General features: G+C 35.9%; 2 protein-coding genes across 2 annotated transcripts; both read right to left on the bottom strand.

Moving 5' to 3' along the window:
* Positions 1-64251: 64251 nt before the first annotated feature.
* On the bottom strand, positions 64252-82873 carry Alx1 (ALX homeobox 1). Its single transcript, XM_041663156.1, has 4 exons — positions 82648-82873; positions 79419-79723; positions 76579-76707; positions 64252-64572 (listed from the first exon to the last, which is right to left on the bottom strand). Exons 1-4 carry the CDS (start codon positions 82871-82873, stop codon positions 64252-64254), a joined length of 981 nt encoding a protein of 326 aa, XP_041519090.1.
* Positions 82874-115170: 32297 nt separating this feature from the next.
* Lrriq1 (leucine rich repeats and IQ motif containing 1) lies at positions 115171-244773 on the bottom strand. Its single transcript, XM_041673590.1, has 27 exons — positions 244766-244773; positions 242682-242826; positions 239620-239731; positions 237606-237697; positions 236507-236624; positions 234519-234742; positions 229772-229846; positions 226666-227345; positions 225609-226545; positions 220985-221137; positions 219689-219839; positions 208818-209011; positions 206691-206818; positions 201390-201463; positions 199999-200092; positions 194300-194479; positions 193681-194118; positions 191920-192121; positions 189223-189342; positions 182244-182336; positions 181471-181592; positions 180864-180959; positions 180530-180612; positions 171450-171551; positions 123513-123645; positions 121671-121731; positions 115171-115323 (listed from the first exon to the last, which is right to left on the bottom strand). Exons 2-27 carry the CDS (start codon positions 242820-242822, stop codon positions 115171-115173), a joined length of 4956 nt encoding a protein of 1651 aa, XP_041529524.1. The 5' UTR covers positions 242823-242826; positions 244766-244773.
* Between the last annotated feature and the right edge of the window lie 43585 nt (positions 244774-288358).

Below are 288358 nucleotides of genomic sequence, written 5' to 3'. Positions count from 1 at the left end.
TCAAGGAACTTACTTGAAGTTATTTTTCTGTTTTCATATTTCTTATTAGTTACCTCATGTTTTCTTGTTGGTAACTCATACATAATAATAATTCCTTTTCCTTTCTGATAAGTTGGCTTAACAATTTATTATTCATACACCTAACAGAAGCTGTTACGTTATTTAAAGCCTGCTTATTTTATTAATTTCATAACTCCTGTTTTGTCTTATTAAATTTAATGCTATCTTAAACATGATCTATACTCCTACATTGGAGAAATGATCTTAGTGAAATGCTTGCAACAAATTCTAGCTAATAAGAACCAAGGCTAGCCTAGTATATATGGAAAAGGGGATTAACTGACTTAAAATTTATGGTCCTGGTCTAGTGCTTGTGGCAGTAACTGATCTTAGGAGATAAATAACCTTCTTAAATACTTTCATGATGCATTCTCAAGTTGGGAGGGAGGACAGAGGTGGAAGGAGTGTGCCCTGTGTTTGGTAAGATTTAAGACTGCTGTGACAATAACACACAACACAAAGAGAATGGGTAGATAGATGAAAGACAGAATTCGGTGGCTTACAGCTCCTCCTGCCACTCAAGGGAAGGAGAATTGCTCCCTTGGAAGGAAAAACACTGGGCTGGAATTGAAGAAACAGCTGATGTGTGGCCAGAGAGATAAAATTTTCTATGTGCTGAGCTTTTTTGTGGCTGGCTAACCTAATAATTTCTGATGCTCCAGGACATAGGGGATGTCCCTGGTTCTATGACACTTGGACTTAGGATAACTGGCATTGATACAGAGAGCACAGGCTCGGAAAGCATAATAGAAATGAAATTTAAGCGTGAACATAAAGCTGTTTCACTGCCCTGGAAGCTGAGAAAGAAGTAATTCAATCTGATAAAAAATAGCACAAGTAAGATGACCATGAGTTGCCAGACGGAGGTGGTGCACTCCTTTAATCCCAGCACTCAGAAGGCAGAGGCAGAGGATCTTTGTGAGTTTGAGACCAGCCTGGTCTACAGAGAAAGATCCATATCAGGCTCCAAAGCTATGGAGAAACCCTGTCTTGAAAAACAAACAAATAAACAAACAAACAAACAAGATGACTGAGTGTACAAAAGCCCTTACTCTGAAAGATTAATAACCTGAATTCAATCCTTAGAACCAACAGTGGAGGGAAAATTGACTCATTGCACACCTTCGGAATCACACACACACACACACACACACACACACACACACACAGGATACATATACATGATTATGAGGAGGAAAGGGGATGATGAAAACAATGAAAAGAATATTGAAACAACCAACCAACAGGAGACACTACATTTTGGAATCCAAATTTTTGCCTTCAAGTCTGATTACAAATACTTGTTAACAATGTACTTCTGAGCCAGTTATGCAAATGCTTACAGTTTCAGTTTCGAGACCTTTAGACAACAAAAGAACAGCTGCATTTCAGAGTTTGTTGCATTGTAAAATGCATGATTCACACAATGAGTCCAGTGCAGCATCTGGTTCCTAGCAAGGTCTCAGTGAGGGATATGAGTTGTCATTATACATAGTTTCTCCAAGCCAACACTGAAGATACATTATTAGGGCATCCGGAGGTAAAATGTGCTATTCTAGAAAGTGCGCTATCATGCAGGTCTGTCATTGCTGTTATGCATGCTTCTCTAATTATAAAAAAGCTAACGTATATAAACACCCTGTAATGCGTAAATGTATTTTCTTTAACAGCTTGTTAGGATAAAGCTTTTCTGATGATCACATTATAGTCATCATGGAATTGGTTGAACAGGGAATCTGAAGAAGTCATTTATAATTTTGAAAATCACAGCTCAAGTAAAATTGCTTTTATTGATTTTCTTTATAAAAAGAAATAAATAGCTTATAATTTTACTTCTCTTCTGTAATAGCTGTAGAAATATGGAGTGTAACAATGGTTTGTGGCATTTTTTAAAGCTTAAACATAAATTGATTTATTCACTTGCTATTTTATGGTATGAAGGAAGCAAAGGCTAACTGTAAATAAAATGTCATCTAGAGATTCTGAAACGAGACACAGGCATGTATTAGTTATTCCTCTATTTTCTAAGGGTCTACTGTTATAATCCATGTCTTGATCATTTAACATATTTTTTAAAATATCTTAATATGATAATAAACATTCCAGGGAAATGAAACCAAGAGTTTTAAGTATGTATGCATTTATAAAAAGGTGATGGGATATATATAATTTTTGTGTTAATTGGTGTTACAGTTTCAATGTAAAATGTCTCTCAGAAGCTCATGCATTAGGGTTTGTGGTTCCCAATGGGAAGCATTGCCTTGGTCTTAGCTAGCCAGATAATTTAAGGGCTATTTATTTGGTCTATGAAACATATTCTCCTGAGAAATGAAGCAGTGAGGAGTCCCAGGAAAATGAAGCCATGTGCCATCTATCACCATGTCTCCGAAATGTTGGATTGTATTCTCTCAAATCATAAGCTAAAATAAATCTTTCCTCACTTACATCACTTCTTATCAATGATTTGCTGACAATGACAACAATAGGCAGAGATATAACACAAGTAGGACCCTGAAAGTCCAACTGCACAATCTTCCATTTTTCCCACAGACAATCCTATCTCCTACAGAAAGGTTCTGTGAAATGTAGAGGGAGCTGTGGGCAGGTCTGCTTTTCATCCAGCCTGGCTCCCGCATGCCTAGCTTTACACCCAAAATAACAACACACAAACTATATTCATTTAAACACTGCCTGGCCCATTAGTTCCAGTCTCTTATTGGCTAATTCTCATAACTTGCTTAACCCATTTCTAATAATCTGTGTAGTACCACAAGGTGGTTACTTACCAGGAAAGATTCAGCATGTCTGATGTGGCGGCTGGCTCCATTGCATCTGACCAGAGAGGAGAGGCCTGGCATCTGACCTAACTTCCCTTCTTCCCAGCATTCTGTTCTGTCTCCTCCACCCACCTATGTTCTGACCTATCAGGCCAAGCAGTTTCTTTATTAATTAACCAATGAAATAACAGGTAGATAGAAGACCCACTACATCAGTGGAAGAAACTAGAGAGATGGCTAAACAGGCAAAAGAACTTGTAACTTTGGCAGAGATAGTTCAGAGACAGTCATAACTCCAGAACCAGGGATCTAACACTCTCTTCTGAACTCTTGTACATACCAGCCATGCACATGGTTCACATACATACACACAGATAAAACTCTCACATAAACAAATAGGCCAAATTTTTAAAAAGCCTATAAGAGCAATGATATCTCCACATGGTATTATGTAACTTGAGGCAACAGACATAGCTTAGCAAGAACTTCGCTGGCTGAATTTGGATGAATCTCAGCTGTGTAATTGAAGAGGTTTAAATTAAAATCACCTGTTCTCACCTATTACCAACAATTTTAACATTCAGTCAAGTATTTGATTCCATTAATGGTTTGCTATATGATGTAGACTTTTCTTTTAGACCAGTCGTGTTTGGTTTTACTCTAGTTCTCAGAACTACTAGGTACTCTAGTATGTGGTTCTTGGTCAACCTTAACTTCTTCCTTTCTAATTTATATACCCCAATCTCTCTCAGTTGTCTTATTGCTTTAGATAAGAGTTCAAATACTATATTGAACAGATACGAAAAGAGTGTACAATCATGTCTTATTCTTAATTTTATGAAATTGCTTTGATTTTCTATCCATTTGTTTTTATGTTGGCTATAGCCTTGCTGGAAACTGCCTTTATTATGTTTAGGTACACTCTTTGTATCCCTAATTTCTCTAGGAAATTTATCATGAAGGGTTTTGGAAATTCACCAAAGGTCTTTTCAATTTGATGGTATATAGGTTTTTAAAGTATATCCTTATGATTATCTAGATTTTCTCAGTGTCTGTTGTTATGTCCCCTTTTTCTTTCTAATTTTGTTATTTTACATATTCTCTCCATGTGTTTTAGCTAGTTTGCATAAGTTTTGTCCATTTTGTTGATTGTCAAAGAACCAACACTTTGTTTTGTTGATTCTTTACATTGTTCTCTTTGTTTATATTTTATTGATTTCAGCCTTTATCTTCAATATTTCTCTATTTCTACTTTTCTTGGGTGTGATTACTTCTATTTTTTCCAGACTTCCCAGGTGTCCTGTTAGTTGATCTTATGAGATTCTTCCGCCCCCCCCCATTTTTTGAAGCACTAATGGCTTGGATCTTAAACAACTCCTTTCATTGTGTCCCATAAGTTGGGGTACGTTGTATATTTATTTTCATAGGATCAGGGTACTGGTGATATCGAAGATCAAACTGAGCAATAGTTCTCTTGCTTCTGTTTTGTGGAATAATTTGAGGAGTATTGGTATTAACACTTCTTTGGAAGTCTAGTATAATTCTGAATTAAAGCAATGTGCCCTTGACTTACTTCTTTCTTTCTTTCTTTCTTTCTTTCTTTCTTTCTTTCTTTTTCCTTTCTTTATTTTTTCCTTTCTTTCTTTCTTTTTGGCTAGGAGGCTCTCTGTAGGGATAAGTCCCGCCCCTTAGGGGGCATGTTCGCCTCGGGCTAATGTCTGCCTATAAATTTGGCGAGCAAGCTCCAAGCGCTTGCTTCTGCTTTCCTGGTCTCCGCGGGAACGGTGGTTCTGTAAGTCTATTTCTACATTAAAGCTATATATATATATTTACACTCTGTCTGCATTCATTTACGCCGTTACATTTTGGAGTCCAACGTCGGGCTATTTTGCCCCCGACTCAAGCGGGTAGCCCGCTAGCTAACACAGCACCCTCCCCGGTGCTGTTTTTCAGTTCGTTTTTCAGTCCGGTAGGATTTGCTGAAGGAGGCAGAGGCAGGAGGATCACAAGTTTGAGGCCGGCCAGGCAGTGGTAGAGCACGCCTTTAATCCCAGCACTTGGGAAGCAGAGGCAGGCAGATCTCTGTGAGTTTGAGGCCTGCCAGGCCTTGGTAGTGCACGCCTTCAATCCCAGCACTTGGGAGGCAGAGACAGGCGGATCTCTGTGAGTTCAAGGCCAGCCTGGTCTACAAGAGCTAGTTCTAGGACAGGCTCCAAAAACACAGAGACCACCACTGGCAGGAACCGATCTTTGCAGGTAAAAAAAATTTTCTTTTATAAATAAAATGTCTGAACACATTACTATTCAAGAATTTAATGATTTTTTTAATTGTACCATGTGGGAGATTTTACAAGAGGTGTCTATCACCCCACATATATGGATCCTTCTGGGATTCGTAGTTTTCATTGGCACCAAATGGTTTGATAATAGAAATATGATAAAGTCTTTACGAGACGAATCCAGGATTCTTAAGGTAGAGATTGAACGCTTAAAAACAATTGAGAATGATAACAATCTTCTCAAGAATCAGTTTGAAGTTCTCCAGGCTGATAACAATCTTCTCAAGAATCAGGTTGAAGTTCTCCAGACTGATAACAATCTTTTCGAGAATCGGTTTGAAGTTCTCCAGGCTGATAACAATCTTCTCAAGAATCAGGTTGAAGTTCTTCAGGCTGATGTTAAGGAGAAATTCATTACTATGGAAGAGGGAACAGCTGATCTGGACCATAAGATTCAGTCCCTTTCTGTAGGAAATGAAACATTAACTGAGAGAATGAAAACTGCTGAATGTGACAATCGGATTTTGTCTAAAGCTTATGACAGATTGACGGAAAGATTGTCAATACAAGAAGGCACGGTTTATGCCATAAAAATTATGTCCAAAGATGAGATGTTATCTCTAACGGACAAACTTCATATTTTAGAATCCTCAATGAAGGCTTTGGAACATAATTCTGGACAGGAGATTCAGACATTGCAGAAAGCAATGGTGAATAGAATTGAAAAGATTGAGGAATTTCTAAATTCTGATGAGGAAGAGCAAAGGGTAGAAAGGAAAATTTTAACTACATCTGTGGGTAAGTCTCTCCGGGACAATTTCCACAAAGCTCTACCTACAGCTCTACCTGCCTTTCCAGTAATAACAACAGAGAAGGTGATTGGTTCCAAAAACCCTAGGGTCATCAAGGAGGATACATGGGAGCCTGTGCGTATGAATGATCTCAAGGAAATAAAACAGGCTGTCATGACTTTTGGGATGCAAGCCTCTTTTGTTAAGGAGATGCTAAGATCTTGGGCCACGACAAGCAGAGCAACCCCCTCAGACTGGCTCCAGCTGAGCTCTGCGGTACTGGAGAGTGGACCGCAATTGAAATGGAAATGCTTATTCAGGCAAGAGGCTAGACTCTTAGAACAGCAGGAAAAAGCGAAGGGAATTGACATTTCCCTAGATCAAATTTTAGGTGAAGGGCTCTTTTCTGATCCTCAGGAACAAGCTAATTTGGATGAAAACACACTCTCCATGTGTACTACAGCAGCCTTAAGGGCTTGGGACAGGGTACAAGACCCAGGACAGAGAATGGAATCATTTGTCAGAGTTAAACAGGGTCAGAGATAACCCTTTAGTGACTTTTTACAAAGATTAACTAAGGCTGTACAAATAGGAATATCTGACCCAGAAGCAAGACGTATAATGATTGAGTCTTTGGCTTATGAAAATGCAAATGTGGAATGCAAAAGGATTTTGGGTCCTTTAAAGCTCAGATCAGCACCGTTGGAAGAATGGGTCTTGCATACACTCAATGTTGATACATTTGATTATGGCACTGAAGCATGGGTAGAAGAAGCAATTTCCAATGGTAAAAGGAGACACCAGAATACCAAATGTTTTAATTGTGGAAAAATGGGTCATATTAAAAGGAATTGTAAACAACGGATTTTCAGAAATAATAATAATAATAATAATAATAATAATAATAATAATGCATCTTTCAGAAATAATAATAATAATGCATCTTCTAGAAATAACAGAAATAGGAGGACTCAGCCTTCAGGTTTATGTAGAAGATGTGGAAAGGGCAGACATTGGACGAATGAATGCAGGTCTACAAGAGATAGACAAGGCAACCTGATACAGCCGGGAAACGTGAGAGGGGGGGCCTCACAGGCCCCCATGGCAAACATGGTTCAGTCATATCCAGTTTCTGCAGAGAACGTGCCTCATCAGGACAATTAGGAAGCCCCATGCCTACTGTTACAAGCAATAATGATCAGAAAGATAAGTTACGTGTGTTTTGGCAAACTTCTATAAATGATCAAAGACCTAAACTGAGAGTGTGTGTAAATGGCATTTTTATTACTGGCCTGCTGGACACAGGTGCTGATGTAAGTATCATTACCCCAGAATCTTGGCATCCGTATTGGCCTCTTCAGAATGTAAATGTTCAGCTCCTGGGAATTGGAACCCTATCTCGAGTAAGGCAGAGCACGAGATGGGTTGAATGTATAGGGCCAGAGGGACAAATAGGAAAATTAAAGCCATATGTAGCCAATATTGCAATGAATTTATGGGGTCGTGACCTATTACAACAATGGAATACTGAAATTAACATTCCTGCTAAATCTAGAGCCTATATTTCTGAGAATAATATTAAAAGATATTACAAACTGAGAAAACCGGCCATTCGGGCTGTAAAAGAACAAGCAATTGATGTCCCTTCAGAGATACCAACAGCCTTGCCTCTAAAATGGTTGACTGAGAAACCAATATGGACAAAGCAACGGCCTTTAGCTGAGGAAAAGTTACAGGCTTTAGAACAGCTGGTACAAGAACAATTAGATGCTGGACATATAGAAGAATCTACCAGCCCTTGGAATTCTCCTGTATTTGTGGTTAAGAAAAAATCAGGTAAATGGAGAATGGTGACAGATCTCAGGGCCATCAACAAGGTTATTCAACCTATGGGCCCTCTGCAATCTGGAATTCCTTTGCCCTCTTTATTACCAAAAGGATGGCCTCTCATAGTTATTGATTTAAAGGATTGTTTTTTCACTATACCTTTGCAAAAAGAAGATAGAGAAAAATTTGCCTTCACAGTGCCTACTTATAACAATTCTCAACCTTCGAGGAGGTACCACTGGACCGTTCTCCCCCAGGGTATGTTAAATAGCCCCTCCCTGTGACAATATTTTGTGAACCAACCATTACAAATAATACGCAAGAAATTTCCCAAATCTATAGTATACCATTACATGGACGACATCTTGTTATCCGATTCAAACATGGATACCTTGAACAGACTGTTTGAAGAAATAAAGATACTTTTACCTAAATGGGGATTGCAAATCGCTCCTGAAAAGATTCAGAAGGGAGATTCTGTTAATTATTTAGGTTATAAAATAGGTTTGCAAAAAATTAAGACACAAAAAGCACAAATTAGGAGAGATCGCCTACGGACTCTTAATGACTTTCAAAGACTGTTAGGAGATATTTCCAGTCTACGACCAGCTATTGGAATAACACCTGATCTAATAATTCATTTGAACAAAACCTTGGATGGTGATAAAGATTTAAACAGTCCCAGAGAATTAACAGCTGAAGCAGAAAAGGAACTGACAATGATTGAGGAAAAATTACAACAGGCACATGTGGACAGGGTGAATCCAGAGCTCGATTGTATTCTCGTCATACTACCATCAAAAATTTCTCCTACAGGAATTTTAATGCAGAGAGATGATATTATTTTGGAATGGATCTTTTTACCACATAAACCAAGTAAGAAACTGAAAACTTATGTGGAAAAAGTCTCTGAGTTAATTATAAAAGGCAAGCTGAGACTTCGTCAACTAGCAGGCATAGACCCAGCAGAAATTATAGTGCCTTTCACTGCTGATGAACTAAAGAAATTATGGGAAGATAATGAACCATGGCAAAGAGCTTGTGCTAATTTTTTGGGAGACATTAATAACAACTATCCAAAAAGCAAGCGGCTTAACTTCATAAAGAGAACTTCTTGGATTCTTCCTCGAATCGTCCGTGATGCTCCAATAACTGGAGCCCGTACATTCTATACTGATGCCAATAAATCAGGGAAGGCAGGTTACAAATCAGAAGACTTGGATAAGGTGGAACAAAGTCCGTATACTTCTGTCCAGAAGGCGGAATTATATGCCATTCTTATGGTGCTAAGGGATTTTAAAGAACCTATTAATATAGTTACAGATTCACAATACGCAGAAAGAGTTATTTTACATATTGAAACTGCTGAATTTATACCTGATGATACTGAACTAACCTCATTGTTCCTCCAGGTTCAAGATTTGATCAGGAACAGGCTTTGCCCTATGTACATAACACACATCCGATCCCATACGGGTCTGCCAGGTCCTCTAGCACAAGGTAATGCAGAAATTGATCAATTATTGATTGGTAGTGTGCTACAAGCCTCTGAATTTCATAAAAAACATCATGTTAATAGCAAAGGTTTGAAGAAAGAGTTTTCAATTACATGGCAACAAGCTAAGGAGATTGTAAAGAAATGCCCTACTTGCTCTTTCTATGACCAAACGCCACTGCCTGCAGGGGCTAATACAAAGGGCACCCAAAGGAATGAAATCTGGCCGATGGATGTGTTCCACTTTGCAGAATTTGGCAAATTAAAATATGTACACCACACCATAGACACGTATTCAGGTTTTCAATGGGCTACTGCCCTGAGCTCAGAAAAGGCTGATTCAGTAATCACACATTTATTGGAAGTTATGGCCATCATGGGTATACCTGCGCAAATAAAGACAGATAATGGTCCAGCATATGTATCTAAGAAAATGAAACGCTTTTTTGATTATTATAATATAAAACACATTACAGGTATACCAAATAATCCTACAGGTCAGGCAGTTATAGAAAGATCAAATCGTACTATAAAGGATATGCTGAACAAACAGAAAGGGACTGAAAATACCCCCAGAAATAGATTACATAATGCTTTATTAACCTTGAATTTTCTTAACGCTAATGAGAAAGGAACGACAGCAGCAGAAAGACATTGGATAATGGAAAAGTCTGCTGAACTAAATCAACCGATTTATTTCAAAGATGTGCTGACCTCTCAGTGGAAGCCAGGAGATGTGCTATGTTGGGGAAGGGGTTTTGCTCTTGTTTCCACAGGAGAAGAAAAATTGTGGATACCATCAAAATTAATAAAGCTTCGATTTGAAGAGGAGAAACCTCTTGGAAAGGAGAAATGACAACTCATCCACAAAAAACACTCATCTTTGAGAAATTCAAGGGACCCTGGATGTTTGGATACTGACAGATGGAAAAATACCTGCCCAATAGGAAATATCAAGACAACTGAATGGGTTGTGTAAGTAATATTAAACCATATTTCTAAATTTATAAAGCTGGTTTTGAAGTTGGACTCTGGCTCAGTCCCTCTCCAATTCCAAGCCTGTTAGTAAGAGAAAAACCCAGAGTTTCTGGAGTTTCTGTCTCATGTCAAGAGCCATGATATGGGACAGAAAGAAATATGAGTTTAGAAAACATCTTCGCTTTTCTTCATATCTATCATACTTTTCATTGAATATATCTATCATGTCTTTCATTGAATATATATATATATGTCTATATATTTCTATATGATTAATGTTTAAGTTTTTCATAATGAACAATGAGTTTTTCCTGAAGTGACATTTGAAGTTTCCAGGAAGAAGATGGGGCCCCATAACAACAACTCCACCTGGTTGATATGACGTCATGATACTGATAGCGCTACTACAAGACCTGCTTTGGGTACCAGCTGCACAAGACAGTTCCAACTTGGTTAGCTGAAATGGTGCACATCTTATACAACATTTTGGCCAGACCTGCACAAAATACTCAGAGACTATTGGCAATTTTAAAAGACATTATCTTGAAATTTAACCATCATTTTACTTTCACAGGATCCCCCAGAAAGAACGTCGCCCCTATGACAGCTGGAAGTAATTCTAGAGAACGACGTCCCCTCTCCCAGTAAAGTTTGCCCTTGGGTTTAGGGACATCATTTAGGGGTTGATTATAATTAGTATATGATTGAGGGTTGGGAGAGGAATTTTATAAGCTCAAGGATCATTTTGAAAAAAAAAAAGAGGGAATGATGGGATAATAGATTTATAATTGTGAGTTACTGCTTTTAGACAAATATATTGGTATCAATTCTTGTATAATGAAACAAAGTTAAATTATATGGACTATTGTACGCATGCATGTTTCTACCTCTGTTTAAAACATTTTTATGTATTGACATATATTGTATTGATATATATATTGTATATATTTACCATATTGCAGTGTACATTTCTACCTCTGATTAAGATACTTATATAATATTTGTGTATTGATATATATTTACCTACTGCAATGTATATTTGTACATTGTTTATATTTGGAGATCATTGTCCTCATTTGTTTCACAGTCGTTTATTGTCTTATTCTTTAAGTTAGATAGATATTGAGAATTATATAGACTAATTGTCATCTAAGTTTGTCATTTATAATTAGACTAATCAGGTTCTTTAGATATATAGAGATTATACTCAGTATAGATAGATAATCTTCAACCTCTTCAAAGAGCTGTAGAAAATGGCCTTTAATCTAACTCAGAGTTTCGTGATAGTGAGACACAATTGCTCCTGGCAACACCGCTCTATTCCCGAGAGAATGTTGAGCACCAAAAACACTCCACCTGGAGCCTTTCTATTTGGCAGAACTGGCCTTTGGGCAAAGAAATGCCCATACCTCAACCACTGACACAGATACAGAGCATGCATCAATGGATAAAACAGGACTGTCATATCCTGCCAAGACAGGGTAAGATAGTTTTGAAAAGTTCCTTGCCTTTAATAATGGTATGTCAGTTATGTTAGGCCTTAGCCAAAATTGGTTGACTCAACGTTGCAAACGAGACTTTGGGTGATTGCCCAGGTAGTCAGTTGTCTCTGTCAATTGTTGCACATTTTGGATATATCTCGTTTGTTGAGTAGTGTTTATTCCCTTCTCAGATCTTTGACTGAGTTGAAGATTATATAATTGTAGTTACTCTTTACATTATTTGGACTCCTTGAGATAGAATGTTTAGCAAAGCTTTTGTTCTCAATATTGTTTGTTATATTTATTATTTGTTGTTATTGTATGTAGTTGTATTTGGTTTAGTTCTGTCTTATTTAGACAAAAAGGGGAGATGTAGGGATAAGTCCCGCCCCTTAGGGGGCGTGTTCGCCTCGGGCTAATGTCTGCCTATAAATTTGGCGAGCAAGCTCCAAGCGCTTGCTTCTGCTTTCCTGGTCTCCGCGGGAACAGTGGTTCTGTAAGTCTATTTCTACATTAAAGCTATATATATATTTTTACACTCTGTCTGCATTCATTTACGCCGTTACAGCTCTCAATAACAGCTTCTATTTCATTAGGATCTACAGATCTCTTTAAATTTCTTATCTTGATTTTATAAATGGGAGATATTGAGAAAATTATCTAGTTTAGATTTTCAAATTCAGTTGAGTACAAAAATTTTTGTTTTTTGTTTTGTGTGTTTTCTTTTTAATTATCAAAATTGATTCTTCTCTCATACAAGACAACCTGACTACAATTTCTGAGCCTTACAACTCTCCATTCCTCCCTGCTTTCACACACCTCCTCCTCCCCGAGTTCTGCTCCCTTTCCACTTCCCTTCAGAAAGAAGCAGGTCTCCAAGAGAAAACAACCACAAACGGCAAAACAAGATATAATAAGGAAAGGCAAAATCTCTCTTATCAAGGCTCGACAAGGCAACCCAATAGCAAGAGAATAGTCCTAGGAGGAGGCAGAAGAGTCAGAGACATTCCCATCCATACTGTTAAGAGTTCCACAAAGTCACCAAGTTAATAGCCTGCAGAGTAATTTCCCATACCAAAGAGCCTAGAGTGTAGGGTTGAAGGCTCGCTGGAGGCACAAGCTCAGTCACTCTATGTTCAATGAGCTGTGTGGATTTATCATCAGTAATAGGGTCCGGCTGTCAGTTTTCAGCATTAGCCTGGGTTATTTGGACATTTACATGGAAGCCCTTCAGTCAACAAATGGACTGAATGCAACCTCAGTCCATCTCCGGAAGCCTTGCCTGGCTACAGAAGTTGGCCTGTTTGTTTCTATCTTACTGATTTCAGGCCTGGGTTTGATTATGTCTTGCAATCTATTCCTTTTGGATGTAATTTTTTTCTTTCAGTTCTATAGATTTCAGGTGTGCAGTTAAGATACTAGCATGATATTGTATGAGAAGTCTCTCTATTTTTTTTTAATATACTCACTTAATCCTATGCACTTTCTTCTTAGAACACACTTCATTGTGTTTTGTAAGTTTGAATATGTTGTGTATGTATTTTGACTCACTGTAAAAAGTCTTAAATTACATTATTTCTGTCTCTAATATTTTTCATTCAGTGATGAGGTGTTCAGTTTCCTGGAGTTCATAAGAGGGACTGGCTTGTGGGTTTCCCATGGAATGTCCGCTTATGTAGGGGCTAGTTTAGTGAGAAGAGTAAGGTGAAGAAAAGCTGCCAGAGAAAGTCTATGTGATCCATTGGAGATGGAGGTCAGCAAGGAATAAGAGACAGCAGTGGGACTAGAGACAGAGATGAGAGCTGAGCGGAGGGGTGAATTTGGAGGATAGGAGGTATTGGTGCAGTTATCTTGCCTTTTCCCTTAGTTTCCTGGGATTATCTGCTGGAATTAGGTGCTATGATAAAGTAAGGATTTCATGCAAAGATGGTTGCAGGAGAAGGTCTACAGCCATTTGTTGGAGTTGGTGGCAGAGGGGACAGTGAGTCCACATCTTGTGGTGTACTCCAGATCTGGAATAGACTGATTGAATGGACTTGGAGGAATGGAGGGAGAGGGGAAGAGCTTATCTACCTCACTGGATGGACTGCATAAAATAAGTTGCTGGTTTTTTTTTATTAGAGCATTGAACCAAAGTTAATTCTATAAAGACAAGAAAAATGCAAATGTACCCTTAATAGTGATGCATCTAAAAAATACTGCAGCCTAAACAATTATTGTACTTCCATATCCCTTAGGTCAAAACATTGGGTTTTACAAAAAATTCATTAAAGAATTTTAAAAATAATCCCATTGGGGAATAACCATTTATAGATAGGTTGCTTGCAAAAGAAATTTTCACTTTAAGCATCTTGTTCAGCTAAAGGCAGCTCCACCCTGAATGTAGGAGCAAACATTCCTGAAAGGATGGCCAAAATCATGTTCCTGGGTTGCTAAGCTTTTCTCCTCCCCCATTGGTTGGCTTAGTGTCTGCATTGGCTGCTCATCTAGAGAGGTGTTTATTCTCAGAAAAGAATGGACTTTTGGGTTTTTAACATAACTTTTACTTCAGTTGGGGAAATATGGAAAATAGTATGATGTAATTATATTTTTGTAACAGTTATTTTAATTATTCAAGTTGTATTTTATGTAGTAAATAAATGATATTGGACTGACAGCAATAGCCACAACGTATGCAGAGAACATTCTTTTCCTCTAAATAACAAGTAAACACCTGAAGATTGTGTTTTCCATGGAACCCAAACTCCTAGTGAACAGCAGGATAGTCAGATTCTCTCAGGTTTGACGCTGGTACCATTTCTTCTCTGTCCCTCCTCATATCTGGTGTCCTCAAAAAATTTGCATTGCCTCATAAAGACAATGGGGTTAATGCATCAAAATGAAAGGTCTGAATGGGAAAGATTGGACTTAAAATCCATTTTTACAGAACAGTGAAGTGACTTTGGATGCCATCGCTATACCCATTGATCAGTGCATTTTTCCAGAGAAGTTTATTGCAATAAATGCTATTTAACACAGAGACCCACAGTTGTACAATGTGCACAGAATGAGAAACATCAGAGTTCTCAGATCTTAATGGAATGTCTTTATAATGTTTGAGCTGATCTCCAGACACTCACAAGTTAACACATTTGTTTCTTAATTCATTGAATGTCCTAATGGACACACATAATAGTAAATCAGTCTTTCTGCATTCACAATTCTGAAAATTTGAACGAAGCTACTTTTTTTTTATATCGTTCTCAAAGTTTCACAGAATGGAGCCCTTTGATTGCTTTCTTATAGAAAAGAGCTTAGAGTAAGATTCAGTGATAAGCTCTGTGATTTAAACACCTTATTGGGCAAGAGTGATGGCTTGTTCAATTAGGTGCTTGCTGCATAATCAGAGAGACCCGACTTTGGATCACAAATACCCACATAAAAAATGAGTGTTTTGGTTTATGCCTGAATTTCCAACACTAAGGTAGCAGAGACATAAAGTTCTCTGGCATTTGCTGGCCAGCCAATCTAGTTGAATCATTGAGTACCATTTTCAGTGACAGGCATTTTCAAAATTACAACAGAGGCTGGGAGATGGCACAAGAGTTAGGAGCATGGGTTACTCTGCCAGGACCTAACTTAGATTCCTAGCATCCACAGGGCAGCTCACACCCATCTGTAACTCTATGAAGTTCCTGGAGGTTTGACATCTTTTAGACTCCATAAGCACTATGGTATACAGGTATGTATGCAGGCAAAACACCAATAGACACAAAGTGAAAATTTTAAAAATTAAGTAAGGCATTTGAAGAAGACACTGAACATCAACCTCTAAACTCCAAGCATATACATATTTATTTATTCATATACACATGCATGCACACACACACACACACACACAAAGCATTGCATGCACACTGAACCCCAATTATGCGATCTGTATTTATTGACACATAGAGATAGGGATAAATCTGGTTTTCAACATTTAAGCAGATTTTGGATGCATAATGTCTTTGGTGTTATACAGAAGACTGAACTTTTATCACCAAAAACATAGATTATGGGCACACTGCATGACTATTATCTAGTGAACTGAATTCTATTGCAAATTTATCTTCTTCTACAAGTGATTTGTGTGAACACTATTGACTGGAAATTACTGTCTTGCTTAAAAGTATTGTTAATTTCTCCCCAGACCTGAGAGTTCTGGAAATTCTAGATATAACTTTCGCATCTGGCTTTACAGTCATGTTTCCCATGTGTTTTGTTTTCCTGAGACATTGTTTAAAGACAAGAAGACTAGCCTCCTTTGTGTCTGTTCTTTTGAGGTTATTGGTCCTTGCTTCGTGATTCCATTTGTGAAATGCTAGAGTTATGATTGGTTAAGACTAACCAGTATTTTCTCTGGGGCTAAGAAAGAGTCAGATTTCTTGTACACAAAAACACTCTTTCTCAGTAGCTTTGCCACAAGTATTTGGCTGCTTCTGGTTCCTGATTCAACAAAGACGTGTCATGAGACTCAGAATGATACCACAGGAATCCCATTCTGTGGGAAATAACTGTAATTCAAGTGTCAAATATAAGTCTTAAGACAATAATAACACATTGCCTCTTTTTATGAACTTTTGTAAATAGAAAAAGGTGCATAGTGTACGTAGAAAATCTCTTTTCAAATTGTTTATCCTGTTTCAGATAGACTGTAAATATTATCTCATTTTGTCTGAACAAATAACAAAATGAGGATGATATCCAGATACTTGTATTGTTTTCTCATAGATCTTTTGGGTATAATTCACGCATCATGGAATTTTTTGATTTAAAGTCTGCAATCCAATGTTTTTTTTAATATGTCCCTAATTCCCCAAATTCTTTTATCAAATGATAGCAAATTTCTGTCACCCATGAAAGAAGTTTTGCATACCAATGTGTTTGCCTACATGCAAACAAAGTGTCATATCAGATATAGATAACTGCAATATTCACCATCTCAACATTTTAGCATTCATTTGTTTTAGAAGCATTCACAATTTTCAACTAAATTTTTTGAAGTATGTAATTAATTAACTGTTGTCAGCCAGAGTTTCCCGATTGGGACAGGACATTTGTCTTCCTAACCAGTTCTATCCTTATGCGGTTGATAACTGTCTCCTCCAATCCCTCTCTTCACCAGACACTTCAATGTTCTACTTCAAGCTTTTCATTTGATTGGGTAGATTTTTTTGGAGGGTTTTTTTTTTTTTCTGAGACAGGGTCATTGTGAGTGTCCCTGGAGGTCCTAGTACTCACTTTTGTAGACTATAAGGCTGCTCTAAAGCTCAGAAATCATGCGTGCCTTTGCCTCCTCGTTGCTGAGAAAAAAGTCATACATCACCATGCCCAGCAAGCTTGCTTTTTAAAAAGTGTTTTGATTCATACTGAAATGCCATTACAGAATTAGGTAATGTGTGTGTGTGTGTGTGTGTGTGTGTGTGTGTGTGTGTGTGTGTGTCTAAGGTAAGTCTGTGTGTCAATGTCTGTCAGGGCCAGACAAGGGCATCAGATCCTTTGGAGCCAGTTACAGGTGGCTGTAAATCATCCCACATGGGTCTTGGGAACTGAATTTGCATTCCCTGCAAGAGTAATAAAAGCTCATAACCACAAGCAATCACTCCCATCCTGCAAGTAGTTGATTCACTGAACAAATACTATGTATTCCAGGCTTTGTTCAGACTCTGAGTGTGCAACCATTAGTGCTGAAGTGCCAATCATTTGCTGTGTATTGTCAATGGTGTTTTTAACTGAACCCTATCTGGCCACTTGTGTGTCTTATCACACTAACAAAATATCCAACATAAACACCAGGAGAGAAGATTTATTTTGACTTATGATTTCAAAGTTTTATTCCATGAGTGCTTAGGCAGCACCTCATGGTCATGGAAACATGTGGGAAAGATATTCTTAATTACTTGACTGGAGGAAGGGGAGTGGGTGAGGTGGTGTTGGCACACAAGAGCTCAAGGCAAGGTACAGGTTCAAAGTGAGGTCCCAGGTACCTACTTCCTTCAAGGTCCTAACTTTTCCATCTCCCATTAAGGCAATTATGAATCCATCAAGGACCAATCTATTGACCAGGTCATATAGCCATTCAAAGAAATACTATCATAGACAAACCCGAATGTATCTATCACCAGGTTACTTCCTGGTGATATTTCTTAATACAACCAAGATGAAGAGCAAAACTGATTATTTATGGAACTTTATCTAAGTCACAGAATATGCAACAGTGATATGCTTATAGAATGCTATTGAGTTATTACAGAACTGGAACAGTTTATGCTTGAAAGTAAAAACTGTATTCATTATCAAGAAAAGAATGAGTGGGGGAGGGAAGAGAAAGAAAGGGCTATAAAACATCAAGCAGGTCTTCTCCTAAAGCAGGACAGCTTCTCTGCTCTATGCCTGACTGGCCCTCAGTCTTTCCCTTTAACTGTACATTAGTCAGAGGCCTGCTTTGATCAGTAAAACTTATCGAGCAGATTCACTTTTGTGCAGGACCGAAACCACTAAGCTTTACAAGTCATCCGCTGGGTACTTTGAGAAACTGCAGTGTGCGCTCGCTCATCTTCTCATTGCCCATCTGTGAGAATCAGATACCTGCTCACCTGGTACAAAGAATATCAAAACTCCAGCATCCGCAGACTTAATGAAAGCTGTTTGTAAAAAAAAAAAAAAAAAAAAAAAAAAAAAAAAAAATAAGTTAGATTTTGAAAAGGGTCACTCATCACGGTTGATTTATCACCTAAACTGCTAATGTGGAAAAACATCTGGGCTGGTCCCCTTGGGTCCTTTTAAACAGACACTTGACAAAATCGCATAGACTTTGGCCAGTCAGCACTGGCCAAACACTTTGCTTGTGTTTGTTGTTGTAATACAGCGGGCCCATCGTCAAAATGAATGGGCACTTCATTTGAAACATGAAACCCTCAACAAAAAGTAAGGTAAGTTAATTGATTTACACTAATACAAATCGAGGCATTTGTGTGGTTGAGAACTGCTTTAAGCATACTTATCTAAGTATAATTGTAACCAAGAAGGACATTGAACATCAAATGTCAAAGCAAGATTCTTGCTGTGAATATTAAAACAATGATTTTTTTCTGTATTACCTGTGTATCAGAAAACACACACAAAATAACAGGCACCAGATAGAATCAGAAATCTAGACTTCTACTCCAGTATCTATTAGACATTTGATTTGAGAAGGTTATTTAAAATAATTTTAGCTTTAGGTTTTGCAGTATGAGATTAGGATAATAATGTTTAGTCGATTCGAGTAATAAAGTAACAATAATGTAAGGTTCGTTTAGAGTCATCTAGTGGCTAAAGGACATGACTGATGACATACACTGGAAATTACTTAATATGTTATTGTAAATAAGATTAACTAACTTGGGTACCTACGGATTTACAAGAAAAGAATGTTGCAGAACACTGTGTGTTAGAAGGGAAGAAAGATTGCCGCGAACCTTCCGTGCATGTCTGCTGAAGGAAAGAGGAGTCAAAGGGATTATAAATCATCTCCTACCTATGCTGTCACTGTTTCTTCTCACGTTGACTTCTGAGCTGAAAAGATTGCCTGATTTCTGAGGGAAGCTTAGCCCTCAGACAGAAGACAGATGAAGCAGGTTATCAGCGGCTAGTTCGGGGAGGCCAATTTATAACTGTTCAGTTTATATCAGGATCCTTTCCAAATTCCGTTAGAAACCGGGACATATGGGCTTTGTAAAGCTTCAATTTTTGTCATATGATTTTTATTTTCCAAGCACGGATTTGGAGTGGGCAGTGAAATTTAAAAAGACTATTTCGTATTGTATTGTGACTGCGCGTATGCCATGGGAAGCTAAGTACAGAAGAAGGCCGAGATAAAATCTGTATGAACTTCAGGAGTTTGGGCCAGAATAAAACACTCTCTCACAACTTGTATTCACAGATCCTTTCTGATGTGGCCCATGCTACGAAGAAAATGGAAACTCTCACTCTTAAAGGAACTTAAGAAATAAAGTGTTATCTCTCTGGCTGAGGTCAGAGTTGCTTGTGACCTTAGAGCTGGAAGCAATGGAAAAATCATGTTGGGTTTCAATATGCGACTCACGTGGAAGTTTTTACAAAGACATAAATGCACATATGATTTTGATGATCTCATATGAAATATAAAGGTGTTACAATATAGTAGGAGACCAGACAGATCTTGCTTGAAACTTTTCATGCAGAGTGCTAAAGATATTGCATACATCATATCCCATACCATATAAAACACACAGTGTTTCCCAAATGTTTAGCTGCTTGGTTCTCAATCACGTTAAAGTCATTGGAGTTTATTTGGCCTCCAATAGTCACAGAAAACAAAGCACTAGAATTCATTTCCAGAGATTTGGAAGAGGGAACAATCCCACTGAAACTATCAGTAAAGGATTATTAAAATGTAAAAACACACACACAGGCACATTTTATAATGAAACTGATTCTCTGGGGAAAAATAATAGAAACTTAAGTGAAGTTTTTGTTTGTTTGTTTGTCTTGTTCTTTTGTTGTTGTTGTTGTTTTTCTGTTTGGAGCCACATCACCCAGCTCCCAAATAAATGCATAGAGACTTATTCTTACTTATGAATCCCAGTCATAGTTTGACTTGTACCTAGTCAGCCTAACTTAAATTATCCCATCTCTTTAGCTACATTTTGTCTCTTGGCTTTTTACCTTTCTCTTTTCTATATATCTTTTTTTTTTTCCGTGCCTGGCTGTGTGACTAGGTGGCTGCTCCTTGGCGTCCTTCTCTTCTCTCTCTCTCTCTTTTTTTATCACTTCTCCCTCTTCTTGTTTTCCTTTAACCTAGATTTCTCCTTCTATTTATTCTCTCTGCCTGCTTGCTCTGCCTATTTCTCCCTCCTGCCTAGCTATTGGCAGCTTAGCTCTTCATTAGATCAATCAGGTGTTTTAGGCAAACAAAGTCACACAGCTTTACAGAGTTAAACAAATGCAACATAAAAGAACGCAACATACTTTTGCATCATTTAAACAAATATTCCACTCATAAACAAATCTTAAACTAATATTCCATAACACTTCAGTAATGAGAACATAGAATTTATACAAGAGAATAATTAAGAACAAAGAAAATCTATCAAGTAAAATAACCAAATGCAGCATCGATAAGTTTGTGTATCCCAGAAACAATGATAAAATTAATTTATTTCAACTATAAAAATTGACATTTATGGCTCAATATCATGCTGATTATAGATTTCATAAACTAAGATCTGAAAAAAAATTAGTAAAATGTTAAGTCAAATGATATTTACTTGTTAATATAATGCAAAACATTTAACAATGTATATAATAGTAGTCATATGTTAAACATTCTGTGTACATATTGTATCTATACATTTTGTAAAGATATATTAAATTTTTACGTGAAATTTAGTGGATATATTGGTGGAAGCAATATGACAGTAAGGAATAGTGAAGTAATCAAAATTATTAATAACTATTAAGCAATATGACAATAAGGAATAGTGAAGTAATCAAAATTATTAATAACTATTTGTAAAATAAACTGGTAAATTCATGAAAGTTACATCTCAAATTATGATGTTTACAATTTAAATTCTTGATGTTCTCTTTTATGTCTGCCTTACTTTATATTTCTAAATCAGTAGCATCTTTAAATTTTGTTACATTTATTTATTTTGTATATGCATATATGTTTGCATGTATTTGTGCCAGCAACATGCTAAAGCATACAAGTGGAGATCAGAGGACAATATGAGGATGATGTCCTGTCTTCCACCATGTGGGCTCCTAGGAACCAAATCAGATCTTTAGGCTTGGCAGAAAACCTGCTTATCTGTTGGACCATCTTCCTGATACACAATATTATCTTTTAAAACTTTCTATAATTCTTGTACTTTGGGTGAAAACACACTTAAATTCTACCCTCTTGGCAAAACATTGCATAATATGGGCACAACTCATTAAGTTTAAAGTTTCATCTAGGCATATAGAAGAATTTTTTTCTGGCATTTCTTCATCAATCTTTGTTTACATAACTTTCTTCATAACAGTCTTTACTAGAATGGTCTTTCTTCGTCTATACTGAATTCCGTCACCAATTGTTCAGTTGCTAAGTCAACTTATCTGATTAATTGCCATTTTTCTCCACTGGAATTATAAGCTCCTCTTTGTAGTGAAATATTTGTTTAACTATTCAAAGACTGTTGCATTTGTTTAACTGTGCAAAAATCTGTTGCATTTGGCTATGCTGCAGAATATTTGTTTAACCATGTAAGGATATGCTGCATTTGTTTAGTTACATAAAGATATATTTCTGTTTTACCTTGCCTGTCTAAGGCACCTGATTAATCTAATAAAAAACTGAATGGTCAATAGCGAGGAAGAGGTGTAGATGGAACTTCCAGGCAATAAGAGTAAGTAGGAGGAGGAATTTAGGTTCAAGGAAGAAAAATATGGTGACAACAGGGAGCAGCCAGCCAGACCTGGAGGAAGCAGGAAAGTAGAGCATACAGAATAAAAAAAAAAAAAGTAAGACGTTCTGGGATGAAATACAGAAAAATAAAAACAGATTAAATTAACTTAAAATAGCTAGTGGGACAAGTCTAAACTATGCCCCAGCATTCATAATTCATAATAAGTCCTCATTTCTTTATTTAGGAGGTGGTTGATGGCCCAGAGAAAATGTCAATTGGGACAGTTATTAGCACAGACATTGTTACAAAATGCATCATTAATAACTCTGTCTAGAATTATTCCTTTTCCAGCAAACTTCCAGTGAAGAAGTTTATAATATACACGAGTCTTCTCATCTATTCTTTACTCTTCATTATTCTAAAATGTGACTTTCTAGCTTGGTGGTGTTGGTGCATGCCTATATTCCCAGCAGACTGGAGGCCGAGGAAGGCGAACCTCTGAGTCCCAGGCCAGCCTGGTGTATGGAGTGAGTTCCAGGGAAGTCAAAGCTTCAATGAGAAACCCCGTCACAAAAATAATAAATAAATAAATAAATAAATAAATAAATAAATAGCATACACATAAAATATGATATCTGTCCATACAAATCTATATTTTCAGAGAAGGGACAAGTGGCGTAACTGCCTTTTAGTTATCATAAGTCCTTACCCAGTATGACCTTAGAGATATTTGATACCCTTGAAGATGAACATTTGGTAATTTAACATTTATTGTTTCTACAGTCGGAAAGTTTGAAAATACTTCCCTTCAATCCCATCACATATCATTCACTAAGTTTTCCCATGTTTTCTACTTTTCTTCCTATTTTCGCAGAGAGCACTTTGCTCTCTTGTCTTTACCAAGAGTTTACGTCCAACCCTTGACTGTTGTGTGTGTCTCCATATTTATTCTTTCTCAAGTTGGTTTTTTTGAACTAATGGTATTTGTCTCCCTGTTTGGACTCTCTTAAACTATTACAGTATTCTTATCATTTCCTGCTCAAATAATTTTTTTTTTTTTTTGGTTTTTCGAGACAGGGTTTCTCTGTGGCTTTGGAGCCTGTCCTGGAACTAGCTCTTGTAGACCAGGCTGGTCTCGAACTCACAGAGATCCGCCTGCCTCTGCCTCCCGAGTGCTGGGATTAAAGGCGTGCGCCACCATCGCCCGGCTCCTGCTCAAATAAAATTATAGAGAATTTTAATATATTGATGTCTTAGTTATTTAGGGTTTCTATTGGTGTGAAGAGACACCGTGACTACAGAAACTCTTGTAAAGAAAACATTTAATTTTGTTGGCTCACTGAGAGTTTCAGAGGTTCAGCTTATTATCATCCTGGTGGTGAGAATGGCATCCTTCTGGAGAAGTCGCTGAGAATCTTACATCTGCAGGCAACAGGAAGTCAACCGAGACAATGGGCAGTATCTAGCATAGCAAACCTCAAAGCCCACCACCCACAATGACACACTTCTTCCAACAAGACCACATCCACTCCAACAAAGACCACTTCCTAATAATACCATTACCTATAAGATTGTGGGGGACAATTACATTCAAATTTCCACAATTAGTTAGTCCATTAGTTGTGTTAATCAGGTGATATTATTTTTCTCTAGTCTGTGATATATTAAATTGAAACATCAAAAACAAAAATGTTCCCTACAGTAATATTAGAATATGAGAGAAGAATACAGTAATAGAGATAAAACAAAGCTGTCCGTTAAAAGTACTAATGCATGATACTATGAAAATGAGTAGAATCTTAGAATTTACGTGGTAGCCTCTAGTTGCCATTAACACACATGAGTCCTGTTATATTGACTTGTAATAGTGTCTCACAGTCTTGCTGACATTGCCACCTGTTCTATAGCTTCTGAAATCTCAGTTCCCATACATTTGGCTAGTTAGAACATCTCAATATTATGTATTTGAGCAACGAGACAGAAGCTCACCAACTAGTGATGTCCAGCAGATTTTCCCACTTTCCTCCACTTACGCTACTCTCACAGGACAGAGGTGGACAGACAGAATTGTAAACATTTGGCATCAATTGAGATGGACTGTTCATATGTTCAGGATCATAACAATTTCCATGCTAAGCTGCAAAAATATGAACATTGAAGGAAGGTGCTTGAGTTAAATGCTAGGTTATAGCACAAAAGTCTTATTTTATAAATAAGGAAAATGATACTTTTTTGTTTGAAATTGATCATCCTGTCTCTGTTCACAAAATGCAACAAGATCCCAAGATTAATATGTACAACTGGAATGTTAATTACTCAAAATTCAGCATGCATATATTAGCAAATAAAGAGGTTCAGTTGTGAGTTTAGCAGGAATGGACAAACTTTTAGGACAATGTAACTATACAGTTTATTACAATCTGGTATCCACTGACACTTTTTGAAGGATCTAGGAAAATTGTTTTAATTTAAAAATGTCAACCAGTTATGATATGTTTAATAACAATTCTACATGCTTCTAACTTATGCTAATCAAATATTTCATTTTAGTCCATACCTGTCATTGGATGCCTGCTAGAAAGGAGGCAATAAATATACAAATTGTTCATAGGCAAACCTCATAGTTAAGAAATAGAAAAATGGAGAAGAAATATTATGATGTTTGTATTTCTCTATGAAATGAGCTTTAGTCACAATAGCTAGAGAAGAGTAGCAGATAGCAAAACAAGCACTCAAACATATTAGATATTCTGAGACCTGGAAAAAAAGAGTACTATGTTATGTAAATATATTATCAAATTATATATATATATATATTCTATTATTAAAATTGTCAATCAAATAACATGTGGTAAATATAAATTTTTACATTTTACTTCAGTATGATTTTTTTCTATGTATGTAATGGACTTGGGATTTTTTTAAAGAATGATTATAACAGAATTGTTATTTGAAAAGCACACATTTTAAATACAATAACATATCAGAAAAATACAGCCCCATGTATAAAGACCTGTATTATTGATTTCTCGACATCACTTTTATAGAAAATGACCATTTTAGATTTCTGATTACAACTATTATGCTCACTGAGGCCTCGCTGAATTGGTTTTACATGTGAGAAATATTAAAACTCTGTAGAGAAGTTACTGCATTATAGATAATCCATTGGTTAAATGAGCTTTTAAACCAATTGACTAAAGTGGAAGCCACAAGAAATAGGATTGCAGATTGAATCTTTTCAAAGAAACTGCTCCCTATTGACTTGGGCTTAAAGAACCTGATACTTCTGTTTTATTTCCAAGACTGTAGTTAGTATTCCAAAACTGGACTTGACTATTTTATTATTAGGCTTTTTCACAGGAAAGTCAAACTGTGACTTCTTCACCACTGCCAGGGCCTTTTTGAGTATTACGTTAAGTGTTAAATGTGAGTATTTCATCCAGCTGCCTCGTGTTAGACCCCAATTCCATCCTTAGCCTTGTCAGAGGTCACCAGGTTCTCAAATAATGCATTTCATCGGAAGAAAAAACCAAAGCAGAGCATCAGGGGTTCAGGGACAGCAACAGACACACAGCAGAGCTGGGCATTTAAAAATTCATACTGGACTTTAAATCCATGGCATTTGAAATTGCTTTAAATACTTTTTAAATTAGTTGGACCTAAATTTACTTTATCAGATGTTCATAATTGCTTCACATTGCTCTCTTTACTGGATAGATTTTGGAATTAAAATTCCAGATATTACTCATGATGGAAAATACTCAAAATAACCTGGTTTTCAAACTTGCTACCTTAACATTTTTTGTTGTTGCTATTTTAAAACTCTTTTGTTGTATTTTGGCATTAGGTCTCATAATCTGTACCAAACTGGCCTTGAATTCATGACAATCTTAGCCTCATAAATGATGTGATTACACTCATGAACCACTATGTCTGGATTTTAACTCTCTTCTACTTAATGCATTATTATGTGTTTTTTAATCCCTACATTTATTTATATTGGACATTTGTCTATTTCAGTGAAAGTAGACATTTGCAGATACAGAAGCTTTTAAAATATTAAACTTTAAAAATTATATCCGTTGAATATCCCAATGCAGGGGACTAAAACAAAACTAAACAACTCCTTCCAAATTTCTAGTTATTGTCAAATGGCTCTGTTTTCTAGGACTGATAGTGAATGCAAAGCTAATACACATACATTAGCACTCTGTGCTTTAGGACAGTCTTGGGCAGGTCACTACCTATTGGTTTTGTTTAGACAGGTGTTGGGAACACTACTACTGCAGAGATTATTACTATGTCTCCTGCTCCTTGCATTTTTAGTCTAGAAATTATGTTTATTTATAAGAGACTTGCAAAGATATTACTTCCACTGCTAAATTTGAATGACGTCAACAGAAAGTAGGAAGAAATATACATCTCTGAAGCTATTATAACGTAAGTTAAAGGTATTGTTCTACATGAGGATCAATGGCTTTCAAAAGAAACAGGACAATCATAATTGCAAGAAGAGGAAAATTGAATTAGATAGTCAAAACTTATAATGAAATAATAAAGTACAAAATAAAATTGAAAGAAAAACTCTCTTAATAGGGAATTTGAAACCAATATTTGACTACCATATTCTCATTAACAACTGTTATGATTCTCAGAATTTTTTCTTTTTTGATTATTTTTAATGTTTTAACAAATAGTTTAATGTGGATTTATTAATAAATATATAATTGCCTATTTACATGTTTGAAAATATAATAATCCAATTTTTGTGTGAAATGGGAAATTAATCTTGAGAAACATATACAATCTGTTCTACTCATTATCATCTAAGCATACCATGAGCTAATATGCCCTCTGTTGTCCTGCTTCTTTCTGGGACATAAACCAGCCAATCCCCATCTTAGTTAAACTCTGAACAATTTTATTTCATCAAAGAGGGAGCCTAGCCTGATTGGATGCTCACCTTCCTGGAACTGGATGGAGCGGGGGAGGACCTTGAACTTCCCACAGGGCAGGGAATCCGAACTGCTCTTCAGACTCAAGAGGGAGGGGGAATGGAGTGGGGGAGGGGGAGAGGAGTGGGGGGAGGGAGAGAGGAATGGGGAGAGGGGGACAGAAGTGGGGGAGGGGGAGAGGAATGGGAGGAGGGAGAGGGAAATGGGAGGCGGGGATGAGGCGGAAATTTTTTCAACAAAAAATAAAAAAAATAAAAAATAAATAAATAAATAAATAAATAAAGCTGTAACTACACTTCTATTTCTATTCTTTCCATTTCTTCTTTCCAACAGAACAGTATGATGAAAACATACATTGCAACAGAACACTATTCACTCAAAACGTGTTCAGTGCTTTGCTGATCACTCAGAGGAAAATGAAAAATCCTAGAACTGCCAAAGAGGTCTTGAGATCCGACATTTTTCTGCATCCTCTAAAAGCATTCACACCTGTTTCTCCCTTAGTAGAATCTTTGCCCCATCTCTGCAGAACACTCACTTTCTTAAGACTCACCCTTAAATACCATTTTCCCGTTGAGGTCTTTCAGGACATCCCTAGTGAAGAGACAATCCCATTTACTCATATTACTACATTTTATCCATCCTCCTAGTTCATCATCTATTTTTCCTCAGAGAAGTTCACTCTGTAGAATTCTACACATCTTGCTATTGTTGTTCATTGGGGTTTTCCCTTAGGCTGTAAAAAACTACTTACAATGCTTCCCTTTATGATTGACTACTCTCTCCCAAGTACCTAATGCAGAGTTTGGAATGAATTAGGGAATTAATGACCAGGTTTTGGTTGGCAATGTTGTCTCAAACAGTAAGGAGGAATGCCACACCTGAACTTCAGTGACTTAATGCTCTCTCTTTGCATCCATGGTAAGTTTCTCCTGAAATGATCATCTCAACTCCATATATGAGTTCTTTGTATCAGTCTCCATCCATTGACTACTTTCCAGATTTTCTCTACTATTTGAACTCTAGCCCCACATGTTAGTTGAACTGATGCAGACTAGTGTGGTTATAAAGGATAGTTTTAAGAGAGAGTGTATTCCTGGAGACACATAGAACATGAAAAGTAGGAGAATACAATGTCAAATTCTGGATAAATTTTGTGTGGTTCTAGTGTGTGTTTGTGCATGTGTGCTTGTGTTAATGATAGCCAATGAATTCAGCAATTTTACAGAATTTCTTTACATACACATCCCTCACATCACCCTCACAACATACACACTAAAGTGACATTGGTATTTTATAATATTCCATTCCCTAAGAAGAGGCATAGTTATGGAGGTTAGTGTTAAGGCCAAGTTGACGTCATGTTTTATGCACTGGCTTACTTATTGGCCAGAGTTTCTTTTTTCTTTTTTCTTTCATAGAGACCTGAGCTTAGAGGTGACTCTAATGGAATATAATAGAACACATACAGAGAGTACTCAACCATTTTACAACATGTATATTGAACACCTTCTCTGTCCAAAGGCAATGAAGCTAAAAAGAAGGATACAGAGTAGTGGGTTCTAGTAGACGTTTGAACCTTGAATAGGAAGAGAAAACTAATGAACAAATCAAATCATTGTCACCGACTTTGGAAACAAATTGTGATCCTGGATAGAGACAATTAGAATTAAAAGGAGAAACAATGAATCAAAGATGCAAGAAATAAAAAACATCTCCAGCACCTTTTAAGCCCCGCTGTGTACCAGGTGCTGTGCATGTACTTCATCACTTAATCATCATAGAGACCATATGGCGGCTGAGTTATGGCACTGTTTTTATAGGGAAGGAAATTGTTTTGAGGTCCTTCCAACAAGCAATTTTCAATCTTGCAGCAATCAATTTTTTTACAATAAATTTGTATAGCGACGTTGGCAAAATGTCTCTGGCTGTAGGTACAATATCATTGTTGTCTGCCCTGAATAAAGTCAAAATTCTAATTGCAGAGGTTGGTCACAAGATAATCAAGTATAATTTCATTTTAATGTTGACATACTGACAGAACCAAGCGTACTTTGTGAGGAAGCAAGAAAAGTTCACCCATAAATATAGGTCCTAATTGCATTTTTTAGAGATGGTATGTCTGTATTAAATATTTAAGAATGATATGGGGTGAAAGTTCCTTCTAGGAAGAAGAAGCTGGAAGAACAAAGTCAGAGAGTTTTGAATCTGTGGGATATTTTTTTTTTTTTGGTGAAAGTCGTAAAGTTTAGAGCAATGAAACTCCCAAATAAACACAGGCTCACATATTCTAGAAGTAAATTTTGCTCGTACTCTATATCAATTATTTTGATTTCACATAATTTCTTTGTAAATCGGTGATTCTTGAACCCAGATACCTTTATTTTATATATGTAGCATCAACAATGAGGCTTCCATTGTGTCTAAGATTTTATGCATTGGCCTGGCAGAAGGGGAGAAATATGGTTATTTGCCTGTAGTAGGCTTGCTTTCAGACACCAATTCCTGAGCTAGTTGACTTCCCTTCCATTGTTCTATGATACAGCTAAGTGGTCACAAATATACTATGTGCATATTATATCTTTTGCTGGAAAGAAAAGAAATATTTTTTTTCAAGTCAGGGTTTCTCTGTATAACAGCCCTAGTTGGCTTTAAACTCACTGAGTTCTACCTGCCTTTGCCTCTTGAGTCCTGGGATTAAAGGTGTGCACCACCACTGCTTGGCAGATTTTTTTTTTTAATGTTAGATGGTAAGAAGCACGGTGAGCCTGATATCCTAAATAGAAAGTTGAAATTTGAATATAGCTATGCTAGTAGGATGTAAATCACCGATGAAAAGTGGGAAGTTCCATTTCACTGTGTACAATGAACAGAGGGAAAGCCATTGGTAACATAAGCATTTCTAGCTTCAGTAAATAATGAAATTGCCTTACTGCCAGCTAAGGAATGGAACAGAAGAAGGTATCTTTACCCTGAGGAGCATGATAATTCTGTGAATTATTTTTTAACATAAATATGAAAAGCTAAGGGACATTGTTGGTGTAAACCAGAATCTTGAGTGATGTGGTAGGAGGATTCCGCACATGGTCCTAAAAAGTGAAAGGCTTTTCAGGTACGATTAAAGGTTGAGATGGGAAGACTATCTTGTATTTTTAGGTAGTCTTGATGAAATTGCATAGGTGTTTATTGAAGAGTTTAACAGAAGAATTAGAAACAAAGAGAGGGGACAAGGATGGAAATAAAGAACACAAGGGGGAGCAACGATAAAGGGCAAGGAGCAAAAGTTGGGGGAGGAAAGAAATAAACTCTGTGCTATAACCTTGAGAAGGAAAAAAAAAGTTTTTGTAAAATTTTTACTTCCGCTCAATATTGGTTTGTTACCTCCAAAATTGTATGATATTTATTTTCACTTTAAACCACTATGTTTTTGAATTTTACAGCCATAATAATGGAAACTAATGCAGAGATATGTATTTCCTTAATCCAAAAAAAAGTATATGTAGAAAAATAACTGTTGGGAAGTGTTTTATATTTTCTATATTATCAACAATAAGTAAGCAAGATGACTCATACTTTGAAACAGTTTAAATAATTTAGAAATATGCAATTCTGTTGCAAAGTATATTTCTTAAATTCAACAATTACAAGAAATGTGCAAACTCTAATTTAAAAACCGACTTCAATATTTCTAAATATTCCACATCTTTTTCTTAATGAAGTGTTTCCTCTACAAATGTAAACGGTTTCAGTTTTTCATGTTTTTCCCATCTAGCAGATCGTCCTGTAATTTTACAAGTGTTGGTGCAAGCGCAGCTGTTGTTCTAAGGAGGTGTTCATGCAACTCTGTGTGCAAAGTTCATCCATCATGTTCTGCTCACATTTTCCAAGAATCACAACATACAAGAACACTGATAGAATGCATAGAGTGTCAAATATTAGACTACAGATTTGCGGCATACATAAGGAAATGTTGAAGTCAACTTAGCCTCAGCAAAAGCCTGAGGAACGGTTCTGAGTAACCATTTACTCAGACAAGCACAAGGATGTTTAATATCAGAGTTCCAAACTAGAATTAATATTGATTATAAACTCTGAAAAAACAGAAGACTTTTATTTACTTTGCATAAATTATTCTTTTTGATGATATTGATATTCCTGTATCACTTTCTCTGTTTTAGGATGGATTTTGCAGGTGTGCATGAGTGATTATACACACACACACACACACACACACACACACATGTTTGTGTGTTCATGGGTGTGCCAATATATGCGGTGCATGTGAAGGTCAGAGGACAATCTTGAATCAATCTGCTCGAATGTCATTCATCAGATGCTATCTACCCAGTATATTTGAGGATGCTAAACTATTAGATAGCCTGGAACTTACAAAACTGACTTGCTGCCAGGCAGGCAGCTGCCTGCCTCTGCCTACCCAGCACCAATGCTCAGTAAGATTCCAAACCTGCTACCACATGCAGTGTTTTAAATTCTCCTCATGCTTGTGACCCAAAATGCCACTTCACTGACCGAGCTTTCTCCAGCCTTTAGAAAGACTGGTTTGGGTTTTTTAAATATATTCTTTACTTATTATATGACAACATTAAAATGTATTCATTCCTTTTTTTTTTATATTTGTAAACATAAAATGGCTGGTACCACCCTCAAAAACAAGTAACTGCCTTCCTGCCTGAAGAATGTCATTTAAACATCTGAAAACATGTCACAATAGAGCATAAAGTTGTTATGGTCAGATTCAGTTTTTGCTTATTCTCTATGACACAACCAGTAACAAGTTTATTGTGTCCCATACATTTACATACCATCATTTCAGACATGACAGGGGCTTTCATGGTACATAATAACAAACAGCATCTGTGAATGCACACACAAGACCTGCACAAGATCAAGCCAGCAGACACACCAGCAATGATGAGAGAACAGCTCATGAAATCCTATGCTAATTTAGGAGATATTGACAAAATATGGCTGCCAAGGAAAGGGGAGTCTATTTATTTCAAAAATGAGTCCAGTAAGAGGATACAGATGTTCCAGTAGTTGTTCCTGTATCTTTGCATATACAAACAGCACCAAGTAGAATCAGTGAAAATCAGAATACATGGATTTAAGAGAGAGAAAAGTGGCATGGGGGAAGTAAGGAGTGAATGGAAGGGAGAATAGGGTTCTGAATCTGGTCCAAAACATATATTCATGTATTAAAGTCTTAACCAGTAAACAACTGCAACATTTATTTTAGTATTCTGTTTTCAATAAAAAAATTGGTACATAGCATGTATGAACAAAACAGATTTGTGCAGCAAACACTGATTTAAAATGATCAGAAAAGTGCATCATAATTTTTGTACATTTAACCATGTGTCATTTCCCATCATCAATGTTATCTCTACCTCAAACCAATGCGTTTATTCTTGGCATAGCTATCGGCACTACAGCCACACTCATCAAGTCACCAACGGGATATGTGGCGAGTGCACTGGAAATCTTTGGCTAGTATTCCTGTCGTGGACTATGAACTCTAAAATTAGGCAAGATATCTTAATCTTCAGAAGCTAGAGTTCACCATAATACTCATTCTTAACTGACTTGTTGACATCCAAAATTATTTTAGAACATAGAAAAACAACATGATATATCTGATACATAATGCAAAGGGCACAGATGGTTTTCTGAGACTGAATCCTGTAATTACCATAATAGTATTTCTACAGTGACTCATAATGTGGTAATCATTTACCAAATATTTCCAGTTCTGTCTCCCATCAAGCACACAGAAGGATTGTGCTGCATGTGGTTTGGAAGGAAACATGGGAGAAGTTCTCTTAGCTAATGGAACTGATATCAATTCAAATATTATTTTTAATAGTGTGTGTGTGTGTGTGTGTGTGTGTGTGTGTGTGTGTGTGTGTGAATATAGGTATGTCCAGATGCCAGAAATTTTCTGGACAATTGTATCAGGAAATTGTGACCTGCCCAAGATGGGTCCTAGGAAGCAAACTTAGATCCTCTGCATGATTAGGAAATGTGCATAGCCACCATTCCAGCCTCCTAATTATTCATTTTGAATGAAAAATTCTTCAAAAGGCTCTCTACCTCTCAGGCTTGAAAACCATCAACATTTGAAATGGATGATGTAATAAAGACCTACTTTCTTGACTGTATATGCAAACATACTAATCTTATTATTGTGCTACCAGACTTGGGGACTTTTTTTCATTGCATTAGAGCCAAATCCAAGCTGGCATGCAAACATATATAAGCAAGATTACTAAGAATACACAAAACTACACTTACGTTAATATACTACATTGTAAGTCCTTTATTTTGGCAACTTTGAAGTTTTATACAAAGTTAGTTGTGAAGCATTCTTTACATTTTTAGAAGTGAATTTTTAAATTATTATTAAAGTGAAAAAAAGGAGCAAGAATATGAAACCTAAAGGAACTAAGTGTCTCTGGAAACTAGAACATGAAATAAAAGCTGGTTTAAGGTAAAGAGGAATACTCTTGAATACAGAGAAAGAAAACTTGTTTTGTTTCGTATTCTGGGTGTGACCTTAACAATTAAAAGATAATTTAAAAAGAAAGACTTTTAAATCTATAAGAAAACATTAATATGAATATAGTGATATTACGTTCTGGCTTAGTTTATATTCTCATTTACCACTGTAAGAGGCAGAAAACACCATACTCATGTATGATGCAGAAGTTACGTTTCCATAGGGGAAATTTCTTACAGCCCTGTTTTGTGTGCATATAATCAAGAAGAGATACAGGCTTCGCTCTTCTCCTGACATGATGTATTAGCTGGGCTTGTCAACTAGGTCATATGTGTAGGCCCTATTCTCAACATTCTGCCTGTATTAGCATAAACCTGACTCTGCTTTATTTGGTGTTACAGTATAAGGCTTGGTCTATATCACAAGGCAAGGGAATGAAGTAGATGCAACGAAACGTCTATGGGATTCCAAAGTCAGTTCAAATCAACTCTAGAATGTATACGCTTAATTGCTAGAAAGGATGTCCTAAGATGACAAACCTAGACCCGGGGAAACAAAACCTGGTAACGTTACTGCATTGCGTGAAACTCTGGTTTTTCTTTCTTTTCATTTCTATCACTTTCTGTTTCTCCATGAAAATTCTTATCAGTGTCCTTGATAATGAGCTACTAGTTCAAAAAATTTAAGAGCATCCGCACCCTCTTACGGTCATTGCCATACAAATGCTGCATTTCTGGTCCTTATTTTGTCTGTCAACTAATAAACGTATGCATTTCCAGAAATACGTAATAAGTACTCAACTTTAATTTTTTTCTGTTTTAATTCAATCTCAACCATGCATTTATAATAATGAAGAATATAGAGCCGGCTATCATCTATCAAAGACATAATATTGTAAGTTTAGCCATTTTGTAGTCATGTCGCATACTCTGTACAGCCATCATTCAACCATGCATTCATAATTTTATTTCACAGATGAGAAAACTGACATTTACCATAGGTTTAGCAACTTGGTTAAAAGTAAAACTGTTTTTTCCAAATGATGTCATCCTTGCTTTGGTTTCTGTCATCTGTGTTACATGGCACAGCAGGCATTGTGCCCTGTCACTATTAAGTAAACTTGAAGCAGTTTAGTAGCTGGGACCTCTTTCAACTACTATTATGTCTCAAGAAAAATAGTGTCATAAGCGACAGTAAGCTATTGCATTTAAAAATCCACCGGTAAAAATACGGTGAGCAGTTTAACAATGAATGAGCGTGTGAGTGAGTTAATGAATCTTCTGCTCTAGCAGCGGCTCCAACCTGTCAAGTCAGTTTACATAAGACGGCAGTAAATTTTCACATTAACCCGGAAATTGTGGTTTGGTTTCTATAGACATTTATTTTATGCGATTTAAGTTGACAGTGAAGCATCTCAAAGAGGAAGAGTCGTTTCTTCAGTTACTTTCATTTCTGAATATAGCCCACAGTGGTATTCTTTGTAGGAAGAGAAACATGATCTCTTTAGTTCTGGAGGGAGAATATATCTTAATATGTGTTTTCTGCAGTTGATCAGCATCAATGGGCCCCCATGCATATGGCATTTTAAAGAAATTTGAGGATCTTAAGTTTAAAAGATGCACAGTATTTGTTGAATTGTACATAATTCAAATGCAAAAATATGTTAGAAGGAAATATGATAACACTTATACCAAGAAATCTGGTAAATCTAATTTTAATAAATTGTGGTGGTTATTTACTACCATATCCAGCCCAGTTTTCCTTAGAAATAATTCCTCCTTAGCAACCGACTTCAGAGGAACTTATGAGGTAGAATACCAGAAGTAGCATAAATTCCCTAAAAGAGCAATAAAATACCTTTGCAAAGAAACCAAACCCAGATTCCATACCATAATTCAGGCAGCACCGCCCATCATAAACAAAAATTCATTATGCCCGCTGTGTGGAAAAATGTTAAGCAAGAAGAAATAAACAGAGAATGTTTTAACAAATCATATTAGCCAAATGAAAAAAATAGGATAAAGCCACAGTTCTGAATGGGACTGCCAATAAAGCTTAAAACGCAGCCAAAATTTGGAAGAAATCTAAACATAGCCAGACCAAGTCTAAATCTTCCTAAGATATTTTATTCTGGGTTTTTCCTTTCAACTATTTCCTTTAAGTTGGGGGGAGGGGGCGGGAAACCTTGACTAGATCAAGAGATGTGATATTAAATGCATGCCCACTGTATCCAAACCTAAATTGAGGATACAACTGACTAACATTTAAGGACATAAACCAGATCATGATTGCCATGCAAGAATTACAAAGTGCATCAGAAGAGAGAATAAAAATGTTTGCAGGTTTAGAATGCCCTCCCAGACACACACATACACACACACACACACACAAAAAAAAAAAAAAAAAAAAAAAAAACAACTCCAAGAATAATCTTTTATGGTCCATTTCTCCATGGATGTACAGAACTTGGAGTGATTGCAGTATGTATGTTTCTTGAATGCTTAGTAGCATGCACACAGTAAAATAGCCTTCTGTAGGACCACTTTCAATCCATGTGCGCTCTGATTAGATATAACACATACAATGGTACATAGCTGCTAAGAAAATACAAGGAGAAAGAAAATTTCTTACCATGCATTAAAAATCTGTCATTTATACAATGAGGTCTTCTTCGTCCCTTTCTACGATTTTATGTATTTATAGAAAAATAGCTTCTTCCCCATGAAGCTGGCATATATATGTTCAGGGCCATTGTATGTTTTTAACCGTGAGAAGGTCTATGGCCACAATTATGATCTTAAAAGACAGAGGAGGGGTCACCATGAAATTAGAAAGAGAAAAGGAAGAAAGCGATCTTAAAATATGATATTTCTTTCTTGGCCTGTGTCTGTTAACACGTTAAGGAGATATACCTGAGTGATAGAGTTAAGAAAAATGAGATTTAAAAGTTATCTTGAAATCTTGCCACCAATTTCAACGTTGTTCCCTTTTGGGAAAAAGAAAAAAAAAAGAATAATCTACTGGTTCCAAACAAGCAAAATATGAAGATGTTTTTAGTACAAAACACCTTTTGTTTATATACAGTGGGAAATCTTTTTTGTGTGTTTGTTTACTGAAACAGGGTTTCTCTGTAGTTTTGTGGGTGTCCTGGAACTTGCTCTGCAGACCAAACTGACCTTAAACTCAGAGAGATCTGCCTGCCTCTGCCTCCCAAGTTCTGGGGTGAATGATGCGCACCATCACCACACTGCACAGTGGGAATTCTTTAACTAAATACTATGGATGTACAACCAGTAACAACTGTGATAAATCTCATGTGTTCACTATTGAGACGTAACAAAACTAATCACCGGGGGAAATTTTATCAGATGATAATTAGATGATAAGATATGGCAATGCTTTAGCTTTTCTATTTTTCTTTTCTGTTTTTGGTTTATTTTTGTTGTTGCTGTTGTTTGTTTGTTTTTTCGAGAAAGGGTTTCTCTGTAGCTGTGGAGGCTGTCCTGGCACTAGCTCTTGTAGACCAGGCTGGCCTTGAGCTCACAGAGATCCACCTGGCCTCTGCCTCCTGAGTGCTGGGATTAAAGGCTTGCACCACCACCACCTGGCAGCTTTCATACTTTTCAAAAAGCTTCTAAATACTGAATTCTCTACTCAAAATTAATCCTTGCTTTTCCATTACTCTGTTTATTCTCAGACAGTCTTCGAGAAAGGAAGCAATGGCAAAAGAAATGAAACAAAAATATACAATATCTTCAGTCCTACATTATCGTCCATGTAGTTCATTTTTTGAAAAAAAAGAGACCATCTTTTTGCTGTCATCCTTTGCTTTTCAATTTTCTTTCAATGTTTTACAACCTTCATTATTTTATCTCAGTTATTTTTGAAAGAAAAAGGAAGGAAAGAAATGGAAAAGAAAGAGAAGAGGAGGAGGGGAAACGAGGGGAAAGGAGAAGTGAGGAGAACAGTCTAGAAAAGTGAGAAAGGCAGTGGACATCAGAGAAAGAAATGACCTTCATAAGAAAGAGAGATTTTGAGCATTAGAACCACACACTTGTATAATCCATTCAGACAACAACTCTAAGTATCTATACGTGGTCACTGGGATCTTAATTCTAGTCAAGGGATAAAAGGTATTAGCTAGTTGATATTTTAAGATTTTTAAATAGTTTTAAAATTTCCAATCCTTGTTTTAATTAAGGAAATTTTATTTTTCAGTGTTTTTGCTCACCAGAAATATTTAGAAAAAAAAAAGAAGAAAAAAGGAGGAAGGATCAGAAGGAGAGATGACAGGAGGGAGACAAAGAGGGAGGAAGACAGATTTCAGTTCCTTTGGGTCTCCTAACTGCAATTAAATGAGTGCACTTTTATATTTAAATAATGCAAAAGTACCAATGACATTGCTATCAACAAGAAAACTATGAAATTAAAGTCAGAAAAGCTGGTAAACACTTAGCTTATAATTCTATCTAAATATATCTTGACCTAAAATCTTGAAGAAAATTAACAAATTATAAAATAGAAACTCATCAAAAACTCTATTACTTAAAGACTTTAATGGCGCAAACCTTTTGAAAATATCTTTATTTTTGTTCGTTTGGAAAATGCTAAAAGAAAAATATCACCAATGTGAAGCTAAGCCAAACCTTGCTTTCCCAAGTCTTAAAATAAAACTCTCAGAAAACAAACACGGCATTGTTTATTTTTTAGAACATATACTATTTCACATCCATTAAATATTCTCAGAATAAAATCTGTAGCAATGAATCTGCTCTAGTCTGATGGTAAACTAGTCTACTTTGAATAGGCATCCCTTTTCCTATGCTCTTTGCAACAAAGCCTGTCCTTATGCCCTTCTCAAGGCTGACAGCTTCTATTTAATTTACAGAAGCTGAAATATTCATATTTATATTATCAATAAATCACTTATGCTAGAATAGGTACAGGAGCAAATATGTTTCTGTTTTCTCGTGAGCTTGCAAGAATCACAAGTTCTTAAAATAGCCAGAGATGTATGGAGATTTAAGTGATGTTCTCCATGAGCAAATTCAAGCTGGAGCTTCTGACAAGAGGAATTTCAAAAGTTAGAAAGATGAGGCCCACTCCTTGAATGAACGATTTTACTAAGTAATTTATTGTGTTGACCTTTCACCTGTCTTGTTGGTGTGAATGAGTTTCACTGTTATGCACTCCAAATAATATTCAAGGTTATTATTTTCACATAAAGCATAGGGTCAGATCACAGAAAAGTAATTACCATTAATAAAAGCAAGAACACTTTCAAATTTTTTACCTGTTAATTAGGTTCAGGTTACACAGGATACTAAGTTATCTGCTCTAAGAAGGAAATTCATGACAAAATTAAATGAGTAATAATTCCAATGGTACACCTCACCCCTATGTTATAAGTACCAAGAGCATTGTGACTGTTTTATATTCATTAGCAATTGGAAGGGCTCCTAATATTAACATCTCAGTTAATGTACCTGTACTTTTGTCGCTAAAGTTCAAAACTATATGTCATGTAATTTCAGCATGATTATTAACAACCTGGTTTTAATAATTTTTATTTTGGGTGGCATGAATGTGCTTATTTATAACCAAAAGAGCTATGAACAAAAAAGCATTGTTTTATAAATGTCATTTAACCATCATAGAAAGAGATAAAAGAGAGTGAGGTGTAAAGGTGCACAGGTATTTGCTTCCATTTCATCAGATGCAGATTCACTGCATGAGATACACACACAGATATGTGACTTCACCAATACCTCCGGTCTCAAGCACACTTTTTTTGTTTCTTCTTGCTTCCTTATTTTTCTGTCAGTGCCCCCAGATAAACATTTGCATAGATATATTTTTTATAGAAGTTTTTTGTTGTTTTTGAGCAGCATAGTAATTGCATGGACTCTGTAAACTTCAGATGCTCTAAAGTAAAATAATACAAACAGATAAAAAGTAGCTTGATCAATTTCTATACCTTTATTCAGAAGCCTACTTTGTACAAGTCATCTGCATGGACATCCACAGAACATATGCTACCAATTAAAAGTTACATAAGCTTAGGGTCTGAGTAAAATCTTCAAAGCATGTTGGCTTCTGAACAACATACATTAGTTGAAATTCAATGAAAAAATACACTTTCTATAAATAAGTCTCAGAATTCTTCTGTATTTTTTTTCCGGCAAATCTATGAATCTGTGAATAGGAATAAGCAAAGATGACCTATTTCCAACTTTTAGTATAATCTAATCAAAGAACTAACAGCACAAAGGATGTTTTTGTTTGAAATCAGGTATCATATTTCTTGCTGCCATTTCTTAGTCATTGCCTCTTTTGCATAGTGATAATTCAACATTTTATTTTATTTGTACAATTACGAGGCAGGCATTTGCCATGTACAGACTATTTTCATTAAAACTTACTAAATAAAAAGAACTCAATGGTGTACTAACGGTACATAAAATTACTTTATTAAAAATCCATATTTTAAGGGGAAGAACACTTATGTATTCCTTTAACTGCGCTGCATTGATGTAATAGGGGTCTTATCAAGGCACAGTTGAAACATTCTAGAGAGACTGGCAAGTTCCAACTCATGTGGGGGAGCAGGGTGAAACCTCAAGACTTCCCAGATAGCCTCCTAAAAGAGGAGCAGCAGCTTTCAAAGAAAAGGTAACTTGAAATTCATCAAATGCCAGGAAACCCATTATGTGTCTTAGCAAACATGACTAAAGAATTATGCCATTGCGTCACTTACCAGTTTGACACCTTGACCGACTTAGTCATGCCAGAAAAAAAAAAACTGAGGGCATTTTCTGTAATTGTAGAAACTGGAAAACACACACACACACAAATTACATCCATTTATGCACACAAAAATATTGTGCATGTCATACAAGGAGAGGGCGTGAGTATAGTCATGACTTGGTGATCAAGTTCTCTTCTCTATTCCACAAGAATTTCTGAGAAAATAGAGGAAAAATGTATCCAGTTAGAGTAATTATAACCAAGGCCAGCAGGGCATGAAGAGTGGAGAGTTGGATGGTTCAAGACTATAAATAGAGCCAGGTTTGACAAAATGTCATTCATGATGGCAAGCAGGGGTACCACATACTCTGGGTTTTAGTCTAAGAATAAGAAGTATTCCTATATGCTTATCCTCTTTTGATGGAGGAAGGTCATTGGCTAATAAAGGAACTGCCTTGGCCCATTTTATTGGTTAGAAGATAGGTGGAAGGAGTAAACAGAACAGAACGCTGGGAGGAAGAGGAAGTGAGCTCAGACTCCACAGCTCTCCTCTCGGGAGCAGACGCCTCAGAGAGACGCCATGCTCCTGGCTCCTGGGCAGATGCACGCGATGAAGCAAGCCGCCAGGTTAGACATGCTGAACCTTTCCCGGTAAGACCGGTGCTTACAGATTATTAAAGATGGGTTGATCGGGATATCAGAATTAGGCAGAAAGGGCTAGAGCTAAAGGGCCAAGAAGTGTCTAAATGAATACAGTTTGTGTGTTGTTATTTCGGGGCATAAGCTAGCCAGCCAGGTGGCAGGGGTCCCGGGGACGCAGCCCCGCCGCCCCTTATTACTACACTCTTTAGAATGACTCTGGAGTGTTGATTATTAGCCAATTATTGAGAATATTAACAAACAATATAGGTCAGTTAGTACAGCCCACATAATTCGGTATTGTTTAATATTTGGACAACAAGCTCTAGCTAGTGTCCTTCAGTATCAAAGGATGCTAAGCAGTGAGGCAAAGAGATTCCTTGAGACATTTATATCTGAAAAAAGAGAATTTTATAGCAGAAACACGTGACTTGACATTGCCTAATCCCTTATCACCTGAATGGCTGCTCCATAAATGGACTGACTGCTCCCAAAAGGTCTTATGGTTAAGTACTTGCCATTATTAAGTTATTTAGCTTTCATTGACATGGTTTAATTTTTAGCTATTTTGCCAAATAGAAGAAATTCTGACATTACAAGTATTACTTCATTGAGAAGTTTTCAACTATATATGAATATATATATATATATATATATATATATTCATTCATAGGAATTCCATTTAAGAGAAAAGACCTTTGCACAATTTAAAGAGAATTAAAATGAAAGAAAGCAAGTAATGTTCATCACCAGAACCATCCACCTGAAGATTACAGGAGTTGATAGGACACCTATCAGGTCTGAAACTAGAACCGCGCTGTTAATTACTATGTGGGTGTAAGTCACTGGGGGGGGGGGGAGAAAAACTACTAAGTTTTGTGTGAAAGGAGAAGCTAGCAACTTAGGTTCCTGAAACCACAATGTAGCTTGGTAGATAGGAAGACCATTAGAGAGAGTGAGAAAATATTGTCATCAAAGATAATAGATAAAAAATGTTCATAACCAAAAGAGGATTTGAAGGCTATGTACATCAAAGAAAAGAACAATTGACCTCCAAAGCTAGAACATCAGGTGATAGGGTTAAAGACGGTCGCATGTATCAGATCATGTGAGACCTTGTAGTATGCCACAAAAAGACAGCTTATCTAAAACACATGAAAACATGAAAGAATTTTGAGCAAAGATGTGACTTCAGCATATGCTGCAGTCATAAACCTCAAGCAGAGATGAGCTATGGATTGTGCCATATAACATTACAAACAAAATTGCTTGTAGGACTGATTAATTTTGCAGTTAGAAAGATGTTCTAGTGCTATACTGAGTGTATTTTTCGTGAACTGATGACTAGCATATAGATTAGGTCATTATGAGTTAAATATCTATTCCAAGGTGGAGAAATTTCCCCTATCATGGTTTCCATAAAATATTCAGGACCATTGTTTACCTTCAAAATAATGTTGTTCTCTTTCCCTCATGTGAGTTTAGTATACTGTTTCTTATGATATGAAAGATTTCACCTTGGAAGGAAGCTCTTTAAAGCACAGCAAATTCTGTATTGAGTTAAATTATTCCATTCTAAGGTGAGCCTCCTCAAGTTTCAAGAAGCAAATAACTTAAAAGCTTCCGAAAGTCCCTCAAACTAGCCAGATGCACCAGGTTTCACCTTCTCCAATCATATATAAATACGTCAGACTGCTGAGAGACACTCTTACACAAGACAAGTTGCCTGGGAAAGACTCAGACCAATATAGCTACCTAGATATGTAACATGGAGGGGGCCAGGCTGCTTGTTTGTTGTTGGGGGTTCTCGTCCTGCCCATACACCCAGCTGTTTAGCCAAAACGAAAATAACACATAGGTCTCCATAAATTATAAACTGATTGGCCCATTAGCTCTAGCCTCTCACTGGCTAACTCTCACATCTTGATTAACCCATTTTTCTGATTTATGTTAGCCATGTGGCTGAGTACCTTTTTTCAGTGGGGCATATCACATCCTGCAGCTTTAGTGGTCTGGGTAGAAGTGGGAGGAATCAGCTTCTTCCTTCCCAAAATTCTCCTGATCTCATTACATCATTTCTACTTCCTGTCTGGTTTTCCCACCTATATTTCCCGCCTGGCCAATCAGCGTTTATTTATAACATGATTGACAGAATACAGACAATTCTCCGCACCATAGATAGAACACCTATCAAGGACATTGATACACCTTAAAATTATAATGTGTTTCTGTTTCTGGCTGTCATGGGATGTCACTCATGCTTTAATAGACTTCTGGTGATGCAGCTGTCTTTCAGTTATTTCTGCTGCTAAAAGCAACCTTCACCCACATTTCTAAAATTAATATCAATAAAACTCATTGGTTCATCAACTTAGGCTCAGTGGTATTCTTACTTTGGTCCTTCATTGGCTCCCTATCTGTGGTGAGTAGACATTTGTTAATCTCCCCGCTCCCAGCCTGGGAACAGTGGCACATGACACATGAGTGTATGGAATCACATACATACACATATGCACACATGCATGTAACTTTGAGATCTACTTGTAAATAACTGCTATTAGAGCTTAGAAGTTATTCTGCAACAACTCACATGTATTTATTAAACTTTAGTTTCTTCAAAGCTACATCAAGTTTCTAAAAGTTGAGGATTATATATCCCTAATTTAAAAAAAAAAGAACAACATGTATTATTAAAGCATGATCTTTCCCTAGGAACACAGGTTAATTAACATTACATCAGACTGGCTTTCAAACTTATGATGTGATAGCAGTTAAACTACAAATTTCCTTACTATAGGATCTCTGTCTAAAGAAATAAGGAAAATGATGCCCTGCATCATCCACGATTTTTAAAACATTTCCTGACACAAAGTAGATGATCTGATTTTATAAGTGACTACTGTCCATTCATTTCTTTCACCTAAATTAATTCAGTTCAGGTAAAGAAGTTCTAGGGACAACGCGCTTGATGTTCAATCATGATGACTACAATTCCCAGAACCCACATCAAAGCCTGGTATAGTGGCCTCCTACAATATCAGCATATTAGAGGCCATGATGGGAGATCACCAGGGCAAGACACATAAACTACCCATAATTAGCAAGCTCCACGTTCAGCAAAACACTCTGACTTGATAAATAATATGAAGAGTGAGAGAGGAAGACACCCATGGACCACTTCACTTCCCATCTTCATATGTATACATACACATGTTCATGAACAGATGTATGCGCAAGTGTGTTCATATGCATGTAAATGTATAAGCATGTATATGTATCATGAATGTATACGTATGAATTAATTATAGTAATAATTCCTTATTTTATGGAATATATCCTATCTGCCAGTCAGTGGGAAATGTCTATTTCAAGTGCATAGAAAAATGATTACATGTTTTCTATAGCATTGAAATGGGCATGTCTAGCACCACATTTACTCAACATGATTAGATTGATTTTTTTTTTTCATTAGAATTCATATGCCAGTTCCCAAGAGGTGTTTTGGGGTGGCACTGGAACTGGAAGCAGATAACATTAATATCACAGATGGAAGCCATTCCTTTTCTCTTCCAGGTTCTCCTATGCTTACTCCCACATTCACAGGGTCCTTCTGCATAAGGCTCTCCATGGTCCCTACCTCAAAAGCTCTCTCATGAGGTGTCTGATCAGGTGCTAATCCCCAAAGGTCTTCCGCATTCCTACATCTCTCCATTCCCTTCCTTCTTAATAATGAAAACTGAAAACGTGAAACCGGTGTGGGGGGAAGAGCATTTCTGGAAGGCTGCCAGCCTTTTCCCTGGGTGTTAGCAGGAGTTGAATTTCATTCCATTCATGTAACCTTATTTTGTTAAAATGTAGTGACCTTCTCAGAGGTGAAACATTGTTGGAAAAAACAATAGTGTGAAGAACTGAAGCTATTTACCACGTGCTAACAGAGAAGCTGAGAGAAATCAATGAATAGCAATGTCTTCTTTGCTATGGAGGCCTGTAGCATGGACGCTTGTGATTAATTGCACATTGGTATTTCTAGATTGGTCCTCAGTGAAAGATACTACTGGGAAATAAAATATTTGTCACTTTTTTTTCTTGCTTGCTTACTTGCTTGATTAGTCACTTGCTTGCTTTCTGTCTATGTGCGTGTTTTTTTTATATTTATTTATTTGCTATATGAGTCTTTTATAACATTAATTATACATTTATTTTTCCATATCTCATTCCTTGTGATCTTGACAAATATTTGCATGCAATAGCTTAATCCACACTGAAGTAAAGTGTCACCAAATCCAATGGGCTTTCCTGGTTTGGGCCACACAGGACAAGCTCTGTAGATGTGGTACTTTTCCACACACAATCTCCTCTGTATCACCAAGTGTTCACAAATCTTGTACAGCATTTATTCAGCCAAGTAATAAGACCTCACAGTTGTCCACTACAGTGAGGGACTGCAAAGCCCACCTTGTTGACAACTTCTATGCCCATCCTCATCTTGCTGTCCTCTGTGAACTAGGAGAGAATTCTTAGTGTTTATATTCAAAGTTCTAAACACTGATTAAAGACTTTGAGGCAGCACGGTTCTTGGAAACTTGTACCCAAACAGCCATGGAAATCAACATGGCCAGCACTTCAAAACATATGTGAAAAGGGAAAGGTTAGTTGAGGGTCAAGAGGGGGATGACAACTTACCTCATGTCCTTTCAAAAAGTTCACAGGCAAAAAGAAAAAGAAAAAAGAAAAATGTACCTTGTTCTCGAGGTTACCTAATTTTCTCCCTCTATCAACAGAATCAAAAGTAATAATCCCGAGGAGGTCTCTTCCTCCTTGAGGCAGGAAGCTTCCACACTATACCACTCATGTATCCCTTGCAACTGATTAAGATCGCCTTAGATGTGGGGAGCTGTATCTGATCCCCTTATCTCACTGTAAAGTAAAACATGCTTGACTGGTTAATAAAAATGGAAGATGGAGTTACAGAGAGGAAAAGTTCACTTGAAAACAAAGACTGAAGTCTTTCGGTCACACCCAAAACAGTCAGATTGCAGATATTCTAGAAGTAAGGAGTTAGAGAGGCCTTGGCAAACATTTTCTAATTTACTATTTGTTATGAATAGAGCTAAGAAAGCAAGCATTCCATACTAACTGTCTGAACTGAAATACCTCAAACAAAACAAATAACAAACAACAAACAAGTTTTCCAGGTTTTTACTTCTATGGTCTATTATTTGATTGCCAAAGACTGAATCTGCAAAAGCAATTTTTTCCTTTTTCCAGGGATCACTAAATAAACCCAGTGTGTTGCAGCCGCTATTAATATGTATGATTTTTACCTCCCCTTTCATAAATCATCATTAATTTCTCTAGTTTTTTCCGGTTATAATCCATTTTGGACACTGCACAAGTAGTCGTATCTGTAAAACTTTGCTATAACAATTAAAGGAGTTCATAAAACATTATACTTCTTATGGACTCCGGGGGCTGACTAGAACGGTACTTTCTTTGACAGAGTGGGGACTGAAGACTTTTAGAAAAGAAGGTCTTACTGGAGTCAGAACAGGGTTCCAGCTATGCCTTTTCCAGCAGATGGTTCCTATCACAAGAATTTCAGACATGGGCTGTAGGGCATGGTAACTGAGCTCAGTACCCACCACTGAAGCCAGAGGACTTCACGAAGAGACTGCAGTTTCAAAGCACATTGCCTCACTTATATACTAGGATGTTAGAGGAGGGTATTTTCCAGGGCACTTTTTAAAACTAATTTTCAAAGTGTTTATTAAAGAAAAAAATGCTTATGTTACATTTAGTTATGCATCAATTGTTGTGAAGGATTTTGCTTCCACTTTTGTATGAATGATGAAATTAACATTTCATCCTGGGGAAGTCTGGTTGAAAGGAATGTTTTAAGGCTAACAACCACCATGAAAAATTCCTAGTTACTGTACTCCAAATCATCTTAAGAGCAGTGAGTGATCTCACTGAATGTCAAGTTTTATTGTTGTCAACTGACATTACATAGTCACTCAACAGGCTGATGTGGAAGAACTGTGAGATGTTCAAAGTTATTATCCTTGTATGAAAAAAATAATAGAGGAAACAAATTCAGTATAGAAGACAAAGAAGATAAAATGTGAAATATATAACTTCTAGGCAAGCTCATTTTTGCAAACTCGTTTCTGATGATAAGCTATTTTGTTTTCAGTAGATAAAATATTTTTACGGTGTCTTATTTTTGAGTAAGGAGACTCACAAATCTCTAAAGCATTTGGTATAATACTTTGAGTATACTTCTTTTTGTTTGTTTTGTTTTGTTTTTCAAGACAGAGATTCTCTGTGTATCTCTGGCTGTCCTGGAACTCTGTAGACCAGGCTGGCCTTGAACTTGCAAAGATCCATCCTGCCTCTACCCTCTGAGTTCTGGGATTAAAGGCATGCATCACCCCTGCTTGGCTGAATATACCTCTTTACAGCACAGTCTTCCTGGTTGCAAAGTTCCCAAGAGACCCCTCTTCCTTTGTAAAGCTTCAAGTCAGGACAACGCTAAACACTTAGGAAGAGTCTGTAATGTGCTTCATTTTAATATTTAATATTCTTGATGATACCCTAACCTCAGATAGCCTATTTCTTAATGTATTTAACAGTGGAAAAACTCATTTTCTACTAAAATCTGTCTTATTATATAGATAGCTTATGAATGAGAAAACACCCTTAAAAGTGGCCAGGATTTTTCTTCAAAATCTTAGAATCTCAATTGGGATTATAGGTTAAAGTTACAGAGATAGCCCAGAGCTTCAAGGGCTTGCCATGAATGAAAGGGGACCAGAGTTTAGGTCATAGAAACCACCTGAAATGCCAGGCCAGGTGGGCTCACTTGTTTTTCCAGATGTACTTATAAATTTCAAGAAAACAAATTGACCCATCAGCTAGCTGTGTGTTTAATCACAGGACCCTGTGATTATGAATAAGATAGAAACGGTTTCCCAAAAGATTGCCAGACATCAACCAAGGGCATACATAAGGAAGAACACAAATGTGAACACACATGGCAACATACATACAAAACATACGTGAATGTCATACACACAAAAGTATAAATGAATACAATAATTGTTTTGCTGGAATACTTGTTCATTGGAACTCATTATTGTTTCTGCCATTATATCTTCTTCTCAAAGCTAAATTATTCATAAAGTTAAATATGTTCATGCTGCCCCAAAACTCACACTTGATGTTTCTTCTGATTTTGTTAGTTTCATAGAATTGATGGTTGTATTTCCACCAGTAAAACTTATGTATCTGTTCCTACCAAACAATTAGTAAATTATGTAGACTTTCTGAGTCTTGGTTGTTTGCTTCAACAAAAGTTGTCAAGGATGCTGTGCACAGTGTTATTCTTAATTCCATCTTGTCTAGATTTTCATAATTCGGGCTCACATCAAATAGAGATCATGTCAATGCAATTTAGTTGCTTCCAATATTTCTTGAGGTCTAAACTTTAATTTTCTAGTCTGTAATATAGATGTAAGAAGGAGATGAACTTTAAAATGTTTTTAGTATAATCACATGAAATAATACAAACAAAAAACATCATTTGACAATGCTCAAAGATGTTAAATGATACTCAGTTATGAAAAGCAATTACTACTTTACAATAGAGATACAAATTATCGGGTTGAAGTAGTGGACAGTTACTGTTCCATGGCACGACTTCAAAGAACTATGAAATGGGACTGTCACCGTTTACAGTAAACAGTGTGTATTGCTAGTACTTCGGCAATCCCCTGTCATTCAAAAAATGGAGAAAGTATGCTTTGGAAAACAGATAGGTGGTTCAGGGCCCGCACGCTGCAGCTCACAGGTGGCCGTGTTCTCTGATCGCACATCAGTCTGGCCCTGACTCTTGCCTACAGGGGCTTCGGCCATACCACATGTGCTATTCATTAGTGAGAATTGTATTTTACCTTTGAAGTTCTTGTTTTAAAAGCCCATAATACTAAATGTTCAGCAATCCGAATTGTATTTAACTATGCAAGAAGTTTTACATACCTCCTCATGGACTTAACCATTTTCTGTGTCGAATACAAACTTTATTTTACATATGCTAAATCCCAAGGACATTTATTTTGGAAACGTTAGGGTACTGTAGTTCGAAACAGATGAATATGACTGAAGAAAGCTAGGCCGATTAGATAAATTATGTAATCACATTTCTGATCCAGACATTCCAAATGGCCCGTGTTTAACAACAAAAACCTGGTTGACGCATAGATTTACCCTGAAGAGAGCATCAAAATCTCTATCAATATTCCCAAATTATCTGTTTCCTAATGAAAAGATTTTTTGGTTAATTAGATTAGAAAAATCACCCTTTTTCTATATTGCTGCTGAAGTTTATATACAAATTAATTTATTAAGGATTTTAGAGATATTTACAAAACAGAAACATTTTAAATTGTTTTTCCTAGCTGATAAACAAGCTTACAATTTGCTTTCTTTAATGAATGCCCAATATTTGCCTAAGGAAATAGTTTTCTTTAAAATATATTGCAGAGCAAAATTATTTTTTTTTAGATTTAATTATTTTCTATTTATGTGTGTGTGTATATATGTGTGTGTGTGTGTGTGTGTGTGTGTGTGTTTTCCCTCATGTATATATGTATACCCGAAACGTGACTGACATCAGCAGAGGAGAAAAGAGGGCACCGGATAGATGAGGGTACCAGAACCCAAATCCTCTAAGATAGTAACAAGTGCTCCCAACCACTGAGCCATCTATCCAGATCTCTGTTTGAATATTTTAGAATTAGGCAGATTCTAGTTTGGAAGAAGAAAATAGTTAAGTTGCAGAAGAAATCAGATAACAGTTGAGCATCATTTTGAATTTCTGTGGAGGAAAATACTAATCTAGCTGTCTCATATAGAAAACAATTATTATCTCTGTTATTTGGAGTGAATAATATTTCTTATTTCAGCTGTCACAGCCCCTGGACATGAAAAAGAACTCAATATTTTATTAAGGTCTAGACAATTTACATATGTATGAAGCTGCAATTCAATTGAAAAAACTTTTATGTTTGTTCGTAGGGAAATTAAGGATCAGTTCATATGTTGATGCCTAGTATTCAATGAGATGGCAGTTGGTAGGGAGACCTCTAGGGGATGGCCAGGATGTAATGAGATTGGTGTCCATAAATGGCAATGAAGAAGCTGGAGATTTTCTACTCCAAAATGGTGACAATGGGCCATCCATGAACTGAAAAGACTGCTTCTAGCCCACGCTGAGTGTGCCCTGGCCCAGGCTTTCCTCTTAGACTTTCCAGATTCTTGTGTATTCTAAGAACATTTCTGTTATTTAAAGGTAGCTTCTGTTATATTGCTATAAACATCAAAATGAACTAAGACAGAATGGTGGTTAAGAACTATTTGATGAATTCTATGGTTTTTAAATTCATTAACAATTAACATAAAAGTCCAGGCAAAAAAGGAGTAATGCTAAAACACCAAAGTGAAATGCAAAGCATAGCTAAATAACACAGCGTGGAGTAACTCCTAGTGGACTCGAAAATGCTTTGTTCACCCAGTTACTCAACAAAAGGCAACAAATACTTATTGATACCAATTAGTGGAAGTCGAGATGCCGGAAGCGTCCTGCTAGAAAAGATGTCTCTTTGCCTTTCAAAATAATTGCAGTGGCTGATGTACTAGAGAGTAGAAGTACAAGAGCGGTTTTGAAAATATGAATGCGATGAATAATCAGAGTGGTACTTAACAAAATAGATGGGCACTATGTCCCCTTTGGGGACAAGGCTCCTTCAGGGAAGTCTCCCCTAGGACACATTCACACCAACAATGAATACCTTAAAGCATTTGTAACTCCATTTTCATTTGGTAAATGTAACACAAACCTAGTGGGACATATATTTTAAAGGTAAAGTTTAATGTGAATAAAAATAAAAAGCCAAATAAAGACATTGGAGACTAAGGAAACATACACAATACAGCTTCAGGACAGACACTTTCCACAGAGCAGGGAAAGCAGGCCACCATGGCAGGAGCAAGAATTTAGACAAAAAGCGGTGTCATAAACATATTTTGGAGTTTACTTTCTTCTAAGGAATGGGTCCATGAGTTAATTTTATGATTAGAGTTTCAGACTTATGTATTAAAAAGAAGCCAGCTAAACCTGAATGAATACAAGAAGTACCTTAACTGTAAGTATACTTCCTGTGGGATGAGGATGGCTTGTTGTTAATGAGGACAGGAAGATGTTAACGACTCCATTATCTCCTGCTATGATGCTTGAAGTAACTATAATACTTGAAAGTTCAGATTCAGCATCCAGTTGCTCAGACAGATAAACTCTGTGATGCTAGGCATCATAAAATTTAAGACCAAATCTATTTTTGATCTATTTCTACAACTAGAATTCCTCCACGAGATCTGGAAGAAATAGGATTTTTTTTCTCCATATTAAAGCTGAAAGCATATTATACATATATAACATGTAAAACTGGGGCTCATTGACTGTGAGGGTGACTGAATGGGTACAGAAACTGGCACTATGGATCGACTACAGGGCATAGAATAATTTAATAATAAGAAGCCAGAGTTTTCTAGGAAGATAGAAACATAAAAAATAATCAACACATGGGAAGGGGGCTGGAGAGTTGACTCAGCAGTTAAGAGCAATTACTGATCTTCTAGAACACCTGAGTTTGCTTCCCAGCTGACATGACAGACAGCTCATGACTGTCTGTATCTCAAGCAGCACTGTGTCACCTTTACCTGAACTTGCCTGTGCATACTCACGGGTAGACACATGCAACTACAAAGAACGAAAAATAATAAAAGAATAAAAATAAATAAATAAAATAAAGGTAACAAAATTTTTACAAGGTCTCTTGTAGCCCATGTTAGAGTAACGTACAGTGTTTCTGAGAATGCTTTTGAACACCTAATCTTCCTGCTTGCACCTCCTGGGTACCAGGACTATAGACATGTCCCCTGGCACACTGTTGTGATGGAGAAGAAAAGGTGACACACAGATGAAAAAAAAAAAAAAACAAAACACTTTCTCTCTGAACAACAGGACATCCATACAGGGGGAAAAAAAGAGTCCCGGAATAAACTTTATGCAATCCATGAATATCAACTATAATTGTGTCAAAGACTTAAGTGTAAACCTCAAAACTGTAAAAAAAAAAAATTCTAGAAACCCCACATAAAAGGAAATCTGGCACTGGTGATCAGTAATATGAAATTGTCAATTGATCTTTGGGGAAAAAAAACTGGATTGCAATCACTAAGATTAAAAATCTGGGCTCTGAAAGATGTTGTCAAAAGAATAAAAAAGACAAGTATTAGAACATGGAGAGTGACAAGACATCTACCTGATAAATACCTTGTACTGAATACCCCAAACACTATTGAAGCTTGGAAATAAAGCCCCTCAATTACTATCAAATAGCTGGCTACTAAGTAGTAATTATGCAAGCTCATAAAACACCAGGAGTAAGCATTCTGTGTTTCACTTTTAGGTAACCGGATATGGACGCATGCTGTTGAGAAGGATGACCGAGGGTGGGACGTGGAATCAGGAACTAGAGCAAAGACACCTGCTGTAGTTATTGGAGGTGGGGCAGTGGGAGAACGTACCGAAAGACCTGAGAATCACCAATGTCTGACCAAAGAGGATAGAGCACTGGGAAAGATGGAGGCAAACGAGGATGACAGAAAATCATGTACGTGTTCACTTGAGGGAGGGAGTGTGTATCAGTGAGTCAACTGAGCTTTAGAATTTTTCTGCATTCATTTCTATGTCTGCATTGATGGTCAGTGTGCCAACGACTGATTGAATGAGAACAACAAAAATATACGGTCTCAGCAAAGCTAGAGGTTTGAGGTACTCCTTCATCAAAACAGCGGCCCTAGAGCTTCTGAGGGGAAATCTGCTCCACAACTGTCTGCAGCTTTTTCTGTGCTGGCCAGAAGTTCTTCGTGCACCTTGGCTTGGAGACTCAGTTCCCCAATCTCAGTGCCTTTATCACGTGACAGTCTTCCCTTATCCACATTCCAATTTGTCTGTTCTTGTGAGAAAATCAATAATTGGATTAGGGTCAATCTTAATCTAATATAACTTTATCCTAACTTGATTATCTGCAAAGACCATAATTCTAAATAAGAACACATTCACAGACAGGTATTGGAGATTGACTTGAGCATGTCTTTGGGGAAAGCACAATTCAAACCAGTTAAAAAACTGATTAAATAGAAAAAAAGAACTAGAATATGACAATTTTATTTAAATTGATTTTTTTAAAAAATAAATACTAAATATAGTGATCGTGATTAGCAGTTCGCAAAACCCAATGGTAGAAGTTTACCTAGTGTACATGAAGAAAAATTAGAGATAGGAGCTTATGAAGGGATGAGAGGGGGGTGTAACACAGGACTCAGTGAAAATTAGAAAAAGAATGGAACTTTTTCCCAAACATATATGAAAAGAAAGCCATGGATATACGGATATAAATGAATTGGAAACAGTGTTAATCATTATTATAGTGGCAGGACTTGGAAGCGGTGTTACAGAAGATCTCATTTTTGTGTGTATCTGCAAGAAAACGGATAAGCATTGATGTAAGAGACTTAAGGAGTGACCAAACTGCAATGTTTATGATTGAAAGCAGGAAAGAAAGATCACCGAATGAGTTCAAGCATACAGAGGGTCCCTTTGGGGCTGATGACCCATATTTTGAGAGAAGTCAAAATACATTCTCTATGTGGGACTCAACTGCATACCTTTCTGATTTCTTTGTAGTGCTATTCATTAGCCCAGGTGGGAAGGGGTGTGATAAAAGAAAAGCAGCAGGAATGGGAAGACACTGGCCTGAGGATAAAGAATGGACTGCCATGTCAAAGCTGAAAAGGAGAGGAAGTGAAGTTAGAAAGCAGTGTCAGAGAACACATGCAGAGGTCAAAGAACTGGAAATCTTGGTGGGATTGCATAATAGCCAAGTTGAAGAAACCAAGTCAAAACTCTTGGGTAGTATAGGATTCCAGCCAAGAATGGGAGCAACTTCTGATATGATGATTGTAGATACCTGAAGTATGGGAGAGGCAACAGTTATGTGATACAGTGTCCTAGGTACAGAACATGTCACAATCTGACTATTAATGCTTTTTGCAAGTTTTCCCTAAACTGGAAAGACTATAAACCTACCTGAAAATTTTTAGAGAGAGAGAGAGAGAGAGAGAGAGAGAGAGAGAGAGAGAGAGAGAGAGTGTGTTTGAAGCAAAACAAAGCTTTACACTAAGGAAAATCCTGAACCTGTAGGTGTGTTTGCATGGCGATTTCTCTCTTCCTGATTTTGCTTACTACTGCTGGCTTGCTTTTTCCTCCTCCTCCCCTCATCTCTTCTCCTTGAGGATACTGTTTCACTCATCATCATCACCTCCTAGAACTTCTTTGATTCCCTAATGGCAATGTTTCAGACCCTCTTAAAATGTTGATTAGATTAATAAAATTCACATTAGTCAACTGAGAGGGAATACACTACCACAAATCTTACCTCTTGCTCGTTGTATATGTTAGGGAAAGCAACCTTTCTGTTTCAGTTTTCTCTCCTGGGTAGAGGAATAACAGTGCTATCCATGCACCACCGAGAAGCACTTTGCTGCATAAATCAAATGAGTGTTCATGAATGTATGTTCTGACACATAGAACTGTTGGGACTCGGAGGTGCAATTTAATTAGAAAATCTAGCTTTAATAAAGGGAATGTCATATATGCCAGCACAAGTGATATTTCTCTTGTTCTCTAAGTCACGTGGGTATAAATAAATCCCATACCTATGCAGTGCCATCTACTGGTAAAAAAGTAATAAAACAAATAATACATAGATTTAATATTCTTCTCAATAATATGTTCTTCGACTGCTGTATTTTCAATGCATTAGATTTCCAATTTTTCACTAGTTTCTCCTTTATCAAACAAATTTAAAACACATACAGATATTTTAACAATAGGTGTTCTTTTCCATGAATGCCTTGAACTGACTAGATTGTTTTAGGAGTTTTTTTTTTTTTTTAATCCTTATTCTGACTCTAAATGTTCACACTGTTGAATTATTTACACTCAGTCAGAAAGACGAATGGAATAGTGATACTCAAATAGTACAGGTTATTGGTAGATAAACAGCCTCTTCCTGGCTTATCAGCTGGGTTTATTCAAGACCATATCACACTCTAACAGCATGAGCTAGATGTATATGGTAGGAAACATTTTTAAAAAATCAAAAACAAAACAAGAAATGCTCATTTGGTGTTATTGTGCTCAGCCAGCCAGGGATCTCATGAATCGCACCAAGATTTAGATTTGAATAAACTTCAACTTAATACAGTCTCCAGGAAAGGATAATAGACTTTAAAACAAGAAAACATGTCCTAATCAGGGAGTAAATGACATTATGGAGAGTAAATCCTTAAGTAGAAGATAAATGTATTCAAGAGATTCACACAGTGAATCACAATTTGTCATGATTTAGGAGAAAAACCCTTTACAACAGATTTTAATGCTGATCTCTAGTTTTGTTCATGAAACTAGCTTCATAGATCACTTTTAATAATTTGTGAACTAATTTAGGCTGTCGATATGATAGCTTGACGTCAATCCATATAATTTCCTAATGTTTTCAAATAACCTTCCACATAAAGATTTAAACTGAAGATATGTTTTTAGTGCAATATTTGGATTCCTTTCAGGTCGTTAGATCCAATGTTTTATAACACGGGGACTTGGAAGTAAAAATCAAACAAAACACAGAACAGCTTCTGTGGGAGCATCAGGATAAAGGCAACTGCCTGAGATGGGTTTGTTTGTTAATCACTTTGGTCCACTTTACAAGGTCAAATCCATTCTCCTACTGAAGAATCTCATCTGTTCTGGCGGGGAAAGAAATGTTTTCTTTCACTTCTATGTGTGGCAAGAGATCATTCATCTCCGAAAGTTCTGAAGAGAAACCTTACTACATCAGAGAGAAGAGTATCCAAAGGGCATCTGATGGCCGGGAAGACAGATGGATTTCACTTTCCTGAGACAGACATTCAAATGGTAGCAAGTGATAGAAGACAGCTCTATATTTCAGGGCGGTGTGTGCTTGCTCCTGATGATTAAGCCCCCTGTGAGCCATCTGCATTTCATGGGTTAGAACTACTTTGTAGAGCTGCCGTTCTTTCCTTCCATGGAATTCTTATTTATTTGTGAGGAGACCAAACTCCACTTTTTAAAAGTTAAGCATGTAAGAAACCCTGCCAAGAGCATCAGAAAGAAAAGGCAAATTTATAGCCTCATGTTGTTTTAAGCATTTAGCAGTATAAATATGAAGTGTAGATAAATGTGTACAAGTAGAAGCATAAGTGACCCTGTGTTTATCTCAGTTACAATGTTTGCCTCAATTCCAGACTGAATTAACCCAGTTAGTTTAGGTAATAGCTAATGCTGCTTCTCGGCTGATCTTAGGCTGTGGGGTGCTGTTGTTTTTTTACCTGTAAGTCAGGTCTTGGGGACTACAATTTGTATCTGATGATTTCTGCAGTTAAAACTCAAAATCTAATGTAGAAATCATTGCACCTCAAAGCAATGTACATTGTTAGTGCTATACATAAAATTAAAATGAACTTCTGGTTGTAAATGGCAATGATGCTACCACTAGTTCTCTTTGGGCACACACGGTTTACCACAGTTGTGTCATTTTTCACTAACATCTCATCATTTTTCTCTGACTTAGAAAAGTCAGTAGCTATGAGTACTCAATAAATATTAGCTGTCTTGAGATGAACCCTGTGGACTGAGAGGTGAGATGGGAAGGTCTGGGATCAGAAACTTGACTGTGTTTTCAAATTGTAACTGATCTCGGCCTCAGTTCAAAGACACACAATATGAAGGACTTCAGATCACCACACAACCACACTTGCTAAGCTGAGACAAACAATCCCCAGCTACCAGCTTTTCTAGCCATTTATTTTCATTTTTCCCCTTTTCATGTCTAGCTCCATATTAGACTTTTAAATTCCGCCTTAAGTATATCTCTCTGGTAATCTATTTTTTCTTTCTTCCTACCTTTCTTCTATTCTCTCTCTCTTTCCTTCCTTCATATCTCTCTCTCTCTCTCTCTCTCTCTCTCTCTCTCTTTCTCTCTTTCTGTGTTCTTTGTTTTCCTTCCTTTCCTTGAACCAGAAAATATATCTCTTAGAAGAAGCCTTTGGAATTTCAAAGCCATCAATCAGTTTCTCGGCTGGAAAGAGAAGGGTGGAGATAAGACAGAGATTCATCCATTAAACTTCTATTTACAAATTTCAGGCCGCAGTGCTTGATAAAGTGGGACAGATGCTGACTGAACAGAAGCAAACAATGAGTTAAAGACCCAGAGCTAGGAATTCCTAGCTGCCTCTTTTTTTTCTCTCTCTTGCCTGGAGTTGGGAGTGTTTTCCCCGCATTAACCTCAGAATCTTCTAGCAGTCTTTTTCTTGGTCAGAGATCAAGGGGTACACCAGGGTGAATGCTTCTTATTGAACTTTTCCATCGGCGCTCTTCAGATGTCTGTTTTGCAGTTAAATTTTCATTTTTTATTGTCTTCTTTTATATTTAGAGCAGAGTAAAAATATTTTATCTTTTATAATATAAAAGTTTCCATATTTCAACTATACAAGTAGAACAGCTACATCTCAAAAACAGTCTGTAGGGCTTGGATTCATTATAATTTCTATTGGTACGGCCAAGAGTTTTAATTCATGAACCCAGCACATATTCACTGCATTAATTTGATAATAGGAAATTTGTAAAACCTTGAAGAACACAATTATTTTTTTCTTTTAAATTTGTAAATTCTCACCTAGTTGGTAGCTGAAAAAAATTAAAAATAGTTAAAAGTTGTATTGGCACAATGTAGATAAGGAATCCGAAGTATTTTAGTTAACATAGCATTTGAAAATTTGCTTAGTCTCTCTTTCAAAGAAGAATATGAAATGGCCATTTCTGCATATCTCACAAGACCTTGATCTGTCTTTTCTCTATGGACATCTATGAACTATAAAGTGTTCATTAATTGCACTGTTACCCATTACAAAGTTTCATTATTCCTTTGACTTTTTCTTCTTTGACTTTTTCCAGTAGATTAGTGGCTGTGAACTCTTAGCAAAAGAGTAAGAGTAAGAATCTTTTTAAAAATTTTCAATAAGTAAAATAAAACTGAATGTAAAGATTTGCAAATAGAAGGGGTGATAAGGAGAGCAGCTAACTTTGACTGAACAACAGGCAAACTAAAGCTGCTAATATTTCTTTACACATTTCACAGACTTCAACCAAGTAGTTTTCAAACCCGTATTTAGGTTTTGTTTCCTTTGCAGCTTTAAAGAAAGCCCATAGGATAAAGCAGCAGTTAACACTTTGATTTTGAAACTCTCCATCTTGACTGGACATTCATTTCTTTATTTATTAAATGCTCTGCCACAAAATCATGGAAGAGAGACAACAAAATAAGTTTGAAAAGAGCTGGGTTCAGATGAAACTTTATACTTTACAGTTATTGGTAAGAAAGTTTTCCAGGGAAATGATTGACCCACCCAAGGTTTTATCGTGGGAGCAGAGGGATTCTTTAGGCCTCACTTTTGCTGAGGTATTCCATAAACCATTGTTCTCGTCCAATGTCTACTCTCACATACCGCGCCTTGACCACTCTTTCATTCATACATATATATAAGTTCGCCTATCAAAATGACCTATTATCTTTAATGCATTCGTTCTGCTAGGCTGAGATAGCCTGACAGACCATCATTTAACACCTTTCATAATGTGAGCCTCCTCTGTTGGGAAAATTTTATTTAAACGGAGGCCATTGCAATGATGTGGATCTTAATGCTATGCATCTAGAGGCGTCTGGTAAAGCCTTGAATTTTTCCTTATATGTTTTTAAAAATTAAAAAAAACACGCTTAGTTCTCATTTTAAAATGGAATGGTTTTGTGGGGCAGGAAAGATGAGTCAGTGATTAAGAGATCATGATAGGCAAATGTGATTGTCCATTTCCTAAGCTCTGAATTCTATGTAAAAACATGACCCCACTCTCTTCTCATGTTTAAATTATGACCTGTCCTCATGGGGAGCTTTTGAATGTGCGTGAAAAGTGTTCAAAAGCTTACAATGTCTCAGCAGCCTGTAGAGGGCTTCCTTTGGCCTTCTACTGGAAGGAAACCTGTTAGGTTTTTACCAGTGAGCACAACTGTTCTGGGTTGTTCTAGTGAACCTTTAAAGTAAGTATCAAAGTAAACAAGAAAGAGAGACTATAAGAATATACTATGTAAAGATGCACATATACCGTTTCTGCTTCTCTGGACATCGGAACATACTGTAAACATGTTGTGAAGTGAGATTCGAGTGACATCATTTGTTTTTAATTTGTAGTTAAGAAATTCAGATGGTGCATTTAACTTAGAAAATCAAAGCTATGAATGATGATGGGAATATGATGACTGGTCTTTCTTCTTTACTTATTTTATTCAAGATATTGTTTAGAGACTGGGATGGTTAAGAAAGCTTTATTTCTCCCTCTATTATTTTCTCAGTATAACAGAGGAGTTAATAAGATCCTATTTTCCAGTTGCATAATTTACAACAGATTTCCAGGATAAATGATGGTGATGTGTTTAATTTCAAAGGAGACTTAGTAACTGTTTGCTTTTGCTTTTTTTTTAATTCCATAGAACCAATGAGATTGTAATATGAGCCTGGTGACCTCAATTAAGTTGGAAGAGAAAAATAAAAACAAAATAAAAAATTCAAAAAGTTGTCTCCTGATCTCCACACATGTTCACATATCACATACAATTGTAAAACTTCAAAACTATAAAAAAACCCTTCTATTTTGTACTCACTATACTCTGAAAAATACCACATTTAATCAGGTTTTTTCCATTTTTGTCATATAAAAGGGATCCGCTGCACAGCATGTCCCTGTCTTTATTCCCGTTATCAGCATCAGTGAGGCTACGTCTTGACTTTCATAAAATATGGATAAAGAACTTAGGGGCTAAGCATAAAAAGATTATTTAATATTCCAATTTATCAAACATATTCTGTTGCAAATTGGTTAGATTATTCCATATAAAACTTGAGTAGCTATAATAAAATGCAACATGTGTTTTTAATGTCTAATTTCTCAAACTAGAATTGGATTACAGAAAAGTTACATTTTAAGTAATGAATGTATATTTTCTATTTTAATCAGAAAAGAATGAGAATTTGGCCTAGATAGTAACCCATAAATTAAGATCATTTCTGTCTTTCTACTAAATTATTAAGGAATATAAGGTATAGTTATTTTTAATAAAGCTGTACGCAATGAAATTATTTATATATAAAATGCTACTTAAAGGGTGAAGGAATGTCAGGATCCCTGATAAATTTAAAAAATCGAAACTTCAAGCAGTTTATGTGACCCCTATAATTTAGTTTTTCACTCGTTTTCTCTGCGGCATTATTTAGGTGCTGATACAGTACATCTGCAGCATTCACAGACAAACTCATGAATCAGCACTGCATGAACACAGGGTCCGGCTATTATCTGTGTTATAGGGGTTTAAACAAGGACCTGGTATTTCAAGATTAGACAATGTGAAGATGGAAAAGAAAACCATCTTTATATAAAGGTACTAAAACTGGTTGGGGGTGACGCACACCTTTAATCCCAGCACTCTAGAGGCAGAGGCAGGTGGATCTCTTTGAGCTCGAGGCCAGCCTGGTCTACAGAGCTAGTTCCAGGACAGGCTCCAATGCTACACAGAGAAACCCTGTCTCAAGAAACCAAAGAGGGAAACAAACAAACAAAAAACTAACAGTACTAAGGACAATGCTCTCTCACACTGAGGCAAAAGAAGCACATGAAGCAATAGAAATAATGCATTGAGAGGCTGGAGAGCTGGCTCAGAAGTAAAGAGGAGATCTTGAGTTCAATTCCCAGCAACCACATAGTAGCACACAACTATGGTGTCCTCTTCTGTACTGCAGGATACATGCAGGAAGAACCCTATATACATAATAAATAAAGAATCTTTAAAAAAAAGAAATAATGAATTGAAGTAACTTATATACCCAATTTCAAGTTTCCTTAACATTTACTAGGTTAGGTAACTCTCTTAGTCTCCTGAGATATCGTGTCAAAACTAAGAACAAAGACTGCAGGACTTTTATTTTTCCACTTTCTTAACTCATATAAAAGAATATACTAGTTCACGTTAATGATAAATGAGATATTTTCAAAATCCACAAGCATTTTTTTCTGAATTTCATTTAGTTTCATACTTAAGAACATGACCCTTCGAGAAGTTCTCTAGAGATACATTTCTCATCCTGATGTTCAGTTCCTACTAGTTAAGAAAAAATGTTTATAAGAAACATCTTTTAAATCACTCATGCAGAAAAAAAAATATGTAGAAGAATTAAGTTGCAGGAACCAACATTGAAGAGATGATACTTGAACCGAAATACTCAATCGCCCATACTGTCAGTAATGAATGCGAATCTCCCTCTTTCAGCTGTTAGGTACATAAGCTTAACATTTGCATATACAGTAAGTATCAAGAAAGTATCAAGAAGCTTTAATTTCAGTTTAGAAAAAAAGACACAGGAATGAAGGAAAGAAGGAAGGAAGGAAGACAGGAAGGAAGGAAGGAAGGAAGGAAGGAAGGAAGGAAGGAAGGCAGGAAGGAAGGAAGGAAGGAAGACAGATAGGAAGGAAGGAAGGAAGGAAGGAAGGAAGGAAGGAAGGAAGACAGACAGGAAGGAAGGAAGGAAGGAAGGAAGGAAGGAAGGAAGGAAATCCAGAGAGGTGTTTTGCTTCTTAAATTCGTTGTCTTTAGCTTTTTCCTCACCTGTTAATTCCAAAACTAATTTTTGTATAAGGTGGCAATTAAAATATATAATAGAATTTCTGACAGAAGGAAAGTGTGTTAGCTTATTAGCGCTAGCCAATGCATGTGTGTCTTACTTCTCTCACACAATTGGCATCTTGGTTGATGTCATATGCATTAGGCATTTGTCCAGGAAGACTATGTATTCATGAAGGACAGAAACCATCATTCTACCATATACTTCATTAATCCAAACAGTACTTCAAATCCCTTATATGTGAGCCTCTGATATTATGTTTATACAGTATAGCAGAGATAAAACATCAATTGTAAAGGTTTGAATTGAAAAAAAGAGCTTCCAAAATTTCAAACTAATTGCTCAATATAATATTAAGAAAAAAATTTAAGAAGTAAAACTTATAATTGGTGTGAAACTCATACTCCATGCCTTTTGCTTTTCAAATATATGCATGCATGTATATATTATATATAGAATGTGTGTATTATGATACATAGTCAAATATATGATCTATTTATATATATATATGAAAAGCAAAATACCATATATACATGTATATGTGATGTCAGCCAAGAAGTTGCAAGATCTAAATCATAAAAGAAGAAAATGAAATGAACTTTGTTAATTTGTGAAACGTTTAGCAACAAAAAATTTTAGTTTCTACTTTTAAATTTCCAGTTCCCAAATTCAAATGAACCGCATGAATATTAAAGTCAGTCATTTTCTTCTGCAGCCTGAAAGATGGTTCACAGCTGTTTCTAGCCCTCCTTTCACAGGGCTCCTGCATTGGAGCCTAATTCTCAAGGCCAAAGTTGAACGAGTTATTCTTGGGAGCAAAACTAAAAAGGGAAAGCACAAAAGCCATAAAGAATGGAGCCATGGGGAAGTCAAGGAATGTTTGTTTAGGACATCGCTCATCTCCATCATCTGCCTGATCTAAACTTTTATTACAAAAGCTGCCTAATTACAGAAAATATTTTCCCACTAACAAAAGACACTTCGGGGATAAAAGTAACTTTTCATCAAACTTAATTTAAAAAAAAATATCATGTCTTCCTATTCTCTACCCAAATTAAGGCTTTGCAGAAGATTGTTAAAGTCCATAGGAACCACATTAAGATCCTAACAGAGTACAAAGGGTAGAGGATGCTCTGATCTGAACCATGCAAGCCATCTTCGCTTCAATTAATTGACTTTGCCTTTATGAACTTAAGAATCTTTCAAAGGGGCTGACATTTCACTCATATGAAAAAGCTTGGAATGTGACAGAGGAAAGGGAGGAGAAGTAAATCAAAGAAGTGAGCAATTTTCCAGATGCAATGTATTTTTCTTCTTCTTCCTTCTCTTTAAAAAAAAAGAAGCTAGAAATGTTGGAGAGCCTCCTGACATCTTAATTCTCTACGCAAAACACAGTAGCAGAAGTGCATAACCCACAGAGCGTCAGAACCAGACAGGCGTGCATCTGAGCATGTACATACCAAGCTCATGTTCCTTTGATTGAAAAGTTACCCCGAATTTGCTAGATGTCTGTGTATGCGATTCAATCAACATCATTTTAGAACAAAAAAAACCCATCACATTTGCTACCTATCTTTGTTTTAATCACTAAGTCACCATCTTCATGCTGGCCTCTGTACCTAGAAGTTGGATTTATAAAACCTGTCTAGTTGGCTAGACTTTAAATCACACCAGAATATTTCAGTTGTCACCTTTAGCCATATGCTTGCAAGAAACTGTGCTCAGATATTTCATGCAAATACCGATCCATTCAAAAAGATTTCCCCCACCCTGCCGAGTAGAAATTCACTAGAATATTGAAAGGTTAAAAAAAAAATCTTGAGTCTTGAAGATAAATTCTGAGCAACAGAGTATATGACCATTGTGTCTTGGAGCCATAGAAGGGGAAATGGCGTTAGTTCTCAAAGCCCCCTGGTTCAATATTGCCTTTTTCCCCCAGGGTTTTTCCTCGTTTATCAGGCATCATTTTACAAGGAATTTCTTGTTATCCACAACTAGCATAAATCAATCTATCACAGAAGGATTTGTTTAATACATTTATTCCTTTAAGAAGTTGCATGGCCATATTTCATTGACTTGTACAATAGAAAAAAAATCTTACTACTAAAACAGAGTTTGTGGAGGCTAGTGCATGGTAAACCTATTTAGTCCTTTCAGGGGTCCACTCCTAGATTTTCATGTTAAATAATAACAACTATTCATGTGAGCTGGTCTCACTGTATATCTTGACCTTTAGCCCATCCACACACAGCAGCTTATTGTGGTATCCTTTAAATATGAGAAATAAGAATGTTTTACTCTGCTATTAGAAGAAAAAATAAAAGAGTACTGTATGTTACATGGCCCATGAAATATTGGCGGTGTGCTCCTTCGCCTTCATTCTCAGAACGGCGATACTGGAGGATCTCCTTTCAAACTCTGGCTTTGTTTCAAATGCGTGTCCGTTGGTAGCCCCGGAGAGAAGAGAGTCAGTGAAAAAATTGTTGAGGGGCATGTGACCGAACTGGTTCTGGTGGTTTGAAAACCCCGTGTAACTGGAATCTGTCCGAGGCGAGTGAGAATAAGGTGTCATGCAGGAGGACGCGTCACGTGGTAACATGCATGAAGTAACCACAGAACCACCACTTGCATTTCCTGCCCACAAATTGTTCTGAATCTGGAATACATGAAACAACAAATATTACATTCACACATTCTCACTTTGGCACTCTTGCTTTCCTTAGGTTTACAAACTTGGCTTAGCTATTCACTATTTGACCCTATTATAGGAGCTCTGTAATTTCTTTCAAGTATACAAAACAATGACTGGAAAAAAATTATCGAAAAAGTCTTAAAGTTTATTTACTATAATAAGTCAACAAAGCTTCACACAGAAGCACAGAAAAACTCCAAGAAAACAAAGTTTTCGTGAAAATTTTTGTTATAGTCATGATTTAAAATGCACATGAGATATGTAGTCATGAATCATGGCTTCTTTTCATGCATTTAGGGAAGGAGCATAAAGCATGATCTTAAATTTAAAGATAATATTAATCTTTCTAAACACAGTGATAGAACTGTGTTTTTCCTGGTTCTGAAGCTGGACGCTTAGCACAACATTTTTTTGGAAACTATAGCTGACTTTTACACAGTTTTGTCTGAAATGATATTTTTCATTGTATTCATTCAGAAAGTCCTTTTCTGTTTCCTTGGTCCTTGTGTCCTATATCGACCCTTAAATAAATTGCTCTGAGATTCTGAAATATATGTACTTGAGGTATGTGTCCTACATTTTAAATATTACATGGAGAATTCAAAACTGACATGTGTAATGCAAAACACACTTATAATTCTAAAACATCAATCAAGACCAAATAATAGAAGTACAGGTTAAAAAAATTGCAAATGTTAGGATGTCCTGTGAGAAAAATAAGGTACTGTACACGTAACAGATGTCCAAATAGAGGTACGATTTGTCATCAACAATCTCAACATTCATATGACTAAATCTCTATAGAAAACAATTAAAGAAAACCATCAAGCACAAAGTTGTCAAAGTTAGTGGCATATAAAAGGGACACTGCAAAGACTTTTTAAAATGAAAATTAAATAAAAAGTATCTCATTCATAATAGGCAGCAGCAACAACAACAAAAACAAAAACCAGACCAAAGAAATTACTGGGATACACGTGGAAAGTCATGACGGGTGGAAGAGGGCCAAAGGAGGAGTAGAGACACTTATGTGGTAGAGCCAGGCAGGAGATGTAGTCTCGAGAGATGAATAAACCAAAACGAGGTGCCTTTGAAGGGTGCTGTGCTCTCTTGCTTTGTTTTATGAAACAGAGACTGGCTGTATAGTGTAGATATGCCTAGAACTTGCCAAGTAATCCAGGCAAGGCTCAAATTCCCAGTCCTCCTGAGTCAGCCACCTGAGTACTGGGATTACAGGAATACACATGACTCCAAGAGTGTTACTTCCAACAGCCTGATTATAATACATTTAAACAAAACATGGCACCAACGTGTATTGTCACCATAAATGGCTTTCTTCTATTTTTTTTTTTTTGGCCATGATAAAGAATCATGAATGATTTTGACACATATGAAGTCTTGTAATTTGCATATCCCAGGCTTCTACATATAGCCTCTGATATAGTCTTACAAAACCCGAGTTGAATAGCGTTCTATGACAACCTATATTTTTATCAATAATAGAGAAAGGGATTCATAAGTCTAGCTCAGACTGATAGACCAGTTACTCTGTGACTCAAAACTGGGTGGTGCATTTGTTTCCAAAACATAAAAAAATGTACACAAATGATTTTAACACTTTTGTAGGGTACCTCACAAAAACACTTACTGAACAGCAAAATACTTATTCCTGTGCTGTTCTAAAATGGACTCCTTATGAAATAAATTTAAATTTTTATTTTAAACATGTATGTCACTTTATGTATAAATATAAATTCATAGAGTTGACCGGTGTACCTATGTATGATGTATATAAGTATTTGCATCTTGATTAATCCTTAAATCACCATGTGCTGTGTTATTTTACTGTCTGCTTATTCTTCTATCCAATTTCACATCAGCCACAATGATTGTTGGGCTATGTATTGCAAACCAACAAGAGGACTGTTAATGTCATTACTCTGTCAAACTAGCTATTCGCAACATTCAGTCAGACATTGTAAAACATTGCACAACCCACAGTCACATGACTAAAAAAAAAAGCTTTCAGAAAGGAAGGTAAACTTGTTTGCTTATTTAAAAATGAATAGTAATGGGAAAATTTACTCTCCTCTCCTTATTAAAATGTTCCTTAATTCATAATGTCACTAAAATTTATTATATTCCGCATGCATAGAAATGTTTCCAACCAGTTACACAATGAAAGGAAGGGGGTAAAGGCAACTAAACAATCCACAAAGTTGAATAAAGAAAATATTTATTCTGAAAAGAACTAACATTAATCAACTTGTAAATCTTTTTTTAAAAAGTCTGTAATCTATTCTCTTGAAAAACTAGGGCAAATGATTTTACGTTAGCATAAACTTATCTGAATCTGATCAAGCAAATCAATGCATTATTTGTGATAGAGAAAATTTCTAACATGGAGGTATATTTTCTGAGCAGACCAAAATGACACAGCCAATTACTCACAGCAATAACTTAGTTTGGATATGCAAATATTCTGAAGAATTTGCAACTTCATCTCCTGCGCAGAGAACACTCAGGAACATTTTCTATCAGTCTTTCTTCATGCTGTCTCACTATTCCTTCCTACTCCCATCCCCAAAGAGCCTTTATTTGAAAAATACAATTTCAGGAATTTATTATGTTTCCATAGCAAAACATCAGGTGTAAATTATAAGGTAATATACCACAAGAAAATGTGATTTTTTTCCCTAAAATATTTCCTCTGGGTATTCCCATATCTGACAAGGATGGCTAGGATCTAGTGATTGACAGACAGCTAATAAATGTTAGTTAATTGCCATGTCTGTCATAAACTACAAAAACTTTTATTTTAGCACAAATACATGGGTGTTTTTACAATCTGTCCTTTTTAGAAGGTAAGTCTAAAAGAACAAAAACAAACACACAAATAAAAAACAGAGACCTGAGACTTTTAGCTAGACTATAGACCAATAAGGTCAAATCTGACCCAAAGAAATCTAAAATACTAAAATAATGTGACTATTTTTGAAAGTTATAAGTGCTTATTTATTTGTGCATATCTCCAAGTTTGTAATTCAAAGACTCTGCTCTATAATAGCAAATTGAATGATTACTGCTCATTATTATTTTACTTCTCTTGGCCTTGAAGACAAATCCTTCATAGAATATACTGTATGATTTAAATGTTCCAAGAAAGTGAAATTTAAACAGACCAAATACTGAAAGTATGATAAAAATTTATGAATTACTTGTATTAACATAGCTAATGCATGTTTATGGTTGGAAGTCTAAATCATCCTAAAAGTAGAATCATAATAATGATCATATTCAGATACTTCTATCTTGCTATCTATTTTTCCCAACTGTATTTTTTTGTCATCAAAACTTATTTCCCATCCCAGATGCATTTAGAAGGTACTTAATCATTATGTATGTGGTATCAGATCATGGAATCACTGAGCAATGAAAAGACCAACTCAGAAAAAGTGAGGACACAACTTGAGTCCCTACTTAGTAGCTCTAATTTTAATTTTAAAATACTGAAAATGGTATATCAAATACAAGGGTTTTTGAGTCAATTTCCATTTCTAATTCTTAAAAAATATACGTATTGGGTCTACAAGGCAATGAATTGAAGTTAAATTATATATTCACCAGAAAATGCTCTACTAAAATAGTTTCTTTTTAAAAAATAAAATTTCCCCTTGGAAATGAAAACAGGGATTTGGAAGTAATTGTGTTCTCTCCAACTTGAAATCACTATTATATGCAGCAGGATGATACTGACAACAGGAGGAAAAGGTGCACAGCTCTCATGTCACTGAAAACGTAAAAGCACTGTTTCCTAAGAAACTGAATGCCTAGTAACCTTCAAAGTAGCATCATATAAATGTCTTTAAAATATTACTCTAACAAATTCTCTGACTCAAATATGTAACAGTTGATTCTTTGTCTTTGATTTTTGAGTACATTCTTATCTTTTATAGAATTTGTAATAACTGGAGATGATTATTTATGGGAAATCTTTCCATTTCAAAATTATTTCAGCTGTGAAGGATTAAATAATAGAATTTACTTTCACTATTTTATTTTTATGAGGCAATTATGTGCAGATAGTACATTTTCCAAACATTTCTTATACTGTTTCTTCATCGATTTCGGTGTGTGCATGAGTTACTCTGATCCAACTGTACTTCGTTCATTCTTGATAACAATTATTTTATGAAATTCACAATTATGGTGAAAAGCTAAAATGACCATTTATTTATAAAGTTGACTTTATGCAATGTAAAAATCTATAATATGAAACAAGTATGCGCGTGCCTTCGTTTTTCCATGTTTTCATTCTTATCTACTCTACTTTGGAGTCAAATATTATCATTGAATATATTCATTCCCGCCTCAGCAAGTTTGTTAGTTTTATTTTTTTGCTGGCGTTTTATTTGTTTCATTTTGTTTTCCTTTGTTTTGTTTTTCTAAGACAGGATCCCACGATGGAGCATGGACTGTCCTGTCACTTCCTATGTAGACCCAAGTTGCCCTCCAATTCAGAGACCCATCTTCCTCTGCATCATGAGTGCTGGTATTAAAGGAATGAGCCACTTGGCGATTATACTTATTTTTGAATTGCTTTTTATTTTATTTTAATATTTTAAAATACCCACACACTAAGACAATGGGGATGTTCTATTGGGATCTCACCAAGGCCAGCTGGCCTAGGTCTGAAAAAGCATGGGATAAATCCGGACTAGCTGAACATAGCGGACAATGAGGAATACTGAGAATTCAAGAACAATTGCAGTGGGTTTTTGATCCTACTGCACGTACTGGCTTTGTGGGAGCCTAGGCAGTTTGAATGCTCACCTTAGGAGACCTGGATAGAGGTGGGCAGTCCTTGGGCTTCCCACAGGTCAGGGAACCCTGATTGCTCTTCGAGCAGATGGGGGGGGGGGGGGACTTGATCGGGGGAGGGGGAGGGAAATGGGAAGCGGTTGTGGGGACGAGGCAGAAATCCTTAATAAATAAATAAATTAAATAAAAAAATATTTTTGAGATTAAAAGAAAATACATCACTTTCTTCTTTCCTTTTTCATCTTCCAACACTTTCTATGTCCCATCCCTTGATTCCTCCCAAACTCATTGCTTTTCTTTAATTGCTGGTGTGCTTTCTCCACCCACCACCTCCCCCAAACACACATTCACACACCACTAAAGACAAATTAGAATTTTATGTTTGTAATTTTTTAAATTAACTTGAATTTTTATACAATTATTTTTAATAGCTATGATTTTCATTTTTAAAAATCTATAAAGACATGAGGAATTAAAAATAGCATTTGACCCACCAGGGCAGCATGATGAGACACCATGTCAAAATGATATACACTAATTAAATTAAGTATGACATAGGGAAAGTTATAAATCATAAGTGAAGCAATGTTCTCATAGCAGAGAGAGTAAAGTGCAGGTTTTAACCCACATATCTGTTCTAGTAGGCTGACCAAGCTTTATTTCCTATAGAACTGTTCTCTGTTCATTTTTATATTTCCTCCCGTATTTTCCTCATGTATTCTTGTAAACTACTTAATTAATTGTATTTTTTTCTTAAGATATACAAGTGGTGAAAATTATTTAAATCTAATGTAATAACTTATTCTAAGCAATAAAGAAAAGCCATAAAATCACATTAAAATATTGTTTGACATTTAAAAAATAAATGTAATTTTTCATAATTTAAATAGTGTGAATTACTTCTTTGAGTGCTATTTTTATAAATTCAAGTTTTTAATATTTTAACATAATTAAAATAATAAGTATTTAAATTAAAAATTATCTCTCGACTTCATGAAAAATTTTTAAATACTAACACTTTGAGGCAGACAATATTGATAAAATATCTAATGAAACTCATAAGTTGTTTTTAGCATATATAAATGTATATAAAATATGCTCCATGTATATTTTTGAAAGCTTATATATTTATATATTAAACTTAAACAGTAGCTTCACCCATTATAAAACTATACTTATTTGGATAACATAGAATACCTTGCATTTTTCTGACTCTAAATATTACAGTTAGTGAAAGTTCTGTACTATTAATATGGTTTGCTGTCGTAATGATAATATGGTTTCTCTGTATTTGGTTGCTGTATCCTTCCATAACTGACTATCCCATAGGTATTTCACAGATGAAAAACACTCATTATCCAATAAACCAAACACAACTTTATAATTAATGATAGTGAAATAAACATGATTTTTTTCCTAAGTCCTTAAGGAATGATTTTACTCTGTTTGAATGAAGTTAAATACTACAGTTTTAAGAGAATAGGTAGGTACTTAGAAAATAAATAGTGACAAGTAGTGGCTATAAGATTCACCACCAATTAGAGAGAGTTCATTGTGTGCAAGGGACTGTCCTAAGGACTTTGCATAAACCATTTTGTTCAACGCTCACATATGTCTTGTGAACTTTTATCCTCTTATTCTAAGTGAGGAGAAATGTTCCTAGAAGTTAATCCATTTGCCAAAAATCTGAAAGTGATTAAGCGGCAAAGTCAGGGTTTGAATGCAAACCATTAGGTTAACCCTAAGATCTCCTCACCTCCCAGGATTCAGCGCCAAAGAAAGCAAGTAAGCAAGGGCTTTTATTGTTGTTGTTATTCAGAAATCAATTGAAGCCTCAAGATAAAGGAAATACCATCATCACTCGTGGTGCCAACACCGCCTGCACTAGTCCCTGAAAAACTTCTAAGTTTACAAATAAGGACTCAAAAGGAAACCAAGGAATTACCCAAAAGCACCTAGCTACATAATAGATACTTTATAAAGTAAATGTTTCTCTGATCCAAATGAAGCCCAGCAACATGGAAATAGCAACCTTTGTAAGATTAAAGGTTGGCAGAAATTATTTAAACCAGAACAGAAAATACCTCCTTCTTCAAAATTATTATTATTATGTTAATTATAAATAAATGAGTATCTAATGATGATAGGTTCTTTCTTGCTCTAAGGCTAAAATCATTTAAGTCTCTAGTTAACTGGGTCTAGTTGCTGTGCCGAAATGTGTGTGTCACTTAATTTAAACAATACCTAGCTTGTGATTTACCTATAGATCAGAGAATTTTGACCTAATAATTTACATACCTTCCATGCCTAAACCAGCAACTAACATGGATTTTTTGATAAAATGTAAAGAATATGGGGGAGGGGTCATTATGATGAAAGGGAGTCTGGAAATCTTTCTAGTCTATTAAAGAGAGGAAGCAAGGAGAGGTTAATTGCTTAAACCCAGAGGTGCTGCTTCTCATAGAGACTGCAGAAACAATCTGCTTTGCTTAGCACTATTTTTGGTCTAATAATGGAAAATATTGAAGTAAATCAGTACTTGCATTAACATCTACTGACTAATAATTTGTTTACTGTCACAGTAATAAAGAGGTGATTAAAAAATGAACCATATTTTTAAAAGACGAAATTACAGGAAACAAGAAGACCTTCCATACCACATACTTCACTGTCTCTAAGAAGGTTCTAATAGAGAGAGGACTTAATAGGGTCAAGGAGAAAATATTTCTTGGGTGGGGATGGAATTCTTTTAGAGAAAAAGAATCCACACAAGCAGTGAGACTGTTCTTATACAATCATTCCCTGAGCACCAAATAATTTAACTTGATCATAATATTCCCAAATGGCAACTGATATTGTAGTCAAAACCAAGGTACTATATATTTATATTTCTTTCTTTCTCTCTCTCTCTCTCTCTCTCTCTCTCTCTCTCTCTCTCTCTGTTTGTATATTGTGTGTCTTTGCATATGTATATATCTACATGTGTGTGTATGTGTATATATATATGCATATATGTTTTTTTAACCTATGTTTGTGGGTCCCTGTGTGAAGGCATGTACATGTGAGGACAGGTGCCCACATCACTGGCACCGGTGAGTCCTCAGTCTTGGATGCTTGGGAATCAATCTCAGGCTCTTCCCAAGCCAGTTCTCCAGCTTTGAGCTCACAGAGATCCTATGATCTGTGCCTCCTGAATTAGAGGTGTGTGCACTATGCCTGGTTTTAATGTATGTGTAGTGGTTGGTTGATCGATTGGTTGATTGGTTGGAACAGGGTTTCTTGAAGTCCAGGTTGACCTCAAGCTCACAGCTAAAGATGGCCTTGAACTCGTGTTCATTTGGCTTTCCATATGCTACTCAGTGCTGGGATTATAGGTCTGAGCCGCTATGCTTAGTTTAAACTGTCTTCAACACATAAAACAAAAAAATGTTATCCTAATGTATGTGACTCTAGACATTATCCAGCTCATCTGGTTCATTTGCAAAAAAGATAAGCAGATATTATTTTTTAAAAAAAGAATTTATCACAATCCAAATGGATTCAACATGTTTAAAAATATTGCAATATTGTTCTACTAACTTGAAGATGAAAAAAGATTTTGCTTTGCAAGAAGAAAGTCACATAGATGACAAAAATGACTGCTTTGTTATGAGATGAATTTAGAAGACAAGATTGCAAACATAGTCCTTGGTGCCTAGCCTCAGATGATATGGCCTCACATGAGACTATGACAAGAAAGAATCGAATTGCCTGGGTTAAAGTAAACCTGGTTTGTTCATTATTACTGATATTTCTAGAGTGATATTGCTACTAAAAAGTAATAAAAACCAATTGAAATAAAAGTTTTTAAAGCATAATACAAGTGCTAGTTACTGTTTATGTCCTATGTAGACATCTTTCTGTTAAAGACAGTGATTTTTGCCTACTTTAAAAGACTACATTTTAAACCGTTTTTGTTTTTCCTGTATTTCTGCGTATGGTTTTGCTTCCCTGCCAAATTGTTAATTCTTTATTTCTGCCCTGCCTCCAACATTTTCCAGTTTTCAGCTTTTTTTGCAGTTTGTACATTCCCCTCGCCCTGTAATTAGTAACAGTACCAAATTCAATGCTTTATTACGCTAAGTTGTTGGGTTCTATTTCAGTGCCTATTTCTCCTGTTGTGTGTTTCTATTTTCAAGCTGTATGAGAGAAAACATTTCCTTTAGGCTAAAGCTTGGGAGACCTAATTTTCACAGAATTTTTTTTTTTAAAGAAACTAGAATGTCTATTCCGTTCTTTATGTTGAAGGAGAATTCTACGCTGGCTTTTGCCAGTTTTATTGTGACATATGCTTCATTCCAGAATTTCTAACCATATAGGAAAAAATAAATGGTTTACCAGTAAGATAGGATAGTATGAGAGGTTGTCACAGTGCTCATTATATAAGCATTTATTAACTTCTCTGGCAAAACAAATTTAGCACAATTCTTCTGTATTCCCATACTATAGTATGGCCAATTTATTTAAATGGCATGGAAGTTTCAAGGAGAATAAGAATAAAATTCCCATAATTTGTGGAAATTGAAAAATAAAACTATTCGGTGTACACCTGGGCATGCATTATTCTCTTCCTGCCTTAGCTATGAGGCTAGCGTATTTATTAACTGATGTTCAAAGCTGTGAGATACAATAAGTCAATGACAAAATAACGCTAGAAGAAAAGATGGTTAGTCAGTTTGTTAGACTCGCCCCAAGATTTTAATTGGTGCCAGGCCCAATTCCAAATGTTTTATGAAACAGCAAATACGAAAGATGAACCAAAAACACAGTAACAGACAGCCAGGAACACAAAATAGGAAATATAATTAGGCCTCGAAGGCAAAGCAATGAAGACAACCAGCAGTATTCAAAATGAGGGATTTCAGTCAAGAACTGTGTAGAATACAATTGTTTAAGTTCTACTTGAAAACAGTTCGACAGATGGTACCTTGGCCTTCTAAAATCTCAAAGTTAGTAGCTTCAACATGATATGAGTTATGTACTGTCCCAATTATTTATTATTTTGCTGGCTTGGGGTACATTCCCTGCCTCCCTAAAGAAAATCACAGATTCTACCAATGAAACTCATGGCTCTTTTAGGATTATGTAGCTGGTAGCTCAAAGACTTAAATGTGGTCCCCAGGAAAGACAGTGTGCTGAAAGAGTTAAGATGAGCCTTAAACCACCATACACACAAGCAAAATTAATGGTCTCAGTAAGCTTTGTTCATGCGTGTGTGCGTGTGTGCTTGTGTGTGTGTGTGTCTGTGTGTGAATAAATGCAACAATAAAAACTCAATAAGATTGTGAGAGTGAATGAGGGACTTGGGAGGAATTGGAGGGCAAGGTAGGAATGATGTAATATGAATATAGCATTCTAATAAATTGTTTAAATAATATGTTTTCAGAAAGATCTTGTGCAAATGAGCCGAAGATGACACTGGTTAAATTTGGGTTTATTACAAGTGAAAGTAAATGTATAATCCGATTTCACTGCCTCATATTTCCTATGAGAGAAATGAAGAAAATTAATATCCATTATAGATGGCTGTTATTTTGGCTAAATAAGTCCTTATTTAACCCATTTAGGATATGGCCTGGACAGTACATAAGGGTCAGGAAGTGATAAAAACTATAAGGTATGGCAGAGCTTACAATCCATAGTAGAAATGTCTTCATAATATTTTGTTAAGAAATCAACTGTCACGTGAAAAATATGAGGTTAATGAAATTTCCCAAGCTCTCTGGCCATAAGAAAGCATATGATAGCCATGGTTTAAACCAGGAAGTAGTAAGGTAACTGATTTCAGATAAGTTTGAAAGGACATAAGATATACTAATGGAGGAATGTGGCAATAATTCAAAACATTTCCATAATTCTGGCCTCTTGAATCCTGCTGGGGATAGCCTGAGCCATGGCAGTTGCTCATTGCCTGCCCTGTAGGAAACCATCCATGTATTCATGGGCCAACTCCTTGGCACAGCTAGGCTTGTTTTTCCTAACATGAGGGAACTAAACTTGGCATTCTCTGACACTCTTTTTTAATGTGCAAAGGGACACAATAAATTTAAAGAATTATATGCAAATGTGAAGTTCCTCAAATCCTTTTCAAAGGAATTTTTAAAGACAAATGAATATTATCACTAGAGGACTGAACTCACATGGGGAGGTGAGAATTTACAGTTGAACAGAATGGCTGTTCTCACATTCCAAGCTGAGATAAAGTTGTTCCTGGAGCATCAAAATGTTTATCCAGGATTCATCTCCTATTGTTTCCCTAGCAGCGTCTCACAAAGCATGTATCAATAAGTAACAAGGTATAAAACAACACAGAGTTTTCTCCAGACAATCCCCATTACCCCTCCCAAGCATCAACAAAGCAGCACAGAATACCATTATTCCATATTTAAAATATATAATATGATAGATTTGAAGATGAGAAAATACAGGCATGTATATGCAAAGGGTGAAAAAGAAGAAACGTTATTGATTAAAAAGTGAGAAAAAGAAATACAAATGTTTTTGTGAGCTGTGAATAGAGTGTTCCCATTATAAAAAACATCTTATGGATGATGACTTTTATACGCATGTCTCCAGATTGTAAAGTATTGAATGTGCTCATGAAACAATGAATAACATCAAATCTGAAAAAAATAGGTTGGTAAAAAAATAAGTTTTTTAAAAAACTTGAGAAGTAAAAGGTCACATTTGACAGCAGCATTTTGTATTTTGCACAAAATTATGGCCAGGGAGATGTTATGACAGGCAACACATTTTTTTTTTAAAATCTAATGAATGAAAATAGCCTGGATAATTAAAATGTTCAATGAAATTAAGACGTATCATTAAATAATATTTCTCTTTTTTTCCAATTTATAACAACCCCCCTCAAAAAAAATTCCCAAAGGGCACAGATCACGGAATATTTTTTAGTGAATGACTCTGAAAGAAAGAAATAAAAAAAATCAATAAATCATTTAGTAAATAAAAATGTGTTAAGCATGGAAGGAGTTTTCTGGAGGTCAAAGTTCCACTCTTCATTATTGTCCTAGATCTAGTAAACCCTAAGGTCACCCTCTGAGTGAAGTCACACCCATTCTCCTTGATGAGCCTCTTTGCCATTGACCATACCTGTGGGTAGCTGTCAGTCCTTGGCAAAACTGATATGTCGTAGGTGGCAGCAAAATGGCTTTTAGCTTGCTGGATTTGGCCATAACGTTCTCTTTTCCTCCACTTGGCCCTTCGATTTTGAAACCAAACCTAGTGGTTTTTTTTAAAAGAGTATAATTTTAGCTGAAGAACATTCGGTAAAGCAAATTTTGACATTAAAATTTTCATGCCAGAAAGGAAAGCGAAGTCAGTAGAAAACGACAGCAAAGGAATTTCTTTTCGTCAGAACAGGATTCACATTTTGCGTTGTCTTGTATTGTGATAGAAGGCATGGTATGTCCAGGAGGTAATGTAACTTAGTAGAAAAAGTAGGGTTCTAGACAAGTTATTTTTATGTATCTGTGCCTGTGTTTTTATTTGTGGAAAATAAAAAAGGAATTTGTGCATATGGTCATTCTTGCTGATATATATATATATATATATATATATATATATATATATATATATATATACCATCCTTTTTTTTCCTCCAGCCAATTCATAACCCAATTATGATTTTTGCCTATGGACAAATTTTCTTGAAAATGTGTCATAAACAGAAGACACTCCTGAGATGAAATTATACTTAAATGATCTTACAAAAGTCAAAGACTGCTATTTTGTCTAAAATGATTGGAAACAGTGATACCTTGATTACTTAGAAATAGGAGAATAAGGTGGCATATTCTGTGGAGTATCGTAGGTCTGATCCGTGAAGTGCAATCAGCTGACGCTAAACTGTGGTTTTAAAACACATAACTATACTTCTTAGACCCGATTAAAACACTTATAAATTGTAAAATCATTGAGGCAGACAGAACCATGTGTCACGAATGCCTGTAAGTTCATCTGCTTCTCCCAGGTCATTAAATGCCTTTTACGGTTTCTCAAATTATGTCTTAGAAATCCTCCTTCACACAACGGTATCCCTGAGAGGAATCCTTACTTCTCAGGTCTTGCTCTTGAATTTTTAAAATTCTAATATTGCAGTATTCTAAAAGGAGAAACAGAATATTTTATTTTAAATGAAAAACTTTGATATTTTTGAGTAAACACCATCTAGGCAGTGTTCAGGAACCACTCAGTTGTCTTTATATAAATACATGCAGACTCTAAATGGCTTAGAAATACATTGAAAATCAAGTATAAATAAATATAAATTACAAATTTGTTCACTAAATTTTACTTGAAATTTGCATACACATTTCAAATACCAAATTCTAATTTTATACCATCACAGTCTTTGCTGTCTGTTAATATTCGGTTCAAGGCCTACACATATATTGCAGATAATGGTTTGAATGGTGTTCTGAAATCACAAGTCTTTTAATAGATACCTGTTAAGTATTATTCCCAAGTTGCATTGCTAGTATCAAATAGTGCCCATCATTACTGGGCTATGAGGAAATATGGGGAGAGCACATAGTTTTCTGTGAAGCACAAAGACTGCCCTGAAAAGCAGAAGTGCTTTCTGTCTCCTCCCCTGCTCTGGGACAGTCTTTAAAATAGGCATCGATTTCCACACTCCTGTAAAATGCATAGCCTGCACTAATAAGGGTCAGGTTGGCTCGCTCTGCATGTCCTCAAACAGATATGGATCTCTCCTGAAGGGGAAACATGCAGGCAACAGCTAATCAGTCTGCATGTAAACATATTTTTCTATGGTAACAAGGATAACTAATTTAAATAACAGTCATGGGACAAAATCACATGCAAGACTGCTGTTAATACTAGACAGTTCCAACGTTCTTCATTAGTGCAAACTTTAAGATAGAATCACCCTTTGCTTCAAGAATGTTAAGCATAACCTTCTGTCTGTTGTCCCCGACTCACCCCATGTGGTCAGAAATGACAAATGGACCATACAAGTAAAACTAACTTCATTAACAAAGGAAAAAAAATCAAAATTTATTCATCTCTCTATTTCGATAATTGAAAAGAGAAGGAATTCAATAATGCGGTGAAAGTATATATAAAGAAAAAACGCCTTTTGAATTATTGCTGCCCTTCAAATTTGTACTTATTACTTAACAACTAATAAAATGTAGTTAAAAAATATCAGCTTTAGCCACAATAAAATACTGCTGAGAAGGCAGGTAACATTTTATCCAGTATAAACTTTTCTTTTAATTCTTTTTTACAAGAACTTACATGTATCCCAACTTCAGGTTTAATGATTTGACTAAATAGCTAAGAAATATAATCAAGTACATAAAAATATTTAAAGTACATTGTTAGTAATTACTCTGAAAAAAATGTACACTTACCTAGACCTTAAAAAACAAATATAATGGTATGTATTTAAAATGGTTGAAGTTAAAAAATTATAAATGAGTCATTTTACATTTCTTAAATTTTATTATATTATACATAATTATTAAGAGTTAGTATTATTATTTCATTTTTTCCATCAGAATAATTCCAACCTAAATAAAGATTTAGATTTATGGGCTAGTATTTGAATAGTCTGCCAATAATTCATATATAATTAAAAAACAAAATCATAATAGTTGAAAATAAACCAAAGATATAAATTAGATATATTTACTTATTAACTAAAGGTAACTATGAAATTTGGGTTCTGCCTTTTAAGTTTATCTTTTTTTAATCAGAGATATGGTACCATATTCTGTTCTTTTCAATGACTTCATTTTTAAGTTTCTGGAATAGCTCTAGTCCCTTAGCTTAGTGGGGGTCAAACTTTGTACAAGCAAAATGAAATTTTAATGGGCCGGTTTGCTCACACATCACTTTGGTCCAAATAAGATTTTTTATTCTTATATTAGCCCTCCCTGAAAGGACACCATCCATCCGGGACCTACCTGGACCCTGGCCTCAGTGAGCTCTGTTCTCAGTGCGAGCTGTTCTCTGACATATACATCCGGGTAATGGGTTTTTTGGAAGACCTTCTCTAGTTCCTCCAGCTGCAAACTGGTGAAGGTAGTTCTGTGTCTCCGCTTCTTGCTGCTGGATACGTTGCTGTCACATTTGTCCCCAAGTTCATCCAGTTCGCCCTTCTCGGGCATCCCTTTCACCGGAGACATCCTGAGGTTGTTGCAGCTGTCCATGGCTCGGTTCAGCTCGGTGTGAAGGGGCTGGCCTTCCACTTTGGTGATCCCATAGTTTACTGTACTCGGAAGGGAGAACAGGAATTCTCAGGAGAGTGAAAGATACTTTGATGAAGTAACTAACACGAACTAATTTCAAGCACCAGGAAATAGGTTTGCTAATAACTCACCAGTATTCTATCATCACACGGTGTGCAAGGCATAATTATTAATTCACTGTTAATCAGGCTTAAAAACAGTTATAAATATGTACACGCACTAATGATTTGCCAAAGTCCATAGAACTGTTTTATATGGCAAATGTACTGCTTATGCATATAATTTATAATCAGATTAAAATAGTCAAATGAAAATTTGCTCACCAGACTTAAAAAAATTCTAAACCCCCAGGACTTTTGAAATATGTCTAAAACATATAGCATATACTTTTATTTTGTGCATAAGACAAAATTAGACTAGTGATTTTCAAAAAAAATGACACTTCAAGTTTAAATAATACCTATCTACTAACATTAGATCTATCTCCCACCCCCCACAAAATGATGCTGAGCAGAGATTTCCATTAAATATGATTTCTATTACAATCCACACATTTGAGCTCGTGTCTGAATTTAAATTTCCTGCAGAAAACGATCTACTATTTTTTTAAAAGAAATTCTTAGCTGAAATTCTGAAAGTGTTTTTAATAGAAATGTATAAGATTTAAGTGAACCAACCCATCTTTACATTAAAAACGTCTTGCATCCCTTAAATATTTCATACTTCCCTTCTGTTTAACTCGTGTCTGCTTAGGTCAGAAGGTCTTTTTTTGTTTTGTTTTCTCTAGGAACGCTCAGAAATGAAAATTACAAAAGTAAAGTAAAATTTAAAACGGCATTTTGCATTCTGTCAAGAGTTATTTTAATTTCAATGACGTTCTTGAGATCGGAGAGTTCAGGCTTGCAATAGAACAAGAAACTAATTGTAACGCTAAAATTCACAAATACCATGAACATAGGAAGCAGGAGCGATTTGGGGTTTGTGTTGTTGTTACTGTCTTGTAAGAAAAACAAAGGCAATCCAACCAGAACACTAATTCCCAACCACTGATTGTACTTTTTTCATTTGCTTCTTTAAAAGGGGGTGGGGGTTGGGTGGGAGGGGTGGGAAGCCCCATAACAGTTTGAAGAACCTTTTCATGAGTTCTACAAATGTATTGAATTTTACTGTCTATATAATTTAAATTGCACATTGATCTTAAGCAAAGAAAGAAGCGATGTAAAATTAAATATGAAGAGGGTTATGACTGATGAACAATAAGGTTTTGTCTTAGCAGACAAGAGTTAAACCGGGAACTGCGGCAATTAGAGTTGGGGGAGGGGAAGCCGCAAGACGCTGGGGGCAGCACTGGAGAAAGACTAGCTTTTTTCTCAGATGTAGCCCGTAACTATCCGTGTTCATTTTGTCCATTATATCACTGTTAAAATTCTTCCAAACAGTGAGAGGATCGCTTAAAAGTTAATGAAGCACTCCCAATCAGTCACCGTTGCTCTCTCTCCCCTCGCCCCGACAATTTAAAAACGCTGTGAAATTTATCTAAGAGTCAGCGCAGGCCACTATAAAACCATTTGGAAAAATTCTGTCAGTTCAAATGGCTTCATGCCCGCATCTGAAAACGCCGAAAACACAGACGCGTCCGCCGAAATGCAGCCATGAAGCCAAAACTTTCTTGTATGTAAAAATTAGCTGTTCCAGTCTTTCCAGCTAATCGACTGAATCCACTTCAGTAATAGTGTTCTCTATCGTATGCATTTCTTTTTGTTACAACCGAACAAGTCAAAAGTCGCCCTCCGCACTGAATAAAATTAGTGGGCTATGAGATTCGTTTAAAATTTGCGTACAAAGTATCGAAAGATTGAGCTGCCGAAAGAGTAAATGCCTTGCCAGATATTTGAACTTCCATTAAAATAGAAGACGGAGGCTTGTTGTAAATATTTCACACTTAATTCGTTTGTTATTTTAACGCAGCCCGCTCCTTACAGCTTAGGGGTGGAGTATACACTTTGATAAGGAAAAGTCCTTTTGGAATCGTAAACCCGTTTTAGCGGTTGGGATGTGAAATGAGAGGTCTGTAGTGGGCTACAAGATAGAAAGAGATAGATGGTTTGTTTTGATAACATTTTGACTTGGGAGAGACTCTGGCATTCAAAGTTGAAGATTCTGTCCAGAAGCATTCCAAAAGGCTCTTTAGGTGGCATTTTTATGTGGAGTAAGATAAAAGTAGACAACGCAGAATCCGAATACGAATGATGTTGTCGGGAAGGCTTTGCTCAAAGCCAATGTGACTTGATGTTTAAGAAGAATTTTGTGTGTGCAGGTTGCAAACGCAATAAATAAGTAAATAAAATTCATACATATCGGGAATGCACACAAGCTAATAAAGAGCAACAGAAATATATGCACCATCTTTACAATGAAAATATCATCACGTCTTAGACACTAAAACCAGTTTTGTTTTTATTTTCTCCCCACCTAAAAGAGTTCAAAGATTTTTTTGATTTCCAGACCACTGTGACGTCCAGTGATGGATTTTGCGTCCTTGCGCCCTGGCATCCCGGCGGGGCAGGGATCCCAAGGAGGCGCGCTATCTTGACTCAAATACTATCTTTTTACCTATGCTGAGGTCCTGGCCCCGTCCAGTTTTAGATTCTCTTGGACAGCAGGATGCGGGAGGGGCGGGGGGGGGTCGCTCAAGATTTAGCCCTGGACCCGGGTGTGGTACAGGAGTACCAAAGCGTGAGAAAGTGCGGGGCCCCAGGCTGCCTTCTTTGGTCCTTCCACAGTCTGAATCCAAGCTCCCCCATTTCTTCACTACGACCCTGCAGCGCACAGCACTTTGGGGAAGGACAACTGAGGCTGGTGCTAAGGCTAGAGCCCCGGCCCGGCCACCCGGAACTAAGGATAAAGGACGAGGTTGGGGCTGGAGCTGGCCCCGGTGACTTACCGCTGCTGTCCTGACAGGGCGAGGTCCTGTCCAGGCGCACGTGATGCTCAGCTCTCGGCAGCGGCCCGAAGGCCTGCACGCATTTGCCTGCCGTTGCTTTGCCGTAAAAGGACTCATTGTCCAGGGTCTCCATAACGTGCTCCAACGCGCCTCCTGTGCCCATGTAAAAGTCACTGTTTTTACTTGGCGGACTTTTCAGGGCAAACTTCTCACTCAGAAACTCCATAATCCAGGAAGGCTGTCCGCGGCTTCTCGGGGCGCAGAGGCTGGAGGGCGCTGAGGGAGGAGGGAGCAGTGGGCGGGAGGAGGGAGGGTCAGAGAGGAGGGAAAGGGAAGCGAGCCCCGCGACGCCAGGAGCTGCCCAGCTCCCAGCCTCTTAATGCGTCCCGGCTGTAGAAGGGACACCCGAAGTTGCTTTTATATCTTGAAACTCAGCTGGGCTCCTCCGGCAACCTCCCAGCCCTAATGAATATGAAAATAGGCAGGGGGACTAACTCCACCCCAGGCCCCCCCCTTCTCCCCCACCCCACCCCCATCTTCCCTACTCACCCACCGAGGGCAGGGCGCGCCCCGGCCTAGTTCAGACAGACAGCTCCATTTCAGACAAATGCCAGGAGAGACAAGGCCCCGACACCCAGAAAACGTAATCGCCTCAACTTGAGTGGACTGGCATTGCAGAGGAGCCTGGTGAGAACGCACAGTGGTTAACCCTCCACTCCCAGCGCCCTGCCGGGCCATCCCACCCTCCACCCCCCCAACACCCGCTGTCTTCCCCGCCCCCACGCCAGCCACTCACTCCCAGAAGATTTAGAGGCATCTTAAGAACTTGAAAGGAAGTATTGCTCTAAAGAGCTTTTATTTCATCCGTAAATCGTTTACGTGGAAGATCCACATTAATCTGAGCCCAAGAAGCCGGATACAGCGGCAGCTGTTAACTGGGTTGCTGGTGGTAGAGGGGCAGAGGTTGCCTCTAACCTAAAAGGCTGGCGTCTTGGCGACAGGAGCGCTAGCCAAGGCCCTGGTCTCCAAGTTTGCTGTGGGATGCAGGGGCTTGTGGATGTGGGTGGCATCGGGTGGGAATGGGAGGTTGTAAGAGTCCTTGAAAAGACCTAATTTTGCCAATACCATTCAGTGTCCCCACCTCTTCGCTTAATCTACGCCTTAATTACTGAGAGCAAAATTCTTTCTTCAGAAAATTCATAAAGACATGTGCCTCCGAAAAGCCCGTTCTTATTGGAGGTCAGAGGAAGGCTCATCACACAAAATATTGTGACTGTGTGTGGTGGGGTGTGTGTGTGTGTGTGGGGGGGGTTAGTGGCTCCCAGGATTGCTGTTGGACGCAAGATTGCAGGCCCAGAACCTTTGGTCCAGCTGAAGGAGATGCTCGGGCGTGTGAAGACAAAGTTTTAGAGCTGCAAACCATTCTGCTTGGCCTTGTGCCCGACTTCAGCTTCTGAGGAACCCGGGGCGACTGGGGAAAAAGTGTTCGTTGCCTTGGCACATACAAGCAGCCATTTGCAATAGGTCACCGAAGCTTACAAATTTGGTGAAGCTCCCCTACAAACTGTAGACGAGGGAGGTCTCTGCTCACCAGTCCTGACGCGGCCTTTCCCATCACAGGCCTTCCCAGCGGGTGTCATTTTCTCCAGGTTACTTTCGCAAGAGTCATAGACACTTGGGGCATCCCTGTCGCAGCGGGTGGCCTAGCCCCGTTCAGAAGAATGCCCATTAGCAAAGGTTCGGATTTCCACGATCTTCGGAGTTCTCCTGACCCACGCCTCACAGGTGAGACTCTCTTGGATGCCCAACCTGGCCAAACTTGGGAAGATTCCCGGCACAGTGTGCGCCAGAATGGCTGCTTTGCACTGTGCCAAAGGTGTGGCTGGCGATGAAAATGCAAATTCCTTCGAATGGAACCGGAGCAGAAGAGTCAGGAGCAGCATTCATATTCGCAGTGGCTGTGGTCCACCACAGACAGTTCTTCCAAGGAGGGGCTCCTGTGGAGATTTGCTCAGGACACTGTTCTGCCTTTTAACACCTCCTATTAGTTCTTAATTGTTGTCACTGGGACTTTAGCACCAAAGGCAAAGTGACGAATCTCAAGAGTAGTCAAAGAAAAGCCCCCTGGGTACAGCGCTTTAGCGGAAAAGGGAATCAAGACTCCAAGCTGGGCACTCTCTACCGTGTGAGGCCAGAGTTGCTTCACCTTAGCTGAAGCCAGTGGAAGAGGGGAGGAAAGGTCCAGGAAATGTGTGTGGGAAGTCTTGCTTACAAAAAGAGATACCGTGTTCTTCCGATTGTTCCATGTGGGGGGAGTTTGTTGGCTTGGTAATTTTGCGGGATTTCGTCTCTCCCTTTTTACTCTATCTTACCTCTAGGTATTTTCAAATCATGTTTTACCCTAATAAACACGGGAAAGACGGAAAGAATAGACGTTTGTTGGGTCTTTCAGCTATTCACAGCAGCAAGCGCTCGGCTCCCATAACTGATGAAGAACTATGTCGAGAATTCCTAGTTATAAACTTAGCTCTGTCGTACAGCCATGTCGGTCTGTTTATAAATATGCATTTTAAGGGCTCCAAATCCCCTGAAAGACATTCGGTGTCTTTTAAATCAAAGACATATGATACCAGCTCTCCAGGACTTGTATACCAATAGAAGTCCCAATCCGAGGAAACTGCAGTGTAGCCCAGGTCCACTGGTGCCTAGAAGCCTTTCCCACCCCATTACCCAAGGCCACTTCTGATTGAAGCGGTTGAAAGGGTGGGGTAAAGGTGTCACCCTCCCACTTCAGACTCCCGAAACCTCCTGGAAACTCAAATCTATTACACGGAACCCCTTGTGTTTTGTGACACGCAACCACATATGCCCCTAACAGAGGAAAGAGCTAATGGCAAACTCCCATAACAAATGCATAATCTGCAGTTGTTGGCAAGAAGGTGGGTCTTTGGTTGCCAAGCACTGCATTAAATAGATTTTGAGAAGTTGAGATAGAGTTTACAGAAATGACACAGCTCTAGCCATTAGGTCATTATCATCTATTCAAAATACTTATTAAGGCAAAAATAATTGAGTGGTTTCTGGAAGTCACAAGAAGGTGAGATAAAAATAGGACATCATTTTACCTGTGTTTTTTTTTTTTCTGCCTGATGGTTTGAGAGATAATGTTGGAAACAGACTGAAAGTCTTTGATAAATGCTTGCAACTACTCCAGACAGATCTAGCATGGGTACTAACTCTCTTCTAAAATTGACTACTTCTAGTTTTTGCCTCATCCCAACTCTCCCTGATTTGAACCACCTAATGTCAATGATGGCTGGGAAGGAGAAACCAGTTAATTAGGTCAGCATTTAGGTGGTTATATTTTTCCTCTTCATCCTCCCTGTCATTTCCAGGTTCACATTTCAGGTTCTGCACTTTTCTTTGCACTTTCAAAACTGGTGACCAGAACTCAGGACACACCTTGCTTCTTTTCACTTCACCCAACAAGTCAGTCTGAAGTAGGTTGCTGTGCATCTTTCTCTCACCTTCTTTTTCTCACATTTGAATTTTGAGGGTAGGCTACCAATGGCGATGGAGGGCCATTGGTTTTTCTTTTTGAGCCTGTAACCATTCTGGAAGTCTCAGGATTCTAGCACTTTTAGATCCCTGGAAGTTTCATAGTTTTTGATGGAGCCTCAGCACCTGTGGAGGACATCAGGGTGGAATGTATAAAGTAAAGAAAGCAAAGTGATGAAGGGAGTTAGGAAGACTATTTGGGGTGAAAGTCTTGGCTGTTCTCTTCTCCAGTAACTAAGATGTGTTGCAGCAAATGGAGATCATTCCTCTGGCATCAGGTGTGGGCAAACACATCTGTAGAGATGACTGCTACTCCCTTCTGAAGTCATACCTAGCATTCATTACTCCTATAGAGCTAACTGTTGAAGCTGGCAGCTTCCCCCTATAGAAATATAATTTGGGTATTTATGAAATTGTCTTTATTTGGCTTTCCTTCGAGGAATAAAAGTCAGAATAAATAGATGAGCTAAAGTATTTGAGAATTCCATTGGTAGGATTATTTTACACTTCCCTTCAGGAGCATCTAATTAGAACATCGAGGCAAGTGATTGACCTTATAGGGCAGCCTCATTCATTTTATACTTAAGAAAAGAGAGAGAAGGAAGTCTCACTGATAGAAGCTGCTCTGAGTCATGCTCTTCCATATGCAAATGCATTTTGGGAAAGTTAAGATATTTCTATATACATAAAAGCTGTAGAAAAGGCAACTTGTGGAACTCTCGTTTCTTTCTCATTAAATGAAATGCCATGTTTGTATACCAATAGTGGGCAGGCCAAGATAAGACTCCAGAAATTTTAGTTTTAGCAACTTATTGCAGAGAGAATTTGGAACTTATGAGTAAAGCTTGGATTCTTGGGACATGCATGTATGCTGAATCAGGCAAAGTACACCACATGCAAAAATGCAATGGTCTGTAGAGTGGGGGAGGAGCTGGCAAGAGAGCAACTCTCATGAAAAAGGACTAAAATAATTGAATGTCATGTTTCATGGCAGGAAGCCAAGTGGCCTCCTGTTTGTGTATGCTCTGCTGCTGAGTTTCTTCCCTGGCTCCGTCTTCAGCCTTCCCACAGTTCTGCAGAAATAATTGATGCAGAAATATATATTGCATCGAAGCAACTTGGTAGTTTTCACACACACACACACACACACACACAGATATTTAAAATATGTGTCTCAAGTTATAGTAGCCCCTGGAACTTGCCTAGAGACCTACAGACAAGTGTGGAGCTTGTGCTTTTTGTGAATTGAATCATGTACAACAATGATCTGAGTAAAAAAGAAATGAATCTTGAAAACTTTCAAATGTGCTGTTACAAAGCCCTCTGACACTAGGGACCATGCTCCTCTTGACTTCAGTGCTAATATTATTTGGTATCCCAAATCAACTCATGAGGTTTCAGAGAGCTGGATTTGTTTCTGAGTTTCAGCTGGTTTCAGTAATAACTTTGCACATAGTTGACTTTTCTTCAAAAAGAAGGGATGGGACTAAATTCAGTTCTCTGGTTCTACAGGAGCCAAGTCAAGTGTAAAAATCTCAGGTGATGATTTATCCTTAATACAAATGATTTGACTTTTTAGCTACTGGTTATATTAGAGGCATTGTTGATATTCACTAAAAAGTGTGTTTTATTATAAATGCATAAATGGTAGCTGAATCATGGTACACTATTTTTATTACATAAAATACAATATCTTTGATAGGGATTATAGAAATAACTTTATTTCTCTCTAAAATTGTGTTCATTTTCCTAAAGGACTGAATGCTGGAGTTTTTACATCACATCTATATCTTTAAGGGGTAAATAAATTCAACTGAACTCAATTCACAGATCCTAATTGCGCTAGTATATTATTAACTATTTAAAGCATACTTCCAAATATCTTCTTATTTGATAAGTATGGTGTTTAAGCTTTTATTGAGTATATTTTGAGATTACTTTCCTTACTGATTTCTGGGGTGTATCTTAAAGACAGACCTGCTTATTTTCATGAAGCTGTGTGCACATATCCCATAAGCATTTTATCCTTTCGTGTGAAGACTTTTGGTTTTTAAAAGAAATCACAGCATAGATCTTGAGCTCAAGTGACAGATGTTTCTCCTTTGCACTAGAATTAAACTCCGTTAAGTGTAAAGTCCATGGTCATTAAAACAAGTCCAGCAGGGTAAGCCAGATAGGGAAAACCAAGGCAGGTTCAAAGAGTGAGAAACATCATCCTGTGCAAATACCTCACCTACTGTTTGTTCCCCCTCGGTCCTTTGACTCCCCAGCAGAAGAGGACAGCGTTTGGATGTTGAGAGTAGTACTGTTTGCTAGGTGGCATTTACACGAAATCTAACGTCTTCTTAACCATGGTACTCCCTGCTTCGTAAAACCCAGCAAGAACAAGAAGAGCATGATTGTTACACCCGGATTTATTTCCAGAGGAAGACTGGGGAAAAAAAGGTGAGTGCACGAACTCCTTTAGAAAATCAATAAAGAACTTGAGAACAAAGTGAAGCCACCCAGGCACTCCCTCGTCGAAATTGCCCTGCCCCTCGCAGCAGCGATCCTGGTGTGAATTTGAATAAGTGAGCTTTAACTTGCAAAAAGGGTCTGACTTACAGTTTTCTGGCAAAGAAAGGTCTCCATGTCTGTGGGAGCCTGATCAAGAACATTCCAGAAAAAAAAAATGCATCTAAGAGGAAAACCTCAATATCTTAACTAGAATGAAACTAGCACTTCTTGGAGCTACAGGCAAGGTCTCTCCGGGCGGCGACTCGCTTGCTGATCCAAGTCCTAACCTCAGCCCGAGAATTTACGGGGTCTATCTGGTTACAGTTCCTTAGACAGTCCCAGGGCTTGTCACCTCACAAAGGTGAAGAGAAACCTGGGGCTCAACTGAATGAGACACGAGGTACAGAATAGAATGCCCTCCCTAGGAAGCAGGGAGTGAAGGCGTTAATGAGCACCTGGGGTGGAGAGGAGGTTTTTAAAAGGAGCCTGAGGTGCTGTAGACAAAGTGACCTACAACCAGACTCTTTGTGTTAGCATGCGTGCTGGGGTGTCTCTTCTGAGCAAAAGGAGCGAAGTTTCGTTTCCAAATCGAGACTTGAAAGAGCCTCCTGAACAAGAAAGAAGTTAGTGGTTAACCGATTCGCTGGTAATATTTCATCAGTGGTGCTATTCCACCCTTTAAAGTCTAACTCTTGGAAAAACAACATATTTTAAGCTTCCCATACAAATATTGATCTTGGAAGACAGATAATCTGACCGTCCCTTGGTAAGGACAGTGGCCTTTCTGTTTCGCAGATTGGGAATCAGAATTAATCCGTATCATGAACCATTGTAGATTCGGAGGTGGTAAAGGGGAGGAGGCAGGTTCATTTTACAGTAGCTGCAGATTAGCCTGTGGTGTGTTTGTGCGTTTATGGGCACAATGAAGGGAACCCCGGATTCCTCGCTTTCAAATCCCTTCTTCATCAGAGAGTGATCCACTCTCTGGCCTTGCCTAAAGTCAGGCTTTCTGTGCCACTGACTGCAAGTCCTGAAGCGAAATGCCAGGCCTCCTCCCCATCTCTTCTTAGATTTGGCTATAAAGGAAAAGTTTCTTAACGTCACCGAAAAAAAAAATTCTGTCATTTCTCATTCCACAAATCTGGCACTTTACCTTTACCAGGTGCCTTTGGAGGTGTCCAGACATGAAGGGGGGGGGGGGGGAGAGAACTTAGGGAAACATGTCATCTTTCAAATTCAAACATCAGATGCTCACAAATACAGCCTTTCTATCAAGTCAAAGCAAAAGGAACAGATTCTTGCCTTCTCAGATGCTCTTCAGAATCATAGGACTTGAAGGCACAACTGATTGTTTATAGTAAGCAATTCCAGTATTTACTGTTATTATAGTAACTACTTATATAAGAATTTTTTAAATTGGAAAGAAAGAAAAAATCTTCTAAACACTTTTTTTTTAATAAGTTTGGTTGTAGAGTTTCACACACAACCCAAACTCACTACAATTTTAATTTTAAAAGGTACTGTTTGGAGAAAATCTCTTTAATGCAATTAGTTATAGGGAACCTAACTCCAATAATGTGCATCTCTGATTGAAGTTCTTGGAATTCTTTCTTTCACACTGTATTTGGTTCATATGGGCTACTTTTGGGGGAGAAGGGTATCCTGGCATTTTTTCCCCCTGTGTTAGAATTGGCTCAATAATTGAATTGAATTTAGCAAATCTAAGTAACTCATTACTCTACTTTGAGTAAGAATGCCCTTTAATCTTACATCCTTTCTAATGTTAATAAAACTTTGAATATTGTCTCAGCATTCTTAAAGAAATGTAAATCATGGCAAGATGAATTAAGGAAAAGAACTTTAAAGTAATTTTCATTTTTTAAACATTGAAAGAAAGTGGGTTTTGTCTCCTTCAGGTTTCTTTGAGTAAAGAACCATTTGGATCAAAGTTGAAGTGAACCATGTCAAGAAGCAAGGACATCCTGAGATTTCTTCACTCCAGGAGTGATGCTGAGTCCTGTAAATCATGTAGTGTGCTACAGGTGTTTGGTGATGATGAGCATTAACTTAAAACTTCCACTGAAAATCAAACGATACTCTTTTTTAATGCTATTGAAAATTTTGAGGATTAAAAAAAAAAAAGGTCTTTGGAAAGGGAAGGGTGAGGGAATTACATCAGTCCAGAGAAACACAAAGTTGTACATTGCGGTTAAAACAGAAGAAAACAAAGCTTGTAAGCATTTGAACAAGGAAGATCCTTGGATACTCTGAATCTACTGTTTGGCTTAGTGGCTCAGATAAAACAGTTTTCACTTACCCAACTGACAGAACTGAAATTGGTCAACCAAAAAGCTCAGATCCACTCTGTAAATCCTGATACTTTTGAGACTAATTTTGTAGATGAGAGTAAGGTTTAAAATTTTTCTTTCTCGTAGTGACTGAGCCAAAAAGAATTTAAAAGTCATAGGAATGGTAGAAACAACCCGTGATCTTTTTAACTAAGGGAAGATACATGAATTGATGATTAAATGCAATCAGTTTAGACCCAGAAACAGAAATGCTGACAGCATTGGATCAGAAAAGAGATTTGTGTGTATGTTAAACGTTTTTAAACAATTATTGCTCCTATGGCGATAGTGGGCTGGTTCTCATAGTTACACACTACTGGAAAAGAGATGTTGTGGAGATACATATTGGTGGTGCAAATGTATCTAAGATCAAAACTTTCAAATGACATTAACTCTTGAAGGAGCTTCCATCTCTGAAATGACTTTGGCAAGAAAATCAGAGTGCAATTGTTTTCTAAATTAGAAAAATAAAGAGAAAAAGGTTGTTATTCTGCCATTATGTTCATTTTGTTTTGTTTTATTTGGCTTTTTGAAATAAGTTTTGTTGTGTGTGTGTGTGTGTGTGTGTGTGTGTGTGTGTGTGTGTAGCCTTGGCTATCCTGGAACTCAATCTGTGTAGGCCAAACTTGCATCAACTCAGAGATCCACCAGCCTCTGCCTCTCAAATGTTGGTATTAAATATGGGTGTTACCACTTCCTGGTTAAGTTATTCTTCCATTAATGATTTCAAAGTATATAATATTTGGATTTCCTACTGACAGATGTGCAAATCTGTATTCATACAAATTTTGATCATAATGTATATTCATATCTATTTATCCATAGTGCTAAAATAATAACGCCTGATGAAGGTTAATATTCAGGAGGATGCCTATATGTTTTTCTTTGGGTTCTCCTTCTTATTTAGTTTCTCTAGGATCACTAATTATAGGCTCAATGTCCTTTATTTATGGCTAGAAACCAAATATAAGTGAGTACATCCCATGTTCTTCTTTTTGGGTCTGGCTTACCTCACTCAGGATAGTGTTTTCTATTTCCATCCATTTGCATGCAAAATTCAAGAAGTCCTTGTTTTTTACTGCTGAGTAGCACTCTAATATGTATATATTCCATACTTTCTTCATCCATTCTTCCATTGAAGGGCATCTAGGTTGTTTCCAGGTTCTGGCTATTACAAACAATGCTGTTATGAACATAGTTGAGCATATACTTTTGTCGTATGATAGGGCCTCTATTGGGTATATTCCCAAGAGTGGTATTGCTGGGTCTTGGTTTTAGCTCCTGTTTGCTGAGGGTGAAGGAAAAGGGATGTAACAACTCTGATTCTGTATGTAAAATATAGGCAATTTCCATCACATGGTAGGAAGTAAATATAGAGATAGCTAATATACTTAGCTATGTAGACAGTACTTGATCATAAATTTAAATGTCATTTTAAAAATTAAGGGTGGAAAAAAATCACTCAGTGACTCTAGGTCATTGGGAAATACACGGATGGTGCTATGAAATAAAAAGGGAACACTAAAAAAGCAAAAGAATTCAACCACTAAAAAATAAAATAGATAATTTTGATTAATTAAGATATGAAAAGGATCAAGAACAATATGTAAAAATCAAATTTCATAATGCTGTTACATCCTGAGGTATGTGTACCCGTCATGCTGTTCAGTTCTGAGGTATGGGAACCACCAAGGTAAGTATATTTTGCCCCACTTATTATTCAGTTAGCATATTAACAGGGGTATTTTTCTGTTACCATTCATTTTCCGAGGTCTTTGTCACTCAAGGAACTAGAGTTATAGTTTTAGTTTCGTCGTTAAGTATTTGGATAACCTAAAACAAATGGAGTTATCGTTCAGGGACTCAGTTTCTGCCATAAATTATAAAACTGTTGGGAAATATTTTATTAAAATTTACTGGAAAAAAATGGATGACTTTAAGAAGTTTCTCAGTAGGGGTGTCTCCTCTCTCCCAAATATATGTTTTGGAGGAAGTTCATCAATAGGTAGCATTTAGAAATGGAGTCTTTGGAGGAAAGCAAAGTGAGATTAGGTCAAGAAGTGAGGTCTCTTGATGAGATTACTGGCCTTAAATGGGATGAATGATTGGGAAAACCTTTTCCCAACATATGTAACACACAACCAGAGAATAGCTTCTTTATTTTTTTTTAAAGATTTTATTTATTTATTATGTATACAACATTCTGCCTCCATGTATGCCTGAATGCCAGAAGAGGGCGCCAGATCTCATTACAGATGGTTGTGAGCCATCACGTGGTTGCTGGGAATTGAACTCAGGACCTCTGGAAGAGCAGCCTGGGCTCTTAACCACTGAGCCATCTCTCCAGCCCCTGAGAATGGCTTTCTTTAAATCAAAACCAAGAGTCCAGAAGAACTAGCACCACAATTCTCAGAGCTCTAACTTCCAGAACTATGAGAAGACAAACTTTGCTGTTTCAGCCATTCAGTCTGTAGTACTTGGTGTTTGAGGTAAATCCTTCCCAGTGCTTGAAAACACTATTAGAAACTATAGGTTTCCCCAGACATTCTTGGGTTAGAGAAAGCACAGAATGCTGGAAGGATTTAGGGGAGTTGTTCATGGGGCAGAGTTCCTAGGACCAAAATCATCCATCATGCTAGTCACATCTCTCCGGCAACTCCTTGCTGTTTCTCACGAGGCTCCCTTACTTCTATCCAATAATCATTTCCCTTGTTTGCTCTACTTTCTACTCTTTGCATGCACCAAATTTATTGGTCTTTAGGTATTTACTTTGGCCATGTCTCTATGCCTAAAATGATTTCATTGCATCAACTCATTCTTCAATATTAAATAGAATATGAAAATGCCCTTTCCTTGACGATCCTCACTTGAAACTAACCTTGTCTCCAGTTTTAAGTCCCCATTAACATATAAAAATATAATTCTTTAGAGTATTTATTAAGTGTAGAGTGATACTAAAGAGTTAATACCTGAAAAGAAAGGTTTCTGTCAACATAAAAAATAATGGAAAACTTAAATACCAAGTAAAGATTAAAAATCAAACCCAAGGGTGTATGTTCTTAGTTTTGCATGCCTAGCGATGAACCAATATTATTTTTATTTGAAAAGGAAGGAATAAAAAAAATATGAGGATTCCAGTCACTTATCATGCACAGCCTTTGGGATGCTGGTGGTGGAAACATTTCATTAATTTATTTTGTAGTATAAAATATTGCCTAGAGAAGTAAGGGGCTGATAATCGTTTTCTTATAAATACAATTTTATGCACCATATTTAGATAATATATGCAGAGTTCATCCACCTTTCAATAAGTCTGCTTAGTAAAAAAATTGCTTTAATATTGGAAGATGATCCTGGAATGGTTTACTGTGCTTTGTTAGTATTTATTGCTGACATCACACAACCAAGATCCTAAGCCTTTTATATACTTTGTTATTTGACCTTACAGAATCCTATAGTTCCATATTATATTGTTAATATAATGGTAAGAGGGGCGCCTCTGAAAGTTTGTCACTGTTCAAGATGACTCATTAAAGTGATGGGTATCACATGAGCCAGTCAGATTATATAAAACATGTTCTTTTCACTTTCTTCCACATGCTTCATACCAAAATATGTACTTAGCATGGTAGAACTGCTGGGCTGATTTCTTACTTTGTTCTACGTATCATATTGAGTTATTCTAAACATTGGTTTCATTTTGAAGTTCATAGAAACTCCATGGTTAGACCGAATCTGAGTGATGCAGAGAGATGAGAAACAGACCCAGACTTACAATGTCTCCTTGTAATTTTCTGTTGCTACATAAAATTTGGAAGAGAAGTCTAGCATCCAATAACTTTCAATAGAAACCTCAAATCCACATCAAAGTTTAAAAGAATAATATGGTCTTTATGGATTTGATTTGGAATCTATTTGGTGACTTGTTTATGAATAGTTAAGCATTTATAAATGTGTAAATTTAAAATTTCTTTTAATCCATACCTTTTATTATCTTGTAATATTAAGGGATAATATGCTTAAAGTTTTCCACTGTAAGACAAGTAAATTCCCCACTGCCAACGTTACCCACACATGCTGATCCTGCACATAGAGACCTGATAGAAGTGACTAGAACATGTTACATGGTTATGCAATACCAGGACTTAAAACCAATACCTTGTGAACACTGAGGAAAGACCTATATTATATATGTATGTATGTATGTATGTATGTATGTATATACATATATATATGGCTAAAGAAAATAAAAAGTAAATTCTTTCTATTTTTCCATGTTTACTGCAGCTGTCAGAAACTTTAAAGTTACACATACATCTCAGAAGGCATTTGTATTTCCCAGTGACAGACTAAGGTAGTGCTATTAAGATCCTAAAAATAATTCTGAAAGTCCCAATAACAGACGTTATACCCAATCTGCCCTTTTCATTGATTCCAGTGGTCTACTCATTATGGATAAAAATATTCCATTTACTTGCTCAGTGACATCTAGCATGTGCCATGCTTCTATAAATTACTAATGGATTTGCAGTGGGCTTAAGCTCTGATTCTCAAATGTAAAGTGCTGTGAAGATACCTACAGTCTTGCAACGTTGATGCAGATGGTGGTCTCTCAGCAATTGTGAACATAAGCCAGGAAGAATAAGAGGATTTTTTTTCTAATTTATTAGCTAAAATGGTTCAAGTGGGTGAGGTGACATAAATACCTGACAGTCCCATGGAGATTGAGGCTAGTTAATTGTCCTGAGTTCAAAATTGGGCTAGTTGAACCTAGACTTTAAAGGGCTGTATATCAGGATACTGGCTAACTAAAATATGACGCTTCATAAAAAGGATTGGCTGATAGCATTTTAGTTAGTACTTAGTTGGGAGGAAAGGTTTGGTGACATAGTAGACTTGGCCAAGTAGCCCACTCTTCAAGTTGCTTCATGACAACTTCCTCATTGAGCACTGATGAGACCTCATGATTTCATTGCTCAGGTCGGTTCGACATCTAGTAGAAAATTCTTGAAACTCATTTGTCCTTTGCCCTAAACTGCTTATGAGGACATACATTCTAAGGAAATCAAATGAAAAGTTTTGCTTTAAGAAAAATCTTGGATTCCATCAATAGTGGATCAAATGAGTTATGTGGGCGGGATAGAAGAAGGTTGGTGGGAGGTATCACACAAAACATGACTTCATTCATGAAGTCAGGGAGGAAATGGGGTGCAAAGCTATAATGAAGTGGAATGTTCTGCAACAGACTGAAGAAGACCCCTTGTTGTTTACTATGTTGATGAAGGTGGTGGTACTAGCCCAGACTCTGAGAAGGGACCCTTGTTATAAGCCAGTGTATTGACTCTCATATGAAAACATTCTGGGTTTTCAAAATGACCTTTCCTAAAGAGTGATTCAGGTTGCCAGTCTTACCAAAACAAAACAAGATAAGAAGACAAAACTTGTTGAGCCTTCTGCACTAGAACTGGGAGACAGAAAGGTATTAAAGATCAACTATGTTTATTTATGCAACAGTTAGTCCTTCCATGTATTTAACTTAGATTGAAACTTCATTTATGGGCTGAAGAGATGATTCCATGACTAAAAGCTCTGGCTGCTCTTCTACAAGACCACAATTCCATTGCCAGCATCCACATGGCAGATCATGGGAGTCACAGGGAATCTCATGTCATTGTCTACCCTCATGGGCGCCAGACATGCTCAGAATTCATAGACAAACATGCAGACAAAATAGCCACAAAAACTAATTTTTAAAAAAATAAAAGTTCTTTATAATATCATAGAATGTCTTTCATTATGAGAATTTGTTCATATACGATTTCATTTTATTTGAAAATTCAACTCTTCTCTTTACATATATGAATACATACATGTGAAGATATAAAGATTGATTTATCATGGTTAGGAATGTGGGTGCTAAGCCAGTAAGACAAAGGGCTTCAACTTGACTTTGTAAGATGATCTCTATTAGAAAATCAAATCAGATTAAAAAAATACAAAAATGAAGAGACCGAATCAGTCATTGCAACGTTAAATGTGAGTATGCAACTGAAAGTCTAGATCCATAACAGAGTCCCCTTTCTACCTCATCATATTCACTGTGTTTAGCAGAATTAAAGTTCTCCCTCTTAGTATGTTGGATATATATGGAGTTTTTTTGTAGTCTCTGTCTATCCCTTATCTATCCTTATCAGATCAATGGCTTTCTGAATTATCTCAAGAGCAGTCTCAAGATCAGAACCACCAAAGATAAATGGAATGTTAGCCATCTCTGCAACTTTATGAGAACAACTCATAATTAAAAAGAAATGTCATATTTGTTACACTAAATCTTTGAGACACGATAGACAATTTACACCCACATCTAAACAGAAATTGTTTTGTGAACTCAATAATATATAGGTCTAGTCTGTTTTCTTGAAAAATGCCTACATCTGAACATCACAGTCAAGGCAATTCCATACAGACAGACAAAAAGATCTTGGCAGCTAGTATCATCAAATATTTAAATGAAAAGTAGAATTACATTTCACGTCAGCGATTACTTTAGAAATTAAATTTCATAACAATTGTAGAATACATTAGAATTTTTCTTAAAATTAATATATTCATTAAAATTCTCTTTGTTATAGTCATGAGAATAATAATGTATGATAAACTTTTCTCATCTTTAAAAATATGCAAAACTCCATTTGGCATGATAATGAAGAAATATAATGTATTAAGGAATCCTTATTCACTAATTCCTATTATGTAATGACATTTTTTGCTTCTTAAAATTAGTAAAGATGTGTCTCTTTGCAGGATTATTTATTACAGTTACTTTGATTAGACTACACTGTCAGTTAAACATTTTCAAAATATAATTTAATTTTTTTAGTCTAAATTTTAGAGCACTCCAGAGAAAATATGAATTAATTATAAACTAAGAGAAAAATCAAGGAAATGGCCAATCTAATAAGTATACAGTATAGTTGCTTAAATATAAGAAGAATATTTTATGGTGTTGATATTAAGATTTTAATAACTATCCTATAAAAGACTTATATTTATTTTTACAAATATCAGAAACACTTTAATACTTGTATGTTGCCTTCAGCATATTCTTCTTAAGATAAATTCTTTCCTGCTTTCGGTCAAAAGGAAAAATCTCCACCTTCCAGGAGTCTTGGTATATTATCATTTTAGTGTCTAATGTAAAATTATAATACTTACAACCATATTCTGATTTTTGTTACATACTTATTTTTATTTCCTTCAAATGAGATTGGCATACCTTCAACTCATTCATGAAGACAGTGAGGAACTGGGCATCTACTTTTGATTACTATGTTCCAAAAAGTGGTGATGGTAGCCCAGACTCTAATAAGGGACCCTTGTTATAAGACAATGTATTGATTCTCATATCAAAAAATTCTGAATTCTCTAAATAACCCACCTAATCCTTCTAACAGGCCTTTTGAGTATAATGGTTCAATTTGCCATTGTGACCAAAAAAATAAAATAACACAACCCCGCCTCCCCCCCCCCCACAAAAAAAAAAAAAACCTGATGAGTTTTCTGAGCTGAAAATGGGAGACAGAAAGACATAGTATCCAGAAAAGGCAGTTCGTTGGGATAATGTCCTTGAATAGCACCAATGACAAGTCTACTACTACTATCATTGGGAAATGCATAGTCAGCTACATGGTAAGATAGCCTTATGTGTTTTTCTTTTTGAACGCTAAAGGAAAATAAGGTGGTTAGGAAAGTAGAGGCACTTATGCTGCTTTGACAAGTTGAGTTCCATCCTGGATCCCACAAGGTGGCAGGAGTGAACTGACGCCTGAGGGCAGTTCGCTGACTTCCTCAGGTGTGTCCTGGCATAGAACCTCTCCGCTGGTCTCTATCTCTCCATGCATCACACCACTACAAACACGCGCGAATAAACAAATGGATAAACTTTTAGGAGTGTCTCTTAAAAAAAAAGAAAAAAAAACAATTCTTTGTTCAAATACTCGGGCGTTTTATTAAATTTTAAAAATAGCAGTTCGACAAATATAAATGTACGACTAGTAATACAAAGTTACAGGTTTGAAACTATAAGGTGCTTTAGACAATCAGGTTCAGGTTAGGCAGAAATAAATCACACTATAAAGAACTTCTGATTTAAACACCATAATTCAGGAACAGGTTTATTCGCATTTAGCAATCATCACCTACAAATTTAAGAACATCAATAGCAATTATCTTCACAGCTAATATTATGAAAAAAATTGCAAACCCTATAAAGGAAAAAACTATGAAGTTTCTTTTACATACTAAAACAGTTTAATAATAAACATCTCGTTTCTCATACTAGCCTTTCCGCTTCATTGGGTAGGTATACGAACCATAAAACCCTATCAATGTCAGCTTTAATGTGGTTTTCTCCTTCAGAGTTGAAAATAAGCTGAGATAAAATATTTTCCATCATTACATTATGCTGATTTGTGGATGTTCTTAGCAAAGGGATGACCTAACAGTGCTCACAAAACAAGTACATGTGGACCTGGGTTTCTAGGTTGAAGCATAGAAATCCATGTTTTCTTTATAGACTGACAGCTTGAGGCTCGTTAACGTTTCCATTTCAATCAGGTTAAAAGAGATTTACAGGTTTGAAATGCAACGGGACTCCAAAAGTACATGGGGGATAAAAACTAAACAAATGCATCTTGAAATCTGGTTAGTCATCGCTGGATGAAGAATTTCACTAGAGAGCAGAAAAACAAAGGGAAAGATGAAGTTCACTGGATCCTGTTACACAGAGTGCGCTAAGGAGCGTCACTGGAGAACCCTGGCTTTAGCTTCGTAAAAGACATTCCAGATGCAGATTAATAGATCCCTGAGCCCTGATCCGAATGCAACATTTTGCATACGATATTTGCTAAGATAATAGGAGAAAATTATCCTCATACTAGTAAGACCTTAGTGAGACCTGTCTGTGATTTAAGCAAATATACTAATATTTAAAAATGTTGGTTTTCAGCTTGGAAAATAATTTTTAAAATGGCAATTTAAGGCCATTTAAAAGTGTTAAAAGCGACTGAGTATGTTTGAATGAATTGAATCATCTTAAAGAATCACAGTTCACATCGACCTGTTATAAACAAGGATAAACTACACTTGAATAAAACATTACAAATAAACTTCCAAATTAATAGGATGATAATTATTTAATTTTATTTCATTTTAACTTAAACAGTATATGTATTTTTTTTACCATAATCCTCGAAGGTGCTTTAAAATAAAATAATGGTGATTTTTCACTATCTACTTTGAATTGCAATATGTAGTTTATCTTTGAGATACCTAACAAATACAATTTAGTACATTCAAACTTGTCAATGGAGCAAGTATTCACTAATATTTGTCTAAGCAACATCGCTACATTTATACTCCTTTGCATATTATATTAAATTTGTAAAAAGAATAATCTTGAGTATATGTGTCATAAAATATAAGCCCAATGAGAAAGTATATGTACAAATTGCCCTGCAGTGTCTCAAGACATTTTTTGGGTGGGGCCATTCCACAAGAACACAGGAGGAACTGCAAATGCTAGCAATGAATGAGAAGTAGGTAACTGCACAGAAAACAAAATTAGGAAAAATTACAACTAACCATAAAATACATCACATGAAAACATCTTTTCCAACTCATAACAAGACCAGATATCCATAGACTTAAATAAATCATGGGCCTTGCATTTGGAATGATGAAGCTGCAAGTATTAGGTGCAGTTTTTGGCCTTCTTTTTGCCACTTCCCCATCCACCACTGAGTTGAACAGGATGGTCACGGAATGATATGCGCTCTTTAATAGAAGGTCTTGTATTTGTTATCATTGGTGCAAGTATTCTCTTGCTTGAATAACCTAGACGGTGATATTAAATACACTTTTACTTATCATTCTCCAATCAAATCATATTTTAGAATAAAAAGCATTTCTTTATCAATGACATGCACTTGAATATCTTATAATCTCCAAGCTTATAAAAATATATTTGCTGAATTATTGTTTACAAAGATTCATGATAAAAATTTGACATAAATTGAATTTAGGTTAAATAAGAGAAGAGGTCTAAAATATGTGTTAGATATCACTATTTCTTTCTATGCAGGCTTCTTTGTTTTTTAAGTTGTAGGTTCAATGTTACTATGCAAACATTAAACATTTTAACGAATCGCATTTCTATGTTCAGAAGCTTAACAATTAATGATTTCTGTCTTATAAGATAAAGCATATGCTAAATTATTCTTGAAAGATGAACTATTAAATGATTTCTCCATAACAAAGAATTTGGGGTACAAGAAAAAGTACATTAAACCTAGAAGTTAAGAACTTCCATAGGAGCCACAAACAGGGAGACACATCCACACCCCACAGCTGTTGCTGAGAACCTTGGTTGTATGAATGGAGGAGACTATACATGCACTCTGGGCTAGTGTGAGGAGTGTCTTCTCAGCTGGATTTCAATGAGAGCAAATTGTGGGGATATTTTGTGCCCAGGTGCTATAAAATGGGGGGGGGTGGTGGATGAAGATTTATTTATCTGGATCAAGTTATAGGTTACCTACAGAGAAGCAACAGCAACTGCTAGAGGGTAAAAAAAATGGTGGTCAAAGCCTTGGGTGAGAGGACAAAGCGTGCTTTGTTCCGTGAGACCCAAAGGGGCCATATCAAGAATACTATTAAAAACTTGTGCTCATCTGCTTCAAATCTCCTGGGGATTAAGCAACAGGGCTGGATTTGTGGGGGAAACCACTGTAAAAGCGGCAGAAAGACACATTCCAGGGCTTCCTCAATACCAGCTTGAGGCAAGGGTTCAAGCCACATGACTCTCCACTGTGATGCTTTTGTGTCTAAATAACTTTAAGCAAAACAAAACAAATTCCAAACCCCCTTTTTATTTAGACTAATATAGTCTAATGAAAATTTCAATATATTATAAAACATTTTAGAAGAATTAGCACAAGGGTAGATTATTTGTGGACAGTGCGTTTGATTTAAATATATTATGACAGCAAGTATGAGCTTCAAAAGCTTATTTCATATTTAAAAATATTCTCATAATTAGAGTGTTACACTTTAGTTTCTAGTGTTAATACTGTGATTAAACAAATTCAAAAAAAATTACTGAATGTATGCAAAGGGGCATATTTAACTGAGAGTCTAAAACGAGTATTTCTGAAAAGCATGTGTGCAGGGAATAAAATGTATTGTTTCAGGAAAGAGTGTTTGTGATATAAAGCAATTACCACCTAAAAGTCAAAGATTGCTGGAGACAGAGTACTGTTCAGAAGTGGAGACTTCTCCGCTGGCACTCCCTGAGTTCAATTTCAGCAGAGGAAATAAGGGAGAGAAAATGACAGCCGAAGTTGGCTTCCACATGGGGCCAGATTTACCCTGCCTTACTCTATCCCTGTTAGGGAACGTGCAGAAGAGGAGAATGCATTAGGGCAATAGGGATGGTGGACCAAAGCAGAAGCAGAGATTTCCCAGATGATTAACCAGTGGCCTAAACGGTGCCAATGGAGCTTGATGACAGCACCACCTCTTTCTCACTATTATATGCTACACAGCTCTAATTTAATTTTTCCTCAATAGCTAAATGAAATGTCTACTTCAGACTTTTTAAAAAACAGTAAGAGCAAACCCTCTTTACACTCCAGCAGTTAAAACTCTCTGAACAAACTATGCAGGCATTTATGAAAATGTGTGTGTGTGTGTGTGTATATATGTGTGTGTGTGTGTGTGTGTGTGTATTTGTATATACACGTATGCATTTCCATATATAAATATGACTATGGGAGTGTAAGGCACCTGAGAAAAATATATTTATATTACAATATGTGACCAAAAAACAGTGAGTAATTTTCACAAGTGTCCAGCCAAAAGTGCTGCTCAGCTAGAGAGAGTTAAATCAAGTTGTTACAAGCATTATTTAAAGTATAGGTAGAAATAAGCAGGCGCTTTGAAACTGAAGTCAGTAACAGCTCACTATTAGTTAGTAGGATCCTTCATGCAGCCATCTCTTACGTGTGTTGTTCAAATACTTTGTCCTTAATAAAATTTCTTAACCAAAATATTAAGGAGTATATCATTGGAGAAGCACTTTATGTCCACATTACGGAAATAGTTATAGATAATATTACATACTTCCAGAAGAATTTAAAATGAGATCGAAATGAATTAAAACAACTCCAATTACAACAGTGTTTCTGCAACCTGGAGGATTCTTCCACTAAGAATTTACCATCTGGCCTATGTGTTCTCCTATTACTGCTCTGTCGCCTTTGTTGTTCTGGATCTGCGGATGACTCTTCACATCTTATTGTATTTATCCTTACTCTGGTCCTATATTTATGAAGGTCATTTATAAATTTTCCCTTCTTTAGTGCAGTTCATTCTGGAAATAATAACTACAATTTAGAAAACATTATGGGACAACTTCACAGCAATTGTGAAGTCTGCTGTTCAGTGAATTGACAACCAGGGAATTAGGCTTTAAAATAAGCAATACTGTAGAAAACCCAGAGTTTTCTGTAAACCATAGTTTAGGTGTGACCATGTGCCTGAGTTTATCCTCTTGCTGTGTGTAAATGAACAATTTAAGCAGGAATCTATATGGCTTATTTTCTCATTGCATTAGTGCGAGGCATTGTTATCATATGAACTCTCAAATCACTAGATACATTAAAAACGAATCGAGGAGTAAAAACACATCTGTGAAGGAATCACAAATTGGCACTCATAACAAAGTCATTACTTCATCCCATGATTACGCTAAGAATGAAACGCAGAAATAAAAAGCAATTTAATACGGTCAATGTATAATCGTTCTAAAATTACTTACCCACACGAAAATAAAACAGGGAAAGGTTCTCGCTTCAAAAAATTGATATTGGAGTTAGACACACCTTAACGAAGAGAGCTCCAGGAACAGAAAAAATATGACCAAAGGGATTTGAGCAGTACTCTTCTGCAGTGTTAATGCTATGGATTTTATTTTTTAATAATAATCTGCTGCATATTTTCATGTGATTATAGAAACCAGGCAATTGTCCTCTCACATTTATGCTTAAAAAGTGTCCTTGAGAGTGTGGTATATTTCCCATGAAGCCACTTCTTTGCTACATGATCTATGTTTTGCTCAAGATTTGTTCTGGTCTTAAAAAAAAATTTCTCTTAAAGATTTAATCCTTGGTTCCTTTACAAATGTCAAGGTCTATATATACAGTGTTTTGATAAGTAATTTAATATGTAAAATGCTTTGAATGACTCTCCTGGTATGTATAAAAAACCTGTTAAACAGGTCGTCAAAATAGAAATCTCATGATGTATAGTAATACGTCATCGGATTTTCATCAATATACCCCACACTGGGTGCCTGGCTATAAAAACCTTTGCAAAGGCCTTCCCATATTGTATTACTTAACAGCAGATACAGCATAAGTAAAGCATGCAGAAAAAAAAGTTAATGAAAGTGACCAGAACAAATTTTTAGCAGCAAAGCATTTACATCAATTTAAGTGTGATGAATTAGTTACATTGGTCAAGTTTGAAGCAGGGCAGGTAGGGCAGACTTCAAATAACAACCCTCTCTAACAACCTCTGCTGTGTTTGATTCTGAATGAAATTCAGGTAGATTAATTTAAAAACAAACACCAAGAATATAAATAAATGATACACAAGTTATTTATGCTATGTGTAGATATTATTTTTCACTCTCCTTGAGATTTTAAATTTTGTTTACAGAACAAAATGTTTTTATATAGATTATAAATTATTAACAGAATTTCTCTCATTCTCAAAATTGCAATTGAAAAGTGGAAATTATATTTCTTCCTATTATTTTCCTTTTGAAAAAAAGTCTATTCTGTAACTTTGACTTGACTCGGGAACTCACTATGTAGACAAGGGAAGCCTGGAACTCATAGAGATCTACCTGCCTCTGCCTCATGAGTGCTGGCCTTAAAAACATGCGCTACCATATCCGGCTAACATTTATTTTTCTTACTATTTAAGATACATATAAATAAAAAATGATAAATTGAGTTCCCTTGATAATTGCTAAACTATCCATAGTGTTTGCTCTCAGCATTAGGATAAATATATCTATATTTGCTTCTTACTTTTTATTTTTGGAGGTGAGTTTTTAAAATGTCAACTTGTATAATACAAATATTTAGCATTTAAAAAGCATATTTATTTTGAAACTAATACAATACACATAAAAGTTAAAATTCATCACAGAGAGGAACTCATTGTATCGTATATCTTGTATTTTACCCCTTTAGAACTTCTAGATTAACTCCATGTATACTTGACTTAGTATCTTCTCGACTATCTTACAGTATACACCGTTTTCCAGGTTTTCCTACTTTTAGCATCCTGCTGTGGAATTATCCTCTGCTATTCTTTGCAGTTGTCTTCTGGACACACAAAGATGGGTAGAACATGCAGCAAACATGGGGTGCTAAAGTCTTGTCTTGTTCCTATGTGTCCAGTGGTTATTACTGGGCAACATTGATCTTTTTCCTCCTGGAGGCCTTTGGTGATTTGAGCAATAAAATACGAATGCTGGGTGATTTGTTTCAGAAATAGACTATCACTCTCTTGTGGCTCTAAGTTACCCCAAATCCTGATTTCCATCAGCAATTATTTCACATAATCTTGATTATTGTGTTTTTATAATTTCTAGATTTAATATTAGATAATTATTGGATTTTTAAACTTATATATTAACCAGGTGATCAAAAGTGTGTCTCAGTATTCAAAGAGTGAGATTTAGTAACCACCAAGCCACTTCCATCACTCACAATCTCCTAGATACTGTTTGTCTTAAATGGAAGTTTAGAAGTCAGACCATGCCTTATGCTGATTTGGGAGAAGCCTCTTTATAAAACTTCCCAATCACTTTTAGAAAACATTCTCCTCAGAATTGTATTCTGTCTCATTTAATAACATCTAAGTGTCCACAAGTGTCTGTAACCAAGAAACTATCCTAGGTAGGGTAAATATCTAAAAGTTTATTTTTATCTTAGCTTGACATGTGCATTCATTTGATGCTATCTCGTTCAGATGTAACACTGCATTTGAAAATTGAATTATCTCCTATCTTCTTTGCCTCATGTAATTTTGCCAAAGTAAATTTGTAGCAAAATTATGCATTTTAAGTAATCTCTCAAATGCTTGTTGCATCCTTTAAAATGTGAACTTTTCCAACCCCAATTGGGTTTTCAAGTTCACTTGCTGTCTTTGCAGGCTTCAATTGAAAACATTGCTTCAGTTCACACATTCACTCATCATGGGTGTGGGTTTATGCCTCGTGGAGCAGACACTGTCCTATTACTGCTGTTCAAGGAAATATTCTCGTCAGTTTCCTTCTGTGAACCAAAGACTATCAGGAACTGTTATTCTGTAGTGGTTTCCCATGTGACTCCAGTCTCAAAACTTCATCTTTACTGTCCTCATATGGAACTCGTAGAAAACAAATACTTATTTCCACCCTTTCAGATAGTGAGGACTTGTGGAGAGGTTTCCCAAAAACGTTTTATGGAAACTTTCATTATCCCTTTTCATGCTTATTAGTTCTTAGCAGAGAGACATTTGGCAACAATAAACATGGCTAGCCTGAGGATTTATTATATTATTGCACTTCAGTTTCATTCATTTGACAAATGCATTTCACATTTGACCATACCCATTTATTTTTGTACCACATTAACTGGTGTAAGAAATTGGGTTGAAAGCAACAATAGCAATAATACAAAACAAAAAATAGAGTAGAATAATGTATTTAAGAAAATTCTCATGAAAGAAAAGCCTAAGAACTAAAATATAATACTTAGAAATATTATACTTTAACAATTATCAATATAGCATGCAAGGATCTTGTCCTCAAAAATGTTATTTTTTAATCTATGAGGAATAAATTAGCTGACGTGGTCAGCTATTTCTCTCATATAAAGGCAGATGAAATCTGTCTTTCTTTGGATTGCCTCTATGCATGAAGTAGCTACATTTTCAGAGATGAAAATGTTATTCTGTAGTTCCTAATAACTATCATTAACTCTACCTATAATCACTGCACACTACTTCCTTATGCTGTCTCAGACCTTGGATAGTATCAACTGATTCAATGATATTAAGGCAACAGAAAATTATCCTATGTCTCCTTTCTTAATAAGAGAACTTTAAATATTATTTATATTAGAGCAGTCTACTAATCATTTAAGCATGGTCTTGGTAGTGCATTAACAATTAATTTACTTATACAGCTTTTGTTTCTGGACTATTCTAGGATCTGAAATGTAAATGTCACTAAGTTTGTTCAATTAATTGTCAAGTACTTCAGAGATAAAATATCAGTATGTAATAAGTTTATATATTTTAATGTTCCTTCCCAATAATTTTAGACAACAATAAAGATAAAACAAATAGCAACAACAAAAGCAGACCTCCCCGCCTTTGAAACAAAAATAAGGAGGAGCCTTGGACTAGTAACATGGACCAGTTGGTTAAAGCAGGTAAAGGAACTTGCTTTCAAGTCTCCTGACCTGAGTTGCTCCAGACGCACATGGTGGAATGAAAGAATCAACTCTCACATTTTATCTCATGTTCTCTAAAAGAATACCCTTTTTGCACATGCATGTGTTAATGCATACATGAGTACACACACACACACACACACACACACACACACACAAATATATAACAAAACAAACTCTTAAAACGATTGACATTGGCAGAGACCAAATATAACAGTAATAGTCTTTGTGGCATCAATGTAGCATTCTTCTATTCTTACATTACTATAAAATAAAAACAGGAGTAAAGATCTCAGATTTTATTGTTCAGAATAGAAGTTTGACTTAGTTAGAAACATTTTTCAAATTATGCTTACACTAATTTATTTTGTGTGGGGAGTGGGAGCTTGCGCATGCCATAGCACTCATGTGAAGGTCTGAAGACAACTTGAAGGCATTGGCGCTCTCCCTCTACCTTGTGGTCCTGAGTCCAGAACTCAGGTGCTCAGCCTCGGTGGCAAGTGTCTTTACATATTGAACCATCTCAACAGTGATTACAAATATTGATAATATCCAAGCTTAAGTTTAAATCTGGAAAAAGTAATTCTTTAAGGATAGATTATAATTCAAATGCTTTCCATGGACAATATGAAAAAGTCAACTGAGCATGTTCTATTGTGAAGTTTTACAGTTTTCACAAATTGTGCACATCAAAAGTAGTTGTTTTAGTAAATGGGGCTTTTACTATTAAAATAAATTTTATTATTCAATAGACTAAAAAAAATCAATTTTTCTGTATACTTTCATCATCCATTTGCTTTTTAATCTGTCAAATCAAATTCTTTCATGCCATCACTGTAAACATCATACTAAAGGAATAGCATGTAATAGGAATCTATTGTCTCAAGCTATTACTTGAGGCTTCTACTATTACAACTCTGTAAAATATAGATCGCCACTCTCAGGGGCAAATTGGAAAGCATATGCAATGTGGTAAAGTATTGATTGCCCAAAGCACAATGATAGTGATAGTATAAAAATTTAGCTTTGTATGACTAGAGACTTTTTCCTTATCTCCTTCCTTCCTTCCTTCCTTCCTTCCTTCCTTCCTTCCCTTCTAGTGATAATTACTACAACTACCCAGATGATAACTTACAAAAATAAGACATTAATGAGAATTGCCCAGAGAGATAGGTTGCTGGGCTTGGTGGAGTCTTTTGAAAAACACTAGCTCGACTTCATTTTTTCAAGCATCCTCACTGTTGAAAGACCGAGCTGCAAGCTACACATGTCAGTTATTGAAGCATAAAAGATACCATTTTGGAACAGTAGAACATCTTTGTATTATATGTATTATTTTCGATGCTTTCAGAGACAAAACAAAAGGTATTTCACATCGAAAAGAATACTATTTTTGAAATTCCTTTGAGATTTTCTTAGTTTTGAGAGCAAATTGGAGCTCTCTTCTCTATTTCAAAATCATAATATCCACTGTGGTACTTATAATCATGAGGTAGAGAACAGAGATTTTCTAATATTTTTAAAATATCAGAATTTAGATATTTAATTTAATGTGAAATTATATTTATAATTCATAATAGTCATTGATTTATACTTGATTTTTAATAAATGTTTGTTTAATGATAAAGCTTTTCTTCAATATTGTTCCTAAAATACTATGCTAAAATATTAATACTTAATATAATCCAAGCTGTGGTCTTTTGTAAAGAGAACTGTGCCCAATTTACTTTTTATTCGAATGTTCCTAGCATATACCATTATAATAAAAATGTTATTCTATCCAAAAAGCCATAATTTAATACATGAAATTATGTTCATTATCAAGTTACCAATGAATGCACCCTAACAATATGATTTGTGATAAGGGTGTTTATTTAGGCATTTCTTTTTTGAAATGAAATCCATACTCAGTTTATTCATTAAAGGTTTAAAGAGAGGCATTGCAGGAGGATGAGGCTTTGGAATTTTTGCCATAGTGATAGTAGAGTGTGCCCTCCGATAAACGTTGATCCTGAGTTACAGGACCAAATTAGGAGCCCAAATTCACAGCAAATATTTATATAGATCAAAATTCCATGATGCATGGCAAGGTGGTCTTGCCTGTAGTCTTCCTTCTGTGATGTACTAAGGTAGCAAAGGGCAATCCACTTCACATTCCCTTTTGAATAAATAAATGAAGGATCGACTTCGTATAAGTTGGAACTACAGAAATTTGTGTCTCGTGATAGGGTTCACCTGGAATGAAATCCTCCATATGCTGAGAGATTGTCCTCATGAATGCTTACAGATCTGAGGATTTGAGCATGGCAGGAACTCAGACACTAGAGACTCTACTGATGAATTTCTACCGAAGCTTTTAACTTCCTTAGTCAGCATACCCTGCCTCCAGTGAAGGAAGAAGAAAATGTCATATACTCTCCTTCCTACCTATAATGCATTCTAGGGAATTCTCCTCTATCTGTCCATCCATCCATCCATCCATCCATCCATCCATACATACATACATACATACATTCACACAGCCAATATATGTGAAAAGCCTACCATATACCAGGGTGCTTTTTCTGGAAAGTAAGAAAATTTCATTAAATTCCCTGATGTGGAACATTATGAATATGGAGGATAACTATAAATCTTCGAAATTAGTATGGTATGACTATTGTCAGTAGAATCTTTTAGCTATTCCGAGAGAAAATTTTCACAGCTATAGAGGCTAAATCCTTACAAAACTCATATTAATGTTTATTGAAATGTATCACTGAATTCTGTTCTAATATATAAAACTTTTTTATTTTCACTCTAAATTGCACAACATTGTGTTAGTGAGTTGTATACAGATATTTTCATTTGGCAACAGAAAATAATGACTATAAGATAAAGTGATAAAATGTATGATATTATCATAGCAGTAAATCTGTATTCTAAATGTGTCTTCTTTGTGTAAGGCATACAAAAGTCAATTTCTTATTAATTAATGGCTTGTAGAAATGACCTGCACACTGTAGATATCTGAGATCTGAGATACTATCGTGATTTTTGGTTTATATGACAACATATATATATATATATATATATATATATATATATATATATATCTTAAGCCTTAAATTCACTCACCATAGGATTAGCCCAAAATAGATACTCAAACGTGTGTACTTGATCAAATAAACAAGCATCAATATGCAACATACCAAGAATTCTTGATTTAAAAAATTTAAAAGTACATTCTAAAAATGTGCTCATCCCATGCTATCGGGCATGATATCAACAACGGCATTTCGTGCTCTTAAGATAAGAACTCTAAAATTCTGGTCAATATATTTGAGTCAGAACATAAACAGAATACTTTTCCTTGCTAACCTTAAACCTTGAAAGCCTTAAGTTATTTTCTGAAGTCTTCATTAGCTCTATTCATTATCAGGAGAAAAGTTAAGCTTTCTACCTTGAAGACTTACCCCAAAACTAGGTTTCCTTTCCCACCCCATCTTATTTTACATTGCTTTGGTAATTGAAAGCATTTGTTTTCTGTTCTATTCTTCAGTTTCTGGAGGCTCTAACCCAGAAAGACTGAATAATGGTCTCCAAGCATACATTGGATTTTACTGTTGGCTTCTGTTTAAAGAATTTCTTTCCACTGCTATTTCTTTCCCAGTTGTCATTCTTAGAACAAGCGAAGCACACTGCATACCAGAGGCATTTTATTCTCAACACAGCTAGCTACATTAACTGAGTCCCTTCTGAACAATACATACTTCCATATTCAGGAAGATGAATACCTCAAGAAAAAAGTTATCACGTCATGAGAAGTTTCTGTGTATCGAAATGAGGACATGACTTGAGGTTTATATTTCCTATTACAGAACCATTGAGGCTATTGAATTCTTAGCTAATTATAAAAAATAAAAGGCTATCCAGAAAGCTCAGTTATGATTAGAGGTCGCCATGGTAAGTATGCAGAGACAGTGAGCATTAATAAATGGCTTGAAAGTTTTACGTTCTACTTTTTATCATCTAAGTTATGACCTGGAGGATTCAAGTAGCTGCTTTCTCTCTTTTTTTTTGTTGGATGAATTTGTTAAGTTCTTCAATATTATTTATGTTAGTTGTCAAAGAAAACTCATCATGAAGTAATTTTCTCTTTGTTCATTTTTGAGAAATTTTCTCTCTGTAACCTTGACTGTCCTGGCATTCGTTCTGTAGACCAAGCTGGCCTCAAACTAACAGAGATTCACCTGCCTCTGCCTCCTGAGGGCTGCGATTAAAGGCATGTGGCAAAACACACTGTAATAAAAGTAATTTTCAAAGCTTTAATTTGCATGTATAGTAAAATTATTACTGTAATGCCTATTAGATAGTATATTAAATGAGAAAAATAGACAAAGCAAAAATGATTAATAAAATAAGATATTTTGTATAAACATTATTTAAATAAGAAACTCACTTGACACACGTATTGAAAACAAAGAAACCTCCATTCTTTCTTTGCAAACTTTATGATGGTTCAGAAATTTAGAGAGTGACTGTGATCTGGACTTCTTTTAATGAGAAGTAAAGATGAAAAGAAATGGAAAACAAATTAAGAAATTCTCTATACCAAGATGCAAATGCTCGTAACAGCTGTCATAGTAAAGAAAGGCATCTGCTTTTAGAAAGAAAAAAATGCATTTTCTTTTTAGAAAAGAAATCCATTGCTGTGGATTCATTCTAAAATGATGCAAGAGGACCCAAAATATACAACAAAAGAAGAAAACAGTAGATCCTGTTGTTTAAGCCTTTACAATATTCTAAGTAATATGTCACATGATTTACACATTTTACTCATTTATTCATTGTACCTTGTGAGAGAAACATTCTTGCCCCCATTTTACAGATAGTAAGCATATGCTTAGAAGCTAATTAATCATTAGTCTTATGACTTGTCTCAGATAGTAGACCTGGGATTTTAAGCCAGAATCTATCTAATCACAAAGAACACATGTAATGCTATTAGAGAAACAGTGCAGGATAGTATCTAGAAGAATCCAAAGGCTCACAGAGCCTTTCACAGCTGTGGCTCATAAACTACTCTCTAGATTTGGCTTACAAAGTAAAAAGAAATGTTTTAGCTTTAACAGGGTGACAAGTTTTGAGAGAGAGGGAGAAAGCTCAAGGAAAAAGCTTTCAAAGCTATAAGTGGTTGGCCCTGGGCCATGAAAGCACAGTTTGTAAAATCTTTGAAGGTTAAAGGATCTCTTTGGACTAAAAGGCAAAACCAACCTTTTTTTTTTTTTTTTTTTTTGTCAAGTTGCTAAGAGTAAAGGTTCGTATACATAAAGAACCAATTAGCCCATTTATCGCTGCACTTGAGATCTCAGTATAATAATTCAGCTGCCATGCCTAGGTTGTAATTATAATAACACTTACTCATCACCGACTTTGACCTGAATTATTCTAAATGCTTTCTATTTGATTCCTGCAGCAATTTCATAAGAAGCACTCCCATCATTTCTTTTGGAGGGACTAGGTTATGTCTGGTGTCAGAGCTCGTGGTCTTTACAATTATTTTGTGCAGATGTCAGAGCAGATAAATAATTACAACTATGTATCTTGCCCAATCATTTTGATATTTGATATAATCCTTTTCTAAAATGGCCTACCTTAAAATTTCACTTGCTAAACATATTTAAAGATTGTTAGTGTTTTCAATAGTCAGTCATCTATCATCAACTAACTATTGTATTAGGTTGAGAAGGAAGCCTTCAGGCATTGGGCTGGATAAGAGAAGGTAAGAGGTACTTAGTATGCTCACAACACATTTATACCGCATTGTTAAAATTAAAAAAAATATAATGTAAGCATAAAAATAATCCAAATAAAATAAAGAAACACATAAATTCTATGTAATGATCTTAATATACTCTATAAACTCTAGTTCAATGTCATACAAATGAAACACAAAGCTGTGTGTTACAGTATAGTGACTGATTTTTTTGAGCCATTTACAATTTAACCTCCTGATGGCATATAATGATCAAAGTTTCTTGTTAGTGTTGTTTCTTTCTTCCCTTTATTTTTTTTTCAGTATGGGGATTGAATTCAGGCTGTGCTTTCTAAGCAAGTTCCCTACCAATTTACTAAACACAAGGCCTGAAGTTTTGATACTGTGTACTGTGAGCAAAAATTATTGTGCTTTTGTATTTCATTCCAGATTTTTCATTTTTAGCTACAGTGATTGAAATTAATATTAAGTGCACAATATGGGTAGCATTGTTCATATATGTGTGTGTGTGTCACAAGCTGAAACCAATGTAGCTATCATAGTCTCACAAGAAACCAGAAATTTATAGTAGGTAAATAATTTTACTTATGCCAGTAAATATAAAATATTCTAAAATCAAACAGAGAGGCTAACCAGATTCTGTAATCAAGTAATAAAATGTAAGAATTGAAATAAATATATTCTAAATCTTAAATATGCACAAGTTAGAGCTATTGAAATAATTATTATAAAAGTAAACTAACATTTATCACAGTTAAGTTTCATATATAAAGGGATTTAAATTCTTATAATCTACTGATGATGTTCAAGTACTTGGATGAAAAGTAAGGACCCCAGAATTATTTTCAGGTTTGATTTTATCTGGAAAGCAGGAAGAGGATTATTGAGTTTTTCACATGCAACAGAATATTAATTTGTATGGATATAAGATCAAGGAGTACTGAAGCTTTCAGAATGAATAATGAGAAAATGAGAAAGCTGCATAAACTTCTGTGTAGACTTGAATTTCACTGTGTTTTGGAAAATTACCATATATAATATGAAATGAAACACTTTTTATATTAGTGTATCATGACGTAATACAGGGTATTTCAAATTGTATAGGATAAAAATTCAATGAAAACTTAGAAAAACAGGGTTTATTACTATAAAATGCCACAAGATGCAGAGATTTTTCCATGTTTACTTTTTTCAGAGTTCATAACTGCTAATATTTTTTTCAGATATAATTTTATACCTGGATATCAGGCTGTTCCACTCCTCAATTAAAAATGACAGATAATAGACATATGAGATAGACGTGGCTATAAAGTCACCTGTCACAAACACAATCAGAATGATATCTTTCAAATTAGAATATTTTTTTAAAAGCATGTCCATTCATTACTTTATCATGTAAAATTCTGCTACATTTGGAATTTTTCTTTAGAAGGTAAATTTCTTTAACATATTTATTAATGACAAAGATCTAAATGCTCTGGTTTAATACACAAATTCTACTTTTAAAAGTTATCCTAAAAATCTTTAGGGAAAAAAAAAAAGATCAAAGAATTCAACATGATCAAGGGCGTGGATGAGGGAAGAGCCTGAACTGACATAATGTAATTCAAGAAATACTGATGCTGTTAATTTTAGTAATAATTTAATTTGGTCCATATCAAAGAAGCCATATAATGGAAGAAAAGAGGCCAAAGGCACGTTTGTGGGGAGCACTGATGGTTGGTACCCTAACCCCTATCTGTAAAAGAACGTTCGCTGGCATTAGCTTCCGTCAATTCATCTGTGATTTTTAGATTAATTCTGAAGGAAACCATAGCTTACTTGAGGATCCCGATGAGAATCTGTGTGCCTGGCTTTTTTTGTCTTTGTTTGTAGACAAAGAACTCCCACTGGTCATGGAAAAAAGGTCTAAATCCGTGTCTTCTCTGCTTACAAGTCTTGCCTGGGAGCAACAAGAGAGAATGTATACAATCATGAAACAAAATATGGCATTTTCTGAATGCAGCTCACATTACCCCAAATAAACAAACAGGCTCTGTCAAACAACCTTCTTCAAAATGATACCACAATCCTTTATTGCTGCCCAGCCAGAACAAATGCACTATGTCAAAGGATGTTTTGCAAATAAGAGCCGATTTTAAAATTGAGGTTTGCTATTTGAGTCTGTACAGCAAAAGAAAACATTTTAGTAGAGTAATTTTGATGAAAATCAAACTTAAAGGCAATGGGTGAAACTATAAACAGCTTAACCTCACTTACTGACCAAGTATATTATTTAATAGCTAATTAAATGTTAAAGATGTCATATTATATTATTTTGTATTATTTTTTATTAAACTGGCTATAGCATTATTTTCTTTCAACAATCCTTGAAACGGATTTTGCATATTTGTGGACCACTGCATCACAGACTGTACATACCCTTTCATTATAACCATTATCAGTGTGAAATATTACACATCAAATGATCTCATTTTGAGGTATTGTTAAATATATAGTAATTTCAAGGCATATTTATGCACCCAATGGATTATTCCATCATCTGCAATTACTACTGTACTTTTATTACTATGGGATATTGATACTTAACATCAAAAGAATTACTTGTAACCTATAGAATATTCTCTTACAGAATGTCTTTTATCATTAGGAATTTATCAAGACTGAGCTGTGAAGTGGAGAATATGCTGTTATAAAAACCAAAGCAGTCTCTAAGTGGATGGGATCTACCCCAAACCACTCTATAATTGGATTCCCGTGAGAGTATTGCCCTAAATGTTTGATGGGAGGACAACTTAAGCACAGGGAAATAAAGGGAAGAAACCACCATTGTGGTTTAGAAAACTATCTCTGTGTAATGAGTTATATAGACTCAAGGAATCAGAATCTAAATACACTCTTTCACATGTTGATATCACCGCCTTCTCTCTCCCCTCTTCCATCTCCTTTACTTTCCTCCCCCTCCTCAACCTTCCTTGATGTCACCATCTTCCTCTCCCTTCCTCTCCTCCTCTTCTATTTCTCTTTTTCCTCATCCCTTCCTATCCCTGTCCTCTTTTCATTGGATCTCTGCTCTCTTTCTGGCTGCCCTGGAGCTCTCCAGTGATAAGAATATAAACATACACCATATCTGTTTGTCATTTTTTCCCCTTTCTTTCCCGACCTTTTCATTCTTACTCACAAATGAATAAAATATTTGTTCTTCTGAAATAAATATAATTTTTATTCTACAAAATTTGTGCACATTTATGTTGTATAACACATTTTAAATTTGTATACAAAATGGAATAGCCCCCCCCCCAAAGCTATAGACATACAAATTTATGAGCAAACTTTTCTAGACTTCCATAAACAAACCTGTGGGCTAGATGTCAAATTTAAACCATAAAACATAAAATAAAAGTTTAAAATGCAATTTACCACGAACATTTGACTTCACAAAAGTGCCATCTAACAGCTTAAATTTAATTTTTCAAATGCTTTACTTCACAGAAGACAAAGTAGCTGGACTCTGGCAGACTTCCTCAGAAACCTAGAATTTCATATATAGGCTCAATCCATGGCTTTCAGTGAATCTAGCATAGCTTGTGGATTATTAATGTTTAAATTATATATCTAAAATATTGGCTTTAGCACTATTTTATCAGATAACAGAAAAATTATAAAGGAAAATATATCTTTTTCTTCCACATGCTTGTTATCATTGGGATATGAGGCATTTCCACAAAAGGCTTATAATTGGAAGGCTTTGTCTGAGCTAGTAGATCTGATCTGCATGATTGGATCAGGAGGTCTCACAGAGTCTGTGGCTTACCCCACCGAGGAACTAAAAATCTGTTGGCACAAATGGGATATGAGGCAAAAATTGGAGGTAAGGCTATGTAAAAAGCAATACAACACTAGAGTCTATCTCTTTTCTTGGGGCCTCTTGCTGTTTCTCTCCAGCTCTTAGCTGCTATCACCATTGTCCCAGAAACACAGATTCCAGTGAGTATGGACTTATGCCTCTGTAACAGTGGATCAAAAGAAATCTTTCCTTCATGGAGTCTTTTTTTTATGTATTGCCATAGTGACATAAAATCAGACTGAATAGCAAATATACTTATTCAGTAATTCCTTTGAATCCCTTGATTCCAGGACCATGTTGACTATTGAGGATGGCAAGTCATATATGTCAAAAGATGCAGTGTTTACATGTAACTTAGACAATCCATCCCTATAGCTTAAATCATCTATCTCTTTCAAATAACAACTAATGCAATATAAATTCCATGTGGGTAGACGTCCTAGTGCATTGCATAGAAGACAATAAGCAAGACATATTTACAGGTTCACTACACAGGGTATTTCCCCAAATATCTCATTCTTATATAAAGTCCATCAGTAAGGGTTCAATGAAGACAAAAGGATAACTATCCTTCAAACAATATAAGTAAGCACAAATTTAATATTTACATTACAGAAATATATGAATAGGGGGATCGGTAGACTCAATTCAGATAAGAGTATTCTAAATGGAGTATAATATCATCAATTATTTACCAAATGGTAACTTTGAAAAGAGTTTTTTAAGGTTTTGTTTTCTGGACATTTTCTTTTGCAGTTCACCTGTGCAGTCATAAAGCCCAACTGCATCTCACTAAAAGGATGAGAATTTAGAAGAGAAATCTATAAATATTTAGAGTTTGATCTATCTACAACTACCAAAACTTAATTAACGATAAAGTTTTACATAAATTAGTAAAGAACATGGACCAATGTTTAATCAATATGATGTTAAGAAACATTTACATGCTTTGTAATTTTTAAGAGAAGGCATAATAATAACCTACTTTAAAATTTTCATTGTTTCTCAGTGCGCATGTTTTGCCTATGTATGTCTGAGTATTACTTATGTGCTGACATTGGAGGGGCCAGAAAGAGCGTTGGCTCTCCTGGAACTGAAGTTACAGATGGGGTGAGACTCAATATGGGTTAGGGAAAATGAACTCAGGTCTTCTGAAAGAGCAACCAATGAACTTAAACACCGGACCATGTCTCTAGTCTCCTATTATCATACTTAAAAAACATACCCTGTTACATCTTGATCAGGATTTCAAGGTAATTTCTGTTTTGGTTGTTGTTTCATTACTCTTCATTATATTGCTATAACTTCCATTGCAATCAAGTCTAAGAACTGCTTCATTATTTCAAAGAAGGATGTTTATGCTCCTGCACCCTTAGGCTAAGTAGCAACTACTGATACGCTCTCTATTGAGTCAGCACTGTGATTTTTCAGAATGTGAAATGAGTGAAACTTACAATATTTTACAATATGAGGTAAACTCTATTTAATATCATGTTGTGTGTGCATGTTAATAGTTTCTTGCTTATTACCATACATTGATTTCATTTTACATCCACTTCGCCTTTCTTCCACTGTTATATTTTCACACACTAAGTGGACTTTGGTTGTGTTAAGTTTTGCAGCTATTATGAACAAGACTATTCTAAAAATACTGTCAATATTTAAAATGAATGTGTGTTAAAATTCTTTGAGAATTTTAAATATTGAGAATCTATTTTAATTATATCCAACCTCCCTTGTACTATTTTCATAATGAATGTTCATTACTTTAGGAAAAATGTTTAGTAGCTCATCTGTTGCATATATGTTTCTAAATTTTCTTCATTAAAGTTCTTTAATTAAAAAATAATCAAAATATAATTACACTTCCCCCTCTGCACTTTTCTCTTTAGAACCACTCCATACCACCCCCACTAATCGCTCTTCAAATTGATGGCCTCTTTTTTTGGTTTTTATTGTTACATATATGACATTATTATATTATTAGATACATCTGCATGTAAATACATAACTACCGTCTGTTGAGTTGTTCAATCTTGTTTGTGTACATTTGATTTCAGGGCTGACCAGTTGTTATTGGATAATCAATTTGGGGGATCATCCCTGGGAGAGACAGAACCTCCTTCTATCAGTGCTCATTAGTTGTCTGTATTTGCTTAAGGGTGCGTGCTGTGCAATTTCCCCCTCCTACATCAGCGTGAGCCATAGCATGACCAGCAGGCCAAGATATCACTACAGGTTCGAGAGTGGCTTTCATAGCGTGGTGGTAAGCAAGAGCTGTCTAATTAGACTTAAGGTATATTCAGTAGAAAGGGAATCACATCTGGAACTAGAAACCTAATGAACGTGCGGGGACACATACGATCATAGAGTAGAAACTACTAACACTACATTACTAGATCAGCAGAATTCTAAACTGTATTGCAAAATTTATCCTTACACCCACAGATAAATGTAGTTCTCACCCTATTCGAGACAGACAAAACAAAAACCTCACTTTGCAGCAAATGGTCCACTACAGAAAATCACAGCTGATCATAATTTAGTGGTTAAGTTGCCATGGTGAGCTCAGCAGGGATGGATGCATCTACAATAAAACTCCTAAACCTAAGCCTCTGTAAACATCATGGAAGAGGGTATAGGAGTATTACAACAGTAGAGGAACAGGATGTCTTCTGTACAATTATGTACCCTAGAAACAACAGAGGACTTACACATAATACCACAATAATATGGTTACCTAGCAATTCGTGAATGATTACAATACCAACAAGTATGCTGACATGGAAGGGGGTAATTTCATAGACAACATGTTCTCAAATTTTAAAATCTGAATAATTTGTAACCTGAAACAAGTTTACACTATAAATATTTTACAATATTATAAAATGATATTTTTATTTTTCTCAGTTTCTTTGCCCTTGCTTCTTTACATGCAGAAATTAAATTTGATTATAGCCTTGTGCTATAATACTGAAGTATAATAAGAGGTATAAAAATGGTTTTATCTCTATTATTAATAATTTGTTGCCATTTAATGTTTTTTTCCTTCCTTCCTATTGGCCACATGTGGCCATTGCCAGGCAGTGATAGCACAAGCCTTTAATCCCAGCACTCAGGAGGCAGAGGCAGGTGGATCTCAGTGAGTTTGAGGCCAGCCTTGTCTACAAAGCAAGTTTCAAGGCAGCCAGGAATGTTACACAGAGAATCTCTGTGCTCCACCCAAAAAAAAGGGAAAGGAAAAAAGGAAGGAAGAAAAAAAAGTGACTGTTAATAAACTTGTGCAAAAATATAGCCATATATATATATATATATATATATATATATATATATATAACAGATTGATGTTCTAAAATTACTAGGATAATATGCATGACACCCTCACAGAGGAATTTTATTAGAATATAGGAAAATATTTAATGAGCAATAACTTTAAATAGGGACATAAAATTATCTTGTCCTTTTATTCTGTCTAAATGCACATATTTATGTATACAAATATATACTACACCACACACACACACACACACACACACACACACACACATAAATTATTGCTCAAATTCAGGAAAGTCTTTGGAAAAAGTGTTCAAGAAAATGGCATGGAAGTGCTCTTACAGGCATAATATTATTTTTATCATACAGAAAAGTAATTTGGCTGTTAAATTCTCACTGGAAAACAAAATAATAATCCATTTTCTTGGTCTATGTAGAATCTGAGCTAGGGAGATTTGTTAGTCTTTTATAAAGGGAGGTGTTCTCCACTGTAATCAGTCACGATTCCCTCCTCCAAACTTCTGAGACAACGCTGAAAAGTTTCCTTTTGATGAGAGCTACTTTTCTAGATCCCAATGTTGGCCATAGTCCTCTATTTACAAAGTCTTTCTTCAAGTAGCTTACAGCAAAGTGAATTTAACAAGCATATGCCTTCCATTTTCTAGACGACACTCTTATTGAGATGATTAGAATATGGACTTAAAGATCAAATAATACTTACCAGAGTACCACTGCACTCCATAAAACTTGGTGGGGTTAAGCTGCTAATCACTTGTTACTTTTAATACAGTTTGATTTTTCAAGCTGGAAACTCATATTGCTGTTTCTTTCAATTTAATCTTTATATTTGGCTCTTAAAATTTTCAAGAAAATAATCTCATTAAGCAATTTCCCATCCAGAATAATTTTGTTTTAAAATGGTAACAGGTTAATATTTTTACATCTGTCAAATAAAATTATTATTTTAAACAATGTCATATTGTGACATTATATTTTATGTCAAGAAAATATGTTATTATTTTAGCACACGGCATTTGAGGTTTCCCCAAAATAGATACAGTTGTGATATTCCATAGTTTAAACATATTATGAGTATATTTTAAAGTGTTATTTATTGAGTATGTGTGTCTATAACATTTTTCTCTAACTTTAAACATATTTCTTACCACAAGTTGAACTCTTCCACCATTGAGTACATCTGGATCTAACTCAGGCAAGAAGTGATTGCTTCATGGTGGCAAGAAAGGAAAAAAAGTTACAGTATAAATATAGAGAAAGAATATTAAAAAATGCACAAACATCTTTATACATAAAATAGAGACAACAGCTTTAATTTATGTTACATATAATAAATGCACATATCATATATATAATTCCACTGTTATATATATTAAGTTTCACAAAAATTAATATCTAAATAATACTTCAATAGTAGTCTCTTTTTAAAATATAAATGTTAATGAGCAAACATCTGAAAGGGCTAACAGTGATATTTAATAAATTATAGAAAATCTAAGTGTATTTTAATGACATTTACTTATTTTGTCCCCATTTTTCTTTGGCTTTTTGAGACAGTGTTCCACGCAGTCCAGGCTTGACTTGAACTCACCATGTAGTCAAAGGCAAGCCGAAACTCGCCGCTTTGTCCCCACCTCCAAGGACTGGGCTTACAAGCCTGAATCATCACTGGTAGTTTTTACAGTCTTAAACTTTCATTTGACGCAAGCGAAGTTTTCTACTTTAGTGTTCTACTGTGTTTGATGCACCCGACAAATAGTCACACTGCAGTTTAATTTTATTCTGGTAAAATATTCTGATATCGACTTTTTCCTTAAATTTTTGTCTTTGGGAGCTATAGAGATGGTTCAATAATGAGAACTTAAGGCATGGTGCTCTGTGCTTAGAATCAAAGAACTGTGGGTTGGGGGGGGGGGGAGAAACATATCCATAGAGTTTTCTGGGAAGCCAACCTAGCCTAAATCAGTGATTCCCAGATATGGCTTCTGACTTCAAAATAACATACACACATGCATTTGCACACATATATATGCACTTCCCCCAAAATCTACACACACACACACACACACACACACACACACACACACACACACACACAGGTTTTCTACATATAAAGTAATTTTTTGGAATATATTTCAAAATAATATTTTATATATAGTTAATAAAACATCTGAGGGATTGATTGATTGTTTCATCTACTAGATACAGATTTTATTACCAGTAAGTGGTAATATTAAAAGTTTAGGCATTTAAAATTTACCTTCAAATATTGTTTATATTTTCCACTGCATCACATCTATATTAACACTTTAACTTTGGAATAAAATCTCTCATATCTAGTTAACAGAGATAACTAATAGATTTTGTTGCATTTGTTATAATTATAAAGATGATATTCCTATGAATTCAGTTAACCTGATTAATGTGAACGTGAAATAAATTTATGTTTTCATTAGTTATAATACTTCATATTAAAACATGAGAATTATCAATGTCTTTATTTCATTCTTTGATCCCAGTAAATATGTCAAATAGCAAAATACTTCTATTTTAAGTTTTGTTTTCATATGATGTCCACGTTTTGTAAGAAGTTAAATGGGCTGAAGTCCTCCAATATGAACGTTCACGTCACATATAACATCGTAAAACTTTAATCCACAAATGGAGCTGTCAATTTCACAAGTGACTAATTTTTAAAACAAATCTATATACTGACATGACCGACAGTTACAAGTTACCACATGTTTTCTTGATGAAGTAGAGGAGACTGCATGATTCGTGTGTTGGTTTTAAGCAGAACAGAGTAGAGATCTTCCTAAACACTTTTGGTGAGAACTGTAAAGAACATCCACGCTGTATGAAAGCCTCTGGCGATGTGATGTATTGGCTTTTGGCTAAGAAGTTGTATTTGTTTTAGCACAATTAACCCAGGTTTCACTTTTCAAGATTTGTTTACGATACAAAATCTAATTTGAAGGAAATGACCTCACCATTTCAGGGTTCTGGAACTAGTTGTTTCTGGAAAGCCCACTTGTGTATGAAGCCACTGGTAGGTGTACTCTTTACTCTTTTCTAACTTTTCATCCATAGTGGTCGGCTTGGAGAGGGCGTCTTCCTCTTCGCCTTGGGAAGAAATGTGTAACATAAAAAGAATTAAAACCAGGGCAGGTAGCTGAGATGATGCTAAGAATTTCACTATAATGAAAGAGTTTTGACAAAGCGTGGTGATTAATGAACAACAGTTATTAGGAGTTAAGCATCTCCCATTTCAGTCTCAATTGCATCTACTTTGAACAATAAAAGAAAAATTTAATGCAGTTACCTTTGTTTAAAAATAGCATCCATTAGAAAACTCAATTGTTTCGGAGAGACAATAGACCTTTCTTATATGAACAGCCTTGTTTTTAGACTTATTTTAAGATCCAAATGTCTTTAAACCATCCTCATATACAATAGAATTTATAGATTATAACAAAGGTATTTAAAACGGACTTTTGATTTTCCAGAATTGAGCTTTGTGTAAGCTATTATTTTCAATTATCAATAGTTTATACTAACTATTCAAAACAATGAATTTCATTGTGATACTTGCTTACATGGTAGAGGAGGGAGCTGATTCTCAAAAGTTATTCGCTGACCTTCACAGACCACATGCTGTGGCATAGGTGAGCTCACATTCAACACATACCCCAAAGAAAGTGTAAAAGTACACAACATGCTGAAAGCAATATTGATGTTAAATTACACAAATCTCTGTCTCTGTTTCTCTCTCTCAGTGTGTGTGTGTGTGTGTGTGGTGTGTTTAGAAAACCGTGCAAACATTGCTGCCGTGTGAGTGTCACACATTATTCGTATGACACCATTGCTTTCCACCATTGTTTAGCATCATGGGCTTGCTCCTTCACACTGCTTCTTTTGTGGATCCCCCTCATTAATGTTAAGGGCTTGCTGGCTTTGTATGTTTGGTCGACTGCATGTTTCTAAAGTTAGTTCATGGCAACTATGCACACAAGTTCATAAAACTATAAAATCTGATGGTTAAAAACACCAACTTTTCCAGGTGCAGCAGTGAACACAGCCTTTGAAAGTGCTGACTCAAGTTTGCAAGTTCAAGGTTCATCTGGGCTATGTGAAAATTGCTAGGCAAGCCAGGGAAAGATATTGAGACCATTCATTTAAACATTAAAGAGTAAGTAAATAAAAGAAAACTGAATGTCAACTTATTAAATTGAGGCGTTCTCTTACTTATTGCTTAACCTAGTAATCAGAATGTATGTACACTCTTTGGAAAATGAAGCAGGTCTTCAAACTCATAGTAAATACAGTTCTGTGTACACACAAACTATATCATGCATAATGCTGAATGTGATAAGAATGAGCATCTTACATCTCTTTTTCCTGTAAAGGTCAGTGAAATGACTCTGGTTTTCAAATCAAGAAGACGCTAGAGCCAACATTTAGGAAAGTCTAAAAGAAGGTGCTCGTTTCTCTAATGTCTAAGTTATTGTCACTTCTGATGCTGCCACATGGTTCTAAACTGTCCATAGCTCCTGTCAAACAATTTCAAGTCAACTCTTCATTGGTTACAAATGGAGAAGGGATTCCTTCACATTCCAGGGCTGCCTGGTGAATTCATATGCAGAAGCATTTGATACATAGAGAAAGTATAAAGCAGACTTCCCCAAAAGGAAGATGTGTTCTCACAGTTACTCCACAAAGTAAAATGACTTTTCAGTAGATCCTGGGTTCTGATCTACCAGTGTTGGTTGGCCACACCAGGTACAGTTCAGTAACATTAACTAGTAAGACTTCAATGAGTCTGATGATCAGTTGAGCTAAGGCTCAAGCCTTACCTGTTTTTAATATGTAGAAAACATGGTATAATAAGCAGGTCTAGCTTAGAAATATCTGTGGCCTTCTGTTTCTTTAATACTGATATTTACTGCCATAGTCGCTTATTAACATACTCTTGGAAAATTTCCCCAGTTCTTCATAACGCTAACTGGTTTCACAGGAGAACTCAGACAAAGTTTTAAAGAATTCCTGTGTAAATATCAGATCTTTCATTGTAAGGGACCAGCTTATTGAGACCATCATTAAAACCCGGACTGATACATTGGCTGAAGCTCAATTAAGAAACAGAACAAGCAAAATGTGAACTTGGCTGACTGTAAACCAAAAGTAGTTTGAGAGCTGAGGGATGTGATTCCATCCCAGCTAAACCACCACAAGATTATCCTGTCACTGAACAGAACACCCCAAATAAAATTCACTCTGAGTCATACAGAAGGCCTGCTTCAGCATCTTTGTTTGGAAAAGTAACAGAGGCTTCTATTACTTTACAGCACTCTGGTCATGGTGTTTCATCAGCCTCTCCTTTCAGTGTTGAAGAAAGCAGCATTTTTGCCTGTAGAAGGTGAAATCCATGGCCCTCCGTCCCTTTGCAACTTGCTTTGCCTGTTCTCTGTGCTTTGAACCTCAGAAAGGCAACTTCCTTTGATTCTTGCTAATCTCTGGTTACTTGAAAGCATGGCTTTAAGCAATTTTAATTAAAGCAGTTGTCAGACTCAATAACAAAATGCTATGCCATTTATAAAGACAATTTACAAAGAAAAATATTAATGAAGAGAAAACCTAAAAAATAAATGCCACGTTCTAAAGCCAGCTACTTTGTAACATTTTAAGATAAGTTTCTTTAACCCACAAAATAATTTTCTTTGACTTCATTTTTTTGTTAGAATGATATGAGTTCTTTATGTTCTGATTCCAGTTGGTTGCAAGAAAAACATGTGCAATAGAAATCTCATGATAAAAATGGTTTTTATTGATTTATATTATAAAATATCAAGTTGTCTGGTGATTAGATTTTTATTCTTTGAAGATTTTAAAGTTTATTTTTATCATATGTGTTTTATTTGCATGTAAATGTATGCATTATATGCATGCAAAGCCCTTGGAAACCATTATAGAGCAACAGCAACCATGGAAATGGAGTTTCGAGTAGCTGGAGCTGTCATGGGAAAGTTGGAAATGAAATTTTGGTCCTCTACAAAAGCATCAAATTTCCTTAACTTCAGAGATATATCTCTAGTCCCTTGATGACTATGTCTTTATTATCACATTAAATGCATTTTCAAGTGAATTTAGAGATAGTATGTCTAAAATTATATATATATAATTTTATATATTTAATTATATATTTGGTATATATTTGCATATAGTGTTTAGTGTTCCACCCATTCTAACTTCATATTGGCAAGTTAAATACCTAAAAAGCTGTTGATAATTGGATAATATTGTCTAATTATGGTTGTTATTTACTTCTTTACTTCCAGGCAAACAATATTAGCCTGTATAGTTATTTACTAATTTTATATTATATATTGTAAAAAACGTTTCTGATACTTTTAAATTGGAAACTACCTAAATCCTGTAGCATCTTTCTTTATGATTTTAACAAAGTATAAATCTTTTCTCTGTTATTAATGGTACAGATATTTTTCCTGTTCATTGTTGTTTTCAATTTCTGTTCTCTTTTCAAGAAGGTCATCTTTCCAGGCTGCATATTTGTGTACATCTTAAATATCATCTAAACTACATTCAGTTTTCCACTGTGACTTACTAGCTTGCATCTCTGAACTCAATAAATTGCCTGTAGTGTAGGGCTCCAGAAAGAAATTCTATAAATTTTCAGTGATTTTTCTTTAGTAACAAAAGTCTTTTATTTATTCTTTATCTTTATTTTGTCAATTTCTATTCTCTTATAATTTATGCAATCTTGCTTTGGTAAATTGAAATTGTAGCTCCTAAGGTTTCAGGGCAGGGTATTTAGTTCAGTAGTAGAAAGCTTACCTAACATGCATACGGCCCGGGCTTCAGTTCCTAGTATGGAAAAGGAAAGACATAATTTGTAATTGAATGTAAGATGGGTGTGGTGGCTTACGCATATATTCCTATCATTTTAGAGATTATAGTAAAATGATTGGTGTGAATTTAAAGATAGCCTAGGCCAAAGAGAGTAAGACATAATTAAACCAGTTCCCAAGCAATTATAAGACTTTAAAATTTCTTATCTTATATTCATTTGTTATTGTTAACCATTTCTCCACTAAATCAAATTACTCAGTCCAGGTCTCTCTTTAAAAAAAAAAAAACAAAACTATAGAAAACACATTTTTATTGCTTCCCTTTAGGATTTTCATATATGATTTAGGTGTTGATTTGTTGGGTTCCACATAAATAGATGAGCCCTTATTGTACGTGCTGGCATCTAATAATGGTTGAATACACAGAGAGAGTTTGCTGCCTCATGGGGCTATCAAATTGGAGGTCTAGGAATAAATAACTTCCATCTTACTCATGAAAATATCTCAGCTACTGCTCAAATGCCATGATTGTCAGGACCCTGTTTCTCACCATGATGACCATGGACTCTATACATGCCTGCATGTATGTTCATATAACACAAGAGGACACCAGATTTCATTATAGATGGTTGTGAATCATCATGTGATTGCTGGGAATTGAACTCAGGACCTCTCAAAGAGCAACCAATACTCTTAACCTCTGAGCCACTTCTCCAGGGCCCAAAATGTTTCTTTTTTAGATAGTAGACCAGTCTTGCTCTAGATATTCAGATACATATTTTAAATTCCCACCTTAACCCACCAGACACACTGTAGTTAACCAGCTTTCTGTACCTGCAAGCCTTTTCTTCAGCAATGGTATTTCTGCTTCAAATCTTCAAGTATTAGCTTATAAAAACTATTCTTCAGAATAAACTGCCTAACTTTCAACAATGTATTTTATACCTAAGTTTAATGAAGTATTGGTATTTTTAAAGGTTTGTTGCATTTGAATATGGTCTGAATATTTGATTCCCAGCTGGCATTGCTGTTTTTGGAGTCTCTGAAGGCATTAGGATATAATCAGCTGGGTTTAGGCCATGAGGGATGGGCCTCTTAAAGTTTGGCCCAGACTGGTTCAGGTTTAACTTTCTGCTCATTGATTCACTGAGACAAAAGGAGACCGATCCTAATTATATCACTACTGTGATTATAACATGAATCAAGCCAACTTGGGTAGGAAAGTATTTATTTGGCAGAAATACCATTGTCCATTATTGAGGGAAGCCAAGACAAGCACTCAACCAAAACAGAGCTCTGGAGGCAGAAACTGAATCTGAGACCATGGAGGCTGGACCATCTGTTCCTGTGTGTGTGCACACACGTGTGTGTGTGTGTGTGTGTGTGTGTGTGTGTGTGTGTGATGGTCTACAGTGGCCGGGGCCTTCACTCATCAATCATTCATATAAAAATGTCCTAGGGTTTGCCTTCAGCTAATTTATTGAGGTATTAGCACAATTTACATCTTGTCAGTTTTACACATGAAATTGTCACTATTAATATTATTTTAATGTCATAAGATAAAACATAATATAACTTTAAAAGTCCCATAGCCTTTAAAATTTTTCAACATGTTAAAGTACTTAAAAAATAGCCAGCATCTCCTTTAAAGATCCAATATCTCAGCTAGATGAGATGATACATACTTTTAATCACAGCACTCAGGAGACAGAGGTAGGAGGATCTCAGTGGGTTTGAAACCGCCTAGTCTACAAAGTGAGTTCTAGGTCAGCCAAGGCTATTACACAGAAAAGCCCTGTCTAGAAAACCAAAAGTACAATATCTCTCAACTGTGACTCCTGTGAAATCATAAAAAAATTAAAAAGTAAGTTACATATTTTTTCCCAAGAGGACACAGTCAGGGCACAGTTACAAATTATATCAAAGACAAACAAAATTCAAACAGTGCTCATTGCTCAATATCAGTGTCCAATGTTTGGAATTCACACATGATCTTCTGGGTTCTAAAGGCCTTGGACATCTTATTTTCTGTTCTACTATCATTGCATGCAACTTGTCTCTTGGGCTCATGCTGGCTCAGAAGCCGCTGCACACGTGATCATCCTCCTGAGCTGGCATCACCAGTATTCTGCGGTCCTCAACGGCAACTAAGGTTCCACTTCACCACTGACTGTTCTTCAGGGACTCCAACCTAGACACACAGTGCCAAACTGGAGCTATCTCTCTACAGTTCTTCCATGCTGCCCAAATCAGTAACATGTGGGAAGCTCTCACGGATTACCAAGCTTGGCTGCCGGCATATGATGCAACCTCTCTACTTCCCGGCTTCTGGACCACAGCTTTTGTTGTGGTGACCCCGAGAAAAATTTCCCCCAAGGGGTTCATGCCAATCATGCTATTCTTTCTTAACCAAGGCTAATAGCTCAGCCCTATCTAACCAGCATCAATTGTCCCAGTAAATCCAAGTTTCACTTCACTGGTTCTTGTCTCTTAATCACAGCTGATTCTTCAGCCCCAACTGACCAGAAACCACAGGCTGTTAATTCTAATAGATCACATGAACAGCCCTGATAGTCTTTGCTTCCCTCTGGGAATTCATAAGCCAAACCTCTACCATCTGGATCTCTGTCAGCATTATCTTCCAAATTCCTACAACAGTTTATTAAACTCTGAGCACTCAATGATGGCCTTTCCAGTTGCAAACTTCAAACTCCTTCTATAATCCACCTTGGAAAACCCTTGGTCAGGCCAATCTCAGTAATATCTTTTTCTGTGGTACCAATTTGTTCTAGTTTGGCTTCTGTTGCTGTGCTGAAACACTGACCAAAACCAATCTGGGGAGGAAAGTATCTATTTGGTTTACACATCCTAATCACTGTCTATCATAGTGGGAAGTCAAGGCAGGAAGTCAAGCTGCGCAGGGACCTGGAGATAGAATCAGACAGAGACCATAGATGACGGATGCTTACAGGCTTGCTTCACATGACTTGTTCTGACTACTTCCTTATAGAACATAGGGCCACCAGCTCAGGAGCGGCACCACTCAGGGTGGGCAGTCTTCCCACGTTAACCATTTTTTAAGGGAATGTATACCGGCCCATAAGATGGCAGCTTTTTTTTTCAGTTGAGATTTCCTCTTCCCAGATGATTGTAGCTTGGGTCAAGTTGACAGAAATCTGATAAGCACACCCCTGACATGTTGCTACATTTTCCATGCCATGAGGAACTGAAGCCATGGACCGAAACTAATCCTTCCACCTTGCGTTGCTCTGTCAGGTATAACAATACAACAACTAGAAAAGGAGCTAGCGTGAAGGTGTTCATGTCATATGACCCTATAAGAACTTCAGGACACTTTTTCTTATGCTGTATTTTAATTGCCTATTTTTGTCTGTTTTGCCTCTTATAACAAGCTCTTGATAATACTAATGCATAATATGATGCCACTCAGTTTGTATCAGATAAAAAGGAACAGCTGCCACCCTTGTTCTTTCTGTGTTGTATAAAAATTGCGGGGCTCTCCTGCTCTCAGGTCCACAGGACCAGCTCACCTGTGCCCCTGCCAACATTGTCAGCTCTAGAATGCGTTCCAGTCGAGTTGCAGGGCCTGCTCTCCCAAGTGCTGCTGCTACTGAGGGGCAGTGACAATTCTCCCATCCTCATGACCTTGGGACCAGCTCTCCTACCCACCACAGGCAGCGAGGGACAGGGGAAGGGGTAAGGTCTTCTCTCCCTAGTCCACTCTACCAATGGCAGGTAAGAGGTGGGGCCGGATTTCCCAGGCATGCTCACCTGGTTGAGGGTGGGTGGGTGAGGGGGCCAAGTGATGGCATGGGTCAGGGAAATATTCCCTCCTACCCCACCCATAGCCTCAGTGACGTGAGAATGGAAGAGGGGCTACTGCGCCTCATTGACTGTGGGAATCTGGATAGCGGGCCTTCCACTTAGCAGGGCAAAACAGCAGAGCTGGCCCTGGGGGTATGAGTGTGAGTGTGGGTGAGCTGGACCCCAGGGCGTGAGAGTAGAAGAACTGAGCCAGCTCCTTACTGCCTGCTACATTGGGTGAGCTAGCTGGGGCAGTGTTAAAGAGCTTGTCCGAGTCTCTTGCCCACCCTAAAGTGGCTCCCTTAACTAAGAATTGTGGTTCCGTGCTCCCCTATCCACCTTTCCTTTATCCCAATCCTCCTGTTTCCCCAAGCCACCCCCCTGCTCCTTCCCTTCTACATTTTCTCTCCTCATCTCCCCTTACCCCCATCCCACCCCACCCCCAAGATCCCAATTTTCTCCCCGGCAATTTTGTCTACTTCCTTTAGCCAAGAGGATAACTATATGTTTTTCCTTGGGTTCACCTTCTTACTTAGCTTCTTTAGGTTCACCTATTGTAGATTCCGTGACCCTTATTTATGGCTAGAAACCAATTATGAGTGAGTATATCCCATGTTCATCTTTTTGGGTCTGGGACACCTCACTCAGGATAGTGTTTTCTATTTCCATCCATTTGCATGCAAAATTCGAGAAGTCATTGTTTTTTACCGCAGCGTAGTACTCTAGTGTGTAGATATTCCATACTTTCTTCATCCATTCTTCCATTGAAGGGCATCTAGGTTGTTTCCAGGTTCTGGCTATTACAAATAATACTGGGTGCTCCCAGGTGCCCAAGCTGAGGTCCCCAGTTAGTTCCTGGGCAGCTGAGGATAGGGAACCTGAAATGACCTTATCCTAGAGCAATACTGACGAATATCTTGCATATCATCATAGAACCTTCATCTGGTGATGGATGGAGATAGAGACAGAGACCCACACTGGAGCACTGGAGCTCCCAAGGTCCCAAATGAGGAGTAGAAGGAGGGAGAACATGAGCAAAGAAGTCGGGACCACGAGGAGTGCACCCACCCATTGAGACAGTAGAGCAGATCTACTGGGAGCTCACCAAGGCCAGCTGGACTGTGACTGAAAAAGCATGGGATAAAACTGGACTCTCTGAACATGGCGAACAATAAGGGCTTGATGAGACGCCAAGGACAATGGCACGGGGTTTTGATCCTACTTAACATGCTGGCTTTGTGGGAGCCTAGCCAGTTTGGATGTTCACCTTCCTAGATATGGACAGAGGGGGGAGGACCTAGGACTTACCACAGGGTAGGGAACCCTGACTGCTCTTTGGACTGGAGAGGGAGTGGGCGAGGAGTGGGGGGAGGGGGAGAAGGGTGGGAGGAGGGGGAGAAGGGTGGGAGGAGGGGGAGGGAAATGGGAGGCTGGGAGGAGGTGGAAACTTGGTTTTTTTTTTTTTCTCCTTTTCTCAATAAAAAAAAAAAAAGAGCTTGTCCGAGTGGCAGTGATGGAAGATGGTGGCTGACCACCCCAACTACTACCCAGGCCTAGAACTAGGGCCTCCAGCATCCACCAAATCTTGATGTACTGGAGTATGTGAAGGGACTGGACATGCAGATACAAAGCTACAGAATCTCCATGACACAGGGCAACAACAAGTTATCCAAGAGGAGTCCCAGCAAAAGCCCGTTATCGATAGTGTAGCACAAGCTAGAGTCCTCCAACCAGACCAATGCCTCATTGCAACGAACACTAACAAGTAAAGATATATGGACTAAAGGCTATGTTGTGTGAGTCACTGGCCCACACTACAGCTTCCACAACCAATTTTTTTTTGTTTGTTTATTTGACTGGCTGATTTTACTTTTAAATTTCATTTTGTTTTGCAGGGGAGTTTGCAAGGTCAGAGGGAGAAAGCAAGAGGACATGGAGATGAGTGGGACTAGGATGCATGATGTGAAATCCACAGATAATCAATAAACAGTTTTAAAAAGCGCAGAGCTATACTGCAAAGTCTTTTAATGAGTAGACAAGACTGTTATTGAAGATAGCATATGCCTAAACACTTTAATTTAACTACTAGAATAGGGAGGTACATTAACTCTGAAAATCAGAATTATATCCAAATAATAATGATAAAAAGACAACTAAAATTAGCAAACCAAAACACAGAACAAGAATGATAACCTCTTCATAGGTCCACAGCATACAAAATCCAAGGGGAGAGCAGTTTTATTTCTGAGGTGCACCGAAAGAAATGAAGCAATTTAAAAATTCATGGAAATATTATTCTTTTCTTTATAAAAGGCAATAATAGGTGTTCATTAAGTCCATATGCTTCAAATAAATCAAATTTCTAAATTTTCTACATAATATCCTATATGGAGGGAAATTAAGATTCAATTATCATTTAAGGCACAGAGAAATAAACTAAGTAGTTATATTTTTAATTCACATGGTAACTTTCCCATGACTGTTTCCTTTTTCGCTAATGGCTTTTCTCCATAATATAATTTTGAAATAGTCTTGGTTTCATGAGCAGAGATGAGTTCATTTGTTTACCGGACGCATTTGGGGGACATTGTTGTGGCTACACAAAATGCTTCTCCTTGTGCTGTGAAATATTTTAAGTCATTTTGATAAATGGTTGACTCTATGTAGCTCAGGCTGGAAATACTAAAAACTGCTTTATAAAGTATAAGTGGTTTGGCTGTGTTTAGTAAAGAGATTATTACCTCATACCTCACAAATAAAGGATACCCCAAAAGGGGAATTTGGCATAAATACGCCAAGAGAATTTGAGTTTCATTAACATCTGTATAAATACTTGTTGATAGGCTGTTTACGGTTTCTTCCTTAACCAGGCCAATCTGGGGCTGGAAAGCAGAGGGCACTGGCAGGAAACCAGTAACTCTCCCGGAGCCATTTGAATGTGACAGCAACATCACTGTTCTTTAAAGACATACAGATATATACACGCGCTGGATCACTGAGGGAAAAAATGACTTCATGAATAAAGACCAGGATTGTTGGTAAAAAGATTAAAAACAGAAACTTTGGGAGGGCAGCCAAAACTGTATATGTAAGGTCAAAGGTTAAGTACAGCATTAATCATTCCTGTACTCAATTCATTCAATTTTTATGGCCCAACAGATTTTTTAAAAAAAAAAATAAAATGAAAGATACTTGTGAGTTTCCTACATTTGAATTAACCCTCAAAACTGGGCTCTTTGGAGGCACACAAGGAGCATAAAAGACTTTTATGAAAGCAAAAATAAATAATAAGTAAACAGATAAAGATAATTATGAAGCTATGTATCTAAAGTATTTGATATTGTAAAGATTTTTTAAAAAAACAGAATTGCTTGAGGTGATGAAATTACAGAACAAATCCCTCAACAAAGTGTTTATTATCCAATTATTAAAAAAAAACAGACTATATAGTTCTTCCAAAACATAGCATATTGTTGACATTGTGTTCTTTTGACCTGTGCCTTTTTGCTCATATGTGTATAGTGAATTTTTGAAGATACCTCAATATATTCTTCTCCGACAGTCACAAAAAAATGAGCAAAAAAAAATCATAGATGGTTTAGATCATGTATCCATGAACATTTAAAATCTTGCCTGGGACTAGGTTAAAGTAAGGAAGACAAACAAAAAGACATTTTCTTAACTTGAAAATTTAAAAGGTGAACCAAGATCTTTAGTTATTAAAATAAATATTTTACTGTTGTATTTCTTAATAAAAATAATAACAAAAATTTAGGACCAACTGTTCAGATTCAGATGCAGTGGTCTGCTGAGGCATCAAAAGCCTGGAGGCAAAAGTCACACTGGCCCTGCCTCCTCCCTGGGGTGTGTTTATTTCTAAGCAATACTATCAAAAGAGTGGACACAGTTTTAGAACTACCCTTTAGCCACAGGGTTTACATTTTTTTTCCTATATTTTCATATGAATCTGCCACAATACTTCATTATCCATGACCAGGGTTTGTGACATACAATGAATTTATTTTGAAACTATTTTAGGTGGTGTTTTCTGAGTTCCACTTCATCTGTCTTTGTACCTATAAGAAAGTAACCTGCATAGAGTAAGCTGGCTTTTCACTTACAGGCCGTGGAGTGTTTCACAATTGATTTACCATCCCTCTGCTTCTTCTCTTCTTCTTACAGCGAATATACTAATATAAAATGAATAACTATAGTATCCCTAATATGAGGTATTTTCCAGTGTATGTATTTCTATCCATATTGTTACAATTTTCAAGGAAAATGGATTGCATCTTGTGTGGTTTAACAATTCCTTGCTTAACACAGGGCAGACCTAATCCATCTTGCAGGAAAAAGTATACATGTGAGTTAAAGTTCCATGGGTTTACTGGAAGGAAGGAAGACTTCAGAGTTAACCACAGAGGAAAGGAGAACAGCTTCCTGTAGATTACTCCAGGAAGTGCTCCATAGAAAAAATATAAATCTTCAACAGATATTTTTTTTTAAAAAATATATTTATTTTCTTTCATAATATGTTAGGGTTCTCAGGTGTCTTTTATAGAGAACAATCAATTTCCAAGAGATAAGAAGGGTGTATGGTCCTAATTGATTTTAAGTTATTTCAAATAATTTTTAGCAATTGCTGAGTAACAACCATGAAGGAGGTTCCATTGACATGATTCTCTCCTGTTTCACTCTTTTAATTTAATTAGCCATGGAAAATATGCCTCTGTCTAACCTCGATTCCCTCAGGGAGTGTTAATATGGTGGGTCATCCAAACTAGGGTCCACCCAACAGAATAATCAGGAATAATGATGTAATTAGTTTGGTTTTCAGAATGATATACTCGTATTGACCAAATAAGTACTTTGTTAAACTTATTTTTATAGTTCATTCTTCTGATTTTGATACAAACATGTATACAGGATTTTTTCCCCTTTGGCAAAAGACATGTATAATTATGCTCATTCATATATGTATTTATTAATCGATATCCAAACTTATGACATAATTCCCTTTATCTGTTTTATTTCAATGGAAAATCATAAGTGGTATTAGAATTCATTAAGGATAGGAGCCCTAAACAAGCTATTGAAATATTCTTGATGTCATTGTGATCATAAGATATTATATAACAATGGAATAGAAATATTAACCAAGTGCACATATTTACACAATCAAAATTAACTTCTCATTATGCCTATTATAATATTTTAGTTTTTCTTTATAATTTTATATAACAATGATTTGTATGTTTTTCAAATTAGCACAGGTATTCTTATTATTGAAAACAGTCATATAAAACACTACACATATCTTAAAATATTGCTTGCATTATAAACAAAAATAAATAAAAATTGCATTATTTCACACATTAATTAGATGTAGCCTGAAGAATATGAAGGGATTATTTTTCTGCAAGTACTTCAGGAAGATATTTTTATTCTTATATTATTAGTAAAAAGGTGAATTACTTCAGGTAGCAAGACTTTATTATATACAAATCAGGTCCTTCTGACAGATTTCACTTTGTTAGAGACAAGTTAAAGACTTCTGATGCATTTTTATGCTAGTAGAAGTCCATAGAGCCAGTATGTACCTACCACAAAAGTCACTCTCAGCTTCAAACTCTTACAGAACACATAAAATTTCAATATGACAATGAGATAGTTAGAATCATGGAATAATATGTAAAAAATAAAATATAATTAATTTATATGATTTAAATATAAATAGTCCATAAGATCTCTGCTAATTTAAAAAACAGAACCATCTACAAATATTAAGTTCTACTTAAAAATAATAATAGAGCTTGATGTCAGGGATGGTGATGCTCTGGAAGTTCTTTTTTTGTACAGGATTGTTTTGGCTATCCTGGGCTTTTGTTTTTCCATATGAAATTGATTATTGTTCTTTCAAGGTCTGTGAAGAATTGTGTTGGGATTTTGATGGAAATTTCATTGACTCTATAGATTGCTTTCAGTAGGATTGCCATTTTTACTATGTTGATTTTACCTACTTAAGAGCATGGGGGATCTTTCCATTTTCTGGTATCTTCTTCAGCTACTTTCTTCAAAGACTTCAACTTCTTGTCAAATATGTCTTTCACTTCATTGGTCAGTGATACCTTAAGATATTTTATGCTATTTGTGGCTATTGTGAAAGGTGATGTTTCTCTGATTTCTTTCTCAGCTTCTTTATCAATTTTATTGGAGGGCTACTTATTTTTTTTTTTTTGAGTTGATCTTGTATCCTGCCACATCACTGAAGGTATTTATCAGCTTTAGGAGTTCTCTGATAGAGTTTTTGGGGTCACTTATCTATACTATGATATCATCTGCAAATAACGAATGTTTGATTTCTTCCTCTTCAATTTTAATCCCTTTGATTGCCTTTCGTTGTTTTATTGCTATTGCTAAAACTTCAAGAACTATGTTGAACAGATATGGAGAGAGGGGTCAGCCTTGCCTTGTTCCTGATTTTAGTGGAATCACTATGTATCTCTCTTCAATTAATTTGATGTTGGCTATTGGATTGCTGTGTATTGCTTTTTTTATATTTAGATATGATCCTTGTATCCCTAATCTCTCTGAGACCTTTATCATGAAGGGGTGCTGGATCTTGTCAAATGCTTTTTCAGCATCTAATGAAATGATCATATGGAGCTACAGTAATTAAAACAGCTTGGTGTTGGCATAAAAACAGAGAGGCTGACCAACAGAATCCAAAACCTGGATATTAATCCACACACTTTTGATCACCTGATTTTTGACAAAGAGGTTAAAATTATACAATGTAAAACAGAAAGTATTTTCAAAAAATGGTGCTGGCATAACTTGATGTCAATACGTAGAAGAATGAAAATAGATCCATATCTATCTCCATACACAAAACTCAAGTCCAAATGGAGCAAAGGCCTTGATATAAATCTGACTACACTGAACCTGACAGAAGAGAAAGGGGGAAGTAGTCTTCAATGCATGGGCACAGGAGACCACTTCCTAAATATAACCCCAGTAGCACAGACACTGAGAGCAACATTGAATAAATGGGACCTTCTGAAACTGAGAAGCTTCTGTAAAGCAAAGGACACTGTCAATAATACAAAAAGGCAGCTCACCAACTCTAAATCAAAGGACTGATCTCCAAAATGTATAAAGAACTCAAGAAATTAGACATTAAAATTCTAAATAACCCAATTAAAAATGGGGGCACTAAGCTAAACAGAGAATTCTCAATGATATAATGATGTAGGATTTTCATCTGTATGCTGTGATTACCATTAATGAATAAAAAAAGCATGCTGGGAGAAAGGAGGCAGACTCAGGGAGACGCCATGTAGCCCCGCTGGAGCCAGAAAGAAAGGTAAGCCACAGCCATGTGGCAATATACAGATTAGTAGAAATGGGTTAAATTAATATAAGAGTTAGTCAATTAAGAAGTTAGAGGCTAATGGGCCAAGCAGTGTTTTAAATAACATAGTTTCTATGTGGTTATTTTGGTTCTCGGTGGCTGGAACGAATTAGTGGACTTCTTGCTACAGGAGAATCTTAAATGGCCAAAAGATACTTAAAGAAATGGTAAACATCCCTAGCTATCAGGGAAATGCAAATCCTCTGAAATACCATCTTACTCCTGTCAGAATGGCTAAGATAAAAAACAATAATGATAGCTTATGGTGGAGAGGATCTGGAGCAAGGGGAACACTCATCCCTTGTTGGTGGGAATGCAAACTTGTGCAACCACTTTGGAAATCAGTGTGGCTGTTTCTCAGAAAACTGGGAATCAACCTACCTCAGGATCCAGCAATACTCTTGGGCATATACCCAAAAGATGCTGAATCATACTACAAAAGCGTTTGATAAACTATGTTCATAGCTGCATTATTTGGAAGAGCCAGAACCTGGAAACAACCTAGATGCCCCTCAATAAAGGAAGTGTGGCATATCTACACATTAGAGTACTATTCAGCGGTTAAAAAAAAAGGCATCTTGAATTTTGCATGCAAATGGATGGAATTAGAAAACACTGTCGTGAGTGAGGTAACCCAGGCCCGAAAAGATGAATATGGCCATCTCTTCAGCTCCAATTACTTTGGCATAGTTTATTCATACCACTGTTGTTGGACGCATGGACAACTCTTCAATTCTGCAAGTTGGGATAGATTGCAGGTTACATGTATGAGAAGAATTTATCTCTTCAGAGTGTATTTTCATTACTTATGTACTCAAGTTTCCACTCAAAATATAAACTATTTGCCAAGTTTATAGTTTAGTTTGAATAAAAATTTACACCAATATGTCAATTTCATAAAATTAATACCCTAATTGGATACCTCATACTAGCAGATAAAAACAGTACGCTGTTGGTCAATAGGGTCCCATAGACTCCCAGGCATTAGAGTCTACAGTAGTACTCTTGATTATCCTTCAGAACTTGGTAGTTATATAATGTTGCAGAGTACACTGTATAATTGAGGAACATAGCATGGAGAAATCAAACTGGTACTCTGTGCAAGCTGCATCTCTATGGCATCTCTACTGGCTAACTCTCATTTTTCTTTAAAGTGCTCAGAACATTATCAGAGAATAAAATTAGTCATCAACTACACTGAGCTGTGAACACCGCAAGGTACAGCAAGGACTAGCCTGACAAGATAACCCCATTGGTGAAACAGTGGACATAATGTTGTAGAAGTAACCAATCATGTTCTAATTGGATCTAAGGTATATTTCATTAGTGTGGAAATTCATACATCTGGTTAAGAGAACAAGAATCTGTGGATAGATAGGTCATAGTCCCTAGCAGGTACTATTACTAGATAAAATATTAAAACTACCCTAATGACCTATTGTTATACGCATAGATTAGAGCCTCTCTAAACCCTTAGCAGAGAAGCTTCTTCTAGTAGATGTAAGTTAACAGAGATACCTGGTCAAAACACAGAGAATAAGCGTCATTGGAGTTCGCAGCCTTAAACTGGACATATATCACACCCCTTCTATTAAGGCCCAGAGAAGTTTTAAGAATAAGAGTAGAAATTTTCTAAGAGCTTGAGGGTTAGATAATATACAGGAAATTGTAGTTTTTGGAAACAATGTACAGTTGTACATACAAATACACAGAGACTGTGACTACATATAAAAGAGCTGTGCAAGCTCAAGCAAGAAAAAAAAAATCCCAGCACCCAGGAAGGAAGGTGGGAATGAAAGCCTACCCCATCCCCAACTGAGGATCTATTGGCATTTGATGGCTTGCGGGAGAGGAAGAATACATTTTTCTTCAATGATATCACCCCTGTATAGGTCTACCAGATACTATATGTGAAGGTCAAGTAGAAAGACTAGTTGCACAACACAAACTGGGCCTGATGAGGGCTGCAGAGAAGAGGAAAACAGAGTTGGGTAGGTAGGGAAGGATGGGTGGAGAGGGTGGTCATGGGAGGAGCTGAGGGAAGGAGAGACTATGTTCAAACCTTTGAGTTCCAGGTCAGTCAGGGCTATGCAGGGAGACAATTACTCAAAAGTGGCGCACGCCTTTAATCCCAGCACTCGGGAGGCAGAGGCAGGCGGATCTCTGTGAGTTCGAGGCCAGCCTGGTCTACAAGAGCTAGTTCCAGGACAGGCACCAAAGCTACAGAGAAACCCTGTCTCGAAAAACCAAAAAAAAAAAAAAAAAAAAAAAAAAAAAAAAAAAAAAAAAAAAATTATTGTAAGATTTTTTTTCTAAATTGTCTATTTATATAGACATATTGAGTTTCCTCTCAAACTTGGTTTGGGCCAGTTTGGGTAAGATTTTCTGAGTGTTTTTTTCTTCCAATATTTTTCACACTCATTGACATAAAGCAATTGTAACATCTGTTATTCCATGCATGATCCACCCACAAGGCTGTGTAATTTTCCCAAGAAGAAAACTTGCCAATATCCATTCAATTTATTAGTGTTTTTAAACTAAATCTGGCTTTATTGGTGCAAAAGAGTGTATTTTTTCTTATTTAGCACTGATCCTAAAATATGCAGTCATTTTACACTGTATCATTACTTTTTTAAAAGATCATTGTAATTTTTTTCTACTTGCGATTTCTAGCATCTTTTAAATTCATGAGCAAGAATTCATCATTTTAGTTAGCTTAGTGTTATTTATTTACGACTTAATAGCATTACTTTCAGGAACTGCGCGGTACAAGTGTTTCATTTTTACCAATTTTCAGTCCTTATTTAAAGCCGGTACGAGTTCAGGTTTGGTAAATATCCTTTTGTTCTTCAGGATAACATGTTTCCAGTCAGTCAGTGTCCTAGATAAGACTTCCAAACGTAATTTATTAAATATGCTCATCAGATCATATTCTTAGTGATTCTTTTGAATATTCTATAAATTAGGGAAAGAAACATCATTAAAATTTCTTAATATAATTGTTGGAATTTCTTCTTACTACAACTTTAGTTTTTGCCTTATATTAGTACTGTGTGTTATACTAGTTCATACAAAATTAAGTGTATTAGTAATGTATTATCTATTTTCTTCCTCATCTTGACAAATACATGATTTCACACCTCAAAGGTAGGGTGGTTTATTTTAATCCATAGTGTCACTGAGTTTAGTTCACAGTCACTTGTCTCCATACGTTTGGATAGAATCTCATTGGGCCGGGGTACATTACAGAGGACATGCGTCACTTCATGTTGCACTAGGAAGCAAAGGAAGGAAAGACTAGGCAGCTACACTGCCTTGTCATAGGTTGCTTTGGCTGTTAGGTTTCCTTCTGAAATTTTAGCCCAAGTATCCAAAAACTTGTACTTCTTACATTTTTGTCTTTACCATACTTATTTGTATTTAAGTTGTGGAAGTAACATCAAGTGGTACTATATGATCAAGCATTAACCAGGCTATTTGGACCAGGGATGCAGTAGCTTCTGAATTGAACACAGTGAAAAGTACTTAGTGGAAACAAATAAATACCTTTGTTGCTAAGTGCCAGAATTGTGCCTCAGAAATTATTGCTTCTCAAAGGTAAGGCTATTAAATAACTTATTTTTCATACTCTGGAGCTTCAGTTGAGTGTCTTATTCATTCATGAGATGTCCTCAAGAAATAGTTTGTATTTTTCTATTTTTGTCTTAACTTTTCATTAAAATACTATGTCATCAACTCTCATGTATTACATATAAGGGTTTTTAATTAATTTTTAAGTTTATCAAGCAAAGTGATAAATTTTATTATATAATTTTCACATATACATTTTGTCATAATTCTTATTCCTTTTCAATGACCCTCTTCCACCCTTACAAGTTCCTTTCCCTGATGTTCTCTCTCTTTCTAAATAATTGACTTCCTCAAGACACTGATCTCTTTAGTCATGTGTTCTTTAGCCTAATGTACTTTAATTAGCACACCGTGTTTTCAGTCTTTCTGATGTTTTTACCTCCAGTTCTCACCTCAAACCATCCTAAAAATGCTACTAAATATGCCACAGTCTGAAGAGTGAACTTTCTTCTGTCAAGGTAGCTCATCACCTAAAACTAAGTCTTCCAATTTCTCATAACATCAACAAGATGCAGACACATTTTTTTTGTGATGTCATATATAGTAAATGATTTTAGCAAATTTCTAAATAAAGTATTTATTTCCATATGTAGCCCCAGGACCACAGGGTTTGTTGTCTGAATTCTTCTTTGCATTCTGGTGTCTGGAACTACTAGCAGAATTAAAAATTCAGCTGAGCTTACAGAATTTTTGAATTTTTTCCCCTGTGTTTCCAAGATCCTCCAAATCCCCATCACAAATCAGTTCTAAGCATTTAAGAAGCACACAGTCATACTTAATCATGGCAATGACTCCATTCTAATATGTATTTTCCATATTGGTTACTTTTCTTGTTTCCCTGACAAAGCTCCTGGCATAAATAATTAAGGTCAGAAAAATTTATTCTTGACATCAAGGGTTGAGTCTAATCACATGCCCACCTGCTTGGGCAAAATTCATGACTCTAGAAGCCTTTGCAGGTGTGGCTCTGCCGATAAGGAGAGAAAGAGAGAATTGGGATCAATTCACGAATAGTCTGACGCAACTGTTAACATATGCAAAACCTCCCCAAATAATACGAGCAGCTTTCAATGTTGGAGCTATGAGGAAAAATTTATATTTCAACTAATGCTGTCTTTTTCTCAACTAAAGTCTATTTTATTAAATTTACTTAGTAGTTTTTTTTGTGGTATCTTTTAAAATTCTACTAACAGAAATAATTTCCTAGTATTTGAGATTACTTAACCTAACCCCAAGTGAATTACTTGCAACTATATTGTTGTATCTCCCCCCAAAATGGTGCTATTGTTTGAAATGTCCTTAAATTTTCAGATTCTGGCCAAGTTTCTAATACTATGGATGCCAGTGGCATCCTTAGAAGGTAGAAGTTAAAGGCAATTAAATCAGTTGGAATGTGCTTTTGAAGAAAGTAGTAAACCTAGAAATACTCCTAACTTTTCACCTTCAAAAAAAAATATCATGTCACATTTATACCCATCATGAACACAGACTTTCCCCAGGCTGCACTAACAGACCCCAGGAGTCACTGACCGAAACCACAGAAATTGTGAGTCAAATTTTCTTCCTTTAAGGTGATATTCTCAAGCATTTTGTCAAAGCAGTAAAACAAAACTGGTTAGCATGACTGATAGATGTGAATTTATCCAACATTTTGTGATTTCTATTTATCGTGTCTAAACCACGTCCTTTTGATTAGTATATATTTTTCATATTAGTGTAGAGATGATATTAGTTGCATCTATTCGTTTGGTTTTTAATCGTAGATATCACAAGGCACATATCAAGTTTAATGAACTCTATAATTAAGCAAATATTTTTCAAGTTATATTTCCTATTTCCTTCATCAACTTTCTGGTTACAGTCAACTTTCTCACTTTCTTTCTCCTATTGATTTTAAAATATCAACTTTCATTTCCACTGCATCTTATGTAAAGGTGAAAATCTGTTAGCACTTTAAGTACAACTTCACTTTATTAAACAGGAAACAAACACATCTTGAAGACTTACCCTGATAATTCAGGTTATAAAATTTATTTTTTAAAATATTCTACTCTATTAAAGTACAATTGATGAAAGATATAGATTCCTTTTCAAACACATCATGTTTAAGATTCAGTACTATGAATTTATTTCATGTATTTAGGATAATTTTCGGTTGATAATTTTTCTTAGTGTCTTCTTTTCCTAGAATTCTAATGAGCCAAAATTTAAACCAGTGGTTCTCAATCTTCCTAAGGCCATGACCCTTTGATAGAGTCCCTCATGTTGTGATGACCCTCAACCATAATATTATTTTCATTACTACTTCATAGTTGTAATTTTGCTACTGTTATGAATTGCAGTGTAAATATGGGTGCTTTCTGATGGTCTTAGGCAACCCCTGTGAAGGGTCATTAGGTCCCCTACAGGGGTGTTGACCCACAGGTTGGGAACTAGTGATTTAGACCATCTTTTACATCCCTCTCTATATTTTTACCTCTTAGACTTTCTTCCCTTTGTAGTGGATTTTGGATATGGCTTCTCACAAATTTACGAATTCCTTTCTTCAGCTGTCTGTTGTGAAGTTATAAATAGAGCAGTGGTTTTCAACCTGTGAGCCGAGATCACCAACAGACTTTTGGAAACACGTAATTCCCATTACAATTAGTAATGGTGGCAAAATGAGTTATGAAGTAGCAACTAAATAATTTTTTTTTGTCTGGGGTCAGCACAAATGAAGGACTGTACTAAAGGGTTGCATCCTTAGGAAGGTTAAGAACTACTGATGTAGAGTTAAGATTTTAATGTCAATTGTACTATTTTCATTTCTGAAATTTATATATAGCTCTTAAATATTATTTCATGTGTAGATATTTTAAGATAGTGTTTACTCCTTAATGAAACTTTATGGCATTATTATCTGTGTTTATATATAATTAGTAGTTATAATTATATTTGTATATTTTTGATGTCATTTGTCCCTATTGACTATTATTTATGGTGTCTTTTTCATATGCTATAATTTATTTTTACAGAAATGATATCTATACATATTAGCCACACATATGTGACATGATTAGACTCATTATATACATTAAACTTGTTTAATAAGTTACATTCTTAATTTATATTTCTTGCCCAAATGTATTTTAAGAGTTTTAATTGTTCAAAATGAAATGCATCAGCTCTTTCTTTCAAAAGAAGCCTTTTCCTTCAAAACCTATGTTTTTGTGTTCAAATTAGCTTTTCTAAAACACAAAATTCATATCTTTTGTCAGGAGTATTTCAGCACATTAATGTTTCCATTTCTCAACATTTTGAGGCCCTTAGTTATACATATTATTATATTCCCTAAAATCAAAAGATTACATGCCAGGAAATGATCAATCTATGTGGTAGATATAGCACATGAGGGTGCCTTCTAATATTTTCCACAATTTAAAAATGTATCATTATAGTATTAGACATTTTTGAATGGCCTAAATTTAATATTGATTGGTATGGCAGATATAAAACTGAACTGTGTGGCAGGACATAATTTTGGATTTTATAATTTCATAAAACAGGAAACATATTTTGCTTACTGTGGAAGCAAAAATATAAAGTCATTTGAGTTCCATTAAAATAGATTACTATATTTTATTTCTTTTTTTCTTCTTTTGAAAATGTTCTTGCTCTGGTTCTAGGAACATTGTTTTGAATAGGTATATTTTCCCTCAGCTCCCATTCACTCCTCTCCCCTTCTCTCTCCTGCCCTCCCCTCCCCGCTTCTCCCTTACAGATTGAGTTTCTTATATATTCTGGATAGTGAGCCTGTTAGATGAAAAGCTGCCTAAGATGCTCTCCCACTCTCTGGACTTCCTTGTCATTCAAATAACTGCTCCTCTATCCTAACAGAAACTTATAGTTTTATGAAGATTCTCTTGGGTAAATATGGAGTCGTATTGAGAAAGCCGTTTCTTATACCTCTACCATGTAGGGTGGTGCCTATGCTTTCTTCTAGAAGTTTTAGTGTTTCAGGTTTCAGGTTTAGCTCTTTTACCGAACGGGGGTTAGTTTTTGAATAAAGTGGCAGATATAAGGATATAATGACTTTTTCTGTATGTGGATTTTCTGTTTCCCTGGGACCATTTGCTGAAGATCTTTTCTTTTCTTTATCATATATTTCTGGAATCTTCTTTAAATATAAAAGTTCTGAAGTTACTGTGCTCATGTTTGGGTCTTTGATTTTGTTCCATTTTTTGGAATACCATATTGTTTTTATTACTATGGTTCAGTAATATATCTTGAGACCTGGAATGGTGATTTCTCCAGGATCTTTCTTTTCTTTCAGAATAGTTTTGACTACCTAGGGGTTTTTGTGGTTCCATTGAAATTTTAGAACTCTATTTTCTCCTTCTGTGTAGGATGCAATGAGGATTTTAATTGGGATTAAATTTACCTTGTGCATAGCTTTTGGTAAAATGTTCATTTTTAGAATATCAGTTATATCAACCCATGAGTATGGGATATCTTTCCATTTTCTAGTGTACTTTATCTCCTCTTTTTCAAGAATTAAAGTTGTCATTCCAGAGGTCCTTCTCTTCTTTGATGATCTGGTTTCTTAATAAATATTTTTTGTTTTTGTTTTTGAGGCTATTGTAAATGGGACTATCTCCATTATCTCTTTGTAAGTTTTTTCTTATATAGAAATTCAATTGATTTGTGCATGTCGATTCAGTATCCTACTGCACTGATGAATTTACTTATCATTTATAAAAGTTTTCTGTTAGAATTTTGGGACATCTACTGCATATTAATAGGTCACCTACAAATAAGGTAATATAGTTTGTGACAACAATTAATGAAACAGCTGTTAAGAGTTTGAGAAAGAGTAAGGAGTGTCTATGGGAGTGTCTGGAGAGAGAAAAGGGAAGGAAGAGATGATGTAGCTATGTTATCAACTAAAAATGAATGCAATAATTAAAAAACAAAAGCATAATATCAATTGTTATTATATTCTACATATTTATTAACTATTAAAAACATTACTTTATAGAAGATGACTAAAGACTCCTTGTACCTATTTTGGGAATTTTCCAACAGAAAATGTTTGTATTTAATGTTATAAAAGAATTATATTTTTATCATTTAATTAACAGTATTTTTTATATTGTAGCCATTTATTGCATTAAAGCCATTTCTTTTTAAGACCATTATTATATTATCTTATTCATGGGTGTATATGTGCCCACATCAACTACACTCCAAATACTTCATATTAGAGGTTTTGGCAATGTCACTTTCTTGTCCTTTCTGGTTACAGTGTTTTTATTTCCATAAAATTGACTACATTCTCAAATAAAAACCTCATCTTTTTAAAATATTTGTATAAATTATGAAAAACTAGAAAAGGCTAATATTTTATTATATTTTTATGGTTGAATAAAAAATAGAAAAAGGCCGTTAATTTGCTTAGCCATGTTTTGTTTAATTTCAGGAGTTTCTCTCTGCTATAGAAAATGGCAGTCTTCTGGGAACAACATTGAACTAATCCATAATATGCATATATTTAAATAATAGACACAGGCAGGTAAATTAAAATTGTTATAGTAATAAAATTCTATAAATTCATGTTTAGAAAAATAAGCATATCCCAAAAAGTGGTAATTATACTTCCACTGTTGCCAAAGGAATCCATAAAATGAATTTATCAAAAAATGGAATCAAATTTGAGACTGTAGAGACAAATAGTTAATTAGTTAGGAGTCTTTCTGTGCAGTCATGAGGACTATAGTTCAGACCAGAGCCCCATAGAACAATCCTGTTATTCATGCCCACTTTTTAACCCCAGGTTTGATGAAGGCAGTGCCATGAGGATTTGAGGCACTTGCTATCTTCTAGCCTAGCTCTAAAACCCAGGCTCCAGATTCAGAGAGTCCTTGCCGCAAAGGAAGAGGTGAAAACTGGCAGAGGGGGATAGCTGTTGTACTACATACACACGGAGACACATATACACATGGACACATAAGAAGACAGAAGTTTGCTAAAGTGAGAGACAGAGACCTATATAATAATAAGCATGAACATCAGTAAACTTTTATTGGTTAACTTTACCTTTCAATTTCAGGAAAGTTGAGATGAAAGACATGTGAATACTCTACAAGGTAGGTTTCGTGGCAACTAAACAAGTTGTTTTCCTAACATATAAAGCAAACTACAATGGAGACCAGAGTTTACCCATATATTTCAAAGGGAAAAACAACCTCTTGTCCTCCCCTCATAGGAAATCAGTGCTGTCCTCAGCAAAAAATATTCTGTTTTTTAATAGTTTTCTGCATACAAAGATGCAATAGTCACAGATGCACGTATTTTCCAAACAGTGAGGAAAAAGCTGTTTTGTAGAAAGCAATTACCATAGAAAAATGCATTATGGGATATGTGGGTTTTGACCAGCTCATACATAATTCCCTATGGCTAGAGTGTTTACTGCACTCTGCCATGCTCATAATTTAATATCAGGACGAATTTAAAGGAAACTTACAAATTCCTCTGAGACCAAATATAGGAAAATTGTATTTTAATTTTTTTCCCTTATTTTCCAAAAGTTATTCACAAGAGAAAACAAAATTCTGTGTTATTTTTGCAGCTGGTATATTAATAACATAGTGAAATATCATTTGTTTCCATATTCTCAAACTCTAAAAAGGGAGTTTTGTGGGAAAATACAGAATTTTAGTGAAGTAGTAACATCATACCTGGGCTTTTATGGTTACAGTGATAGGGGTTGAAATTGTAGTGTGTCGTTTGTTAAGTGATTAGATAACAAAATTTTCATTTAAAAAGATGTTTTTCTTTTAAGTCTATTATCAAGATAAAATTATATGCCTAATTATATTCATTTTATCAATAAATAGCTTTCTATGCTTTTTTCCTTCTGTGATCCCTACCTCAATATATTAAGGAAACAATTTATGTATAAATTAGCTAGATATAGATATTTACCAGAGATATTTTATAAGGACTTTGAGTAAAGCTCTGTGGACTCATGATCATGGAATTGTTAAGATCATAGGTGATTGCTTCTCATGCTCAATGGAGATCAATAATGATTGTGAATATATTTTTGAGATATAGGGTGAAAAGACAGGAAAATCAGCTCCATAAGAGAACATGGATAACAAATAAGTGGTCTTCCAAGATCATAAAGAATTGTTAAAACTCAAGGAAGTGGTTCACTTCATAAAAAATGGGCCCAAAACCACACATAACACCAAAGAAAAAAGATATACAACGCTAAAATCATAGACACAAAACAGTCTGGATAAAGATGTTCAACTTCTCATGCCAATAAGGAATTCCAACAATAAGATGGCACTACTACATTCCTACCAGAAAGGGAAGAATGCAAAATTATTAAACATCAAGCAATGAAGAAGATGTGAACCCACAGGAAATTCATGCATTGTTGCTGAGAACAGAAAACTGGACAGCCACTTTGGAAAACTTCCTGGCAGCTGATTAGAAATTAAACATGCTCTAAGCATATAATCCAATAATCACACTGTGGATTTTACCCCTACATGATTTCAAAGCATGTGGACCCATAATATACACTGCAGCCCTATTCATAACTGCTGAACTTCAGTAGGTTGGTGGATAAACTGAGGTACAATCAAGAGTGGACTATTTGTGAGTACTGAAAGGAAACAAAATAACAGAACTATCCCCACCACCATCAAAACTTGGGCTGGATACAGTGGTACTCACTGATAATACTAGAAATCAGGAGGCTGTGGCACCAAGTATGTGCCCAAAGCCAACTACTCATACTGCATTCCAGGTTAGCTGAAGATACAAGGTGATGGCCTATTATAAAGATGCAGCTACCTGTGCTACTGCTGGTTATGTGCAAGGGAGCTTCTTGGGCAGTGGTATTGAGGACTGTGGATTCACAATTGAGAATAAGAGAAATTGAGGGATCTGTGACAACTCCCCAACTCTGTCCTCAAAAGAAACAGTCCAGAAAGGAAGCCATTGAAGAGAGCCCTTAAAAACTGTGACAAAGATGCTGAAGTGTAGCTCTTCACTGTTGATTGCTTCTGGCAAAGGTGGTGAGGGGGAGGGGAAAGGACTCTGTCTTTAAGATGCTGGCCATTGGGAGTTTGACCATGCTTCTATGAGTATATGGGCAAAACAAATTGGACTTGAAATATATATATATATATGGTGAGATGATGGACCTGGGAGGGATGGAAAGTGACTGTGATCAGGGTGCATTGTATGAAACTCTAAAATAATTAATAAAAATATTGTGTTGGAAAAAAGGAGCTATGAAGTCACAAATAAAAATGAGTATTAAATATATAGCAGTAAGTGAAAGAAGACAAACTTGAACGTCTGTATGCTGTATAAATCCAACTATATTAGGCTCTTAAAAAGGCACAATTATAGAGAAAGTTAAAAACAAAAACAAAAATAAAAACAAAACACTGGTGGTTTACAGATAGGATTTTGAAGAAAGACAAACAAGGTGTACTAGGCAAGACAAAACTAAAACTCTGAATTTCAAATCTCGATGATGTGTTGGTATACCCTCTACCATTCTGGTAGTAATAACATGACATTGTACATTGATCTTCAAGACTTATAGATCAGTGCCTTGTTAGCCATCATTAGGGAAGCTTCCTCCTACAGCAGATAGTAGCACATATAAAGATGCACAGCTGCACACTATAAAGGGAGAGGGGCTCGCAGGTGGTGCTTGATTGACTATTACCCGCCCCAGCCACAAGGAATGGTTAAGTTGTCTTTCCTCTCCCCTGTGCCCAGGTCTAGAGACCTCAGGCAGCTATTGGTATGATGGTACCGGATTCCCTGGAGGCTTTGGTGCCTGGTGGGCTGTTGGTTGATTGTGGTTCTCCTCCCCCACCCCTATCACAAAGTCTGGGACCCTCCATCTGCATCCTCGACCAGGGCTTAACTGGTGGAGGACACGGTTGGTACCTCCCAGTCTTTTTAGTTTTGGGTTCCACAATCAACGAGGAGCTGCTGGCCTCACCTGGGGTTTAATCTGGGCCACAGATGAGAAGGAGAATAAAGAATGTGGATTTTGGTGGGTGGGCAGGTGAGGAGGATCTGGGAGGAGCTGGGGGACAAAAAAACTATAAAGTATTTTGTATTTAAAAATTCAATTAGTAACATAAAAATAAGTTACATCATAAAAAACTCCTACACAGTAATCAGTTTTTAAATTCAAATATTTTCTTTAGCATACTATTATTGCAACACAGTCTAATTACACAAAACTATTATTAGTAAATCAAATTAACTCAATTAAATCTATGACCTTGGAATTTTGATCATGATTTCAGTGCCTTTTATAAGAACTGCTTTAGCTTTACTGAGCACCTGTTACTTGCTGTGAGTCAACAGGGTCCTGAACTTACAACGGCACATGGGAAAAAATTACTTAGGAGATGCTGCAGGAAAATTTAGTGCTTGATAAGCCCAGCATACAGTTTTGTTAGTCCTAAGAGTAACGAATCAAAGGATACAGAAGAGAGGCTCGTCTTTGTCAAATCACACTGTCAGCTGAGCTCTGTAAAGCCACAGGAAGTTTTGCAAATGGACTCTAATGATTACTACGTGACTAAGTGATCAGATCCACTTCCTAGACCATTGCTGCTGTATACTGCCTTGAAGTGTTGAAAATATTTTATGTGGAAAGAAGAGGCTTTCTGTTGAAATATAAATTTTGATTACATTACAGAAAACCATGACTGATCGAAATAGAGAGAAAAACAGTCACGGGTGCATCCTGCACCAGTTATTACATCTATAGCACGGCGGCTATACTAATGTTCGGGAAACATTGTAGAAAATAGGACAGAAAAATTGTAAACTCCAGAGGACCAGGACATTGGCTGTAAGATAGTGTTTTCTATATATGACAGAAAAGCCACACCCATAGAATACTATCAATATGGTCAGCTAAACAAGATCCACACAGTGACACCACCCATTGACATTCCAATATGGATGGAAGAAAATCTTAGAGCCCTACTAGATGAAGAGCTACAGGTAATTAATGGAAAAGAGAGAGAATATGTCTTCCACAAAGTCAAGATTCGTATTGGTTTGTTGTCTAACACCAAGTGCACATCCCTCAATGCATATGTATCTGAGTAATAATAAATGGACGTGATATACTGTATTTATATAGGTGTGTGTGTGTGTGTGTGTGTGTGTGTGTGTGCATTTGACAATAATATTTAAACAATAGGAGATCATGAATTTGAGAGGGGGCTGGAGAACACAGGAAGAGTTGGAGGGGAAGTGGAGGATTAGAAATGATGAAAACAGTACTTATAAGTAGAATCTCAAAAAGTAAAACAAAAACACAATGCCACTGACAAAGAAAATGTATTGCAGAACCCTGTAACATATTACGTTCATTGCACCCATTTCATTTAATTCTAACAGAAATTCTAAATGGTATTTCTCATTATAAAATGGAGGCCAAAGGTGGAGGAATCAGCCTATGGTGACGGTGATGAGTCTGAAAGATGGCTCTGTATTTGTTTTATCTAGTCATTCTCATGAAATGATGCCATCCTACCTCTTGACACCAACTCTATTACCTAGATACAACCTAGGATGCAGGGCCTTTTTCTTTGATTCAGGGAAAAAAAACTGGTAAGAAAAAAAAATGCAAAAGCAAACAAATGTCTTGGAAACTGAGTATTTTCTCAAAGAAATAATGAGCAGAAACGTATTAGAAAAAGTAATCAGTGCATAATTCATTAACAGTGAAGTGTTGCTTATGAAAGTTCTCAAACAGATGTACACAAAAATAACAGTAGTATGGGACAGCGGGAGAGGTAGCATATGGAATTTACACAAATCTAGGCAGGCTGGGCAGCCTTCCTGGCTAAGAACTAGGAGTTACGCTTGTTATGGGGAACTCTCAAGGGTACTGTGCAATCAGAGGTCACCATCGAGGCAACAGAAGCAATGTCACCATATCACAGAATGGGCCAATTCAGATCAGGCTCATGACAGTCACTGAGGTCAAGGCTTGCAGCAACTAATTGTGTTAAATGTATTCCCTGTATACTTCTAGAACTGTCATCTGAACAAACAGGTCCAGGTCATCTACAGGTTACATCTGAGTTCTTTTCCTGGTACTTAAGATTTACTTTCTAGACTTAATCCCTCACAGTTTTTTTTTTTTAATCTTACAATTGAAACTTTGTTTTGACCAAGTAGATGCTTCATGAATTTCTGTTGTCCATCCTGAACTCTCGTAACCAAGCAAAACATTTCATTTCAGTGTCTGCATTGGTCACTGAATTGTATAAATGTCATTTGTTCTGAAATGTTTTAAAATTCTGTTACATTGATAATATAAATAATTTAAAGCCAATAATTAAGTACATCATACTTAATTGCATTATATTTAAAATAATAGGAAAATAATTGCATGTCCAAATTAAATAGTTCAAAACCCATGTGTCATTGAATGTGTTTTACTAAGAAGGAACTGAATCTCAGAAAGTATTTTTTGGAAAAACTATAAAATATATAAATAGTATTTAGTATATAGAAAAATATTTATATTTTTGTGCCTTAAACATTACTCAAATTAAATAGTAATAATATGACATTGAATGGACTTCCCTTCAAATTTACAAGAGATTTATATTGCATTATATTTGTTTATATTATACAATAAGCAATTTGAATTTTATTAATTTTTAATTTTATTTTCTTGAACCCTTAGGTAACATTTTTTTTAAATTTAGTAGTAAATATTTAAAGTACCCACATGATGATACAATTTTGATTATGGAGGTATTTTCAATATCTAAAGCTTAAATTTATGAATCTGAATGTATATTCTTATTTCTACATAGTTTTCACAAATAATGTCTAGAAAAATTATTTTCTGTGGAATTTCATTTGTTCAAAAATTAAGAAAGTCAAAGTCATATGATGATTTAATAAGCTTGATAATGATTTTTATCTTGCTTTTGAATGCCTTTAAATTTAACATTTAAATTCAACATAAGTAAGGACAATTCCATGTACAATTCCAAATGAAGCTGACAATAAACCAAATTATGATATCCTAAATACACTGGTAACATATCAGCATTCAACTCAGTACACTGAAATTATTTATTTTTCATGACTTTTCAGTTAGTATACCAGGGAAAAATGTGTGGATCTTGGGAGTAATACGTTACACACTAAAATGCATTGGTCATCTTTATAGCGAGAATTTGTCTATTTTTAAAGCATTCTTTTAGAATATGTTAGAGAAAAACTGAGAATTTGTTGTCTGATAAATTATGTCATTCTTGATAAAAGTATAAATTTCAGCTTACACTGCTTAGGGTTAATGTCAATTTCAATAAATTCTCAACATACACATTTTCATATCTTACTTTAAAAATTTAGTTCTAATATATTTGTAATCTATGACTTCATTATCTTTCCAAGAAGGGGAAACCATCAACCTTATGTTAAACATAAAATTGTTATTTTAAGGAAACACTTCTTGACCTCATTAAAACAATTAACATTTCATAACACTATATTTCACATCCAAGTTTTGGAAAAGGAAAAAAAATTATCAAAGCAAACTATGGTCAATTACATTTTCAGATCAGCAAAATGCACATGTAAAAGTCTTCCTCCCCTTAATTCAATTGTCTGAGCTGTTTTAACAGATCAGAAGGCGGCTAGGCACATGCCTGCCTGCTCTGGGGCAGAGGCAAGATTTTCCCTTTGTTCTTGTTCTGTCTTTCCACAGGTATAAATTCTGCAGACATGTATGTATCTGTAGGTATACACAATTCAGCTTACGTTAGTATAACTTGTTTGCAAGTTTACTGGTAAATTATTATAATAGCAATATTGTTCCATAGAGGGCGTTTCTAAAATATTTAAATTATATGAATAGAAGGGAAATGAGAAATTGGATGCAAGTTTTTGTTTCAGAAAAAGCTGCTGATTTTTAATCCCCCATGACAAGAGCATCACTATCTAGACAGTTTTAATATGGTCAGAACATAGAGGTAACACACTTTATTTTTATACCTTTGTATTTAAGACACATTTCCTTTTGAAAGAAAGAATTTAGTGAAACTCTCTTCTCTCATACTATGGCATCTGATTGGTTTCTAAAATTATCCGGGTTTCGCACTCTTAGACCTGGGTCACAACCTTAGTGAGGGACAGGAAATAGTTATCAGGTCATCCAGTGGTCAAATGGAAAAGGATTTGAAATGCTTCAGCCTTTCAAATAGTCCTAAGTGGACTCTATTCATTCAAATGATTGACTTCGACATTGCAAAGATTGTTGTTTCTTTACCTGATCTAGACAACCTACACCTGTATGATTATTGCAATATTAGGGAAAATCTAGGATTAGCAGATTTCATGAGAGTGTCAGCAAAAGCCACATAAGTCTGCAAAAGCAGTGAACTTTGGAGCAGGTCTGGTTATTTTGATTAAAATTACTTAAATTTAACTCTTTTGGTAGATTCTAGCAATGAAAATTGAAGTGTAACATGAGAGGAATTTCTTTATGTTCTTTTTCTTCTAAATAGTTTGCAAACACGGGTAATTTAAGCAACCCATTTTATTATCATGAAGGATAAGATCACATATTGTCCCTGTATTCTTTTTGTTAAGTTCATGCACTTAACAAGTTTGGTAAGTTCTCTTCTGTTTTTATATCTGCCTGATACTATTTCAATTAAATATATATTTCTGATGATGGAAAAGGGAAAACAAGAGGAAGTTGGGAGAACGGAGAGTAAATATTTAAAAAGAATTACACCATACTTGACAATTTTTCCTGAAGAGCAAATAATTATTGATAATAAAAATGATTACTTTTTAAAGCAGTAATCAAATTTGATACAATAAAGTCTCATGGATAAAAAAGGTATGTATTATACCCATATGGTTAGGGAAGAAAGACAACCAAGCCAAAGTGATGACATGTCCAAAATGCCCAAAAGCCTAGGTAGGACTTATGACCTGATACTGCATGAAATAAACTTGGGACCTAGTCACAAATACATCTAACTATCTTTGCTGGAATTAAGAATTATCCCTATTGCTTTGCTCCACAATATCGGAGGCCAGCAGTTCTATCACTGATAGACAGAAGGTTGGAAAACTAAGCACGGATTTTATTTTTAAGTTTTATCTTATAATAAGAAACCAGGCTATTAAAACTCCGTAACCGAAGCTGGAGTGCGTGCACTGGAAGGCCCCTGCAGTCTTTTCCAGCTCTTCAGAGGCCTTGGTTGTGAACTGGTATTGCACTCTGCCAGCAGAACAGACCTGACCCACGGAGAGCACTCTCTCAGATCAACACTGCCTCGGGCCTTTCTGCTTTCTCCAAGAAGTCTTACATTTCAGGCATCAAGTTGAATTTCTTCTGGAGATGATTAACCCAAACCCATGACAGATTTTTTCCAAGATATCCAACCCCTTATGTTTATTTTATCCTGGCTCTTTTTTGGATGTACTGGACACAAGTAACTTACTCATTTTACATGTTAAAGGGTTGGTGGGGAGACATTAATTCCCTTAAAAATAAGAAAATATTTCAGTGTGCAGGGCTTTATTGTGTGTGCTCACATTAGCTACATGATTTTGAATTTTAAGAAAGATATTTCTCCTCTTCTATAGAATTAAAAAAAAAACATTTCATCACATCGCAAGATACAGATCTTACACTCTTTGGAAAAAGGCATTCTTGTGATGTATTGAAAAACACGATGTTAGAAGGGTCAGTTTCTGTTTCCGTAAGCTCGGTTTGTAGGGGGTTTCAACTAACCTACGTCTTGGCACACACAATTTCAGCTGATAGTCAAATAAAATCCTATAAAAGGTCTATTCTTTTAGTGCTGTAGCAACCACGCCAATCATTGTTTTATTCTTCAAGTTTTCTTCTTATCAGTGAGACAAATAAGTGAGGTGTTTGATGGAACAGTTGATGTGCGGCTTTTAAATTTCAAGATGGCTACATGAATTACTGAACATGGTTATAGGCTTTAATAAATGACTTTCTTTTTTTTTTAAAGAAACATTATAAAAGATGATGCCATTATAGCATTGTGAGCACATATTTGGACACCGTATTCTGATAAAAATAGATAGAATTATAATCATGAGTTATTTAAAATATTTTATACATTAATTTCAAATGTATTTGCTGCCAACATATAACAACATAATATCATATTTAATAACATAATATATATTTTTATACTAACATAACTGAATCATAGTTTAAAAAAATAAAGGCTTTTTAATATAAAAGCTTAACTTCATTACAGACTTCGATAGAGGAAAATATGTTAAGAGGTAGAAATTCCAGTTTGGCATTATATACCAATTATAAAATGTTCTTCATCAGACAGAAAGATGAGCGGATGTGGATCTGTAAAGACAGGGTGGGGATGGGCACAATCGTTGGAGAGCAGTTTACACAAGACAATTGGACATAAGCATGACATTCATGTATTCACACTGTTTAAAGAAACTTGCAACTTTGATTTAGCCTTTGGTTGTGACAAAAATGTTAACCATATAGTAAATATAGTTTCGTTTCTTAAAATTAAGTTTAAGCATTCCTTGTGATAGAAGTTCATTTAATAAATTTCCAGAAGGTGTTTCACATAATTTTTTTTCCCATAAAAGAGAAAAAAAAATCTCATATACAGTTTATGGTACTAGATGCAAAATCCATAGTATATATTTTAGCAAGCTTCAAGTGATTATTATTTCTCATATTGATAAACAACTTAAAAATGTTTTAAAATGTTAAGTACTAGAATCATAAAAAGCACTGGAAATCAACTAACTCTATGTGCTGAGGAGTTCTAGGTGTGTGAAGTTTCCTCTGTGTCTGAATAAAATGGCAATACAAATTTTATCTTTATGAAACACATATCAATATCTGAATCAAAATATTTCATCGCTAAGTGAAGGATAAAAACTAAGTTAATTTTTGTAATTAGATTTATGACTGGAATGTTTGGAGATATCAGATTCTTCTTTTGTTCATGCTTCAGTGGGCTACCTAAGTTCAGGACCCTGTACCGGGCAAAGAGAAGAAATAACCAGGGACAACATATAAATGGGGGTGGTAGGTTAATGCCAGAAGTGTGACTGATTGATTGATTGACATCACCTTGAAAAATCTGGATTAAGGGAGTTTATTAAATTTATTCAGGTAGGTTTTTAAGTAGAATGGATCACTGACTGGATTCGGCATCTTACCCATTTGCCAGAACCTGGAAAATTCCTTTGCGCTTAAGAATAATTCACTAAGCAGAATAATCTCACCACACACCACCTACTTATGCAAACTACATTCAATATGAAATACATCAAAATGTATCCAGTTACTATAATAGAATTAAATTCTAAATATAATCTTATTGAAAATGGCTACTGGTTTTGATACTGGCAAGAGCTAAAAGTAGTTCCAGTGTTTTATGTATACTAATTCATTTGCTGAGCTCCAAATTATAAATTATTTCTCTAACGTTTATTTATGTTAAAACTAGAAACCAGACACAGAAATGCTAAGGAGCAAACGTTGAATTTAAATTTAAGAGTCCGGAGTCGACAACCTAATTTTTGGACTATTTTTGGCTCTTTTATTTTTATTTCTTAAAATAAAACAAGAATGCAGAAATACCTTATAGATGGAAGTGTAGCCTTAGGATAAAACATATGATCTCAAAGTCTCCCCAAAGCACTGTGGAATCTCTGAAAACACGGCAGTCATTTAGCTTTTTCTCACACATAGGACATATATTGTCAATATGTTTAATTTCATTCGTTCAGGTAATGTTTGTAAATTGAAGAAACACTAAAAATGAAGGAATGGTATGTATACTAAGGTTTTTAAGATCAACACAGTTGGCTAGGGTCCATGAGCATAACTTTGAATGCATTATGAAGTTTGCTAAATTGATCTCAGGGTGACTGAGAGTAGAACATACAACTTGAATGTGAAGACTGAACATGTTAAAAAGTTTAAGTTGGGAACTGGTCAGTATCTGAATTTGAGGACTAGCAATTGACAGGAAAAGTTTGCTAAGGAACCAAAGTTGTTTTTTCTTTTGAAGTCCGAAATGTATAGTAATCCAACAAACAGTTCTTGAGTGCCTAGTATAAATGAAGCCAATACAGTTAGTTGAGTCCTAAGGGCAGGGGGTTTCAGGCATATGGCCAAGATTTGATTCCTGAACTTGAAAGACTAGCGATCTGGAGAAGACCGTTAATAGCACAGGTAAGTGTAGAATCAAGTATAAGGTTGGCTGAATTAGGAATGACTGAGAGAGGAAATTTTATTTATTTGAACCGTGAACAGCAAGGACAATTGATACGGAAGACTGAGGAAGGGCATTTCTGAAAAATGTAAAAGAATGAGGATGAGAATTTTTTTAAAAAAAGAACAACTAGTTTATTAACATTTGAAGAAATATTAAAATCTGGTGTTCTCAGAATCTATCTTGGGATGGGGAAGAATGTTACGAAGTTAAAATGGAAAAGTAGTTTGCAAACAGGAAACCAAGGGCATTGCATTCTAAAGACTTGGGATTTTTGTTAGAGGAAATGGAGTTTAAACAGTTTTCAGTGATGGCCAGCTGTAGGCCAGATTATGGTTTTAGTAGGGCAAAAATGCCAGGATTGCATTTTATCCTAGCAATTTGGAGGCTGTGGCAGGAATATTGTGTGTGAGGCAATACTAAGTTACATAGTGACACTCTGTCTTAAATCAAGAAAAAAAAAGACAAGAGAGAAAATAAAACAAGAAGTATGGTTTAGAAAGACATAGCAGTAGAAATATAGATAATAGTTTATGCAAGACATGTATAGAATTTAGGATGAAAACAGGCTGTTTCGAGACAATGTGATATAAGGTGGCGGTCGTTACATTTAAAACTTAAAAAATGAATGATTTAATTTTTCAAGAAAAAGTAAATAAATGATTTAATGATATTTTTAACAAAGATGTAATACAAAGCATCAAGCAGGTCTAGAGTACAGAAGGGACTTCACAGTAGATATGTCAGGCTTGAAAATATGTATGAAATGTTAAAGGGGAAAGGATGAATATGAGAGGCTTGGTTATGGTCACCTATGACCACAGTTCTTGGAGAGAATCACATGTCTATAAGGATTCCCACATAGAATCTTTATACATGGGGTTTGTTCCTCATGATATTGTATGTGGGTTGTCGCCCATGAAATCACCTTTTGAGAGTCAGGTCCCCAGTATGACAACATAACCGGGGCTGGAATCTTTATGAATGGATGCAGAATGAAGTTGGACGTCATAGAGATGCTGTCTTTGGGAACAATGTATGAAAGGATTCACAATTTCCTTCAGAATCAACTACTTTCTACAAGACTTGGAAGTTACAAAAAAAGTAGGATTGGTCATTTCTGGCTTGATTTCCTCTGTCTTCACATACCTCCCATGATACCATGGTAACATTTGTCAGAAGGATCTCAGTGGACGTTGAAAAGGTGAGAACACATCAGACTTTCCATCTCCAACACTTTTACTTTGTAGGTCCCTAATTTTAGATTGTTTGTTTTGTTTTTTCAGACAGGGTTTCCGTAACAGTCCTGGCAAACCTGTAACTTGCTTTGTAGACCAGGCTGCCCATGAACTCATTGAGTTTTGCCTGCCTCTGCCTCCAAAGTGCTGGGGTTAAAAGGCATGCCGCCCCCCACCGGCCAGTTTTAGATATTTTGTTACAGTACTGTAAATCTGAAAAAGTGTGAAGCAAAGGCAAATTTTTAAGCATGGAAAGGAAAGATCATTTATAGCCAGATAGGGAACAAAAAAATGAGGCATTATTTACTAAGTGAGGAGCAAGTAAAGTTATAGAAAAATTTGGAACTATAATGTAATACACGTAATGACTTCAGTCCTTACTGTTTATTACATATGATGATAAGTGATGACCTTATATCATACATGTACTGTGAGGGTGACATAGCAATTTTCTCCAAATGTACATGCAAAGTGAATAAGACCTGCCCCATCTCCATGTTTCCTCCTCTTTCTCATCAATTCTAGGGTAACATCTCCAACTGCCATTACCTTCTAACTGATTTTACCACGTTCCTTCTTGCATTGTTCTTACAATATATCCTCATACCACATCTTTAATCGCAAACTTGAGTATCTCATCTTCTGCTTAAATTCTTATAATGCCTTTTGGTTTTGGAGTATAGTAAGCCAAATTCTCAAGGTAGACTACAAAGTTTGAGCTACCATTGCCTTGCCCCTGCCATGGTATCTAGTTGTATGCCAAGCTTTCTCCTGCTCATACCAGCTTATTTTGTTTTTTTGAATGACCTCAACAACATCCTTTTAAGGTCTTTTAATATGTCCATGTCTTTATTCGGATTACTCAATTTTTGTTTTTCTTCCTACTTAAGCCTAATCTTTAAATTCTGCTCAAGTCTTGCCTTCTCCTACATCAAATTCTGCTCAAATGATTGTTTCTTCCTTAATCCTGTATTCGGCTCCTTCAGTCAAAAGGATTTAAGATACCAGCCCACTTGGGCGTGGTAAATACTGTAAATACTGTAAATACTGTAAATGCAGCTGAAAAGTATGTGCTTATCTCTCTTGCTTCTGGCTCTCACTTCCAGTTGCTAGACTCTGTTCCTGTTTGCACAGAAGACTGTTGTCTAGGACAGTGATCTGTAAGTTTACCTTGAATAAATAACCCTTTATTATTCATAATTCTGAACTGGTGTGGGGTTATTTTGTGATGTCTGCCTTCATTCACATTTGGTTTTCCTTACATTTCTTCCATAGAATATTACATAGTTTTATTTTCATACATTTAGATATTTATTATATATGATACTCCCTATCATGTGTTTCTCTTCTGCCAAAGAACTATCTCCATTACCAGCAATCTGTGTTTAGTTTGTCTTATAACATTCTATCCTAATTATTTTGCAAAACTTTTATCTTTGAGGGTTTTCTTACATGATGATCCCAGTGCCTTAGAATGAAGGGTTGTGTATTCCATTTAGAACTGAGAACTCCACAGCCTCCTATTTTCTGGATGTTGGCTACTTTTGCTTCTCTGTATTACTACTTACTGCAAAAGAAGCTTCTCTGATAAATATAGTTGTAATATACATATATATTATACATATATAATACACATACACACACATATATATATACACACACATATATGTGTATGTGTAAAAAATAAGCACAGAAAAAGAAAAAGAAATCATAAACCTTAGAGAGAGTGAAACAGAAATGGTGGGGTTAAAAGAGGGGTAATATGGATGTGTTGGATGAAGGAAAAGGGAAAGCAACAAGTGATGTAATTATATTTTAACTGAAAACAAAACAAAGGAGAAGCTTCTCTAATTAGGTGAAACATGAATATACAAGTGAGTATAATGATAAGAATATAGGAGTCTATTTAGCAGAATAATACTATTAGGTCCACTCAAAGTCCACTCTCTATGACATGCTCCAGCAAGAATCCACCTCCCGAATATTCCACAACCTCCCCAAATAGCACCACAAGTTGAAAAACAATCATGCAGATTCCTGAGCCAATGGGTCAAAATTATCATTTGCTCCTTTCCTCTCTTCTCCTTTCATTTCCTTTCCTCGTTCTCCCTGCCCCATCTTCATTTCTCCTTCCACACTGCCCCTCTTCTTTCTTTCCTTTTCAAGAAGGTAATACTTGCCAGGAACTGGATGGAATAGACCTTGTTATCTATCTATCTATCTATCTATCTATCTATCTATCTATCTATCTGGTATTTGAGTCAGAATTTCTCTGTTTAACAGCCCTGGATGCCCTGGAACTAGTTCTTGTAGATTAGGCTGGCCTTGAACTCACAGAGATCTGTCTGCCTCTGCCTCATGAGTCCTGGGATTAAAGGTGTGTGCCACTATTGCGTAGCTTTATTTTATTTTTTAACATTTTTTTTAAATTTTACATACCAATATCAGTTTCCTCTCCTGCCCCTCCTTCCACTCCCCCCTTCTTCCCTTGCCTACTTCCCATCCACTCCTCAGAGAGATTAAGGCCTCCCATGGGGAGTCAACAAAGTATGTCAAATCACTAGAGGCAGGATCAAGGCACTCCTTGTATGTAGACTGAGCAAGATATCCATTCATAGGGAATGGGCTCCAAAACTTCAGACTTTGTATGATGAAAGGTTTTATTTTCTCATCAAAAATTTAAAAATTATTATCTTTAAAGGCATACATTTAGTATTGTCATGTCATGCTGCATGTGAACACAATTCTTGTCTTTTATACACATAGGGAGTCAGGTCAAACCCACCCAATGGTACATGTGTTTTCATGGCTCTAAGGCCTTGAGCTCAACAACTAACATCATTGAATACTAGAGATGATATAAGATATTCACAATGTGGTAAGAATACAGTAATTCAAATTATAGCAATTATAGGAAACCAAGCTACTGACAAAATGTATTTTCTAAATCTTTGTAGCCATGTCTAGTCTGATTAATAATGTATTTTACTCCACAAAAACAAGACTACAGACATCTCTTAGCAGGATGCTTTCAGGTTCTCATTGTTTCCACATTCCCTGTGGCTAAATGCTAGTCAATATAAATGTTAGCAAATCTCTGTTAACTCTTAATATATAAACACTGAACACTATTAGCAAGTATTTTAAATACAGCTATAGAAACATAAAACCTACTCTAAAACAATCTGCACAATATGATTTTGTGCTCCAACCTGTCATTAAAACGGAGAAAGAAGAAGAAAATGCCTGTAATCATAAAGCAAAAAATACCACAAAAGACGATGGTTTGATTAGGATGCTCTGAAGTTAAAATTATAGAAATTAAAGTTTTTCAAATGTCTTCATTACTTGAAAAGTTAATACAAAATATTTAAGCATTTATGGCATACAGGAACATATGGTATCTGTAAATCTTCCATTTTATAAGAGGACAAATAGGATTCATGTTTGTGATGACAGCACCATGCTGCGATGTAAGAAAACTTGACTTTAAAATCAAGTAAAATCATTCCAGGGAATGACGAACGGAGACTTAAAACTCTCTCCCTGAGAAAGTTGTCAGGCTAGACCCAATTTTTCCAGCTTTATTTCTTCCCCCGGCTAATACTAAAATTATGAATTTTCTTTTACTTTAGAAGTAGCAAAATTAGAAGCTCAGTAGATGAGGGTAGGAAGGAATGTCGTTTATATACAAATGAGCAGAAATGAAGTAAAAATACATTGTTTAGTTTAGGACTTCGAGTGAAGCTTCCTGAGGATCCAAAAAATGAACAGATGTGAATCAAACTATTGCCACTGATTAACATGAATCCAAAGACAAATAGATTTGGTTCTCAAAAATGTAGCATTATCATAATGTCAATATTAGTAGCTAATTATAGGATAAACATCAAATATTAATTGCAATGATGAGAAAAATTACTTCTTTTATTTTGGTGCCGACAAGGATACAAGAATTAAAATGAAATACACCATTAATCTCCTAGAGTTTTGCATTACCTAATATATTAATTTTTATTTTTATCAGTAATTTAATTCTGAAGTGTATACCCTGAAATCTTGTTCTTCAAAGCGTACATTATGTTTTGATTCTCCTAGATTTGGCTTTATGAAGAAATCGCTCCCTTATAGGTTTTTACTCTTGATATGACTTTGGACAAGTCACTTCTCAAATTCTCTAAATCACTGATTTCTCACAGTTATTAGACATGTATCAGAGTCTCTGAAGAGAGGAAACTTGGAGTTTTAATAAGAAATGCAGATTTTAAGCATTAAAAAGCCATTAATTTAGAATCAATTAATGTTGCCGATAATTTCAGTTTTGGACCACTTACTATGTAAGTATGATGTGTATTTATGTCCTTTGCAAACAGGATCTCAGGTCATACTGTTAGCGCTCACCAAACTATGTATAATTCCAATCAATTTAATGAATACTAATTAATGACTCTATGATTAAGCATATCTCTCAAAGGATTAAAGTTCAGTTTCAAGTACCATTACTGAATGGCTCATAAGTGTCTCTTACTCCATCTTCAGGATGAAACACTTTATTTACCTTTAGCTCTGTGAGCACCTGCACACACACATATACACACACATACACACACGAACATGTACACACACTTGCACAAATGCACGCACACACATGAATACACGCATGCACACACACACATAATTTAAAAAATAGTAAAAACATAAACCTTAAAAATAAAAAATATTCAAAATGAAATACAAAATAGTAAATTAGCAGAAGTTAGCCCCCAAAGAAAACACAGACAATAGCTAATAAAGTTCAAATATAAGTTGTTATGATCAAATGATACTGATCTCTAGTCAGACTACAGGGTACTAGTAGCTCTGTCTAGAGGAATTAGTCAAGAAAAAAATAGACAAGGCATTCTAATGTGTAAAAAGTAACTGTCTCTATTTGTTGACATCATAGTCTTACCTATTCCTTTACCACAAAAATCCTAATATATTTGATCAATAAATTCAGTAGTGCACTAAAATACAAAAAGTGAGTAGTGTTTCTACATATGTATAAAAGGTATTTATGAAAGCTTAAAAATGAAATTAAATCAACAAGTTACTTACAAAAGCAACAACAATAAAATCCTTATATACAAATTTACAAACACAAAAGGGCTGTTTTTCTTGCCAACATCTTCATGCAAGACTTTTGTAAAACTTCAATGCAGTTGTATCAAAATTCAATATTATTTTTCACATAAATGGAAAAAAAAATTATTAAATTTGCATGGGACCACAAAAGAGCTAAGAGTTTAGAGAGCAAAGCTTGAGGTATCAAATTCCCTGATTTCGAAATTTATTAGAAATGATTGTCATCAAAAGAGCATAATGCTGGCATGGAGACAGACACATGAGCAAATGAAGTGGGTCATAAAACTTAGAAGTAAACTCACACATTCACTGTTAGCCTCATTTTCACACATAAGTCCCAAGAATATGTAATATGGAATGAATATTTTTTTTCAAGAAAATTGAAACTAAACCACTTTAAAACATATGGCGGGAACTGAAAAACAATGACACAGGAAGAAGTTTAAAATACATATATTTTTTCTATCATCTGTCTATCTATGCATCCTCTATCTATTTATCTATCTATCTGCCTATCATTTTTTGTCTGTCTATCAGTTTATCATCTATCTACTTATCCATCCATCCATCTATAAAAAAGGACATACAAATGACCAAACTGTATATGAGAAAATGTTCAGAATCACTAACATAAGTACAATGAAAACCATAATGAAAAATTGTATACTTTTGCAAGATGGATTTTATTATAAACATAAAAGGTAAAAAGCCATCATATAGAGAAAAATGAACAAATATACGTGGTTAGAGGAATATAAAATAGCACAAGCTATTAATTAAATCATGATGGAAATTTCTCAGAAAATTGCATATAGAAGTATCATTTGATCAAGCAATGTCGAAGTATCATTTGATCTATCAATCTCACCACTGGATAATTATCTAATAGTAATGAAGACAGAATGCTAGACACATCTCTGGAAGTCCCTGTTTACTGCATTAAACATAGTCACCAAAATATATCAATACCTGCACAGTCTAGTAAAACATGAGTGGGTAAAGAAAATATTGTATACATATACAAAAAATATTATTCAGTCTTAAGAAGGGTGAAGGATGTTGGGCAGTGGTGATGCATGCACACATTTAATCCCAACACAAGAAAGGCAGAGGCAGGTGGATCTCTGTGAGTTCGAGGTCATCCTGGTCTACAATAGCTAGTTCCAGGACAGGCCCCAAAGCTACACAGAGAAACCCTGCTTTGAAAAACAAAAACAAAAAAAAAAGGTGAAGGAAATCAGATTATTGTGACAACATGAATGGAATCAAAGGACATTACTGTAAGCGACATAGAAAGCACAAAAGGCATATCATGTATCTCTAAGTGGAATCTAGTCATGTTGAACTGATGAACATAGAGAGTAGAAAAACAGATACCAGAAGTCAAGGTAGGGAGAGTGAAGGAATGAGAAACTGCTGATTAGGACCTAGGCAGGTAAAGCAGGTGTTGAGTCCCAACATACATCAAAGGTAACAGAGAAGATATTGACACATTGTTGACTTCAGAATAGTTAATGGAACAATTTAAATATTTCACCATAGAAATTATAAGTAGTTGAAGTAACATACAGACTGATTAGCTAAATTTAATCATGCCATGTGGTATACATATTCAAAAGTTCATATTGTTCCTTATAATTTTATGTAATCATGATTTATCAATGAACATTAAAAAGACTAAAATAACTTACAGCAGGGACTATCCAGGATAGTGACATGATCATTCATATATCGCTTTACACTGTTTGAACCTGTAAATCTCGTTGTAAAGCGGTTTCATGAATGCCATACTATAAACATTTAAATGTACTTGCTTTGATTTACTATTTATTTATAGAACATAATTAAAGCAGATAGTTGAAACAGCTATTTGTTTTTAAAGAATTAAGCTGTGTTAGACAACTTGCGGCATCCACACCTAGAACACGGCAACTCTGCTTTCTCTGAGGTCAGTAGCAAACAGAAGGGTGACTTCAGGATTGTTAACTCATCAGAGCCTTTCAAGGGAATATAGAGTTTTGACTTTCAAGGCAAGATTAGATATGTAAACCCAAGTGAGAATTATATGTGATAGCAGAGGTAAACAAAGAGAGGTACCTAACAATCAAACAAGCAAGCAAACCTGTAATAGATCTATATAATTTGTAGGCCCTCAGTCCTGGAGGAAGAATCAAATAATATCTGACACGTGGCATACTTCTGGGTAACCTGCATACAGACGTGATCAAAGCCTAGCCTTGACTAGGTTTAACGAAAAGTCGTTTTCTTCATTTCACGAATGTGGCAATTGATATAAACAGGTATTTTATAAAAATGGACTGATGAATGGTAAGATTTTTAAATCATGCTATTTAATATAATTAACTCCATATCAAATATTCCTCAGGTGTAACCACATTTCGCATGTGGATATCATCATTTGTCTATTGATATCTGAAACAAAGCATTTAATACAATTTGCAAGACTCATGACATTTCACATGGTCATGACTGAAAAATTGAAAAAGAATGGTTTTCCATAACTCCTACATTGTTACTATAAAATAAATTAGAATTTTAGAATCAATATTCAAATAATACTATGATCTAATTTGAGGATAATAAGAAAATTTAAAAAACAATGCTGGCATACCATAGTCATGAGATATTATTCCACATGGAGTTATTTAATCTAAAACCTATAGCAAATTTAATTTTGATTTCCCTCATGGGGAATTCAGAATCCGACTATTAATTTTATTTCATTTTTTTCTTAAGGGAAAGTAAGTTTTAATGTTCTAAAACTAAAAGGTAATGCTGGTTATGTAACAGTAAGATTAATTGAATTGTCTTAAAATATTCCATATAACATACAAGTTGTATCTCAAAAAAGACTTGGTTTCAAAATGCACCAATCACTGAGCAGCTCAGCAGGTCAGCCTGCTCAATTAAGCTTCCCTCTGCATCAGCAAACATATGTCAAGTTGCAGGTTGAGTTCAGAGAATCATATGAGACAGCATGGAATTTTAACTTTTTTCCCCCTTTTTAATTAAGAACTTTTTAAATATAATCTTTTCTCATTTTACATAACTATCATTATACCCACTCCCTCTCCTACTCCCACCCTACCTTTCCCTACACTCCATGCCTCCATCCACACCTAAGAAAGAGGAAGTATTCCCATGGGGAGTCAACAAAGTCTGACACTTCACTTCAAGGTAAGACCAAGGCCTTCCGCACTATATCTAGCTGAGTCAGGTATCCCTCCAAAGAGAATGTGCTCCTAAGGCATTTGATTCAAAAGACTGGGCTTGACACTAGCATTTTATCTTTAATATGTCTTTTTAAAGAGACAAATGCTAGCATGTTAATTGGAAATTTTTCTCATGTAGAACCATCATTGTCAAAGCCCATTTCTTAAAATCAAACACCTTAGAATAACCACAATAACTAATACCCACAAGTTGGGAAATTTATCTATCTATCTATCTATCTATCTATTTATCTATCTGTACATAATACTCATTCAGTATAATAAAGGAAGTTCCATATATTTAGGAGGACTGTAAAACAAAACTTAAAACACCAAAACAAACACATTTTGCATGGAAGAAAAAAACCAAATACAATTATGCAGATAAAACTTATGTGCAAACCCCGTGCTCTATAGAACGTCTTCTGTCCCTACTGTGAACGTTTCTTAGCCTATTTTGTATTGGTTCATAGTTAAAAAACAAAACAAAACATGCTCTTCACATGCACTCTCATGGGTATGAACTGGGAATACACTGGAACATTTTAGGATAGAGCTCTTTCTGAATGTTCAAGTCATCTAAATTAAATGTCTCTTTCTTCTAGGTACTTCCTTTCTGTAGTAAGGATGTCTTTATTTAACAGGGGAAAGTTATCGATGGAATTGATGCTAATCTTACCACAACTGTTATTATTACTTATGAAAAGGGTGAACTGCTAGCTAACATAATTGCAGGAAATAGAATGCTGTTTGAAAGCCCAGGCTTGTTTTAATTTTGGAAATCTAATTTACTTCTATTACAGTATTTCCTAAAGTATTGAGGTTTTTATTTTTAATTTTATGTGTATGGATATTTTTGCTTGCACGTGGTCTGTGTACCTGGTGTGTACCTTGTGTCTGAGGAGGCTAGAAGGTGTTTTGTATACTCTAGAACTGGAGTCACCGATAATTGCAAGTCTCCAAGTAGATGCTGGATTTGAATCCAAGTCCTACTAAAGAGTAGCCTCTGCTGTTAACCAATGAGTCATCTCTTCAGTACCACCCTCAATGGACACTAAATTTTGAAATTGTCTTACCAATAAAAATTGCAAACATTAAAACAATATAATGGATAATACCATATACATATATACATGCCAAAAACTATTTAAGCAATAATCTCAATCACCTTCCACACACGTTTATGTATTTTTTAAAATATTTGCCTGTTGTTATAGACTTCCAAGAAAACTCTAGATGTCATGTCTTCTGGTCGTACATACTTGAATATGTTATTCTACATAAAAATAACTTAGTGACTTTCAAATCATAATGAAATGCAAATCACAATGAACCCATTCTTGATCACGTTATCAATAATGTATGCTTTTTAAGATTTATTACACAAAAAATAAGAAGATAATAGTTATTTTCCATTCAAAAGTACATGCCTTTTCCCCTCTGGTATAAATAATTATCAGGAAGTATGGGTAGCATAAATAATAAAATTTTAGTATTACAAATAGGTATAAAACTGGTAAGTCACATTATGGTTCTGTTTAATGATACAAGAATTTAATTCTTTGGTATGGTGAAGTCAGAAAGGAAACCTGTGAACTGGACGTGAAAACCTTCAGTCTAAAAGTAACTAAGAAAGCTTTCAATATAACAAAGTATAATTTGTACTGTTTAACAACATTTGACATACTATAAGTGTATCAGAATATCATGTGGTCAGTCTCACTAATTCAAGCTATTATAATTTATACTCATTAAGAATTTATATCAATATTAAAACTGATGATACATTATTACATGGTTATTTATACAACAATAAAGGGCACATAAAATCTAGAAAAACACTAACACAAATTAAAATAGGGTTTTCATTTGTATTAGCATTGTAAATAGGGTTTTTATTTTGATAAATATATTTAATTCTTTGAGGCTATTTTACACAAACACACACATGCATAGATATATGTGTGTACTTTAGGTCGTAGGAGGGCTGTAAACATTTTAACACCTTTTTTCTTTTTTAAATATTTATTTTATTTATTTATATGTATACAATATTCTGTCTATATGTATGCCTGCAGGCCGGAAGAGGGCACCAGACCTCTTTACAGATGGTTGTGAGCCACCATGTGGTTGCCGGGAATTGAACTCAGGACCTTTGGAAGAGCAGGCAATGCTCTTAACCACTGAGCCATCTCTCCAGCCCCCAACACCTTTTTTCTGTCCTTACATAACACTTTAATCTTTCTGTGTCTTACATTAAACCTTACCTTCAAAGTAACTGACCCTCCTCAGCTGTGACCTCTTCGATGACTTTGTAACATGAACTTCATTTTTGTGTTTTTTGAATAATGCTAGTCTCACAGAGGGTTCTAGGGGGAAATAAAAAAGAAGAAGAAAGACCAGCTCTTGGTTACTCCTTCTCTTATATGAACACGTTTTTCCTTTTTCTGTTATTAAAAATAATACACATTCCATTGTGTCTCTGTGAAATTGCCAATGCCTTTTAAAACTTGATAATTATAAAAGAAGTGCCCAAAAATTGTATGTTCTTAGTCGTATCATCAATCCTATGGCCCTCCTTTAGTAGAAAGTCAGAAATGTTAAGAATACTGTGAAAATTCGAACATATATTTTTTGAGATCATCTTTATATTTGGGAGTCAAGCTACAGTTATTTTAGTTCCTTTCCTAGTATCTCTCCTCAAACTAGAAAAAGCAGTTGATTACCAGGCAGGACGGTACACTCACTATATCCTCCCTAAACTATACCGAGAACACAGCTGTGAGATGGAAGCAAGACAGCAAGAAACCAGCTTGCTGAAAATCTTCATATCATGAAAAAGTGGCGGTTTCTCTTCTATAATAATGTATTTACAGAACCTAAAAGTTAATTTTTTTCTATATTTTAAAGTTATAAATAGTATTATTCTATCATGTCACAGGGTGAGTCACGGTGAATGTAAGGCCTTGCAATTTTTTATTAACAACAAATGATTGTATGGAATGTGAAAAATGGGTTTTGGCCCTGCAGAATTTAGAGGGTTTTTTTTAATATTTATTTATTTATTATGTATACAGTATTGTCAGTATTCTGTTTGCATGTGTGCCTGCAGGCCAGAAGAGGGCACCAGATCTCCTTACGGATGGTTGTGAGCCACCATGTGGTTGCTGGGAATTGAACTCAGGACCTTTGGAAGAGCAGTCAGTGCTCTTAACCTCTGAGCCATCTCTCCAGCCCCCGAATTTAGAGGTTTTTGCCTAAGACTGAAAATGCAGGGATATAAGCACCAAGGGATAAAAGCTTGTGGAAATGTAAGCACTTTTAGTATGGTAAAACCACCTTTTCAGGGTGGTACATTTTTTCCTACTCTCTTAAATTATTTGGAAAAAAAGTCCAGGAGAGTAAGTCTAGTGTAATAGAATTAAATCAAACAAAGAGTCACCATTTTAAAAATTGAAGACACTAGAGCACATTAATAATTTAGTAATTAAAGTAGTAAGTTTCAAACTATACACTGAGAGGAGAAAGAAAAGCATCTGTGGAAGGCTGCTCCATAACGAGTAACCTGACAATTCCCAGTAGTCTTCCAGCATAAATGAGCCCCATTAAAGCTCATTTTTGTGTTTCACAAACACTATTTTGATCATGTCTACAGAAACTATAAGTCAGAGTTTGGCTCCTTTCTGAGGTATCTGCACCCTATGGGATTATAATCACTGGGAGTTCCTACAAAAACTCTCTAGGAATTAGCAACAATAACAAACATACAGATACTTTCCAGCACAGGCAGGATGCTATATAAGCCATCCACATATCTAGTGATATCTCAAAAAAAAAAAAAAGAAGTCAATAATGAAAAGTATAATTTCAATTGCTCATTGCTGTGGTTGGTCATAATCATCTTCCCACTCCCTTAGTCTTCTTTCTTCTCACACTCTTATTAGATCTATGTTGCTTTCAGAAGGATGGTATTACAATTCAATATAACTGAGTTAGATATCAGTATCAGCTTTTACCAGTTGTATGAATGTGAACACACTGCTCTTCCAATCTGTCTTTTCCCAACGTGAACAGTACTGACTTTCCATGCAAAAGGTAAAATGGTTGAAAATCAATCATGCTCATTGCCGACATGTAGGCACTCAATACGTGACACAAACAAACGTAAGGCAGCGCAAATCATAACATTTTCTAATAATTTATGTCTTTGGCAAATACTCTGAATATAGGAAATAGATAGATGGATTTATTTTTGGTTAGCTTTTACTCTAAAGGACAAAACATTATGGATAAAAGACTGGAACTTTCTTGGAAAAAGCAGCAAGCATTCTTGCTCTGTACAAATTCATATGTGAAGCAGGGGTATCATTAGTACATACTTCCTTCATACTGTTCATTCAGAGCCAATCCTTTAATATACAGAAACTATTTAGAATGCATGTCTGAAAAATACTCATGAAAATAATTTTATTTTCCAAGAGCATATGAGGAGCCCTACTGCACCATAAATATCCTTTTCGTTTCAGAACATGTTGATTGCATCACCTTAAACTGATTCAAAAGTTCATTTTAATCGCAAAGCAATAATGATAAGAAGACCGATATTTGGTGATTTAAAATGAGAAAAACTACAGTTTCGGGGGATCTGACACCTTCAAGCAAGGTGCATACAGTGAATTTGAATAAATTATTAAAAAAGAGAAAAAATGGATGCAAAGCTCCCTAGAAATAACACCATGAATAATAACAGTTGAAGTTTAAAAAACACATAGTCAGGCAGGGAAGCTGGGAAAACAGGGATACTGTAAAGAGAAGAACTTGTGGATCATTTTATGTACATTGTATAGTGGGCCAGATCCTATGTCCACCTTTTACTAGTTCCACGGATACAAGCAAACTGGTCATGCACTTTGTCAAGTCTTTCCAACACTGACTTTGACTAGGAGAGGTGACACAGCATGTATAAATTACATGTTCACATAAGTGTAGGCACTCAACAATTGCCACAAGCAAATGAAGCTGAACACACATAATGACAACATTTTAAAATGATTTCAGTTACTGGAAAATACCTTTAATCATTCAGAGGATAAGGTAGGCTGTGCAGAGAACAGGTAGAAAGAGTACACGATTGGATCCAACATGGTTCGCTTTTGAAGTATGTGTTTCTCATTAAATATACTTGTCTATCATTATCGTTACTTTAAAAGTTCTTTCTCTCTCCTAAAATGCCTTGCCAGTGTAAAAAAAAAAAAAATCTTTAAACACATCTAAGGAGACATTCAAGTATGAGAACCAAATTCATGTATGCATTTGGCTCCATGTGTGATGTTTTATAACCATTATCTCATGAAGGCAGTATTATTTTACTCATTAAGTTTCTATTTTTTGCATAATCTTTTTTTCAGTTTCTATAGTGTCAGTTGTGATTAACTGTGGGTTTCCTATGCAGAACACTCCCTTGCTCCGCATAAAGAATTGAGCCACCTGCCTGTAACTGGCCCTGGCTAAGGAGAGGAAGTGCCCTGCTTGCCACCCAGCCCCCATGTTCTAGAGACAATCAGATGCAGTGGGTAGTCCAGTCAAGCAGGAACTCCTTTATTTCCTTACAGCATGCAAGTTATAAAGCAAAAACCCCACAAATCTCAAAGGAACTAGAAGGAGAATTAACCAATCACATCAGCAATCATGTCTCCCACTCCTCCCCCACCCTCTCCAGTCAAAAGAGCAGTCAGGGTTCCCTGCCCTGTGGAAAGTCCAAAGTCCTCCCCCCTCCGTTCATGTCTAGGAAGGTGAACATCCAAACTGGCTAGGCTCCCACAAAGCCAGAACGTTGAGTAGGATCAAAACCCCGTGCCATTGTCCCTGGCTTCTCATCAGCCCTCATTGTTCGCCATGTTCAGAGAGTCCGGTTTTATCCCATGCTTTTTCAGTGGGAGCCAACATTCTTGAAACTAAATGACTGTATTAGTGACTTTTATATTGCTCTAATAAAGCACCTAAACCAAAAACCAACACGAAAAGAGGGAGTTTATTTTAGCATATGATTCCTGAGGGATATGAATCCATGATGCCTGAATAGAGTCTCAGCAACAAACAGCAGCCATGGACCTAAAAGGAGGATCCTGAGAGCCCACATCTTGAACCAAAACCACAAAGCAGACAAACTGACAGCAGGCAAGCTTTTTAAATTATACCCTGTCTCATGTGCTTCCTCTACCTCTGAAGGTTCGTCCACGCTGTGTTATCAACTGGGGACCAAGTGTTCACATGCTTGAGACTACGGTGGACAGTTCTAATTTCAGCCGCTGCACTCAGCTTTGTCTCTAGTTGATGTGAATTTCATAAATTCCACATCAAATGTTTTCACAGGCATCTGCAGTCTTAGCACTGTCCAAAACCTAAAGTCTCTTCTATTAAATCAAGACAATCTTTTAGTCATAAACTCTTGTAAAATAAAAATGCAAATCGTATACTTCCATCATAGTGGCACGGTATAGATTCTGTATCTATTACCATTCCCAAGAGGAAGAAAAGGGACACAGTATGGAAATACCGGACTAGAGCAAGACTAGAACCCAGCTAGGCAAAGACCAAACCCTGCAGCTGTGTCTCATCTCCAGTACTTTGATTTCAAAGGGCTAGGGGTTCTTGCCCTTCGTTTTGCTTCCCACAACAGACATCTCTCTCTCTGGCTGCCTCCACTCCCTATATACAGTTCTCCTTGGAAAACATTCTCCAGCTCACACCTTGGGGTTTCACTTTCATAGGCGGCTCAGGCATTGGTCTTTTGCCCTCTCCAGTACTTCACAGAGAAACTCCTCTGTCACATCCTGCCTGCTCTTATCAGCTCTCTGAAAACACAAAGTGAGATCTCTACTTCTCTTACTCTGGCATCCATCATGTCCCTAAACCAGCACCATATGGAAAACACGGCTCTGTGGTTGGGGATCCATACTGGCCCTCTGGAATCCCATTAGCACCAATTTTATTTGCATAGACCTGCATTTTATGTACTAATTTAAATATAACTTCCCATATATAAATCTATAATTGATCAAAGACTAACAAAGCCATAAATATACACTTTTAAATGTTCGTCAATATCTTTAATATAATTTGTTGAGTCAGGTGCCAGACATATTAGTAGATTCAGGGAGTTTTATGCAAAATAGATAGATACTTGACTGCTTACAATTCAAAGTGAATTTTATTATCGATTTTGGAAGCACACCAAATTAGTGCTTGGCTCAAATTCTTGTTGATTCTTTCTAGAACTCTTAGAGGTCACTAAAATAAATCTTAAGAAATTTGGTCAATATTAATCATTCTTGATCCCTCTCACTTACAAATTCATTAGCTAGATTACCTCTTTGGAAACTCTTTTTCCACAACCGATGAACAGCTTAAAATGCACAAAATGAATCTTTCCTAATTTTCTACATTACTTAACTCTTGGATATGATGTCATGATAGGAACTGGCTTAAGCCATTTTTTTTTTCTTGGAAATAAACCCACCAACGAACACCTACTGAACAAGAGAGAATCACATACTTAATGCTAGTAGGTATTAAAATGATTGGTGAATCATTTCTATCCTGTCTGCCACCCTTCCTTCAAAAATAAATTAATCTGCTTGGTTTCCTCTTGTTTTTTTTTTCTTTTCCTTAATTACAGAAGCATAAATTCAACATGCATCGATCTCATAAATAAGGAGAAAAACATATTATTTTAGCATTCTACATTTTCTGCCCTATACTTGGCCAGCTTCTAGGCACCCAGATCCCTCTACTTAGCGCTTCTAAGGCGTCCTAGGCATCCAGAAGAGCCACCCACTCCCTCTCCTCAGCCCACTCGTCTAGTCTTACTCAAAGATATGCTCACTACCCTCGGGTTATTGACCCTGCATCTTTCCAGTCAACCAGGAACTCTCACTTTACACACCATGTTCTTCATTGCAGGCCTGTATCTTAAACTTCCCTCAGTGTCTGCTAACTCCATTTCTGGTCCCCAAATTCTGAAGTTACTTTTGTGTCTCCTTCAGTAGGTCAACAGAGCAAAGAGAAGGGCAATGAACAAAATGCGATTAGTCGGGATTGTTTCTAGCTGATGTCAATCAGGAAGGAAAAAAAAAATCACCAAGAAGAACAATAACCACAACCCAAACAAACTGAGTAAGCTATGACAACGATAACGTCACACATTGTTGAACTCCTCTCAAGACTGCAAGCAATCCTGTCATCATCTTCCCATTCTTCCCTCTTCTGTTTCTCTTATTTTTTTTTCCCGAGCAAATGATAGTTTATATCAAAGTAGTAAGATGAAACAAACCAGGCCTGGGCCAGAGGCCTGTAAACTCTACTACGCAGGACACTGGGTCCCGCTGCTCCTTAGAGCAGATGACTTTATTTATGCCCACAGATTTCAGCAGCACTGGGGCTTCCCTCACAGCTGCCCCCACTTGTCCTCAACTGTGTTTCATGATTAGTCAGTTTCTGTGGCAGTTTTCTTCCTCTGTTGGGAATTTATTTCATTAACTCCTACTTTCTCCACTTACTGGACTTTCGGCACTTGCCATGTTCTCATTTGAACATTAAATAAATACTGTGGATTCATCTTTCTTGGCTAATGAAAGTATGTAAAAGAGGCAAACGGGAAATATTAAGTGCTTTCTCCGGACCAGATTATTTTATATTTTCCATGACTGATATTTAAAGCTTCTGCATTCTCTGTGTATATTTGGCTTTTTTGAGGATCACTGCTGTGTTAGAACAGAGAATATTGTTGACTCCATGTAATTCATAGACAGTGACACACAATACACACCCTGATCTCTGCAGCCAACAGAACTAGTGAGTCTCACAGCACTTTTGTGGACAATGCTGCCCTCGTGTGGCTTCAAATTTTCACGTTGGCAAGTTTTCCACAGAAATATTGAATATGTCCACTAATATTTAAGATTTTCTAGGTAACTTTACTGTTTTAGCAGAATTTAGATTTAAATATTGCTTTCGAACATTAGTGACTACAACTTTAAATTGTTGTCATATTCATGTAAATTAATGGCACATCACCATTGAATTATGAAATTGGAAAGGCAACAGGAATTTGATTTAAATTTTAATCTCTAAACAAAAACCAATTGTACAGAGCCTTAAATAATTTATTCGTAGATTAAAATGGTCTAAGTGATAAATCTCAGATTTAACAGCAGTTAAACACAACGTGATCATTCAAGAAGGTCCCTCTGGTTTTCTTTCTTTCTTTCTTTCTTTCTTTCTTTCTTTCTTTCTTTCTTTCTTTCTCATTTTTAACCTCTCTTATTCCAATGGGGTATGTCTACTCTAAGAAAGGAATAAGGGAAATCACAAGAACCATGAGAGATTCATTATTAAATTCTTTACTTAACATTCTGAGTGGAAAGACAAATTGATTTTGTGTCATTAATAAATGTTAATGTAAAAAAGGCAACAAACATGAAACACAAAGATTCAAATTTCTCAATCAGTGGTAAAGAGATTATTGGAATCCTGTAAGATGGTGATGATTTTCATTTAAAAGTCACAATTGTAGACGACAACCTTTACCTGGCCCATCCCACTGATTCACCACTGCCAAACACTGAGTTTAAAAAGGAGTTACAAAGTCTACCTGTGGGGTCTCCTTTCTCATTTTTGACCCTATCATGCCCCCTTGTGACTGACAAAAAGAAGCTCTTTTTTTTTGTTTGAGATTATATAGCTGTGACCATAAAATTTAAAATAAATAAGTAAAATAGAGAGAAAGAAAGGAAAAGTCACATCTATGCAGATATTACTTGCTGAATCATTTGCTGAAACATTTAATAATGCTGACTTTTCACATCTTCCTCAACCAATACGAATAAGGTTTTGATGATAACAACAGGAAGAAAGACATTTACACTGGCAGAATCATGAAAGTTCTGGTGACGTAAACTTTTTTTCAGCGCTCTCCAACGAGAGGGGACTGCAAGCATGGTGTTACTTCTATTAACTGAAGGTCTAGAAAAACTTCTAGAATAGAAAAAGCAATTATTTACTGAATATTGACTGGGTCAGTTCTCAAATCATTTTGCCTTTGAACTTGGCATGGAAGTTACAATCTGGGTTTGGAGTTACTGTTTTACTGACAGAGACATAACATGGTTCGGTGTACAGCAGATGGACTTCTTTGGGACTTTCAAAATAAGTGAAGAGAAGGTATAGGCAAACGGAAGGTGCAGCATCCACTCATACTCATTTTAGTATTTTGAAATGGTCAATGCTTCGTATCTGATGAATGGGCTACAAAATAATAGTTATCTCTGAAGGATAAAGCATTGATATTAAAATAACTAATAACACACCAACATAGAAAAACTACATGTTTAAAAACTCAAAAATGAGTTATCATGAAATTATTAATGGCTAGTGACTTATCAGTCAATTGGCTTGTTGTACAAGCATTTGATTTATTAAAATAAGAAATTATTTTTGCTATTTCAATATATATTTTAAGCATTTTCACATATGTATACAATTCGTAATTCAATGAACACAGAAAACAAATGTAATTTCTGAACTACAAAAATAGAATTTTCTTCTTGGTTAATTATAACAAAAGTGCACATTAGAAAAGCCATGAGCCTTATTGTAAACCCATGAATTCATAAGATGATAAAGATAAACATTAAATAAAAAATGTAGATAATTTTAAATAGTTTTAAGAAAATATATAAAATCATAGCTGTTTCCTATTTCTTTATATTTTTCTTGGATACAAAACTGAATCAAAATGTCTAAAGAAAGATAAATAATTTGTAGAACAATTTCAGAAGTGAGTAGGAAAAAATAAGAAGATGCCTTCCAATTTTTGCCAAATTCTTCAAAAATCATAATAGAAAATAAATTACGTTTCTTTCCAAGGGATCATATGTGCAATCTCTATGGATAAAATCTACCAAACTTATGTATTTAGTTTACTGACTGACCAATCAACTTGAGAGCTCTCAAAGGAACGAGTCCATTAAGCGGATGGTTTTTGAATCAACATTCCATGAATATACCAGCTTAGAGAGAAATTATAGTATAATTGCTAGAGTGAACAACACACAGAAAAGTCAGTACTAATGTGTATGGAACAGAGAATATTTTTAAAATAAAAAGGGCAAAATATATCATTAAATGTGATAGCATAATTTTCTTAGGAAGTTGAGGATTGTAGTTATTATCTTAGATATAGTTACCTGGGCATTAATTTGTTTATATTAAATATGACATTGAAAGCTTAACTTAAAATTTTATAGTCAATATTACATACAGCTACTGCTCAAAGGTCATTACTTACCTAACTTTTTCCTTAATTTTTTTGATTTCATTTTCTGTGCCCTCTTTAGCATCTGCTGAGCTGTGGCGATATCCTTAAAGCCCCTATTGAAAAGATAAATGTAAAATATCAAAAACCTAGTTATACATAGACATACATGTGACTGTACATGTATCAATTATACTGCATTCAGTAAATTTGTAATCTCCCTTAAGAAAGCCTAACTTACTACACAGGTGAGTTAGTTTCTTAAAGAAGAATGATTTCTTAAATGCCCCCCCCCACCCATATCTGCCTTGGGTATCCAGCAGTCCTTCAATTTCTTGTTTTCTTTAGTATAAAATGGAGGACTTACCATTCTTCTGAAATTTTTTCCTCTTTTTCAGATTGCAGCAAACTCTTTTTACTTGTGTTTGATTCAGGTGTCCTAGATAAAGTTCTATTTTCAGATCTGTTAACAGAATTGCATTTTTTTTTAAAACTGAATCATCACCCGTACGTCAGCTTTTATAAAAACTACAAGCTGTTTATGTTGTCTCAAACTTGAAAATGATATCTATGTAAGACACAGAGGAGCTTTATCTTAAAAAGTAATAAAAGCCTTCCATTAATTTAAAATGTTTACATTTCAATTACATGAAGCATACTTCAGTTCTTCTGCTGAGAAGACTGTGGCACTGGGATTTTCATTTGCTTCTCCTTTCTACCTGCCAAGTCGTGAAGATCTGTTTGTACGACTGTTTCACTATTTCACCAAAATGTAAGCCTTGTCGCTGCTTTCATGGGTCTCTTCCACATAATTTGAACCCTGGAATTTTCATATTGACCACCGCACGTGTTTCATCTTCTAAGCCAGGAAATCCACATTTATTTCTATAATGATTCTTCTTTTGTAAGGGATATGGACTTTTGTCCTTGCCCTTCATCAGTTCATCCCCGCTTAAAAGAGCAGCTTAGCTTACCTGCCACTTAACTGGGTGTGTTCTGATGAAAACAAATTTTCCTTCTCATTGCACAGCCAAGCCTGAGCTGGATGCGTGGGTACAGCAAGGGAGGTTTCAGCATGTTTCAAAGTCCGAGCATTCTTATTTTAAAAATGTAAACAAATGTAAAAGGAATTGATCACTTCCAGCTTTGTTATTGCTACCTAACACGCATAGATCACAAAAGAGACATTCATTACAAAATTAAAATGATAATAAGCTGAAAGCTTTGGAACATGTTTGAATATTCATTCCTTGGTTGCAAGGTGAAGACAATGCTTTTTGGTATAGCTCATGTGTACAAAATGATTAATTGCAAAGCTTAAAACATCTCAGAAAACAAAAACTTCAAAGATGATCAAATAAATAACAGATATTGAGGTCCCTTGACCTCTGGCTGAGGATCCTCAGCTGCTGTCTCTCAGAGTGTCTTTCTGCATTTTCAAAGAGCTGTTAACTAGTGATTTTATCCTACTGCCAAATATGCAGCTGAGGTATATCATTTTTTTCCCCCTGCTGGCTACTGTTAAAGAAAGCGTTGAACGAAATCCAAAGTAAAGAAAAAAAAAATAAAGAGCAAATGAAAGAAAAGCTACATGAAAAATTACATCTGGGGATGAGGAGGAAGTCAAAGGCTTCTAAAAGTAATTATGTTTTTCAGGTCAATAAATTGCAATATTAATCACCCCGGCAGAGCAGAACCTTCAGAGCTAGCAAAGATGGAGCAGTCCGAAGTGTCCCTGGCAGCTTACCTTTGGCCAGGGCAGCTGATTGGAGAGAGGCAGTGTTTGTGAAGGGAAGCCGCCAGTGGAATCTGAAACTGCCCAGTCTTTCTCCAAGGCATCCTGCATGAGTAATGGCATTAGAGTGGACAAGGCGTCACTTGCAAAGCTCTACCAAGTTTCTTTAAAACTGTATGGTAACCAGAAATAGTCCCAGAGTCTACGAGAGCTCGCATTTATAGGAAAGCTTTACTTGCCCTTGCAAGAGGCTGCGCCTCTGGTTAAGGCCCACATTATAAAACAATGATGGGATTTTCATCCACACACTTTGGTTAAGGAAAGAGCTGATATTTGATTGCTGCAGTAATTAGGTAAACATTTTTCTGTATATTTATTCATTACTGACTTCCAGTTAAGTCTAGAAGTAGCCAAGAAGCATCAGTATTTTAGCTCACTGTCGTGCAAATTATGTTTTCTAGTAAACACTGATGCTTAAACTACAATATTTTAACACATCAGAATCAATGTTCTTTAAATACTACATATAAGCTAAGGTTTGCCTTAATATTTATTTTCCAAATTTCAGAATATTTTGGGTGGACATAAAAGACAAATTTGTTAGAATGGATAAAAATGTATGCTATATCATTGCTAAGATACACAGCTCTTCAAATGGGAAAACAGTTAGCTTATACATCAAATGTGAAATTTCTCCATTTGAACTCCTTCTTTTTATCCTTAATCATATTTTTTTCATTTGTACAATTCCCAAGTTAATCTTTATTCAATGAAGTTATATTAATTATATAAGTGCTGTACACTTAAGATATAATTATCTAAATTTTATTTAATTGGGTTATCTTATCTGATATATCTCAGAATAAACTTCTGTGATTCTTTATGAGCAAGGATAACCAGAACACACATTTCTATCTCACAGTTAGACTGATTTTAAGAGTTGCAATTGGGCAGTGAGGAATAAGTTTCAGAAATCTGTTGAATTTTTTGGTAATTGTAGCAACTAACAATGTACTAAATAAACGTCTCTGAGAGAATTGTAACTATTCTCATCACAAAACAATAAACATACCGGTTACTGCATTTGATCATAAAATTAAGATTTTCAGTCTACCAGAAAGAGATATTTTAAAGCATTATGTTGTAAATAACAAACATACAAATCATACTTTTCAAATAAATTATTGAAATGTGAATCTTCTCAAATAAAGCATTATTGGAGAGAGAGAGAGAGAGAGAGAGAGAGAGAGAGAGAGAGAGGACATGAGAGGGAGCTCTCACTGAAACCTTTGGTGTTTTCCTTTCCTGTATCTTAGGTTGATAAGAAAATGGCAGTCCAGAAACAATGGTGTACTTTGGAGACTCAACAATGAAAGGAAACAAAGGGATATTAGTCAGACTTGGAAATGAAAGGGTTGTCATGAAGGACGTTTGCTTTGATATTTCTGAGAAAATTAAGAAAATAAGATCCTGCAAATGTTTGCTGCATGTTGAAGCTGCTAATACTAATTACTTGTTAAGTTGGGTCAGAAATTCAGTAAACCCCCGCTAACTTCTACATTCAGAACAGTTTGTCCAATTCATGTCAGATGATAAAAACAAAATTGATGACTATCCTTTGAAAAATGAATTTCAGCTCAACATAAACTCCTGACAAGACTTAGGCTCAAATTTTAAAATTAATTTCTGCGTGGCAATGGAGATTAATTCAAGGAATGATCACATTTGCTGCACACCAGCTGCTATGAAATCAGTGATCTTATTGTAATGACAACGAGAAGATGATAACTAGTCAAAGACAATGAGCCATCTGACTAGTGTTTTTCTTGCACAGAGAAGGGAGTATCCTAACACAGTTACATTTTCTCTGTCCCTGACACATCTGGCAAACAGAACATCCTTAAGGATGCTCACAGTGAGAGCTATTCCCTGAGGAAACTGAGTCACTGACTGAGCCTGTTTTCCAGATGCTGAAGTTATCAGTGTATGCTGGACTTGTGACATTTGGAAAGTTACCCATTCATCTTAGATGGGCCCCCGTCTAATGGGCCATTGGTCTGCTTGCTTCCAATTAGGGGCTGCATCATAATTTCAATTCCATCTCAGCACTGCCGTTTTCACCACCCCAATCAGCTGATATTGGCTATGCCAATTTGGTCACGGCATGGCGTCTGCAAAATTCTTCAGGTTCTAGAACACTTAAGTCTGACTGGGGCACACTTCGAATCATACATGTCACATTTCAATCCTAAACACTTAGTGTTCAGTCAAGATTGTTCCAAGAAGGACGAGTATTTCTTTTTCTTATAAACAGAGACGGAGAGCAAGGAAAGAGATATCTCAGTGAGGGAACAGTTATAGGTCTAACAGGAAACCTGGCACTACAGTAATTCCCAGGAATCCACAAGGATGACCCCAGCTAAGACCCTAAGCAATAGGGGAGATGGTGCCCGAACTGAACTTGCCCTGTAGTCAGATTGATGAATACGCTAAATATCATCATACAACCTTCATCCAGCAACTAATGGAAACAGAGACAGACGCCTACAGTGGAGCACTGGGCTGAGCTCCCAATGTCCAGTGGAAGAGTTGGAGGAGTGAGAATACGAGTAAAGAGGTTAAGACCATGATGGAGATACCCACTGAAAGAGCTAACCGGAGCTAATGGGCAATCACCAACACTGTCCTAACAGGAAGGAGCCAACTTAGAACCAAACGAGGCCCTCTGAATGTGAGTGACAGTTTTTGCTGGGGCAGAGTTTGGGACCACTGGCAGTGGGACCAGGATTTATCTCTACTGCTTGTACTGGCTTTTTGGAACCCATTCTCTTTGGAGGGACACCTTGCTCAGCCTAGATATAGTAGGGAGGGCCTTGGTCCTTCCTCAAAGCAATGTGCTAGACTTTGTTGACTCCCATGGGAAGCCTTACCCTCCCTGAAGAGTAGATGGGGTGCAGAGTGGAGGGGAAGGTGGAGAAAAAGGGGGGAGGGGAGAGAGTGGGAACTGGGATTGGTATGTAAAATGAGAAAAGATAGTCTTTTATAAATAAATAAATAAATAAATATGACTGAGATGGTGTCCCTGTCCTACCACTGGTAGTCTTGCCTAGTTACAGAAGATGGTTAGTTCAGGCTCTGTTTCCTTTATTACTAGGAGTCATTGCTAAGATTACCCTCAGAGGTTCCACAAAGTTCCCAGAGCTATAGGTTTCCAACCCCTCCCCCAAATGTGCCCCAACTTCAATCATCTCTTGGCAAACTCTCTCCCTCTCCTTCTCTCACCCACCTGATCCATCCTATTCATCTTTCTCACTCACTTCCAATACAGTAACAAAATTTATTGCCCCTTCCCAGGGAAATAAATCTATGATTCCCTCCACTAGCCTCCCTTGTGACTTAGCCTCTCTTGGTCTGGACTGTAGAATAATTGTCTTTTACTTAACAGCTAACATCCAAGCTAATATACATTTATAAGTGAGTACATATCATGTTTGTCTTTCTGGATCTGGGAAACATATAGAATTAGAAAAAATAACCCTCTGTTTTGTTGTTTAGCTTGGTGATTTTGTGAGACTCCTAACAGTGGGAGCGGTGGTATCTCTGACTCTTTTGCCTGCACTTGGGGCTCTTTTCTTCCTCCTGGATTCCCTCACTCAGCCTTGAGATGAAGGTTTGTGCCTAGTCTTATTGTAACTTGCTATGCCTTATTCAGATGCTATCCCAGGAAGGCCTGCTTTTTTTCTGAAGGGAAACACAGGCACCATGGATCCTGGGAGGGGGATGAAGGGAGGGCTTAGAGGGATGGGAGGCTGCATTTGGGATGTTTTGTATGAAAGAAAATAAAACAAAACAAAATAAGCACAGGGAATCATCACTGACATCCTCAAGGTACAACAAATCCCGGTGAGCACCCAGATATTTAAATTAATTCCAATGAAGGTTTATAAATATTCTCTTAGACTTTGTACATGGAATTTTCAAATGAAAAACCAAGTATAAATAAAGAATAAATTTGAAAAAAAAGTAAATTGGTAGCTACTGAAGTGGGATATATGAATTTGAGTAGTTTAATTGAGTATAACAATTTACTTTCTTTGAAAGCAACACCTTAGATCCTGGGAGGTATAAAGGGAGAAGGAGTAAATTGGTTTCTCAAGCTACCTTAAACTTTTCTTTCTAAACAAAATATTCCCAGGGGAATCTACTAAACTGGTGAAAACACCTGACATTTAACTTTCTGTTGGATCTTCCATCTCAACCAGGATTCTCCAGTTCCAACTTAATAGTGATTTCCCTTAAACCTATTAAGAAATGTACTCACTCATTAGTGGATTCTAGCCATAAACAAAGGACATTGAGCCTATAGTTCATGATCCTAGAGAAGCTAAGTAATAAGGTGAACCCAAAGAAAAACATATATAGATCCTCCTGGAAACTGGAAGCAGACAAAATCGTCAGGCAAAAGTTGGGAGCATGGGGGCGGGAGGGGGGTTAGAGGGAAGGGAAGATGGGGAGAGAGAGGGGACAAGGAGAGGGTTGGGGAGAGCTTGGGGAGTGGGATGGTTGAGATGGAGGAAGGATGGATATGGGAGCAGGGAAGGAGATATCTTAATTAAGGGAGCCATTTTGGAGTTGGCAAGAGGCTTGGCTCTGGAGGGATTCCCAGGAGTCTATGGGAATTAGCCCAGCTAGGACCCTGAGCAGTGGAGGGAAGGGTGCCTGAACTGGCCTTGCTCCCATGCAGTCGGACTGATGACTATCTTGAATATCACCATAGAACCTTCGTCCGGCAACGGATGGAGACAGAAAAAGAGACCCACATGGGAGCACGGGATTGAGCTCCCAAGGTCCAGCTGGACTGGGAATGAACGAGCATGGGATCAAACTGGAACCTCTGAATGTGGTTGACAATTGGGGCAGACTGAGGGGCCAATGACAATGGCACTGGGATTTGTCTCTACTGCATGCACTGGCTTTTTGGAATCCTATTCTCTTTGGATGCATACCTTCCTAAGTCTGCATGTAGGGGGAAGGGCCTGGGAATTCCCATAGGGCAGGGTACCTTGCCCTCTCTTAGGACTAGTGGGAGCTGGAGGGTAGGGTGTGTGTGGGGGAGCGGGAGGGAAGTGGGAGGAGGGGAAGAAGTGGGAATTCTGATTGGTATTATTTATAAAGTAATAAAAATATATAAAGAATAAAATAAAATAAGAAATCTGTCAAGACAGAAACTAAAATGCAGAAATCATCCTTTGAGGCATGTCACCTATCACATTACCCTCCTCTACATGATATTTTTTCACTATCGTTCACATCTATTTTACAGAGTGGACAAATGCTTTGTTTTAGGGAAGGTGTTACTGTCCCAGCACACTGTGTCCTGAAGAAGCACTAATCCCCAACTACTCACTGGATTAGACTATTCTGAACAACAACAACAACAACAAAATTAACTTATATATCCTTAGTGTGGGGTAAGGAGTCTACCATAGTTCCACCTGGATCAAATTCTTAAGCCTATTGGAAGGTCAATATAGAAATGGAAGGACAAAAACCTAGGCTAATGACAATAGCCTCAATTAAATATACTACAAGATGAATTGCTTGAATTCTTTCCCAACCCCGTCAGTCACAATACTCATAATGGCCATTAGAGTGCATTGTGAGAAAAGAAAATCTGCCTTTAAGGGCTAAGGAATAGGCACTCTTGGTGGGCAATTGCTCTTTCCTGGTATTCTCTGGTAGCTTTTTATTATAAGCTATCATCGTAGAGATGTTCATAAGGTAACACACTAGAGAACAAGTGGTGCTGTTTCTCTGAGGTAGAAAGCAATCTGTTTTCTGTACAACATAATAAAGTAACAATATCATCATCTGACCTAGTTTCTCTAGGTCAGGATTAGTAGAGGGTGCTCTCCAGATACGCCATGTTGAAGTTCTATGTGCAGAAACTGTTAAACACACAAAGTTCTGACTGCTTGCAGTGAGGTTTGCTTTCATCTGGAAATCTCAATTCTTCTAAAAGCATCCAAAAATGTGCTTGCATAACTTATTATATTGTACGTAGGGTAAAACACCATATGCTGTAAAGTTCATGGTACTTAATAAATTTAGTAGACTATATCTAATCAAACAAAAAAAATCTACTGGCTATTAGTCTTTAGTTAACCACTGCCTATACAGCATGACATTTAAGGCACAAAATCATAGTGTACTGATGTAGGTTCCTGATCCCAGGCAATACGTCAAGCTAGTTTCATATTTATTTTCTTTGGATAATTGCAATAAGGATATTCAACCGCATTACTAAAATGCCTTCAAATTCTGCACATCTTTTTATGTATCTGTCCTGGCACTAGGCAGGTTGTCTATCATGTTATCAGGAACTGCTGCTTACAAGAAAGAAAGTTTGAATAAAAATAATAATAAATTATATTATATACTATGCTATGTAATATATCATTATTATATTATATATATAATTATGCTGTGCAAGCATGAAGGTTGATTTTTGATTTCCAGCATTCATAAATGCTAGACATATATCTGTAATGCTAGGGACAGGAGGGTATGGGGGAGAAAGTATTCAGAATCAGCTACATACCTATATAGTATAGTCAAGAACCAAAATTTATAAAAAACAATCAAACTGTAAATTTTAAACTGAATAGTAGCATCACATAAATAAAGAATTCATTAAATGAGCTAAATGATTATATATAGAGGACAAAATGACTTGGTGCCATCCTCTTGACACTTTATACGCCATACAAACTAGGAGGACAGTTTAAGAAAAAGGTAGAAAGTAGCAGTAATACATATCTTATAAAGTTACTAACCACCCTAGGAAGGGTCTCAAAATACACAAAATGGCTAGAATGTATTCAAGGATGGTGGAGACCTACTACATCTGTAGCAACCAGCTGAAGAGACAGCTTTGAAACTCTCTAGAACAAAATCTTAGGAACAGTATTTGCCTGTAGCTGGCACTTACCTCATCAAATTCAAAATCCTCCAAATCTATTTCTTCATATTCTTCTTCAGATTCTTCATTCCTGATAGCCTCCAGGGCTGTCACCAGTTTCTTTCGTAAAATAAAGCCTTTCCAAACTGCCTGAACAAAAATGTGAAGTATGTTATGCAGGGTTACAGATCAAACCCTAAACCAGCTTCTCTGTGTTATCCCATTAGGAAGATAAAACATCTTAGAACTTAGTTTAATGGCTCAATAATCTGTTTCTTGAACTTTATGTGACATGTAAAATTGCAAGATAAATTAAATGACCGTATGTGTCTGCATCTCTAGAGACTTGCTTTGTGGTAAGTGGAGAAATATCTTTAACACTCCCCTCTACTGCACTTGTAGGTCAGCCAATCAATTATCTGACAATTCCTCCAGGACCCATTCTGAATGAAGAAGAAAGACATTTTTTAAAGGTCAATTTTTCTCATTTTCAAATCATTAGGTTTAAAATAAGACAAAGTTCATTAAACAAAAACAGTGTATTTAAATGACCATATTAAGGAGGCAGTATCATGGCCCAAAATAAATTAATTTCAGGAAAAAAATTAAGTCAACACACAATAATGCAGCTGACAACAGTCAGGTCCCTTAACAATTCTGGAGTAGAGAAGTTTCCCAACCGATGTCCTCAAGCACAGTAACGCTTTAGATAATAAATGATGCTCATATTTTCCAACAATGAGCTTTAGGATGCATGAGGTATAAAAATCAATTGAGAGGTACATGAACATATTGAAATGCATATGTATGCATGATTACTTACATATAAGAATAAAATACTAAATTATGAAATTAATTTTTAAATGGTTGTCTATGAATGCTAAATGACAGTAAACAGAAACTTCAATTTTCCATCATTTAGGAGGTAGAGACAATACATCTAGGTGAGACGTGAGGTGAGTCCAGTTTAACAGTCAGGTCCAGGTCTTGTCTCAAAAATTAATAATACAAATCTTCAGTTCTCTGATCAATCAGCCTTTGTTTGAATATGAATTTGAAACTGTGTGTATGCTCACACTAATTGTAAAAAACAAAGTAAATTAATAAGAAACAACTAGAATATAATAATGTTATTCAAGCTCTGTATATATTCTGTAAGTTATTTAAGGTGATTTTGAAAAATTGATTTATTTTGTTTTTAAGAATGAACTAAAGTACAGACATAATGAAACGCTTCATTGAATAAATAATAATATGCTAATCAATCAAGTTAAAATTCATTTTGAAATCTGGTCTTGATGTTACTAAAGTAAACATTTTACATATTTCATTCCCTTCCTTCATTCCTTTCTTTTATTAATTTCCTAATTATCATACAAAGTAGTATTATAACTTATGATTTCTTTCATACATATTTTCTTTTGATTGATTCTTCTTTCCCTTCTCTTCCCCTCCATTTCTATAGGCCATGGGACCACTGAAGCCTTCTATTACCAGAATTCCTCACTTTCAATTTCACTTCTTGACTTCTCAGGTTGTAACTGAAGCAGGTATGTTTAGAACTTTAAAATTTTGTTATAATTTTTAAATATATTTATGTAATAGCTATCAAGTAGGTAAAACTATTAGCTTTCACTACTCAAATTTTAGATGATTTGACAGATACTACATTGAGACAGTAGTGCTTGGAAACAGTAAGTAAAAATCTCCCAACTTAAAAAGGCGCAAGGCCAGATGGATTCAGTGCAGTATTCTATGAGTATTCTTCAAAGAAGAAATATCAATTCTCCTCAAACTGTTCCATAATAGAAAAGAGAGGAAACGTTTCAAATTCTTCTTATGAATAATATTTTTATCACTTCAGTATCAAAACCAAATAAATACACAACAACAGCACAAAAGAGATTGATGGGCCAATCAAATCTCTTATTGGCATAAATTTAAAAATTGTCAATAAAATACTTGCAAACTATAGTAAAGAATACACACATGAGTCATAGTCAAGGCATTGTCATTTCAGACATGCATGAATTGTTTCATGTCTCTAAATCATGTATACTCAAGTTCAGAAACCACATGGTCATTTTAGGCTACTGACTTTCAGGTTAATTTTGTATATTGCTACTTTATAGGATAATGTTATTAGCTATAGTAACAATATTAAAAGAGCACATGAACTTAAGAGACAAATGTGGTGAGGGGAACATGGGATGTTGAAATGGGAAGTAGATTTGTTCAAAATTTATTATATTCATTATATATTTATTATTTATTAATTCTCCTTAAGATGAAAATAAAATAGATAATGATACACGGGAAGGTATAAAACATCAGTAGCTTCTCTATGTGTCAACTATAAACCTTCAGCAAAAGTAATAAGAAAACAAAACAATTTATAATAGCCTCATAAAATATCTTGAAATAAAATCAAATCAAGAAAGTAAAGGATTTCTACAAAGAAGAGAAGTTTGAAATATCATTGTGTGGTTTAGCTTGAACCACAATCATGGTCATAATATTTCAGATTTTAGGACGATTATCTCCAGCCCTGACAGTCAGCAGAACCATAGCAACCTCCCAGTTAACCTTGGCCTGCAAATCTATGCAAGTGTCAAATAAATTCAAGTAACTTTAAATCACTGGAACGTTTTCCAATAAAGAATAACTGAGTGAAAGAGGAGTAAAATATTTTTATGACTACTCCACTACCAAAGGATTGAAATTAACCTGAATATGGAGAGCGGCCTTCTCCCTTTGGTCTTGAATATTCATAATATTTTTTCTTCTTTCTTTATTTGAAGAAGTCTGGTTATTGATGGGGGGATTTTGCAGAACTTCTGTTGTGGTCGAATGCATTTTTGCAGAAAAATTAATCTGTCTGCGTGCAATGTAATTGCGCCATTGGGTTTGAATTAACACAGCTGCCTTACTAAAAAAAAAGAAAAAGAAAAGAGAAAACCACTTTAGTATGTATGAAAATATAGACGGTAATAAAAGGTCTTCATAAGCTGCTGTATACTATATGTTCTATATATGACAGTAAAACTCTTCATGGACTCTCAACAATATGGTCCTATCCTATACAGGACCAGCACAGTGACAACAGCACTTGGTATGCTATAGTGAATGAGGATAATCTTAAAAGCCCCACCCCTAGACGAAGAGTCAAAGACAATAGATGACGGATGATAGAGGGAAAATCAGTGTTATTCAGTACTGAGTCCCTGATAGGTTATCCAATCCCATATCGTTATCCTTAAATATATGTGAACAACATTAATTGGATAAAGCAAGTTGTATTTATAAATGCATATATGAACATATATATGTGTGTGTAACAAAAAATGAGGAGTTATAGATTTGACAATGAGTAAAGGAGACATAGGAGAAGTTGGAGAGGGAGGGGTACAAATTATGTAAATATAGTACTCATAAGAAATTCGCAAAAAATAAAAGATGTCTTTGTTATCTGTACATGAATATAAAGAATATAAAATGTCACTTAAAATGAAAACAAAACCTCTGTGTTGTAAATTATTATCACAAATGTAAAATCGTATAGATACTGATTCTGGAAGAGAACATGAACTAAGAGTTCAGACAGGGATTTATTTACTTTCAGAAAGTTTTTTGAATTTTGTTTTGTTTTAATTCCCTAAAGATGAAAGATATTACAGAGATTCTTCTAGATAATGAGAGTATTGTTAAAGACAGGGAAAGCGTACAGAAGAGGGGTTCCAAAAGTATGGAACAATAAGAACTTGGCAAGAAAAGTTAGGTGCTTATCACTCTGGGTTGCTTCAGAGAGGAAGAGGGAAAGTCATTCCTAACATGATTCATGGGAAAAGGAAGGACGCTGGGCAGTTTTTAGTAGTTTTTCTTTACTTCTTGACCACTTGAAAATATTCACTTATACACCCATGAGGAAATTCTAACATGACATGGAGTGAATAGCAATTTGTCAATAACAAGCAGCTCTCTGAGTTGCAATTTGTTTCCTTTCTCATGCAGATTATTGAAGAATTATAAAGGTGTGAGGGGTAATCAAAGTGCTAGCTATTCTACCTTAATTTCTGGGTTTGACTTAAAGGGTATTTGGAGAACAAATTCCATTCCTCAAAATTCCCTTGAGCAAGATTTTGATAAGTTTGTTTGTTTTGGTGGATTGAAAAGCTTGAACAAAGTTGTCTCAGAAGCCAAGGATCGGTCCCAACCTGTCAGCCATATCTCTTAAAAATACCCAAAGGCAACACCAACTGGATAGACAGTATTTAAGTGCCTGAAACAGGGTTATTTCATTGAAACCACCATATCCCATTTCCCTAACCCTATAGACCATATTATAATGAAAATGTATTTAGTCTGATGTCAAAGTCCTCATAATCTTTCAGTCTCAATACTATTAAAAATCCAAAGTCTCTTCTAAGACACACATGCAAACAGTAACTGTAACATCGACAAACAAACAAACAAACAAAAAGGCCTTACCTTGTTTCACTGTGTTCACTACTTTGATGATTACTCATTGGAGAATTTGCCATCTTCATTTCTATGAATGAGGCTCTTGCAGGGGATGAACTATGCATCCTGCTGTGTTCATTCATTTCTGTCATATTTTGCTCCTGACCCCTTCCTACTGGTTCCTCACAGTTTGCTGGTGAAGGTCTGGAGCCAGCATCCATCAGGTTTTCAGCATTATCTGGGAAATCTGTCTTATATTTGTCATTCTGAGAATGAAAGACCTTGATTTGCAGTGTGCTGGTGGTGTTTGAAAGGACTGGATGCTTTTTTTCGGTTTCTGATTCAGGACTCTTGATGATATTTACATCCTCATGTTCATGTGCATGTCTGCATTCATTACTGAGTTTCATTAAGTTCTTATAGTAGTGGCAGAGTTTGTCTGCAGCATCCAAAGTGAGAACATCCCTGAACACATAGAAGAGAAGAACAAATTAATGGCTATTTGATAATAGTAAAGGAATATAATGCCCCAGAAAAACTGCTTCTAATCAAACTAGTGTCACTGTGATTATCATAACATTTTCAATCATGTGTTTACATTAAATTATTTATTTAAAATAAAGCAGGAAGAAAATCAGAATCTTACCCTTTCTGTGTGATATACTTTTTAGTTAGTAAGTTGAACTCTTCAAGTTGGTTCTGACAAAGTGCCAAGAAACCTCCTAGGTCTTGATTATAGTGTTCCTCAATATGGACATCAGACTGAGAGTTTAACATGTCACCATTAAGGATTCTCAGAGCTGGTAATATTTTAAGTATAGAATGCCTATTAGAAACAAGGAAGAAGTTAATAATCTTAATAAAGACATATGTTTTAAAATAACCACAAAATATCACATAACAAGAATTTTTTTTTCTTTTTTCTTTTTGGTTTTTCGAGACAAAGTTTCTCTGTAGCTTTGGTGCCCGACCTAGAACTAGCTCTTGTAGACCAGGCTGGCCTCAAACTCCCAGAGATCCACCTGACTCTGCCTCCCGAGTGCTGAGATTAAAGGTGTGCACCACCACTGCCCGGCAAGAAGTTTTAGGTATACACATTCTAAACTGATTTTTATCGCACTTAAAATTGTTAATAAATTATATTTACCACAAGTGCTTGAGTAAATGATATATTCTATTTCTTCTTGCATTACTTTAAAGATGCTATATTTATTTGTCTTAAACTAAAGGATGCAGTGTTTCAATACCAACAATCATAGCACTAATTACAATTCACAACTATTAAAATAAAATATTAAAATCATAAATATTTGATTAGGTTATCAACAAATCGAAGAAAGCTTTCTCTCTTAAATAAAGCTGTGACTGAATATTCCTTATGCATTTATCTATCAACCAAAAGAGAAAGCCATGGTAGACTGAGAACTAGGAAAATAATGTTTTAGCTTATGCATGACCTGCATGCATTCCTTCTTCATCCCCTTAGATATATTTGTTTTCTTTTCTATATCTTAGACTATATCCACAAGGTACAGTTTTTTAAATCTATACATATATGGTATAAGAGTTCTTTCTGTTTGTGTGCTGTTTTCATTAGTTAATGAATGAAGAAACTGTCTTGGCCTAGTTGATAGGGTGGAACTTAGGTAGGCGGAGAAAAACAGAACTGAATGCTGGGAGGAAGAAGGGCAGAGTGGGAGAAGCCATGGATTCACTTCCTGAGATGGATGCTGGTTAGAATCTCTGGTAAGCCACTGCCATGTGGCGATACACAGATTAATGGAGATGGGTTAAACTAATATGTAAGAATTAGCCAAATAAGAAATTAGAGCTAATGGGCAAGCAGTGTTTTAATTAATAGAGTTTCTATGTGGGTGTTTCAGGTGTAAGCTAGCTGGGCAGCCAGGATGAACAAGGGGCCCTCTCCTTACAACACATATAGTCTTGTTTATATTTTATACTGAAAGTATGGAAGTCAATGTGGAACCCCACAGCTTCTATCCCAAATGCCCATTCTAACTGTGTAGAAGTTTACTGGGTTGTAAAGACTTTTATTCTGGTTAATTATGGTGTGTGGTACCTTTATTTACTTGCATTTTTTATAATAATGATTATAAAATTTGAATATTAAAACTGATAATAATCAAAACACAAGGGAGTTGTCTATTATTCACATCCTTTCCTCGCAAATATTTTATTCATGACTAATGAAATGACATGTTGCTCAGGCTTCACAGAAGTACTTAGTTGAGATTCCCACAAGCCATGACAATACCAAAGTAACATTTAATTGCAATTATAAATCTAAGGTATGGAAATAGAATGAAAGGCAACAAAAAATAAACATGTATCTTCCTGTATAGAAGAGAAAATGCTCTAATTCTATGACTAGTACTATTGGTCTATAGACTGCTCTTAAACTGTGGGTTAGCAACTTTAAACCTCAAGAGCTGGGTGGCTATGTTCCTAGAAAACAACCAATGATTTGTTGTAATTGGTTTTAGAACCACGCCTATTCCTGTGTGATTTCTTACTCTTCAGAATGGACTAGAGTATGTGATGGAATGAAGTGTGTCATGGCTTGCTATTGTTGTTTTGGGGAGCAATATATGTAAATGCATGCATATGATATATATGTATATATTATACACATACACATTATATACGTGTATATATACACACACACACACACACACATATATATATATATATATAATAAGAAAAAGTAACTCAATTTTTCTATTATACCTTATAACTTAGGACCTGGTTTAAAAAGTTTATTCATTTTAGAATATAATAATTTTTATTGAACAAAATAATACAAGTATTGAACAGAGCTTTCACCAAAAAGAAATTATGCTAGATTCAATTTGATTAGACCAATTGAAAAACTTAAAAGGCTTTTTTGAGCAGCCATCCCTCAGGTCTCATTCTGGCCAAATGAGGAAAAAATAACAAAAGGAAATAATACTTGGACTAGTATTATAATAACCATAAAATCTAACATATTGGTTCTTTGACTTAGACATTCTCCCCAAGGCAGGAATTGAGGTAACATCCCTATTTGCTATTCTGAAATGGCTCCATAAGAACTGATGTTGAATCATTGTATCATTAGTGTTTGGAACGCATTGAAAACACAATGCCTGGTGATACCAAAACTTTAACTGGTAAATTGTGGGTTGGGTATCTGCACAAATCTTGTTCTTTTAAAAAATACACACATATTGTATTTTTTAAAAACAAAAGTATGTACTGAGAAGAAACTTAACTACTATACAATGCTAAAGTTATAGGTATTTTAACTTTAAAAATAGAAGCCAAAACATAAAGTAAAATAAAAACATGTCAGATAAATAAGACCTGTGTAATCAGATCACACTGTGAATTGGAAAATCTCATAATACCCCACTAATGTAAAGATTTAGACAACTAACAGTTGCTGAAAGGAGAGTCAACCTTCTTTATACTATCTAATTCAAAAGTGATCATTCTAAACATATGTGGATGCACATATGAGGAATACTAAATGAACTCAGTCATTTTAAATATATAGATATATGTGGGGGTATATAAATATTTACATATACATATTTACAAGGATATATTTAAATATACATAAAAGAAAGAGTTCATGAAGTTGAGGAGTGATGGGGAATGGGAGAATTTGGAGGGAGGAGAGTATGGGTCAGCAGTTCTGAAATATAGCACCTATATAGGAAATTCTTAAAAATGAACATTTTTAAAATAAATAACTATTCTTTTCCAATGACTGGTAGAAAGGGAATAGGTCGGGATGGAACAGGAGTTGCGGAGGAAGTGAGAGGAGCAGAGGGAGGGGAAACAGTAATCAAGATATACTTTATATAAGAAAAGAATCTATTTTCAATAAAGAGGAAAACAATACATATGCAATAAAAGGTTCATGATAAAACCTTTCTAAAAGGTACCTAGTACATGTAAGGTATTGAAAGAAGACTATAAACATATAAACTAATTAGATGTATGGCTCTATTATTTAATGACATTAACGCATCATGATAAAAATTTAGTTTTGCTAATGAAAATATATGATCAAATAAATGTGAGAAAATTACTGTTTTACCTACTCTACATTCACAAATTACTAAAGCTTGGAATTCTTATCAAGACATTAAGATAGGGCGGATCCCCTCTGGAAAAGGTACAGGACTCTTTTAGGAAGAGGGTGTTGAAGGACTGGAAGAGCAAGAATTGGTGGGTTTTTTACCAGAATGGTATTTGCAGGACACAGCAGCTGAGCTACACATAGGAACTCACAAGGATCATGACAGTGTGCACAAAGCATGCATAAGCCCAAACAAGATAGTAACCCTAAATGGTGGGTGGAGGGTAGGGCAGAAAAATCCCACCCCAGCCAAGGAGCTATAAGCACCTGATAGTTATTGAGAGACAGTATTTTCTAATGGTGTGGCCGATGGTGAGTCAGTCATACAATGGAGCAGGCCCTGTCCTCAAGAGGAGGCATGCAGCACACAAACACATACACACACTGAGAAGGAGGAAGAATAGAGAAGAAAAATGGGAAGGAGGGGGAGGACAGAAAGGAGAGGAGGAGCAGGAGGTAGAGTAGTAAGATAGGTGGGTAGGAAGGTGTGGTTGCATTCTGGGAGGCAAAGGGGGCAAATGTAATACCGATAAATTGTATAAAATTATCAAAGAATATGTTTTTTAAATATTTATTTATTTATTATGTATACAATATTCTGTCTGTGTGTATGCCTGCTGGCCAGAAGAGGGCACTAGACCCCATTACAGTTGGTTGTGAGCCACCATTTGGTTGCTGGGAATTGAACTCAGGACCTTTGGAAGAGCAGGCAATGCTCTTAACCTCTGAGCCATCTCTCCAGCCCAAAGAATATGTTTTTTACAAAGAAAAATCAAGTAGTTTTAAGAACAACACTAAATGTCAGATGTATTTCAAAATATTGCAGTCATCACTATTTGGCAGCTGTTCATGTGGAAAGTACTAGATAAGAAAAGGACAAAACAGTATTTCTATCATCAAGACTTTACATCTGGCTAATGACATGAATGACATGAAGAGCATTATGTAAAGTATTTTTGTTAAGGAGTATATTTTCTATTAAGACTGGGCTTGAATTTCTATGTTAGGTATATTTTGATTCTGTCTTTTTCACTTCTATACGCACAAGTTCCCAAGCAGGTCACTTTAATCAGAATATTTTGATGAAATTCTTTACGATGTAAAGATTTGCATGGAAGTTTAGAATAGAAACAATATGTTAAAGTCTCTGTAACATATATTCAAGATTCATAATGGATTTACTTATTTGAAAGGGAGGTTGTTTTTTTTTTTTCCTTAATTAGTGACGGGAGCAGTCCTCAGACCTGCAGAAGGCAACAGAGTGTGGATTGTCCCTAAGTTCAGCAGTCAGCCATGTGAGCTTGTGGGGAATATATGAGAAAGCTGATTAATGTAGGGAATGAAGCAGAAGAACACTGTGAGATTTCAAGATTAGTTTTTCCAGCTGGGCTCCTCCTACTTGAGGGCCAAATCAATATTTCATTTAGTGAAAACTTCCTGGTGCATATTCTGCCACTTACCAAGCGCCATTAATCATCAGCCAATGAAACAAATTCTCAAAGGAGATTTCAAATGTTGCTTCTGGATTATGTTTTAAAAGAGGTTCTTTTTTTTTTCAGTACATCAGTTTTTTTGCATGTTATCACTGGCTTGACATGAAAGTAAGAAACCAATTGGGAAAATCTATAACTAATCCCTTTGTTGGTACCATGAGGTTATGTAAAGTTCACTGCAACAAACTGTATCCAAGTTGCCTGAGTCCTTTCATTAACAAATCCATATTTTATAGACTTCTTGATTTTAAACCCTCTAGATAAATGAATCTCTTCTTTTAGGTAATGGAATGTATAATAGAACAATTGATCTAACTGAAATTTGACAGGCTCAGGTTTTCAGTAAGAAATACATAAGTTTTACTTTATCAGTCCAACTTTCAGAAAGAAATAATTGAAATAGTAAGTTAGACACGGACTCACAAGATGTTGGTGGAAAATGTTTGTTCTCTAGCAAACCAAAATCCAAGTTAATTCAAAGATAACTGGACTTTTCATCAACTACTTGCCTCAAAATCATACTTTCAAATTTGCATTAACTCATCTATATGTGAGAAAATATTTTAGGATAATGATGTTTTATAATGAACAAAGATACAGTAAGCTATTCAGGTAACTTTAATAACTTTTCAAGGAAAATTGGTATCATATTTTGCCCTAAGAAATGGTAAATAGGATATTCATCGGTTAAAATTGTTTCCTTACCTCCAGTTCGTTTCCTGAAGGACTGGGTTTCCAGTAAGACAAAGCTCACGGAGAGAGTAGCATGCATTAAACCAAGACATGACACTTGTAAGATCTAAAGAAAAAAAGAAAGAAAGAAAGAAAGAAAGAAAGGAAGGAGGGAAGAAAGAAAGGAAGGAAGGAAGAAAGAAAATTAGCAAAGTTACATAGATAATTTTAACATAATTGGACATAAATAAATCACCAATTTCCCAATTAAAATGATACTTAATGTTTCCCATTGAATACCCCAAGCTTTCAGAAAAGAGAGGGTACTGAGTAGAACATAGACTAGTATAAAATTATGTTTCCACCACTTAGCAACTATACGAACTCAGACAACTCATTTCTAAAATCCAGTTTTTGACTCTGTTGCTGTGTGAGAACTAGATGAGATAATGTACTTAATGCGCTACTATACCTAGAACAAAAATTACAGCGCTGAATATAAAGTAATACGACGTGCTAAAGCTTATAAGTACATCAACAGATATAATCATAAATACCTCTCCACTTTTAAAAATAAAGGGTATAGGTGAATCTAGACTGCTCTACAGAGCAAAGTGTAGAGACTTGATTTCACCCAGAAGACGAACACTGACTATACATGCAACTTGTGGTCACATACAAAGACTCACAGACATGACATATGTATGTTAAGTCAGGATCTGGTGGAAAGGAAACATACAATATGTCCTTTTAGCTTTTCTATGACCTCAATAATTTTATGTTAGAAGAATATTTTGGCTCCTCTGGAAGGACAGTGCAATATTCTACTTTGCTGAATTAAAGTGTAAACTGTTAGAAATGAGGCTAGAATATCTGGGGAAACATATAGAGAAGAAAATTCAGGAATGTTGGAGACATATTTTGAGAATTCATGGCATGGCCTTGACAGAGTGTTGGCTATGATGCAGGATGAAAAGATTCAAAATAGCACAGGCATCCAGTGTTTGGGGGAAGGTCTAATAAACCTGACGCTAAGACTTACGTAACAGTTTTATAAATGACGTAAGATTTTGCACCCAACATAATGAAACCTTGTTAATCATCTCAGAGATCCAACTAAAGTCCAGGAGCATATATATTGTTATTATAGCTTTTGGTGGGAAAATAAGACTGTGGCTGCTGTTTGGAAGGGGCTGACTGGAAGAGTAAGTGGGGAAAACATTTAGGGGATTCATTCAATTCAAAATGCTTTAATGAACTTTTAATGGGTAAAGAGGCAGGAATAATAAAGCTAGAAGCAATCTTTTTGCTCATATTCATGTATATAAATGCATATGTATTCAGAAGAATTCTTAACTTTATTTGAATCAGAAATAAAAAGCCTATAATTTAACGGAAACAAAGAAATAGAATCCCAACCTTACCAGAAAGGCAATTGTTGCTGACATCCAGCTTTTCCAAAGACACAAAATGAAACAGTGGCGCAATTGTTGTTAAACTGAAAACAAAATATTACCATGATTAAAAAAATTAACAAGCATATTCTTGTTATTTTGTTTGAAGTACAACTCATTTATCTAATGCAATTATATAATTATAAGAAATTATATACAATTATCTATAATTGTACAATACAATGCAGTAAAATTAAAACACTGAGTAATAGTATTTATTAAGAATGCAAGTAATCCTATTATGGAAAATTGAAGTTCATTTTTAAAGAGAATTTACCGTGGAACATTACAATAATGGCAGATTTTGATTCATTTAAAAAAGAAACTACTGTGGAATTGCTAATTTCAGCCACAAATACCATGGGCTTAGATGTATATTTGCAATCCAGTTTAAAACGGGTAGTTATCTGGTTATTATTTTGCTTAATATATTTATAAAGCTAGTTATACAGAAATTACATGATTTGTTTTTCCTTTTTTTTTTAATTTAAGCGCATGGCCTAAATCTTTTAGGTACAAACTTGGTTTTTTGTACCTAATGATTATTTTATATGTAAATAAAATGTCATCACTCCCCCTTCCCCCCACATTTCATTATTTCAGGCCTTCCCTGCTACACTAGCTCAAACCTCTACACTGTTCCCTCCAAGTTGATAGCCTATTTTTCTTTGCTTATTATTGTTACACACAAATATTCAGGGGTGCATTGTGTGTGTGTGTGTGTGTGTGTGTGTGTGTGTGTGTGTGTGTGAACCACACTGGTCACAGTGCAACAATAAATAAATCATGAGGAGCCCAGCTCTAAAGAATACATCTATACCACCTCTACAGAATCTATGGCTCAGAGAACATTCTAAAAGGGTTCAGAAAGAATATAAGAGGCAGAATCGACTATGAAAGTTTTTCCTATGAATAGTCCCACTAACAAGTTTGGACTACTGGCAGTATCAGTGAATGTTTTAACATGGAAGAGAAAATTTTACAGGGCTCCATTCCCAGACAAAATCTAGAGGAACTAAGGAGTGCTGGAAGAAGATTAAGCCTCTCCCAGGCTTTAATCCCCTTATTCATTGTTCAATGCAGAGTTTTAGTATACAATATACTACGTATAAACAACAAAAACCACCTCAACAGTTTATAATTATATGTGTGTGTGCATGCATACACAGACAATTTTTTTAAAAAATCACTTTTAATAAAATAACTGATTATTATGGCTTTAAAAAATATTTTAGACTAAAGTGAGTTACTATCAATATAATTACCTAACGTTGTATTGTGCTTCATTCACAATTAGAAATATGAACTTACTTTCAAGCAAGAAATAATGATACTTAACATATATATATATATATATATATATATATATATATATATATTCAAGTAAATACTGAGAAATTCAAATTAATTTTATCTTTCTGTCTCCCTCTCTCTTGCGTGTGTGTATGTGTCTAAACCTATTATAACTATTATTCTAAGGTCATGGGTCACACAGCAGCGCTGTGGCTAAAAGCCTCACGGTGTCTGGCACAGACTAACCCTTGTATGCACCTTGACTCCTCCCTTGTACTACCCTGTTCTGCATTAGGAGAAGGAAAGAAGATACTACTGATGAAACCTATACGAAATAACGAGGCTGGAGGAAAATGCTGTTCACTGTCGTCACTCCTAAACACAATATAACCATTCATTCTAATCCTGTACACTCCCACTCCTTTAAGAGTCTCATGGGTGACAGGGTGTAGAACAAAAATACTTAAAGAAAACATAAAAAAAAAGATGGAGCTACAAACCCTTATTTGTACAACCTAAGAATAAAATTGACTTAAATGTCACATGAATGTAACAGGAAACAAAGGAAGAAGAGAGGATAAACAAGTAAAAGGCAGGGAAGCAGGGGTTTGGTGAAGGAGAGGAGGAGGAAGACGGGCAAAATTAAAGCATTGTGGATAGATAATTATTTTATGTAAGACTTCATCTTATAGTGCTTCCATCCTGAACTTGTTCCTGATAATTTTACAGATATTAAATTTTGATTCTTCAAGGGATAGCATAAAAATACTTAACCAAAATTATATTTGAAGTTCTTCTACATTTTAGTATTAAATCTTTGTATTTCTGCTAAAATTCAATAGTGAGTAAATTAGTTCACTCTTCATAATGCAGTTACTTTCTTTCTTTTCTTCATAATATTTTGTGTACTTCTTAAGGCTACATGGTGACATATACTTAAAAACTCCAAGAGAAAATAAGCAATGTCATTCTAGAATTTAAAAACAGTATGACTTTTTTTTTTTTAAAAAAAATCACTTTAAACAATTAAATTTCTGCTGTGGTTAAATATCTCTGTAATATGCATTTTTATCTACTCACATACTCATTCTTTTAAAACCATTATTTGTGAATTGTTTTTTTTTATCTTTAATCAAGGAAAGTAGCTATTCATGCGTCTTTATGACTACCCATTGTGCTGGTGGAAATCTGATCATAAACTCCTTTTACCCATGCATTTATAGGTTTTCCCTTTACAGACATTTCACGAATATTTTTTTCAAGAAAATTCAAACCAGAAAGACAAAGGGACATTAGTGAAAACCTAATACGACTTGACCTTGTCACATTAGCCCTGGGCATTAAATGATATAACTTTCAAAGACGACAAAAAAAAAAAAAGCAAAGATTTGTACAATGAGCAGCCAATGGGTAAGTTTCAACTCTGGCCCCACTTAGGGTCTGACTGGAAGTAGGGACAGTTTATCTAGCCAGAGAGTCTTCTGGTTAGAACTCCTCCGAGTCAAACTTAAACCAGTCACATGGCCTAATGAAAATTTAAAACAGAAGACTGGATGAAACAAGTATTCCAAACAATATTCGCTAAATACTGTTCTTTGTATGTGTTCCATTTGTGCGGAAAGAAGGTATGTGGATTTATAATCTCTTCCTTGTGATGGAAATAGTTACCAAAAGTCAAAGAAAATATAAACCATGTAAGAGTATCCTAATTAGACATCCCAACGATGTCTATACAACCGCATTTTAAATGTCTCCATTTTAAATTTATTGGACTCACATTCACTCCCTATGTGGATGATACTTGAACTTGATAGCCGAAGGTAGGCAACAGCAGAGCTTTGACACTTGGGAAGAAGTTAAGTCTTAGACAATGCAAAGATCTCCTTCATGCAAACTGGCTGGGATGTCAAAGATTCAAACCACAAACCTGAACTGGTCTAGCTGAGTTTTAACACCCGCTATGTGGCTCTGCACACACTGCACAGACAGAACACTGTCACATGCATCCTTGCTAAAGAAATAAATCTGCTGAGAAAAGACTAAGTCCTGAGATTATTAAGCCATTAGGAAATAATTTCATTTCTTCATGTCCCTTCAGGTCTGCTTTACTAACAGCATTTGCTGATATATGCAAAGGATTTGATAGTATAAAAATATGCTTAAATAAGTGATAGTATTATAAAATTCTATATGTTGTATGTAATAATAATTACATATATTTAATGACTGTATATTCCTTTTTTATCAGTATCTAATGTACATTGACTGTGTTCCTCACATATTTCCACATACTTACCTGTATGTGGAACCCTTTTTTTCTACTCTTATGCTATATATACATGCATTATGGTTTTTTTTTATAAAATTACAAATGATGCTTGTCATTTTAGTCGAAATGACATTTTGTACAGACATGATTCAAGTTTAATTTTTCTTTTCCAAGAAGTTTATAAAGGTTATAATATATGTTATAGCTCTCAAAATAACAAGCCTCACCTTAGTATACAAATGTTTTATCGAAGTAATCAAAATTACAAATATTGAAACCCTGTCTCAAAAACCAAAAAAAACCCAAAATTACAAATATTAAAAATTGGGAGTAATTATTTCATTGATCATTATTAAATCCAAGAACTGATTGGTGTAGTTGAATAATTCCTTGATAGGGGAATATCATCAGAGAATGATATAGCCAAAGCTCATCATTACCTGTGATATTTTAACTTTGACAGAAAGAATATTTCATTGTAGGCTTAAATTATAAGCAGTCAGATAACTAAGGGAATTTTTCTTTTATAATTTCCTTAACATAAATATTTTCTAGTGTTAGAAGTATAGTTTGAGAACTACTTCTGTCAAATATGTGTATTGTGCCCATTTGTGCATGGTTTACTATGTGTGTCCAACTCATAATTGAACACTTCATTTTTTATTATTTTTTTATAAAAAGATCCTATGTACTCACACAGGTCCAAAGTAATATATGGTTTCACTTGAAGGAGCTTACTTCAAATTGAAACAATGTTCTGTTAAATGCAAGTCAGATTTCATAATTTGGATATGATTACAATCTAATTTGACTTTAAAATGTATATTTAGAATTTTTATTTTCAAAGATTAATATCTCTGGGGTAAATCATTTGATACACACGTGCTTAAAATATGAACACTCCTTAGCAAAGACTGAGATATTTTATTTTATGGTTTATCAGCAAGCACACATTTGTCCTTTACCACTGGTCTTGTAAACATCTTGTAACTCAAAAAAATTAATTTCTTGTAAAAGGTAGTTCAACCATCTTTCTCCATGTCTGTGGTTAATAAATTAATCATATTAGATTGAATATCTTTCAATAAATCATTAAGCACAGAGAGAAAGAATGACACACATTATTGTGATATTTTAACTTTACACAATAATTCAGTCCAATGATCTAGGTATTTATTTGATTGTCTCTAATCTGCCTATAGATGCAGGTACTCAGTTTATATTAATGTTAAGACATTTTAAGTGTTACTCCTTTACATCCCTGTGGGATTCAAATTTAAATCCATTCCAACAATTACAAAAGACAAGCAAATTGAGAGAAGATTTAAAAAACATTGTTTTATGACTTAATAAATAACATTTGAGAGAGTGAGGCATCCCTCTGTATTAAATTTCCTATATGTTATATTTTTTTGAAGACTAATTCTTTATAAACATAAACAAGACTGCCCTGAGATGTTTCTACAAGTACGTTTTTGAAAAACGTATTTTGAAAACAAAATAAGTAGAATAAACTTAAAAATTTTACTGAATGCGTCGGGTAACTCAGACACTTCAGTTTTTAAACCTCTATATAGTTATATCTGTATCTTGTGTACTGATTTATTTTGATGCATCCTGATTTAATTTCAGGAATCCCAAGTTTTCTAGTTTATGTACATCATACAGCAATTTTAAATAACTATTCCTAAAATAAAATATATCTTTACCTGTTTTGAGAGATACTAAGATCTTGTAGTAGAGGCAGCCAACATGAAGAAAGTACTTCCGCATTTAAGATGCTGTTGTCATCCAAATGCAATTCTCTAAGCAGAACATGATTTTTTAAGGATGGAGGCTGCAATTAAATATATTTTATTACTTGATAACAGGCAAAATATTTTCTAAGCAAATTTAAAAGTATAGAGTCTACCAAAGCTTATGAGATATACATTCTGATAAGCAATAATATCTCAAAGCATATTATTATGAGTCTTTCAGTATGGATAAAATGCCTACTAATTTTATTATTTCTAATGTTCTTTTCAAGAAGTTTTATGACAAAATGCAATTTAATCTCGATAGTAGATAAATGTGTTCCAACTTATGTACCTAAGTGAGACTGAAATATTAAGATATGCTATAGTTTAGTTTTTTGAGAATCTTACCTTAAACTATACATATTAGACACCATAAGAAATTGGTTTTTTTCCTAAGTGGATAAAAATATAAAATAATGAAAAGAGGCCAAGGAGCAGGAAAGATATTTAAGAGAGGTAGTAGAATATAAGAAAACAAGTATGAAAGGCCAAATGTTGGGAACCAGGACAAAGGCAAGGAAATGGACCACAGGACTACATGTTGCAGATGAAAGTAAAGTTGTAGGAAAATATCATAAGGAAATATAATTAAAAATGAGCTTTTATTGATGGTATCCTTTTTAGGTAGATGAAGTTGCTCCCAGAAGCTAAGTGTTATTAAATGAAAATCCCAGTTCCAAGAGTGCTCCCATCTCCATGTTGGTCGATAAAATATATGGGCAGTTGCCACTGGTCTTGGTTAAATACCAGAACTAGATGGTTAAGATCTTATTTGATGAAGACTCCACCTGCCTTGGTTGCATGACATAAAGAAATAAAACTGGAACTGGGCTGAACCCTTTGTTGCTGTCTTGCCTTCAGACTGTAATAAAATACTACACAGGCTTCTAAACGTCCCATCGAAGGAGTTTATACCATGTTTACTGTACCAGGCAGGAATTTTCTCCTGTAGAGGAAGCAATAAATTCAATCAGAGAGCAATTGTTTACTCCAGTAACAGATTTGCCACTGTTGAACTACTGAGTTCATATCACTTGTCTTGTGAAAGGTACTGCATACAGGTGCACAAATGAATATGAGCATTGATGACAATTCTCCCCAAGAAGCCTGTGTATTTGTTCAGGACTGAACAGCTGTGAGACTGGGTGGTACATAAACTTCCATCTACAGAAGATAATGATGGTATTTTGTTAACTAAACATGATGTGCCTTTCAAAAATGACATCTCCATAACTAATATAATTATCAAATATTACTGCAGTCAGCTTCAGAGATATTTGGTTTTGCAGTGCTGACTGTATGTACTCAACTGATCAAAGTAGAGAGAATAAACTGGTGATGAATGCCCATCTGTAAGCTCTTCCAAAGCTCATATAACATTTAAGAAGGAGCCAAAAAATGTTGGGACTGGAGGGAATGAGGTGGACCATTTGGAACACTATCTTCAGGGCACAACATGGCTATTACATTCTTGAATGAACAGCAGTTCTGTGGACCTGCAAAAGATGTCCTCTAAGTTAGACTTGACAACACCTAACTAATCATAGAATGCTAAATGCCCCATGAAGCCCTACCCTTCTCTGAAGATTTCTATGCAGTTAGTAATAGTGTTTAAATGTTCCTGGAAAAAAAATACCTAGCTGTACTCCTATACATAGCATGAATGAAACTCATTGAGTTTCTTTCCCTTTTTCCTCTTTCCCTCTCTCCATCTCTCCTTCCCCACATACAAAATAAATGATATAAGAGGGCAACAAGTTCAAAAGGGAAATAACTGGTATTGGAAGTGGATGAGAGAGTAATGTGTTTTTTGAATTGTGCTCATGTATGGAAATACTATAATGAAAATCATTATTATGTGTAATTAATATATTCTAATAAAAACTATAAAGAAAAAGGTAACTTGTAAATAATATACAGTTGTTGATTAAAAATAAAGAAAAAATATTTAAATTGCTTTCAAAATATATAGTAGATATTTCAATTAAAAGAAGGACATCGCATTGGTTATGGATATTAATTCCTTATTTAATTTACCTCTCTTAGGTAATTTCCCTGCAGCTTTACTATTTGGAGCAATCCACAAGGTTCGATGCCATCAACATCAGTAAGATGATTATGTGAACAATCCAAGTATACGACGGTTGGTGCTTCACAAAGACCTTTGGTGCTGATTAGCTGATTATGGTCCACAGTTAGTTGCTGAAGGGATTTCAAGGATTCTAAACCACCTGGAAGATAAGTTTTCTAATATCACACTTCTATTATACATTCTTCTTGAGACATAACATCATGCAAACTGTTTTTGGAGATAAATTCACATCTACATCTATATCTGTATTTTTTTAATGCCCTGTTTCCTTGTAAACCCAGGCTGGTTTAAAACTTGTGGCAAAGTTCATATCTTGAACATCTTATTTTACCCTCTCAATTGCTAGGATTACAGACATGCAACACTATGCCTAGTTTTGAAAAACAGTGTTTAGCTATAAAGTTATGTATAAATTAAAAACTGAAAGAAAATTTTAATGCATAGATTAGGAAATAGGAATATTCAAACAAACAAACGAGGAAAATTGCCAATCTTAACAAAAATTTTATTTGAATTCAGAATGGCAAATAACATTTTTTAACTTTTTCAAGCATTGTTGGAGACAAGATAAAAAATGAAACATAAAGTTGCATAAATTAGCTTTTTTTTTGACAACAGAAGCAAAAATGAGACAGCAGATACAACAAAAACAGTTGGGAGAACCAGTTGACAGATGTTTTTGCCCCACCAGGTCCCATATCCGTTTAGTTCCAAATAAACACACAGAGGCGTACATTAATTGTAAACTGATTGGCCTATTTGCTCAGGCTTCTTATTAACTCTTATAACTTACAACCCACAATTCTTATCTGTGTTAGTTAGCCATGTGGCTTTGTACCTTTTCCGGGGAGGCAGTCACATCTTGTTTGTTCTGTGTCTGGCTTTCTTTGTGTCTGGGTGACAGCAGACCGACTTTTCCTCTTCCCAGAATTCTCCTATTCTCATTGCTCCACCTATACTTCCAGCCTGGCTACTGTCCAATCAGCATTTTATTAAAATGCAATTGACAGGCTACAAAACATTGTCCCATAGCACTTTCCAGCTCCCCTTTTAAACAAGAATTATGAATCTAATCTCCTTTGTTTAGTTTTCTTCCTGACCATTATTCATAATGACTTGTAACCAATGCTCTAAACAAAAAAATATATACATAGTCCATTTTTTGGTAATGTGGGTATAGTTTTATAGGTTACTTTCTGCTGATTTGGGACACTGATAAGCTTATGGGGACCTAAAGAAAATTTAAAATTATGATCAAGTCCTAACTTGAGTATACTGTGAGGCTTGATCATCTCAGGCAGCAGTCTTGAAACTGTGCTGGATGCAGAACTCAGAGGAAACTCCAACAGAAGTCCTCTGAAATGTTGGATCATCTGGACCATCTGCTCCCAATGGAGATTCTTCGGGGGGGGGGCCTTCCTTGATCAAACCTGTTTTTTATTATCCCACAATAAATCCACAGCCTCTTATTCTCTGTGGAAACAAAAGTAAAACCTCTTCTCCAAAGTAACATAACTTTTGACTTAAATTTTGAAGTCAAGGCATTTTAAAAATATATATGTTAGATTAATCCAGCAGCATTAATAATCAAAAGTCTTTTAGCAGCTGTTGCTCCTTCCTCAGCAGTCATACAAATTAAAGATAACACAATAATATACAGTATCCAGACTCTCTGTGTATTTTCCCTCTTTACATGGCTTTATTTTAAACTCTTTCCTTTTATTTTTATTTTTAATTTTTGTCACAACTACTCTCATTCTTTTTCATTTTAAGGACTTTATCCTTTATCTTTTCTCTCCCAAACCTACAAATATTTTTTAAACACACCAAAACTGTTTAGAGCTTTTTTTTTTTTGGTCTGAAACTATGTTTACTGTATCTCTTTTTTCCTGACCACATGAGTCTTTAATATGGCTAGGATTAAAGTCATGACTTTGACAGTTGGATCCAGCCCATTCCTTAGCTTTCTGAGAGTCTAGCCTCAAGGCTAAGGTACTGGCTAGAGCCGTGTTTATTGTCACAACTCTGGAGTTTCAAGGTCCATGCTGCCACCAAGGAGCATGCTGTAGGCTATTCATAAACACCATTTAAGTGTTTGGTGGCAGGGCCTCTTAAAAGAGCTGCAAAGTTTTGCAGCAAAGGCTGAGTCAGGAAGCCTCTCTTGAATGAGATGCACCTGCCTCTAACAAAGTTAGCAAATCCGAGAAATTGCTGCTACCAAGAAGCCATGCTTAACACTGTTATTTTGTGTCTAGAATTACTCTCCAAGCTCTCTCAGGTTTTAAGTGGATATTAGTTGGCCACGTGGACACCAATTTGTTGTAAGCCATGTGCTGGAGACTGACACCGGACCTGGTAAGACACAGCCTTGTGGCGATACACAGATTAATAGAAATAGGCTAAATTAATATGTAAAAGTTAGCCAATTAGAAGCTAGAGCTAATGGGCCAAGTAGTGACTTAAATAATACAGTATCTGTATGATTATTTTGAGTGCCAGGTGGCCGGGAAACAAACAAGCAGCTTCGTTACAACAGAAGAGGAAAAGGCAATTAGAATTGTGTGATAAATTACAAGCCATGGCTCATGTCAGGCATAGTTAGCAATAAAAGGGAGAAAAGGTCATTGTTTTGGTTGCAATGAAATCATTGGAAACCTGAATGATAGAGACATTAGTAGCAATATCGAACGAAAAGTAACAGTACATTGGAAGGTAAAAAGAACAGGCATAAGTACTTGTGTGGGTTTTCAGCAACGGAGAAAAGTTTGTTCAGATGACCTACAGAACTCTGAGCAATTTTGCTTTCATTATCTTTATGAACACACTGGCTCATGGTATTCCCTTGTCTTTATATATCTCAAAATGCCAGTCAACAATTTCTGTCTCAGATATGCGAACCATAATTCACATTCTGTCAGTTTGAGAGCAATTAGGTTCATCAGCAAATATCGAATATTAAAATATACCCTAATTGTAATAATCATCAAATAAGTATTTTTCCTCTCCAGTATAGGTTGTTTTCTTACAGGTGTAAGATGAAATCTCAGAGTGGTTTTGATTTGCATTTCTCTGATGGTTAAGGATATTGAGCATTTCCTTAAGTGTCTTTCAGCCATTTTAGATTCCTCTGTTGAGAGTCCTCTATTTACGTCTATACTCCTTTTTTTTTTTTTAATTATTTGGTCTTTTTTTTTTTTTGATGATCAATTTCTTGAGTTTCTTTTATATTTTGGAGATCAGACCTCTGTCTGATGTGGGGTTGGTGAAGATTTTTTCTAGTTGTGTAGGAGTCCATTTTGTCTTGTTGACTGTGTCCTTTGCTTTACAGAAGCTTTTCAGTTTCAGGAGGTCCCATTTACTAATTGTTTCTTTCAGAATCTTATTTTTTATTTTTTTATTTTTTATTTATTTATTTTTTTTTTATTTTTCAAGACAGGGTTTCTCTGTGGTTTTGGAGCCTGTCCTGGAACTAGCTCTGTAGACCAGGCTGGTCTCGAACTCACAGAGATCCACCTGCCTCTGCCTGCCGAGTGCTGGGATTAAAGGCGTGCGCCACCATCGCCCGGCATCTGTACTACTGGTGTTATATTTAGGAAGTGGTCTCCTGTGCAAATGTGTTCAAGTGTACTTCCCACTTTCTCTTCTATGAGGTTCAGTGTGGTTGGATTTACGTTATGGTCTTCGACCCATTTGAGTTTTGTGCATGGCAATAGATATGGATCTATTTTCTTTCTCAATCTCAAAGATAGGCATCTCCTCAGAATAAAGGGTTGGGGGAAAAATTCCAATTAAATGGACCTAAGAAACAAGCTGGTATAGCTATCCTACCTAATATCTAACAAAACAGACTTCAAACTAAAATCAAACAAAAGAGACAAATAAGGACATTTTATATTAATCACAGGAAAAGAATTATCAAGAGGAAATCTCAGTACTAAACATCTATGCCACAAATACAAGGGCACCCTCATGTGTAAAGAAACACTACTAAAGCTTAAATCACACATCAAACCCCACACACTAAAAGTAGGAGACTTCAACACCTCACTCTCAGTACAGGACAGGTCTACCAGACAGAAACTTAACAGAGAAATAAGGGAACTAACAGATGTTATGACTAAATAGACTTAACAGACATCTACAGAACATTCCACCCAAACATAAAGGAATATACCTGTTGGGAGCAGTGAGGCCCCCAGATCCTGAATTTCTTGTTATCACCTGATCTGAGTGCCTACAGCTGCTCTGAGCAGGAGACCTTCAGGAGTCCTGATGGCAGGAGATTGGTTTCTGGTGGGTTTGGCTGGGGCGTGGCTATCTCTATATAATCTGCCCCTGAACACAATAAAGGGGGCATTCTTGGGGAATTCAAGGATGACCAGTGTCGCTGTCTCTCTGTGTGTGTCTGTGTATTTTCACCTCCAGCCCCCTTGCCCGAATCTCGGTAACTGGGTTCAAGGGCACAGAGCGCAGACACGGGGGCACGGTGTGCCCCATATACCCTTTTCTCAGCACCTCATGGAATCTTCTCAAAAATTGAACACATATTAGGTAACAAAGCAAACCTCAACAAATACAAAAAATTGAAATAATCCCATGTATCTTATTGGATTGCCATGGCTTAAAATTAGAATTCAACCGCAACACTAATTTCAGAAAGCTCATAAGCTGATGGAAATTAACAATGCTCACCTGATTCACCAATGGGTCAAGGAAGAAATTAAAGACTTCCTAAAATTCAATGAAAATGACACACCATCTCAAATATATGGGAAACAATGAAAACAGTGTTAAGAGGAAAGCTCATAGCACTAAATGCCTACATGAAGAAGGTGGAAAAAATCCCATTCTAGTGAGTCAACAGAACACTTGAAAACTCTAGAACAAAAAAAAAGCAAACTCACCAGGAGGGCAGGAAATAATCAAATTGAGGGCTGAAACCAACAAAATAGAAACAAAGAAAACAATACAAAGAATCATTGAGACAGAGAGTTGGTTCTTTGAGAAAATCAACAAAATAGACAAACTTTTATCCAAACTAATCAAAAGGCAGAGAGAGAATATCCAAATTAACACCGTCATAAATGAAAGGGGGACATAACAACAGACACGGAAGAAATCCACAGAATCATCAAGTTGTACTTCAAAAACCTATGGTATTCTTAACTTTAAAATGCTCTTTAAAGCCCCCAATCCTGGAATGTATGCTTGAGCTTAAGCCGAGTGTGTCTACTGCTCAAGGTACCCAGTCCACGGTACATATGGATCAAACATTTTAAATATCCATTTTAAAGAATTCTCACAGCAATTAGCCAACCTACAATAAAACCTGTCACCTGATATAAATAGCAAAGCTAAAGATGTGAAAGTAGCCAGGAAGCTTTCAATGAATTCAATGTTAATATCCAAGCTCTCAGTTCTTCAAAAATGTTTATGTCCACAATTTTTTCACGACTATCTACACATATGCTCAGCTGATCTACTATCTACACATATGCTCAGCTGAGCTTGAGAGTTTTAATTTCAGTGCAAAGTCCTCAAGGGTTTTAAATTATCTATAGAAACAAGAAATATTGAAGAAGGAGTCAGGGCACTTATCCATATTGTGAATTTTCGCCACAATTTTTTCATGAGTTAGTTGAAAACCTAAGGTCAGCTTTTTCTCTACTTGTAAACCTGGGCACTGACTGCGTTTCCAAAGGTGAACTAGTGCCATCTAGCGGATCCAAATGTTTATGGTATAATACTGAAAACATTTCTACATGCTAAACATTAGAATTTTTACTTTCTTCCTCAATAATTCAAACACATAATCTTGATGTATTCCCGTCGCATCTTGCACAATGACTATGAGTCTTAGGTTCAAAAGTTGTGTGGCAGGTGTATTATGTAATTATATTGTAATCTCAAAAAAAAAAAAAAAAACCCACACTCAACATTAAAAAAATAGAATGAATTCCAAACCTGAAATCCTGCCTACATCATGTACTAGCAGTGTGATTTCAACTGACTTACTTCAGCATATGGGTAATGTTTTTTTTAAGTATGTGAAGGAAGAGAAGATTCATCTGTTACTATTTCATAATATCTACACGAGAGGAGAATTACACAACTAACGTACTAGGATAAAGGCTACTTATTTCTGCTACATTAAAATCTATTTTCCTGTAAATGATACTTATAAAATTTTATTTTATAAAACATGGAGTTATTTTCAAAAACAATATAAATTTAATGTTTCTGTTGAAATCACTAAGAACTAACATGAAAATGAAAGAAATAAAGAATACTTGACTATATATCTGAATATAAATTACCTATTTTTCATTGGAATTGCCTATTCAAAAAAAACTATTTCAATAAAACATAAAATCCTAATATTGCCTGCAAGCCAGTTTTAGAAACTTTAACCATCAATGTAAAACTTCCATTCCAGGGTTGTTTCTCCATCTAACAAATTGAAAACAAATGTTTTCCCAATTTTAGGCAAAAGAAGACATCAGTTATAAAAATCATATGGAAACATCCCTATTTAACTGCATTCCAACCAAACTAAACTAAATTATGAATGGAAAATTCGAGAAAAATAAAACATCATTCAAATAATAAAGAATAACTAAATGTCTGGTCTGATAAAAAGTGAATTTGCTAAAGATCACTTGATCAGTAAGCATTTGTGAGCTAATTCTGAATATGCAGAAAAACATTCCAGAGCATGTCAAATTCTTCTTCAATGGAAATATCTTTGCAAACAGTGCCAAGGATTCACAGAAACTTAAAAACACGGTTTTATTTTTGCTTGTTTGTTTGTTTTGTCCTTGTTTTTGTTTGCTTGCTTTCATTGTTTTTTTTCTTTTGGGGGTGCTTCAGGGGTAAAGGAATATGGGGAAGCAGAAAATGAGCGAAATCGGGGTGCAAGATGTGAAACTCCCAAAGAATCAATAAAGAAGTTAAATAAAAAAACCATAACAGTATCCTTTATATTACTACACAACTTCTACAAAAGCACACACTAAAAAATTTGCTTATTTCTTAACTTCACTAACCACAATTAGTATGTACTTCATTAAGCTGAAATATTAGTAGTGTAATTCAATTAAGATTTAAATGTATATCCCATTAGTGATAGTGAAAACTGTATATTCCCAGAGATACTGCATGTAAATGTATTTTAATATTAAATTCAATAATAATAAAAATCCAGTTTCATAACTTGAGTTCACCAGTACTTTTGTTAAAAGAGTACCTCTTACTTTGAAATTAATTTAATTATTTCATTTTGCTACTACAATGTTGAATTGTTTAGTTTGTAGTGAATTGATTTTAATATCTAATGAATTGATTTAAAAGATTAATGGTAATATTACTATTGTCCACTTAAATCTAAAGGAACACAGATAACATTTATAATATTTTTATAATATAAAGATTATTTAAAGTTAGCATTGCTTATTGCCTACAGCAAAGACAGAGAGGACTTAGAAAAGCATCAGCAAGCAATTAAATTTGAAACTAAAAATATAAAATAGCATGGTATCTCTGCCAATTTTACTTCACCTACTTAAGAAATATTATACAATGGAATTGCAACTTGCTGACTTCTAAATACCAATCCATCTTTGTGCTCCTTCATGAGAGTTCTTAAGAGCAATATATCACCCAAATGACAAAATCGATCTTTTCCCATAGCTCAACCAGAATTTCTAGGCTGTTCTTAAAGATGAAAAACAGACTCCACTGGTCGTCAGGAAAGCACTTGCAAATATACACTCTTCTAGCACTCAATAAATAGAGCAGTCTCACTACATCCAAAAGACAGCAAAGGCATCCTAGACTTGTTTTCTCTGTACTACAGAGATACCTCACGCACATCAATTAAAGCAGTGGCGGCTTTCACATACATCTGACAGGAAATCCAGGGCTTACACAAATTCCCACATAGCACTACTGCCAATAAAAATGGCGACTCTACTAATTCTTAAAAACAGTGTCTGTTTTTGCTCTTTTTGGCTTTGCTCTAGTCCTCTCGTGTGTGCCCACACGGTAATATACTATTAATGCTGTTGCCTCCATTTTTAAAATAGTCATCATTCCTATCTGTATTTATACTAGAATTTCAAAACAAAACAAAAATGTAACAATAATTATTTGTATTTGGGAAAATTCATGGGTGTTTGAACACTATAACTGAGAGTGTCTTTGTGACAGAAACTTTAAATATGTATCAAAAAGGTAGGCCCAAATCCAAACTTTATGACTATAAATATCTAAATCAATGATACTTGAAACATTTTAAAGTAGAAGGTGATCCGGAGGAAAGAACAAAAGAAAAGCCATAGCACTCGGGAGGCAGAGGCAGGCGGATCTCTGTGAGTTCGAGACCAGCCTGGTCTACAGAGCTAGTTCCAGGACAGGCTCCAACCTGTCTCAAAAAAACAAACAAACAAAAAAAAAAAAACAAAAACAAAAAAAAAACAGAAAAAAAAGAAAAGCCATGAAAGAAAAATGGGCTTTAGTTTCAAGGACATTTGAGAGGCAACTATGGTAGCATAATATTCAAGGCTGAAGTTCATAATAAAAATAACAGTCTTCTTTGAAAATGTAGAAATTCACAGTCTCAAAGAAGAAAGCCAATGCTATGCAAAGCAATGTGTTGCTAATAATGATATTATTAACATTATTATTACTAATAATAACAGCTGACATTTAAAATATCACAACCCAACCAGTCTAAAACCAATCAGCTTAAATGAAATAACTGAGATACATCTTATAGAATAAAAATTGTCTTCCCAATGAAAAACAAAAGTTGGTCATCTTTTCAAGGCCCATAAAACATGCATGCTACTGAAGAAAAAAAGTATTCATTAGTACATCCAATTGTGAACAATTATAACTGAGTTACAATATTAACTTATTGCTTTATTACAATAATAACCAGATAAGACCTCTGGTGCAGTAATTGCACAAATGTTATGGGAGTAACCAACCACTTTCTGATAGAATCTAAATTCTTTTCCACGAGGTGACCACCGGATACCACAAAAGAGATTACAGACCTGTGGCTAGATTGGTCAGAAGAGAAGCTATCACTAAAGGGATACAATAATAAAACTATTCCTAATGACTTATTGTTGTCCTCATAGATCAGAGTATCTTTCAATACTCATCATAAAAGCTTCTTGCAGGAGATGCCAATTAGCACAGGAACCCTCAATTTGTCAACTTATAGAGATGAAGAGACCGTGGAGTGCTCAGCCCTAAATAGGAAATACATATCACACTTCTCCCAAAAGCTCAGAGCCAGAAAGACTATAAGAGCCACGGATAGGAGATAATATTAAGGAAACAGTATTTTCCAGAAACAACATGGCAGGTGCACATAGAAACTCACCGTGATTGCAACAGTATGCAAAAGCTCAAACCAAACAAAAATCACACACAGATGGGGGAAGGTGGGCATAAAATTCCAGAACCAGCTGCAGAGCTATTGACATTGGATAGCTACTAGGGAAGGGAGATTCAATGATTTTTTTTTATAATGTATCTCCTAGTACATTGACAACATATCAGGGAAGACCCTACCCCAGGACTAGGTAGATGACGAACAGCATCTGTGAAGAAGTCCTGTCAACGCAGCTGAAATCCAAGTTGATCAAACCCTTCTATCAGGCTTGGCGGAGCAATTTTACTGACGCGGCAAGGGAAGCACAGGTACTAAGCCAGGAGAATTATGCCATACTTAGGTTTTGCCACAGATGAATGCAGGAGCATAGCAACTAAGAGGATTGCTATAGATAAAGGACTTCAAGATTTTGATAAATGAAAAATGTTTATGAACCATGCTTTTATTCAAATAAATGTGATGCCTCTTGAGAAAATAAGAATATAGGATCACATATTATTGGTTCATGCAAGGAATCATTACTAGGTTTACTGGGTGCAACAATATTCTGTGGTTAAGTAAAAAAAAAAAAACATCCCATTCACAGAAACTGTTTTTTCAAACGTGAAGACATAGAATTACATTTAAGGATTTTTTTTAAAAACAAAAATAGAAATAAGAAAAACTCAGGCAAGCACTGAAAATATGTAATGGACATGTGCAGTTTCTGTCGTATAATTCTATTTTCACAAATATTTTAAGATTTCCCATATCAAAGGAAGAAAAAGCAAATATAAGCAAACACACAGAAGGAATGTCGAGAAAGCTCAATAGAACCTGACCTGCATGGACTTATCTCCTCAGCATACAACTAAATGCATACTCCACTCCCACCAGATATGTCTATGTCAGTCAGGATTAATAGTGAGTAGGATGGAAGAGGAGGTAAGGTGATATCTGTGGGGGTGAAGCAGACATTTAGCTATTTGTAGAGCTATCGGAGCCAAGCTTTCATCAAGTTCCCCAACTTTTGACAAACCTTGACTCTTTATTAACTGTTCAGTCCTTAATAGGGGTCCTTCAGTATCTGACATTAAATTTGCAAAAAAAAAATTAAATATTCTTTATCCTCTCCTTCAGTGACTGGGATTACAAGTAGGTCCCCATACTTATGCAGCATTTACATGGGTTCTCTGACCCAACCTCAATCCTAAACTGGAACTGCAAGCATTTTAACCCCTGAGCATCTCCGTCACATCTTCCCAGGATTGTTTACAGGGGCTCTGGAGATCAGACTAAGGTGTTCATGCCTGCTAGTCAACACTTTACCAACTGTGACATCGCCCCAGCCATCAGAGAGGCTAATTTGAAAATGAATGAAAAAAATACAATTATGGAAAATAAATGCTGAAATATTAAAATTGATCTTACTGATTCGAGTGATTTTGTTATGTGAAAGTTCGAGGTTTTGTATACTCGTGCATCCATCCAAACCATGAATAGATGTCAGCAGGTTATTATTAAGAAGAAGGACGCAGAGATTTTCCAGATTTTCACAATTGATAGTCTCAATGTGGTTTTCCTAAAGCAGAGAAAGAGCAAATACAATAATTTTATTTCAATATTTTATAAATATAATACTTAATCCTTTCAAAATATTAAGGTTGAGATACAATGTCTAAATCGACATATAAGTCTCTAATTTCTAAACTAATCATGCAAATAACTATACTATAAAGAAGAAAAATTAATACACAAAGAAGTAGCTATTTTTACATTGGCGTAATGTAAAAATATAGAAGATAATACAAAAAATATTTGAACAACCTAAATAAGCACAGTGAAATATTAGTCAATTATGTTGTTTGTGTTTTCAGATGGGTAAGGTGGTAATTAACTGAGCCCATGCTCACCATGATTCCTGAGTGGATGGGGAAGAACTTCTCATTTTACTGTGCATCTCTCTTACTTGTAAGGACCGTGCTTCCACAAGTGTATCTGAGGAAGGGCACGGAGAAGCTGCTCGTCCACCATGCAAAGTTTATGAACTGATGGCATTAACTAATGAGATTCTGTGGTCTTTGGGATGTGAGCCTAGTTTCTAATCATAAGGAAGACACTGGGTGGCAGATTGTGAAGGAACATGAGCTGGAAAATCACGTAGAAATCAGACAACCCAGTATCGGTACACATGTGGTTTCTTCCCACATGAACTCACAGCTCAGCCAATGAAACACTGGGTGACATGACATAGGCGCTTGATGACTGGATGAACGCCCACTCTTGGAAACAAAGAACCCCTAACAGTTACAATATAGTCTAACCTTTGAGACCTCCTTATCAATAGTCAAAAAAAAGTAGGCTTTTTGGATCTTCTCAACCCAGCTAATATGAGAAAATTATAAAAGAGACTAAGTTACATGGTATAAAATGTTCAGCCAAGCTTGGCTGCAGAATCACAAGAAATCGCATGATGCTTTTATGATATTATTTTAAAGATTGTTGTCATTTGCTACAGTCACCACCACATCTAAAAAGGAAAACCATTCATTACCGGCTCAGAATATCCTCAGCCTATCTACTCAGTCCCCTTAGGGCCGTGGTGCTTGCTTTAAACCTCATGCATCAAGCTATTTTATTGCTTCTTCAAAATCATCATAGGTGAAATCGAAACATGCAGCTAGTTAGTATCTATTGTATGGCAAATGCTAAAAACAAGCAACTTGCCTGCGCATCAATGTATTTAAGGTTTTTGCAGCGGTTCAGGCCATGCAGAGAAGTTAAGCCACAGCGTCGGAGGGACAGAAGCTGAAGATTTGGGCACTCTGCCAGTGTAGAGATGCTATAGCCGGGCAGATCCTGAAATGTAATGGCTGTGACCTAGAGATTTTAAGGAGACTGTGATGAGCAACACTGTAGGACAGCACAATATAGATTAGCCTTGCAAGGTTCTCAAAAATTCCCCTAAGTAACTGTATATGTAGAATCCTACCTTTTTTAAGAACTTGATTTTATTCTACCTATCTGGTCTCATTTTCTTGCAACATAGCAAGATAACTCATGCAATCATTCTCAATCAATTCAAGTTGAAAGGTAAACGTGAAAGCAATGTGGCAATCCCTTATTAAGTTTCTCCTTAATTTTTAGCAAATTTTTGTTGTTTTCAGGCTTTGAGATACTTTTCTTTGCATACTATAGCATAAAGGTCTATGCTATGTGTCTAACAGTAGAGTTGAGATTCCTGGATCTCTGACAGGGACAAACATTGATAAAGATACAACATTTGGCCCATTTCTTGCTTAACCAACAAAAGTCATAACATATTTCTTACACTTAGATAAATAAGGATTCTACTTTCATAATCATCTCAGAGTATACTGAGTATTCATTATCTAAAGCAATTCATGCAGCCAATTATCTTTCAAATTTTTAGGAATGAAAATATATCATCCACTTAAGTGACAATGGCAAACGCACTTCTTATTGAGTTTGAATGCAAACAGATAAATTCTATAATTAGAAAGTTGGCCATGCACTAGAAAATGAAAACAATTAGACTCAGAATTGAATAATTCAAAATTTGACAATTACAGAAAGCTATGTAATAATGGAGGTAAATTGGCCGTGACACAATTATTCTGCCTTATTTGATAGCATGCCTATTTCAGTAAACTATGTAGTCACAATCAGATTTTACTTACTCATGAGGAGCAACTCTCTAATTTCTGTCATTTTATTTCATTACAATTTATGAATGAAAGTTATGTTGGCACCTTGTTATGGTTAGTTCAACAATATACCTTTCACTTTTTGGAACATTAAAAAAAATTCTAAGATATAGGAATGTATCCTATACCCCAACCTAAAGTTTTCTAAACTTATAACATCAAAATAGTGTTCATATTTATTGTTTGACATATACACTATAGAAGTTACATGCTTTAAATCCCTCAAATTCAGGTAAATACAGAATTATCAATCATATGTTCCCATTACTATTTAATCAACTTGAAAAACATCAGTTGGAGCATAAGGGAGTTTGACTGAATGGCTCTAAAATTCAAAAAAATAAATTGTTTCAACTTGTGGCAAAACTTAAATATATTTATAGCAGTCATATTTTCTTTTCCCACTATGCACAATATAAACACATATTTGAAAGCTTTGTGTCTCAACCTCTTGTGGTCAAAGAGGATGAACTGTTCCATCTATGGAAGCTATTATCAATTCACTGTCATCATAATTATTAATATTTTTCATTTAATCACATATTTTCTCAAATATTTTATATATATAAAGTTTATATATGTGTGTGCATATATATATATATATATTACTTAAGACTGCTATAATCTTTTAGAGATTTAATTATGAATTATCCTTATGTTTAACCTTTACCCCCATCACTTTAAAAAAACCTTCCAAAGGTGATGTTCATGGTCAGGCTAGGCACAGAGTTGTGAAGCTAAATGACTAGAGAATCAAAGTAGGAAAGTTACCGTGGATGAATAAAACACTATGATAAACTACTTGTCAATCAGAAAAGTTACAGAAACTTTCTGGAAACAAAAATAGTATTTGGTAGTATCAGTATTTCCATGACACATTAAGACATATTTTTCACTTTTATAAAATACATTTGAAACTTCAAAGAAAAATATAGTTTGGGTCAGTAGATTTAGTGACAGAGAAAGTATGCTAGAGTCCTGGGGACCACAGTTAATCGAATCAGCCTATCTACCAGTTCTAAGCCATCACTTCAAAGACTCCAATAATAGGTAATATTTGCTCAATCAATTAATCAAAAGACTTAGTTCACATTTTAGGAGATACTCAGATGACAAAGCATCACTCTAAAAGATATAAAGAGAGCTAATTTCCCTTTTGAGGAAACTGACAGGAGTTCTCAATAAAGAACAGGGCTTGGCAAGAAGACACATCCAGGCGAAAGGTCAGTATTCTCCTCATTGATAGGGAAGAGACCAACTAGTAACAAGGGCCAATAATTTGGTTTCTCTAACTTAAGCTTTATTTCCAAAGCAGTCCCCATTAGAAGTGTCACCTGTAGCTAGCTCTCAGTTAAGTACATGAGGGTAGCTTTTGCAAGTAATGGTCACAGTTATCATAACGAAAAGTCTGAAACAAACTTGGGGAAAGAAAACCGTGGAAAGAATGGGCCCAGAAACAGCGTCATCCAAGTAAAAACAGTGAAAAACCACAGAGATCTGTATGTAGCTGCACAGAGCTGGTAGCCATGTCTAAAACAGACGAATCTTCACTCAGTAAGTTCTAACTCTTGTTTCTTATGTTGATTTTCTTCACCTGAGATGTCTCTTCTGAACCACATCACCAGATGGAAATGGTGGTATAGCCCTGCAATTCCAAGCTCAGATGGTTGAGGCAGGAGCATAACACATTTAGTTCACGAAGGCTGCACAGTGAACTCAAAGCAAGCCTGGGAAATTCCATGAGACCCTGTCTCAAAATATTTTTTTCTTACCAAAGGGCAAGGCATACAGTTAAGTTGTAGGGTTCTTGCTAGCATAGGTCAATTCTGAATACACAAAGAAAGTAAATCAACAAACTCAATTAATTTATTTTCCTTTCACAGAACTCACAGGAATCTTATTTACAGCAGCCAAAATTTATGGAGTATTTCTTTACTTATGTTCCATAGGGACAAAGTCTCCATTTTCTGTTCAGCTCACCAATAATTATTGGTCAAATATATTAGACAAATGAAAAACTTCCAAGTGAATAAAACCCTGTTTGTTTATTAGTATTTTGATTTGTCTGGGCAACTGTCTATATAAAAAATTTCCATATAAAAAATGTAGTCTGGAGGGTAGCTCGATCAGAGAAGACTTGAGTGGCATACACAAGGGCCCACCCTAAAGCAATAAAAAGGACAAGTATTAATAGTACTGTAGGCTTGTGATCCCAGCACATGGGATATGAGGAAGGTATACATGAGTTTTAGGTCTGTGTGTGTGCTATGGCAAGAGGCTGTCAATTTTCTCTTTAAATAAATGTGAAGTCATAAAAGGCCATGAAGTGATAAAATATTTTAATGAAAAGGTCCTGTAGAAGATTGGGGTCACTTGTGAATAGCTTACTGTCTATAGGCTTGTTCTGTTATATAACAGGACATTCTTCATCCACCCTCATGATGCAGGGATTCGTGTCCTCTGATGTAGCTAATCTTCAGAACCATGGACCCTCATAGAGACCAAGGCAGGTCCTACTTGTCTCAGGGTGAGGATCCAGTGACACCTATCAGATTATTGGTAATTGTCCTTCCATTCCATTTTGAGGACATGATGCCAGAAGTCAACCACCTTCTCCAACTGAGACACAAAAGGGCTTTGATTTGGACATGTGTTGGAGCTTGCCTCCACACTGATGGATGGAACTTGTATCTCTCTTCTGAGCATAATCAACTTCCATGTGTGATACATAATCTTAGGGCCCAGTGTCCCTAGATATTCTATAGCACAAAAATAGAATTCCAAAGGTCTCTTGAAAACCAGGGTTCTTATGATTTTAAATATCTACCCGGATTGTATCCAACATTAGTTGCCTGGAATTTGATTTTTAGCTTCAGGGATGGTTGGATCTCACCATGTACAATCTACCCTAAGAATCAAGTGATAGAAGGCGGCTATAATCGTAATTCCTAAAATTAAAATTATAAAATATATAAAATAAAAAATTTACTAAATATATTTGACTTTCAAGCCTCAGTTAAATAAAAATTGTAAAATGTTTGAAGCCTTTTATAATCAAAATTCCTTATACATAGGTTTCTATGTCGTTCGTTTGATGTCGTGTTCTCCATAAAATAAAATTAGTAGCACTTAATGAAAACTATACTGTTTCCAGCCTCCGTATATTGCAGCTATATGGCATATGGCTACATAACATTTCCACATGGGAAATCTAGGGCCTGACATCCTGTTAGTACCTCTTTCGCTGCAGTAACCATTTTCATATGAATGTAGGCAGAGTGTTTGCCCCAATCTGGACCAAACTCCTAAACAGCAAAAGCACTGTGTCTTTGTATAATTACAACCATAATTTCCAGATGTCCCTACAGGGCCTTGAATCTGGACTCAAGACACTGAAAAGTATAAATCAAAGCTCTTTAGACTGCTGAAGTGGGTAAGGTCCTGAAAAACTGTAGTTGAGATCTTAAAAATATAAGCCCACTGAAACAAGGCAGCGTGTCTTCGGTAATGTCATCTACGAAGAGGCATAATTCTTACACATGAAACCACTGAAAGGCAAAATCACATTTTATAAAATTAACTTTTCATTCAACATAAAAATATTATTGCTAGATTATAAATACCTGCTGTAAAGTCTTCCAAGGGCCATTCTGAAGAATGGCTGATGTATCCAAAGGAGGCATTGTATCTGCTGGACACTTCACAAGTCTCTTTCTCCTAACGATTTTCTTGAGTTGACTTTGTTCGAAGATTTCAGACCAAGGTTTAAATGATTTCATCCAAGCTAATCTCCTTTCCTCAACTGAAGATAAAATGGCTGCCTGTGACACAGAGTAGGCCAGGACACCGTCGTTTTCAGCCTTAGTTTGCTTCCATTGCTCGGGAACGTCTTTAATCTCAGATTTAGGAGGGTCCCCTTCTTCAGTGTCCAAGGGGCTATTAGCACTGTGACTGCCAGCCTCTACAGTGAGAGCCAGCTTGCTTGAGTCAGAGCTCTGCTGGTTGGTCTTGTCTTCTGTATACGCCAGGGCATCTGAGGTAATGATGACAGAATCGCAAGTCAGCACATTATCTATTAAGATTTCCTCAACTCTTCTTGATTTTAAATCAATTTCTTTGTCTTCTGGCATCACATTTCTTTCTATGGGTTCTGGATTTTTTAATAATAGTGATAGTGGGTCTTTTTGAATGGGAATATTTGAAGAATAATTCTCCTCATGCACTGATCCATCTTGCTCTGTGGTGTCTGTTTTTTCTATCTTTTCAGCCAATCTCTCTTGATTATCTGTTATGATTTCCTGTTCTCCATCATTGACCTCTTCACTCATTTCTTTTATGTGTTCAGACATTATTTGAGTTTCTTGTCCCACACTCTCCGTTGTGGCATGCTCCACATTTTCCTTATTTTGACTTTGAGGCTTTAGTTCTTGTTCCTGGCACTGTGCATTGACGTTGTCCTTCAGGTCTGAGTTTTTCAATTCATATTTTTGGTCTATATTTTCAAAGTTAATTTCTTGGTTAGACAATTTTTCTGAACACTGTTTCTTTGGTAAGTTCTCACTTTTTTCATCCTTTTTTAATTTTGGTACATTGTCATTTTTTTCAATCATTTTTAATTTTGGTAAGTTTTCCTTTATTTTTAATTTTGGTAAGTTTTCGTTAATTTTTACTTTTGGTAACTTTTCATTTGTTTTTAATTCTGTGAAAATTCCCTGGCTTGGTTTCACTGTTACTCCTATTGATTCTGTCAACAAAAGATCTTTATGCACATTTTCTCTTTTGGTTGACTGCTGAACCAGACAAACATCTTCATACTCCTTTGAGTTGATGTTCGCTAATTCATTGGCTATAGCATCCTTCTCCTTTGACATATTTGTGACAGCTAGCTGCTTGGTATGACTGCCTTCCTTCTTTAAAGCACAGGTAACGACTGTCGGATGGTGGACATCTTCCCTTGGTCTCATTTTTTCCTTGTTTCGTTGTTCCTCTTTTTTTTGTCTCAGGATGTACTTTTTCTCTTCATATTCCCTTTCCCGCCTCCTTCTTTCCTCGAGCATCTTCTTCTTTCTCTCCTCCTCAATCCTCCGCCCCTCTTCAATTCTTTTTCTTCTCTCTTCCTCCTTCTGTCGGATCTTTGCTTCCTTCTCTTTCCACTCCCGTTCTTTCCTTTTCTTATTTTCTATTTGCTCTCTTATGATTGGGCTATATTTTCGGTAAGTTACAAATGCTCTATATTTGGCTTGAATTTTTACAGCTGCATTATACTGCAATTTTAGCAACCGTGCTTTTTCTTTTTCCTGTAGCTCACTTAATCGTGTTCTTTCCTCCTCCATTTGTAAATGCAAGTTTCTAATGAGTTCCTAAAACAAATTAAGATAAATAGTAATGAGCGTCAGCTGAACTGGCGATTTTGTAAGTAGATTAAATGTAACACAAAATCTAAATCCAGAGTCAAATTACTATAAAGCTCATTGAGGAAAAAGTCACTTATTTTATAGGAAGCTAGATTTTTTTTAATATATAGACAATTGGGTCAGATTGGAATATTGATAATACTCTTTTAAACTATGAACCAATGAGTTAACAAGTAAGGTATTGTCTGCAGGTAGAAAGCATTTGATATCAAGACGATAGAGAAAACACAAAGGGAGAAACGGGCAAAAATCCATGTGACTCAACTTCCTGACATGGATGATGTAATAATGGAAACTAAAACAAAAGTAAAAAGACACAAGTAATTCAGCAAATTTTAAAGAATATTAGCAGGTAGGGCAAGTCAACAAGTAGGAGGAATAAACATTACATACTGGGTTAAGTCCTCAACATAAAGATAAGCTTTATGAATAATATATACACTAGAATGATTTTTCACTCAAAAAAGAGAAATCAGGAAAAATGAAAATTAGGAATGGCTGGGTGGCTGATGGTCTATGGAAAAAAATTGTCAAAAGCTTTTATTTATTTCAAATCAATATATATATATATATATGTCTGTGTGTGTGTGTATATATATATATATATGCAGATAAACACAAAATAAAAGAATAAGAAAGATAAACACAAGAGACTTACATATAATCAGTAGGCATCCCAGAATAAAGATCTGAGAATAACTGAAGGGCAAAAACTATTATAAATTATTTTTATATACATATACAAATATACAATATCTTGTATATTAATACACATGCAGTCATAGGAAAAACAGAAGAGTTAACTTTACAGCCTATCTCTCAACACACACATGACACATTTACACACATACCCAAAGTACAGAAATCTCCAAGCAAGCGTGTATTCTTTTTGTTTTCTTTTTTTTTTCATTTTTAACCACTTAGCAAAATGTTTGACATATAGTTTAAAACAAGACTAAAATTTTACAGGCCAATATATAATGTGAAAAATCTTAAAGCTTCATATGAATATCTGGATTAACCATAAAATTTGCAATCACTAAAATAAATAAATATGCAATAAAATCATATCATTGAATTGTCAGGAGTCAGAAGAAATTGGTCTGGATTTTAGGCTCAAAGTAAAAACTAAAATAAAATATTTTTTGCTTGGTAAAAATTGGAAAAATTTCCTATTCAAAACTTATTTTTATGATCCAAAAATATATAGCAGTAAAAGTCAAATGAACACAAAACAGAGAGAGACCCAGGAACTACAGAAAACTACGAAGAAATGAAGTCCTGCAGTCACTCAATTGCTACCTTTCTTCTTCCTTAATATTACTTCTCAAGTCAGATATTAGTCTTTGTTTTTGTTCATAGGTTTAAGGTAATACATGTTGTTACTATAGATTCTTCCAACATTTCCTTATTCCTCTACTTGATTATTAATTGTATTCCTCTATTTCTGCATGTTATTTTCACTACTTGAACATCACTACCCTTGATATTTATTCCTTGATATTCTAAAATATTTATTTTAGAACTGTATTTAAAAACAACCCCCTTATGACCATTATGCCTTTACCTATCTCTTATAATTCACACACTCTTCTTTCAAGATTACTATCACAGTATTAGATCTTTTCACAAGTGTTTTCCAGGCTGTTTTTTATGTTTTCTGTTTTTTTGTCCTTTCTGTTCACCACTTTGGACATTCCTGTTAAACTCTCTTCTGCTTCACTAATGCCCCATTATATATTGAATATAGTGTCACATTTATTCATGAAATTTTAATGTTAACATTGAATTTTCATAGACCATATATTTACTACTTTGAAATAGATTATAAGTTTATTTTAAACATCATTTGTTTAATTGTTCAGCCATTGAATGAGAGTTGTGGTTGCTTTAATGGATCAATCTTATCAAACATTTGGATTGCATGTCATTTATACTTATGTATTTTCCTCTTTTTACTCAAAGGATTTTTCTATTTACATGTCTAGTGATTTTTGCATTTAAATACATATAATATAAACCTTCCTTTTCAGGAGTGTATAAAGGGAAGACTCAAAAAAAATACAAAGAAAGTAAACCATGAGCAGTAGGATAACATTAATTTATCTATTCAGTATTGGATATTTAAATGAAAATTTTATCTATTTTATATTGTAAATGTTTAAGTAAGGTTCTATAAAAATTATGGGAGCCAACAAAAATAAACTGAAGTATTTGTGATAACTATATTACCTTAAGTTCAAAATCCCTTGATACACTCAAATAATTGTGTCAAGATACAGTAATGTTTCTTCAAATCTTCAAATATTATGAAAACATAAAATTTCAAATGGAAAACAACAATATATGAAGGCAAAACAACAAATACATACCTCATGCTGTCTATATTTTTCTTTCCATAACTTCTCTTCTTGATGAAGTTCATCATTCATTTTATCCTGATCTTGCTGAATGTAGAATAACATCAGAGTATTATTATATTCAACCATCAAGAAACATACTAATTATATCTGATTCTTTCAACATATTTATTAACAAGGATTAAATGTGAAAATCTCCTTGCATCATCAGTTATTAATAATGAAAACTTAAAACGATTAAATACCTCTTAATGATACAAAGAACTGCTGAAGCCATAACTTTTCCTGATCAAACTGTACTACAGACCACAGAACTATAGTAAGAAAAATAGCATGGTAATGGCACAAGGAGTGACATGTTGATCAATGGAATCAAACTGAAGAACAGGACATAAATATACACACCTCACCTTACGAGACCTGGATAGAGGTGGGCAGTCCTTGGGCTTCCCACAGGTCAGGGAACCCTGATTGCTCTTCGAGCAGATGAGGGAGGTGAACTTGATTGGGGGAGGGGGAGGGAAATGGGAAGCAGTTGCGGGGACGAGGCAGAAATCCTTAATAAATAAATAAATTTAAAAAAAAATATACACACCTATAAACACCTGACTTTTTGTAAAAACAGAAATACATATTGGAAAAGAAACAGCATTTTCAACATTTCATTGAAACTGGATGGCTGCATGTGGAAGAAGGCAAATAAATTCATAAATTTCATATTCAAAACTTATTTTTATGATCCAAAAATATATAGCAGTAAATGTCAAATGAACACAAAACAGAGAGAGACCCAGGAACTACAGAAAACTAAGGAGAAAACTCAACTCCAAATGGATCAAAGACCTAAACCTAACGTCAAATACATTGACACCAACAGAAAAGAAAGTGAGCAAGAGTCTTGAACTCATTGGCACAGGAAAAGATTTTCTGAACAAAAGATGGTTAGCAAGCACAGGCACTAGGAACAACAATAAATGGGATCTCATGTAACTGTAAAGCTTCTGTAAGGCAAAGGACACTGCCATTCAGATAAAGCAAGATATAGATGGGAAAAGATTTTAACAACCAGGCACTAATAAAGAACTAACATCTAACATATAAAAGGACTCGATGTCTATATCAAGCAAATAGCCCAGTTTAAAAACTGGGCTTATATTTAAAGAGAAAACGCTCAGTAGAGAAAACTAAATGGCTGATAAGCACTTTAAGGAAAGGTCAATACCCTTAGTCATCAGGAAAATGTGAGTATAAATTATCTTGAAACAGTCAGAAGGGCCATATCAATAAAACAAATGACAACCCATGCTGACAAGGATTTGTGGGAATGTAATGTTTACAGCCACCTGAGAAATTTGTGTGCTGAGAGTCCGGTTTTATCCCAGGCTTTTCCAGACCCAGGCCAGCTGGTCTTGGTGAGTTCCCAGTAGAACATCCCCATTGTCTCAGTGTGTGGGTGCACCCCTCATGGTCCTGAGTTCCTTGCTCGTGCTCTCTCTCCTTCTGCTCCTGATTTGGACCTTGAGAATTCAGTGCTGTGCTCCAATGTGGGTCTCTGTCTCTGTCTCCTTTCATCGCTTGCTGAAGGTTAATATTCAGGAGGATGCCTATATGTTTTTCTTTGGGTTCTCCTTATTTAGCTTCTCTAGGATCACTAATTATAGGCTCAATGTCCTTGGTTTATGGCTAGAAACCAAATATGAGTGAGTACATCCCATGTTCCTCTTTTTGTGTCTGGCTTACCTCACTCAGGATAGTGTTTTCTATTTCCATCCATTTGTATGCAAAATTCAACATAACGGACAATGAGGACTACTGAGAACTCAAGAACAATGGCACTGGGTTTCTGATCCTACTGCAAGTACTGGCTTTGTGGGAGCCTAGGCAGTTTGGATGCTCAACTTACTAGACCTGGATGGAGGTGGGGGGTTCCTTGGACTTCCCACAGGACAGGGAACCCTGATTGCTTTTCGGGCTGAGGGGGGGGGGACTTAATTAGGGGAGGGGGAGGGAAATGGGAGGCGGTGGCTGGGAAGAGACAGAAATCTTTAATAAATAAATAAATTAAAAAAAAATAAAATAAAATAAAGAAAAAAAAAGAAAAAAAAGATATTTTTGTGCTGACTTCACAGAAAGCTGGGAGTCAAGATACCTCAAGATCTCTCAAGGTGCGCATATCTCAAGGACACTTTATCCTACTAATCAGAGACACATTTGCTCACTTGCTCAACTCTGTTCGTTGCTTCTTCATACATAATAGTCAGAAACTGGAAATAGCTTAGATGTATGCTTATGGTTGAATCGATAGGAAAATGTGGTAAATTTAAACAATAGATTTTTAATCACCTGTTATGAAAATTAAATCATGAAATCCACAGGCAAATGGATGGAGCTAAATAAGACCATCCTGAGTGAGATGGTAGGCTAGACCCAGAAAGACTTATGCCGTGTATTCAATTCTATTTGGAAGTTAACTGTCAAATCTTCAATAATCATGCTACAATTTCTAGAATCACATAGATTAGGTATAAAGAAAGGGACCGAAAGGCAGGGATGGATCTAACTAGGAAGGGAAAATAGAATAGATAGTTGTGAATTGGCCAACCTGGAGGCTATAATGAGGGATCTAACAGGAGGAGGAAAAATGGGGGAGCGGGGGATATGCAGACAGCTGTCTAAAATTGAGGTCATTTGAGGGGTAGTATGGTAACTTATTAAAGTAGAAGATTCCATATATATATGTATGTATATATATATATATATACAGAGAGAGAGAGAGAGAGAGAGAGAGAGAGAGAGAGAGATACCTAGAGATATAAAGGTAATAAAGGTATATGTGGTGTAGGAGAAAGGTGACCACCAACCCAAATACAAACCCTATAATGGCAACCTGTATGCAAGATAAGCAAGTACAACAGTGGAACAAGGCTTATTGGAGTAACCAATCAATATGTGATTTATGCTAAAGTTCACTCCATTAGACAAAACCCCGACCCGATGCTGCTTGGGAGGCCAAAATCTTGGGCTTAGATACGCCAGGAACCTAGAAGAAATCAAACAATGCTGTATTGCTAAAGGAATTTAGTGATAAGATGACTCCTAACCACATTTAGACACACCCAACAATTAGAAAAGCAAATTGAACAGTCTACAGTGAATAAACTTAGCTAAAGTTAGGGGCAGGGCAGAGAATGTCACTTAAATTACTGAACTACTTTAACTTAATATGTCTTTTAGAATGTGTCATTATGGCAGTCATTGCAAAGAATGCATTATATACGCAAAGGATCTGTCTTTTCCTGTTACTCAAAAGCTATGGAAAAGAATTAGATTATATTGCAAATTTCAGACTATGTAGAATATTCCTTGAAATTCTATAAACCCCAGTGGCTTCCAAGATTAAAAGTTCACATTTGAAATTCTAATGGATCATGATCACGCATTTCCTCATCAAGAGTGATTGAACAGAGAATTCTCAACAGAAGAACTTCAAATGGCCAAAAGACACTTAAGGTCATGCTCAACTTCCTTAGCGATCAGGGAAATGCAAATCAAGACAACTTTAAGATACCACCTTACACCTGTCAGAATGGCTAAAATAAAAAACACCAATGATAGCCTTTGCTGGAGAGGTTGTGGAGAAAGGGGTACACTCACCCATTGCTGGTGGGAATGCAAACTTGTGCAACCACTCTGGAAAGCAGTGTTTCGGTTTCTCAGGAAATTCGGGATCAACCTACCCCTGGATCCAGCAATACCACTCTTGGGAATATACCCAAGAGAGGCCCTATCATACAACAAAAGTATATGCTCAACTATGTTCATGGCAGCATTGTTTGTAATAGCCAGAACCTGGAAACAACCTAGATGCCCTTCAACGGAAGAATGGATGAAGAAAGTATGGAATATATACATATTAGAGTATTACTCAGCAGTAAAAAACAAGGACTTCTTGAATTTTGCATACAAATGGATGGAAATAGAAAACACTATCCTGAGTGAGGTAAGCCAGACCCAAAAAGAGGAACATGGGATGTACTCACTCATATTTGGTTTCTAGCCATAAATAAAGGACATTGAGCTTATAATTCATGTTCCTAGAGAAGCTAAATAAGGTGAATCCAAAGACAAACACATAGGCATCCTCAGGAATATTAACCTTCATCAGGCGATGAAAGGAGACAGAGACAGAGACCCACACGGGAGCACCGGACAGAAATCTCAAGGTCCAAATCAGGAGCAGAAGGAGACGGAGCACGAGCAAGGAACTCAGGACCACGAGGGGTGCACCCACACACTAAGACAATGGGGATGTTCTATTGGGATCTCACCAAGGCCAGCTGGCCTAGGTCTGAAAAAGCATGGGATAAATCCGGACTAGCTGAACATAGCAGACAATGAGGAATACTGAGAATTCAAGAACAATTGCAGTGGGTTTTTGACCCTACTGCACGTACTGACTTTGTGGGAGCCTAGGCAGTTTGAATGCACACCTTATGAGACCTGGATAGAGGTGGGCAGTCCTTGGGCTTCCCACAGGTCAGGGAACCCTGATTGCTCTTCGAGCAGATGAGGGAGGGGGACTTGATCGGGGGAGGGGGAGGGAAATGGGAAGCGGTTGTGGGGACGAGGCAGAAATCCTTAATAAATAAATAAATTAAAAAAAAAGCCACATAGTAACTTTCTCCATTGATATCACAGCCAGACATCAGTACCTTTCAGAGGCACCTATGCTCTTAGTAAGAGTTGAAAGACACCATACCTTCTGAAGGGTTTCTAATTTTTCCTTTTCAACTTCAAACTGTTTTATCCAGCAATGTCTCTTTTCATCATCTTCTCGAAATTTCTGTTTTTCTATATCACTCTGAGCTTCGAGTGTTTCTCTATCTTTTTTTTCGAGTTCTTTTTGTTTGTCCTGCCAAGCTTCGAAAGACTTTCTACATCTTTCTTCTACTTCAAAGTATCCAAAACTCAAATCAGCATCATCTGCATTCATTCAGGGAAACATAAGTACTCTTCTTGATATTAAATTATCATACTCATTTATTTTACTATATAATTACACTGTTAAAGCATATTACCAAAGTAAATGCATTTTAAAATGTAAATGAATATCAACTGTGATAGTTTGCATATTCATAATTTCAACTGCTTGCACATGGAAATTCCATTACTGTCAATAAGGAAGTCCAATAACTTCTTAAAAAATATTCCCTAAAATTTAAAATAATGTTGCATTTATCTGTGCCTGTGAATATGGAGTTAAGTGACAGAGTTAAGAGATATTGTTCAGGATTGTTTTGGTTGATGGTCTTTTGTACTTCCATAAGAATTTTAAGATTTTTAAAAATTTCTTTGGAGTATTACATTGAAATTTTTATGAGAATCATAGTGAATCTATTAATTGATTATGGCCATTTACATAAAGTTAATGCTACCTACTATGTACATGGTTTCTTCAATTTCTTTCTTCAGTGTTTTTTTAAATTTTTCTTTTTAGAATTTTGCACATGTATTTAAAGTTGCCATTGTATGGTATGCTGACTTATTTTATGTCAACTTGATACAAGCTAAAATCATCTGAGAGGAAGAAACAGTAATTACGAAAATGTCATCAGATTAGGCTGTGAACAAGCTTGTAAGGCCTTTTTTTTGTAATTAGCGGTGTTGATATGGGAATCCATTTTGAGTGGGGGTCACCCTTATAGTTCTGGAATCTTTAAGAATGCATAAAGAGGAAGGTATTGGGGAACCAACCAGTAAGAAACATCTCTATGGCTTCTGCATCAGCTCCCGACTCTAGGTTTCTACCCTGTCTGATTCCTGTACTGACTTCTTCCAGTGAAAAATGTGATTAGAAAGAATACACCAAATAAACCCTTTGCTCTCCAACTTGAATTTGGTCATGGTGTTTCATCATAACAGTAGGAACTTGAACTAAGACATGTGGTGAATGAGATGGTTTCCCTCATTTATTTCTTAGTTTGTCTGTCTTAGTATCTGGGAAGGATGCTAATTTGAGTAGGTTAATTTCATAACCTGACATTTTGTTAAATATGTTTGTCACCTCTAAAAGATTTCATGTATTCTGCAAGTAGAGGTATTTTGACTTATTTTTTCATACTTATATCTATTTGATATTCTTTGTTTGATTGATCTAGCTAAGATATCAAGAACTATATATTAAAAGGGTGTTCAACAGAGATACTTTGACTTCTTATGATCTTAATGGGAATGTCTCAAATTTTTCTCCATTTAACATGATGATGACTATCAGTTTGTAATAGGCAGCCTTTATTATGCTGAGACAAATTTCTTCCATCACAAGTCTCAAAGACGTATTTATTATGATGGGATGCTGGAGTCATTCAAAGATCCTTTCAGCATCAATTGAAATGATGATAGACTTTCCATCCTTGAGCTGACTTATGCACTGGTATGTATATCGATTTACATGTATTAAAATATCCTGGACTACCTGGAATGAAGCCAACATGATGGCAAATGACTTTTTAAAACTAACTAAAAGTTTCATATCATTTTCATCCTTACCCATCTCCCTTCCAACTCACCCCACGCTTTTTTGGTGTGTTAGTGAATTCAACTTGAAAGAATTATATTGAAAAATAATGACTTTCAAATTTTAAAAATTTTATAATTGTGTGTTTACAAGTGCCACAAAGAAAAAAATTCAATGCACTTTGATACACAGAATAAATTTTTTAAAATATAACTGGGAATATTGCTCACCTGGTAAAACATATTCATCCATGGATGTGTCAAGAGGAACAGTCTCAGGGACAGAAACAGACCTGGCAGAGTCAGTTAGACTTCTCATAAATTCTTCCTTTTCTATTACAGATAATATCTAAGAGGTTAAAATGGTATCTTTATTATTTAATTATTAAAGAAAGACAATAGAATACTATGATTTTAATATTTCTAAATATTCATAATGAGAATTGTATATACTGTAAATCCTTTCAAATACATTGCTAATTATTTTATAAGTATATTTTATTCTCATAAACTTGCTTACTGATGGATTTCTATCTTTTATATCTATGGTGATTGTTCATGTACATAGGCTATTAATATATTCAGTATAATAAAAAGAGAACTATTATTTACTTAAATGTCTATTGTGCACATAGTTTTGACTAAGTGTCATATAATTATATATTCAATGTACTTTAAAATAAACAGGATGTCTGCAATGAAAAAAATTCAAAATTGGTACTTCAAATCTGAGGGTTAATAAAAAGGAAGCAAAATATTTTTCAAGCTGTGCTCCAATTCTTACAAAGTAGGAACAGAACTAGATAAAATAGACCAATATTATAACTGGATCTAAGAAGAAAGTCTTTCAAAGACATTCTTCATAACATATTTTGGGGGTTTCAACCTATAAAATGCTAGACTTGACTTTGATATTTCCTGAAATTTTATTCTGTGTTTTTTTTTTCAAAAGTAATACAAAATCTTCCACTTTTCTATATTCCCTGAGGTATTTAAAATAATGTTGTTAAAGTGCTTCTTTCACAAGAAAAACAATCAGCACTATAATATATTCATTTTCTTGATCCCAAAAAATGATAAATGCAAGATTAATATTTTACTGTTCTGTGTATATGAACATTTATTTCCCAAATACTTATGATAAATCACTACCTTAATGATTGAAATTTGTGTAGTTTTATATAATATGCCAGAGGATACCATGAAATCAAAGACTATTTGCTTAAAATCATCTAATTGAAGTTAATAAGCTAACATTCAATGTAAGAAAAACAACAAATTCCTAAGTGCAATGTGAGTACTTTCATTTGGATGTCAAACACATACATACCTTCATTAACTGCTCAGAATCCGCTTTTGATTCAGCTGGAGATCCAGTCCTCAAATGCATACGACTATTAGAAACTGTACCATAACTACAACCTAGAAAAAGAAAAAAAATAATTCTAATTTCAAATATTAGAATATATGTCAAAACCTCAAAACTTTTAATTACCTTTTATCTTCATTTCTATCAACCTACTTCACCAGTAACAGTAACTCCACAGAATAGAGAATAATTATTAAAAAGTTGTAAGAGATTTATCATTATTTTAAAATAAAAGCTATCGTCTAAAGCACTCTATCTTGTTACCATTATTCATATTCTAGAATGAGTTTTATTTTCTATGCATATAGAATCATTCTTGCTTGATAATGTGTGACTTAATTCCAGAAAAGACATGGATAAGCAAACCTCCACTCAATTGAGATAGGTAAGTAACCTCACCAAAACGAAACTACATAAATCAAACTTGGTAAACCAACAGGATCATTGAGGTTATTTACATGAATATGGGTAAGGGGTTTCTTACAAAAACAGGAACGATGCAAAAATAGTTGTCAACACAGTTCACACCAGCATCACTGATCATCCACACAGTTCACACCAGCCTCACCAATCATCAACACAGTTCACACCAGCATCGTTGAGTTCACACCAGCATCACTGATCACCCACACAGTTCAAACCAGCATCATTGAGTTCACACCAGCATCACCGATCATCAGCACAGTTCACACCAGCACCACTGATCATCCACACAGTTCACACCAGCATCATTTAGTTCACACCACCCTCACTGATCATCCACACAGTTCACACCAGTATCACTGATAGCTTAAGAAAACTGGAACCCTGGATCCCACTATCTGATTTACGATGGGCTCTAATGCTTGGAGAGTATCTCTTGGAAGCAACTCAGTTGGTCTCAACCTCTCTGAAGAAGCTTATTGCTCTCTCCATCTCCCAGGCAGCTATGATGACCTGGAGCCTTTTCTGGGCAGTTACACTAGACAGAGACTTTACTAGGCAGGAAGGTTCACCTTAGGATGTCTCTAAGCAGTTTTGAGTTTATGTAAGTTTAAGGAATAAGGGACATAGTGTGTTTCAGAAATTTTCGAAGCTTTGCAGATGGTCAGTTTCTGAGTCCTAGGAAGCCCCTTTTTAGATATTTTGAGTCTTTTTGAACTTCCCACAGGATGGAATATTTCACATCCTTGAGTACTGAGGAGCTTCCTCCAAAATGGAGTGTTTTATTTCAAAGGAAATTGCATACATACATTATATACAATGACACATTGATCAGGAATATATCAAGGCTCAATGCTATTTGCTGCAAACTAGCAATAGAAAACATTTTACTACACATGCTAATTTAAAAATTTAAAATTACCATGATGAATGATATTAATTTTATTTTATGGGATTTAATTGAATTTTATTTTTTCTAATTATAGCTTCAAATGTAATTACACCTGATTTCTTTATTCAATTAATGTATTAAATTTTGTCAGTGTTTTTTAATAGCAAACCACCCTTACAGAGAACTATTCCCATTTACTTTACCAAATATATTTTTCTTCCTTGATATTTACTCACAATCTTGCTGGTATGCATTAAAATGTAATAATTGGAAAGAAAATAATACCATTAACCATATTATTTTATCATTAACTTTCTGTGCATGATTCAAATCATTTTCTGTCTTCATAAAACTGCCATGTATAAAGACAAGCAGGCTCAGTTTCCATTTATTGACCAAGATTGTGATAAGAGCTTCAGGATAAGACTCTACAAGAACAAACTGGTGTACTAGCATTGACTCTGCACTTCCTAATCCTAGCGAGCAACAATTTCTGCAGCAGTGCAGTTCTGTAATGGGCAGAGTTAACCTTGGGTTTTCATCCTACAGCCTATCCTTTCAGTCTTAGCAAGAATGGTGCTACTGATTGTAATAGCTGGTTCTCAAAGATGGTTCTTCAAAAGAACAACTCGCCTGGATGTATATGTTCTGTGTACTCACTGAAGACATCAGTGTCTTCTAAGTCCTGAAGAAAGAGAGTCTCTGCAGTTTTACTCTTGTTCTTTATGACATTGATACAGTGAAGAACTGACTCTGGCAATTCAACTAAATCCTGAAATTTGAGTAACAAAAGAATAAAAAAGATTACCAAAAATATATGTCAAATATCACATCATTCATATCACATCAAAAACTTTAGTCAACTATGAAAATAGGTAAAAGTGCCTCTATATAATGGGTCTATTTCAGGCAAACATATTTGCTTTAATTTTCCTTTCAATTTCCAGGCAGTATGTGTTCCTAGAAAATTATAAGCCAAGTGAAGAAGGTTATCAAGTCATTTTTTTAAATTAGAGGTATTATGTTTCCAATATCAGTTCTTGATATTTCATTGATATATCACAAATATTTATTATGAAATATAAATAAAACTTTAAAATATTTTAAAAAATATAATATTACCTAGTGCATTATGTAATTGCTTAATATGCAATTATCAAATACAGTTGAATTTATGTAATTTTGATAGAACATCTATCAAAATACTTATGTAAATAAATTTTCAAATTTTCTAAATACCCAAATAGATTGATAATATTATCCTACAAATTAAGTTCATTCCTATGTAAATACCAGTTAGAAAGTATAATACAAAATATACTCATAAAAATATTCCATACATTTAAATATATTTTAATAACAACCCCAAAACTATCAATAAATCTCTACATTAGTAGAAAACCTTCCTTAAGGAAGATAAACCACAGTGTGACTGAGTGATTGGATCTATATAGATATCTGGATACAGAAAATCACATGCTTAATATTATGGGGCCCAACAAAGCTTTCTCTCATATTGGGTTTTCAAGAGTTAAACAAAAAGCATTTTGCCTTTGTTATAACCAATGAAATGCATTGTTAGTTTTAACAATTAAGAACAAGTTCATGCACTTTACTTTCCTCTTTCAGCTACAGAAACACACACTAAAATGGATGACATAATACTAAACTAGTCTTGAAAAAAAGTATCCACTCTCCTCCTATGTTTTCTGTCCTTTATTCAATCCTTTGTGATTGCTTCTGCCTGATGACGAAGTGTTTTGAACACAAATAACACCAGTATTTATCATTGTACATTCTGTAAAAGATAATTTTAAATCCTTGATTCTTTCATCTGGAGTTAATATTACAATTTATTTCCTTGTAATAATATTTAAATTCTACAAATAATTTTATGGTATCTGAAGCCAGAATGTCACCTGAAAGGTTTATTCTGCCTTTGTGTATGAAGCAAACAAAATTTTAAAAAATTGTTTTAGGTATATAATATTCTAGCATTTTTCTCACTTAAATTAGCTATAAAAGAGAGGATATGTTAAATTTATTTTAAAACTAATATCTAAGAGAAGAAGAATCTTAAATAATGAGAAAAGCAGATCTAAAAGTATAGCACAATGGTAGAACATTGGCCTATTATAAGCAAAGCCATGGATAACAAGACTAAAGAAAAAACCTACATAACTCACTGGATATGGAGAATTCAAAATGATGCCTGTCTACAACCTCCACATCTATGAACTAATAATGTCTGTTTTACTATAATGTTCTCTGCAGATAAAGGAGAAAAGCAAATGTGAGCCTAGATACAAACTATTTGATATATGATGATGACCTGCTTGCAAGATTTGCTAGATATATACATAGGTCAGTGCTTTTCGGAGCCTCCATCAGAGAGACTTCCTCCTGCAGTCAATGAGAAAAAATATAGAGAGGAACAGCCAAAAAATATGTGGATAGTGAGATATCTTGGAACACGCAGTCATAAACGGGATGTCTCAATTAAAGCCCTCCACCAAGAGAACAGGGAACACTGCAGAAGAGAAGTTGGAAAGACTGTAAAAGCCAGAGGGTATGGATAACACCAATTAAACAAGGCCAATGCACACAGAGACTGGCAGCATACAGATGCACATGGCCTGACCCAAATGTGCTCCCAACATTGAGACAAAAAACCAGTTTCCTAATCCAAAACTTATCTCTAATGAATAACCACTCTCAAATGAAAAATGAGTTCTCTCTGATGTTGTCCCAGTAGGGGAAACACATCACTCTTAAGGGAAGGCCCATGCCCATCAGGTACAGGGCCAGCACAAAGGATACTCAACGACATCTTTAGAGTTTATTTGCCTCAAAATTATTTTATCCAGATATCTTTTATAGTCTTATGGGTCCTTTTGCTTTTCCTGTGGTTTATGATTTCATGGAATGCCTGTGTATGAAGATGTGTGCATGTGTACATACATTTTATGTACTTTTTGGACACTTTTTTCTGTTTGGTTTTTTTGGTTTTATCTTATTTAATTTTATAATTATTATTTAGATGTCTCTTTGTTTCCTAAGAAGAAACAGACAAGGAGTGAATTTTCTAGGAGTTAAAGTGGAGAGGGTTTTGGATGAATTGGGGGAAAGGAATTCATAATCAGAATGCATTATATCAAAAAATAAATTATAAATAATGAAAAACGAACAGAAAAAAGGCTTGTATAATACTCCAGTAAAGGTTCAGGGGTCTTTGCAGAAATGAGAGCAGACAGAATGCAAGAGTCAGGGGCAGAGGATGACTGCAATGAAGTGGTGTTTTACAGACACATCAGTGAAGTTGCACACGAGCTCCCAGTAGTTGTGACAGTATGCACAAGGTCTGTGCAAGCACAACCCAATCAGAATGCCAGCGTGGAGAGAAGTGGTTTGAAGTCTCACCTCTAACTAAGGAGTTACTGGGAACTGATAGCTACTAGGAAAGGAGAGGTAATTTTCTCTAAGAGCATGGCCCTTGTTTGGTGGATCACACTGTATCCAGTGGAAGGGTACACATCCAAGAGAATAGGGACAGCGCCAATTTTCCATTTTGGGTTTAAAATAAAAGGACATATAGGTGAGTCTGAAGGGAAGGGAGGTGGATGTTGGAGGAAAAGTTATAGAAAAGGATGACCACATTGTATGAAATCAAAATATGAAATTCTCAATAACTAATAAAAATGACAAAAATGTGAAACACTTACAGTATCACTATTGTCGCTCTCAGTTTCTGATTCTGAATCATTTTCCACCTCATCATTTTCCAAGGAAGAAATGCTGATTTTATCCAATTCAGCTTCTATTTCTTCTCTGAGCTTTGCCTCACTGTCATCATTGTCCTCCATAACTCTTAACAACGAAAACATAGAACTTAAGAAAAGAGTCTAATATGTCTCTAAAAAAATATGGGTTTTGTAATTTGTCACACAATCCAACATGCATGTAGACATTTAATTTAAAACCACTTGTATGGCACCATATCAGGCTAGCTCTACATCTTAAGGAATGTGGCCTTGCCTGTTGATTCGTTCAATTTTTAAAATATTTGAGCACACTATAGCCAAAACTATTACTATTCTTTCATTTCTTCAAGAAAAATCACATGGGATTAACAGGCTTATCATCCACAATTAAGAAATTTCCAGGTAATCTTGTCTTTGAGAATACAGTTCATTAAAAAAAAATGTTGAACCGTTTGGCTATCTACAGATTTAAAAACACCGAAGGGAAAGTCTCAAATCTATTTCTGAGAGCAATCTATAGCTACCTTGAATTCATTGAGTCCAAATTCTAGTGTTTCTGCACTACACACAGGCACATGCTCTTGCTAAGGCGGCACCCAGTAACAAATAATGTACAGCGTAAAATCTAAAATTTACTGTTTAAATCCTTAATACTTGAAATGGATATTGATTAGATAGTAATATATCTTTATATCTTCATCAGCCCCCCGCCCCAACTCCATCACCACCACCGTAATGATGTCCCCGATGCTCAGGGCTGTGGTAGGTCAAGTACTAGAGGATAAACCCTGAATTGGGAGAAATTAACAGGCTAAAGATTATGAAGTCATTGTTTACAAGAGAACACTAATGTCCTAAAAGGCTACTTAACCATCGAAAACCATTATGCTAATGAATAATGGGGACAGGGCCATGACTCAGAGATGCTGAGCACAAAGTCAATGATCTTCTCACTATTAAAGAGCCTTCCAAGCAAAAATCATTTCCCCAGTAGTCTCTCTGTATAACGCCTTTTCCAATAATATTGAAAACTTTATGCCATAAATAACCTATCAAAAAGTTAATCTGTTGCTTTTGATAAACATGTTTTAATAATAAAATAGAGTAACATAGAAATCAAAATATGAGTACACCATATATACTAAAGATAAAATCTGAAACAATTTTTAGTTTTGCTCTAAGTATTCCCATGTCCATGAACATGTGTTTAGGTTGTAATGAATTACACGTTTGCATGCTATTTGGGCTTTTCATTTTATTGGAAGTCCCGGGAGCGGCTGAAGGTTTGAAAATGAACTGGTTGGCTCTCATTTTCTCCCCTACAACAGTCTTACAAATATTTCCTGTTCCTTAAGGTCTTAGACATTCTTGTTCTTTCTTTTCTTCTCCTTTCCTTCTTTTTCTCACTAAACTTGGATTAATTTAAATGTTAATCTATTGCATGCAATCAAAGCCTCATTGTGTGTTTCATTTACGACTGACTGAACAGATCTTGGGATCTTTGTCTTTAAAGTCCATATACTAAAGAAAATGAAATGAAACATTTGCATAGGTCTTTGTAGGACATTCTTTTTTGTTTTGTTTTGTTTTTGTTTTTCGGGTTTTTTTTTTTTTTGAGACAGGGTTTCTCTGTGGTTTTGGAGCCTGTCCTGAAACTAGCTCTTGTAGACCAGACTGGTCTTGAACTCACAGAGATAGGCCTGCCTCTGCCTCCCAAGGGCTGGGATTAAAGGCGTGCGCCACCACCGCCCGGCAGGACATTCTTTTTACTGCATACTATTGGAAGAAGACCTGCAGCAAGGCAGTTTCCTCCAACATAAAACTGCCTATCATGCGTGGAAGTTCCTTACGACACAGAATATAAAGGAAGGTAAAACATTCCATCCTGAAAGGAAACGTTCTAAGACAGAATGTTCTAAGGGGAAGGGAGATATTCCACCCTGCAGGGAGGGTCACTAAACTCAGTAAGTAAAATACTGGAAGGCTTCCAGAGAGTCCAGTACCAGAATATAGTCACTAGGCTCCTCCCTCCTCAGGCATCTTACCGAGAGGAGTCACTCTGGACAAGTAAAGCTGCCTAGCAGAGGCTCAGATCAGTCACCTGGAAGAAGCAGAGAGAACCAGCTCAGCAGCATGAGTCCAACTTGGTTGAGCTTCCTTCAGACTCTACAGTGTGATTCATGCTTCCAGCGTTTGTGAGCTATGTCATGCTGGAGTGGGTTTTTGGTGACCCAGCTGCCGTTCAGGTCATTTTTGAAATACCCCCTTAAACATATTCCTGTCAGTAACCCCAATAAAGCTAAAACGTTCCTCGAGTTGGATTTTGGTGGTACCTCACCTTTGGTTTGTCATAGGTTTCCCATGTGGGGCAAGTGGGCATTTGTTCAACTCTCCCCAGGAATAGTGTCTCACAAGGAAGCTGATCTTCAAAATATAAACATTCTTCCAATGCCCTAAATCAGGCTTGGGCACCTACTGAATTGTGTCCCACGCTGTATTTCTTATACATATTGCCCCACCGTACACGTTACTACTATGCACGGCTCTCCACATAATGGACTGGTATCTAAAATGCTAAGAGAGGGAAACATAAAAGTATGTTCTTGCCTGTCCTTCAGCTATGGACATCACATATCTTTCTTCCCCATAAATGGTTTCAAAACGTTTCGCTGTGTTGCCCGAGAAATGAGAACTTAAATTTACACCTAGTCAGAAAAGAATTCCTCAGTTAAGATCCTAGTGTGAGTAAATGACCCAAGACGACCTCGAGTTGATAATCAATCACGTGGGCTCTCTTCCTGCCTAAAATGAAAAAAAAAAAAAAAGATTAAGGGACTCTCTCCGCCCTCCACGGTCTGGAACAGGAAAACGTTCCGGGGAAAGTAACAACAGCGAAATCATTACATATGGGTAATAAGGAAAGGGGAAGGTAGATGGGAAGAAAAGAATTACCAGTTGAGGTGGAGTGTGGTCGAGAGGAGTGTGACAGTCTCTCTAACTTCTCAAAAAGAATTTCAACTTTGGAGAGAGCTAGGAAAACCTTGAAAGGAAAGGGCTGAAGTCCTGAGCAGCCCCCGCGCACCCTGTCCTCGAGCCCGTCCTGCAGATAGGGCCGGTAGGTGCTCTGCCCACCAGACGGAGCGCACCCCGGCGACCACAGCGGACCTTTCCCACGCACCCTTTTCACTCACCAGCTCTAACTGGGCTTCCTGGGAGCCAGCGCCCTCAGCCTCTCAACAAACCGCAACCATAGCAACAGCCTATCAAGAGCCGGCTGAGCAGCCTTTCTTTACAGGTGCCCAAACAGGACAAACAACTTTGATTCTAATTCAGCAAGGTCACTGCATTTTGGGACCGGTAGGAGGGATTCATTTTTTTCCTTGCAGGTAGCTATTTTTATAAGTTGGGAACTTTACTATCGACGATATGGCATTTGTTATAATTATTCAAGTAGAGATGTCAGGAATCATCTCCTGGGATAGCTGTGTAGACATTGTTTCTTCTACAAAACTATTTAAAAAGTGATTTGTGAGGCTGAAGTGTGGAGAAGGAACCAATAAATAGTTTGCTGCCGTGACAATAGTTTTTTTCAAAAATGAAAGAATTATCAGTTATCAATTAATGAATTATCACTAATCTTTAATCGCAAGTATGTGTGGTGTAGCAAATTTGAAAAATTATTCTATATCATAGAAAATTTACTGTAAAATATCCAGCATTTATTCAATACAATGTTTTCTTTTAAAAATGACGACCATGAGCTTTCATAAAATTTATTATTTTAATAATTAATGGTTTAATTTTTTAAAGTTTGCAAACAAGCCATTATATTCTAAGAAGAAGTGTATAAATACATCAGCCAAAGTTATTTGCAAGGCGATATCCAAAAGCAAACATTTCCTGTGTCTCTGAAAGAAAGCAAACAGACAGTAAGTCCCGGTAACAGTGAAGTTTACTTACACCAACATAACTAAGAAGATAGTGAGAGAGTAGCAGCTATTTTGTACTGAAAAACCACATTAGTACTTTAGCAGAAAAATAATAGCAATTCCTGGTTTAAGAATTAATAAATTTAAGGTATTTTTTAATCAAAATCCGTGCTCAGCATTCATTTATTCCTGTCTAATTACTAACTTATAGACTATTACAACATTTATTGAAAATACTTGGGTTAGCATATTGAGTTTCACGTGTTAAAAACATTTTAATATTAACTTTGTAATTATCAAACCCTTGACATTTCTACAAAAACATTTCTTCCTTTAATAATACATTTCAGCTTACTTTTAAGTAGATAATTTTAGGAAAGTACTGAATTTGAAAACTCCCATACTAATTTGTCAAAAAAATTCATATAAAATATATACAAAGCCTTTCTGAAGATGATGATACTTGAAATGTTAAGGGTTTATTATCATTATATGTTTATGGATGCTTGGACTGCACATGTGTCTTTGAACTATGCACAAGCCTGATGTCTGAAGAGGGTAGAAGAGGGCGTCCAATGCCCTGGAACTGAAGTGACAGTTGTGATCCTCCATGTGGGTGCTGGGAACTGAACCTGGGCTCTTTGCAAGATGAGATCTCTTATTCACTCAACAACCTCTCCAGCCCCAAAATAGAGATCTTACAATCAGATGTTTTCTTATGATTAATTTAGAAGAAAATCATTGCTCTAAGAATTCGTGTTAATTAAAATAGAACATTATCTACAAACAGATACAAACTACAACAAATACATAAAACAGCTGTAGGTTAGAAATGGTATATTCTGTTGCTTCTAAACTATGTTTTGTTTAGTAGAAACACCATTAGCTTAAAAATCTTCCTAGAAAAAAATAGCGTCATTTTGAGTATGCTAGTTTAACTCAGCAACCTGTGGGTTGCAACCACTTTTGCAAACCTCTGCTCCAAAAATATTTAGATTATCATTCATAACAGTAACAAAATTGCAGTTGTGATGTAGCAGTAAAGATAATTTTCTAGTTTGGGTCACCAAAACTTCAGTAGCTATACTACAGAGCCAGAGCAATAGGGATGTTAGTTAAGATATACTGGTTTAGCTTATCCATAACCTTTTTACCTTGAATGGCTAATTTTTTTTTAAAAAAATTGAATAGCTAACACTATTTCATTGAAAATCATTCCCAGTGTGATTTATGGAAACCTACCAGCCCACTACAATATATTCCCTTATGAGAACATGAATAGTCACTTATTTATTAAAATAATGAGAAGATGAAAGAAATCAGCTTGTTATCCAATAGGAATAATATTTCTTTAAAATGATGAATGATGTATTTAAAAGAATTCAAGTAAACCCATACTTATTACCCTGTATAAAAGTCTACTCCAAGCGGATCAAGGATACACTAAAATCAGACATACTAAACCTGATAGAAGAAAAAGTCGAAAAGAACCTTGAACTCCTTGGCACAGGAAAAGATTTTCTGAACAGAATACTGTTAGAACAGGCCCTGAAGTTTGACAATAAATGGGGACTCATGAAACTGAGAAGCATTTCATGGCGAAGGACTCTGACATTTGAACGTATGTTCAATGTCATATAATCCTAGCAGTCTATAGGATGGCAAAAGACTTTTACCAACTACACTCCTGATAGAGAGATAATATCCAAAAACATGTAAAGAACCCAAGAAACTGTCAAGACATAAATAACTGAATTAAAAATGACGTACAAATCCAAACAGAATTCTAAATAGAGGGAAATGAAATGGCCAAGAAACACTTAAAGAAATGTCCAACATCCTTAGCCACCAGGGAAATACTAGTCAAAACTACTTTGAGATTCTGTATTTTACCTGTCAGAGTGTCTAAGATCAACGACACAAATGGCATCTCATGATGGCCAGGATGTGGAAAACTCATACATTGCTGGTTAAAAAATATTTAATGAAATGTTTGTAAACTTGTTTATTTCCTTATATTTTATAATAAAGTAATTTATAGGCTAGGTAAAAAGTTCAGTTCATCCACTCATTGATTTAGTATTAGATGTCTGCTGAGTACTTACAGTATGCTAGACTTGGATGCTATTGTACAGAAGGTTTCTATCTAGGCTAAATACCTGAGAACTTCATGTGAAAAGAGGCAGATGAATAGGGAAAATAGAGACACAAGTCAAATAGAAGTTGAAGAAAGACATCAAAACTGTGATTTGAGTGAGCGGGACTAAAAGAAAAACCAGGCAGAGGTGAAAGATTAGAGAAACATTAAGGAAAGCTCCATCAAGGGAATAGAAGTATGTTAATACTGAAACTAAACAACAAAAATTCTTACTTTCCTGAGGAACTCAGGACTGCAAGGGGTGCACCCACACACTGAGACAATGGGGATGTTCTACTGGGAACTCACCAAGGCCAGCAGGCCTGGGTCTGGAAAAGCCTGGGATAAAACCGGACTCTCTGAACATAGTGGACAATGAGGACTACTGAGAACTCAAGAACAATGGCAATGGATTTCTGATCCTACTGCATGCACTGGCTTTGTGGGAGCCTAGGCAGTTTGGATGCTCAACTTACTAGACCTGGATGGAGGTGGGGGTTCCTTGGACTTCCCACAGGACAGGGAACCCTGATTGCTTTTCGGGCTGAGGAGGGGGGGGGGGACTTAATTGGGGGAAGGGGAGGGAAATGGGAGGCGGTGGCGGGGAAGAGACAGAAATCTTTAATAAATAAATAAATTAAAAAAAATCTTACTTTCAAAAAACAAGTGAAAGTTCAACATTAAACCTTCCATTCTTCAAAAGCAAAGTAACAGCAACAACAACAACAACAACAAAAAACAAACCAGGACATTCAAGATAGCTTCCTGATAGTTAGAGACAAAGAAATATACTGACAATTAGTACAGAGAAACAACAAGCAAAATAGACCAGAGTCAGCAGAGTTAGAAAGTTGACATCTGAGACCCACATCCAGACATTCTACAACAAGAGAGAGTCGAAATGGGATGTCTCCATCAAATTTCTCTTCTAAGAGTTCATTGGATCCCATGGAAGAGGAGATAGAAAGAGAGTAAGAGCCAGAAGGGATGTAGGTCATTTGGAGAAAAGGGCCTCTAAATCAGCTAAGCGAAAAGCATATGAATTGATAGAGACCAAAGCAGAAAGAACAAAGACTATATAGGTCTATACCAGGACCTCTGCTTTTTCCTCTTGTTGGGTTGTCTTTTCCAACTTCATTATGAAAGTTTATTTTATTTTATTTTGACACATTTGGTTGCTATCTTTTAGAAGGCTGTTCTTTTCTAATGAGAGACAGAAAGGGACTGGACCCAGAGAGAAAGAGAGGTGGGGTGGGGCCGGGAGGAGGAGGGAGAGTGAAAACTACCATCAAAATATACTGTGTAAAAAAAGAATCTATTTTCAAAGAAAGGAAAAACTGAAAATAAAAGAAGAAAAGAAGGTTGACATCTGGTTGAATTTCTAGTAAAACCTGTGGTCATCTTTTCAAAGCTATCAATACACAGAGAAGAAAGGACGTTGAAGAACAACAAAATGGTAATTTTAAAATATCTTCACCTCATTAATGATGTTTTTTTTTATATAAGAATCTTCATAAGTAGTTGGCATGGAAAATGTAATTTATTTTATAGACAATTATTACAAAGTAGAATTGAGTCTTTGTATGTATTTGAACCTTTATCCCTGAGATTTGATGCATTTATTGGATTTGATTTTATTTCTGTCTGTTATTGGAGTGAAATAACTTTTTAAACAACTTTGAATATGTATGTTTTTCTTTCTTGACACCAAGGAAACAATTTCATACACGATTTTTTTCAGCAGGTGGCAGTATTTCTCTAAGGTTCATGAAGTATGGTGCATCATCTTACTAAGGAATAAGACTGAAGTGTGAGACCACAGTGTAGAAAGAACGTAAATAGGTAGTCCCAGGAAATATCGCCCAACAAAGGAAATGAGAAAAAAAGAAGAAAACTGAACTTCTGTGCTAACCGTGGGTTATTTAGAAATCTGAAGATATCAAAGATAATAGAGCTCAATATAATCACAATGATCATGATATGTGTGTGTGTGTGTGTATCTATATATTTAACAATTTGTTCCCATAACACGGTTAAAACAAACTGTAGCAAACCACAACTTCAAAAGCATTAATTACTGAATACCTTTCGTTTATAAGATATTTACAATATTTTAATCCATTTTTGTAATGTGTGTTGTTCCCTGTGTCAAGAATTTAGGAGCAAATAGACTGTGATTTTTCTCCATACACATATAATTGTCAAAAGAGAAGCAATGCTTGTAGATATTTGTGACTGGTGACCCTATTCAGTAGCAAAGATATAGAACTTACCTACTTGCCCAATAAACCACATTGAATCACTCTACTAACAACATATATGGGTGGCAATACTATAAAGTATAACATTTTCCTTACTTAATATCAAACAAGACAAAATATAGGAAAGGAAAAATCAAATGGAAATCCCACTATGAAATGAGTCGTTGAAAATGTTGAGTACCGGTAAACTGCAGGCTTATCAAATGTGTCATCTTTGCTCCTTCTGCTTGTATACTTTGCATACAGTAAAGCACTTGTGACATCTGACTACAGACTTGTGATTCTCCTTTCCATGATGACAATAATATTTTGTACTAGCTGGAAATTGAAGGTGAGCCAAATGCTGGACTCAACGCTTCCCACACAATATTTAATTTAATAGTGCAGCTCTTCAAGTGGAACAAGAATCATTTTCATCTTTTCTTCTCCATGCCGCATTATTATGGAGTTGGCAGCCAATTTTTATGAATCCTACTGTAACTCATTATAAAAATCCCCTGAAAAGAAATCCATTATGTTCCGTAAAATATGAACAAAACACACTAATCCCGTGTTCAAGTCACTTTGTAAAATCCTGATTACAGTAATTCCTTTCCCTTTCTTTACCAACAGTTTTCAACTAATTTACCTCATTTTAAATTAGTTTTCTCTTTCCTTTTTCAGACATAATAGCACCTTGTTGGTAGGGCCCTGTCTATCTTCTGCTACTTTGATAAATCCCTCGTAACCTTGAGTGTGTATCATTTGTCCTACTATCTTCCATATGACCCTGAATAGCTAAAGGGAAAATTTAACTATCAAAATTTAATTTTTTATTAAAGCTTCTTTGTGATCCCTCAATGCCTTCTATCACTCATTTGGCAAATGTTGCACTATTTTGTGATGGACAAAGAATTGATCAAGGAGTTCCTGTCTATAAGTTGACAACTAATGGAGGGGAACTAGAGAAATGCTTCTTTGTTCCATGAAAAGAAACTCAACAAAGAATCTTACCTAAGAAAAGTCCATCTGTTAATTTTTTTCCTCTTTTTAAAAAGATTTTTTTATTTTTATTTCATACGCATTATTTTTTTTTTTTTGCATTAGTGTTTTTCCTGAATGTGTGATTGGAACTGGAGATACAGAGAACGGTAGCCACCTTCTGGACCTTCTGGATGCTGGAGACAGAGCCTGTGTCCTCTGGAAGAACAGCCAGTGCTCTTTAAAGGCTGAGCCATCACTTCAGCCCCTCCGTTAGTTGTCAGCTTATAGTCAACAGTTACCCATTTCCAAGGGTAACTGTATCTGGGGAGTATATAAAAGTCAGTGATCAATGAAGCTTAGCTCGAAAAAAAAAAAAAAGGAAACAAGTCCTTACACAATACTCCTTTACTCTGTCACATCACCCTGTGGAAATCTCACTCAAACTGAAGTCGCCACTAGTAATTCAGAAGAGAAGTTAAGTGCCAATAGGGCTAAATTTCATCATCTGCTCACTCTATCATCTTCTATTATAAATAATTGAAGACAATCAGTAGTGCTAAGCTAAATATGAACAGTATTTCAAACCATGTGGGACTTAGGTCATTTTCATATACTCAGGCAAAATGTATCTTTTTTTTTTTTAGTCAAATTTATTTTAAGTTACAGTCAACATTCCATCAACCAGATTAGGAATTTTATTGTGGTCATTTTGTCCTTTCATGATAAGAGGATACTGACATCCTTTTGTGTGGCACGGAAAGTCTGGGTGGCCATTCTCTAGCCTGACTGTCACTTACATGGGTCTCTGTGAAACAGCTATACTACCTGTCCCTTCAAGTCTATTCATTGTGCTGCTTCGGTGGTCTACAGTGGCTAAAACAGGATGACTATTTATCCAGCGTGTGGCTGAATAGCCAGCACAGTACTGCTTCTGTGATGGATTAGCAAATGACCATGACCTCAACTCCTTCCCTGAAGTGTTCATTCCATTAAATTCAGAATTATCAGTGACACAACACACAAAAGCTTACACGATGGAGGGATCGGTTGCTACGTATAATTAGCATTTGCTACTGATGCGCAGGGAGAAAGGGAATTGGAGGGGAAGATCTATGTTGTGCACTGGAGATGGGGCACGGTGGGGGAGAGGCTGCAACAGTTATTCTGCCGCAGAGCAGGGAATGAGCTTCGGGGTTGCAATTGGAGAGCGGCGGGAAAGATGACCATCTGCAGATGCCTACCTGTGTCTCTGGTCCCTGTCTATAAAAAAAGATTTTAATGAACAGTCTGTTACTTATAGGCACTTTGATTTCCCCAAAATGAATTAAAAGCTAAACTGAACTGTAAATCCACTTTCCTCACTATAGCAATATACCAAGGGAAAAATTTATTTTAAATAAGAATTAATGTTGAGCACAAAATAGATAAAAATCCCCTTTTCCATTATTATGATCTTTAGTATACTAACAAAGATATGTTGCTAACTTTAATTTGTATACATTTGATAATTATAGCACTGGTCTCACTACCTATTTTAGTTTTCAATATTCAAAGATATCTTAAAACAATGAGAAATCATTAGACCACTGGTAGATGTATCCACCTTTAGAACGCTAACTTTTCTGTAAATAAAAGCAAATAGTTTAATTCTCTGAATTTGTCGTCTCACTCATAGAATAGGAGCTATGTCTGTTCCTTTTTTCTTATAAGTGATTCTATATAGGATCAAATTAGAAGTTAATTATGAAAACCATGTGACTTTTAGATGCTTATTTAAGTTATGATCATCAAGTTTTGAAGTAGCAGTCATCCGTCATCTGTCTCCTCCGCAATTTAGATTTGATGTGTCCCCTTAAGACTGCAATATTCAAAAGCAGTATCTTTTCTTCGTCCATTGAAAAGTTTCTAGCTGTGATCCCTAAAGTAAAAACCTGGCAAGAGGAAAGTCTAGCCAATTTACCTACCCAAAGTTTACTGACCATATATTAAAGGTGGTTGTCCAATGAATGTGGTCAGATTCCAGGGAAAACTAATTTTGAGGACAGTATTCAGAAGTGTAGTTGGAGGACAAAGCTGTCTGATCTAATGACAACAGTTTGGGTATTTTTAAGGCTGTTATTTGTAATCTTCTTTGATTCTAGCTTTGTTAACATTCACGCAATTACACCTATCTGCCTTCAGGAACATAACAATGACAGCAGGGCAAGTCAGCAGCCAAGACGTGACACTGTTTACGCTGCCAGGAGTCCTGAACTCTCCCTATGAATATGAACTGTAGCTCTTTATAAAAAAGCAAGGGCTTCCTCTTCCCACTCTCTCTTCCTCCTGCCCTCACTCAGTGGCTGCCTCTGTAGCCCACCCCAACCACCCAATAAACCTTTCATGTAAGTCCTATTGCATGATATGACATTGGTGCCCCTTGACACCAACTCACCAAGGTATTTTCTGCCCGTGAATCATTACAGGTGTAGTCTAGTCTTTCTCTGAAATAAGTTTGGTGACCTCTCTCAAGAGCTAGGTCGTTTCTGATCTGCTTGAGAAGAAGCAAGAGGCATTCGGAGTCACTCTTCTGCTTTCAGTGGTATTATTCTCAATTTTCCATAATGTAATACACTGAGAATGTGAGGGTGTTATATTCTCAAACATTGGATTCTGAATACCACAAGAGAATATTTGATAAATCATAAAAATAATTTTATTTGATATATGTGTTCTTCTTAGTTAGTATTTCCTTTGCTGTGGTGAAACACCATGACCAAAAGCAAGCTGGAGAAGAAAGGGTTTATTTTGCTTGGATGTCTATTCACTGTTTATCATCAAGGGGTATCAGGACAGCAACTCAAACAAGTGCAGGAACCTGGAAACAGGAGCTGAGGCAGAGGCCAAGGAAGGATGCCTATTATTATTAGCTTTCTCAGCCTGGTTTTACAGAGAACAGGATCATCAGCCCAGGAGTGGTCCCGCCCACAAGAGGTTGGACAGGGCTCTCCCATCAATCACTAATTAAGAAAATGCCCCACAAACCAATCTTATAGAGAAACCTATTTTCTTAATTGTAGTTCCCTACTCTCAGAAGACTTTAGCTTGTGACAAATTAACATAAAATTAGCTAGCACAATTTCAAAGTTTTAATTTCATATTTTGATTGAGGAGGGAACTGGTAAAACCAAGATACTGACTCCAGAGAATCCAAAAATGATGCTTACACACGCCATCACTTGACAGAACAGACCCAGGAAGGGAAGAGCTAATTTCACATTCTCTCATTCTCTGTCTCCATGTCTCTCTTACACATTCATACGCACACACACACACACACACACACACACACACACACCTATGAAATATGTTTTTTCTTTAAACAAGAATAACTTGGATGATAATAGCTTTCTACAACTTGCAATGTTTAGCAAGTTAATCGAGAAGACAAGAGGAGAGAGGCACCCAGTTGATCCATCAAGGAACCCTAAAGTTTGTTTGAACACACCTGGAGCCTATGAAAAGAATTCTCAGTCAACAGTTTTGTTCTATTTGTAAGTCTTTTACAATTTTCCCTAAAATAAATGACTAAAAACAATTGTGAAATCCAGTGATTCAGAATATTCACTTCATTGGATTCTCCCTGACAGTGAACTTCACAGATTTGTATATATGGAGAAGTGAAGACCAAAACCTTGACTCATCCATTGACTGCTGAGAAGAGGTTTAGGGGAAAAAAAAACATTTAAAAAATAAGAGTCTCTTACATTGAGCCCTCTTTTCTGAGGAGGCATTGGGAAAATTTCCATAGAGTTTTTACTTTCAATGCAGTATTAACAGCATCCCTGATTGTGACATAATCAAACTGGCTTTAGTCATTTCTGAGTATGGGTCTAAGGATAAGCCCAAAGATAAACCCAAGTGGGAGACTGGACATCTTACAGAAAACAGTAAGATGAATTATCATGATGGCCACAGAGAGCTGGGGTATTAATCTCAGGGACAAAACATTGACCTAAGTGCACAAGGCGCTGGGTTTGATATCCAGCGCCACACAAGAAGAAAGGGTAACCCTAGGAGGAGGACAGAAACAACAGGCAAGCTGCAGGAGGGATGGGTAAAGATAATATCACATATGACAGAGTCTAGATTCGAATCTATGGAATCTTTCATACTCTGCAATATAAAAGTTATTATTTTTTGTTTACCAAACTAAATAGCAAATGTATTTTCAGAGAATTAAATGTAATTGCAATTTTTCTCTTCTCTCTTTCACTTGATGTGTGTGATATTATATTTATTGCTTTTTCAGGTTACATTGCAGTATGGGAAGAGGACGGAACTATATTGAGTTAATAATAAACAGAAATGTAATTCTATGTGAGGCATAACCATTATAAAAGAGATACCAGTGTACAATCCTTAATACAGAAAGCATGATGTGTAGGTTTGCTGGAATAAGCTACTAAATCAGAGCTCTGTCTCAGAAGTGCGATTTTAGCCATTCACCTCTTCCTAAACTTACCTTAGTGCATACTGCAGTATAATAGTCATTCCATTCTCTTAAACTATTGGTCCAAATTGTAGCTAGCGCAGTACAGATGTTGAAACTTCCACTAAGAACTTTAAAGAGCAGTGAAATGCCTACCTCACCCATCCCTCTCAGATGAAAGACTTTAAGCTGCTTTTGAGGATGTTGCCTTCAACCACTTGGTTATCACGACACACCGACACACCAAGATATCTTTGGCACATTCTTAACGCATCTTGACAGGATTCTAAGATCATCAGTGGAAATGAGGCAGGCATTTCTTAGACTTTCCTGTGATTGTTTCTATTATTTTATTTTATTTTTATTTTTTGGTTCTTGGTAGCAGTTTTTTATACAACACAAAACTGAGAATAAATCTTGCATTATTCCTAAGAAATAGGAATATACTAAATCTCTTTTTAGCTACTGCAGCAAGGGTGACAGAAGCTTTAGTTAAATATAGAACGAACTTCTATAATTAGGAGCAAATATGGCTCAGGTGATTCCCTGTATAATATTCTGGTCGACAACATACTTTAAATCTATTCAAACCAAGCTCTTTTTTCTACCCTGTACTGAAAAAAGACAATATGCAAATGTAATAATTTCACCCAATCACAGCCTGGCTCTAGAATCTCAGCTCTAATTGACAGCAGCAGTTGCAGCAACAAAGTAACAAATTAAGCCAAAATATGCTTCTTTATTTCATTAAACTCCAGGGAAGTAGTAATTTCAATTTCCTTTGTCACAAAGCACTTTAATATGCACCAGGATCACATAAAACAGCAGCATGTTGAATATTTTAAGATGAAAATTAATAGAACATTTTGTTCATAGCTACAGTATCATGACCAACATTATTATACTGTTTGGCTCTAGAACAAGAACCAAGTCCATTCAGAACAGGTGCTTCGTAATGGCACAAATAATACATTAAGGAGATGGTTTTGTGAAGAGCTACTGAATGTGACTTACCAAGGGGTAAAAATTATTAGCCAAGCACCTCATGCTGATGAGGATGTGGAGTTAGGGGAACATCTATCCATTACTTGCAAGAGTGCAAAATTGAGCAGTCACTATGGAAACCAGTGTGGCTGTTCCTCAGGAAGATGAGAATTTATCTACCTCAAGATCCAGCTATACCACTCTTGGGCATATACCTGAAGGATGCTTCATCCTGCCACAGAGAAACTTGCTCAGCCATGTTCATTTGCTATTCTATCCAAAGTAACTAGAAATAAGAAACATCCTAGATGTCTCTCAACAGAAGAATGGACAAAGAAAATATGGTACATTTACATTGTGGTGTATTACTCAGCTGTTTAAAAAAAGATGATATGAAATTTGCAGACAAATATATGGAACTAAAAAAATCATCCCGAGTGATTTATTACAGGCTGAGGAAGACAAATAAGATGTGTGTTCACTTACATGTGTATATTAGCTGTTAAGTATATAATAACCAGTTATAATCCATAGAACCACAGAGGGTAGATATAGAATAAAGGATGAGAGGGAATAGATATATCTCACTAGAAGAGAGATTATATAATTATATAATTATAAGTGGATGGCGGGGGTGGAGGACTAGAATGGGGTGGAGAGAGGGGTTTGCAGGAGGGAATACAGACAAAGATATATAAAATTAAGGGCCATTTGAATAGTAGTATGGGAACCCAAAACATCAGAAAATTTTTAAAATGGGAAAATATGTTTGTGTGTGTGTGTGTGTGTATGAGTGTGTGTGTGTATATGAAAGTGATCTATATGAAAACCCAAATAATGGGGAGACAGAGTCCTGACTACAAACTCTTGTCACAAACAAAGCTTTCAGTGCCAAGACTGGGTTACATCTAATAGAGTTGTTGGACAAAGGAAACCAAATGACCTAGGCCATTGCTAAGAAAATAGGTTGTTCTTCTTTTTTTTTTTAAATAATTTTTTATTAAGAAAAGAAGAAAAAAAACATAAACAAAAAACAAGTTTCCACCTCCTCCCAGCCTCCCATTTCCCTCCCCCTCCTCCCACCCTTCTCCCCCTCCTCCCACCCTTCTACCCCTCCCCCCACTCCTCTCCCCCTCCCTCTCCAGTCCACAGAGCAGTCCAGGTTCCCTGCCCTGTGGTAAGTCCTAGGTCCTCCCCCCTCCGTCCATATCTAGGAAGGTGAACATCCAAACTGGCTAGGCTTCCACAAAGCCAGCACATTAAGTAGGATCAAAACCCCGTGCCATTGTCCTTGGCGTCTCATTAGCCCTCATTGTTCGCCATGTTCAGAGAGTCCGGTTTTATCCCATGCTTTTTCGGTCACAGTCCAGCTGGCCTTGGTGAGCTCCCAGTAGATCAGCTCCACTGTCTCAGTGGGTGGGTGCACGCCTCGTGGTCCCGACTTCTTTGCTCATGTTCTCCCTCCTTCTGCTCCTCATTGGGACCTTGGGAGCTCAGTCCAGTGCTCCAGTGTGGGTCTCTGTCTCTGTCTCCATCCATCACCAGATGAAGGTTCTATGATGATATGCAAGATATTCGTCAGTATTGCTCTCGGATAGGGTCATTTCAGGTTCCCAATCCTCAGCTACCCAAGGAACTAACTGGGAACCTCATGTTGGGCACTTGGGAGCCCCTCTAGGGTCAAATCTCTTGCTCACCCTAAAGTGGTTCCCTTAACTAAGAATTGTGGTTCCGTGCTCCCCTATCCACCTTTCCTTTATCCCAATTCTCCTGATTCCCCAAATCCCCCCTCCTTCCCTTCTACCTTTTCTCTCCCCATCTCCCCTTACCCCCATCCCACCCCACCCCCAAGATCCTAATTTTCTCCCTGGCAATTGGGTCTACTTCCCTTAGCCAAGAGGATAACTATATGTTTTTCCTTGGGTTCACCTTCTTACTTAGCTTCTTTAGGTTCACCTATTGTAGACTCCGTGGCCCTAATTTATGGCTAGAAACCAATTATGAGCGAGTACATCCCATGTTCATCTTTTTGGGTCTGGGACACCTCACTCAGGATAGTGTTTTCTATTTCCATCCATTTGCCTGCAAAATTCGAGAAGTCATTGTTTTTTACCGCAGCGTAGTACTCTAGCGTGTATATATTCCATACTTTCTTCATCCATTCTTCCATTGAAGGGCATCTAGGTTGTTTCCAGGTTCTGGCTATTACAAATAATACTGCTATGAACATAGTTGAACAAATGCTTTTGTCATATGATAGAGCATCTCTTGGGTATATTCCCAGGAGTGGTATTGCTGGGTCCAGGGGTAAGTTGATCCTGAATTTCCTGAGAAACCGAAACACTGACTTCCACAGTGGTTGCACAAGATGGCATTCCCACCAGCAATGGATGAGGGTACCCGTTCCTCCACAGCCTCTCCAGCAAAGGTTATCCTTGGTGTTTTTGACTTTAGCCATTCTGACAGGTGTAAGATGATATCTCAAAGTTTTTTGATTTGCATTTCCCTGATTGCTAAGGAAGTTGAGCACGACTTTAAGTGTCTTTTGGCCATTTGAACTTCCTCTGCTGAGAATTCTCTGTTCAGTTTAGTGCCCCATTTTTTAATTGGGTTAATTAGCATTTTAAAGTCTAGTTTCTTGAGTTCTTTATATATTTTGGAGATCAGACCTTTGTCTGCTGTGGGGTTGGTGAAGATCTTCTCCCAATCAGTAGGTTGCCTTTGTGTCTTATTGACTATGTCCTTTGCTTTACAGAAGCTTCTCAGTTTAAGTAGGTCCCATTTATTCAATGTTGCCCTTAATGTCTGTGCTTCTGGGGTTATACATAGGAAGCGATCTCCTGTGCCCAGCTCCTGTAGGGTACTTCCCACTTTCTCTTCTATCAGGTTCAGTGTGTTCGGGCTGATATTGAGGTCTTTAATCCATTTGGACTTGAGTTTTGTGCACGGTGATAGATAAGGGTCTATTTTCATTCTTCTACAAGATGACATCCAGTTGTGCCAGCACCATTTGTTGAAGATGCTTTCTTTCTTCCATTTTATACTTTTAGCTCCTTTATCGAAAATCAGGTGTTCATAGGTTTGTGGGATAAAATCCGGGTCTTCTATACGATTCCATTGGTCGACTTCTCTGTTTTTATGCCAGTACCACACTGTTTTCATTACTGTAGCTCTGTAATAGAGTTTGAAGTCAGGGATGGTAATGCCTCCAGAAGATCCTTTATTGTATAGGATTGTTTAGGCTATCCTGGGTTTTTTGTTTTTCCATATAAAGTTGATTATTGTCCTCTCCAGATCTGTGAAGAATTTTGATGGGATCTTGATGGGGATTGCATTGAATCTATAAATAGCCTTTGGTAGAATTGCCATTTTTACTATGTTGATCCTCCCAATCCAAGAGCAAGGGAGGTCCATCCATTTTTTGGTATCCTCTTCAATTTCTTTCTTCAATGCCTTAAAGTTCTTGTCAAATAGATCTTTCACTTCCTTGGTTAGATGTACCCCAAGATATTTTATGCTGTTTTTGGCTATTGTGAATGGTGAAGCTTCTCTGATTTCCCTCTCTGCTTCCATATCCTTTGTGTATAAGAGGGCGACTGATTTTTTGGAGTTGATCTTGTATCCTGCCACATTACTAAAGCTGTTTATCAGCTGTAGGAGTTCTTTGGTAGAATTTTTGGGGTCGCTTATGTACACTATCATATCATCTGCAAATAACGAAAGTTTAACTTCTTCCTTTCCAATTCGAATCCCCTTGATTCCATTATGTTGTCTTATTGCTATTGCTAGAACTTCAAGCACTATATTGAAGAGGTATGGGGAGAGTGGACAGCCTTGTCGTGTTCCTGAGTTAAGTGGGATGGCTTTGAGTTTCTCTCCGTTTAATTTGATGTTAGCTGTCGGCTTGCTGTATATAGCTTTTATTATATTTAGGTATGACCCTTGTATCCCTAATCTCTCCAAGACTTTTAACATAAATGGATGTTGAATTTTGTCAAATGCTTTTTCAGCATCTAATGAAATGATCATATGGTTTTTTTCTTTCAGTTTATTTATATGCTGGATTACATTGATAGATTTTCGTATGTTGAACCAGCCCTGCATCTCAGGAATGAAGCCTACTTGATCATAATGGATAATTTTTCGGATGTGTTCTTGGATTCGATTTGCCAGTATTTTGTTGAGGATTTTTGCGTCAATATTCATGAGTGAGATTGGCCTGTAGTTCTCTTTCCTGGTAGAGTCTTTGAGTGGTTTTGGTATCAGAGTAATTGTGGCTTCATAAAAGGAGTTTGGTAATGACCCTTCTGTTTCTATCTTGTGGAATACATTAAGGAGTATAGGTATTAGATCTTCTTGGAAGATCTGGTAGAATTCCGCATTGAAACCATCTGGTCCTGGGCGTTTTTTGGTAGGGAGGTTTTTGATAACCTCTTCTAATTCTTCGCGACTAACAGGTCTATTTAGATTGTTCCCCAGGTCCTGATTTAACTTTGGTATATGATATTTATCTAAAAAAGTATCCATTTCCTTTACATTTTCCAATTTTTTGGCATATAGGCTTTTGTAGTAAGATCTAATGATTCTCTGAATTTCCTCTGTGTCTGTGGTTATGTCCCCCTTTCCATTTCTGATCTTATTAATTTGCAAATTCTCTCTCTGCCGTTTGATTAGCTTGGATAGTGGTTTGTCAATCTTGTTGATTTTCTCCAGGAACCAGCTTTTTGTTTCATTGATTTTTTGTATTGTTTTCTGTGTTTCTATTTTGTTGATTTCAGCCCTCATTTTGATTATTTCCAGTCTTCTACTCCTCCTAGGTGAGTCTGCTTCTTTTTTTTCTAGAGCTTTCAGGTGGGCTGTTAAGTCTCCAATGTGAGCTTTCTCTGTTTTCTTTAAGTGGGCACTTAGTGCTATGAACTTTCCTCTTAGGACTGCTTTCATAGTGTCCCATAAGTTTGAGTATGTTGTTTCTTTATTTTCATTGAATTCCAGGAAGACTTTAATTTCTTTCTTTATTTCTTCCTTAATCCAGCTATGGTTGAATAGTTGACTGTTCAGTTTCCATGACTTTGTATGCTTTCTGGGGGTAGCATTATTGTTGAATTCTAACTTTAATCCATGGTGATCTGATAAGACACAGGTGGTTACTAATATTTTTTTGTAACTGTGGATGTTTGCTTTGTTACCGACTATGTGGTCGATTTTCGAGAAGGTTCCATGAGCTGCAGAGAAGGTATATTCTTTCCTATTTGGATGGAATGTTCTATAGATGTCTGTTAAGTCCATTTGATTCATTACCTCCACTAATTCTCTTATTTCTCTGTTAGGTTCCTGTCTGATTGACCTGTCCATTGGTGAAAGAGGAGTGTTGAAGTCTCCTACTATTAGTGTGTGCGGTTTGATGGCTGCCTTGAATTTTAGCAATGTTTCTTTTATGTACGTGGGTGCTTTTATATTAGGGGCATAGATGTTCAGGATTGAGACTTCATCCTGATGAACTGTTCCTGTTATGAGTATAAAATGCCCCTCTCCATCTCTTCTGATTGATTTAAGTTTGAAGTCAACTTTGTTAGAGATTAGTATGGCCACACCTGCCTGTTTCTTAGGTCCATTTGCTTGATAGGCCTTTTCCCAGCCCTTTACTCTGAGTAGGTGCCTGTCTTTGTGGTTGAGGTGTGTTTCTTGTAAACAGCAGAATGTTGGATCCTGTTTTCTTATCCAATCTCTTAGCCTGTGCCTTTTTATAGGTGAGTTGAGTCCATTGACATTAAGTGATATTAATGACCAGTGGTTGTTAACTCCGGTCATTTTTTTTTAGTCGTAGAGTTTGTGTGTTTCCCTTCTTTGTTTTGTGTTGGTGAAGGGTCTCTAGATGTCTGAGTTATTGTGGTCATTGTTGGACTCCTTGGTTAGTGATTTTCCTTCAATTACTTTCTGTAAGGCTGGATTTGTGGCTGCGTATTGTTTAAATTTGTTTTTATCCTGGAAAATTTTATTTTCTCCATTTATAGTGAATGAAAGCTTGGCTGGGTATAGTAATCTGGGCTTGCACCCATGGTCTCTCAGTTTCTGCAGTACATCTATCCAGGACCTTCTGGCTTTCATGGTTTCCATGGAGAAGTCAGGTGTAAGTCTGATAGGTTTACCTTTATAAGTAATTTGGCCTTTTTCCTTTGCAGCTCTTAATATTCTTTCCTTATTCTGTATGCTTTGTGTTTTGATAATTATATGGCGAGGGGATGTTTTTTTTTTGATCCAGCCTATTCGGTGTTCTGTATGCTTCTTGCACCTTCATAGGAAAATCTTTCCTTAGGTTGGGAAAGTTTTCTTCTATAATTTTATTAAATAGATTTTCTGGACCATTGAGCTGCCCTTCTTCTCCTTCTTCTACTCCTATTATTCTTAGGTTTGGTCTTTTTATTGTGTCCCATATTTCCTGAATGTTTTGTGATGAGAGTTTGTTGGACTTGCTGTTTTCTTTGATCAGTGTGTTTATTTTCTCTATGGTATCTTCAGAATCCGAGAGTCTTTCTTCTATCTCTTGTATTCTGCTGGTTATGCTTGTTTCTGTAGTCTCTATTCGTTTACCTAGATTTTCCATGTCCAGACGGCCCTCTGTTTGTGTTTTCTTCTTTGCCTCCATTTCAGTTTTCAGGTCTTGAACTGTTTCCATTATCTGTTTGATTGTTTTTCCTTGGTTTTCTAGGGTATCATTCACTGATTTATTCAATTCTTCAAACTTTCTGTTATATTTCTCATCCATTTCGATAAGGGCGTTTTTTACATGCTGTTTAAGGGTGTCAATCACTTTCATGAAGTCAATCTTTTCTCCTTCCTCTTGATTAAGGGGTTCTTGTCCTCCCGTTGTGAGGTCGCTTGTTTCTGGTAGCTTCATGTTGCTTTTCAGCTTGTTGGGCGAGTTCTTGCCTTGACGTCGGCCCATCTCTTCTTCCAAATGCTCCCTATGGATCTTCTTTTACCGGATTAGGTCTCCTTGCCTACCAAACGCTGTCTCTCCCCAATGTTGGCTCTCCCAATGCTGGGTCTCCTGGCGCCGAAAGATCAGGCCTCCGTGCTGGTTGGGCAGCTCGCAGACAAAGCGCCTACCCCGCTTGGTGCAGGCAGGCCACAGAAACAAAGGAACTGCTGCCCGCCCGGGAGCCCCGGATACTCGGACCCAGCGCCCAGATAGGCTGGGCTGGGCGATGCCACGCGCCAAAAGAGGGCAGTGGGGGCGAAGTGGGGAGGGCTCTGGACGGAAGCTGGGTGGGCCAGGAAGAAAGAGGCAGCACCCGGGGAGTAGAGGCCCTGCAGAGAGCCCAAGCAGGACAGGGGGCCAAGAAACCCCCGAGCTCCCCGTCCCAGGCTGGCGCCGTGGGCCAGAAACTCACCCCAATGCTGGGTCTCCTCAGGTTGTTCTTCTTTAACGTGACATAAGTCGCCACTGCTGAAGACAACACCCTCACAACTCATTGAGTACAGAGAAGTCTTGCTGTTGACTACTTTGAACCTTTACTCTTAAGTCTTAGGGTCTTTTGTAAAGAAAGGTATTCTACATGCTGTCAAAAGAAAAACATGAACACCAAGTCAGCAAAATATCCTTTGGCCTACAATGGTATCCTGCCTGCAAGGTATGCTAGTGTAAGGGTTGCATAAAGGAAACAACTAATAACTGGTTTAAACTGAGGCTCGTTCCATTAAATGGAACCCATGGCAGGCACTACTTGAGAGACTAAGTGCCAGAGATAGCTCAGGGGTCAAATATAAATGTGAATAATATTGGTCTTAAACAACAACAACATAAACAGTGATAAATGACTCCTGATGTCATTCTGCTATACTCAGAGATCAGTGCCTTGCTCAGCCATCACCAAAGAAGTTTCCTCTTGTAGTAGTTGGGAACAATACAGACACACACATAGAAAGAGAGAGAGAGAGAGAGAGAGAGAGAGAGAGAGAGAGAGAGAAACAGAGACAGAGAGACTGAGAGAGAGAAACAGAGACAGAGACAGAGAGAGATGAAGGGGAGGAACACTCATCCTTAAAGGGATGATGTGTTGTCTCCATCAAACCCATCTGCTCAGAGTTTAGGTAACCCTGTAGAAAGGGAGCCACATTTAGTTTATAATGCTCATTTGAATTTGCTAATTCACTGATTAGTCTTTTCACCCATCTTTTTAATGCCTCGAAGATTCCAAATATTAGTGTGTAGAGAGAAAATAAAGAAAACAGAATAATTTCCTCTAAAACATAATTTAGATATAGAGATGTCAAATGAAATGGGTTCTATTCTCAGAGATATGCTTTCTAGAGATGTAAAACATCTTCAAATTCTTTTTCCACCTAAAACATGTCAAAAAACAACAATAAACCTTCAAACTTCTGTGATGTATTCATTGTTTAGCCTCTTTCATACATTTTTCTTCATTTCATTTTTTATTTGTGGACTTACTGGTGAGATCAACAAAATATTTCTAGGATAGCTGTAACTGATCATTGAAAAACAGTGAAATTTCACCAAGTACAGAATGCAAAGCAGAGAAGACCAGGAGATTTTTGAGAATAAATTGAATTCTAGATTAAGCCTTCAGTAGTTTTCCGATAATTTGGAACAAAGGTGAAAATGTGTGCACATGGGACCATCAACAATGCCAAACCACAGTATGGTATATTTTTTGAAATTCATTCAAGCCTATTACTGATTGTATTCAAGTTATAGGATATGCAAGTGTACTGGTTTTCATAATAGTCATTGTTATTATATATTTTAGTTTTGAAGAGTAGGGTAAAGAGTACTAGACCATAAATGATATCCATCAGACTCACTACACACTGAAAAAATAGTTGGATATGTATTTACTGTGTGTAATGTATACGTAATGATTCAATTATATGCATTGAGCTATAAGAGAATATTATGTGAAAAATTGTGATCAGATTAGATGTCACTGTCTGATATCTCTGAATGCTAGAGAGTGAAAGATGACTAGGAAGTAAAGAACTATAATATTTAAATGAACTGAGACTCATGACAATTTTCTCTAATAAAAACTGTAAAGTTTTTAATGTTTGAAAAATTATTTGGCAAAAATTTAAACAAACATCAGTAATATTCTCAAACAAATTAATAATAAAAGAATCATTGACTTGGCAAGGATATTCTTCTAACCCTAACCCTAACCATATTATAGAAATTCCATTTCCATAATATATGAAGATTATGAATTTCAGTATTTACTTTGATTATTGATGCTCAGTACTCATAAAATAACTTTATGCTTATAAAATGTACACGTGTTTGTGTTTTCATATAGGTACACATCCATGTGGAGTCCAGAGTTGGATGTCACATATATTCCTAAATGGCTCCTTGCATTATTCAACTTTTATCTATCTATCTATCTATCTATCTATCTATCTATCTATCTATCTATCTAGTATTTCTTAAGATGGGATAGTTCCATGATCCTGATTTTGCTCGATTGACTTACAAGCAAGCTCCAGGGATCTTTCTCTGTGCTATGATTACACGCTGCTACTGTCTCAGGATTTTCTCCATAGGAGCTGAGGATCAAACTCTGGTCCTCATGGCTTTAGGGCAAACACTTTGCGAGTACATTTATGATTTTAATTTTCCTGACTATTATTGAATAGATGCTCCTGTATGTTGGATCAATAAATCATTTCTCAATATTAGCAAATTTCCTCGAATCCTGTCAAAGCAGTATATTATGTATTTTTATTGTATACTGTTTTATCTACTAATCATAACTTATACTTAGCAATTTTCATTGAAAATATTAATCACTTTCCAAGCTTAACAGTTTCATCTTTCCATTGGTATATTTTAAAGCCTGGGCTGCATATATAGCACCCTAGTACAAACACCATAACTTTTTTCCTGCCTGTCTGTTTAATGTCAAACATCAAAATACATATTTTAATTGAAAAGAAGAGAAATGAGAAGGAACCCAACTAATCCATGTAACACTATTTCCTGTAACATCTCTGATTTGTTTGTCTATCTATAAATGCTGAAGAAAATGGAAAATGCATAAGATTTGTCAACAGAAAATTCTTGAGAAATGTGATTTAAATTTTTTTTTATAAAAGTAGTTATCTCCAGAACCACAACCATTGTTGTATAAAGTGACTTTTTCTCTAGGTTTGTAAGGAACACATATGCATTTTCCAGTTATCATAGAGTAAGTTTTGTCAGCATCCAGCTCTCATCCAGCTTTCACTGTACCCTACCACGAATTGTTAAGATTTGAAATAGACTAATTTGTCCAGTAAATTTTGATCACTATTGCAGGAAGACTCAAAACACTTTCTTTATTTAATCATCCATTGTGAAAGGCTTTAACCCTTTTTCCCTCGCTGTGAGACCATAGCCACAGTCAATGATTAGATGAGTTTTAAGTCCTAGGATATCCTTATCACATTGCAAACATATATTAGATAAATTAAATTATTAAAAGAAATAGTTATCTGTTAAAATCTCTTTCTGACTTTATAGGATCAAAGTTCTCTCTCCCCCATCAGTGGTAGAGCACTGAACAGGTAGGTATGAGGGAGGCCCTGGATTCCAGAAAAATTCACAAACAAACTCTCTCTCTCTCTCTCTCTCTCTCTCTCTCTCTCTCTCTCTCTCACACACACACACACACACACACACACACACACACACACACACCCCTACATATTCACATACACTATCATAAAAACACAAGCACATAGATAAATATTATTTATACAGAGACAATAAATTTCTATGTGACATCAGTCCTGCTCAGGTGACTTATTCAACTCTTTTAAAAAAGGAACTCTTGCTTACAGATAGTATGCTAAGGATTTCTAAGGTCAACCAGGTTCAGAGACTTGCTGGAATGACTCACCAAATGAGACACAGCTTTATGCATAAATAAGATTTATTACAATGAAAGGAAACATGCAAATACCCATCAAAACCAACAAGTGAATAGGATAAAGCCAAGATAAGACCAACTATCCTTTTTTTGAGAGTCCTCTGCCAGTGGATTCTCATAGGGTATGTATTATTTACTAGCAATAATTTGCCACGGCACATGTCTAGCTTTGTTTCACAGAAGCTTATTCTAGGCTTGCATACATCAATATTTTTATTGGGGACTAGTCACATGGATACATTATGCCTGCCTTGTATACAAATTTGCTTTGTATATTAGCTTCTTGATGTGCCCTTAGCAACGAACACATAATCATTGCTTCGTTTTTCTATTGCATCCCTTTATCAAATCATTCAGAATCAATCTGAGCATAGTGGGTTTATCAAAACACATCTGCTGCTTCTGCCTATATGTTTGCTCATTCTGTTCCCATGGCCTTAAGTACCTCCTTTCACATCTCCCATTGGCAGACTCCTTTTAAGTATCATGGAGAAGCAGACAAGTTGAGTGGTGGTGTTTTATGAACATTTAAACCTCATAATTAATATTGTGGAAACTTTGTACTCAAGGTCATATACCAGCAACATTGGGACAGTATGATACATACACAGTAAAACCCCTATATCTAAGATGCAGAAAACAATGAGGAATCGGAGAACCAGGAAACCTAAACATCATTGTTTCTAAAAGATATGACAGGAACACTACACTCATGACATCTTTAATACATGGCTGCATAAACAAGACACGGAAACACCAGTTGACATTTAATGTGGATGAGGGAAATCTCATATGGTCTCACCCCTAGATAGAGAACTGATAAACAATACAGTAGTTAAAGCAGCTTTCTGTATATGAAATTTATATTTTTTTTAAGTTTTGATTTTAAAAATGTTTATTTATCTCTTATTTTATGTGTATATATGCAAGACTGCATGAACTTATGTGTCTCACATGCTTGCAGAATCCTGTAGAGAAAGGGATATTGGAATCCCCAGAACTGGAATCACATAGAGTTTTGAGCAGATAGTTAGTTCAAGGAATGGAGCTGAGACTTCTAGGAGCCAATGCTTAGTCCCCAAGCCATCTTTCCAGCCCTATGCTATTTTTCTTATTGATAAAAATGAACAATGGATAAAATTCTAGTGAAATTAAGATGCTACCTATAAAAAATCACAAGACTATCTGCAAAGTAGGTTCAAGCAAAATATCAGGACATACAAAAAAATTTACAGAAAAGTTGGATTCCACTTTTCTGTAAAGTGGATTTGTTCTACCTTGACCAAAGGTCAGAGAGTTCAAGTCCATTCCTTCTCCCTTAAGGTTATGACAGGAGGTTTGACCCAAGATGTGGTTGTCCACAGGAGGATGCTTGACCTAGGGTGTGGTCCCTGCATGTCCTGCCTAAACAACAGAATACTTGACTCAGGATATAGCTACTTGATGCTTCCGATACTGAAGAGCTAATTACTTTGTTTCTTGTTTCTATCATGGTAATGAAGTCTTGCCTTCTTCTCCCTCTTTTGGATTGGGGTATATAAAACATATGGAAAATAAACCACAGACAAATTCAATATTCACTGGGTCGCTCTCCCGACTCTGTCCTGTGACTATACATTTCCTTTTGTGTCTCTCTTTTTTTTTTTTGCCTAAAATTTCTATACCACACATCCCTACCCTGAAACATATGAAGCCATTGAGGCTGGACCCCTGCAGATGTCCCAAAATGGAACCTGACACAGAAAAATCTTTGTTTTTTTAAGAAGATAGAAAATGACCTGAAAAGGAGAAGGGATTTTATATTTGTATCAAGTTGTCATAAAATGTTTCATCCATTGAACATAGTCCTATTAATATTCTCTTTCATCATTCACATCTGTGTGCTTCTGTAAATTACCGTGTCTCTTAGTATCCTGCTTTCCATAGAGAGAAAGAGAGAGAGAGTAGCAAGATGCCCAGCACAGCCTCTGTATTTTCCATTCAGTACTGGAGCCAATGAAGACTGCTCCCAGCTTCGTTTTCCTCATGACCACAATCACAGGACACATTTAAGGGGCCTGACTCTCACTTATACTTTATTCTTCATTTGCTATTTAAAAAAAATCCCTTGATCTGGGATTAAAGGATCTGTAAAAGCCAAAAGCTAATTTTCAGAATCATTTTTTATTACTTCTACATGAGCCTATAATTTTCGATAGGCACAAAGGAGATTGGAAAATACCTAAAGACTGCTGGCACCATTAATAGCTTTGAACTGAGATAGACTGGATTTTGGCACGCTGTCAGATAAATTAATGATTTTCCTCAAAACCTTTTATCCACATATATAGATATCATAGATGCATATCTTTCTGTCTGTCTACCTACCTACATATCCATCCATCCATCTGTCCATCCATCCATCCATTCATCTATCATCTATCTATCTATCTATCTATCTATCTATCTATCTATCTATCATCTATCTATCTTACGCACTCTGATAAAACTAAATTTTCTGGCCTCTCTTAAGGCAAAAGTGGCAATACGAATTTAAATAGAAGTAACAATCTCAGCTAATAGGTCATTCTTACAAGAAATTAGGCTCTTTTCACTTTCTTCCTGTTTTCAAGGATTGAAGTATAAGTGTGACAGTGAATTTTGTTTTGTTCTATGGAGGGAAATCATACTTTGGGGATGTAAGAGCAACAAAATGGAAATTTAGGACTCAAACATACAGTGAAAATGATATCCTGATCAGGAACACTGACTCATACAGCTTACTCAAAGAGAAATTAAGTACTTCTTTTATACAGTTGCTTAATTGCTTACAGCAAAAACAAACAAACAAATAAAATAAAAACAAAACATGTACATTATTAGCCCACAAAATTTGGTGTAGTCTGATTTGTTTGGAGGCAAGTGAAGTGTCTACGTATATAAACATTGTTGTTTCATGCAAGGCAACAAAAATTTTAAAATTGAATAAAGTGAGCCGCTGGATTAAAATTCAAGCTTTACAATTGCTAGAAAGGAGATTAAGATCATGAGAAAGAGAAGACGAAATCTTAAAAGAGTAGTTGTGGTGGGAGAGAGTTGGGATAATAGAATGCTTGTGATCAGAATACATGTGAGCAGAAGAGAGGCTATGGGGACAGGGAATATAATAGGAGAGCAGAGAGGCAATGGGAGCGGGGGAGTAGGGATGAGAACAAAGGAAGAGAGTGAAGCAGGAAGCAAACAGGAAGAAAATATAAATAATGTCTTAACAGTGCCATAATAAAGCCCATTAGTTCATTACTCTGTAAGCTAACTTATAAATAAGCAAAAATTAGTGGTGAGGGAGGCAGTGGTAGTACAACATCTGGTAAGAGAAAGCTACTTCATGTGCAACTTCCTGCAAGTTTTAAAATCGGTTCTTAAGATTTCAGAGAGTGCTTCACATTTTCAAGGTTTTATTTTTTTTTCACAGTGTGTCCCAGTTTGCAGGTTTTCTTAATAACTATGTAACGTGAATGAGTCACTGCTTGTTCTTCAGGAAAAGCAGATCTGAGTAAGAGGGTGATTAAATTCTGTGAAGAGGGTGCAAATAGTCAGGGTTTGTTGTTGTTTTTACCACACACATCTCAAATTTGAAATTTGCTGCTCCTATAATTATATATGATATTTAACTGTATCAACAACCAAAAAGAGAGACTGGGAGACATCAAAAGATCTACACAACACTGTGTCTAGGAGGAAGGAAAACCAAGTTTGAAAAGGAGTCACCTGCACTGTAAGGTCATCACTTTGATGTTCAAAATGTCATTACTTAGGAGGTGCAGGCTGTGGGGCATGGACAGGAATAAGTGAGGGAAGCAGGTAAAAAGTATCAAAGGCACAGAATCCTCTCTGCGAGTGAAAAAAAGAGAGTAAGTACTTAACCAGAGCCTCTGAGTGTAGTAGAATCCATAGAAAAAGGGAGAGAAGAGCACAAACTCCTTCCAAGTTCACCTTCTAGAAGTGTCTAAGGTCAGTTTAATTCCCATACTGGCTGGAAATTATTCCCAGAGCTACATTTATATACAAGGGAAATTAGAAATGAATTCTCCAAGTGATGGTATTGATGTCCCAAAGTGGAATCATTTTTGAGCAAAAGTTACAGTTGGTCACTGCCATCCAACACTTATGCCAATGTAAATTTCCTCTATATTAAGATAAAGGCAAAGTTCAACAAAAATCTTAAAATTTCTCTCTTCCTTCTGGCTGTTTCTGTACTCTATCTTCCTATAGCAACCTAACTTCTCATGTCTCATTTCCACTCAGTCTCTGTTTTTATAACTCCCCCATCCCTGCTTTCCCTCTTGCCTTTTATAAATAAATATGTTTTCACTGTTTTAAATTTATATTTAGATGTGATTATGTTGATGAATGTTTAGAGCATCATTATGGACTCAGGTATACTAGATAAGAGTTACAATAATTAAACAAGAGGATCCTCGTGCTTGTATTATCAATAGCAGACCATAAATAGGAGGCCAGAGGGTAGCAATTTCATAAAGCCTGGAATATATGACTATGTCTATGCTCCCTCCATATATTACTACTAAGAATAGTTAGTGCTTGACGCCAGGAAGATAATATGCAGTTATGGGGGAGACAGAGTTAGAACTGATCAAATGCCATGCCCTATTCTGCTTGGGTACTGGAAACCTGGCTAAGATCATGGAAGAATAAAGAAGAGAGAGACGAACAGAGACACGTACAAGGAAGCTAGGATTGGGTGGAGTCTCTAACCTCTACAGCAACAACCTGGAACACCTGCATTTTTCTTAGGTACAGCACAGAGGAAGGAGTTAGCTAGTCTGTCTAGGAGATCTTTATAGGTGATCAGTCTCAGACTGTAAATATTTGGTTTTTTGTTTGTTTGTTTTCCAGACAGGGTTTCTTTGTAGCTATGGAGCCTGTCCTAGAACTAGCTCTTGAAGACCAGGCTGGCCTCAAACTCACAGAGATCCACCTGCCTCTGCCTCCCGAGTGCTGGGATTAAAGGCATGAGCCACCACTACCCAGCCAGACTGTAAATGTTTAGGAGTAGAAAAGAATAGTTGCTAATCTTTTCTCAAACTTATTGTTGTTCATAGACATTCATCCTAGAATCCACGAGGAAAGCTTTTCCATTACTTTTGATAAAAAGGAGATATTTTCTTTTCTTTTTCATTTCATTTTATTTATTTTACATTCCAACCACAGTTATTTCCCTCACCCCTCCTCCAGCCCCCACCTCTTCTCCTCCAGCCCACACCCCATCCACTCCTCCCAATGTGTAAGGGCTCCCATGGTCAAGTCTGGTTAGTACTTGATGGGAGACATTTTCTTTGTAAACTTTTTCTCTTCACTAAATTTCTCTTTACAAAATTGTCTTTGCAGTAGGTTATTAAGTTTATTAAAACATTGGAAACATACATGGAAGGATTAAATAACCCAGATGTACTTACATCTTCTACATGATATTTGATATTGGTCCTTCGGTTGTTACTCTATGTTTTTTATAGTTTATGGGGAGAATGTCTTAACAACTGAATCATTTGACTTTCTTTATGATTGTAGAGAGCATAGTCTTCCTAAATATTTGCCCAAACTATATTTAAAACTGTATACGTTTGCATGGAGCATGGATGACATTACCTTATAAATTATTCTATTATCATAAGCTGTAGAAACTGTTTTAAGAAAAGATTTGATCTAAAAATTTGTTTGTTTATTTAGTCTTCTTCTATTCCGAGGATTAGGGGGTTGAACCAGAGATTTGAGCAAGCACTTTAGCACAGAGAGTCATAACTAACCATTAAATCAACATCAACATACAATCTTTTTAAACATGAGCACGGTAATACCTAGTAGACACCTCAGTCTTGGACTAAATTGTGATGGGTACAGTGGAAAGCATTTATTGTCATGGAACCACCTTTTTTCTTATCAACTAGGACAATGAGATTTAGCTTTCTTTACTAAATATAAATTAAATTACAGGGAAAGAAAGGATTAGAAAGGATTTTCTGTACTACCTGAACACAAATTAAATTAAATATTGCAATAACCTCCAGGAATATGCTGGCTCATGTCACTATTGTTTCTTACCTGATTTTTTTTCATTTTTTGTTGTTGCAGGTGTTGTTATTTTTAATTTTCTTGCCTTATCTATTTATATCCTTACCCCTGCACATCACAAGTACAGGTCTGTTTTCTACACTAATATTTCAGCTTCAGGTTGTTTAGCTCCTCCTATGCACCGCTGTGGCCCATGTGGCTCACATGAGCACTGTCAGATGCTGTTCTTGTTGCTAAGAGCAACGTTGCAGATGGTGAGGATATGGGTATTGTAAGTCCCATGTTACACATGGACACACATGTGGGTTAGAATTAGCTTACACGACACACTAAAGATTGCCTGTACACATTCTAATCTGATGACTCTCAGGAATGTTCTTTAGAGTAAGATGCTGAACATCACTTAATAGAATTATTTACTGTCATTTTACAGATAATTATCTTTCCTGACAATGTAGGCAGTTAAAGAACTGGAAAGGTTTATAACCTCCCAATATTGTTGTCTGAATTATTAAACACACCGTACAAGCAAACTATCCTTGATTATTCAGCTGTGACATAAACTTGACCTCATCTCAAAGACAATAAGAAGAACACGCAATATTTAAGAGAAGGACTTGGTCAATTGGATAATATAATAGATCTGAATCTCTAAATTCTGTGTCCACATAGTCCGTAGTTAAGCTGCTTTCCTTGTAATCTTTACTTCAAGTAAATTTATTTCAGACTTACATCACAATAGAGGATCTCATAGATGCTTTTTTTTTATTGTGAAAAGAAGAAAAAAAAACATAAACAAAAAACAAGTTTTCACCTCCTCCCAGCCTCCCATTTCCCTTCCCCTCCTACCACACTTCTCCCCCTCCTCCCACCCTTCTCCCCCTCCTCCCACCCTTCTCCCCCTCCCCCCACTCCTCTCCCCCTCCCTCTCCAGTCCACAGAGCAGTCCGGGTTCCCTGTCCTGTGGTAAGTCCTAGGTCCTCTCCGTCCATATCTAGGAAGGTGAACATCCAAACTGGCTAGGCTCCCACAAAGCCAGCACATTAAGTAGGATCAAAACCCCCTGCCATTGTCCTTGGTGTCTCATCAGCCCTCATTGTTCGCCATGTTCAGAGAGTCCGGTTTTATCCCATGCTTTTTCGGTCACAGTCCAGCTGGCCTTGGTGAGCTCCCCTTAGATCAGCTCCTCTGTCTCAGTGGGTGGATGCACGCCTCGTGGTCCCGAATTCTTTGCTCATGTTCTCCCTCCTTCTGCTCCTCATTGGGACCTTGGGAGCTCAGTCCAGTGCTCCTGTGTGGGTCACTGTCTCAACTTCCTTAGCAATCAGGGAAATGCAAATCAAAACAACTTTGAGATATCATCTTACACCTGTCAGAATGGCTAAACTCAAAAACACCAAGGATAACCTTTGCTGGAGAGGCTGTGGAAGAACGGGTACCCTCATCCATTGCTGGTGGGAATGCAATCTTGTGCAACCACTGTGGAAGTCAGTGTTTCGGTTTCTCAGGAAATTCGGGATCAACTTACCCCTGGACCCAGCAATACCACTCTTGGGAATATACCCAAGAGATGCTCTATCAAATGACAAAGGCATTTGTTCAACTATGTTCATAGCAGTATTATTTGTAATAGCCAGAACCTGGAAACAACCTAGATGCCCTTCAATGGAAGAATGGATGAAGAAAGTATGGAATATATACACGCTAGAGTACTACGCTGCGGTAAAAAACAATGACTTCTCGAATTTTGCATGCAAATGGATGGAAATAGAAAACACTATCCTGAGTGAGGTGTCCCAGACCCAAAAAGTTGAATATGGGATGTACTCACTCATAATTGGTTTCTAGCCATAAATAAGGACCACGGAGTCTACAATAGGTGAACCTAAAGAAGCTAAGGAAGAAGGTGAACCGAAGGAAAAACATATAGTTGTCCTCTTCGCTAAGGGAAGTAGACCAAATTTCCGGGGAGAAAATGGGATCTTGGGGGGGGGGTGGGATGGGGGTAAGGGGAGATGGGGAGAGAAAAGGTAGAAGGGAAGGAGGGGGGACCTGGGAAACGGGAGAATTGGGATAAAGGAAAGGTGGATGGGGAGCACGGAACCACAATTCTTAGTTAAGGGAGCCACTTTAGGGTGGGCAAGCGACTTGACCCTAGAGGGGCTCCCTAGTGCCCAAGATGAGGTTCCCAGTTAGTTCCTTGGGCAGCTGAGGATTGGGAACCTGAAATGACCCTATCCTAGAGCAATACTGATGAATATCTTGCATATCATCATAGAATCTTCATCTGGTGATGGATAGAGATCATAGATGCTTTTAAAACGCTACAAACATCCCCAGATTATGTATATGCAAATATGCCTACTAAGTATTGACTTTGATATATAGAGAGATATATAGATATACCTTAGATAAAATATTGAATTTTACATCCAGTTTTGTTTGTTTTTTTTTTTTCCTTTCAGAGTGAAAATCATTCTTTTCATGGATCAGTGGCTCTGAGAGTCAGGCTTTGTCTAATTTTTCTCCTTCTAAATACTTGTCAATCATACTGGAGAGGAAAATTGAACAGATTATCTTAGGGAAAAAGGACTGTGGTTTTCATGTGATGAAAGTTGAGTATCAAGTTAAATCTCCATGGGCAAAGAGAATTGAAAAGTCACAGCAGTTATTCAGCTAATTAAAGAGAAAGGGGACAGAACATTGTCCCTAATCTTACTCACTGAGGGATTTCACAATCTTTGCGCTGCAGTATACTACAGATATAAATTAATAATACTATTTGAATAGCAAAATTACAATGGAGAAATGAAGCATTTTGCAGTAGGGAAATGAATTTCTCCTTAAGGTGCCATATAGATGCTTTGCATGAAGTAGTAACTGTTTTTCATAGTAATAAATATGTATTTTTTTCTGTGTTCTGATTTTTCAATGAAGGTAGACTTAAGTCAGAAATTAGCATGTGAATTTTCCCACTACATTAGTGGAATATGAGTTAGAACACGGCTTATACTTTATGACTTTCACTTACTTGACATTTAACTACAAGAGAATATGACATTTATATGTAAATATATTTTAGATGACATATTTTTACATGAATATGTGTCTTTATCTTACTGGCTTATTGTGCTATTTCATGGGCTGAACAGTTCATCCAAGTGAAAAATGTAATTTAAGGAAAGACTCACACTGAGTGGAGAAATAAGACTATTGTCCAATATTGAAATTTTCAATATTAATTTTAATGTAAATGTACACATTTGGTTTTTTTGTCTGAACATCCAACTCCATTATCTGATTAAATTGTTCCTTGAAAGGTTAGTTGATGAGACAATAAATAAAACAGCTAATGATGCTGATAATTGTACAAAGGGAATGGTAATTTTTAATGAATTCACTGTCTTGTTTGAACTTCATCTAAGTAAATTATTTTATGCATTGATACGTTTCTCCATGTCAATTAAGCAAATAAGCATAAAGCAATTTGAAAACTAAGTACATCTTTAATATTAATTATTTGGCAGTTAATCAACCACCAACAGTGATGTCTTTTAATCCTTTCTCTTTTTGTTTCCTCTTAGTCAAAAATTTCTAAGCTTCATCAACACTTTTTTTTTTAAAGTACAGTGTCATGACTCTTCACCTGTACATTTCTTATTACTGGTGTGTTTTTGATAGCTTCTGTGTTTCAGAACATTTCCATGCATTTGAGATTTTTAGAGAAGTGTATTTTATGGTCTTTGCATAGAAATATTCTTAGGGCAATATTTTGACTTCAGGACTATTTTAGAGAACAGTAAACACACCCATAATTATTATGTCTATAAGTCAGTGTTCCATTTTCCCAGGTTCTGAATTTGGTGTTTTGCTTAGAATACAGTGCTGCTAACTTTGCCTTTGCAGACAGCAGTTTTCTTTTCCATTGCAAGAATGAAACAGTGATTTGAATTATAATAAGCATTTCAGAAAAAGAAGTCAAATACTGTAATTCACAGTAATAAAGGAAATCAACCTTCATCTGTTCAGAAACAGTAATGTTTATGCTGAAAAATATAGAAGCAGATGGAGAGACGGGAGCGGTGGTGTTGGTTGGACCAGAGGGTGAGGTGTTTGAATACACCAGTGTTTGAATACACCAGTGAAGAAAGATGAAGGTGAGTTCTGCGGGTTTTCTTGCATTGTCCTTGACACCATTGAGTCCTCCAATTCTCCTCCCCATCTTCATCAGAATCCCCTGACCTCCATCTAATGTTTGAGTGTGGGTCTCTGCCTCTGTTTCCATCAATCACTGGGTGAAGCCTCTTTGATGACATGACGATGCATAGTGGAAGAAGCTAGAAAGTGAAGATTATTAGGACTTAGTCTGGGAAGGAGTGAGTGCTGATATAGTTTTTAATCAAATCTAAACAGCATTACAAAGTGGATTTAAGAGTGCTTGGCTAGTGGTAGAACATGTGAGAAAGGGAGAAAAAAGTTCCAGCAAAGCTCAACATATTTATGCTTGGAACACCTAGCAACAATGAAAAAAGAACGAGCCAGAAATTCTATTAGGAAATATCCATGGGAACTGAAGGGAGTGTTTATAAAGTTCAGGCAGAATGCGTCACGAGCATAGGGAAGTTTTAAATGGAAAAGTGAGGAAGACCAGATAAAGGAAGGACATATTTGTACACATTTATCCAATACCCATGGCCAACCCTGAAACATACATATGTATAACTTTGTACAAACTGAGCAGTCCATAATATATGTGCATATGTAATAAAATTAAGATGTATAATACAATTATAATATCAAATGTAATGTTAAAATATAATATAACTATATTTTATTATATATCATATTTACTCATATTTATTACATAGTTTATAGTATTATTTTATACACTTATTTTAATAATTATTTATATGGAACATAAAATATTAATATATAACATAGACATAATAAATGCATATTATATGTTTAATGCTACATGAATATGTTATTGTATATTCAAATATATTGTATATCTATATAATATATTAGATATGTATATAGAACACGAAAACATTTTATGATGTATTAATTATGTATTTATTGTATAATATCTTATATATTACACATATAAAATAAATATTATATATGTGTATGAGTGTAATAACTGCTAATGAAAAAAGAGGCAATGAATTTGAAGGAGAGCAAGAAAGGCTATAAGGGAGAGTTTGGAGGTAAGAAAGGGAAGGGAGAGGTGAAACAATTAGAACACCAAAAATAAAATTGAAAAAGTGAAATAAAAGAAAGTACATATATGCACATAGTTGGTAATAAATGGAAGTGAATACTGCTAGGCTTACATAGACAGAGAATCTTGCTGTGTCTGTAGTTTAGCTGAAAGAGTGCTTGCTTTGCATGCTTGAAGCCCTGGGTTTGATCCTGTACTATATTTTGTAGGACTAGAAATATGAGAAGATTGATTAAAATGTTAATAATTCATTTTGTTTAACTCTTCATTTAATTCTCCTGACATTATTTCTACAGCAAAATCAGATATTCATCCAATGTATATAGACATGCATATATATTTCTGTGTGTGTGCACGATGGGAACTGGAGATAGAAACCAGTCAGGTGGTAAGGCACTGCTCCAAAAAGCAACTGTCTGTCAGTGAACTTACTATAGGTCAACAGTGCCAGAGTTCTGGTTTTTGGCTCCTTCTTAGCTCTTATGCTTGCCCGAGAGCCTTGGAGAGACAATAAAAAATAAATAAAAGAGACGCCTGGACGTCGTAAAGTTGGATCAGCTGGGCTGACGAGCTTGCCTTCCTCTCCCTACCTCATGGAATCTTCTGCCATAAATCCTTTGAAAAGAGCAAAGAGTAGCCATTCAGTGACACCCCATGTCTTGCTTGACCCCTCCTGCTCTACAAGGGCTCTCTCTGTCCCTGTCACTGTCCTGTCCCTGTTTGTGTCTCTGTCTCTTTGTCTTTTTTTCTCTGTTGCTCTCTCTGTTTCTGTCTCTTCCTTCCCCCTCCTCCTTCTCCTTCTCTATCTCTCTCTGCCATATACACATAGGAATCTATAAAAAAGCTTCTATCCAGAACTCCCCTTTAATGGGTCATAATTTCATTATTCAAATGCATGAAACAAAATCTTGTGAACCATCGTCTTCAACCTTCTTTGCTGTCTGAGTTCTCTGGGAACTTAGCCCCTGATGTATACTCAATAGGAGCCAAGAAAAGCTCTATCAAAGTCAAAAGTAACCCAAAATTTTCCAGATCATGTATATATGTATTGGATTTTATATCAGTAATATTTATAAGAGAGAATTGCAATGAAAAATAAAAATATTCAATCCAAATATAAGTACTTTTGTTTATTTGTGAGAAAGTAATACACATTTTTATTTTCTTTTTTTTCATTTTTTTATTATTTTTTTAAAAAAAAAACATAAACAAAAAATAAGTTTCCACCTCCTCCCAGCCTCCCATTTCCCTCCCCCTCCTGCCACCCTTCTCCCCCTCCCCCCATTCCTCTCCCCCTCCCTCTCCAGTCCACAGAGCAGTCCGGGTTCCCTGCCCTGTGGTAAGTCCTAGGTCCTCCCCCCTCCGTCCATATCTAAGAAGGTGAACATCCATACTGGCTAGGCTCCCACAAAGCCAGCACATTAAGTAGGATCAAAACCCCGTGCCATTGTCCTTGGCATCTCATCAGCCCTCATTGTCCGCCATGTTTTCAATCTGCTCTCACTACCTCTAAACTTCATCCGTCACCCACAACATAACTCTTCCAACTTCATCTGCTTTTCTTTTCTTAAGCCAATGAGCCCATAAGTGCAATCTACATGGTTATGTGTCTGGCGTAATAAGTTTATGAAGAAACTTCCAGTGGTTCCATTTCTAAAGTAAAAATTATTTTCCCCATCCCAGAAACCACCAACTTCATAGCTCAATAAGTAAGGTAAGGCCTTGGGAGCACCCCTATGTTGGAATTATTAACTAGTTTCTTTTGTACAAGTCTTATGTATGACAACTCCTTTGAGTTCATGTGGGCAACAAGTGTATCTAATCCAGAGAACACCATTTTACAACACTCTCATCTGCCGGTTTGCTCTCCCTTCCTCTCTCTCTCTCCCTGCCTCCCTTCTTCCATCCCTCCCTCCCTCCCTTACTTCCTTCCTTCTGAGAGGGTTCATACAGATGTCTCATCTATGTTTGAATACTTACAGTTGCTTTTCCTCTGCACTTGTACAGTTATGAGTCTTTGCACAAACTACTACTCAGAAGTCACTTAGACTGAGTTGAGGAGTAGCCCAATTGTATAGAGGTAAACATAAATATTGAGAAGGCGGTTTGAAAACATAAAGAAGAAAAACATCAATAGTTCCTTCCTTATGGCTTATCACTTTCCTCATTATGGGGGTATTCGATCCTGTTTGCAGTACTAGGTATAAATTCCTCTAGGTGAATGAGGCCTTAGATCCAATCAATAGAGTGTTGGTTCCTCCTATAAGCACCTTTGCCGTGAATCTTCAAACATAGTCATTAGCATTTAACGAACATGCCTTCCATAGTTTGCTTTAACTCTCAATATGACACAGCTTAGATCACCTGAAATTGGTGCTTCAGTGGAGGGATTGGTCAGGCTGGCCTGTGGGCATTTCTGTGGTGGGTTGTCCTGATTGCTAATTGACTGAGAAGGACTTAGTCCATTGTGGGTGGCATCATCGCTTAGGCAGGTGGTCTTAGAGTGTGTCAAAACGTTAGTTAATCACAGTATTGCTCACAATCCGGATAGCAAGCCATTCATCAAGATTCCTCCAAGGTTTCAGCTTTGGGTTCCTGCTAAAATTCCTGCATTGATTCCTTCAATGATGAACTGTAAGTTGAAATAAACCCTTTCCTATCTCATTTCCTATCTTATATTTTTGGTTATAGTTTTTGTCATAGCAGCAGAATGACACCAGAACTGAGACCATTTAACAAAATAACATCTATATATTCTTAGACCCTTTGATTTCCATCTGATTTCACCATATTTACTATATACTAGACACATGTTCCAAAACAATGCTTTCAATGAAAAGAGACAAAATATTAATTGACAAGCAAGATAACACATGAAAGAGTGATAGTTTTTAACTCATAGAAGTACTCAAAAATCTTTATTTAAATATTTTGAGTATTTAATTTTGATTTTCTTTATAATTCAAAAAATTAAAATTTTAGAAGCTATTGAAATAGTTTACTATGAAATAATTTAACCAAACCATTGACAGTTAAAATATATAAAAAATTGCTTTTTAACTGGAAAAGAATGAAATTAGTGACTCATTATACAAGGTTAACCAAAGAATGGACCAGATTTATTTTCTGGACATTTAGAAAATACAAGGGCAATATTTGAAAAAAAAATTTGCACAACTGTTTGAAAAATAGGAAGAAAAATCTTACTTTTAAAAATGTTTAAGGAAAATATGCAGTCTTCTATAACAGAAATAAGACTAAAGCTTAAGGGAAAAATCTTGTGAATAAATTCTCAGAAGAAGAGATGAAAGAATAAACCCACAAATGAGGTCTGAACCCAATGAATTTCAGATGAAAAACTGCTTCTAGCAGGCCCATGATACAGATAATGGGATTTGTATTTAGTCCCTCTAACTAGAAGACTAATATTTCTTGATGGCTGCATATATAATTAGTGGAAAAGATTATAAATTTACTCACTTTAAGCTTTCTTTTTTAAAATTTAGTCATGTCTGAACACTGACTTTATCGAGGAGACATGCCAGATATGATTTACGTTATGTAGGTCTTGAGAATAAATCTTGTGATATTGCTGGCTGTGATTCAGAAGAATAAAGATTTAAAAACTTAAATCCTCGAGTATGCTTCTTAATGATTACTCCGTCAGCTAGCCTTCTCTTAATTAACTTCATAAGCTAATATCATATGACTGTCTTTGACATACACAAAAAATTTTAAATGAAGGTAACTTATCAGTTGCTGGTTCAATACCTGAAGCACTATAAAATCTATTTCTAAATTCCTTCATTGGTTTATTATTTTAATCACAAATATTTTTAATAATAGAAACTCCTCAAAAATGATAATTTAGAAGAAAATTCTTTTCAAAAATTGTCAAACATGAGTTATTTATTCACAATCAATGTGTTTATAATAAAATATCATCATTTTTAGGATTATTGCATTCAGGTGTGCTTAATCAATTCTTCAGGAATTTTTTTACAATTTTAAATAAATTCACCTCCCTTCTCTAACATTTCCTAAATCCCTTTTCATACTTACCAAGATTTGATTAAAGAACAAGAAAATATCACATAGATCAATTTATGCTGCCCATTCATTCTTGGATGTGTGGCCTTTCACTGCCATCTGATCCACCTGCTGGAGGCCACATACTTAAAAAAATAATTCCTCTTTTCACAGTAGAAAACTAAGAAATTGTATCATATTGTGGCTTTTAAAAGGCATGTAACTCTTAACCATGATAACGTGTGAAAGTCAGTAATTGTAAGTAAGCTCAAATTGTCACAAAACATCTTCAGAATATTCTCATCTTGAAAATTTGAAATCTATGTCTGTTAAATAATCACTTATTATCCACTCCAGTCTTACAACTTGCCAGCACTATTTATTATCTTTTCTCTTCCTTTGAATTAAAGTAATTAAAATAATCCATATACATGGAATCATACAGTATTTGTCTTTCTGTGCATGTTTCTTTAAAATACAACCTCAATTTCCATATATGTTATAGAAAATAATATGATTTACCTGTTAAAGCTGAAAATACATTTTGTTTTTATTTCGTTCTTATTGGAGTTCCTCCTGTTCATGTCTGTGCACCACGTATGTACTTAGTGACTGTGGTAGCCAGGGTGTGGTTTCAGTTATTCAGTAACTATACATGATTTCTAGCTACCATATATGTGCAAGAAATCAAACACAGCAAAATCAAAGAGCAGCAAATACCCCTAATTACTCTTAACCAGGGTTTGTAGTATTTTGAGAAACACAAAAACTAAAAAAATCAAGGAAGGAAAGGGTTTATTTGACCTCCATTTCCACTTTGCTGTTCATCACTGAAGAAAGTCAGGACAGGAACTCAAACAGGGCAGGAACCTGGAGGCAGAAGCTAATGCAGAGAACAAGGAAGGGTGTTTTTATTGGCTTCCTTTCCCTGGCTTGCTCAGTCTGTTCCCTTCTGGAACCCAGAATGAGCAGCCGAGGGATGGCCCCACACTCCATGGACTAGGCCCTCTCTCATTGATCACCAGTTGAGAAATGCTTTCACCCCGGTCACATGAAGGCATTTCCACAATCTAGGCTCCCCTCTCTCCAATGAGTCTAGCATGTATCAAGTTGACACACTGAACCAGCCAGTACAACTCCTGAGTCAACATTTGGTCACAAACTGCAAATATATGTATGTGTATGTATAAATGTATATTGATTTTCCTAAAGTCATTAACGGTAATTATATCCCTCCCTGTATTGTGACCTCTACCCTCTCTTAATTTAGTCTTTCCATTATTCACCTGTAACCACTTATACTACTGAATTCTACCTCCTCTCCTTTGAAGGTTTTTTGACCTCAATGAGTATTCCAAATGAAACACACCTATCTGAAGAGTCAAAGTTATCCCCACAAAAATGACAGAAAATATCTCACATTTGTCCTTGTGTGCCTGGATTTCTTTAATCAGTATGATTATCTCCAGAGTCACCCATCTACCTTTTTTTTTAATTTTGTAAATCCACTTTTCTTGACAGCTGAATATTATTCTATTATGTACAAATACCACATTGTCACTATTCATGCATCAGTTGATGGGCATATTGTTCCCTATACACCAAGATGTTTTAAAGATGGGTTTTGTGAATAGAGAAGCAATAAACATGAATAAACAGATATCTCCATAGTAGGATGTGAAGGTGAATGATCTGGTGGTTGAGGGGTAATTGGAGGAACTGGAAGGCAGGGACTAGGTGGCATTTTATCTTAACATTAAATATAAATGTGACATCCTCAATAAGTAAAATATATTTGTAAATATGCAAAAATATCATAAGTTTATAAAGAAAGGTTTAAAAATTTCCACTTCTATTGAAAATTTAGTAAAATTATTTAATACAAATAAATATTACAAATTGAGTGTTATTTAATACAGTATTTTTTAAACTGCTAAGTTGTAGGTAGAGTTTTCCTGTCCTGGAAGCTGCTCCCAAATAACCAACATGAAGAATAACATGAATTATAAATGCTTGACATATAGCTAAGACTTATTATTAACTAGCTCTTACAACTAAAATCAACCCATTTCTATTAATCTACATTATACCATATGGTATCTCTCTTTCATTTTACATCCTCTGTTTCCTCTCCATGTCTCACTAGCAACTCCCCTGACTCTGCCCTCCTTTTTCCCAGCATTTTCTCTGCCCCCAAAATCCTTCCTGGTCAATATTCAATAAGATTTTTATGAACAATGAGAGAAATATATATTTACAGTGTACAATGATTGTTCCACAGCACTAAGATTCAATACTTTCCTCCAAATTGTTCTGTGTTGTTTATACTCTTCTCTTTTAATGGCATTGAGTCAAGACTAAATTACAAAAATAAGTTTTCACGGAGGATATGATAAAATCCTCAGATTGTATTTTGAAAACCACATTAATCAAAGCCTGTGGAAAGTGGAGGCAAGAAAATCAAGAGTTCAAAGTTATTCTCAGCTATATTATAAGTCACAGACCAGAAGAACATATAAAAACATGTCTAAAAATAACAGAATACAAAATACAAAGCATTTTCATATCTCCAAATCATTACAGACAGCAAGCCTATGACATTCATTTATATATATATCAGGTGGCAGAGCCACTATTGAGGAAATATACTTAAAAGCTGTCATGGTCTGATACATAACAACTAGTAGATGAGGAAAGCACTTTAAAATGTGCAACCCCCATCACAAATTAGACCTTCTTCTTGGTCTTCCACCTATCTAATGTGCTTAATACTACCTTAGACTTCTAATTTCCTCTAGAGTAGGAAGGATCATATGTATGTATTTGCATTTTCTTCTCATCTTATCTCTGTCAAGCATGTCAGTTTAGAGAGGACATTGTCTACAAACTACTTAACCTGCTTTAGGAGATTGTGGGACTAGACAAGAGTTGGGGAGTTAACATGTAAGTGGTGACAGCATTCCTAGTTTATCGTTATTATCATCACCATGAAACTGAGGGACATCATTTTTTGCATTTGTGAAAAGACATGGGTAGTACCTTCTGCATTTGTAAAAAGACGTAGATAGTACCTACTACGTCTTTTTACAAATGCAGAATGTCAGAAGAGTTATAGTCACCTGTTTAAAAACTATCGCCACATTTTCAGAACATACTGAACATATGAGCTAACAACCATAACTAAACTGTTTATACTAATGTTTAGCTAGAACAATTAGTAGAGTATTCAAAGACAGTTCCAAGCAATTCCTTTCATCGATTTTCCTAAATGCCATTTACTTCTTCTACTATGAAGAGGAAGTTTTGTCTTTTCTGTTGAATCTGGGCTGTGCTTCACCACTGTTTTGAGCAATGGACTGTGAAGAAAGGTATGCTCTGGTACTTTGGAACGAATAAATACAAAAAGAATGACATGTCACTTCTCCCTCTCTCCTCTGAGAATACCGACACTCACATGAATAGCATTTAGATAGGACATATGGGGAAGTGGCCACATGGTTGAATAACAAGGACCCAGACATCTAATTACAGCTGTCACCTGTATGTTCCAGCATGACACTCAAGCTAAATTGACAAGTTGAATTTCTGGGTACCAAGTAGTACACAGAATTTGAGATATAATAAAATAATACTTTTTTAAAGATTTATTTATTTATTATGTATACAACATCCCTTCCATGTATGCTTGTATGCCTGAAGAGGGCCGCAGATCTCATTACAGATGGTTGTGAGCCACCATGTGGTTGCTGGGAATTGAACTCAGGACCCCTGGAAGAGCAGTCAGTGCTCTTAACCTCTGAGCCATCTCTCCAGCCCCAAAATAATACTTTTTAATGATACTAATTATTATTATTGACATTTTTAATTTTCCAACCACAAATTCTCCTTCCTCCTCTTCTCTCAGTAACCCCCTCATTTCTCATCTGCTTCCCACATCCACTTCTCCTCTGTTTCTGTTCAGAAAAAGATAGGCCTCCCATGGATATCAAACAAACATGGCATATATGATACCAATTTATGGTGAGGGAAATTTGCTAAGACAGGAGCAGCAAGAATCACCTAACTCCTATGTCTTCTATAATGTATTAAATTTGCATGTTTTTATTTTTTCCAAGTAACAAAATACCTCTGCTGAGGTTAGAACTTCTTACTTCTTGCATCCCATCCATTCAAAGAAAATGACACTGAAATCCTCAGATGCTTGCACAGCATACAAAGCAAAGCAAATTACCGCTTTCACTCAGAATCAAATACTAATGAGGTACGTATTTTAATTACATACATTACTATAAAACAAGACCACGTAGACAACCAGAGTAGAGACAGCCAGCTAGCCTTCATCTATATGTGGTGCTTTAGTGAGAAAGTTCTGGTTTCCAAGCGTGAAGACTGGGATTTGATCTCCGGAATCTAAGTAAAGCTGGGTATCACACCATGCATCTGTTATCCCAGTGCTCCTACAGTGACACGGAGGGACAGAAGAATCACTGGAATCTGGGGGTACAGGTAGTCTGGAAATCCCAGAGGTGAGCAAGAGAGATACTTTTTATCAAACAAGGAAGAAAATGATTGACAACCAGGATTGGCTTCTAATCTCCATGTGACATGCAACTACACACACACATGTGCACACAGAAATGTAT

This window comes from Microtus oregoni, unplaced genomic scaffold (genome assembly GCF_018167655.1).
Source record: "Microtus oregoni isolate MIOR12 unplaced genomic scaffold, Mior012 000001F_ref0000356, whole genome shotgun sequence".
Classification (NCBI taxonomy): Eukaryota; Metazoa; Chordata; class Mammalia; order Rodentia; family Cricetidae; genus Microtus; species Microtus oregoni.
Note: the sequence above shows the minus strand (reverse complement) of the source record. Positions and strands in the feature narration are given on the sequence as shown.

Bases quoted from the DNA above. Each gene is read 5' to 3' on its own strand.
- Alx1 (XM_041663156.1), bottom strand. From the start codon at position 82,873: ATGGAGTTTCTGAGTGAGAAGTTTGCCCTGAAAAGTCCGCCAAGTAAA. The intron at 76,708-79,418 runs GTAGGTCCCGGA...AAAAACCACTAG, and splicing joins TCACTGAGGCCAGGGTCCAG to GTTTGGTTTCAAAATCGAAG. The intron at 64,573-76,578 runs GTATGGTCAATG...CATGTATTCCAG, and splicing joins GGACTGACAGCTACCCACAG to ATTCAGAACAATTTGTGGGC.
- Lrriq1 (XM_041673590.1), bottom strand. From the start codon at position 242,822: ATGGAGGACAATGATGACAGTGAGGCAAAGCTCAGAGAAGAAATAGAA. The intron at 226,546-226,665 runs GTTACCAAAAGT...GGATGAAAAAAG, and splicing joins GAATTAAAAACAAATGAAAA to TGAGAACTTACCAAAGAAAC. The intron at 201,464-206,690 runs GTAAAGATATAT...TTTTGTTTTCAG, and splicing joins CTTAGTATCTCTCAAAACAG to TTTAACAACAATTGCGCCAC.